General features: G+C 47.1%; 3 protein-coding genes and 4 pseudogenes across 8 annotated transcripts in view; 1 reads left to right on the top strand and 6 right to left on the bottom strand.

The window, feature by feature from the left end:
• LOC147096237 (zinc-binding protein A33-like) overlaps positions 1-25,157 on the bottom strand; it is a 38,652-nt pseudogene extending 13,495 nt beyond the window's left edge. The window contains exons 1-5 of the transcript XR_015074875.1: positions 23,840-25,157; positions 23,655-23,750; positions 23,329-23,562; positions 22,149-22,171; positions 21,936-22,051 (exon numbers count right to left, since the gene is read on the bottom strand). The product of XR_015074875.1 is annotated as a zinc-binding protein A33-like (transcript). The remainder of the gene's footprint in view (positions 1-21,935; positions 22,052-22,148; positions 22,172-23,328; positions 23,563-23,654; positions 23,751-23,839) is intronic.
• Positions 25,158-61,968: 36,811 nt separating this feature from the next.
• On the bottom strand, positions 61,969-62,676 carry LOC147096236 (E3 ubiquitin-protein ligase TRIM39 pseudogene; annotated as a pseudogene).
• A 28,110-nt stretch (positions 62,677-90,786) lies between these two features.
• Positions 90,787-125,941, bottom strand: LOC147096235 (zinc-binding protein A33-like; annotated as a pseudogene). Its single transcript, XR_015074871.1, has 6 exons — positions 125,291-125,941; positions 125,107-125,202; positions 124,781-125,014; positions 123,595-123,617; positions 123,382-123,497; positions 90,787-93,292 (listed from the first exon to the last, which is right to left on the bottom strand). The product of XR_015074871.1 is annotated as a zinc-binding protein A33-like (transcript).
• Positions 125,942-140,390: 14,449 nt separating this feature from the next.
• Positions 140,391-181,723, bottom strand: LOC147096234 (zinc-binding protein A33-like; annotated as a pseudogene). Its single transcript, XR_015074873.1, has 6 exons — positions 181,072-181,723; positions 180,888-180,983; positions 180,562-180,795; positions 179,375-179,397; positions 179,162-179,277; positions 140,391-144,117 (listed from the first exon to the last, which is right to left on the bottom strand). The product of XR_015074873.1 is annotated as a zinc-binding protein A33-like (transcript).
• Positions 181,724-192,362: 10,639 nt separating this feature from the next.
• On the bottom strand, positions 192,363-234,239 carry LOC147096233 (zinc-binding protein A33-like). Its single transcript, XM_085975087.1, has 6 exons — positions 233,152-234,239; positions 232,968-233,063; positions 232,641-232,874; positions 231,455-231,477; positions 231,242-231,357; positions 192,363-196,108 (listed from the first exon to the last, which is right to left on the bottom strand). Exons 1-6 carry the CDS (start codon positions 233,560-233,562, stop codon positions 195,576-195,578), a joined length of 1,413 nt encoding a protein of 470 aa, XP_085831213.1. The 5' UTR covers positions 233,563-234,239; the 3' UTR covers positions 192,363-195,575.
• Positions 234,240-235,931: 1,692 nt separating this feature from the next.
• LOC147096232 (zinc-binding protein A33-like) lies at positions 235,932-267,388 on the top strand. The gene is made up of 6 exons (XM_085975084.1): positions 235,932-236,862; positions 240,898-240,987; positions 241,081-241,314; positions 247,134-247,156; positions 247,249-247,358; positions 265,510-267,388. The coding sequence occupies exons 1-6, from the start codon at positions 236,254-236,256 to the stop codon at positions 266,055-266,057; spliced, it is 1,614 nt and encodes a 537-aa protein (XP_085831210.1). The 5' UTR covers positions 235,932-236,253; the 3' UTR covers positions 266,058-267,388.
• A 1,890-nt stretch (positions 267,389-269,278) lies between these two features.
• LOC147096231 (zinc-binding protein A33-like) lies at positions 269,279-281,711 on the bottom strand. 3 transcript variants are annotated; one of them, XM_085975080.1, is made up of 7 exons: positions 280,815-281,711; positions 279,938-280,030; positions 279,587-279,820; positions 277,647-277,669; positions 277,441-277,547; positions 272,095-272,631; positions 269,279-269,995 (listed from the first exon to the last, which is right to left on the bottom strand). In XM_085975080.1, the coding sequence occupies exons 1-7, from the start codon at positions 281,301-281,303 to the stop codon at positions 269,937-269,939; spliced, it is 1,542 nt and encodes a 513-aa protein (XP_085831206.1). In that variant the 5' UTR covers positions 281,304-281,711; the 3' UTR covers positions 269,279-269,936. The 3 variants fall into 3 exon arrangements, with proteins under 3 accessions (XP_085831206.1, XP_085831208.1, XP_085831207.1); XM_085975082.1 differs by having other exon boundaries at positions 272,317-272,631; XM_085975081.1 differs by lacking the exon at positions 269,279-269,995 and having other exon boundaries at positions 272,087-272,631.
• Between the last annotated feature and the right edge of the window lie 6,647 nt (positions 281,712-288,358).

Here is a 288,358-nt window from a genome sequence, read left to right as displayed (position 1 = left end):
GCAAGATCCTAGGACTGGCGTGGTTAGCGCGACCTGGTCAGTTAAGGAAGGAAAATATTCGGGGGGTTAGGACACTGCGACCGACCAGTATTAATAGCAACAAGCTAGCACAAATGACGGGCTAGACAGAAGTTGAGCATGTCACAGATAAAGAGTTGAGAAAATTATGTGTAACCGATTTAGTATAGTTTCTGACGAGTCAAGAAGCAGAATCATATCAGAAGGTGATAGAGAGGGTCCAGAGCCAAGTGTCTCTGGGAAAGGTCGAATTAGACAAAGGGGAGCACTGGGCAGGCTGTGCAGCCCATTCCTGTGTGCAGCGTAGTGAAGTAAGAGAAGGAAAACATTTAGCCGCACAGAGAATAAGAGAAGGGGTACATTTGAAAACGCAGAAAATAATAGAGGGAAAAAGAATGCCAGCAGCTAGAAACCAGGTATCTGGGAACTCAGCAAAGGAATGAAAAAAACAGGGAGTTGGGAAGACAGGAAAAGCTGCTGAGACGGCAGATCAAAAGGTGAAAAAAAGAAACTTAAAGTTGTATGATCTGTCTGTACCAGTAATCTCACAGTCACTGTATGATCTGTCTGTACCAGTAATCTCACGGTCACTGTATGATCTGTCTGTCCCAGTAATCTCACGGTCACTGTATGATCTGTCTGTACCAATAATCTCATGGTCACTGTATGATCTGTCTGTACCAATAATCTCATGGTCACTGTGTGATCTGTCTGTACCAATAATCTCATGGTCACTGTGTGATCTGTCTGTACCAGTAATCTCACGGTCACTGTATGATCTGTCTGTACCAGTAATCTCACGGTCACTGTATGATCTGTCTGTACCAGTAATCTCACGGTCACTGTATGATCTGTCTGTACCAATAATCTCACGGTCACTGTATGATCTGTCTGTACCAATAATCTCATGGTCACTGTGTGATCTGTCTGTACCAGTAATCTCACGGTCACTGTATGATCTGTCTGTACCAGTAATCTCATGGTCACTGTATGATCTGTCTGTACCAGTAATCTCACGGTCACTGTATGATCTGTCTGTCCCAGTAATCTCACGGTCACTGTATGATCTGTCTGTACCAGTAATCTCATGGTCACTGTATGATCTGTCTGTACCAGTAATCTCACGGTCACTGTATGATCTGTCTGTACCAGTAATCTCACGGTCACTGTATGATCTGTCTGTACCAGTAATCTCACAGACACTGTATGATCTGTCTCTGCCAGTAATCCCAGTCACTGTATGATCTGTCTGTACCAGTAATCTCACGGTCACTGTATGATCTGTCTGTACCAATAATCTCATGGTCACTGTGTGATCTGTCTGTACCAGTAATCTCACGGTCACTGTATGATCTGTCTGTACCAGTAATCTCACGGTCAATGTATGATCTGTCTGTCCCAGTAATCTCATGGTCACTGTATGATCTGTCTGTACCAGTAATCTCACAGACACTGTATGATCTGTCTGTCCCAGTAATCTCACGGTCACTGTATGATCTGTCTGTACCAGTAATCTCACGGTCACTGTATGATCTGCCTGTCCCAGTAATCTCACGGTCACTGTATGATCTGTCTGTACCAGTAATCTCACAGACACTGTATGATCTGTCTCTGCCAGTAATCCCAGTCACTGTATGATCTGTCTGTGCCAGTAATCTAACCGTCACTGTATGATCTGTCTGTACCAGTAAACTCATCGTAACTATATAATCTGTCTGTACCAGTAATCTAACCGTCACTGTATAATCTGTCTGTACCAGTTAACTCACCGTAACTATATAATCTGTCTGTACCAGTAATCTCACAGTCACTGTATGATCTGTCTGTCCCAGTAATCTCACAGTCACTGTATGATCTGTCTGTACCAGTAATCTCACAGTCACTCTATGACCTGTCTGTCCCAGTAATCTCACAGTCACTCTATGATCTGTCTGTCCCAGTAATCTCACAGTCACTCTATGATCTGTCTGTACCAGGAATCCCAGTCACTCTATGATCTGTCTGTACCAGTAATCTCATGGGCATTGTATGATAAGAACATAAGAACATAAGAAATAGGAGCAGGAGTCGGCCATTCGGCCCTTCGAGCCTGCTCCACCATTCAATGAGACCATGGCTGATCTTCTGCCGCAACTCCATTCACCGGCCCTATCACCATATCCCTTGATGCCCTTACTAGTCAGAAATCTATCGACTTCTGTTTTGAATATACCCAATGACTGAGCCGCCACAGCCCTCTGGGGTAGAGAATTCCAAAGATTCAAGGGAAACATTCTCCCAGCATCCACCCTATCAAGCCCTGTAATAATTTTGTATGCTTCAATGAGATCCCCTCATTCTTCTGAATTCAAGAGAATTCAGGCCTAGTTTATTCAATCTCTTCTCATACGACAGTCCCGCCAACCCAGGAATCAATCTTGTGAACCTTCGTTGCACTCCCTCTATGGCAAGCACATCCTTCCTTAGGTAAGGAGACCAAGATTGTAATGTCACGGTCACTGTATGATAATAAGAACTTAAGAACATAAGAAAATGCAAAATAGTAGCAGGAGTAGGCCATTTGGCCCTTTGAGCCTGCTCCGCAATTCAAGAAGATTATGGCTGATATGCTGCCTCATCTCCACTTTCCTGCACTATCCCCACTTCCCTTGATTCTCCTGCTATTCAAAAATCTATCGATCTCTGCCTTTAATATACTCAACGACTTAGGTACCACAGTTCTCTGGGGTGGGGAATTCCAAAGATTCACCACCCTCTGAGTGAACAAATTTCTCCTCATCTCAGTCCGAAATGGCCCACTCCTTATTCTGAGACCGTGACCCCTAGTTCTCGACTCGCCAGCCACGGGAAATATCCTCCCTGCATCTACCCTGTCAAGCCCTGCGAGAATTTTGTATGTTTCAATGAGATCACTTCTCATTCTTCTAAACTCTAGAGAATATAGGTCTAGTCTACTCAACCTCTCCTCACCCCATCCCAGGAACTAGTCTGGTGAACCGTCATTGCACTCGCTCTATGACATGTAAAATCTTCCTTAGGTAAGGAGACCAGAACTGTTCACAATACTCCAGGTGTGTTCTTACTGGAACCCTATATAATTGCAGTAAGACACCTTTACTCTTATACTCCAATACACTTGTAATAAAGGCCAACATACAATTTGCTTTCCTAATTGCTTGCTGTACCTGCATGTTAATTTTCCATGATTTGTGTACAAGGACACCCAGGTCCCAATGAACACCAACATTTCACAATCCCTCGCCATTTATAAAATACTCTACTTTGCTATTTTTCTACCAAAGTGGATAACTTCACTTTTGTCCACGTTATATTTCATTTGCCATGTTCTTGCCCACTCACTTAGCCTGTCTATATCCACTTGAAGCCTCATTGCATTCTCCTCACAAATTATATTCCTACCCAGCTTTGAATCATCAGCAAACGTGGATATATTACATTTGGTCCCCTCATCCAAATCATTAATATCAATTGTGAATAGCTGAAGCCCCAGCACTGATCATTGCGGTACCTGACTAGTTACAGATTGCTAACCCGAAAATGACGCGTTTATTCCTACTCTCTGTTTTCTGTCCGTTAACCAATCCTCAATCCATGCTACTATATTAGCCCCAATCCCATGAGCCCTGATTTAGGTTAACAACCTCTTGTGTGGCATCTGATAGAATGCCTTCTGAAAATCCAAATACACCACATCCACTGGTTCCCCCTTATCTATTCTGCTAGTTACAACAATAAAAAACTCAAACCGATTTGTCAAACATGATTTCCGTTTAATAAATCCGTGTAGAGTCTGCCCAATCCTATTATTATTTTCTAGGTGCCCTGTAATCACAACGTTAATAATAGATTCCAGCAATTTTCCTACTAATGACGTCAGGCTAACTGGTCTGTAATTCCCCGTTTTCTCACTCCCAGCTCCCTTAAATGGTGGGGGTACATTTGCTGCTTTCCAATCGCGGGAACCATTCCAGAATCTGATCTGTCTGCATCAGGAATCTTACGGTCACTGTATGATCTGTCTGTACCAGTAATCTCATGGTCACTGTGTGATCTGTCTGTACCAGTAATCTCATAGTCACGGTATGATCTGTCTGTACCAGTAATATCATAGTCACTGTATGATCTGTCTGTACCAGTATTATCATAGTCACTGTATGATCTGTCTGTACCAGTAATATCATAGTCACTGTATGATCTGTCTGTACCAGTAATCTCACGGTCACTGTATGATCTGTCTGCACCAGTAATCTCATGGTCACTGTATGCTCTGTCTGTACCAGTAATCTCATGGTCACGGTATGATCTGTCTGTACCAGTAATATCATAGTCACTGTATGATCTGTCTGCACCAGTAATCTCATGGTCACTGTATGATCTGGCTGTACCAGTAATCTCACGGAGCCTGTATAATCTGTCTGTACCAGTAATCTCACGGTCACTGTATGATCTTACTGTACTAGTAATCTCATGGTCACTGTATGATCTCTCTGTACCAGTAATCTCATGGTCAGTGTATGAACTGTCTGTACCAGTAATTTCACGGTCACTTTATGATCTGTCTGTACCAGTAATATCATGGTCACTGTGTGATCTGTCTGTACCAGTAATCTCATAGTCACGGTATGATCTGTCTGTACCAGTAATATCATAGTCACTGTATGATCTGTCTGTACCAGTAATATCATAGTCACTGTATGATCTGTCTGTACCAGTAATATCATAGTCACTGTATGATCTGTCTGTACCAGTAATCTCACGGTCACTGTATGATCTGTCTGCACCAGTAATCTCATGGTCACTGTATGATCTGTCTGTACCAGTAATCTCATGGTCAGGTTTAATCTGTCTGTACCAGTAATATCATAGTCACTGTATGATCTGGCTGTACCAGTAATCTCACGGAGCCTGTATAATCTGTCTGTACCAGTAATCTCACGGTCACTGTATGATCTTACTGTACTAGTAACCTCATGGTCACTGTATGATCTCTCTGTACCAGTAATCTCATGGTCAGTGTATGAACTGTCTGTACCAGTAATTTCACGGTCACTTTATGATCTGTCTGTACCAGTAATATCATGGTCACTCCATGATCTGTCTATACCAGTACGCGAAGTAAATGTATGAGCTATCTGTACAAGTAATCCCACGGTCACTGTATGATCTGTCTGTACCAGTAACCTCACAGCTATTGTATGATCTGTCTGTACCAGTAATCTCATGTTCACTCTATGATCTGTATGTACCAGTAATCACACGGTCACTGTATGTTCTGTCTGTACCAGTAATCTCATGGTCACTGCCTGTACCAGTAATTTCTTGGTTACTCTATGATCTGCCTGTACCAGTAATTTCATGGTTACTCCATGATCTGTCTGTACCAGTAATCTCATGGTCACTCTATGGTCACTCTATGATCTGTCTATACCAGTACTCTCAGTAAATGTATGATCTGTCTATAGCAATAATCTCATGGTCACAGTGTGATCTGTCTGTACCAGTAATCTCATTGTCACTGTATGATCTGTCAGTACCGGTAATCTCATGGTCACTGTATGACCTGTCTGTACCAGTAATCTCATGGTCACTGTGTGATCTCTCTATACCAGTAATCTCATGGTCACTGTATAATCTGTCAGTACCAGTTGTCTCACGGTCACTGTATGATCTGTCTGTACCAGTAATCTCATGGTTACTGTATGATGTCTGTACCATGAATCTCATATTCACTGTGTGATCTGTCTATACAAGTACTCTCAGTAAATGTATGACCTTTCTGTACCAGTAATCTCATGGTCATTGTATATGTCTGTACCAGTAATCTCACGGTCACTGTATGATCTGTCTGTGCCAGTAATCTCATGGGCACTGTGTGATCTGTCTATACCAGTACTCTCAGTAAATGTATGACCTCTCTGTACCAGGAATCTCACAGTCACTGTATGATCTGTCTGTACCAGTAATCTCATGGTCTCTGTATGGTCTGTCTGTACCAGTGAACTCACGGTCACTGTATGATCTGTCTGTACCAGTAATCTCACGGTCACTGTATGATCTGTCTGTACCAGTAATCTCACGGTCACTGTGTGATCTGTCTGTACCAGCAATCTCACGGTCACTGTATGATCTGCCTATACCAGTAATCTCACGGTCACTCTATGATCTGCCTGTACCAGTAATCCCATGGTCACTGTGTGATCTGTCTGTACCAGTAACCTCACGGTCACTGTATGATCTGCCTATACCAGTAATCTCACGGTCATTCTATGATCTGCCTATACCAGTAATCTCACAGTCACTCTATGATCTGTCTATACCAGTAATCTCACGGTCACTGTATGATGTCAGTATCAGTAACCTCAATGTCACTGTATGATCTGTCTGTACCAGTAATCCTACGGCAACTGTATGATAATATAAGAAGAACTTAAGAACATAACAACATACGAAATAGGAGCCGGAGTAGGCCAATTGGCCAGTCGAGCCTGCTCCGCTAGTCAATATGATCATGGCTGATCTGCTGCCTCTTCTCCAGTTTCCTGCACTTTCCCCATATCCCTTGATTCTCCTAATATTCAAAAATCTATCGATCTCTGTCTTGAATATACTCAACGACTGAGCCTCCACAGTTCTCTGGGGTAGAGAATTCCAAAATTTCAACACCCTCTGATTGAAGAAATCTCCCCTCATCTCAGTTCTATATGGTCGTCTCCTTATTCTGAGACTTCGACCCCTGGTTCTAGACTCCCCAGCCAGGGGAAATATCCTCCCTGCATCTACCCTGTCAAGCCTGTAAGAATTTTGTATGTTTCAATGAGATCACTTCTCATTCTTCTAAACTCTAGAGAATATAGGCCCAGTCTACTCAATCTCTCCTCATAGGACAATCTCCCCATCCCAGGAACCATTCTGGTGAACCTTTGTTGCACTCCCTCTATGGCAAGTACATCTTTCCTTAGGTAAGGAGAACAAAACTGTTCACAATACTCCAGATGTGGTCTTACTAGAGCCCTATATAATTGCAGTAAGACATCTTGACTCTTATACTCCAATCCTCTTGTAATAAAGGCCAACATACCATTTGCTTTCCTAGTTGCGTGCTGTACTTGCATGTTAACTTTCTGTGATTCGTGTACAACGACACCCAGGTCCCAATGAGCACCAAGATTTCACAATCCCTCACCATTTATAAAATAAGCTGCTTTGCTATTTACCTACCAAAGTGAATAACTTCACATTTGTCCACATTATACTTCATTTGCCATGTTCCTGGCCACTCACTTAGCTTTTCTATATCCACTTCAAGCCTCCTTGCATCCTCCTCACAGCTTACATTCCCACCCAGCTTTGTATCATCAGCAAACTTGGATATATTGCATTTGGTCCCCTCATCGAAATCATTGATGTAGATTGTGAATAGCTGAGGCCCCAGCACTGATCATTGCGGTACCTGACTAATTACAGGTTGCCAACACGAAAATGAACCATTTATTTCTACTCTCTGATTTCTGTCCAGTAAACCAATCCTCAATCCATGCTATTATATTAGCCCCAATCCCTTAAGCCCTAATTTTGGTTAATAACCTCTTGTAAGGCACCTTATCGAATGCCTTTTTAATTCCAAATACACCACATCCACTGGTTCCCCCTTATCTATTCTGCAAGTTACATAATCAAAGAAACACTAACAGATTTGGCAAACACGATTTCCCTTCAATAAATCCATGTTGGCTCTGCCCAATCCTATTATTATGTTCCAAGTGCCCTGTTACCACATCGTTAATAATAGATTCCAGCATTTTTCCTAGTACTGGCATCAGACTAAATCTTCTGTAATTCCCAGGTTTCTCTCTCCCAGCTTTCATTAATAGTGGGGATACATTTGCAACTTTCCAATCGCGGGCACCATTCTAGAATCTGTGATCTGTCTGTACCAGGAATCATACAGTCAATATATGATCTGTCTGTATCAGTAATTTAACAGTCACTGTATGATCTGTCTGTGTCAGTAATCTCACGGTCACTGTGTGATCTGTCTGTACCAATAATCTCATAGTCACTGTGTGATCTGTCTGTACCAGTAATCTCATGGTCTCTGTATGATCTGTCTGTACCAGTAATATCAAAGTCACTGTATGATCTGTCTGCACCAGTAATCTCATGGTCTCTGTATGATCTGTCTGCTCCAGTAATCTCACGGTCACTGTATGATCTGTCTGTACCAGTAATCTCACGGAGACTGTATGATCTGTCTGTACCAGTAATCTCATGGTCACTGTATGATCTGTCTGTACCAGTAATTTCAGTCACTGTATGATCTGTCTATACCAGTAATCTCATGGTCACTGTATGATCTGTCTATACCAGTAATCTCATGGTCTCTGTATGATCTGTCTGTACCAGTAATTTCAGTCACTGTATGATCTGTCTATACCAGTAATCTCATGGTCTCTGTATGATCTGTCTGTACCAGTAATTTCAGTCACTGTATGATCTGTCTATACCAGTAATCTCATGGTCACTGTATGATCTGTCTGTACCAGTAATCTCACGGTCACTGTATGATCTGTCTGTACCAGTAATCTCATGGTCTCTGTATGATCTGTCTGTACCAGTAATCTCACGGTCACTGTATGATCTGTCTGTACCAGTAATCTCACGGTCACTGTATGATCTGTCTGTACCAGTAATCTCACGGTCACTGTATGATCTGTCTGTACCAGTAATCTCACGGTCACTGTATGATCTGTCTGTACCAGTAATCTCACGGTCACTGTATGATCTGTCTGTACCAGTAATCTCACGGTCACTGTATGATCTGTCTGTACCAGTAATCTCATGGTCTCTGTATGATCTGTCTGTACCAGTAATCTCATGGTCTCTGTATGATCTGCCTGTACCAGTAATCTCATGGTCACTGTATGATCTGCCTGTACCAGTAATCTCATGGTCTCTGTATGATCTGTCTGTACCAGTAATCTCATGGTCTCTGTATGATCTGTCTGTACCAGTAATCTCATGGTCACTGTATGATCTGTCTGTACCAGTAATCTCACGGAGACTGTATGATCTGTCTGTACCAGTAATCTCAAGGTCACTGTATGATCTGTCTGTACCAGTAATCTCATGGTCTCTGTATGATCTGTCTGTACCAGTAATCTCATGGTCACTGTATGATCTGTCTGTACCAGTAATCTCACGGTCACTGTATGATCTGTCTGTACCAGTAATCTCATGGTCACTGTATGATCTGTCTGTACCAGTAATCTCACGGTCACTGTATGATCTGTCTGTACCAGTAATCTCACGGTCACTGTATGATCTGTCTGTACCAGTAATCTCACGGAGACTGTATGATCTGTCTGTACCAGTAATCTCACGGTCACTGTATGATCTGTCTGTACCAGTAATCTCACGGTCACTGTATGATCTGTCTGTACCAGTAATCTCATGGTCTCTGTATGATCTGTCTGTACCAGTAATCTCACGGTCACTGTATGATCTGTCTGTTCCAGTAATCTCACGGTCACTGTATGATCTGTCTGTTCCAGTAATCTCACGGTCACTGTATGATCTGTCTGTACCAGTAATCTCACGGTCACTGTATGATCTGTCTGTACCAGTAATCTCATGGTCTCTGTATGATCTGTCTGTACCAGTAATCTCACGGTCACTGTATGATCTGTCTGTTCCAGTAATCTCACGGTCACTGTATGATCTGTCTGTTCCAGTAATCTCACGGTCACTGTATGATCTGTCTGTACCAGTAATCTCACGGAGACTGTATGATCTGTCTGTACCAGTAATCTCATGGTCTCTGTATGATCTGTCTGTACCAGTAATCTCACGGTCACTGTATGATCTGTCTGTACCAGTAATCTCATGGTCTCTGTATGATCTGTCTGTACCAGTAATCTCATGGTCACTGTATGATCTGTCTGTACCAGTAATCTCATGGTCACTGTATGATCTGTCTGTACCAGTAATCTCATGGTCACTGTATGATCTGTCTGTACCAGTAATCTCATGGTCACTGTATGATCTGTCTGTACCAGTAATCTCATGGTCACTGTATGATCTGTCTGTACCAGTAATCTCATGGTCACTGTATGATCTGTCTGTACCAGTAATCTCATGGTCACTGTATGATCTGTCTGTACCAGTAATCTCATGGTCACTGTATGATCTGTCTGTACCAGTAATCTCATGGTCTCTGTATGATCTGTCTGTACCAGTAATCTCATGGTCACTGTATGATCTGTCTGTACCAGTAAACTCACGGTCACTGTATGATCTGTCTGTACCAGTAATCTCATGGTCTCTGTATGGTCTGTCTGTACCAGTAATCTCATGGTCACTGTATGATCTGTCTGTACCAGTAATCTCATGGTCTCTGTATGGTCTGTCTGTACCAGTAATCTCATGGTCACTGTATGATCTGTCTGTACCAGTAATCTCATGGTCTCTGTATGATCTGTCTGTACCAGTAATCTCATGGTCTCTGTATGATCTGTCTGTACCAGTAATCTCATGGTCTCTGTATGATCTGTCTGTACCAGTAATCTCATGGTGACTGTATGATCTGTCTGTACCAGTAATCTCATGGTGACTGTATGATCTGTCTGTACCAGTAATCTCATGGTCTCTGTATGATCTGTCTGTACCAGTAATCTCATGGTGACTGTATGATCTGTCTGTACCAGTAATCTCACGGTCACTGTATGATCTGTCTGTACCAGTAATCTCATGGTCACTGTATGATCTGTCTGTACCAGTAATCTCATGGTCTCTGTATGATCTGTCTGTACCAGTAATCTCATGGTCACTGTATGATCTGTCTGTACCAGTAATCTCATGGTCACTGTATGATCTGTCTGTACCAGTAATCTCATGGTCACTGTATGATCTGTCTGTACCAGTAATCTCACGGTCACTGTATGATCTGTCTGTACCAGTAATCTCATGGTCACTGTATGATCTGTCTGTACCAGTAATCTCATGGTCTCTGTATGATCTGTCTGTACCAGTAATCTCATGGTCTCTGTATGATCTGTCTGTTCCAGTAATCTCATGGTCTCTGTATGATCTGTCTGTACCAGTAATCTCATGGTCTCTGTATGATCTGTCTGTTCCAGTAATCTCACGGAGACTGTATGATCTGTCTGTACCAGTAATCTCACGGTCACTGTATGATCTGTCTGTACCAGTAATCTCATGGTCACTGTATGATCTGTCTGTACCAGTAATCTCATGGTCACTGTATGATCTGTCTGTACCAGTAATCTCACGGTCACTGTATGATCTGTCTGTACCAGTAATCTCACGGTCACTGTATGATCTGTCTGTACCTGTAATCTCACGGTCACTGTATGATCTGTCTGTACCAGTAATCTCACGGTCACTGTATGATCTGTCTGTACCAGTAATCTCACGTTCACTGTATGATCTGTCTGTACCAGTAATCTCACGGTCACTGTATGATCTGTCTGTACCAGTAATCTCACGGTCACTGTATGATCTCTCTGTACCAGTAATCTCACGGTCACTGTATGATCTGTCTGTACCAGTAATCTCACGGTCACTGTATGATCTGTCTGCTCCAGTAATCTCATGGTCACTGTATGATCTGTCTGTACCAGTAATCTCACGGTCACTGTATGATCTGTCTGTACCAGTAATCTCACGGTCACTGTATGATCTGTCTGTACCAGTAATCTCATGGTCACTGTATGATCTGTCTGTACCAGTAATCTCACGGTCACTGTATGATCTCTCTGTACCAGTAATCTCACGGTCACTGTATGATCTGTCTGTACCAGTAATCTCACGGTCACTGTATGATCTGTCTGCTCCAGTAATCTCATGGTCACTGTATGATCTGTCTGTACCAGTAATCTCACGATCATTGTATGATCTGTCTGTACCAGTAATCTCACGGTCACTGTATGATCTGTCTGTACCAGTAATCTCATGGTCACTGTATGATCTGTCTGTACCAGTAATCTCACGGAGACTGTATGATCTGTCTGTACCAGTAATCTCACGGTCACTGTATGATCTGTCTGTACCAGTAATCTCACGGTCACTGTATGATCTGTCTGTACCAGTAATCTCACGGTCACTGTATGATCTGTCTGTACCAGTAATCTCATGGTCACTGTATGATCTCTCTGTACCAGTAATCTCACGGTCACTGTATGATCTGTCTGTACCAGTAATCTCACGGTCACTGTATGATCTGTCTGTACCAGTAATCTCAGGGTCACTGTATGATCTGTCTGTACCAGTAATCTCACGGTCACTGTATGATCTGTCTGTACCAGTAATCTCATGGTCACTGTATGATCTGTCTGTACCAGAAATCTCACGGAGACTGTATGATCTGTCTGTACCAGTAATCTCATGGTCACTGTATGATCTGTCTGTACCAGTAATCTCACGGTCACTGTATGATCTGTCTGTACCAGTAATCTCACGGTCACTGTATGATCTGTCTGTACCAGTAATCTCATGGTCACTGTATGATCTGTCTGTACCAGTAATCTCACGGTCACTGTATGATCTGTCTGTACCAGTAATCTCACGGTCACTGTATGATCTGTCTGTACCAGTAATCTCATGGTCACTGTATGATCTGTCTGTACCAGTAATCTCACGGTCACTGTATGATCTGTCTGTACCAGTAATCTCATGGTCACTGTATGATCTGTCTGTACCAGTAATCTCACGGTCACTGTATGATCTGTCTGTACCAGTAATCTCATGGTCACTGTATGATCTGTCTGTACCAGTAATCTCATGGTCACTGTATGATCTGTCTGTACCAGTAATCTCACGGTCACTGTATGATCTGCCTGTAACAGTATTCACATGGTCACTGTATGATCTGTCTGTACCAGTAATCTCACGGTCACTGTATGATCTGTCTGTACCAGTAATCTCATGGTCACTGTATGATCTGTCTGTACCAGTAATCTCACGGTCACTGTATGATCTGTCTGTACCAGTAATCTCACGGTCACTGTATGATCTGTCTGTACCAGTAATCTCACGGTCACTGTATGATCTGTCTGTACCAGTAATCTCACGGTCACTGTATGATCTGTCTGTACCAGTAATCTCACGGTCACTGTATGATCTGTCTGTACCAGTAATCTCACGGTCACTGTATGATCTGTCTGTACCAGTAATCTCACGGTCACTGTATGATCTGTCTGTACCAGTAATCTCACGGTCACTGTATGATCTGTCTGTACCAGTAATCTCACGGAGACTGTATGATCTGTCTGTACCAGTAATCTCACGGAGACTGTATGATCTGTCTGTACCAGTAATCTCACGGTCACTGTATGATCTGTCTGTACCAGTAATCTCACGGTCACTGTATGATCTGTCTGTACCAGTAATCTCACGGTCACTGTATGATCAGTCTGTACCAGTAATCTCACGGTCATTGTATGATCTGTCTGTACCAGTAATCTCACGGTCACTGTATGATCTGTCTGTACCAGTAATCTCACGGTCACTGTATCATCAGTCTGTACCAGTAATCTCACGGTCACTGTATGATCTGTCTGTACCAGTAATCTCACGGTCACTGTATGATCTGTCTGCTCCAGTAATCTCATGGTCACTGTATGATCTGTCTGTACCAGTAATCTCATGGTCTCTGTATGATCTGTCTGTACCAGTAATCTCACGGAGACTGTATGATCTGTCTGTACCAGTAATCTCACGGTCACTGTATGATCTGTCTGTACCAGTAATCTCATGGTCACTGTATGATCTGTCTGCTCCAGTAATCTCATGGTCTCTGTATGATCTGTCTGCTCCAGTAATCTCATGGTCTCTGTATGATCTGTCTGTACCAGTAATCTCATGGTCTCTGTCTGATCTCTCTGTACCAGTAATCTCACGGTCACTGTATGATCTGTCTGTCCCAGTAATCTCATGGTCTCTGTATGATCTGTCTGTACCAGTAATCTCATGGTCACTGTATGATCTGTCTGTACCAGTAATCTCACGGTCACTGTATGATCTGTCTGTACCAGTAATCTCATGGTCACTGTATGATCTGTCTGTACCAGTAATCTCATGGTCACTGTATGATCTGTCTGCTCCAGTAATCTCATGGTCACTGTATGATCTGTCTGTACCAGTAATCTCATGGTCACTGTATGATCTGTCTGCACCAGTAATCTCACGGTCTCTGTATGATCTGTCTGCACCAGTAATCTCACGGTCTCTGTATGATCTGTCTGTACCAGTAATCTCATGGTCTCTGTATGATCTCTCTGTACCAGTAATCTCATGGTCACTGTATGATCTGTCTGCTCCAGTAATCTCATGGTCTCTGTATGATCTGTCTGTACCAGTAATCTCACGGTCACTGTATGATCTGTCTGTCCCAGTAATCTCATGGTCTCTGTATGATCTGTCTGCTCCAGTAATCTCACGGTCACTGTATGATCTGTCTGTACCAGTAATCTCATGGTCACTGTATGATCTGTCTGCTCCAGTAATCTCACGGTCACTGTATGATCTGTCTGTACCAGTAATCTCACGGTCTCTGTATGATCTGTCTGTACCAGTAATCTCATGGTCACTGTATGATCTGTCTGCTCCAGTAATCTCATGGTCACTGTATGATCTGTCTGCACCAGTAATCTCACGGTCTCTGTATGATCTGTCTGTACCAGTAGTCTCATGGTCTCTGTATGATCTCTCTGTACCAGTAATCTCATGGTCACTGTATGATCTGTCTGTACCAGTAATCTCACGGTCACTGTATGATCTGTCTGTACCAGTAATCTCACGGTCACTGTATGATCTGTCTGTACCAGTAATCTCATGGTCACTGTATGATCTGTCTGCACCAGTAATCTCATGGTCTCTGTATGATCTCTCTGTACCAGTAATCTCATGGTCTCTGTATGATCTCTCTGTACCAGTAATCTCACGGTCACTGTATGATCTGTCTGTACCAGTAATCTCATGGTCTCTGTATGATCTGTCTGTACCAGTAATCTCATGGTCTCTGTATGATCTCTCTGTACCAGTAATCTCATGGTCTCTGTATGATCTCTCTGTACCAGTAATCTCACGGTCACTGTATGATCTGTCTGTACCAGTAATCTCATGGTCTCTGTATGATCTGTCTGTACCAGTAATCTCACGGTCACTGTATGATCTGTCTGTACCAGTAATCTCATGGTCACTGTATGATCTGTCTGTACCAGTAATCTCACGGTCACTGTATGATCTGTCTGTACCAGTAATCTCACGGTCACTGTATGATCTGTGTGTACCAGTAATCTCATGGTCACTGTATGATCTGTCTGTACCAGTAATCTCACGGTCACTGTATGATCTGTCTGTACCAGTAATCTCATGGTCTCTGTATGATCTGTCTGTACCAGTAATCTCATGGTCACTGTATGATCTCTCTGTACCAGTAATCTCATGGTCTCTGTATGATCTGTCTGTACCAGTAATCTCATGGTCTCTGTATGATCTGTCTGTACCAGTAATCTCATGGTCTCTGTATGATCTGTCTGTACCAGTAATCTCACGGTCACTGTATGATCTGTCTGTACCAGTAATCTCACGGTCACTGTATGATCTGTCTGTACCAGTAATCTCATGGTCACTGTATGATCTGTCTGTACCAGTAATCTCATGGTCACTGTGTGATCTGTCTGTACCAGTAATCTCATGGTCTCTGTATGATCTGTCTGTACCAGTAATCTCATGGTCTCTGTATGATCTGTCTGTACCAGTAATCTCACGGTCACTGTATGATCTGTCTGTACCAGTAATCTCATGGTCTCTGTATGATCTGTCTGTACCAGTAATCTCATGGTCTCTGTATGATCTGTCTGTACCAGTAATCTCATGGTCACTATATGATCTGTCTGTACCAGTAATCTCATGGTCACTGTATGATCTGTCTGTACCAGTAATCTCACGGTCACTGTATGATCTGTCTGTACCAGTAATCTCATGGTCTCTGTATGATCTGTCTGTACCAGTAATCTCATGGTCTCTGTATGATCTGTCTGTACCAGTAATCTCACGGTCACTGTATGATCTGTCTGTACCAGTAATCTCATGGTCACTGTATGATCTGTCTGTACCAGTAATCTCATGGTCTCTGTATGATCTGTCTGTACCAGTAATCTCATGGTCACTGTATGATCTGTCTGTACCAGTAATCTCATGGAGACTGTATGATCTGTCTGCTCCAGTAATCTCATGGTCTCTGTATGATCTGTCTGTACCAGTAATCTCATGGTCTCTGTCTGATCTCTCTGTACCAGTAATCTCACGGTCACTGTATGATCTGTCTGTCCCAGTAATCTCATGGTCTCTGTATGATCTGTCTGTACCAGTAATCTCATGGTCACTGTATGATCTGTCTGTACCAGTAATCTCACGGTCACTGTATGATCTGTCTGTACCAGTAATCTCATGGTCACTGTATGATCTGTCTGTACCAGTAATCTCATGGTCACTGTATGATCTGTCTGCTCCAGTAATCTCATGGTCACTGTATGATCTGTCTGTACCAGTAATCTCATGGTCACTGTATGATCTGTCTGCACCAGTAATCTCACGGTCTCTGTATGATCTGTCTGCACCAGTAATCTCACGGTCTCTGTATGATCTGTCTGTACCAGTAATCTCATGGTCTCTGTATGATCTCTCTGTACCAGTAATCTCATGGTCACTGTATGATCTGTCTGCTCCAGTAATCTCATGGTCTCTGTATGATCTGTCTGTACCAGTAATCTCACGGTCACTGTATGATCTGTCTGTCCCAGTAATCTCATGGTCTCTGTATGATCTGTCTGCTCCAGTAATCTCACGGTCACTGTATGATCTGTCTGTACCAGTAATCTCATGGTCACTGTATGATCTGTCTGCTCCAGTAATCTCACGGTCACTGTATGATCTGTCTGTACCAGTAATCTCACGGTCTCTGTATGATCTGTCTGTACCAGTAATCTCATGGTCACTGTATGATCTGTCTGCTCCAGTAATCTCATGGTCACTGTATGATCTGTCTGCACCAGTAATCTCACGGTCTCTGTATGATCTGTCTGTACCAGTAGTCTCATGGTCTCTGTATGATCTCTCTGTACCAGTAATCTCATGGTCACTGTATGATCTGTCTGTACCAGTAATCTCACGGTCACTGTATGATCTGTCTGTACCAGTAATCTCACGGTCACTGTATGATCTGTCTGTACCAGTAATCTCATGGTCACTGTATGATCTGTCTGCACCAGTAATCTCATGGTCTCTGTATGATCTCTCTGTACCAGTAATCTCATGGTCTCTGTATGATCTCTCTGTACCAGTAATCTCACGGTCACTGTATGATCTGTCTGTACCAGTAATCTCATGGTCTCTGTATGATCTGTCTGTACCAGTAATCTCATGGTCTCTGTATGATCTCTCTGTACCAGTAATCTCATGGTCTCTGTATGATCTCTCTGTACCAGTAATCTCACGGTCACTGTATGATCTGTCTGTACCAGTAATCTCATGGTCTCTGTATGATCTGTCTGTACCAGTAATCTCACGGTCACTGTATGATCTGTCTGTACCAGTAATCTCATGGTCACTGTATGATCTGTCTGTACCAGTAATCTCACGGTCACTGTATGATCTGTCTGTACCAGTAATCTCACGGTCACTGTATGATCTGTGTGTACCAGTAATCTCATGGTCACTGTATGATCTGTCTGTACCAGTAATCTCACGGTCACTGTATGATCTGTCTGTACCAGTAATCTCATGGTCTCTGTATGATCTGTCTGTACCAGTAATCTCATGGTCACTGTATGATCTCTCTGTACCAGTAATCTCATGGTCTCTGTATGATCTGTCTGTACCAGTAATCTCATGGTCTCTGTATGATCTGTCTGTACCAGTAATCTCATGGTCTCTGTATGATCTGTCTGTACCAGTAATCTCACGGTCACTGTATGATCTGTCTGTACCAGTAATCTCACGGTCACTGTATGATCTGTCTGTACCAGTAATCTCATGGTCACTGTATGATCTGTCTGTACCAGTAATCTCATGGTCACTGTGTGATCTGTCTGTACCAGTAATCTCATGGTCTCTGTATGATCTGTCTGTACCAGTAATCTCATGGTCTCTGTATGATCTGTCTGTACCAGTAATCTCACGGTCACTGTATGATCTGTCTGTACCAGTAATCTCATGGTCTCTGTATGATCTGTCTGTACCAGTAATCTCATGGTCTCTGTATGATCTGTCTGTACCAGTAATCTCATGGTCACTATATGATCTGTCTGTACCAGTAATCTCATGGTCACTGTATGATCTGTCTGTACCAGTAATCTCACGGTCACTGTATGATCTGTCTGTACCAGTAATCTCATGGTCTCTGTATGATCTGTCTGTACCAGTAATCTCATGGTCTCTGTATGATCTGTCTGTACCAGTAATCTCACGGTCACTGTATGATCTGTCTGTACCAGTAATCTCATGGTCACTGTATGATCTGTCTGTACCAGTAATCTCATGGTCTCTGTATGATCTGTCTGTACCAGTAATCTCATGGTCACTGTATGATCTGTCTGTACCAGTAATCTCATGGAGACTGTATGATCTGTCTGTACCAGTAATCTCATGGTCTCTGTATGATCTGTCTGTACCAGTAATCTCATGGTCACTGTATGATCTGTCTGTACCAGTAATCTCATGGTCACTGTATGATCTGTCTGCACCAGTAATCTCATGGTCACTGTATGATCTGTCTGTACCAGTAATCTCACGGTCACTGTATGATCTGTGTGTACCAGTAATCTCACGGTCACTGTATGATCTGTCTGTACCAGTAATTTCACGGAGACTGTATGATCTGTCTGTACCAGTAATCTCATGGTCTCTGTATGATCTGTCTGCACCAGTAATCTCATGGTCACTGTATGATCTGTCTGTACCAGTAATTTCACGGAGTCTGTATGATCTGTCTGTACCAGTAATTTCAGTCACTGTTTGATCTGTTTGTAACAGTACTCTCATGGTCACTGTATGATCTGTCTGTACCAGTAATATCAGTCACTCTATGGTCTGTCTGTAGTAGGAATCTCGTGATTATTGTTTGATCTATGTGTAAGCGTAATCTCACAGTAACTTTTTGATCTGTCTATACCAGTAATCTCACGGTCACTTTATGATATGTCTGTACCAGTAATCTCACGGTCATTGTATAATCTGTCTATACCAGTAATCTCAGTCACTGTATAATCTGTCTGTACCAGTAATCTCAGTCACTGTATGATCAGTGTGTACGAGTAATCTTATGATCCCTGTATCATCTGTTTGTCCCAGTAATCTAACGGTCACATTATGATCTGTCTGTACCAGTAATCTCATTCACTGTATAATCTGTCTGTACCAGTAGTCTCATTCACTGTATGATTTGTTGTACTAATAATCTCACGGTCACTGTATGATCTGTCTGTACCAGAAATCTCACCGTCACTGTAAGATCTGCCTGTACCTGTAAGCTCAATCACTGTATGATCTGTCTGTACCAGTAATCTCACGGTCACTGTATGATCTGTCTGTACCAGAAATCTCACGGTCACTGTATGATCTGTCTGTACCAGTAATCTAAGTCACTGTATGTATTGGGTGGTTTAATATGATTGAAAATTATTAAATTGTTCACTCATTATTTCCTAGTTTTCAAGCTCGTTTAAAGGGGTCTTAATAAAGATTATTCTGTACAAAGCCAATGTATATTTAGCGTATTAGGGGACAAACACCTAACTGGATGAAGGACACATCCCACAGAGTGTTAGGGATAGTGGTTAGCACTGTTGCCTCACAGCGCCAGGGACCCGGGTTCGAATCCGGCCTCGGGCGACTGTCTGTGTGGAGTTTGCACATTCTCCCCGTGTTTGCGTGGGTTTTCTCCGGGTGCTCCGGTTTCCTCCCACAGTCCAAAGATGTGCGGGTTAGGTTGATTGGCTATGATAAATTGACCCTTAGTGTTAGGGGGATTAAATACATGGGGTTACGGGGATAGGGTGGGATATGTGTTGGTGTAGGGGTTATGGGGATCGGGTGGGATAATGTGTCAGTGCAGGCTCGATGGGCCGAAATGGCCTCTATCTGCACTGTGGGGCTTCTGTGATTCTGTGATTCTGAGATGGAGGGAGGAAAAGAGCTGCCACAGGGGAAAAGGTAAGGAAGGGAAATGAATAAATAATTCAAGATAAAAAGTAGAGGAAAAAAAGAGGATGAAGCAGCTGTGGCCCACAACTCGATCAGTCTGAACAGCAGCCTGGACAGGAACTCAAGGAAAACTGGTACATTCGGGCAGGCCCCAGATTCAGAGACACCCCCAAGAGGAAAAGACACCCTGGAGACAGCAAACCGACATCACCCTGAATACAGTCCATCAATCAAATTATATCCACGAATCTCAACAGAATCCAGCACATAATCAGGCAAAACAAAACGGATTGATATAAAAGAACAGGTGGAAGCACCATTTCTACAGGAGATCCTCCTCACCACCCCCAGAACACACCAAGTTTGTGAGTGAGTGGGTGGGACCAATGCCGGCCGCCTTCTACTGACCCAAGAGCAGAGGATAGTCACACTAATCAACAGGAACCTTCCCATTACTCTGAGACACACATTCCTGGAGAAGGAGGCCACTCCATCCTAAAGAATCTCGAATAACAGGAGAACCCAAAGTGAAGCTTCAGTTCTGTGTCCTGAATGAGGTGTCCGCACATTCCCCACATCAGCAATCCTCACACTCGCCCCACGTATGGACAGCATAGTAACCATGAGTGGAGACCTAAACTGTGCTCTTCACTCCCAACGGGACAAGCTTCCAGTGGACACAGGGCACTAGGACAAGCAGCCGGAGCAATCTGGGAAAAGTAGTGACCTGGTCCCACACCAACTAATAGCTCCCCTATCGGGTTTTACAAGGCCCTAATCACGGAGCTTACTCTCCCGCGACTGAAACCCCGCACTATGTGCTGGAGACAAGGGCACAGACACACTTAACTTAGTCACAATCAGGTTAATATATATGAGCAGAAAGGTCACCACCATTGCTCATCGTAGAAAATTAAATCCCTCCTCAATGCGGACAAGAAAATATTGGCCAAGATCTTAACCTCCAGATATCTCCGGACTGGTCCATTCAAACAAAAAGACTTTATACGGGGCCGCATGTGGATGCAAAACACCAGCGGTTATTCAATGTGATGCACCACTGTCATACCTCTACCCTGCTACTCTCCCTGGATGTATAAGAGATAATTGTCTAGGGCGAGTGAAATGATTCAAGACAACTGAGAGAATAAGCCTTGGTGACACTTTCAGCAATCCAGTGCTTGCTCCCCAGGTCCACAGTGAGCACCAGCTAACTTTATACCCCTCGCCACTCCTCCCTCAACAGGCAGAGAAAGCCTCACTCCCAGGCTTCCTGTCCTGACCTTGGTCACGGACATGAGTTTGACACACAAGGTGGAGATGGATCAGGAGATGAGTATTGTAGAGGAGGAAAGGTTCAGCTGGGAAGGGCGGTGTTTCCTGTTGCTGAAGTGTGCAAAGTATCGATGGGTTCTGGAGGCTGTGGTTCATCTGAGGGTCCCTGTGTTGGTCATGTTTGGGGAGCTGACATTTTCAGCTGACCAGTTGAAGGCGATGCTTTTTAAAAGATGGATTTGGTCCGTGAATAACACTTTAACTCCATCCAGGCCCGCTTTTAACCGCGTTCCTTAGCAACTACTTAGTACTAAAAGATACTATCTATGATATTTTTATGTATAACGAATCAAATTATGAGATATAAATCAGGCCAAAGGAACTGATAGGAGTTTTACCGGGGTTAATGGCATCCAGCATTTCACTCCACACTGCGTACGGTAAAGGGCCATTGAATTTTTCGATAGACAGGGCGGCATCTGCTAATGTCAGTGTATTATGGTCCTCACTAATCCTGCAAATATCAAACAATTGGTTATAAATTGAAAAAAATTACTTTTCTGAGCTATTTTACCAAACTGTGCAGAGTTTCAGTAAAGAGCATGGCCTACCTCCTCTTCTGACGAGTTTCCTCCTGAAATAAATAAAACACAATCTGAGTTGACAGAGACTGAGCGTCTATATCCGGACAGCAGAAATTACACCCAGATTGTTACAAGCTGCTGATAATTCCCAATTCTCACTGCTGCCCACACACAGGTAGAAAGAGGATATTACAAAAAGGATATCGAAGCACTGGAGAAAGTATAAAAGAGATTTACAAGAATGATACCAGAACTGCGAGGGTTCAACTAACAGGAAAGAGTGAACAGGAAAGATTATTCTCTAGAAAAGAGAAGACTGAGAGGTGACCCGAGCGAGGTCTTTAACATTATGAAAGGATTCGATAGGGCAGATGTAGAGAAGATGTTTCCACTTGTGGGGAGTCTAAAGCAAGGGGTCATAAATATAAGAGAGTCAGTAATAAATCCAAAAGGGAATTCAGGAGAAATCTCTTTACTCAGAGTGTTTAGAATGTGGAACTCGCTACCACAAGTTGAGGTGAATAGCACCGATATATTTAAAAGGGAGCGAGATCAGTACATGAGGGAGAAAGGAACAGAAGGATATATTGATAGGGTGAGATGAAGTAAGGTGGGAGGAGGCTCGTGTGGAGCATAAACACTGACATAGATCTGATGGGCCGAATGGCCGGTCTCTGTGCTGTAAAATTCTGTGTATTTCTATGAGCGGCATATTTGAAAACAGGCCAATGGAAATTATACGAAAAATTCTTAAATGCTTCCGATAGAAGCAGGATATAGCTGAAAAATCTCATAAGAGTATCAGGTATTTGAAATCAACATCAGTGTCACTCACAGACACAGTGCCTCTCACACCCACCCTACCAGACACACCCACACACTCACAACATGGGACTGGAACTGGATTGGAATGTGAGTTTCAGGAGAATATTAAACTTGGGCACCACAGAAAGAATTACAGACTAAATATCAAGATCAGGGCAACTCATTCCCGGGGAAGGTGCAGGTATTCCCGGGATACTGTATATTTTGTGGGAGGTCGATTAGCTCGGTGACAACAGCAGATCCTCCCGGGAATGGAGAAAACAATCGATCGGTTTAAATCAGTGACGAACTTTTGGAAAAATGCTGCATTTATTTCAAAATTCTCGCCCGTCATTTTGTGACTGTGAACTTTCACTGAACTAAACTGAAATATAATCCTCACCTTCAGAAATGTCAGCTCGTCTTTTTGCTCCATCTGTTTCTGCAACTTTGAGAGTTTCTCCTGAATAGAATTTAAATTCTTTTGAATCTGTCGAAGATTTTCCTCCATTGATTCTAGAATCTTCCCCTCTTGTTCCCTGAGATCTCGGATTAATCGCTGCTCTTTCTCACTGAGAATCTGGTGCATTTTAGCGAACTCGGATGTGATGCGGGTCTGCAGACTGCTCGACTGTTCCTGCCAAATATAACGTGAAAAATAATACTTTATCCGCAATAAAAGCAAAAAAAAACTAATCAAACTTCGAAAATCAGCAGAGGGAGATTTACCCTAATTTCGGAAATCTTCTGTTTCTGCCGTCGCTCTGTTTCTAGAACCGCCGATTTCTTCTCTGTGAGAGAATCGAAGGAAGATTTCACCTGACCCTGGGATTGGGAGAGAAAATCACAGAATAAAAGTGTTGGACCATGAAAACGTAATAAAATAATCAGGTGATCAAACCTGTTCCTTTTACCTTGTAGATTCCAACAGCTTTTTTAATGGGCATGAAGTTGTGAGATTTGTGTTCCCGCGCATCTCTACAAACAAGGCAGATCAATTTCTTGTCAGTTTCACAAAACAGCTTCAGTTCTTCCTGATGTTCCTCACAGTGAAGTTTACTTTCCTTCTTTTTCGGATTCAGCTTTAATTTTCGAGCTTTCTCGGCCAGATTCGCTAAGGCCCGATTAACCCTGAGGTTTATTTCCAGAAACTCCTCTCTACATTCTGGGCAGGAGTTTGTCTCCTTCTTTTCCCAACACTGTGTGATACAGGAGCGGCAGAAGTTGTGTCCACACTCCAGTAATACCGGATCGATGAAGAAATCAAGACAAATGGGACAAATTGCCTCCTCGGACAAACTCTCGGCCTGCTGTCTGGAAGCCATGTTCACCCTCAGCACTCCCTGATTCAAACCGCTTTTAGTTTCAGTGTTTACTGCGCTGCCGAACAGCCTCAGTTCAGCGATTTCCCGATGAAGTTCACGGCAATACTCAGGGAATTATTATTACTATAAACTATTCTCTGTCCAGTCGACATTTACACAGGGAGATAAAACCTAGAGCAGTATAAAGGACAAACAGTGTTAGAGGGCGGAGGGAAATAATTGAATCCAGGCGGGTGGCGTGTTGACAGTGACAGGAGGGAGAGAGAGGGAGGGAGGAGCCGGAGATGGGCGGGGATCGAGATTCCAGTGCACTTTGATCCAGACCAAACTCGCTCTGGTGACACACGGTGTGAGATACGGATCCATAAACTGAATTGTGTTAATGATTGCAGCCGCTCACCCTGAAACACAAAGTGCCATAAATGTCAAGGAGCTGCCTGGATCAGTTTTAGTACTTGCTGATTCAATCTGCTGGTGTCATGGTTCTGTGGGTGGATCCAGACCCGGTTCCCAGTCACAGATCACTCGAGTCCCTGCAAGTGCTGTTCACATCTGGATGAAATAGAATCGCATTTACAAAGAGAAAAGACAGTCTGTGATTTTTCAGAGGTGCGCTCATCATCAGACTGAGCGATTAATGGGAATTTTAACTGCGTCTGGGAATCGGGAGAGGGAAAAAGGAGGAGGGCAGAAGGAGAACCCAAAATATATTACTATTGAAATCACTGGAAGGAAAATCAGACTGGTTCTGTTATCAGCGTACGATCCACTGCACCACATGTTCCTTCCTGTGCTGTGTCCAAGCAACCCTCTCCCGATCACTGCCCCCTCCCTCCGAATCAATTCCCCGACCCTAGGAGTTACCTGGGAATGCACAGCTGGTTTCCGCAGCTGGGCAGTTACATTTCATTCTGTCTTGCCAGAGAGAAGCAGGCGGAGCGAGCATGCAGCTTCCCCAGGATAACAAGCTCCATGTGCAGGGTGCCAGTGACTGACACACACGTCACTCTGCGGGCAGCGCATCTCAATTCGGAGATTTACCGCAACCATTTCCTCAATATCGAGCTGGTGTGCGACCATACTCAGCGCATCATGCAAGTCAATGCTCGAGATCCTGGCAGCAGCCATGTTGCCGTCATTCTGCGGCAGTCTGCTGTACCATCAGCCTTTGAGCCACCAGGACAAACCAGAGGGTGGCTAATGGGCGACAAGGGCCATCAACTGAACACCCGGCTCTTGACTCTGCTATGCTACACGTGGGCAGCGTGCATATAATGAGAGCCATGCTGCCACACGGAACCTAAGAGAGCAGACCATTGGTGTCATTCATCAACGCTTCTTCTGTTAGGTCCGCTCTGGAGGAGCCCTGCGGTACTCACCAGAGCGGATCTCAAGATTCGCCATGGTCTCCTGCATGCTCCACAATCTCGGCATCATGAGGGCACAGCCCTTCCCAGCAGACAAACGGCAACCAGCTGAGGAGGAGAAGGAGGAGGCAGAGGTGTAGGAGGAAGCAGAAGAGGAGGAGGAGGAAGTGGAATTGAAGGAGGTGGAAGCAGAAGAGGAGGAAGCGGAAGGGAAGAGACAACCCAGACAGCTCCTTTATTCCCGGGCTCCCCGTGATATAATCATCCGACTGAGGTACCAGTGAACACAACCCCAATTCCCCATCAATAATAGTCCCACACATTACCTGCCCTCTGTTACTGACCATCACAGCGTCCTCGACCACAATCTCTATCAGGTCACCTCTCAGTCTTCACTTTTCTAGAGAAAAGAGCTCCAGCCTGTTTAATCTCTCCTGATGGTGTAACCTCTCAGATCTGCTATAATCTGGGTCAATCTATTTTGTAATTTCTCCAGGGCCTCTGTATCCTTTTTGTAATATGGAGACCAGAACTGTGCTCAGTACACAACAAGTGAGGTCTAACCAAGCTTCTATACAAGTTTAACACAACTTCTCTACTTTTCAATTCTGTTCCTCTAGACATGAACCCCCCGGTGTTTGCATTTTATGGCCTTGTTTACTTGCGTTGCTACTTTTAATGATTTGTGAATCTGCAGCCCGAGATCCCTTTGCTCCTCGAACCCATTTAGATTCTTATTTCCCAGGAGTCTGAGGCCTCCTTATTCTTCCTGCCATTTGTTTCTTCTCTTCCCATCCTTTCCCCCGGCCCTACAGAGGTCCTTGCTGATTTTTCAGCTCCCAGTTCCGCTGCAGGGTGTGTACCCGCAATGCTAACCTGTCTATTATATAATATAATATTAATTATATTTGCATACCCCACTGCACCATTTTTGTAGAATGCTCCCATTTTTAATACAGAGAACCTCAGCATTTTGTTTGCATTTTCTGCTTCTACTTCGAACTAATGGTGAAAGGGAATCCCGGAAATTTCAACTCAAGTTAATATCGCTCCCAGGAACCCAGACTGGACGGAAGTGAAATTGGAGTTTGGGCGGATGCATAAAACAGGCGAGTGTGAATCGGCAGTTTTACACGTGTCCAATTTTCTAGAAATGTTACCTTACCGCCCAGTACAAATTTCCCCCCAGAATTCCTTCATTGATTTTTTTTTCTTGAAAAGGCATTCAACCAGCGATCACATGATGTTAGAACAGTCTTACCAGCTTATTACTTCCATTAATCTAACAATTCAAATAAAGCAAATGAAATGAAAACTACAGTCTTGTCAGACAAAAATTCTAAAGCAGGGAGTCCAATCGTTGGTTACTAGTCTATCACTCATGTCATTGCTATTCACTGCAATTTCACAGTGAGGGTTTAGAAGCACAGTCCCAATTAATGGGTTTCCTCTGGTCAAATTACAGAACTGACCAGCACTGGACAGTTGTTTCTGTGATCTACCAAGTGATCAAGGGCTTTGAAGCAATTGCTGAGGTGGTGAAAGTCTTTCTTTTTATAGTCATAGCCAGTGATTTTATTTGAGATAGTTGGTAGAATTAAATGGGATAATAATCATGTCGGTAAATTATTGAGTTACATAAAACTCCTGCAAAGAGTATGGATTACCTCCTGTTCTGAAAAGCTTCCTTCTAAACTAATAAACACAGACCTTCTCTCACACTGAGTGTCCTGCGCTTAATAGATTGTCAGGCCGGTGGTAGCAAGACCAATCGTATCAAAGTGATTGCAAGAGTATCAACGCCTCAATAGAAACATAGAAGATAGGAGCACGAGTAGGCCATTCGGCCCCTCGAACCTGCTCCGCCATTTAATGAGATCATGGCTGATCATCCAAATTCAGTACCCTGTCCCTGCTTTCTCCCCATATCCCTTGATCCCTGTAGCATTAAGAAATATATCTAACTCCTTCTTGAATATATTTAATGAATTGGCCTCAACTGCCTTGTGTGGTAGAGAATTCCACAGGTTCACCACTCTCTGGGTGAAGAAATTCCTCCTCATCTCAGTCCTAAGTGGCTTACCCCTTATCCTTAGACTGTGACATCTGGTTCTGGACTCCCCCACCATCGGGAACATCCTTCCTGCATCTAGTCTGTCTAGTCATGTCAGAATTTTATAAGTTTCAATGAGATCCCCTCTCATTCTTACAAACTCTAGCGAATATAAACCTAATCGACCCAATCTCTCTTCATACATCATTCCTGCCATCCCAGGTATCAGTCTGGTGAATCTTTGCTGCACTCCCTCCATGGCAAGAACATCCTTCCTCAGATAAGGCGACCAAAACTGCACACAATACTCAAGGTGTGGTCTCACCAAGGCATTGTACAACTGCAGCAAGTCATCCTTGATCCTGTACTCAAATGCACTTTAGCCTTAAGAAATATATCTAACTCCTTCTTGAATATATTTAATGAATTGGCCTCAACTGCCTTTTGTCGGTGAGAATTCCACAGGTTCACCACTGTCTGGGTGAAGAAATTCCTCCTCATCCCTGTCCTAAATGGCTTACCCCTTATCTTTAGACTATGACCCCTGGTATTGTAAGCCCCCGCCATCGGGAACATCCTTCCTGCATCTAGTCTGTCTAGTCCTGTTTGAATTTTATAAGTTTCAATGAGATCCCCTCTCATTCTTCTAAACTCCAGCGAATATAAGCCCAATCGACCCAATCTCTCCTCATAATCATTCCTGCCATCCCAGGTATCAGTCTGATGAATCTTCGCTGCACTCCCTCCATGGCAAGAACATCCTTCCTCAGGTAAGGTGAACAGAACTGCACACAATACTCAAGGTGTGGTCTCACCAAGGCCCTGTACAACTGCAGCAAGACATCCATGCTCCTGTACTCGAAACCTCTCATTATGAAGGCCAACATACCATTTGCCTTTGTAACCGCCTGCCGCACCTGCATGCTTACCTTCAGCGACTGGTGCACAAGGACACCCAGGTCTCGTTGCACTTCCCCTTCTCCCAATCTATTGCCATTCAGATAATAATCTGCCTTCCTGTTTTTGACACCAAAGTAGATAACCTCGCATTTATCCACATTATACTGCATCTGCCATGCATCTGCCCAATCACCCAACCTCTCCAAATCATAATGGAGTTTCTCGGCATCCTCCTCACAGCACACATGCCCACCCAGCTTTGTGTCATCTGCAAACCTGGAGATATTACATATAGTTCCCTCGTCTAGATCATTAATATATATTGTGAATAGCTGGGGTCATGGCACCGATCCCTGCAGTACCCCACTAATCACTGCCTGCCACTCGGAAAAGGACCCGTTTATGCCAACTCTTTGCTTCCTGTCTGCCAACCAATTCTCTATCCAAGTCAGTACCTTACCCCCAATCACATGTGCTTTAAATTTACACGCTAATCTCTTATGCGGGACCTTATCGAAAGTCTTCTGAAATTCCAAATACACCATATCCACTGGTTCTCCCTTATCTATTCTACCACATAGATCTTCAAAAAATTCCAGTACATTATTCAAGAATGATTTACGCTTTGTAATCCATGTTGAATTTGTCCGATCCTGTCACTGTTTTCCAAGTGCTCTGCTATTACAGATTTTATAATGGTCTCTAGCATTTTCCCCACTTCCGATGACAGGCCTACTGGTCTATAATTCCCCGTTTTTTCTCTACCACCTTTTTTGAATAGTGGGGTTACATTAGCTATCCTCCAATCCATGGGAACTGTTCAAGAGTCTATAGAATTTTGGAAGATGACCAGCAATGCATCTACTATTTCTAGGGCCACTTCCTTAAGTACCCTAGGATTTACAAAAGGTAAATCATGCTTGACTAATCTACTGGAAATTTTTGAGGATGTAACTGGTAAAATAGATAAGGGAGAACCAGTGGATGTGGCATATTTGGACTTTCAGAAGGCTTTCGATAAGGTCCCACAGAAGAGATTAGCGTGCAAAATTAAGGCACATGGGATTGGGGGCAAGGTATTGACTTGGATAGAGAACTGGTTGGCGGACAGAAAGCAAAGAGTTGGAATAAACGGGTCGTTTTCCGAGTGGCAGGCAGGGACTAGTGGGGTACCGCAAGAATCGGTCCTAGGACCCCAGCTGTTCACAATATATATTAACGATCTGGACAAGGGAATTGGATGTAATATCTCCAAATTTGCATACGACACAAAGCTGGGTGGGAGGGTATGCTGTGAGGAAGATGTCGTGAAACTCCAGTACGATTTGGACAGGTTGGGTGATTGGGCAAAAACATGGCCAATGCACTATAATGTGGATAAATGTGAGGTTATCCACTTTGGTGGCAAAAACAGGAAGGCAGATTATTATTTGAATGGCAATAGATTGGGAGAAGGGGAAGTGCAAAGAGACCTGGATGTTCTTGTGCACCAGTCGCTGAAGGTAAGCATGCAGGTGCAGCAGGCAGTTAAGAAGGCAAATGGTATGTTGGCATTCGTAGCAAGAGGGTTCGAGTGCAGGAACAAAGATGTCTTGCTACAGTTGTACAGGGCCTTGGTGAGACCGCACCTTGAGTATTGTGTGCAGTTTTGGTCGCCTTACTTGAGGAAGGACGTTCTTGCCATGGAGGGAGTGCAGCGAAGATTCACCAGGCTGATACCTGGGATGGCAGGAATGACGTGTGAGGAGAGATTGTGTCAATTGGGCTTATGCTCACTGGAGTTTAGAAGATTGAGAGGGGATCTCATCGAAACCTATAAAATTCTGTCACGCCTGGACAGACTAGATGCAGGAAGGATCTTTCTGATGGCCGGGGGTCCAGAACCCGGGGTCATAGTCTAAGGATAAGGGGTAAGCCATTTAGGACTGAAATGAGGAGGAATTTCTTCACCCAGAGAGTGGTGAACCTGTGGAATTCTCTGCCACAGAGGGCGGTGGAGGCCAGTTCATTAAATAAATTCAAGAAAGAGTTGGATATATTTCTTAAGGTTAAAGGGATCAAGGGATATGGGGAGAAGGCAGGGACAGGGTACTGAATTTGGTTGATCAGCCATGGTCTCATTGAATGGCGGAGCAGGCTCGATGGGCCGAATGGCCTACTCCTGCTCCTATCTTCTATGTTTCTATGTTTCAATGTAGATTATCAGGCCCTGGGGATTTATCGGCGTTCAATCCTGTCAATTTCCGTAACACCATTTCCCTACAAATACTGATTTCATTCAGTTCCTTCCTCTCATTAGACCCTATGTTCCACGACATCTCTGGGAGTTTATTTGTGTCCTCTTTTGTGAAGACAGAACCAAAGTATGTATTTAATTGGTCTGCCATTTCTTTGTTCCCCATTATAAATTTCCCTGATTCTGACTGCAAGGGACCTACGCTTGACTTCATCAATCTTTTTCTCTTCAGATATCTATAGAAGATCTTACAGTAAATTTTTATGTTCCCTGAAAGCTTACTCTCATACTCTATTTCCCCCCTCTTAATTAATCCCATTGTCCTCCTTTGCTGAATCCTAAGCTGTTTCCAATCCTTAGGTTTGCTGCTTTTTCTGGCCAATTTATATGTCCTCTCCTTGGATCTTATGATATCCCTAATTTCCCTTATTATCCATGGTTGAGTCACCTTTTTTGTTTTATTTTTATGCCAAACAGGGATGAACAAATTCTATAGTTCATCAATGCGATCTTTGAATGTTTGCCATTGCCTATCCACCGTCAACCCTTTAAGTAATGTTCTGCAATACATCCTGGACAATTCGCGCCTCATACCATCATAGTTTCCTTTATTTAAATTCAGGACCCTAGTCTCTGAGTCAACTACTTCACTCTCCATCTTAATGAAGAATTCTATCATATAATGATCGCTCCCCACCAAGGGGCCTCGCACAACAAGATTGCTAAGTAATCATTTCTCATTACATAATACCCAGTCTAAGATGGCCTGATCTCTGGTTGGTTCCTCGATATATTGGTCCAGGAAATCATCCCATATACACTGCAGGAATTCCTCCTCCACAGTATTGTTACTAATTTGTTAGCCAATCTATATTTAGATTAAAGTCACCCATGATAACTGCTGTGGTCTTATTGCATGCGTCTCTAATTTCCCATTTAATGCCATCCCCAACCTCAGCATTACTGTTTGGGGATCTGTATACAACTCCCACTAACGTTTTCTGCCCCTTGGTATTTCTCAGCTCTAACCATACAGATTCCACATCGTCAGAGCTAATATCCTTCCTTACTATTGTGTTAATCTCCTCTTTAACCAGCAATGCTACCCCACCTCCTTTATCTTTTTGCCTGTCTTTCCTGAATATTGAATACTCCTGGATGTTGAATTCACAGCGTTGGTCACCCTGGAGCCATGTCTCCATAATCCCAATTATATCATATCCGTTTACATCTACTTGTGCAGCTCATTCGTCCACCTTATTACAAATGCTTCTCGCATTAACACACAAAGCATTCAGGTTTGTTTTTTTAACACTCTAAGACCTTTTAGAATTATTATTTACTGTAACCATGTTTGATTTAAACCCTTGATTTCTCTGACTGCCACTTGTGCTTTTCTCCTTCTTGTCTTTTGCTTCTATCCTTGCTTGCCTTTCCTCTGTCTCCCTACACATGTTCCCAACCCCCTGCCATTTTAGTTTAAACCCTCCCCAACAGCACTAGCAAACATTCCCCCTAGGACATCGGTCCCGGTCCTGCCCAGGTGCAAACCGTCCAGTTTGTACTGGTCCCACCCCCCCCCAGAACTGGTTCCAATGTCACAGGAATTTGAATCCCTCCCCCTTACACCATTCCACTAGCCACGTATTCATCTGTAATATCCTTCTATTTCTACTCTGACTAGCACGTGGCACTGGTAGCAATCCTGAGATTACTACCTTTGAGGTCCTATTTTTTTATTTACCTCCTAACTCCCTATTTTCAGCTTTTAGGACCTCATCCCCGTTTTTACCTATATCGTTGGTACCTATATGCTCCATGACAACTGGCTGTTCACACTCCCCCTCCAGAATGCCCTGCAGCTGCTCCGAGACATCCTTGACCATTGCACCACGGAGGCAACATACCATCCTGGAGTCTCGTTTGCGGCCGCAGAAATGCCTATCTATTCCCCTTACAATAGAATCCCCTATCACTGTAGCTCTCCCCCAATATTCTCGCTGCGACAATGACAGAAACAAAATACATTGGGAAAGTTACATTTCTCTGTAGTTATGGACACTGACATGAAGTTAGTCCCGTTGACACTTGAAAACATACATAAGAACTAAGAGGCCAATATAATTACAGATGAGGAATGCCATTCAGCCCATCCTGATCCATCCAGAGAGATCTTGTAGTGTCGAATTGTTTCTTAAATGAATCGAGGGTTTTTGTCTCCATTGCGCACTCTGGAACTTCACTCCACATGTTGATGAATCTTTAGGGTAAAATTAAGGCCTCCCACTGGCGTAAACAAGGTGCTTTTGCCCCAAAATGGTGCACAGTGATGTACCATCTCAGTGCTGTGGACATGGCAACATTTCCCCTTACCGATCGCTGGGTGACTGATGCAGTCCCGAGTCTGGTGATCGGCCCATTCAAAATGCAAATCAGGGTCATATAGAATTATAGATTCATACAGCACAGGAGGCCATTCGGCTCATCGTCCCTGTGCTGGCTCTTTGAAAGAGCTATCCATTTAGACCCATAGTCCTCTTCTTTCCTATAGCCCTGTAATTTTTTTGCTCTTCAAGTACTTATCCAATTCTCTTTTAAAAGTTAGATTTGAATCTGCTTCCACCACCATTTCAAGGAGCACATTCCAGATCAGGGCAACTCGTTGTGTAAACACATTTTTAATCATCTCGCCTCTGGTTCTTTTGCCAATAACCTTAAATTTCCTTTCTCTACTTACCGACCCTCCTGTCACTGGATATTGAACACCTTAGAAAATTTCCCCTTTACCTTCACTGCACTAAGGAGAACAAGCCCAGCCTTTCTAGATGTACACATGACATCGATTGCCATTTCTTGACTGAACTGGGTAGAGAGTGCACCGTGCACACTCCGAGCACTCTCAGCTGGCAGCCCGGCCAAAGAGGGTCCCAAAGGAAAGGTGCCCTTCATTACTGTGAGACCGGGAGGAGCAGGAGCGCTCCCCCAGACTCTCCAAAACCAGCCTTTACTACAGCCGCTCTGGTTTCCCCCTCCAGACATCGGGTAGGTCAATATCTGCAAAATTAAATGGGAGAATAATCATGTCGGTAAATTATTGAGTTACATAAAACTTCTGCAAAGAGCATGCATTAACTGCTGTTCAGATAAGATGCTTTCTAATCTAGTAAACACAGACCTTCGCTCACAGTGAGTGTGTTCTGTGCTTAATAGATTGTCAGGCTAGTCGTAGCAAGACCAATCATATCAAAGTGTTTGCAAGAGTATCAACCCCTCAATATTCTCGCTGCGACAATGACAGAAACAAAATACATCTGGAAAGTTACCTTTCTGTGTAGTTATGGGCATTGACAGGAAGTTAGTCCCATTGACACTTGGAAACATACATAACAACCAAGAGACCAAGATAATTACAGATTAGGAAGGCCATTCTGCCCATTTTGATCCATCGAGATATCTGAACATCCCTCCATTGTAGTGTTGAATAGTTTCTTAAATGATTCCAGGGATTTTGTCTCCATTATTTTACCTGGAACTTCACTCCACATGTTGATGACACTTGGGGAAAAATTTTCGGATCTCCCACTGGCGTAAACACGGTGGTTTTGCCCCCAAATTTTGGGCAGTGATGTACCACCTCGGTGCTGTGTCCACGGCAACATTTCCCCAGACCGATCGCTGGGTGACTGGTGCAGTCCCGAGTCAGGTGATCGGCCCATTCAAAGTGCAAATCAGGGTCATATAGGATTAAAGACTCATACAGCACAGGAGGCCATTCGGCTCATCGGGCCTGTGCTGGCTCTTTGAAAGAGCAACCAATTAGACCCATAATCCTCTTCTTTTCCATAGCCCTGTAATTTTTTTTGCTCTTCAAGTATTTATCCAATTTCCTTTTAAAAATTATGTTTGAATCTGCTTCCACCACCATTTCAGGAACACATTCCAGATCATGACAACTCGTGTAAACACATTTTCTAATCATCTCACCTCTGGGACTATTGCCAATTACCTTAAATCTGCGTTCTCCAGTTATCGACCCTCCTGCCACTGGAATCAATTTCTCCTTATTTACCCTATCAAAGCCCTTCATGCTATTGAACACTTTATTAAATTTCCCCTTGACATTCTCTGCTCTAAGGAGAACAAGCCCAGCTTTTCTAGATGTACACATGACATCGATTGCCATTTTTTGACTGAACTGGGTAGAGAGTGCACCGTGCACACTCCGAGCACTATCAGCTAGCAACCCGGCCAAAGAGGATCCCAAAGGAAAGTTGCCCTTCATTACTGGGAGACCGGGAGGAGCAGGAACGCTCCCCCAGACTCCCCAAAACCAGCCTTTGCTACAGCCGCTCTGGTTTCCCCCTCCAGACATCGGGGAGGTCAATATCCGCAAAATAAAATGGGATAATAATCATGTCGGTAAATTATTGAGCAACATAAAATTTCTGCAAAGAGCATGTGTTAACGCCTGTTCTGATAAGATGCCTTCTAATCTAATTAACAGAGACCGTCGCTCACAGTGAGTGTGTTCTGTGCTTAATAGATTGTCAGGCTAGTGACAGCAAGACCAATCATATCAAAGTGATTGCAAGAGTATCAACGCCTCAATATTCTCGCTGCGACAATGACAGAAACAAAATACATCTGGAAAGTTACATTTCTGTGTAGTTATGGGCATTGACAGGAAGTTAGTCCCATTGACACTTGGAAACATACATAACAACCAAGAGACCAAGATAATTACAGATGAGGATGGCCATTCTGCCCATCTTGATCCATCTTAACATCCCTCCATTGTAGTGTCGACTTGTTTCTTAAATGATGCCAGTGTATTTGTCTCCATTATTTTATCTGCAACTTCACTCCACATGTTGATGACTCTTTGGGGAAAAGTAACAACCTCCCACTGGCGTAAACAATATTCTCACTGCCAAAATGACAGAAATGAAATATATCTGGAAAGTTACATTTCTGTGTACCCGAGGACCTCATCCTCACCACTCTACCAGTCGCAGATGCAACTGTCCATGACAGCATTGGCAGCAGTGAGCACCACGCAGTCATTGTGCAGTCGAAGTCCCGTCTTCACACTAAGAACACCCTCGTGTTGAGTGGTACTAGCACCGTGCTAAATGGGATAGATTCAGAACAGATTTAGCAGCTCAAAACTGGGCATCCATGAGGCACTGTGGGCCATTGGCAGAATTGTGGTCCACCACAATCTGTAATCTCATGGGCCGGTATATCTTTCACTCTACCATTACCACCAAGCCAGGGGACCATCCCTGGTTCAACAACGAGTGCAGAAGAGCATGCCAGGAGCAGCACCAGGCGTACCTAAAACTGAGGTGCCAATCTGGGGAAGCTGCAACACAGGACTACATGCATGCTAAAAAGCAGTAGCAGCATGCTATAGACAGGGCTAAGCAATCCCACAATCAACGGATCAGATCAAAGCTCTGCAGTCCTGGCACATCCAGTCGTGAATGGTGGTGGACCATTAAACAACTAACGGGAGGAGGGGGACCCAAGAATATCCCCATCCACAATGATGGTAGAGCCCAGCCCGTTAGTTCAAAAGACAAGGCTGAAGCGTTTGCAGCAAACTTAGCCAGAAGTGCCAAGTGGATGATATATATCGGCCTACTCCCGAGGCCCCCACCATCACTGAAGCCAGCCTTCAGCCAATTCGATTCACTCCACATGATATCAAGAAATGGCTGAGCATACTGGGTACAGCAAAGGCCCCGACAACATCCCGGCTATCGTGCTGAAGACTTGTGCTCCAGAACTAACCACACCTCTAGCCAAGCTGTTCCAGTACAGCTACAACACTGGCACATATCCGACAATGTGGAAAACTGCCCAGGTATGTCCTGTCGACAAAAAGCAGGACAAATCCAACCCGGCCAATTAGCGTCCCATCAGTCTACTCTCAAGCATCAGCAAAGTGATGGAATGTGTCATCGACAGTGCTATCAAGCAGCACTTACCAATAACCTGCTCACTGATGCCCAGTTTGGGTTCCGCCAGGACCATTCAGCTCTCGACTTCATTACAGCCATGGTCCAAACATGGTCAAAAGAGCTGAATTCAAGAGGTGAGGTGAGAGTGACTGCCCTTGACATCAAGGCAGCATTTGACCGAGTCTGGCATCAAGGAGCCCTAGTTAAACTGAAGTCAATGGGAATCAGGGGGAGAGCGCTCAACTGGCTGATATCATACCTAGCACCAACGAAGATGGTTTTGGTGTTTGAAGGTCAATCATCACAACCCCAGGATATCGCTGCAGGAGTTCCTCAGGGCAGTGTCCTAGGCCCAACCATCTTCAGCTGCTTCATCATGACCTACCCTCCAGCATCAGGTCAGAAATGGGGATGTCCGCTGATGACTGCACAGTGTACAGCGCCATTCACAACTCCACAGATAATGAAGCAGTCCATGCCCGCATGCAACAAGTCATGGACGATAGTCAGGCTTGGGCTGATAAGTGGCAGTTAACATTCGCACCACAGAAGTGCCAGGCAATGACTATTGTTGTGTATGTACCTTTAAGAGAATAACTGGTCTCAGACTGCAGTACCGGCAGTGACCACCCCTGTATAAAAGGCACTAGAGAGCCTCTGTTTAGTTTCGTTATTGACTTCCACCAGTAAAGATCTGTTTGTTTTCACTCCTGCTGGTCCGTGTCTCAATCATTCACGGACTTAACACTGGCGACGAGGAAGAAACAAACTTACCTGCAACTCAGCAGCACCTCAGACGACGTTGTTGAAGGTCGGAGCCTGAAGAAAGAAAAAAAAATAGAGTCCAAAGAAACTCGGGAAATGGGCGTCGACCGTCAATCATCGGTTTGAAAACTTGCAGGAGCGACTTTCCAGAGCCAGGTTGGGTTCCTCGGTCTGTGGTTTCCCAGCTAATCGAGCTGGTGGCAGGTAGTGCTCTGATCCTTCCTGGGCTGCGGTGGGCTGAAGCTCGATCGGGTGGCTTTTCAACGGGGCTGGGCAGCGAGTCGGGAAGCAAGAGAGAGAGAGAGGGTGGAGCTCACAGGGCGTGGCCAGTGCTTCGAAGCCGGGCAGCGTTCGGACCTAAGAAGAGGGAGGGAAGTGTCCCAGAGGGTCCGCTCCACGACGGGAAAATAATAAAAGAAAAAGAATCAATATTTAACGCGCAAGAAACCGTGGAAAGCAGCGCTAACAACAGCGGGGAAGAAGGCAAAGCGCGGGAGGTGCCATTTTGTTAAATCTGGGAAGAAGGCAAAGCGCGGGAGGCGCCATTTTAGATTTGCAAGATGCCGAAGACTGGCTGTATCACTGCTTTTGATAATACATTAGAGGACTGGACCATGTATGTGGAAAGAGTTGAGGTATACTTCGAGGCAAACGAAAAAGCGGAAGGGAAAAAGGCATCGATATTGCTAAATTTAATGGGCGTTAGAACGTACGGCCTATTGCGGGACCTGATTACTCCAGCCAAGCTGAAGGCGAAGAGTTTTAACGAAATTCTTGCTGTCCTACAGGAACACTTAAACCCTGCACCGCTGTTGATAGCAGAAAGATTTAAATTCCACAGGAGAACTCAGCACAAAGATGAGAGCAATGCTGAGTATCTTACGGAACTACGCAAGCTATCAAAGCACTGCCAGTTCAGAGCAGGACTGGCAGATACCCTACTGGACAAATTTGTCTGTGGACTCCTGAGTGAAGGAACACAGAAGAAGTTACTCTCAGAAAAAGAGCTGACGCTAGATAAGGCTTTCAGCGTGGCAGTATCGTATGAAGGAGCAGCCAGGGGAGCTGCAGAAATTCAACAAAAACCACAGGAATACGGCACCCATGAAATGATACGGGGATTTGCAAAATGTTATCGCTGTGGCAGAACTAACCATGACCAGAATGACTGCTGGTCCAAAGACAAAATATGCAGACAATGCGGGAAGATTGGACACATTGCACGAGTTTGCAGGTCTGGGAAGAAGACCAGCGACAACAAAAAGGCTACTAAGGAACCGTACAAGAAAGTACAAAAGATGACGGACAGTAGTTCCAAAGACCAGATGAGCGATAGTGAATCCGAGAACAGGAGACTAAGCTGTCTCAAGCTTCACAATGTAATCGCAAAAGAGGATCACCGAACCATTTGGGTCACCCTCACGATAGCAGGGTCCCAAGTTAAAATGGAATTGGATACAGGATCAGCGCTAACCATCATGAATCGACGAGACTATGAGCGGCTATTTTCACACATACCCTTGAGAGAGACATCCATCATCTTGACGACGTATACGGGGCAAAAAGTATACCCCAGAGGAAAAATAAGGGTGCCTGTCGAATACAATGGCAAGAAAATACGGAAATTGTATCTCTACATACTGCCAAATGGTGGACCACCGTTATTGGGACGGGAATGGATCAGGAAGATAAACTTGGATTGGCATTCCATTCATGCAATGACGGTGGACAGTAAAAAAGATGAAGACGTCACTCCTGGACGATTGTCAACAATCTTAGCTAACGCCAAAGAGGTATTTCAACAAGAACTGGGCACGCTTAAAGGCATAACCGCCTCAATAAAAATAGAAGAGAATGCAGTTCCCAAGTTTTTCAAAGCAAGACCGGTACCATATGCAATTCGCCCAGCCATCGAGGCAGAGCTGGAGAATCTGGAGAAGGCGGGTGTGTTGTCTAAGGTCGACTGGAGCGAGTGGGCGACACCAATCGTTCCTGTCATGAAGAAAACGCAATAAGTCCGGAGAGCCAAGGAAGATTCGCATCTGTGGGGATTTCAAGGTGACGGTGAACCCTGTCCTTCACACAGTACAATATCCTCTTCCAAGGATAGAAGACATCTTCGCCTCACTGTCTGGAGGGAAGCATTTTACAAAAATTGACCTAGCACAAGCATATTTGCAGATGGAGGTTGAAGAGTCCTCTAGGAAGTATCTCACGATGAACACTCACAAAGGTCTTTACCAGTATCATCGATTGGTATTCGGAGTAGTATCGGCTCCGGCAATATGGCAAAGAGCGATGGAACAAGTCCTGCAAGGGATTCCGGGGACTCAGTGTTACTTGGACGACATCCTTGTAACAGGTGAAGATGACAGTGAACACCTTAACAACCTAGAACAGGTGCTCACTAGACTACGGGAACACGGGTTGCGAGCCAACCGCCCCAAGTGCGAATTTTTTAAGAAACAGATATCGTATTGTGGCCACGTGATTGATGAAGAGGGGTTACATAAGTCCCCTGACAAAATTGAAGTGGTTGTTAAGGCCCCAGCGCCTGAAAATGTGTCGCAACTGAGGTCATTCCTCGGGTTGGTGAATTACTATCATAAGTTTTTGCCGAATTTGTCGACAATTCTGCACCCACTGAACGCCCTGCTACGAACGGGGGTAGCATGGAAATGGAGCGATGATTGTAAGCGTGCTTTTCAGAAGAGTAAGGACTTAATCACTTCAAAGGAAGTATTGGCTCACTATGACCCAGCACTGCCAATCAGGCTGGCGTGTGATGCGTCTCCCTACGGCATTGGGGCGGTACTGTCACATAAATTCCTTGATGGTTTGGAGAGGCCGATAGCTTTTGCGTCACGCTCGTTAACTTCTGCCGAGCGTAACTACACCCAGATAGACAGAGAGGCCCTCAGCCTAGTGTGGGGGGTGAAGAAGTTCAATCACTATCTGCACGGTCAAAAATTTACTCTACTAACCGATCATCAACCTCTTGTCTCCATTTTCAACCCTCAGAAGGGCATACCGATAATGACAGCACAATGGCTGCAGAGATGGTCCCTTTTCCTAGGGGCACACCAATATGACATCGAGTACAAAGGAACTAAACAGCATGGAAATGCTGATGGATTGTCACGTCTACCGTTGCCGACGGTGGAAGAAGAAGACCTTGCAGTGGATCCAATGGAGTTATTCCACTCGACCATTGTCGAATGTCTCCCTGTGACGAATGCAAACATAGAAAAGGAAACACGGAATGACCCGACACTATCACGGGTCTATGATTTAACGGTGAAGGGATGGCCAGCACATGGCGAACCACTGCTGCCAGCATTCTCGCTGAGAAGAGAACAGCTGTCAGTGTGCAGAGGAACCTTGATGTGTGGATCCAGAGTAGTAATTCCACCTAAGTTGATGGATAGAGTGCTCAATGAGCTTCATGAGGGTCATCTGGGTGGGTTAAAATGAAGAGCTTAGCCAGAGCGTTTGTGTGGTGGCCGGGAATCGATAGAGAAATCGAAGAGATGACCAAGAGCTGTGCAGGATGCCAGAAGGTCCAAAACGCCCCACCACAAGCTCCTCTGCATCCATGGGAGTGGCCCTCATCTCCATGGCAAAGGGTGCACATTGATTTTGCTGGTCCCTTCATGGGCTCGATGTTTTTAATTGCGGTGGATGCACATTCAAAGTGGCCAGAGGTAATAAAAATGTTCTCAACCACCACAGAAAAAACGATCACAGTCTTACGAACCATATTCGCCAGGAATGTGCTGCCTGAACAGATTTGCTCTAACAATGGACCACAGTTTGTGTCTGAAGAGTTCCGGAGGTTCTTAAAGAACAATGGTTTTAAGCATTACACATCTGCCCCATATCATCCAGCCACTAATGGATTGGCCGAGAGGTTTGTCCAAACATTCAAGAAGGCTATCAAGGCAATGTGTAATGAAGATATACCCCTACAACACAAGGTGGACAACTTCTTGTTTGCCTACCGGAATGCGACACATGCGGTTACCAACCAAACTCCAGCCATGATGTTCTTCAATCGAAGACTACGATGCCGCTTGGATTTGGTTAAGCCAAATGTCCGAAGAGATGTGGAGAACAGGCAGTTTCAGAATATGAATGAAAGGCCGACCAGGAGTTTTAAGGTAGGTCAACCAGATTTGGCCCGGGACTACCGCACTGAGAAATGGCAGCCAGGAACGATTTGTACACGACAAGGACCTCTCATGTATACCGTGGACGTTGGGGAGAGCATTGTAAGATGCCATGCTGACCAGATTCTAGAGTCACTGGAAAACTTCAACTCCACACCACGATCTGATACACCTGGTAATGAAATCGATGTTCCAATTGCAGCTACCGCAGAACCGGTAATATTGGAAGCAGATGAACCAAACAACGACATTGATTCCGACTCAACATTGCCAGAAGAACCTGATACCCCAAAGAGGCGTTATCCAGACAGAATCAGGAAGCCTCCTCAGAGACTGAACTTATAATTGCTTAAACTTAACCAATGTATCTAGCAACCGGAATTGTGATTGTAATTCGTTATCATTTAGTTGTTAAATGAATGTTATGTACTGTTTATCTAAAAGGGGAGGAATTGTTGTATATGTACCTTTAAGAGAATAACTGGTCTCAGACTGCAGTACCGGCAGTGACCACCCCTGTATAAAAGGCGCTAGAGAGCCTCTGTTTAGTTTCGTTATTGACTTCCACCAGTAAAGATCTGTTTGTTTTCACTCCTGCTGGTCCGTGTCTCAATCATTCACGGACTTAACAACTATAGCAACAAGTGAGAGTCTAACCACCTCCCCTTGACAGTCAATGGCATCACCATCGCTGAATCCCCCACAATCAACATCCTGGGGGTCACCATTAACCAAAATCATAACTGGAACAGCCACATAAATACTGTGGTAACAACAGCAGGTCAGAGGCTAGGTATTCTGCGGCGAGTGTCTCACCTCCTGACTCCCCAAAGTCGTTCCACCATCTACAAGGCACAAGTAAGGAGTGAGATGGAATACTCTCCACTTGCCAGGATGAGTGCAGCTCCAACAACACTCAAGAAGCTCGACACCATCCAGGAAAAAGCAGCCCACTTGATTGGCACCCCATCCACCACCTTAAACATTCACTCCCTCCACCACCAGCGTACCGTGGCTGCAGTGTGTACCATCTACAAGATGCAGTGCAGCAACTCACCAAGGCTTCTTCGGCAGCACCTCCCAAACCCGCGACCTCTTCCACCTAGAAGGCCAAAGACAGCAGGCACATGGGAACACCACCACCTCCAAGTTCCCCTCCAATTCACTCACCATCCTGACTTAGACACATATCACCGCTCCGTCATCTTCGCTGGGTCAAAATCCTGGAACTCCCTACCTAACAGCACTGTGGGAGTACCATCACCACACGGACTGCAGCGGTTCAAGAAGGTGGCTCACCACCACCTTCTCAAGGGCAATTAGGCAGGGGCAATAAATGCTGCCATTGCCAGCGATGCCCTGATAACATAAACGAATAAAAACATTTAGTTTAAAACAAGGTGGTTTTGCCCCCAACATGGTGGGCAGTGATGTACCAACTCAGTGCTCTGGCCACGACATTTCCCCGGACCGATCTCTGGGTGACTGGAGCAGTCCCGAGTCAGGTGATCGGCCCATTCAAAGTGCAATCCGGGTCATATAGAATTATAGACTCATACAGCACAGGAGGCCATTCGGCTCATCGTGCCTGTGCTGGCTCTTTGAAAGAGCTATCCAATTAGACCCAAAATCCTCTTTTTTCCCATCCAATTTCCTTTTAAAAATTATGTTTGAATCTGCTTCCACCACCATTTCAGGGAATACAATCCAGATCATGACAACTCGTGTTAACAAATGTTCTAATCATCTCACCTCTGGTACTTTTGCCAATTACCTTAAATCTGCGGTCTCTAGTTATCGACCCTCCGGCCACTGGAAACAATTTCTCCTTATTTAGTCGATCAAAGCCCTTCATGCTATTGAACACTTTATTAAATTTCCCCTTGACCTTCTCTGCTCTAAGGAGAACAAGCCCAACTTTTCTACATGTACACATGACATCGATTGCCATTTTTTGATTGAGCTGGGTAGAGAGTGCACCGTGCACACTCCGAGTACTATCAGCTGGCAGCCCGGCCAAAGAGGATCCCAAAGGAAACTTTCCCTTCATTACTGTGGGACCGGGAGGAGCAGGAGCGCTCCCCCAGATGCTGCAAAACCAGCCTTTGCTACAGCCGCTCTGGTTCCCCCTCCAGACATTGGGTAGCTCAATATCCGCAAAATAAAATGGGATAATAATCATGTCGGTAAATTATTGAGCAACATAAAATTTCTGCAAAGAGCATGTATTAACTCCTGTTCAGAGAAGATGCCTTCTAATCCAATTAACAGAGACCTTCGCTCACAGTGAGTGTTTCCTGTGCTTAATAGATTGTCAGGTTAGTGGCAGCAAGACCAATCTTATCAAAGTGATTGCAAGAGTATCCACACCTCAATATTCTCGCTGCGACAATGACAGAAACAAAATATATCTGGAAAGTTACCTTTCTGTGTAGTTATCAACATTGACATGAAGTTAATCCCGTTGACACTTGGAAACATACATAACAACCAAGAGACCAAGATAATTAATGATGAAGTAGGTCATTCTGCCTATCTTGATCCGTCGAGAGATCTTAAAATCCCTCCATTGTTGTTTCGAATAGTTTCTTAAATGATGCCAGTGTTTTTGTCTCCATTATTTTATCTGGAACTTCACTCCACATGTTGATGACTCTTTGGGGAAAAGTAAAGGCCTCCCACTGGCGTAAAAAATATTCTCGCTGCGAAAATGACAGAAATGAAATACATCTGGAAAGTTACATTTCTGTGTACCCGAGGACCTCGTACTCACCAATCTACCACTCACAGATGCAACTGTCCATGACAGCATTGGCAGCAGTGAGCACCACGCAGTCATTGTGGAAACGAAGTCCCGTCTTCACACTGAGGACACCCTCGTGTTGAGTGGTACTAGCACCGTGCTAAATGGGATAGATTCAGAACAGATTTAGCAGCTCAAAACTGGGCATCCCTGAGGCACTGTGGGCCATCGGCAGCAGCAGAATTGCATTCCACCACAATCTGTAATCTCATGGGCCGGTATATCCCTCACTCTACCATTACCACCAAGCCAGGGGACCATCCCTGGTTCAACAACGAGTCAGAAGAGCATGCCAGGAGCAGCACCAGGCGTACCTAAAACTGAGGTGCCAATCTGGGGAAGCTGCAACACAGGACTATATGCATGCTAAAAAGCTGAAGCAGCATGCTATAGACAGGGCTAAGCAATCGCAAAATCAACGGATCAGATCAAAGCTCTGCAGTCCTGGCAGATCCAGTTGTGAATGGTGGTGGACCATTAAACAACTAACGGGAAGAGGAGGCTCCAAGTATATCCCCATCCCCAATGATGGTGGAGCCCAGCACGTGAGTTCAAAAGACAAGGCTGAAGTGTTTGCAACAAACTTCAGCCAGAAGTGCCGAGTGGATGATCCATATCGGCCTACTCCCGAGGTCCCCACTATCACAGAAGCCAGTCTTCAGCAAATTCCATTCACTCCACGTGATATCAAGAAACAGCTGTGCGCACTGGATAGAGCAAAGGCTATGGGACCCGACAACATCCCGGCTATCCTGCCGAAGACTTGTGCTCTAGAACTAGCCATGCCTCTAGCCAAGCTGTTCCAGTGCAGCTACAACACTGGCATGTATCCGACAATGTGAAAAACTGCCCAGGTATGTCCTGTCCACAAAAAGCAGGACAAATACAACCCAGACAATTACCGCCCCATCAGTCTACTCTCAATCATCAGCAACGTGATGGAAGGTGTCATCGACAGTGCTATCAAGCGGCACTTACTCACCAATAACCTACTCACTGATGCCCAGTTTGGGTTCCACCAAGACCACTCGGCTCCCCACCTCATTACAGCCTTGGTCCAAACATGGACAAAGGAGCTGAATTCCAGAGGTGAGCTGAGAGTGACTGCCCTTGACATCAAGGCATCATTTGACCGAGTGTGGCATCAAGGAGCCCTAGTAAAGCTGATGTCAAAGGGAATCAGGGGGAAAACGCTCCACTGGCTGCAGTCATACCTAGCACAAAGGAAGACGGTTGTGGTGGTTGAAGGTCAATCGTCACAGCCCCAGGACATCGCTGCAGGAGTCCTCAGGGCAGTGTCCTAGGCCCAACCATTTTCAGCTGCTTCATCAATGACCATCCCTCCAACATCAGGTCAGAAATGGGGATGTTCGCTGATGACGGCACAGTGTTCAGCGCCATTCACAACTCCAGAGATAATGAAGCAGTCCATGCCCACATGGAACAAAACCTGGACGATATTCAGGCTTGGGCTTATAAGTGGCAAGGAATATTCGCGCCACAGAAGTGCCAGGCAATGACCATCTCCAACAAGCGAGAGTCTAACACCTCCCCTAGACATTCAATGGCATTACCATCGCCGAATCCCCCACTATCAACATCCTGGGGGTCATCATTAACCAGAAACGTAACAGGACCAGCCACATAAATACTGTGGCAGAAAGAGCAGGCCAGAATGTCCCACCTCCTGACTCCCCAAAGACTTTCCACCATCTACAAGGCACAAGTAAGGAGTGCGATGGAATACTCTCCACTTTGCTGGATGAGTGCAGCTCCAACAACACTCAAGCATTTCGACACCATCCAGGACAAAGCAGCCCTCTTGATTGGCACCCGATCCACCACCTGAAACATTCACTCCCTCCACCACCAGCGTACCGTGGCTGCAGTGTGTACCATCTACAAGATCAGTTCCCGTGCTTCCTGACTCAATCTGCTGGTGTCATGGTTCTGTGGGTGGATCCAGACCCGGTTCCCAGTCACAGATCACTCGAGTCCCCGGAAGCGCTGTTCACACCTGGATGAAATAGTGTGAAGCTCACAAAGAGAAAACACTGTCTATGACGTTTCACTTTGCACCTAGCATCAGAGTGACAGGCAAATAGACTTTGTGCTAAGGCTAGGGAAAGGGCGAGGTGAAAGGACGGCAGAGGAGAGACCAATGCTGATGTGAAATAAATTGTTCTGTTGCATAAATTTTGTATGCAAAGCCATCATGCAAAATGTTCCATTTGGGTCCTCATATCCAACGTTGGGTAGATTTTCATCTTTACCATCCGACATTACGGGCCACCTGGGCGGGGAACAGAATGATATCATCATAGAATCATAGAACTCTACAGCACAGAAGGAGGCCATTCAGCCCATCTTGCCCGCGCCATGCGACAAACAGCTATCCACCCTAATCCCACTTTCCAGCACTTGCTCCATAGCCTTCTAGGTTATGGCACTTCAAGTGCCTATCCAAGTACTTTTTAAATGTGATGAGGATCTCTGCCTCTACCACTCTTTCAGGCAGTGAGTTCCCGACCCCCGGCCACACTTTCAGTGAAAACATTTCTCCTCAACTCCCCTCTAAACCTCCGACCAATTACCTTAAATCTATGCCCCCTGGTTATTGACCCTTCTGCTAAGGGAAATAAGTCCTTCCTCTCCATTCTATCTAGGCCCCTCATCATTTTATGCACCCCAATTAGGTCTCCCCTCAGCCTCTTCTGTTCCAATGAAAAAAACCAGCCTAACCAACCTTTCCTCATAGCTAAAATTCACCAGCCCCGGCAACATCCTCGTAAATCTCCTCTACATCCCACCTAATGCAATCATATTCTTCGTGTAATGTGGTGACCAGAACTGCATGCTTTTAGCTGCGGCCTAACTAGAGTTTTATACAGTTCAAGCATAACCTCCCTGCTCTTATATTCTATGCCTCGGCTAATAAAGGCAAGCATCCCGCATGCCTTCTTAACCACCTGATCTACCTGTCCTGCTACATTCAGGGATCTGTCGAGATGCATTCCAAGGTCCCTTTGATCTTCTGCACTTCTGAGTGTCCTACCATTTATAGTTTATTCCATTGCCTTGTTAGCCCTACCCAAATGCATTACATCACACTTCACCAGGTTGAATTCCATTTGCCACTGTACTGCTCACCAGAAGTCAATTGATATCTTCCTGCAGTTTGCAGCCTTTTTCTTCATTATTAACCACACGGCCAATTTTTGTATCATCTGCAAACTGCTTAATCATACTTCCTACATTCAAGTCCAAATCATTGATATATACCACAAAAAGCAGAGGACCCAGTACCGAGCCCCACAGAACACCACTGGAAACAGCCTTCCAGTCACAAAACACCCTTCGACCATTACCCTTTGTTTCCTGCCTCTGAGCCAATTTTGGATCCACCTTGCCACTTTGCCTTGGATCCCATGGGCTTTTACTTTCGTGACCAGTCTGCCATGTGGGACCTTATCAAAAGCCTTGCTAAAATCCATATAGACTACATCAAAAGCACTACCCTCATCGACCCTCCTTGTTGCCTCCTCAAAAATTTCAAACAATTTAGTCAGACACGACCTTCTGTTAACAACTTCATGCTGACTGTCCCTGAACACTCCGAGTCTTTCTAAATGAAGATTTATCCTGTCCCTCAGAATTTTTCCAATAATTTCCCCACCACCGAGGTTAGGCTGACTGGCCTGTAATTACTCGGTCTATCCCTTTCTCCCACTTAAACAATGGTACCACGTTAGCAGTCCTCCAGTTCTCTGGCACCACACCTGTACCCAGAGAGGATTGGCAAATGCTGGTCAGAGCCTCTGATATTTCCTCTCTTACTTCTCTTAACAGTCTGGGAAACATTTCATCCGGGTCTGGGGATATTTCCACTTTCAAATATGCTAAATCACTTAATATTTCCTCTTTCACTATGTTTATTTCATCTAATATTTCACACTCCTCTCCCTGATTGCAATGTCTGCATCGTCCCTCTCTTTTGTGAAAACAGACGCAAAGTATTCATTAAGAACCGTACCCGTGTCTTCCGCTTCCACACACAGGTTACCTCTATGGTCCCTAACAGGCATAACTCTTACGATAGCAAAATACTGCAGATGTTGGAAATCCGAAATAACAACAGAAAATGCTGGAAAAACTCAGCAGGCCAGGCAACATCGGTGGAGAGAAATTAGAGTGACGTTTCGGGTTTAGTAATCCTCTTGCTCTTAATGTATTTATAAAACAGAAAGGAAACTCTGGTCAGCGGATCTCACCCGGTAACTGAACACCAAATTAATTTCTACTGAAATGAATGGAAGGAAATCAGGCAGGTTCTGTTATCAGCGTACGATCCTCTGGGCCACATTGTCCTTCATGCACTCTGCCCAAGCAATACAGAACACGCAGGCGAGAAAACTAAAATCTACTTCATTGTATTCTGGAACATACTGTCAGCAACTGTGTATAAGTCTGGCGAATAATGGAGTAAATCTGGGAAACACGTGGCTCTTGAAATTTGATGGCGTCGTGCCCACAGTGCGGTTGTAGAGCGAGCGCTCAGTACATTTTGGGAATGTGGTGCCTGCCGTATTGGGAAAGCCAGGAAAAGAAGTGTCCAGCTTCCACAGCTGATACAAGCGTTAGGCCGTTTGCATCTGTAAACAGAGGGCACAATACATGATTAACGACCCATTTATAAAATTGGACCAAACTGAAAGCAGCCGGCGCTGGGCCAGCTCAGTTCAGGGAGGCATCATCAGGTAGGTCTCAAAAATAACAACCTTACCGTGCCACCAGGTACTGCAATGCAGCGCCTCCCAGCGCCACTACAGTGATTGGGCCAAAAAAGATCAATGTCCTTATGATCGCAGCTCCCTCTCCCGATCACTGCCCCTCCCTCTCCCGATCACTGCGCCCTCCCTCTCCCGATCACTGCCCCCTCCCTCTCCCGATCACTGCCCCCTCCCTCTCCCGATTACTGCCCCCTCACTCTCCCAATCACTGCCTCTCCCTCTCCTGACCATTGCCCCTCCCTCTCCCGATCATTGGCGCCTCCCTCTGCGGATCACTGTTCCTCCCTCTCCCAATCACTGTCCCCTCCCTCTCCCAATCACTGCCCCTTTCCTATAGTTCCAAAAACTGAATTGTGTTAATGATTGCAGCCGCTCACCCTGAAACACAAACTGCCATAAATGTCAAGGAGCTGCCTGGATCAGTTTCAGTACTTGCTGATTCAATTTGCTGGTGTCATGCTTCTGTGGGTGGATCCAGACCCGGTTCCCAGTCACAGATCACTCGAGTCCCTGCAAGTGCTGTTCACAACTGGATGAAATAGAATCGCATTTACAAGAGAAAAAAATCTGTGACGTTTCCGGATGCACCCATCACCAGACATGGAGTCAAACTCGCATTTTACTGAGGCTGGGAATCTGGAGAGGGAAACATGCAAAGGGGAAAGGAGAGATCAACGCTGATTTGAAATAAATTGTTCGATTGCATCCTTGCTGCAGCCACGTTGGAGTGTCCCAAACGGTGTGTTGCCTACCTGGTGCCAGGGTAAGACATATATCGGGATGAGACAGAGATTGACAACAGCAAACTGGTTAAATCTGTTATGAGATTAAACATTGGGAGGTGTTCAAAAAAGAATTTCATTTAATACAGCTCCAGTATAGACCCTCTAAGGTACAAGATCTCTAATTACCAAATACAACAGCCATTGTCGCTAAAAGAGCGAGGCACGACAGAAAACAAAAGGAAACATCATACTAAAGTGGACAAATGTAAGAGATCACACAACACCAGGTTATAGTCCAACAGCTTTATTTGAAATCACAAGCTTTCGGAGCGCTGCTCCTTCTTCAGGTGAAGTGGAGAAATGCATAAAGACACAGCTTATATAGTCAGAGAATCATGTCAGATGTTTACAGGTAACCTTTCCAACTGCCATTTGTCACACCTCGGCAGAGAGATAATCACAGCAGTCAAAGGTGTGAATGGTGTCCAAACAGGTCAGTCAGGGAAACATTACATCAAAGAACAATGAGGTGGGGTCACAAGGGGTCAAATATTGCAGATGCTGGGGTCTGTATGAAAAACAAAAAAACAGACAAAAAACTTTTTTTTTTTGGCTGGAAATCACAGCAGGTCCGGCCGCATCTGTGTAGAGAGAACAAGCCAATGTCGACTCGAGTCTGGATGACCCTGCATCAGGTGGGGTTACATGTAGCGTGACATGAACCCAAGATCTCGGAACTTGGCTATCAGTTTCTGCTCGACGATTTTGCGTTGTCGTGTGTCTCGAAGGCCACCTTGGAGAATGCTTACCCGAAGATCGGAGGCTGAATGTCCTTGACTGCTGAAGTGTTCCCCGACTGGGAGGGAACACTCCTGCCTGGTGATTGTTGCGCGGTGTCCATTCATCCGTTGTCGCAGTGTCTGCATGGTCTCGCCGATGTACCATGCTCCGGGGCATCCTTTCCTGCAACGTATGAGGTAGACAACGTTGGCCGAGTCACATGAGTATGTACCATGTACCTGGTGGGTGGTGTCCTCACGTGTGATGATGGTATCTGTGTTGATGATCTGGCATGTCTTGCAGAGGTTGCTGTGGCAGGGTTGTGTGGTGTCGTGGTCGCTGTTCTCCTGGAAGCTGGGTAATTTGCTGCGAACGATGGTCTGTTTGAGGTTAGGCGGCTGTTTGAAAGCGAGTAGTGGAGGCGTGGGGATGGCCTTAGCGAGGTGTTCGTCGTCATCGATAACATGTTGAAGGCTGCGAAGAACATGGCGTAGTTTCTCCGCTCCGGGGAAGTACTGGACGACGAAGGGTACTCTGTTGGTTATGTCCCGTGTTTGTCTTCTGAGGAGGTCTATGCGATTTTTCGCTGTGGCCCGTCGGAACTGTCGATCGATGAGTCGAGCGTCATATCCCGTTCTTACAAGGTGTTGGACTATAACCTGGTGTTGTGTGATTTCTTACATTTGTCCACCCCAGTCCAACTCCGGCATCTCCACACCATACTAAAGTGCAAAGAGTAGTGTAGATCCAGGGGAGGGATAGGTATGAAGAACAGCAAGTGAAGACAAAAACAATAGTAAGAGCTGCAAAACGGGTATATAAAAAGAAACCCGCGAAGGATATCAAAATTAACATAAAAGTTTTTAAAATGGGAAGGAAAAGGCTAGTCAAGGGTAATGTGGGTCCTTTAAAACAGAGGCGGGTGATATTGAAAATGAAAATTTGGAAATGGCAGACTTGTTAAATAATTACTTTGTATTACTCTTCACAGTAGAGGAATAGGATAATATACTGGACATCCCACGGAAACTGTAACTCACTAAAGTTGATGTAAGCAAGAAAACAGTAATAGAAAAAATTAATGGCACTAAGCACTGACAAATCCCTGATGGTGTCCAACACAGGGTTGTAACAGACCTATGTGAGGAAATTGCAGGAGTTTTAGCCATCATCTTCCAAAGCTCTTTCGATTCAGCAATTGTCCCTTTAGATTGGAAAATTGCAAATGAAACTCCATTATTTAAGAAAGGTTTGAGAAAGAGAAACCAGGAAGTTATAGATCTGTTAGTCTAAAATCCACTGTGGGCAAGTTATTGGAATCTATAATTAAGGACAGAGTGGCTGAGCAGTTAGAGAACTCTGAGCTGATTAGAGAGAGCCAACAAGAATTTGTAAAGTGTAGGTCATGTCTAACGGACCTGATTGATTTTTTGTGAAAGTAATGTAACAGGTAGATAGAGGGATGTCTAAGTATGTAGTTCATATGGACACCAGAAGTCTTTCGATAATGTTCCATGTAAGAAACTGTTAACAAAAAGGAGAGTGCATGGAATTGAAGGCAGATTATTGACCTGGTTAGAAGATTGGTTATGTGGAATAATACAGAGAGTAGGGATAAAGGATATGTAATCGAATGGGAAGGAGGAGACTGTGGGTATCCCACAAGGATCGGTGCTGGGGCCTCAACTATTCATTATATTTAGTAATGCCTTGGATAACACAATAGAGAGCCATCTATCTAAGCTTGTCAATGATGCAAAGATTGTTGGTGTAGTAAGTCGTGTAGATAGGAGCATAAAATTACAAAGAGACATTGAAAGATTTAGTGAGTGGACAAAACTGTGGCAGATGGATTTCAATGAGGTCATTCATTCTGGACCAAAAAATGATAGATTCGTTTTTATTTAATGGTGAAAATCTGGAACAGTTGCAAGAATCTCTTTGTGAGATCTTAGAGTCCAAATGATTCGGCATTGACCAGTATTGGTGGCAGTGGTTAAACATTTACTCAGCACAAGCAAGAAACAATAAAATTACTAATAATAATAATAATAATAATTCAACTTTATTGTCATTGTACAATGCACAAGTACATGAACAACAAAATGTGATCTTGCAAGCTCCCATGAGTCCAGTACAAATAACATTAACATTAAACGTAAATAGCACCGTCCTGGGAGAAGCAAAGCCGCTGCGTCTGTGCGCGCCGCCATTCCATTTCCACCATTCCTCCTGTCCAACAATCTTCAGCCCAACGCCCGGGCCTGCTCACCAGCCGCCCCTCCCGGGGCTCCTTCCGTGACCTTCTCACCAACCGCCCCTCCTCGGGGCTCCTTCTGTGACCTTCTGCACCTGGTCTTCCCTGATGATCACCCCTCCAGGTATTAACCAGGCCTAGGCTCTAGCTTAGCTTCCAAGCCTTGCCAGTGACCCTGTCCCTAGTCCCAGGAACAGGAACTGTATCTTAATCAGCAGTTTACAAGGTTTAATTAAGAGTTATACAACCGCGCTTATCCCTTTGGAAAAGTCACAGTAAGAGTTGTCTGCACCGCTCTGGCCCTGCCTCAGGCCCTTATTCCGCCTCTGAACGTCTCTGAGAATTATTTGAATCCTCCTGTCTTCTTCTACATTTACCCACTGCTGGTGTCCCTTTCTTAAACCATTCCTTTCAATTCAAACCTATGGAGCGTCCCTCGGATCTGTCACACAATTTCTCTCCCTCCCCTGATAGGCCCTCTTTCTGCTCCTCTGATCGCACACCGTCCCTCACCTTCTGTTCCTTTCCACTGAACAACACCGATTACAAGAGATATTATTGTGGCACACGGGCCCCGTCTTATCGGTCGAGTTTCTCTGGTTGTATGAATTCCAGCACCAGCTGTGCCTTGTTTACTCAAGTTATTAAACTCCTCTCTTTTCAACTTCTGTGACTTCCTGCTTTATCATTGTGTTTTATTCAGCTGTAGTCGACTGCGATAAAATGTCAAACTGATCAGTGCTTTTCCCATCAGTCTCCTCGCTAAGCTGCTTACTTTACCTTGTAAGCTAATTCTAATTGTATATATTTTGTGTATAAGTATTAATAAACAAATTAGTAACTGCGTATAAAGAAAATAGATTTTACTCGAGAAATGAACAAGTGAATTGACCAGAATTTCCCGCAGTGGAGGTCCGAAGAGATTTCGGGGTCCATGCACACAGATCACTAAAATGTCGTGGTCAGGTACAAAAATTAATCAAAAAGCTAATGGAATGTTATCATTTATAACTAGAGGCTAGAATATAAAGTGGAGGAAGTTTTGATGGCTTTGATAAGACAGGACTCCAGTCTTATCTGGGCAGCGCACCTTAGAAAGGAGATATTGGCCTTGGAAAGAGGGCAGTGGCGATTCACCAGGGCCCCAAAGGTTACATTAAGAGGAGAGATTACAGAAACTAGGCTTGTATTCCCTGTAATATAGAAGGTTAATGGCTGATTTGATTGAGGTTTTTATGATTTTGAAAGGAATTGATAGGGTCAATTGAGAGAAAATGTTTCCACCGGTGGGGGACTCCAGGACAAGGGGATCTAACCTGAGTGTATCCGATAGGAACAGTTTGCCAGTGAGCCCCATCAGCTGGGAACAGATGTGTGGCACTGGAGGGGCGGGCGAAAAGGGGAAACTAAATTTGCCACACTACAGTGACAGTTTCCACATGAAAAAAGTAAGTTGGAAACTATAATATTTCTCAATGCACTGAGGATTGTAAAAGAGATTTCCCTCCAGCTTATATGCAGCACAGCTCAGACTGAGAGATCACCATGTGTGGAGTGCAGCGAGCACCGTGGCACAGTGAGCTGAGCACCAGCACAGCCAATCGCCTTTTTTATAATGTGGCTTTCTTTGTAGAAGTCCCTCAAACCTCAATTTCCTCGCTTCTTCTCCTGAAGGCACTAACTCCAGTCTCGGGAACAGCAGAGCTGAGCTCAGTTGTGTCCTCACCTGATGGCCACGTCCAGTGGGAGGAGTCACTGGAGAACACCCAGGCTGGGGCTCTTTTCTCTAGATAAGAGAAGACTGAGGGGTGATGTAGCTTTTAAAAGTTCTTTAGAATAATTTGTCCGTGACTGCACAAACCACTCTTGGTCCAGGTATATTGTGTATCAGTAAAGCAGGTTTATTAATCATTAAACATCCAGTACAAAGAAGTAACACTGAACAAGAAGATAGTCACAGTCTGTTCATCGAACCCCAGCATTCCTCCGAGTGACTGTGGCGCCTTCGTTTTAGTCTCTTGCTGTATTCTGTTGACCGAAGCTACCTTTTCCTCCTTTGGTTTTGCACTGCTTTCGGTGATTAAAATCTGCAATTTTATACCCTTTTTCTCCCATTTTGCCTAAATGGCAGTAATTAGCTCTCTGACATCCAGTAAATGTCCCTCCTCTCCTCGACAATAATCTTATGACCTTGTTAATCCCACTAGGCCTCTTTCTGTGCATAACAAAATCCCCTTATCTAAGAATTTCACTTTACAGAACATCCTTGAGGTGTTTTCTAAACAGTTTGACTATTCTGCAGTTTCTAAAATGAAGGATGTCTCCAACTCCTATCTCTTTTCTCTAGCTCTTATCACTTTTCCATAACATTACCAAATTCTATGTCTCTGTCAGTCTCCGTGTTTATTCAGCCCCACATTCCATTTCTTCAGTAATTTAAAACAGAGGTTTTTAGTCAGGTTGGCTTAACTTCCCATCCTGCTTTGCTCTCAGCCATTCGCCATTTAATACAGGCGTTTTAGGTATTTAACATACAATTTCACATATTATAGTAATATAAAAATGGTTATAAAATCTTAATAATGTTTACTAAATCACACTCTATCATATGGATACCTGATAGAGCTCTTTACAATGATGAAAGGGAAAGGTCGACGTACAGTAAATAAGTGCATGTTCCATTGCCCAACTCCTCCAGATCCCTCAACTGATTGCAGAAGGAACGTTGGCCAGGACATGGGTAAACTGCCTGCCCTTATTTGAATAATGTCTCGTGATCTTTAACATCCAGTTGAACAGGTAGACAGAGCCTCTAACACCTCAACCTAAAGATGGTACATCTAAATAACAGTGACTGCACTTCAAAAATAATTTATTGGCTGTGACGTGTTTTGGGATGTCTTGCAGTTGTTAAGTACCAATATGAATGCAAGCTCTTTCCTTCTGATTCCTTCATTATTGCACTGGAGTGTCAGCTCATGTTATGTACTCAGCAAGACGAGAGTCTTGAACCCACAACTTTCAGACTTGACTGGGTTTTATAGTTACACCGAGTGGGCTCCCAGACCCTAGCACTAAGGAGCCTGGTCACGGCTGCACCATGTAGTCGGCAGATCCAGTTCACCCTTCGCCCCTGTGCACACTCACCTACATTGGCTCCCGGTCCGGCATTGCCTCGATATTAAAATTATTGTCCTTGTTTTCAAATCCCTCCATGGCCTCGCCTCTCCCTTTCTCCCTAACCTCCTGCAGTCCCACAGCCCTCCGACATCTCTGTGCTCCTCCAGTTCTGGCCTCTTGCGCATCCCCGATTTTCATCGCTCCACCATTGGCAGCCGTGTCTTCAGCAGCCTTGGCCTAAACTCTGGAATTTCCTTCTTAACCCTCTCCGCCTCTCTACCTCTCACTCCTCCTTTAATAAACTCCATTAAGCCTACCTCTTTGACCAAGCTCCTTATGTGGCTCAGTGTCAAATTTGGTTTGATAACGTTCGTTTGAAGCACCTTGTGTAATGTTACTATGTTTAAGGTGCTATATAAATGCAATGCATTGTTGTTGTTTGATTCAAATCCAGGACCAAGGGGTGAAGTAACGGTCGGACACATACCTAGGGCGCTGCCTAGGATAATCCAGTAACTAGTTTCCATTCACTTTTGACCAAAGTATCTCCCAGGCAACCTCTGGAAATAAATTCCATGTCTTCAGCACCCACTTCAGAGATTATTTAACTGATTAATCTCCTCTCTGTACTCGGAATACAGGCCCAGATTTTGGAATTCCGCTCTCCTGACACACAGCAAGAGCCCATATTGGGAAATTCCACAATCCCAACCTGTGCTTTTTTGAACATTGGATAGACCGGGAATGCGTATTTTCCTGACTCAGTGTGTGCCAGGATCACAGAAGTGGGAAGTCCTGGCTCGTGTTTGTTTTCCCTTCTTCTTTCTGATCCCTTCATCTTTCAGTTCTGAAGGAAGTTCCTGCCAGAATTGTCTGATCAACCGAGTGTTTCAGCATTTGCTGTTTTTGATATTCCCTCAGTGTAATGTATGTACCTTTAAGGGGAGAACTACTTTTTACAGCTCCTGTATACTGTAGTACCGGCAGTGACCACACCTGTATATAAACCCTGAGTAGGGATCTGTACAGTAGTTCTAGAGTAACCCTCATTCAGTAAACACCTGTTGAATCGTTCCCTGCAGTCTGTTGTCTGATTATTGAAGGACACAACATTAAGATACACGGACATAACATTGGCGATGAGCAGATTCGAACCTACCTGCAACTCTGCATCACCTCCCAGGGATTCGCTCCTGGAGAACAGTGGAAGAAGGTCGAGTCCAGAAGCATGGGCGTCGACCACGGGCAACCGCCCAGTCATCCAGTGGAGATTTGAGCATCGCAGGTGAGGCTGTCGAGAGCCAGGCTTGGCTTTCCAGTCACGGTGGTCCAGCGGCATGGGCTGGCAACAGGTACTGCGCAGACCATTCCCGGACAGCGACGGGCTAGAGCCCGACCGAGTGGCACAGAAAAAGGCTGAGCAGCGTCGACGGGGGAGAGAGAGAGGGCAGAGCGCACAGGGCGCAGCCGGTGTTCAGGACCGAGCGGCGTCAACGCGGGAGAGAGGCGAGAGAGAGCAGAGTGCAGCCAGTGTTCAAGGGCCGAGCAGCGTCAATGGGGGAGACAGGCGCGCAGGAAAACGCGAGGCGCTGCCATTGCCACGAGGATCGCAGAGAGCGGCGTTGGCAGCAATGCAGGAGCAGCGCATGAAGCCCACAGGGTGTCGCCATTTGCCATGAGAGCGGCGTTGGCAGCAGCGTGGGAGACGCCATTTTAAGCCGCAGTGGGGAAGAAAGGAAAGCGCGGGAGACGCCATTTTAAGCCACAGCGGGGAAGAAAGGAAAGCGCGGGAGACGCCATTTTAAGCCAGTCTAACCACAGCCAAACATGCCGAAGAGTGGCAGTATCACAGCGTTCGACAATGAAGTCGAAGATTGGACGACATATGTCGAACGCATAGAAGTATACTGCAAGGCGAATGAAGTGCCAGATGACACGAAAGCGCTGGTATTGTTGAATTCAATGGGTGCAAAAACGTATGGCTTACTACGAAACCTAGTAACCCCAGAGAAGCCAGTAGAAAAGGATTTTGAAACATAGTGTCAATCCTACAAGACCACTTAAACCCCACACCGCTGCTGATAGCAGAAAGATTTAAGTTTCACAAAAGGAACCAGCATAAAGATGAAAGTAATGCTGAGTATTTAACGGAACTGCGCAAGCTATCGAAACACTGCCAGTTTGGAACAGGACTAGCAGATACTTTAAGGGACAAGTTTGTGTGTGGGCTTCAAAGTGAAGGAACCCAGAAACGGCTTCTATCAGAAAAGGATCTTACGCTGGACAAGGCTTTCAGCATTGCAGTATCACACGAAGCAGCAGCACGGGACGCTGCAGAGATACAACGGAGACCGCAAGAATATGGCACAAATGAAATGTCATACGGAACAGTGAAGTGCTATCGCTGCGGCAGAACAACACACGACCAAAATGATTGCTGGTTCAAGGACAAAGTGTGCAGACAGTGTGGAAAAGTAGGACACATAGCAAGAGTCTGCAGGTCGGGAAAGAAAACCAGCAGCAAGAAATCTCCACAGGAGAAGTACAAGAAGGTACATAAGGTGACGAAGAGTAGTTCAGATGAACAGAAGAGTGATACAGACTCCGGAAGCAAGGAGCTGGGTTGTCTGAAACTACATAATGTGATCAAAATGGAGGATCACCAAACTATCTGGGTCACACTCAAGATAGCAGGAGTCCAAGTGAAAATGGAATTGGACACAGGATCAGCCCTAACAGTCATAAACCGAAGGGACTACAAGCGGCTATTCTCACATATACCCTTGAGAGATACAAAGATTGTCTTGAAGACATACACGGGGCAAAAAGTCTACCCCAAAGGAAAAATAAGGGTGAACGTTATATATAACGGCAAGGAAACACCAAAAATGGACCTATATGTATTGCCAGATGGAGGACCACCACTACTAGGACGTGAATGGATCCGGAAGATACAGCTAGATTGGCATTCCATACAGGCACTGACTGTGGCTGACATAAAGGATGATGATGTCACACCTGGGCGACTGTCAAAGATCCTAACTGACGCGAAAGAAGTGTTCCAGCAAGGACTCAGAACACCAAATGGCATGAGAGCGATGATTAAAATTGAAGAAAACGCAAGCCCAAAATTTTTTAAGGCCAGACCAGTACCTTATGCGATCCGCCCAGCCGTCAAAGCAGAGCTGGAGAGTCTGGAACGTTTAGGTGTACTGTCCAAGGTAGACTGGAGCGAGTGGGCTACACCCATCGTCCCTGTGATGAAAAAGTCATTGAGCAGCACGCCTGGGGAACCAAGGAAGGTTCGCATCTGTGGGGACTTTAAGGTAACAGTGAACCCGGTCCTTCACACCGTACAATATCCACTTCCGCGGATTGAAGATATTTTTGCCTCGCTATCTGGAGGGAAACGCTTCACTAAGATTGATCTGGCCCAGGCGTATCTGCAAATGGAGGTAGAAGAAGCATCAAAAAAATACCTCACAATCAGCACCCATAAAGGTCTCTACCAATACAACCGGCTGGTATTCAGGGCAGCATCAGCTCTGGCTATTTGGCAGAGGGCAATGGAACAAGTCCTGCAAGGGATCCCAGGGACCCAGTGTTATTTGGACGACATCCTGGTCACGGGCGAAAATGACAGTGATCACCTTGCCAACCTGGAGCAGGTGCTCACTAGGTTGCAGGAATATGGGCTCCGAGCTAACCGCCCCAAATGCGAGTTTTTTAGAAGACAGATATCGTATTGTTGCCACGTTATCGATAAAGAGGGGTTACATAAGTCCCCAGAGAAGATTGAGGCAGTAGTCAAGGCTCCAGCACCGGAAAATGTGTCACAACTGAGGTCGTTCCTCGGGCTGGTAAACTACTACCATAAGTTCTTGCCAAATTTGTCTGCAATACTACACCCACTGAACACCCTACTGCAAACTGGGGTGCCATGGAAGTGGAGTGACGAATGTAGACGAGCTTTCCAGAAGAGCAAAACACTAATCACATCGAAAGAGGTATTGGCCCATTACAACCCGGCATTACCAATTCGGTTGGCATGTGATGCGTCACCCTACGGCATTGGAGCGGTGCTGTCACACAAATTCTCGGACGGCTCAGAGAGGCCAAAAGCCAACAAGGAGCTTCAATGTAGGGCAACCAGTCTTGGCCCGCGACTACCGAACAGAAAAATGGCAGCCAGGAACGATATGCACACGGCAGGGCCCACTAATGTACACAGTGGATGTTGGGGAGAGCATCGTGAGATGCCATGCTGACCAGATCCTAGAGTCACAGGAACAAGTCAACCCCATGCCTCGCCCATACGTGCCTGGTGATGAACCCGACGTACAGGTCGCATCTACCCCAGAAACAGTAGCATCGGAAGCTGATGAACCAACCGATGACAGGGGGCCAGAATCGTCTCCGCACCAAGAGCAAGACACTCGGGAAAGGCGCTATCCAGAAAGGATCAGGAAGCCTCCCCAAAGACTGAATTTATAAATAGACTATTTTCAGCTAATGTTGCATGTTAAAAGTGTTAATTGTAATTAGTTTGATATTTAATTGTTAAATGAGTGTTATGGTACTGTTAATCTAAAAGGGGAGGAATTGTAATGTATGTACCTTTAAGGGGGGAACTACTTTTTACAGCTCCTGTATACTGTAGTACTGGCAGTGACCACACCTGTATATAAACCCTGAGTAGTGATCTGTACAGTTACTTCTAGAGTAACCCTCATTCAGTAAACACCTGTTGAATCGTTCCCTGCAGTCTGTTGTCTGATTATTGAAGGACACAACATTAAGATACACGGACATAACACTCAGTACTGGTTTCCACCAGCAGGTGGTGATACTGCACTGTAAAACTTTACAGCTCTTTGTACAGCTCGCCATCCCCATCTCCTGGCTGAAAGTGGCACTACAATCAGCTGCAGGGGAGCGTCAAACACTCTGGGGCGGATTTTCACTTTTACCACAACAATCTTTAGCGGATCGGCCGCCCGTTGTACGGCAGTAAAAGTGAACATTCAGCCTTTTAAACCGAAGATTTGCAAACTCCCCGTCTTCTTGAAGAGAGATAGTTCGTGTATTTCTCATCACTAATGGTGCTGTTTAAGTGAGGAATGTCCTCATTTTCAGAGCAGAACTTTTACCTGCTTTTAGATACAACAAAGTGGGGCAGTGACGAGAAAGGGCTGGGATGGAGTTGCGGTCAGTTTTACTTTGTATTTTAGTCTTTGTTTTTATTACAGTGTCGGGCAGTGACTCAGTTGGTAGCACACTCGCCTCCTGAGTCATGGAAGGGGCTCAGTGATAAGGGTAATGCAGTGCGTCAGCGATGGCTCATTGGTTAGTAACTGGCATCTCTTTGTCAGCAGGTTATGGGTTCAAGTCCCGCTTCAGCACAAAAATCTAGGCTGCTAATCTATTGTAGTAGAGCGAGTGCCGCACTGTCAGAGGTGCTGCCTTTTGGAGGAGACGTTAAACCGAGTCCCGGTCTGTTCTCTCAGGTGGATGTAAAAGATCCCAAGGCACTATTTCGCAGAAGAGCAAGGGAGTTATCCCCGTGCCTTGGTCAAAATTATCCCTCAATTAGCGTAACAAAAACAGATTATCTGGTCATTATCACATTGCTGTCTGTGGGAGCTTGCTGTGTGCTAATTGGCTGCCGTGTTTCCCACATTACAACAGTGACTACGCTCCAAAAAATACTTCATTGACTGTAAAGCACTTTGGGAAGCCGGTGGTCGTGAAAGGCGCTATAGAAATGCAAGTCTTTCTTTCTTAGTCTGACATTTTATATTTTTATTGGTTGTATTTACAATCTCATTGGGATTTTACAATGTGTAATTTGGAAATTACATTTTTCAACTCCTGACCCTTGACCTCTGCTCCAGACCCGAATAACTGACGTCATGGATGACGCGAAATGGTCCGAGGCCCCGCCCCTTTTACAGACCCAGATCAGATTCTCAGCCACTTGTTTTCATCCCAAGTCTCAAAGAAAGGATAAAGTTTCCCCGTGAATTTATTCCCAGTGAAGGAGTGGAGATGGGACTTGGTGTCCGCGCTGTAAAATGAAACTGTCCCGGACTCATAACTGAGATAAACTCCCACTTTCCCGGGGATCGGACCAGCGGGGAGACGGGTTTGAGGGGAAGAGATTACATTGAACACATCATCGTTCCGCCCGATGGTCCAGAATCCAGTCTCCGGGCTCACTGTGAACTGACTCTTCCTCTCGACAGACTCTGCGGCTACTCCCAGAATCCAGCTCCGATTCCCCGCCACCTCCACCTCCCAATAATGTCTCCCCGATGTGAATCCCTCCGATCCCAGCACACAAGGCCAGACTGTAAACCTCTTCCCGGTGTCAGGGAGATTCCTCCGGGTCCGGGTCCATCTCACACTCTTCAGATCCTCAGACACCTCGAGCCGTGGACTCGCTGTTTCCACATCCAGGGTCACAGAGACTGGGAGAAAAAGCAGAGAATTAGAGAGATTCACCCGGGATTAGAGAGAGACTGGCCGGGGATCGGGGGGAGAGACTGGCCGGGGATCGGGGGGAGAGACTGGCCGGGGATCGGGGGGAGAGACTGGCCGGGGATCAGGGGGAGAGACTGGTTGGGGATCGGGGGGAGAGACTGGCCGGGGATCGGGGGGAGAGACTGGCCGGGAATCAGGGGAGAGACTGGCCAGGGATCGGGGGGAGAGACTGGCCAGGGATCGGGGGGAGACTGGCCTGGGATCAGGGGGAGATGCTCCCACTGAGATCCCACTTTCTGACTGATTTTCTGTTTCTCAACTCAAGAAAAGAGCCGCCCTGAGGGGAGGAAACAAGGATCTGACAACAGCAGAAAACACCGGGACTTCCAGGGAGGGAGGTCACAGCTTCTGAAAATATCAAACATTACACCCGCACCCGCACTGTGGGATTCTGGGGGGATATAAATACTAAAATGAACAAAAGCTGGAACTGGAGCCTCAACGTACAACTAAATACTGTTCCCAGTTTAATGCCCCACAAACTGGGGTTAAATACCTGGGGGTTGAACACATTCCATACTCCTTACCAGATTACTAACTGAGGAAAGTCACTCTGTGGGACTGGGTGTATATGGGTAGATGTGTGTGTGTGTGTTCCTCAAAGTAGAAAAGTCACCCGGTCTGGATGGGATGCATCCTATGTTACTGGGGGAAGTAAGGGGGGAAATTGCGGAGGTTCTGGCCACAATCTTCCAACGCTCCTTAGATCTGGGGGTGGTGCCAGAGGACCGGAGGATTGCAAATGTTACCCGCTCCTTTAAAAAGGGGAGAGGTCTAAACCTGACAACTACAGGCCAGTCAGCCTAATGTCGGTGGTGGGGAAAGTTGTAGAGACAATAATCTGGGACAAAATTAATCAGCGTTTGGGAAAATGTGGGCGAGTAAATGAAGGTCAGCACAGATTTGTTAAAGGCAAATCGTGTTTGACTAATGTGATCGAGTTCTTTGATGAAGTAACGGGGAGAGTTGGTGAAGGTAGTGAGGTGGATGTGGTGTATATAGACTTTCAAAACAAGGTACCACATAAGAGACTTGTTATCAAAATTAAAGCCCATGTGATTAAAGGGCAGAAAGTAGCGAGTAGTGGTGAATGGTTGTTTTTCAGACTGGAGGGAAGTGTACAGTGGTGATCCCTGGGTCCTTATTAGGACCACTGTTCCTTTTGATATCTATTAATGACCTGGACTTGGGTATACAAGGCATCATTTCAAAGTTTTCAGATGATATGAAACTCGTAAATGTTGTAAATAATGAGGAGGATAGCAACAGAAGGACATAGACAGGCTGTTGAAACGGTCAGACAAATGATAGACAAAATTTAATGCAGAGAAGCGTTTCGTGATATTTTGGTAGGAAGAATGAGGAGAGGCAATATGATCCCAATGGTACAATTTTAAAGGTGTGCAGGAACAAAGAGACCCCTGGGGGTGTATGTACATAAATCTTTCAAAGTGGCAGGACAAGTTGAGAAGGCTGTTAAAATAATATGGGATCCTTGGCTTTATTAATACAGGAATAGAGTACAAAAGCAACGAGGTTATGCTAAACCTTTATAAAACACTGGTTAGGCCTCAGCTGGAGGATTGTGTTCAATTCTGGGCACCGCACTTTAGGAAGGATGTCAAGGCCTTGGACAGGGTGCAGAAGAAATTTAGTAGAATGGTACCAGGGATGAGGGACTTCAGTTATGTGGAGAGACTGGAGAAACTGGGGTTGTTCTCCTTAGAGCAGAGAAGGTTAAGAGGAGATTTGATAGAGGTGTTCAAAATCATGAATTATTTTGATCAAGCAAATAAGGAGAAACTGTTTCGAATGGCAGAAGGGTTGGTAACCAAAGGACACAGATTGAAGGTGATTGGCAAAAGAACCAGAGGTGACATGAGGAAACATTTTTTACACAGCGAGTTGTTGTGACCTGGAACGCGCTGCCTGAAAGGGCGGTGGAAGCAGATTCAATAGTAACATTCCAAAGAGTATTGGATAAATAATTCAAGGGAAAAAATGACAAGACTGTGGGGAAAGAGCAGGGGACTGGGATTAATAGGATAGCTCTACCAAAGATGGGCCGAATGGCCTCCTTTTGTTCTGTATCATTCTATGATCACAAAAAATAAGTATTTTATTAAGAGTGTCTAATCCCCCACCTGTGAGTAGTCTGCTTTCAAATCACTAAAAATGACTTTAAAACTGTACTGAACCATTTACTAGTTTCACTGGTATACACTAGTGAATTTGTGGAAAAATTAAATATGTTTTAAAACTGTTAAAACATGCCTAGTGGTGCCTGTGCCCCTAAAAAATGGGTTCCATTGGAAGAGCTTAGCTACGAGGTTACAGATTGTGGTGCAATACAATTCTGCTGCTGCTGATGGCCCACAGCGCCTCATGGAAGCCCAGTTTTGAGCTGCTAGATCTGTTCTGAATCTATCCCATTTAGCACGGTGGTAGTGCCACACAACACGATGGAGGGTGTTCTCAGTGTGAAGTTGGGGTTTTTCTCCACAATGACTGTGCGGTGGTCACTGCTGCCAATGCTGTCATGGACAGATGCATCTGCGACAGGTAGATTGGGGAGGACGAGGTCAAGCAGGTTTTTTCCCTCTTTTTGGTTCACTCACCATCTGTTGAAGGCCCAGACTGGGAACTGTGTCCTTAAGATCAGTAGAGGAGATACTGAGGCACTCTTGGTGATGGATATTGAAGTCCCCCACCCAGAGTACATTCTGTGCCCTTGCTACTCTCAGTGCTTCTTCCAAGTGGTGTTCAACATGGAGGAGTGCTGATTCATCAGCTGAGGGAGGGCGGTAGGTGTTAATCAGCAGGAGGTTTCCTTGACCATGCTTTACCTAAAGCCATGAGACTTCAGGAGATCCAGAGTAAATATTGAGGACTCCCAGGACCATTCCTTCCCGACTGTATACCACTGTACCGCCACTCCTGGTGGGTCTGTCCTGCCAGTGGGACAGGATCTACCCAGGGATGGTGATGGAGGAGTGTGGGACAGTGGCTGAAAGGTATGATTCTGTGAGTATGATTATGTCAGGCTGTTGCTTGACTTGTCTGTGGAACAGCTCTCCCAATATTGGCACAAGTCCCCAGATGTTCGTGAGGAGGACTTTGCGGGGTCGACTGGGCTGGGTGTGCCATTGTCATGTCCGTAGCCGGTACCGATGTCAATGCTGGGTGGTCCAAGCGGTTTTATCTGGGGTATTTATGGCAATACTAAAGGAATATGTCTCCACAGGTTGAGATACGGCCCTTGCTGTTGGCCTTTGTTTTTATAATTCACTGCGGATGTTCTAACATATCAGCACAATGGTAACTGCACCTGACCTTGGTTCCCAGGCTAACTGCAGTCTATTCGACCGTGGCAATCTCTTTCTCACCCCAGGCTGTCTGGTTACAGCTTCCTCACAGACTTTTAAGCATAAGAAAAAGGGTTACATGTTACACATCATTCATGTTATCATTGCATCATCCTCGGGGGGGATTTTAACTGCACCCTCGAGGCGAGGGACCGTCCGGGTCCCCCGCGATGCCCGGCGGTGATGGAGAAGTTGAGGGACCTGGTCGGGTCCTTCAACTTGGTGGACGTCTGGCGGAATCTTCATCCCGACTCCAGCGCCTTCACTAGCGTGAGGCCTGGAGGAGGAGGGTCCAGAATCGACCGCCTCTACATTTCCCAGGCATACGTCTCCTGCGTTCCGGCGGCTTCCATGCGGCCGGTGCCATGCACGGACCACCACCTGGTGTGGGCGGAGCTCGCTCCGCTGCGCGTGCGGTGGGGGGGGTCCGCATACTGGCATTTTTACAACCTGCTGCTGGAGGACGCGCGGTTTCAGGATTCGTTTCGTCGGTTCTGGGCTGACTGGAGAAGGAAGCAGGGGAGCTCTCTGTCCAGGTCAAGTCGTCGGGGACCCAGCCCTGCGGAAGGTGTACGAAGAGAAGAAGGGCGTGCTGAAGGACCTGCAGCTCATCGGGTCCCGAGGCGCGTTTGTGAGGTCGCGGATCCAGTTCCTGCAGGACCTGGACCGCGGCTCCCCCTTCTTCTACTCGCTGGAAAAAAGATGGGGGGTCCATAAGCAGCTTTTGGGGCTGCTGGCCGACGACGGATCTCTGGTCTTGGATCCGGAGGGAATCAGCGCGGAGGCCCGCACCTATTACAGGGCTCTGTTCTCTCTGGATCCGTCCAGCGAGGATGCACGCAGAGTTTTGTGGGAGGACCTGCCGAAGGTCGGCCTGGAGGGCGCCGAAAAATTGGACGCTCCTCTGAGCCTGGAGGAGCTGACCGGCGCCCTCCGCCAGCTCTCCAGGGGAAAGTCCCCGGGGCTGGACGGGCTGACCGTGGAGTTCCACAGGGCATTCTGGGATGTCTTGGGGGGCGACTACGCGCGGGTCCGGGGGGAAAGTTTGGCGACCGGGGAGATGCCCCTCTCTTGGCGCAGGGCGGTCATTGTCCTGCTGCCTAAGAAGGGCAATCTCTGCCTCCTTAAGAACTGGTGCCCGGTCTCCCTCCTCAGCATGGACTATAAAATTTTTGCCAGGGCCATGTCTGCTCGCCTTGGCGCCGTGCTGGCCCACATGATCCACCCCGACCAGTCCTGCACGGTCCCGGGCCGGACCATCCACGATAACATTCATCTGGTCCGGGACCTGGTCCACCATTCCCAGAGGGCTGGTCTGTCGGTCGCCTTCCTTTCCCTGGATCAGGAGAAGGCGTTCGACAGGGTGGATCACGAGTATCTCTTCGGGACTCTGCGTGCTTTCGGGTTCGGGACGCATTTTGTCACCCGGATCCGACCTCTGTACGCTGCCGCAGAGTGTCTGATTAAAGTTAACGGGTCCTTGACGGCGCCCCTTCGCTTCGGGAGGGGGGTGCGTCAGGGATGCCCCATGTCCGGTCAGTTATACGCCGTTTGCGTAGAGCCTTTCCTGCGCCTCTTGCGGAAGAGGTTGACGGGACTGGCTCTGCAAGGGCCGGGCATGGAGGTGGTCCTCTCGGCTTACGCCGATGATGTGCTCCTCATGGTCACAGATCCCGCTGACTTGCGGAGGATGCGGGAATGCCAGCAGATTTACTCAGACGTATCCTCCGCCAAGATCAACTGGGAGAAATGTTCCGGACTCCTGATGGGTCAGTGGTGGGTGGACTCCCTGCCAGAGGAGTTCAGGCCCTTCACCTGGAGCACCACGCACCTCTTCTACTTGGGAGTCTACCTTAGCCCTGCCGAGGACACCTGGCCGGCGAACTGGCAAGAGTTGGAGGCCAAAGTCACCACTCGCTTAGGATGCTGGACAGGACTGCTCCGAATGTTGTCCTACAGGGGTCGAGCGCTGGTCATAAACCGGCTGGTGGATGCCATGTTGTGGTACCGGTTGGTCACTTTGATCCCTCCCCCTGCGTTTGTCGCCAAGATGCAGAAGAAGCTCATCGACTTCTTCTGGGGCAAAAGGAAGCACTGAGTCTCTGCCGCGGTTATGAGTCTCCCGCTTAGGGAGGGCGGTCAGGCGCTGGTGTGCCTTCGCACCCAGGCTGTGACTTTCCGTCTTCAGACGCTGCAGAGATACCTGTACGTCGAGAATCCTCTGAGATGCTGTGCGCTGGCGACGTATTTTTTCTGCCAGCTGCACGGCCTCAATTACGACATGCAGCTCCTATTTGTGATTGTGGGCGGCACGCGTGCCAGCCTGTGGGAGCTGCCTGTCTTCTACCAGGAACTGCTATGGGTTTGGAACTACGTCGCTTCCAGGCGCAGCTCTCCCCCGTCAGGAATGGCGGCTATCCTTCGGGAGCCGCTGCTCAGGAATCCGCACCTCCACGTCCGTGGGTTCGGGTGGCTGGCAGAGCGCAGGGCTGTGCCTGGCAAGGTGACCAGAGTCGGGGACCTGCTCGATTGTGGAGGAGCGCTCTGGATGGTGCCGGAGGAGTTGGCGCGGCGCATGTCTTGGGCCAACGTCCAGCTCGCGGTCAATGCCATCGAGTCGATGAAAGCAACACTGCGCCCCGTCGCCACAAGGTGTATTGAGGCGGCTCAAGCGCGTGGGGCGATCCTGCCCGAGCTTTCCCCCGTTCGGATGGAATTCCTCATCAGCGCCCAGCCCCGAAATTCCCCTCGGGAGCCGGCGCCTCACAACTTGAGCTGTCTCGAGGAAATACCCTCCGTGCCTTTTCATTCCGCACGGAGGTGTTTCCTGTATGGGCTGCTCCTGCACACTCTCCACTTTGCCATCTTCGCCTGCCGTCCGGACACGCCTTGGCGTGCCGTCTTGCCTTCCGGCGGAGGCGGATGTCCCCAATGGAGGGCTCTCTATGTGGGAGTCTTCCCTTGTTCTATTGGGGACTTGGCCTGGAGGGTTTTGCACGGAGCAGTCCCGTGCAATATATTTTTAAGTAGGTTCACGGACTCCCAGGCTGCCTGTCTTTTCTGCGGCCTGGAGGAGTCCGTATTTCATATATACACGGAGTGTGAGAGGTTGCAGCCCCTCTTCCATTATTTGAAGGGGCTTCTCCTCGATCTTTGGTTGCACTTCAGTCCCACGCTCTTGATCTACGGTCACCCGGTGCGGAGGGGATAGGGCAGGTTGGAGGACCTCCTCGTGGGACTGCTCCTGGGCCTGGCTAAAAAAGCCATCAATTGGTCCAGGCAGCGGGTGGTCGGGGGGTCGTCCAGCCAGATTGCCTTCCTTCTCTTCCGCGGCCATGTTCGCGCCCGGGTGGCCCTGGAGATGGAGCACGCGGTGTCCGCCGGCTCGCTCGAGTACTTCCGCGACTGGTGGGCGCCGCGGGGACTGGAGTGCATAATTGATTTGGACAACCAAATTTTAATTTGATTTGTTAAGGTTTATTTAAAGTTTAATTAGTTACAGTCTATTTGTTTATGTTTGGTTCAACCAAAAAGAGCGCCTTTATGGATCCTCCTGATTGGTGTGAGTCTTACTTATAAGAGCTGAGTTTTACTCATAAGGGCTGGGTCGGTGATGAATGATGGTTGCCCTGTGTTAACTTGATGCCATGATTCTTACTTAACAAAAGCCTTTAGTTTTAAGTTTTAACCTCATGGATTCAGGCAGTTATTTGGCACATCAATTTTATTAAGTAACAACTTTGGAAGATGGATCGATTTTTGAAACCAGAGCGTTTGGATATCGATCCCCATTCGGCAGATGCGTCGAAGAAATTTACGCATTGGCTTCGATGTTTTGAACACTTCATCGCATCGATCGATCCGACGGTTAACAAGTTGGGTCTTTTAACCAACTTGGTAAGTCATCAAACTTACTCTATATTTGAAGATATTACTACGTATGAAGAGGCCCTCGCAGCTCTTAAGGCCCAGTACCTTAAGTCGGTTAATGAAGTATATGCCAGGTATCTTTTTTCTACTCGCAGGCAATTACCCGAGGAATCCCAGGATGATTTCCTGCAGGATCTTAAGGCTTTGGCTAAGGATTGCAACTACAAGGCTGTTTCTGCCATATTGTATCAGGAAGAAGCCATCCGCGATTCTTTCATATCTGACCTCCGATCTAATTATATTAGACAGAGACTCCTCGAGAATGACTTGTTAGTTTTAAAAACAGTCGTTGTTACGGCTCGATCATTAGATGTAGCCCAGAAGAATTTAGAAGTGTATGCATCAGCCCATGCGTCTCTCTCAGCCTCGTGTGTTCCGAGTATGGAGGCATCCATAATGCCAATGGAGCCTCCACTTAATCCTACTGTTGCGGCTGTACCCCATGGATCTAAGTGTTATTTTTGTGGCCAATCTAAACACTCCAGGCAAAGATGCCCAGCCAGAGAGGCTACTTGTTTTAAATGTAAGAAACGGGGACATTTTAGTAAAGTGTGTAAGGATAATCCTGTACCCGATGTCTTCTCTGCTGCCGCCTATCGTTTTACTCTAGCCTTGGTTACGGTTGACCAGACCATACTGTGTTCCTTGTCGAAATCTATGATGGACATTAAGATTAATGGTCGTCCTACTGGGTGTTTGATAGACTGTGGCAGTACTGAAAGTTTTATACATCCCAACCTTGTTAACTCCTGTTCATTGAAGGTGTATCCTACTGGAAGTGAAATTGTGATAGCGTCCAAGTCCCTTACTTCGGAGGTAACTGGATATTGTAAAGTCACATTGACCATTAAGGATACGGAGTATAAGGACTTTAAACTCCTTATATTACCTCAGTTGTGTGTGAACTTAATTTTAGGCTTGGACTTCCAGTGTCAGCATGAGTGCGTTACCCTTGAGTAAGGTGGGTCTCAGCCTCCACTCACAGTCTGTGGCCTTTCTACTTTAAAAGTAAGTCCGCCTTCTTTGTTCATGAACCTTGCTCCTAATTGTAGACCTATAGCGACTAAGAGTCGACGGTATAGTTCAGAAGATAAAACATTTATAAAAGAGGAAGTGGAAAGGCTTCAACGGGAGGGAATCATCGAACACAGTAATAGCCTGTGGCATGTCCAGGTGGTGGTGGTGAAAACTAATGAGAAGACTTGTGGTCGATTATAGCCAGACGATAAACTTGTATACCCAATTGGATGCCTATCCTTTGCCTCGTATTTCTGAGATGGTGAACCAGATAGCTCAGTATCGCGTGTTCTCCACCATTGATTTAAAGTCTGCCTACCATCAACTCCCTATCAAAATAGAAGACCGACCTTATACGGCCTTCGAAGCTAATGGGCACCTGTACCAATTCCTTAGGGTGCCCTTTGGAGTGACGAATGGGGTATCCGTCTTCCAAAGGGAGATGGATCGTATGGTGGATGAATACGCGTTGGAAGCAACATTCCCGTACCTGGACAATGTTACTATCTGTGGGCGCGACCAATGGGGAGCATGATCAAAATCTCGCAAAGTTCCTAGAGACGGCAAAGAGGTTAAACCTGACCTACAACGAAAACAAGTGTACCTTCAATACTACACGTTTGTGTATTCTTGGTTGCGTTGTGGAGAATGGGGTAATCGGGCTGGATCCTGAAAGATTACGCCCACTTAAGGAATTACCTTTACCTCACACTGTAAAAGCTTTAAGGAGGTGTCTGGGATTCTTTTCGTACTATGCCCAGTGGGTGGCTAGCTACTCAGATAAAGTCCGACCTCTTATTAAGTCGGCGTCTTTTCCGCTATCGGCGGAAGCTCAGGAGGCTTTCTGTAATATCAAATGGGACATTGAGAAAGCAGTGGTATGTGCCGTAGATGAGTAGATTCCTTTTCAAGTGGAAAGTGATGCATCTGATTTTGCGTTGGCAGCAACTCTTAACCAAGCTGGTAGACCAGTAGCTTTCTTCTCTCGTACATTGCAAGGACCAGAAGTTCGACATTCTTCAGTGGAAAAGGAGGCGCAGGCGATTATCAAAGCAGTCAGGTATTGGAGACATTATCTCGCTGGCCGACGTTTTACGCTTATTACTGACCAGCGATCTGTGGCCTTTATGTTCAATACTAAGCAGAGAGGTAAGATCAAAAATGATAAAATTTTAAGATGGCGAATAGAACTGTCAACATATGACTATGATATTCAGTATAGGCCTGGAGTATTTAATGAGCCATCGGATGCTTTGTCACGAGGAGTATGTGCTAGTCTAGGTATAGATAAGCTTCAAAGTCTCCATGATGCACTCTGCCACCCTAGGGTTACCAGAATGAACCACTTCATTAAGTCCCACAATCTACCCTACTCTATTGAGGAGGTCCGGACAATGACCAGAACCTGTTGTGTTTGTGCTGAATGCAAACCCCGCTTCTATAAGCCGTCCGAGCCAGCTCATCTTATTAAAGCAACTCGACCATTTGAGCGTTTGAGTCTCGATTTTAAAGGTCCCCTTCCATCGAGCGACCGTAATGTCTATTTTCTTAATATTATAGACGAGTACTCTCGGTTCCCTTTTGTTATCCCCTGTCCGGGTGTGACCAGTGCTGTTGTAATTAAATGCCTCTGCCAACTGTTTTCCTTGTTCGGCATGCCTAACTGTATACATAGTGATAGGGGCTCTTCCTTTATGAGCGAAGAATTGCAACAGTTTTTGCTATCGAAAGGGATTGCAACGAGTAGAACTACCAGCTATAACCCTCGTGGTAATGGGTAGGCCGAGAAAGAAAATGCGACAGTGTGGAAGGCTATCGTATTGTCTCTGAAGTCATGAGGCCTGCCGACCTCTCGCTGGCAGGATGTCCTGACAGACATGCTGCATTCCATAAGGTCTCTTTTGTGTACAGCAACGAATGCCACCCCTCATGAAAGGATGTTTAGCTTTCCAAGAAAAGCTACTAATGGAGTATCGTTACCCACATGGTTGACGACCACGGGCCCTGTGCTGTTGCGCAGACATGTGAGAGGCCACAAGACTGATCCACTGGTGGAGGAAGTACAACTCCTCCATGCTAATCCCCAGTATGTGTATATTCAATATTCGGATGGGCGAGAGGATACGGTCTCTATTAAAGATCTTGCCCCTGCTGGAGCTCGAAAAGAGTTTGACTCTGAGAGTAGAGTTTTTAATCGTGGTATTGGACCTTCAGAGACACAAATCCTCAGTGTGGAAAATACTGATGATTCTGGGAATTCAGATGAACCGGAGTTGGTACTCCGGGAGGAGCCTCGGCAAGAGTTACGTCGTTCCCAGAGGACTATCAGACCTCCTGACAGACTGAATCTATAGCAGGGGGTGAATGTGATGAAATAACTGTGTTCTGGATTGTCTGTTGTTGTACTTGTTAATGTCTGGAATGTTTTACAGGTGTAACCACTAATGTTCCTCCCTAGCTCCGCCTTTATGGATCCTCCTGATTGGTGTGAGTCTTATTTATAAGAGCTGGGTTTTACTCATAAGGGCTGGGTCGGTGATGAATGATGGTTGTCCTGTGTTACCTTGATGCCATGATTCTTACTTAATAAAAGCCTTTAGTTTTAAGTTTTAACCTCATGGATTCAGGCAGTTATTTGGCACATCATCCAGTAACTAGTTTCCATTCACTTTTGACCAAAGTGTCTTACAGGCACCCTCTGGAAATAAATTTCATGTCTTCAGCACCCACTTCAGAGATTTTTTAACTGATTAATCTACTCTCGGAATACAGGCCCAGATTTTGGAATTCCGCTCTCCTGACACACACCAAGAGCCCATATTGTGAAATTCCACAATTCCAACCTGTGCTTTTTTGAACATTGGACAGACCGGGAATGCGGATTTTCCTGACAGGGACTCGGTGTGTGCCAGGAGCACTGAAGTTCAGGCTCGTGTTTATTTTCCATTTTTTTCTGATCCCATCATCTTTCAGTTCTGAAGGAAGGTCCTGCCTGAATTGTCTGATCTGCCGGCTGTTTCAGGATTTGCTTCTTTTGATATTCCCTCAGTACCGGTTTCCACCAGCAGGTGGTGATACTGCACTGTAAAACTTTACAGCTCTTTGTACAGCTCGCAATCCCCATCTCCTGGCTGAAAGTGGCACTACAATCAGCTGCAAGGGAGCGTCAAACACTCGGGTGAATTTTCACTTTTACCACAACAGGCGTTAGCGGATCGGCCGCCCGTTTTACAGCCCGCACGGCAGTAAAAGCGAACATTCAGCCCTTTAAACCGAAGATTTGCAAACTCCCCGTCTTCTTGAAGGCAGATAGTTCGTGTATTTCTCATCACTAATTGTGCTGATTAACTGAGGAATGTCCTCATTTTCAGGGCACAACTTATACCTGCTTTTTAATACAAAGGAGTGGGGCAGTGATGAGAAAGGGCTGGGATGGAGTTGCTCTCGGTTTTACTTTGTTTTTATTACAGTGTCAGCCAGTAGCTCAGTTGGTCGCACTCTCGCCTCCTGAGTTATTGAAAGTTGTGAGTTCAAGTCCCACTCCAGAGGTTTCATCTCAAAGAAATCTAGGCTTCTGTCCAGTGAGGTGTTCTGTAGGTGGGGACTGCCACTTCAAGTTGATAGTGATCAGGGCACCCCCTTCACTGGTGAAGTTTTTTCCCAAATTACATGAAATTATGGGAATTAATCATAAGCTACACAAAGCTCATCATCCCCAATCATCTGGGATAGTGGAAAGAGAGAATCACACACCGAAATCCATGTTGGGAGAATTGTGCACAGAACAGCCCACTAAATGGGTCAATATGTTACCCATGTGTTTAATGGCAATTCGGTCCATGCCACATAGGACCACGGGGATATCACCTTGCCAGGCAATGACTGGAGGTTGATGAGGACTCCAGGTCATCTAACTTTGACCGGCCCTACCCCACTCACGCAACAACCATGGAACCACTCGTGTTTGGAGCGCACAGTAGAGCATATTAATGAAGTTAATCGACACATGGCAAAGAATTTAGGGAAATCTAAAAACCCAATCAAGAAATAGTTTGACCAGAAGTTTCGACCTTTTGAATATCAGAGAGGTGATAAAGTCATGGTACTGTGGCAGAGCCACTGAGGGACTCTGAGCAACTGTATATAATTCCCTTTAACGATGTTTTACTCCAACCTAAGCCTGTACCAGTCTGTTAGTTATTTCTGTGTTTGTACATAGTGTTTGCATGTACGGGGCATGGTCCCTTTAAAAATGCGGGCAAACGCGATGACGTCATGCCGCTAATCATGTGACCACCCAAGCGCGGGGGAAAAGTGACGACGTCATGCCGCTAATCACGTGACCACCCAAGCGCGGGGAAAAAGTGATGACATCATGACGCCATCCACGGGACCGCCCTGGCAGTCCTCGTGGAAGCTCCATCTTTTACAGACCTGTTTTCGTGGTTCTCCTGTATCGATCTTAACAAACTGTTTAAACTCGTTTAGTTTTACATTAAAAACCTGTTTGTTTGATCGCCTGAGTCGACCTCAGTTCTTAGTTAGGAATTCATCAATTCCTACATTGGTGACCCCGTCTTTTGTGAACGCTTTCGCAAAAAGAACACAACATGAAGGCCAACGCCGTTTCGTTGAAGCTACCGCAGTTCTGGGAGCAGTAGGTGACATCGTGGTTCATCCAGGTCGAAGCCCAGTTCGCCCTGAGAGACATCATTGCAGATCAAACTAACTACCTCTACGTGGTCCCCGCACTCGACAGCTCCACCACCTCACGGATCATCAGCCTCCTCGAGAACCCTCCAATGGAGCGCAAGTATGAAATCATCAAGGCACGGTTGCTGCAGGTCTTCGGGCTCACTAAATCGGAGCGTGCACGTCGATTGCTCGCCATGCCCGGGCTTGGGGACTCCAAGCCTTTGGAATTGATGAGCCAAATGCTCACACTCCTGGGCTCCGAGCCGGAATGCTTCCTTTTCCGGGAACTATTCCTCAGCCAGCTGCTTGAGCAGGTGCAAGCTGCCCTGGCCAGATCTGAGGTAGAAGACTGCGCAGCACTCGCGGCAGGGGTGGACAAAATTTTTGCGGTAACGCAGCAGTACTGCACCACCACGAGGCGCCCATCCCCCACAGATGCCGCCCCAGCTCATCAGCCTGCTGGGCTGTGTTTCTACCATGCGCAGTTCGGCACGAAAGCGAGACATCGCCGCCCTCCCTGCAACTTCCCCCAAAAAAGAAAACAGCTGCGACTTATGAGGAACGGGTCTAACCGGTGCCCCGCAGCCGCCATGGCGATCGGCAACGCGGGCAAGTTGCTTTTCATTACCGATACACTCTCCGGCCGTCGTTTTCTGTGTGACACTGGAGCACAGTGCAGCATTTTGCCAGCATCTGCTCTCGATGTACAGGCAGGGAACCACGGCCTCGCCCTCGAAGCGGCCAATGGCGGAGTGATTCGGACTTTCGGCAGACGGCGTGTGGAGGTTTGCTTCGGGGGGGCAACGTTTTCATTGGGAGTTCGTTACGGCCAAGGTTTCTCAACCCATTCTCGGTGCGGATTCCCTGTGCGCCAACAGCCTCCTGGTCGACGTGAAGAACCGGCGGTTGATCAACGTGGCAACTTTCAATTCCATCCCTTGTTACCGCAGTAACACGACGTCGCGCACCGTCGCCTGTGCTTTCCCGACTCCTGACGAGTTTGCTCGTCTGCTCGCCGAATTTCCCGACCTGACAAGACCCACGTTCTCCTCCACAGCCACGAAACATGGTGTGGAATACCACATCACCACCAACGACCCGCCGGTCTACGCACGAGCCCGGCGCCTAGATCCTGGCAAGCTGGTGGTTGCAAAGACGGAGTTCATTACCATGGAACAGTTAGGGATTATTCGCTGGTCGAATAGTCCCTGGTCTTCGCCCCTTCATATCGTTCTGATGCCTGGCGGTGGATGGTGGCCATGCGGTGACTATCGAAGCCTGAACGATGCCACGACTCCTGATCGGTACCCGATCCCCCACATCCAGGATTGCTCTGCCCATTTGGCAGGGAACACTGTCTTCACTAAAGTCGTCCTCATACGGGGTTACCACCAGGTCCCAGTGCACCCACAGGACGTCCAGAAGACCACAGTCATCACCCCATTTGGCCTCTGATGCACTATCAACAACACCAAAGACTACGAGTTGAACTTATACGAAGTAGGCTTTTATTGACTAAGAACTGGAGCATGCCTCTGCTAGTGGATCCATCCTAAGAGCTCCCGGGGGAAGGGTGGTGAGTCACCTTTATACCCGGGCTTAGGGGTGGAGCCAGGGGCGGAGACATGCCCGGACCTGTACAGAGTTAACAGTGGTTTACCTCACAGACATGTACAGAGTTAACAGTGGTTTACCACAGCCTCTTTGAGTTTTTGCGAATGCCGTTTGGGTTAAAGAACGCCGCCCAAGCTTTCCAACGCCTGATGGACTCCGTGCTGTGGGACCTCAAGTTCATTTTCGTCTATTTGGACGACATTCTAATCGCCAGTTCCAATAAAGAGGAACATATCTGTCACCTACGCACCCTTTTTCGACGCCTCAGCCAACACGGCCTGATCATCAACCCGGCCAAGTGTCAGTTTGGCATGCAACAAATCGATTTCCTGGGGCATCGCATCACCGCAGAGGGAACGGTTCCTCTGCAGGCAAAGGTAGAGGTGGTGATATCCTTCCCACGCCCGCAAAACATTAAGACCCTGCAGGAATTCCTAGGCATGGTAAACTTTTACCACCGTTTCATGCCTAGGGCAGCACTACTCATGCAGCCCCTGTTCGAGGCCCTCAAGGGCAAGACTGGCAAGAACCCGGTAGACTGGATGGATGACATGGCCTGAGCTTTCGTCGACACCAAAAGCACCTTAGTCAACGCAACCATGCTGGCACACCCGCTGCCAGGAGCCACCATCGCCCTCACCACGGACGCGTCAGACTACGCAATCGGCGCCGTGCAAGAGCAGTGGGTGAATGGGATGTGGCAGCTGTTGGCATTATTCAGCCATCAACTATGGAGGAACAAGACAGCATACAGCACGTTCAACCGGGAGTTGCTCGCCCTATTTCTGGCAATCCGCCATTTTCGCTTCCCCCTGGAGGAACATCCGTTCACCGCCTTCGTGGACCATAAGCCACTAACTTTTGCCATGGACAAGACTGCCGAACCGTGGTCATCCTGACAGCAACGTCAACTGACCTACATATCTGAATTCACCACGGATATACAGCATGTGGTCGGTAAGGACAACCTGGGGGCAGACTGCCTCTCCCGCGCGACCATCAATACCATTCATTTGGACATCGATTACGCCCTAATGGCAGTGGACCAAGCCTACAGAATGACCGTCACTGGCCTCCGGTTGGCCGACGTCAAGTTCCATGCGGCAGGTACCACGCTGTTGTGTGACGTCTCCATACGGGACACCCGCCCGGTCGTGCCGGTTGTCTGGTGCCATAAAGTGCTCGATGCCATACATGGTTTGTCACACCCAGGGATGAAGGCCTCACAGAAGCTGATGTCAGCGAAGTTTGTATGGCATGGTATGCACAAGGATGTCCGTGGCTGGGCCAAAACCTGTGTGGTCTGCCAAAAGGCCAAGGTACAGCGCCACATCAAGGCCACATTGGCCACCTTCACAGTTCTGGAGCGGCGTTTTGGCCAGTTCAATGTGGACCTGGTAGGACCACTCCCACCTTCCCATGGTTTCTCTCACATCCTGACCATGGTAGACCGCACCACCAGATGGCCAGAGGTGGTCCCCCTGTCATCCACTACTTCGGCGGACGTGGCCAGGGCATTTATTTCTTCCTGGGTCACCCGCTTTGGAGTGCCCACTGACATTTCTTCGGATCAGGGACCGCAGTTTTCCTCCGAACTCTGGAATGCAGTGGCCCAGGGACTCGGTGTCAAATTACACCGCACCACAGCCTACCACCCACAAGCGAATGGCCTCTGTGAGCGTTTTCACTGATCGCTGAAAGCCGCCCTGAGGGCCAGCCTCCAGGACGCTGGATGGGCGGACAAGCTACCGTGGGTCCTGTTGGGCCTTCGCACGGCCCCCAAAGAAGACCTTCACTCTTCCTCTGCAGAGTTGGTATATGGTCAGCCGCTGCGAGTCCCAGGGGATTTCCTTCCAATGCCGACGGAGCCATGGTCCGCGTCAGGCCAACTTAACAGTCACCAGGAGGCGGCCAGATGTTTTGCGCCGGTCCCCACTTCGCACCACGGACTTCAGAGATCGCACGTCCCCACAGAGCTAACAAAGGCTGAATACATTTTCATTTGCCACGATGCACATCGGGATTCGCTCAAGGCCCCGTATACTGGTCCTTTCCGGGTGTTAGAGGCAGGAGACAAAACCTTCAAAGTAGATGTCGGTGGTAAACCAGACCACATTTCAGTCGACCGTTTAAAGCCAGCACACTTGGACCTCGACCGCCTCGTCGAGACAGCACAGCCGCCAAGACGAGGTCGGCCACCCATCGTCGCCACGCCAGACCAAGTGCAATCGCCCGCTCCACCGCCAGCTGTCCAGCAGCCTCCGCTTCGGGAGTACAGGAGTCGTTCTGACAGGCTTATCAGATCCCCTCACCGTTTGACTTTTTCCGTTAAAGAGAATTCTGGGGGGGGCGCATGTGGCAGAGCCACTGAGGGACTCTGAGCAACTGTATATAATTCCCTTTAATGATGTTTTACTCCAACCTAAGCCTGTACCAGTCTGTTAGTTATTTCTGTGTTTGTACATACTGTTTGCATGTACGGGGCGTGGTCCCTTTAAAAACGCGGGCAAACGCGATGACGTCATGCCGCTAATCACGTGACCACCCAAGCGCGGGAAAAACGTCATGACGTCATGACACCATCCACGGGACCGCCCTGGCAGTCCTCGTGGAAGCTCCATCTTGTACAGACCTGTTTTTCTGGTTCTCCTGTATCGATCTTAACAAACTGTTTACACTCGTTTAGTTTTACATTAAAAACCTGTTTGTTTGATCGCCTGAGTCGACCTCAGTTCTTAGTTAGGAATTCATCAATTCCTACAGTACTAAATTATGGGGAAAAGGGAAATGCGTTTGGCCTCAAATGGAAGGGAACTTACTCGATAGTGGATAAATTGAATCCAGCCGTGTATCTGGTTCAGTATCCTAAAGGGAGAGTGGAAAAGACAAAAGTAACTAAATGGCACCATGTCAATCAGTTAAAGACTGTGAAAGAATAAATACTGCACTCTTTTTAGTCCAGGTGGTCAAAATGGCAGGACTCAGACGCATACTGGGACTTCTGATGTTTGTTGGTATCGACCAGACTTCGAATCTTAGCATCATCCAGAAAGGAGTCAAGATGCCAGCCGACGATACGTCATCATTGGAATGGGGAGCGGCTTCAGGAGATGGATGCGATATGACTGTGTACTGTGATTATTGTGAACCCGATAATATGACCGATGGGACCCCTTGTTTATGGGCCAGGGACGGCGAAGGGATTAAAATAGAGTGTCTATGTTCTAAAGACAATGTCCAAGTAACCCAGAAGTTTCAATTAGGAAAAGGAAGGTTTGTAGATCTAGGTTTCAGATTAGACGATGCAGTTGGGATGACACCAAATAGTCTGGGGATCCCATATCTGGGACAGAGATTGAATTCACTGAATTGGCCGAAAATAGGTAAAAGACATAGGGGAATGATAGGATGTTTTACTGTGGAACAGAAAGAGAGACTCAGGCAAGGACAAGTACTACAGGTGGAAATCAGGGTACGACCAGAGGAGATAAGGTTACAAAGGAAAAGCGATAAGCATAAAAATAAGAAATGCCCATTAATAACAAAAGGACCATCAAACGGATTGGTTGTCACCCGTATCTGTAGACAATGGTATATTGATGTTCAGTACGAAATTATCCTGGTAATCTTTAATATTACAGGTATTCACTTTCCTGGAAATTTATGTCCTACAGGACACCGCGGATATTATGACCACTTGGTGAGGAAAATGGTAAAGGATTTTTTAGATAAGAACTGTGTCCAAGACAGATGGGGTTCTGGGATGTAGAACAGACTAATGTAATGGTCAACATTTCAGGTCATAATAGTAGCCACTTGAGAACAAAGAGAGGCCTGGGAGAATGGTTAGGGAAAGGAGCCACCGCGGGAACCGTTGCCTTGTACAGGGTAGATATAGAAACTATGTGGGAACATGGCGAGGGAATGAGGAGACAGTTGAAAGGCCTTCTATCTAACATGAATAAGGGAGATTCAGACACCATACAGGAATTAGAGAATATGCTGATAACCACACGAGACAAAACAGAAATATACCGACAAATTCTGGATCATTTTAACAATGCGACAAAAGGGATTAGTTAAACAGAACAAGACATCTCAAAGGCTATGGTATGTTCAATTTATGGGAGTTATCTGATGGACCATGTGATGGCAGGGTTAAGTGAAATAGAACGTAACCGAGTCCCTCATTTGTCAATGATTCCATGATTAGAAATTGGCTCCATTATGAGAAGGACTATAATGTAAAAGAGGCTTGAAAACAGGAATTAGTATATTTAGTGAGAGGAAATGGGGATGTTGCCAGTCCGCCAATCGTTCCTGTCGTACTGTGGCTGCCGCAGGTGCACAAGATGAGCCCTTGGGAAGTATTTAAGGTGGAATCGATGGTGCTGGAAGGAAGGTTCCATAACTCTTTTGCATCACGCCCTCCCCCCCTCACACCCTTAAACGAAATCATACCTGGGACAGTCCAAATATAGGGTGTTGCACCGAATATAGTGGGGTGTACATGAGCAGGTGCGATGTCAGGACACCAAGTCGGCCCACCTGTGGGTTCACACTAGACCCAGACTCACCCCTCTGTAGTATGAATGTGCAGAGGTGGGGATTAGACCAAATAAATTATGTGTATCTACAAATGGGCGCCCATTGCGTCACCACTCGTGTTAAATCATACCAGCATGGGCAGGATGAATGTCCAATAGATTATCCTACCTTTTGCTTTAAACCCACACAAATGGTCCGAATAGGCAGCCAAACCCTCCTACCTGTAATAATTCACAATATTACCGAACTAAGAGTGAACTTTTCAATGCAAGCAGAAGCCCTGAGAGCAGTGGTTAACTTTGGACATCCAATTCCACCCCTATCCCTAAATCATAAAGCCATTATAGAGAGAACTTCAACTTCACAAATACACTTGGTCCAGATGCAACAAAGCAATGATAGAACCCAGAGAGAGATTCTGACCCTCGGGAGTAGCAGTTGGTGGGAAACCACATATAACGGGGGACAACACCCACTGTACAGAATGATTTCTATGGCAATCTCACCCATCCAAATGATATTAACCTTTAATGTATTGATTATGATATGTTACCTGCGTATGGTAATCCGTAGAGTTTCTAGGCGTGCTATGACTATTCCTAACTTAGACTTACAGCAATGCTTGACAGAAAGTAGATTGAGGTAGTTGAGGAATCAATGTTTAAAACATTTAATCCTCGAGGTGGGGGCTTGTAGGAAAGGCTGATATTTAAAGATATTTAGTAGATGAGAATCTGATATTGGCAGGGGGATGGTATACGGAGTGGAGCTAAAGTAGGGGGTGATGCACAGCCTAATATTGAGGGAAAAACAAGTCAGGCTGGAAGGCAGAGCAAGTATGTAACGGCACAAGGGGGTATGGCAAGGCTGGATGGTATTTATTTTAATGCAAGGAGTCTTGCGAGTAAGGCAGATGAATTGAAGGTGTTGATGAACACATGGGAGTATGATATTGTTGCTATCACAGAGACATGGTTGAGGGAGGGGCAGGACTGGCAGCTCAATATTCCGGGGTATAGAATCTTCAGGTGAGACAGAGGGGGTGTAAAAGAGGAGGGGTGTCGAAATATTAATCAAGGAGTCAATTACTGCAGTAAGTAGGGATGATGTCTTAGCAGGTTCCTCTAATGAGGCCATATGAGTAGAACTTAAAAACAAAAAGGTGGCAAGCACTTTGCTGGGAGTGTAATATCGGCCCCCAAACAGTTAGGGGGAGATAGATGAACAGAAATGTAGGCAAATCTCAGAGACGTGTAGAAATAATAGGGTAATAATAGGGGATTTCAACATCCCCAATATTAACTGGAATAGTCAGAGTATGAAAGGCTTAGAGGGTGCCGAAATCAAAACGTGCATCCAGGAGAGCTTTTTGAGCCAGCATGTAGAAAGTCCTACAAGAGACGGGGCGATACTGGACCTAATTCTAGGGAATATAGCCGGGCAAGTGGTAGAAGAGTCAGTAGGAGAGAATTTTTGTGACAGTGACCATAATTCGGTGAAATTTAAGGTAGTCATGCAAAAGGACAAAGATGAACCGGAAATAAAGGTTCTAAATTGGGGGAAGGCTGATTTTAATATGATAAGGTAGGATCTGGCCAAAGTGGTCAGTTACCTGTAGGAAAATCCACATCAGAGCAGTGGGAGTCATTCAGAAAGGAAATAGAGAGAATACAGCGCCAACATGTTCCCGTAAAGGTCAAGGGTGGGACCAATAAGTCCAGGGAACCCTGGATGTCAAGGGATATAGAAGAATGGATTAGGGAAAGAATGGAGTCTTTTGGCAGATACATAGGACTAAACACAGTGGAAGCCCTAGAGGAGTATAGAAAGTGCAGGGGGTTACTTGAAAAAGAAATTAGAAGAACGAAGAGGGGCATGAAAAAACACTGGCAGGCAAAACAAGGAAAATCTCAAGGTATGTAATAAGTATATTAAGGGCAAGAGGATAACCAGGGAAAGAGTTGGGCCCATTAGGGACCAAAGTGGCAATCTGAGTGTAGAGCCAAAAGATGTCGGTGAGGTTTTAAATGAATATTTTGCATCTGTGTTCATTATGGAGAAGGACGATGTAGGCATAGAAATCAGGCAGGGGGATTGTGATACACTTGAACAAATTAACATTGAGAGGGAGGAGGTACTACCAGTTCTAGTGGGCTTAAAAGTGGATAAATCCCCAGGCCCAGACGAGATGTAACCCAGGCTGCCGTGTGAGGCAAGGTAGGAGATTGCATGGGGCTCTGACACAAATTTTCAGAACCTCTCTGACCACAAGGGAGGTACCAGAGGACTGGAGGATAGCTAACGTAGTACCATTGTTCAAGAAGGGTAGTAGGGATAAACCATGGGATTACAGGCTAGAGAGCCTAACATCAGTGGTATTGAAATTATTGGAAAAAATTCTGAGGGACAGAATAAGTCTCCACTTGGAGAGGCAAGGATGAATCAAGAATATGTCAGCATGGCTTTGTCAGGAGGAGATCATGTCTAACTAATTTGATTGAATTTCTCGAGGGTTGACGAGGTGTGTGGACGAGGGTAGCGCAGTTGATGTAGTCTACATGGACTTCAGTAAGGCTTTTGACAAAGTCCCACATGGGAGACTGGTCAAGAAGGTAAGAGCCCATGGGTTCCATGGCAATTTGGCACATTGGATCCAAAATTGGCTTAGTGGCAGGAGGCAGAGGGTGATGGTCGAAGGTTGTTTTTGTGATTGGAAGCCTGTGTCCAGTGGTGTACCACAGGGATCGGTGCTGGGTCCCTTGCTGTTTGTAGTTTACATTAATGATTTAGATATGAATGTAGGAGGTATGACCAGTAAGTTCGCAGATGACATGAAAATCGGTGGAGTGGTAAATAGCAAGGAGGGAAGCCTCAGGCTACATGATGATATAGACGGGTTGGTCAGATGGGCAGAACAGTAAGGTGGTTAAGAAGGCATATGGGTAACTGGCCTTCATTAGCCATGGCATAGAATATAAGAGCAGGGAGGTTATGATGGAGCTGTACAAAATGCTAGTTAGGCCACAGCTGGAATACTGTGTTGAGTTCTGGTCGCCACACTATAGGAAGGATGTGATTGCATTGGAGAGGGTGCAGAGGAGATTAACCATAGGAGTTACCTGGGCTGGAGCATTTCAGCTATGAAGAGAGACGGGACAGGTTGGATCTGTTTTCTTTAGAGCAGAGAAGGCTGAGGGGGATGAGATTGAGCTGTACAAAATTATGAGGAGCATAGATAGGGTAGATAGAAAGGAGCTTTTCCCCTTAGTAGAGAGATCAATAACCACGGGGCATAATTTCGAGGTAAGGAGCAGGAGGTTTAGAGGGGATTTGAGGACAAACTTTTTAACCCAGCGGGTTTTTGGAATCTCGAACTCACTGCCTGAAAGGGTGGTAGAGGCAGGAACCCTCAAAACATTCAAGAAGCATTTAGATGAGCACTTGAAATGCCATAGCATACAAGGCGACGGACCAAGTGCTGGAAAATGGGATTAGTATAGATAGGGCTTGATGTCCGGTGCGGACACGATGGGCCGAAGGGCCTCTTTCTGTGCTGTGTAACTCTATGGGCTAAAAATTCAGTCGGGCGCCGTTTGGGGCGCCAAGCTCGCCTGGGCGCCGGAATTACCGCTGCGAGCGGAGCCACTAGCGCCATCCGGATATTCAGTTTCTGCGCCCCAAATGGAAGTGGGCCGCTAATCGAGGCTTCCCGCGCCCCGCTTGGGGCGCTGAAACTGAATATTGGCGCGCTAAGGGCCGCAGCGCCACACGCTGCGGCACGGCACGCTGCGGTACTGCAGGCCTTCCTCCCACTGTTAAGGGGAAGGTGCCTGCAACAGCGTGATCCCCGCTCGCGAGTGCCGGCAAATGAGCCCGGCACCAAGGAGAAGTGCCGGGCTCTCGGGAAACAGCCGGCAATGCCGCGGGGTCGGGGGGGGGTGGTGTGTAGGAGGCCGGGGACGGAGGTGCTGGCAGGCGGCCGCCGAAAAAGCGGCCGGCCGCACCTCCACCTTAACTAGCACCACTACCGCCACAGGTAGGCCCCTGTGTACCGGTCGCTATTTGCGGCCGGCGCTGAAGAGGCAGGCGCGACCAAATATGGTCATCGGGGCGGGAGCGGGGCGCTGCGCACACCGATGACGTCATCGGTGGTGGCGCAGCGCTATAGGCTAACGCCGCCATTAGCGCCCCGCTAAATATCGCGGTAGGTGTGGCCAGTGGCGCAAAAGCCACTGAGCGCCCTCTTTGGGCGCAAACTGGTGGCGCAGCTCACTGAATTTCTAGGCTTATATGACTAAGTTATAGATCGGTTTGTCTAAAATCCGCTGTGGGCAAGTTATTGGAATCTATAATTAAGGACAAATGTAAGAAGTCACACAACACCAGGTTATAGTCCAACAGCTTTATTTGAAATCACAAGCTTTCGGAGCGCTGCTCCTTCGTCAGGTGAAGTGGAGAAATGCATAAAGACACAGCTTATATAGTCAGAGAATAATGTCAGATGTTTACAGGTAATGTTTCCAACTGCCATTTATCACATAAGTATTAATAAACAAATTAGTAACTGCGTATAAAGAAAATAAGTTTTACTAGAGAAATTAACAAGTGAATTGACCAGAATCTCCCGCAGTGGAGATCCAAAGAGATTTCGGGGTCCATGCACACAGATCACTAAAATGTCGTGGTCAGGTACAAAAATTAATCAAAAAGCTAAAGGAATGTTATCATTTATAACTAGAGGCTAGAATATAAAGTGCAGGAAGTTTGGATGGCTTTGATAAGACAGGACTCCAGTCTTATCTGGGCAGCGCACCTTAGAAAGGAGATATTGGCCTTGGAAAGAGGGCAGCGGAGATTCACCAGGGCCCCAAAGGTTAAATTATGAGGAGAGATTACAGAAACTAGGCTTGTATTCCCTGTAATATAGAAGGTTAATGGCTGATTTGATTGAGGTTTTTATGATTTTGAAAGGAATTGATAGGGTCAATTGAGAGAAAATGTTTCCACCGGTGGGGGAGTCCAGGACAAGGGGATCTAACCTGAGTGTCAAACCATTCAGGGGAGAAGTCAGGAAACATTTCTTAATAGAAAGGGGAGGTAGAAGTGTGGAACTCTGTCCCACAAACAGTAGTAGATGCTCGCTCAATTAATAATATCACTTCTGAGGCCGATAGACTTTTACCAACCAAGGTTATGAAAGGATATGGACCCAAGGCAGTAGATGGAATACCGAACAGCCATGATCTCATTGAATGATCGATCAGGGTCGAGGGGCTGAATGGCCCACTCCTGTCCCCAAGTTACTATGTTCCAGCTCAACGGCAGAGACTGGGCCAGCCCTGCTCAGCACCTCCTGACCACCCACTGGCTCTGCAAATCACTGCCCCCTCCCCGTCCCGATCACTGCCCCTCCCTCTCCCGATCACTGCCTCTCCCTCTCCCGATCACTGCCCCCTCCCTCTCCCGATCACTGCCCCCTCCCCGTCCCGATCACTGCCCCCTCCCTCTCCCGCTCACTGCCCCCTCCCTCTCCCGATCACTGCCCCCTCCCTCTCCCGATCACTGCCCCCTCCCTCTCCCGATCACTGCCCCTCCCTCTCCCGATCACTGCCCCCTCCCTCTCCCGATCACTGCCCCCTCCCTCTCCCGATCACTGCCACTCCCTCTCCCGATCACTGCCCCCTCCCTCTCCCGATCACTGCCCCCTCCCTCTCCCGATCACTGCCCCCTCCCTCTCCCGATCACTGCCCCCTCCCTCTCCCGATCACTGCCCCCTCCCTCTCCCGATCACTGCCCGCTCCCTCTCCCGATCACTGCCCCCTCCCTCTCCCGATCACTGCCACTCCCTCTCCCGATCACTGCCCCTCCCTCTCCCGATCACTGCCCTCTCCCTCTCCCGATCACTGCCCCCTCCCTCTCCCGATCATTGCCCCCTCCCTCTCCCCATCACTGCCCCCTCCCTCTCCCGATCACTGCCCCCTCCCCGTCCCGATCACTGCCCCTCCCTCTCCCGATCACTGCCCTCTCCCTCTCCCGATCACTGCCCCCTCCCTCTCCCGATCATTGCCCCCTCCCTCTCCGCATCACTGCCCCCCTCTCCCGATCACTGTCCCCTCCCTCTCCCCATCACTGTCCCCTCCCTCTCCCGATCACTGCCCCCTCCCTCTCCCGTTCATTGCCCCCTCCCTCTCCCGATCACTGCCTCCTCCCTCTCCCCATCACTGCCCCTCCCTCTCCCGATCACTGCCCCCTCCCTCTCCTGATCACTGCCCCACCTTCCAATTCGCATCCCCCGACCCCCGGATATACCCGGGAATGCACAGATGGTTCATGCAGCTCGGCAGTTACATTTCAATGAAGACCAATATTTGAAATCTCATAGACTTGAAACGTTACCTCTGTTTCTGTCTCCACAGATGCCGCCTGACCTGCTCAGTATTTCCAGCATTTTCTGATATTATTTCAGATTTCCAGCATCCGCAGTATTTTGTTGTTGTATTTCAAACTGAAGTAATTCTGTGCATTGAATATTATTTCAATCGGCCTGCCCGTGTGTAGACGGAAATCCAAAGGGCGGTGGAATAGGTGGACTGCGCGCAGAGCCACATTTCCACCCACTCACCCCAGCTGTGTCCATTCATTGCCAGAGGGAGGGTGGAAGGTCCCAGCCCAGGGATTTGATGCTAAACTACACTGGTTTATATATTGCATCTCCAGATAATTTTACCAGAGTCAACTGAGCCGAGAGTAACTTTATCCTGGCAACTATTTTTATATAAATCGCACCGTTAGTCTTTGCCAAATTTGAGTTTCTCACACCACTTGTTTAATTTAGCTAAATATTTCAGTCATTTCAATCTGTAAACCTCTGGTCTGTGTGACAATATCTGCTGTTTATAGAGAGTTTAGTAGTGTAGGGGGAGACAAGATTGAATTCAGACAGTAAATTACTGCCACTGAGGTGTCTGTTAGTGCCCCAGATGTGCGCTGCTGTGAGGAGTAAATGGAAAAACGTGACAGCATCTGGATCGTAAGAGGAAACATCTGTTTTCAGCAGGGGTGTCGGATCAGACCCTGGAACAGGTTGATCCGGCCCGCGGACTTGCCCTCAGAGGCGGACTGGCTATCGGGAAATGTCCCCGAGTGTCCACCGGACCCTCCACCGGTGAATTTGGACTCTGGATCTTTCTAAAGCCGGTCTGTCCCGGGGCTCTGAGGCGTTTCCCGAGCACCCCCCTCCCCGCTCTCCAGCCGCCTTCACTCACTCTGCAGCGCTCCTCTGCTCTGCAGTGAAACCCCGATGAAAATGAGACAGAGCTGATAAGCTGAGAGTTGGAACTGACTATTGACCAGGTCACTGTCACTGGACACGGGCTCTTCTGTTTCAGCCTGTGAATCGCACGCAGACGGGTCGCGGAACAGACTCAGGAATTGGTCATTGACGGAACCTTCATGCGGTTCCTTCTGAGAGCGAGTGAAGCTGGCGGGCCTTGGGGAAGTGTGGCCAATGGCCGCGGTGGGAAAGCAGCTCGAGTGAGCCGGACCGCGGGAATCCACCGGAGACACGGCCATGGAGCGCCACCTTCCGGCTGTGGAGCCACATTACAGGCAGCGAGCTCACCGGCTTCCTGCAGTTCTGACCAAGGCTCATCGACCTGAAACTCGGTGTCTCTCCCTACACATGCTGCCTGACCTGCTGAGTGTTTCCAGCATTTCCCGTGTTTATTCCTGCAGTTCACACCTCATTCTGGACTTAGCTGGACATTTTTAACTTCCGCCCAAAACCAATTTTATCCCCAGAATTCGTTCATTGAATTTTTTTTGTTGGTAATGAATTTGCATCCAACCAGCGATCACGTGGTTTCAGGGCAGTCTCGCCATGTTTGTTACATTCATTAATCTAACAATACAAACAAAGCGAACGGAAAGAACAAAAATATTGTCAGACAAAAACTCTAAAGCAGGAAGTTCAGGCGCTGCTTACTGGTCTGTCAGGAGCAAGATACCCGTGGATATAGTGGAAGAAAGTTCCCGAGCACTGTTGTTGGCCACACATTGAGATCCAGATCTTACTCAGGCCAACAGAGGCAGGTAAAGATGAGGAAAGGAGCATCAATCACACAGGGGCATGGGGTTTCCCAGCAGAACCAGGGTGTATTCCAGCAGATGCATGAAGCACACAGCAGAGGCAATCAGCATCCCAGCAGAAGCAGGGTGCTCACATCAGAGCCAAGACGCGTCCCAGCACAGAGAGGGAGGTAAAGGTTACATTTCCGTATTAGCAGAGACCTGGTGTGAACAATAATATAAAAAACAGAATCTACTAATACAATAAATCTGAATTAGAAAAGGTGTTTCAGGTGTATAACGCCTCATCACGAGTTCTGATGAAAAGATACACATTCAACCCATCAATCGGTCTTTCCTCTTTATAGATACTCATGAAAATAATAACTTAGAAACATGAAAATAGTAAGTTGCAAACTACAATATTTCTCAATGCACTGAGGACTGTAAAAGAGGTTTCGCTGCAGCTTATAGGGCAGCACAGCTCAGACTGGGAGATCACCATGTGTGGAGTGCAGCGAGCACCGTGGCACAGTGAGCTGAGCACCAGCACAGCCAATCGCCTTTTTTATAATGTGGCTTTCTTTGTAGAAGTCCCTCAAACCTCAATTTCCTCGCTCCTTCTCCTGAAGGCACTAACTCCAGTCTCGGGAACAGCAGAGCTGAGCTCAGTTGTGTCCTCACCTGATGGCCACGTCCAGCGGGAGGAGTCACCCAGGCTGGGGCTCTTTTCTCTAGATAAGAGAAGACTGAGGGGTGATGTTGCTTTTAAAAGCTATTTAGAATAATTTGTCCGTGACTACACAAACCACTCTGGGTCCAGGTATATTGTGTATCAGTAAAACAGGTTTATTAAGCATTAAACATCCAGTACAAAGAAATAATACTGAACAAGAAGATAGTCACAGTCTGTTCATCAAACCCTGGCATTCCTCCGAGTGACTGTGGCGCTAATTACATTACATGGACATTACATTAAACCTACCTCTTTGACCAAGCTCAGTATCAGATTTGGTTTGATAACGTTCCTGTGAAGCACCTTGGGTCATTTTACTACGTTTAAGGTGCTATATAAATGCAATTTGTTCTTGTTGTTTGATTCAAATCCAGGACCAAGGGGTGAAGTAACGGTCTGACACATACCTAGGGCGCTGCCTCGGATAATCCAGTAACTAGTTTCCATTCACTTTTGACCAAAGTATCTCCCAGGCACCCTCAGGAAATAAATTCCATGTCTTCAGCACCCACTTCAGAGATTTTTTAACGGATTAATCTCCTCTCTGTATTCGGAATACAGGCCCAGATTTTGGAATTCCGCTCTCCTGACACACAGCAAGAGCCCATATTGGGAAATTCCACAATCCCAACCTGTGCTTTTTTGAACATTGGACAGACCAGGAATGGAGATTTTCCCGACAGGGACTCGATGTGTGCCAGGAGCACGGAAGTGGGAATTCTATGCTCATCTTTATTTTCCATTTTTTTTCTGATCCCATTATCTTTCAGTTCTGAAGGAAGGTCCTGCCTGAATTGTCTGATCAGCCGAGTGTTTCAGCATTTGCTGTTTTTGATATTCCCTCAGTACCGGTTTCGACCAGCAGGTGGTGATACTGCACTGTAAAACTTTACAGCTCTTTGTACAGCTCGCCATCCCCATCTCCTGGCTGAAAGTGGCACTACAATCAGATGCAGGGGAACGTCAAACACTCTGGGGTGAATGTTAATTTTTAACACAAGAAGCGTTAGCGGATCAGCCGCCCGTTTTACAGCCCGCACCGCAGTAAAAGTGAACATTCAGCCCGTTAAACCGAAGATTTGCAAATTCCCCGTCTTCTTGAAGAGAGATAGTTTGTGTATTTCTCATCACCAATGGTGCTGATTAACTGAGGAATGTCCTCATTTTCAGAGCACAACTTATACCTGCATTTTAATACAAAGGAGCGGGGCAGTGATGAGAAAGGGCTGGGATGGAGTTGCTGCCGGTTTTACTTTTTATTTTAGTCTTTGTTTTCATCAACAGTGTCAGCCAGTGGCTCAGTTGGTCGCACTCTCGCTTCCTGAGTCAGAAAGTTGTGGGTTCAAGTCCCACTCCAGAGACTTGAGCACAACAATCTAGGCTGACTCTCCAGTGCAGTACTGAGCGAGCGCCGCACTGTCGGAGGTGCGACTTTTGGATGAGACCTTAAACCGAGGCCCTGTCTGCTCTCTCAGGTGGGTGTAAAAGATCCCAAGGCACTATTTCAAAGAAGAGTTCTGACGAAGGGTCATCGACCTGAAACGTTAACTCTGTTTCTCTCTCCACAGATGCTGCCTGACCTGCTGAGTATTTCCAGCATTTTCTCTCTTTATTTCAGATTTTCAGCATCCGCAGTATTTTGCTTGAGTTCGAGTTATCCCCGGTGCCTTGGCCAATATTTATCCCTCAATTAGCGTAACATAAAACAGTTTATCTGGTCATTATCACATTGCTGTCTGTGGGAGCTTGCTGTGCACAAATTAGCTGCCGCGTTTCTCACATTACAACAGTGACTACACTCCAAAAAGTACTTCATTGGCTGTAAAGCGCTTTGGGACGCCCGGTGATCGTGAAAGGCGCTATTTAAATGCAAGTTTTTCTTTCTTCTGACATTTTATATTTTTATTGATTGTATTTAAAATCTCATTGGGATTTTACAATATATAATTTTGAAATTATTTTCCAACTCCTGACCCCTGACCTCTGCTCCTGACCCGAATGGTGCAGGGGTCAAGTCATTGTGACGTCATGGATGATGTGGCCGGCCCGAGGCCCCGCCCCTTTTACAGACCCGGATCGGAGCCGGAGCAGATTCTCAGACTCTTGTTTTCATCCCAAGTCCAGAAGAAAGGATAAAGTTTCCCCGTGAATTTATTCCCAGTGAAGGTGTGGAGATGGGCACTGGTGTCCACGCTGTAAAATGAAACTGTCCCGGACTCATAACTGAGATAAACTCCCACCTTCCCGGGGATCTGACTGGCGGGGAGACGGGATTGAGGGGAGGAGTTTACATAAAACACATCATCAAGCCACCCAATGATCCAGACTCGTGTCTCCGGCCTCAGTGCGACCTGACTCTTCCTCTCCACAGACTCTGCGGCTACTCCCAGTCTCCAGTCCCGATTCCCCGCCACCTCCACCTCCCAGTAATGTCTCCCCGATGTGAATCCCTCCAATCCCAGCACACAGGGCCAGACTGTAAACCTCTTCCCGGGGCCAGGGAGATTCCTCCGGGTCCTGGTCAGTCTCACACTCTTCAGATCCTCAGACACCTCGAGCTTTGGATTCGCTGTTTCCACATCCAGGGTCACAAAGACTGGGAGAAAAAGCAGAGAATTAGAGAGATTCACCCGGGATTAGAGAGAGACTGGCCGGGGATCGGGGGGAGAGAATGGCCGGGGATCGGGGGGAGAGAATGGCCGGGGATCGGGGGGAGAGAATGGCCGGGGATCGGGGGGAGAGACTGGCCGGGGATCGGGGGAGAGACTGGCCGGGGATGGGGGGAGAGACTGGCCGGGGATCGGGGGAGAGACTGGCCGGGGATCGGGGGGAGAGACTGGCCGGGGATCGGGGGAGAGACTGGCCGGGGATCGGGGGGAGAGACTGGCCGGGGATCGAGGGGAGAGACTGGCCGGGGATCGGGGGGAGAGACTGGCCGGGGATCGGGGGAGAGACTGGCCGGGGATCGGGGGGAGAGACTGGCCGGGGATCGGGGGGAGAGACTGGCCGGGGATCGGGGGGAGAGACTGGCCGGGGATCGGGGGGGGAGAGGCTGGCCGGGGATCGGGGAGAGAGACTGGCCGGGGATCGCGGGGAGAGACTGGCCGGGGATCGGGGGAGAGATTCTCTCACCGAGATCCCCCATTCTGACTGATTTTTTGTTTCTCAACTGAGGAAAGAGCCGCCCTGAGGGGAGGAAACGAGGATCTGACAACAGCAGAAAACACCGGGGTTTCCAGGGTCGGAGGTCACAGCTTCTGAAAATATCAAACATTACACCCGCCTCCGCACTGTGGGATTCTGTGGGGATATAAATACTAAAATGAACAAAAGCTGGAACTGGAGCCTCAATGTACAACTAAATACTGTTCCCAGTTTAATGCCCCACAAACTGGGGTTAAATACCTGGGGGTTGAACAGATTCCATACTCCTTACCAGATTACTAACTGAGGAAAGTCACTCTGTGGGACTGGGTGTATATGGGTAGATGTGTGTGTGTGTGTTCCTCAAAGTAGAAAAGTCCCCGGTCTGGATGGGATGCATCCTATGTTACTGGGGGGAGTAAGGGTGGAAATTGTGGAGGCTCTGGCCACAATCTTCCAATGCTCCTTAGATCTGGGGGTGGTGCCAGAGGACCGGAGGATTGCAAATGTTACACCGCTCTTTTAAAAAGGGGAGCGGGCTAAACCTGGCAACTACAGGCCAGTCAGCCTAATGTCGGCAGTGGGGAAAGTTGTAGAGACAATAATCTGGGACAAAATTAATCAGCGTTTGGGAAAGTATGGGCGAGTAAATGAAAGTCAGCACGGATTTGTTAAAGGCAAATCGTGTTTGACTAACGTGATCAAGTTCTTTGATGAAGTAACGGGGAGAGTTGATGAAGGTAGTGAGGTGGATGTGGTGTACATAGACTTTCAAAACAAGGTACCACATAAGAGACTTGTTATCAAAATTAAAGCCCATGTGATTAAAGGGCAGAAAGTACAGAGTAGTGGTGAATGGTTGTTTTTCAGACTGGAGGGAAGTATAGTGGTGATCCCTGGGTTCTTATTAGGACCACTGCTCCTTTTGATATCTATTAATGACCTGAACTTGGGTATACAAGGCATCATTTCAAAGTTTTCAGACGATATGAAACTCGTAAATGTTGTAAATAATGAGGAGGATAGTAACAGACTTCAGAAGGACATAGACAGACTGGTGAAACGGTCAGAGAAATGATAGACAACATTTAATACAGAGAAGAGTTTAGTGATATTTTGGTAGGAAGAATGAGGAGAGGCAATATGATCTCAATGGTACAATTTTAAAGGTGTGCAGGAACAAAGAGACCCCTGGGGGTGTATGTACACAAATCTTTGAAAGTGGCAGGACAAGTTGAAAAGGCTGTTAAAATAATATGGGATCCTCGGCTTTACAGGAATGTACTCTATATAGGAATAGAGTACAAAAGCAAGGAGGTTATGCTAAACCTTTATACAACACTGGTTAGGCCTCAGCTGGAGGATTGTGTTCAATTCTGGGCACCGCACTTTAGGAAGGATGTCATGGCCTTGGACAGGGTGCAGAAGAAATTTAGTCGAATGGTACCAGGGATGAGGGACTTCAGTCACGTGGAGAGACTGGAGAAACTTGGGTTGTTCTCCTTAGAACAGGGAAGGTTAAGAGGAGATTTGACAGACGTGTTCAAAATCATGAATGCTTTTGAGAGTAAATAAGGAGAAACTGTTTCGAATGGCAGAAGGGTTGGTAACCAAAGGACACAGATTGAAGGTGATTGGCCAAAGAACCAGAGGCGACATGAGGAAACATTTTTTACACAGCGAGTTGTTGTGATCTGGAATGCGCTGCCTGAAAGGGCGGTGGAAGCCGATTCAATAGTAACGTTCCAAAGAGTATTGGATAAATAGTTCAAGGGAAAAAAAATGACAAGGCTGTGGGGAAAGAGCAGGGGACTGGGATTAATAGGATAGCTCTACCAAAGATGGGCCGAATGGCCTCCTTTTGTTCTGTATCATTCTATGATCACAAAAAATAAGCATTTTATTAAGAGTGTCTAATCCTCCACCTGTGAGTAATCTGCTTTCAAATCACTGAAAATGACTTTAAAACTGTACTGAACCATTTACTAGTTCCATTGGTGTACACTAGTCGGTTTCTTCGTAAGTTAAATATTTTTTAATATTTAAAAACTGTTAAAAAGTGCCTACTACAGCCTGTGCCCTTAAAAATAGGTTCAATTTGAAGAGCTTCCTCAATCGGGGACAATCAGCGGAAACTCGCCAGGCTCATTATCCTGATCTGGCGGCGGGGCGAGTTTTATGGGTGGGGTCGATAAATGGAACAACACCCAAAAGCTCAGAGGGACTTGGACTTCGAGCTTCGAGCAGCGTAAGGAGATGAGAGCTACACGCTTACAACTGTTCCTGATAAGTCCTCCAGTGAGTATCTGTCTGTACCAGTGTAAGAATCCTGAGAAATCCCCATTTCAGATTCTCACTAGCTAACATGGATGAAATGAAATAAATATTATTAGTTGTAGGTTTAGGTTGGTATTATGTAACTGTTAGTCAATGCTCACCGATTCTTGAATAATCATGTTTATAAACCAGTGTAATATGCCTTGGGTAGACCCGGTTAGAGTTTAAAATGGAAGAAAGAGACCTTGGGCCTGCTTGACCAAATATTAAAGGTGCAGACTTTAACAAGCCTTGTTAGCAAAGCGACAGTCAGTCTGTGAGAAAAGCCGAGAGAATTAATGGAACTCCAGAGGCTGAGATACGAGGAAGGGACAGTAAGATTGTTATGAATTACATGTTCGTTGTTTTTTTTTGAATTCTTGTTTTAATATCTTATAAACAATAATATCTTATAATCGTCAGTAAGAGATCCATAATCGTGTGTAAGGATTAAATGTAGAAGTTTGTAATCTTCAACTGTATGCAATGATAACCTGAATGATGTGTAACATGTAACCCTTTTTCTTATGCTTAAAAGTCTGTGAGGAAGCTGTAACCAGACAGCCTGGGGTGAGAAAGAGATTGTCACGGTCGAATAGACTGCAGTTAGCCTGGGAACCAAGGTCAGGTGCAGTTACCATTGTGCTGAAATGTTAGAACATCCGCAGTGAATTATAAAAACAAAGGCCAACAGCAAGGGCCATATCTCAACCTGTGGAGACATATTCCTTTAGTATTACCATAAATACCCCAGATAAAACCGCTTGGACCACCCAGCATTGACATCGGTACCAGCTACGGACATGACAGTGGCAAACCCAGCCCAGTCGACCCTGCAAAGTCCTCCTCACCAACATCTGGGGACTTGTGCCAATATTGGGAGAGCTGTTCCACAGACAAGACAAGCAACAGCCTGACATAATCATACTCACAGAATCATACCTTTCAGCCACTGTCCCAAACTCCTCCATCACCATCCCTGGGCAGATCCTGTCCCAACAGCAGGACAGACCCACCAGGTGTGGCGGCACAGTGGTATACAGTGTAGGAGGAGTGGTCCTGGGAGTCCTCAATATTGACTCCGGACCCCATGAAGTCTCATGGCTTTAGGTAAAACATGGTCAAGGAAACCTCCTGATGATTAACACCTACCGCCCTCCCTCAGCTGATGAATCAGTTCTCCTCCATGTTGAACACCACTTGGAAGAAGCACTGAAAGTAGCAAGGGCACAGAATGTACTCTGGGTGGGGGACTTCAATGTCCATCACCAAGAGTGGCTCTGTAGCACCACTACTGACCGAGCTGGCCGAGTCCTGAAGGACATAACTGCCAGTCTGGGCCTTCGACAGGTGGTGAGTGAACCAAAAAGAGGGAAAAACCTGCTTCACCTCATCCTCCCCAAACTACCTGCCGCAGACGCATCTGTCCATGACAGCATTGGCAGCAGTGACCACCTCACATTCATTGTGGAGACAAAGTCCCATCCTCACACTGAGAACACCCTCCGTCGTGTTGTGTGGCACTACCACCGTGCTAAATGGGATAGATTCAGAGCAGAACTAGCAGCTCAAAACTGGGCATCCATGAGGCGCTGTGGGCCATCAGCAGCAGCAGAATTGTATTGCACCACAATCTGTAAGCTCGTGGCCCGACATATCCCTCACTCTACCATTTCCACCAAGTCAGGGGACCAACCCTGGTACAATGAGTGTAGAACAGCATGCCAGGAGCAGCACCAGGTCTACCTGAAAATGAGGTGCCAACCTGGGGAAGCTGCAACACAGGACTACGTGCATACTAAAAAGCGGAAGCAGCATGCTACAGACAGGGCTAAGCGATCACACAATCAACGGATCAGATCAAAGCTCTGCAGTCCTGCCACATCCAGTCGTGTATGGTGGTGCACCATTAAACACTACCGGAAGGAGGAGGTTCCAAGAATATCCCCATCCTCAATGATGGTGGAGCCCAGCACGTGAGTGCAAAAGACAAGGCTGAAGCATTTCCAACCAACTTCAGCCAGAAGTGCCGAGTGGATGATCCATATCAGACTATTCCCCAGGTCCCCACCATCACAGAAGTCATTCTTCAGCCAATTCGATTCACTCCACGTGATATCAAGAAATGGCTGAGTGCACTGGATACAGCAAAGGCTATGGGCCCCGACAACATCCCGGCTATTGTGCTAAAGACTTGTGCTCTAGAACTAGCCGTGCCTCTGGCCAAGTTGTTCCAGTACAGCTACAACACTGGCATCTATCCGACAATGTGGAAAACTGCCCAGGTATGTCCTGTCCACAAAAAGCAGGACAAATCCAACCCGGCCAATTACCGCCCCATCAGTCTACTCTAAATCATCTGCAAAGTGATGGAAGGTGTCATTGACAGTGCTATCAAGCAGCACTTACTCACCAATAAGAGAAACAGATTGGTGAAGTCAAGCATAGGTCCCTTGCAGTCAGAATCGGGGGAATTTATAATGGGCAACAAAGAAATGGCAGACGAATTAAATACATACTTTGGTTCTGCCTTCACAAAGGGGGAGACAAATAACCTCACAGAGATGCCTGGGAACATAGGGTCTAATGAGAGGGAGGAATTGAATGAAATCAGTATTTGTAGGGAAATGCTGATGGGGAAATTGATAGGATTGAAGGCCAATAAATCCCCAGGGCCTGATAATCTACATCCTAGGGTACTTAAGGAAGTGGCCCTAGAAATAGTAGATGCATTGCTGGTCATCTTCCAAAATTCTATAGACTCTGGAACAGTTCCCATGGATTAGAGGATAGCTAATGTTACCCCTCTATTTAAAAAGTGTGGTAGAGAAAAAACGGGGAATTATAGATCGGTAAGCCTGATATCGGTAGTGGGGAAAATGCTAGAGTCCATTATAAAAGATGTAATAGCAGAGCATTTGGAAAACAGTGACAGGATCGGACAAAGTCAACATGGATTTACAAAAGGTAAATCATGCTTGACTAATCTACTGGAATTTTTTAAGAATGTAACTGGTAGAATAGATAAGGGAGAACCAGTGGATGTGGTGTATTTTGGACTTTCAGAAGGCTTTCGATAAGGTCCCGCATAAGAGATTAGCGTGTAAAGTTAAAGCACATGGGATTGGGGGTAAGGTACTGTCTTGGATAGAGAACAGGTTGGCAGACAGGAAGCAAAGAGTTGGAATAAACGGGTCTTTTTCCGAGTGGCAAGCAGTGACTAGTGGGGTACCGCAGGGATCGGTGCTAGGACCCCAGTTATCCACAATATATATAAATGATCTAGACAAGGGAACTGGATGTAATATCTCCAAGTTTGCAGATGACACAAAGCTGGGTGGGCATGTGTGCTGTGAGGAGGATGCAGAGAAACTCCAGTACGATTTGGACAGGTTGGGTGATTGGGTATAATGTGGATAAATGCGAGGTTATCCACTTCGGTGGGAAAAACAGGAAGACAAATTATTATCTGAACGGCAATAGATTGGGAAAAGGTGAAGTGCAACGAGACCTGGGTGTCCTTGTGCACCAGTCGCTGAAGGTAAGCATGCAGGTGCAGCAGGCGGTTAAGAAGGCAAATGGTATGTTGGCCTTCATAGCGAGGGGATTCGAGTACAGGAGCAAGGATGTCTTGCTGCAGTTGTACAGGGCCTTGGTGAGACCACACCTTGAGTATTGTGTGCAGTTTTGGTCGCCTTATCTGAGGAGGAATATTCTTGCCATGGAGAGAGTGCAGCGAAGATTCACCAGACTAATACCTGGGATGGCAGGAATGACGTATGAGGAGAGATTGGGTCGATTAGGCATATATTCGCTAGCGTTTAGAAGAATGAGAGGGGATCTCATTGAAACGTATAAAATCCTAACAGGACTAGACAGACTAGATGGAGGAAGGATGTCCCGATGGTGGGGGAGTCCAGAACCAGGGGTCACAGTCTAAGGATAAGTGGTAAGCCATTTAGGACTGAGATGAGGAGGAATTTCTTCACCCAGAGAGTGGTGAACCTGTGGAATTCTATGCCACACAAGGCAGTTGAGGCCAATTCATTAAATATATTCAAGAAGGAGTTGGATATATTTCTTGAGGCTAAAGGGATCAAGGGATATGGGGAGAAAGCAGGGACAGGGTACTGAATTTGGATGATCAGCCATGATCTCACTGAATGGCGGAGTGGGCTCGAGGGGGCCGAATGGCCTACTCCTGCTCCTATCTTCAATGTTTCAATGTTAATAACCTGTTCACTGATGCCCAGATTGGGTTCCGCCAAGACCATTCGGCTCCTGACCTCATTACAGCCTTGGTCCAAACATGGTCAAAGGAGCTGAATTCCAGAGGGGAGGTGAGAGTGACTGCCCTTGACATCAAGACAGCATTTGAACGATTCTGTCATCAAGGAGCCCTAGTAAAACTGAAGTCAATGGGAATCAGGGGGAAAACGCTCCACTGGCTGGAGTCATACCTAGCACAAAGGAAGATGGTTGTGGTGGTTGAAGGTCAATCATCTCAGCCCCAGAACATCACTGCAGGAGATCCTCATGGCAGTGACCTAGGCCCAACCATTTTCAGCTGCTTCATCAATGACCTTCCCTCCAACATAAGGTCAGAAATGGGGATGGTGGCTGATGACTGCACAGTGTTCGGTGCCATTCCCAACTCCACAGATAATGAAGTAGTCCATGCCCGCATGCAACAAGACCTGGACGACATTCAGGCTTGTGCTGATATGTGGCAGGTAACATTCGCGCCATAGAAGTGCCAGGCAATGACTATCTCCAACAAGCGAGAGTCTAACCACCTCCCCATGACATTGAATGGCATTACCATCGCCGAATCCCCCACCATCAACATCCTGGGGGTCACCATTAACCAGAAACTTAACTGGACCAGCCACATAAATACTGTGGCAGCAAGAGCAGGTCAGAGGCTAGGTATTCTGCAGCGAGTGTCTCACCTCCTGACTCCCCAAAGCCTTTCCACCATCTACAAGGCACAAGTAAGGAGTGTGATGGAATACACTCCACTTGCCTGGATGAGTGCAGCTCCAATAACACTCAAGAAGCTCGACACCAGCCAGGACAAAGCAGCCCGCTTGTTTGGCTCCCCATCCATCAGCTTAAATATTCACTCTCTCCACCACCGGCGTACCATGGCTGCAGTGTGTTCCATCTACAAGATGAAGTAAAGCAACTCACCAAGGGTTCATCGGCAGCACCTCCCAAACCCGTGACCTCTTCCACCTAGAAGGACAAGGGCAGCAGGCACATGGGAACACCACCACCTCCAAGTTCCCCTCCAAGTCACACACCATCCTGACTTAGAAGTATATCGCCGGTCCTTCATAATCCTGGAACCGCCTACCTAACAGCACTGTGTGAGTACCTTCACCACATGGACTGCAGCGGTTCAAGAAAATGGCTCATCATCACCTTCTCGAGGGCAATTAGGGATGGGCAATAAATGCTGGCCGTGCCAGCGACGCCCACATCCCATAAATGAATAAAAAACTTACACTCCAATACTCTGCTTACTGATGCCCAGTTTGGGTTCTGCCAGGACCAGTTGGCTCCAGACCTCATTACAGCCTTAGTCCAAAGAAGGACAAAGGAGCTGAATTACAGAGGTGAGGTGAGAGTGACTGCCCTAGACATCAAGGCAGCATTTGACCGAATGTGGCATCAAGGAGGCCTAGTAAAACTGAAGTCAATGGGAATCGGGGGGAAAACGCTCCACGGGCTGGAGTCATAACTAGCACAAAGGAAGATGGTTGTGGGTGTTGGAAGTCAATCATCACAGCCCCAGGATATCATCAGGGCATCTGCAGCTCCTTCATCAATGACCTTCCCTCCATCATAAGGTCAGAAATCGGATGTTCGCTGATAGTTACAGCGATGATGCACAGTATTCAGTGCCAATCGCAACTCCTCAGGAAATGAATCAGTCCATGCCCGCATGCAGCATGACCTGGACGACATTCAGGCTTGGGCTGGTAAGTTGCAGGTAATATTCGCGCCACACAAGTGCCAGACAATGACTATCTCCAACAAGTGAGCGTCTAATCGCCACCCCTTGATATTCAACATTATTACCATCGCGGAATCCTCACAGCATCAACATCCAGAGTGCCACCGTTGACCAGAATCATAACTGGACCAGCCACATAAATACTATGGCAACAAGAGTGAGTCAGAGGCTCCTGACTGCCCAAAGCCATTACACCATTTACAAAGCACAAGTCAGGTGTGTGATGAAATACTCTCCACTTGCCTGGTTGAGTGCAGCTCCAACACTCAAGAAGCTCGACACCTTCGCGGACAAAGCAGCCCACTTGATTGGTACCCCATCCACCACCTTAAACATTCACTCCCTCCACCACTGGCGTACCGTGGCTGCAGTGTGTGCCATTGCAAAATGCACGGCAGCAACTCGCCAAGGCTTCTTCAGCAGCACCTCCCAAACTCGCGATCTCTACCACGTAGAAGGACAAGGGCAGCAGGAGCATGGGAACACCACCACCTCCAAGTTACCACCCATGTCACACACCATCCTGACTTGGAAGTATATTGTCGTTTCTTCATCGTCACTGGGTCAAAATCCTGGAACTCCCTACCGAATAGCAATGTGAGAGTACCTTCACCACACGGACTGCAACAGTTCAAAAGGCAGCTCACCACCATCTTCTCAAAGACCATTATCGATGGGCATTAAATGTTGGCCTTGCCAGCGATGCCCACATCCCATAAACAAATTAAAAAATGGGACTTGATGGTCAAAAACAGATGATGTAAGAGTGTCATCAGACCAAAAGCCTGAGTAAGCCAGGGTACTACCAACGTGGCATCTTTATGACTGGATTTTGGGTTTGGGTGTCAGTCAGTCATTGGTTCAGGAGGACCCCATAGGTTTTGAATGAGAGTAAGGTTATAAGAAGAAGGTCTTAACAGCCACAAATTATAGAAGATTCCAGGAGCAGGAGAGTCCAGGAGCAGGAGAGTCCAGGAGCAGGAGAGTCCAGGAGCAGGAGAGTCCAGGAGCAGGAGATTTCAGAGACACAGTAGAAGATTTCAGGATGAATCAAGGAGACCCCTGGGAGACGAGAAGAGATGAGAGACAAGAGACACAGGGTGCAGCTTACTCACAGTTGCAGCTTGAACCCAGAGTATGAGTGGTAATATAAGTCTCAATTGTACACTGTAACTTCTGCTTGAATATACTCGCATTTTCCCACATTATACTCCATCTGCCAGATTTTTGCCCACTTACTTAGCCTATCTATATCCCTTTGGAGATTCTTTGCATCCTCCACACAATTTGTGTTCCCATCTATCTCTGTACCATCAGCACATCTGGCTAAATTACACTCAGTCCCTTCATCCAAGTCATTAGTATAGATTGTAAATAGTTGAGGCCCCAGCACTGATCCCTGCGGCACCCCACTAGTTACAGTTTGCCAACCTGAAAATGACCCATTTATCTCGACTGTCTGTTTTCTGTTAGTTAGCCAATCCTCTATCTGTGCTATAATATTGGCCCAGAAATACAGGTCGGGGGCTTCCCGCGTGTGTAAGCCCCCGACCTGCACTTACCTTGCGCGCCGGCCGTTGAGCTATGGGCCCCTGTGGAATTCCGATCCTGGGCCTCCTCCAACTGCTGGCGAGCAGTGCTTGCGTATCCCAGGGGCGCAGTTAGTTCAATGCGTCCCCTGGGATCACGTGGGCCAGGTAGAGCCAATCGGAGCAGGGAATGCTTCATTCTTACGTTTGACAGGAAGGGCTGTCAAACTTATAAATTCTATGAGCCCCAAAACATCACTAAATCTTCAAATAAATTTTTTTTAAATCACATTTTTAAATAAACTATAAATTACATGAAATAACGTTTAAACAATAATTTACATTTTTGAAAAAAATAATATTTCCTAACGGGGCTAAAAATAAACGTACCTTTCTTTAAAGTATTTAAAAATAATAAACCTGTGGAAAAAAATGTTTTATTTTAATTAATTCACCACTTACCTTGTAAAAAGCAGGTCTTGCTGTATGATCTGTCTGTACCAGTAATCTCACAGTCACTGTATGATGTGTCCGTACCAGTAATCTCATGGTCACTGTATGATCTGTCTGTACCAGTAATCTCACGGTCATGGCATGGTCAGTCCGTACCAGTAATCTCACAGTCACTGTATGATCTGTCTGTACCAGTAATCTCATGGTCACGCTATGATCTGTGTGTATCAGTAATCTCACAGTCACTGTATGATCTGTCTGTCCCAGTAATCTCATGGTCACTGTATGATTTGTCTGTACCAGTAATCCCATGGTCATTGTATGATCTGTCAGTAACCAGTAAACTCACGTTCAATGTATGATCTGTCTGTCCCAGTAATCTCACGTTCACTGTATGATCTGTCTGTCCCAGTAATCTCACGTTCAATGTATGATCTGCCTGTACCAGTAATCCCATGGTCACTGCATGATCTGTCTGTGCCAGTAACATCACCATAACTGTATGATCTGTCTGTCCCAGTAATATCACCATAACTGTATGATCTGTCTGTCCCAGTAATCTCACAGTCACTGTATGATCTGTCTGTACCAGTAATCTCACGGTCCCTGTATGATCTGTCTCTACCAGTAATCTCAGGGTTACTGTATCATTTGTCTGTACCACTAATCTCATGGTCACTGTATGATCTGTCTGTACCAGAAATCTCACGGTCTCTGTATGATCTGTCTGTACCAGTAATCTCCCGGTCACTGAATGATCTGTCTGTACCAGTAATCTCATGGTCACGCTATGATCTGTCTGTACCAGTAATCCCATGGTCACTGTATGATCTGTCTGTACCAGAAATCTCAAGGTCACTGTATGATCTGTCTGTACCAGTCATCTCACATTCACTGTTTGATCGGCCTGTACCAGTAATATCACGGTCACTGTATGATCTGTCTGTACCAGTAATCTCATGGTCACTGTGTGATCTGTCTGTACCAGTAATCTCACATTCACTGATTGATCGGCCTGTACCAGTAATCTCATGGTCACTGTATGATCGGTCTGTACCAGTAATATCACGGTCACTGTATGATCTGTCTGTACCAGGATTCTCAGGGCCACTGTATGATCTGTCTATATCAGTAATCCCACAGTCACTGTATGATCTGTCTCTACCAGTAATCTCACGGTAACATTATGACCTGACTTTACCAGTAATCCCACAGTCACTAAGATCTGTCTGTACCAGAAATCTCATGGTAACATTATGATCTGTCTGTACCAGAAATCTCATGGTCATTGTATGATCTATCTGTACCAGTAATCTCACGGTCACTGTATGATCTGTCTGTAGCAGTAATCTCACATTCACTGTATGATCGGACTGTACCAGTAATCTCATGGTCACTGTCTGTTCTTTCTTTACCAGTAATCCCACAGTCACTGTATGATCTGTATCTACCAGTAATCTCACGGTAACATTATGACCTGACTGTACCAGTAATCCCACAGTCACTGCAAGATCTGTCTGTACCAGTAATCTCATGGTCAATGTATGATCTGCCTATACCAGTAATCTCACGGTCACTGTATGATCTGTCTGTAACAGTAATCACATTGTCACTCTATGATTTGTCTGTACCAGTAATCTCACGGTCACTGTATGATCTGTCTGTACCAGTAATCCCATGGTCATGCTATGATCTGTCTGTACCAGTAATCTCACGGTCACTGTATGATCTGTCTGTAGCAGTAATCTCACATTCACTGTGTGATCGGACTGTACCAGTAATCTCATGGTCACTGTCTTTTCTTTCTTTACCAGTAATCTCATGGTCATGCTATGACCTGTCTGTACCAGTAATCTCACGGTCACTGCATGGTCTGTCTATACCAGTAATCTCGCGGTCACTGTATGATCTGTCTGTACCAGTAATCTCACGGTCACTGTGTGATCGGACTGTACCGGTAATCTCATGGTCACTGTATGATCAGTCTGTACCAGTAATCTCCCGATCACTGTATGATCTGTCTGTACCAGTAATCTCACAGTCACTGTATGATCTGTCTGTACCAGTAATCTCAGGGTCACTGTATGATCTGTCTGTACCAGTAATCTCACGGTCACTGTATGATCTGTCTGTACCAGTAATCTCATGGTCATGCTATGATCTCTCTGTACCAGTAATTTCACGGTCACTGTATGATCTGTCTGTACCAGTAATCTCACGGTCATGCTATGACCTGTCTGTACCAGTAATCTCACGGTCACTGCATGGTCTGTCTGTACCAGTAATGTCCCGGTCACTGTATGATCTGTCTGTACCAGTAATCTCACGGTCACTGTATGATCTGTCTGTACCAGTAATCTCATGGTCACTGTATGATCTGTCTGTACCAGTAATCTCACGGTCACTGTATGATCTGTCTGTACCAGTAATCTCATGGTCACGCTATGATCTGTCTGTACCAGTAATCTCATGGTCACTGTATGATCTGTCTGTACCAGTAATCTCATGATCACTGTATGATCTGTCTGTACCAGTAATCTCACGGTCACTGTACGATCAGTCTGTACCAGTAATCTCCCGGTCACTGTATGATCTGTCTGTACCAGTAATCTCACGGTCACTGTGTGATCTGTCTGTACCAGTAATCTCCCGGTCACTGTATGATCTGTCTGTACCAGTAATCCCATGGTCATGCTATGATCTGTCTGTACCAGTAATCTCATGGTCACTGTGTGATCTTTCTTTACCAGTAATCTCACGGTCATGCTATGATCTGTCTGTACCAGTAATCTCATGGTCACTGTGTGATCTTTCTTTACCAGTAATCTCACGGTCATGCTATGATCTGTCTGTAACAGTAATCCCATGGTCACTGTATGATCTGCCAGTACCAGTAATCCCATGGTCACTGCATGATCTGTCTGTACCAGTAAGCTCACGGTCACTGTATGATCTGTCTGTACCAGTCATCTCACATTCACTGTTTGATCGGACTGTACCAGTAATCTCATGGTCACTGTATGATCGGTCTGTACCAGTAATCTCATCGTCAATGTATGATCTGTCTGTACCAGGATTCTCAGGGCCACTGTATGATCTGTCTGTACCAGTAATCTCACGGTCATTGTATGATCTGTCACTACCAGTAATCTCACAGTCACTGTATGATCTGTCTGTACCACTAATCACATGGTCACTGTATGATCTGTCTGTACCAGTAATCTCACAGTCACTGTATGATCTGTCTGTACCAGAAATCTCACGATCTCTGTATGATCTGTCTGTACCAGAAATCTCACGGTCACTGTATGATCTGTCTGTACCAGAAATCTCACAGTCACTGTATGATCTGTCTGTACCAGTCATCTCACATTAACTGTTTGATCGGACTGTACCAGTAATCTCATGGTCACTGTGCGATATGTCTGTACCAGTAATCTCACATTCACGGTTTGATCGGACTGTACCAGAAAACTCATGGTCACTGTATGATCGGTCTGTGCCAGTAATTTCACGGTCACTGTTTGATCTGTATCTACCAGTAATCTCACGGTAACATTATGACCTAACTGTACCAATAATCCCACAGTCACTGTAAGATCTGTCTATACCAGTAATCCCATGGTCACTGTATGATCTGTCTGTACAAGTAATCTCATGGTCAGTGTATGATCTGTCTATACCAGTAATCCCACAGTCACTGTATGATCTGTCTCTACCAGTAATCTCACGGTAACATTATGACCTGACTGTACCAGTAATCCCACAGTCACTGTAAGATCTGTCTGTACCAGATATCTCATGGTAACATTATGATCTGTCTGTACCAGAAATCTCTCGGTCACTGTATGATCTGTCTGTATCAGTAATCTCACGGTCACTGTATGATCTGTCTGTACCAGTAATCTCACGGTCACTGGATGATCTGTCTGTACCAGTAATCTCACGGTCACTGTATGATCTGTCTGTACCAGTAAGCTCACGGTCACTGTATGATCTGTCTGTACCAGTAATCTCACGGTCACTGTATGATCTGTCTGTACCAGTAATCTCACGGTCACTGTATGATCTGTCTGTACCAGTAATCCCACGGCCTCTGTATGATCTGTCTGTACCAGTAATCTCACATTCACTGTTTGATCGGACTATACCAGTAAACTCACGGTCACTGTGTGATCTTTCTTTACTAGTAATCTCACGGTCACTGTGTGATCTGTCTGTACCAGTAATCTCATGGTCACTGTATGATCTGTCTGTACCAGTAATCTCACGGTCACTGTATGATCTGTCTGTACCAGTAATCCCACAGTCACTGTATGATCTGTCTCTACCAGTAATCTCACGGTAACATTATGACCTGACTGTACCAGCACCGGAAACGACAATGACAACGGCAAACCCAGCCCTGTCGACCCTGCAAAGTCCTCCTTACCAACATCTGGGGGCTTGTGCCAAAATTGGGAGAGCTGTCCCACAGACTAGTCAAACAACAGCCTGACATAGTCATAATTACCGAATCATACCTTACAACCAATGTCCCAGACACCACCATCACCATCCCTGGGAATGTCCTGTCCCACCGGCAGGACAGACCCACCAGAGGTGGTGGCACCGTGGTATACAGTTGGGAGGGAGTAGCCCTGGGAGTCCTCAACATTGACTCAGGACCCCATGAGGTCTCATGGCATCAAGTCAAACATGGGCAAGGAAACATTGCTAATTATCACCTAACGCCCTCCCTCAGCTGGTGAATCAGTACTCCTTCATGTTGAACACCAATTGGAAGAAGCACTGAGAGTAGCAAGGGCACAAAATGTCCTCTGGGTGGGGGACTTCAATGTCCATCACCAAGAGTGGCTCGGTAGCACCACAACTGACCGAGCTGGCTGAGTCCTAAAGGACATAGCTGCCAAACTGGGTCTGCGACAGGTGGTGCGGGAACCAACAAGAGGGAAATACCTACTTGACCTCGTCCTCACCAATCTACCTGTTGCAGATGCATCTGTCCATGACAGCATTGGTGGAAGTGACCACCGCACAGTCCTTGTGGAGACGAAGTCCCGTCTTCATGTTGAGGATACCCTCCACCATGTTGTGTGGCACTACCACCGTGCTAGATGGGACAGATTTCGAACAGATCTGGCAACTCAAAACTGGGCATCGATGAGGCGCTGTGGGCCATCAGCAGCAGCAGAATTGTATTCAACCACAATCTGTAACCTCATGGCCCGGCATATCCCTCACTCTACCATTACCATCAAGTCGGGAGATCAACCCTGGTTTAACGAAGAGTGCAGGAGAGCATGCCGGGAACAGCACCAGGCATACCGAAAAATGAGGTGTTAACCTGGTGAGGCTACAACACAGGACTACTTGCACGCCAAACAACGGAAGCAACATGCGATAGACAGAGCTAAGCGATCTCACAACCTTCGGATCAGATCAAAGCTCTGCAGTCCTGCCACATCCAGTCGTGAGTGGTGGTGGACAATTAAACAGTTAACAGGAGGAGGAGGCTCCAAAAATATCCCCATCCTCAATGATGGTGGAGCCCAGCACGGGAGTGCAAAAGACAAGGCTGAAGCATTTGCAACTGTCTTCAGCCAGAAGTGCCAAGTGGATGATCCATCTCGGCCTCCTCCTGAGGTCCCCAGCATCACAGATGCCAGTCTTCAGCCCATTCAATTCACTCCACGTGATGTCAAGAAACGGCTGAAGACAGTAGATACTGCAAAGGCTATGGGCCCTGACAACATTCCGGCAATAGTACTGAAGACTTGTGCTCCAGAACTAGCTGCACCCCTAGCCAAGCTGTTCCAGTACAGCTACAACACTGGCATCTACCCGGCAATGTGGAAAATTGCCCAAGTATGTCCTGTCTACAAAAAACAGGACAAATCCGACCCGGCCAATTACCATCCCATCAGTCTACTCTCAATCATCAGCAAAGTGATGGAAGGTGTCGTTGACAGTGCCATCAAGCGGCACTTACTCAGCAATAACCTGCTAACTGACGCCCAGTTTGGGTCCTGCCAGGGCCACTCAGCTCCTGACCTCATTACAGCCTTGGTCCAAACATGGACAAAAGAGCTGAACTCAAGAGGTGAGGTGAGAGTGACTGCCCTTGACATCAAGGCAGCATTTGATCGAGTGTGGCATCAAGGAGCCCTAGCAAAACTGAAGTCAATGGGAATCAAGGGGAAAACTCTCCATTGGTTGGAATCATACCTAGCACAAAGGAAGTTGGCTGTGGTTGTTGGAGGTCATTCATCTCAATCACATGACATCACTGCAGGAGTTCCTCAGGGCAGTGTCCTAGGCCCAACCATCTTCAGCTGTTTCATCAATGACCTTCCCTCCATCATAAGGTCAGAAGTGGGGATGTTTGCTGATGATTGCACCTGTTCAGCACCATTCGAGCCTCGTCAGATACTGACGCAGTCCGTGTCCATATGCAGCAAGACCTGGACAACATTCAGACTTGGGCTGACAAATGGCAAGTAACATTCGCACCACACAAGTGCCAGGCAATGACCATCTCCAACAAGCGAGACTCTAACCATCTCCCCTTGACATTCAATGGCATTACCATCGCTGAATCCCCCACTATCAACATCCTGGGGGTTACCAATGATCAGAAACTGAACTGGACCAGCCATATAAATACTGTGGCTACAAGAGCAGGCCAGAGGCTGGGAATTCTGCGGCGAGTGTCTCACCTCCTGACTCCCCAAAGCCTTTCCACCATCTACAAGGCACAAGTCAGGAGTGTGATGGAATACTCTCCACTTGCCTGGATGAGTGCAGCTCCAACAACACTCAAGAAGCTCGACACCATTCAGGATAAAGCAGCCCGCTTGATTGGCACTCCATCCACCACCTTCAACATTCACTCCCTCCACCACCGGCGCACTGTGGCTGCAGTGTGTACCATCTACAAGATGCACTGCAGCAACTCGCCAAAACTCCTTCAACAGCACCTTCCAAACCCGCGACCTCTACCAGTTAGAAGGACAAGGGCAGCAGACGCATGGGAACATCACCTACAAGTTCCCCTTCAAGCCACACACCATCCTGACTTGGACCTGTATCGCTGTTCCTTCACTGTCGCTGGGCTAAAATCCTGGAACTCCCTTCCTAACAGCATTGTGGGTGTACCTACACCATATGGACTGCAGCGGTTCAAGGCGGTGGCTCACCACCATCTTCTCAAGGGCAATTAGGAATGGGCACTAAATGCAGGCCTAGCCAGCCAGCAATGCCCACATCCCATCAATGAATAAAATTTTTTTTTTTTAATTTAAAAATCCCACCGTCACGATAAGATCTGTCTGTACCAGTAATCCCAATGTCACTGTATGATCTGTCTCTAACAGTAATCTCATGGTAACATTATGATCAGTCTGTACCAGAAATCTCATGGTCACTGTATGATCTGTCTGCACCTGTAATCTCATGGTCATTGTATGATCTGTCTGTACCAGTAATGTCACGGTCACTGTCTGATCTGTCTATACCAGTAATCTCACGGTCAATGTATGATCTGTGTGCAACAGTAATCTCACTGTCACTGTATGATCTGTCTGTACCAGAAATGTCACGGTCACTGTATGATCTGTCTGTAACAGTAATCACACGGTCACTGTATGAACTGTCTGTGCCAGTAATCTCATGGTCACTATGATTTGTCTGTACCAGTAATCACACAGTCACTGTATGATCTGACTGTACCAGTAATCTCACATTCACTGTTTGCTCTGTCTGTCCCAGTAATCGCATGGTAACATTATGATCTGTTTGTCCCAGTAATCTTACGGTCAGTGTATGATATGGATGTACCAGTAATCTCATGGTCACTGTATGATCTGTCTGTCCCAGTAATCTGACGTTCACTGTATGATCTGTCTGTACCAGTAATCTCAGTCACTGTATGTAGTGGGTGGTTTAATATGATTGAAAAGTATTCAACCGACCTCTCAGTATTTCCAAGTTTTCAAGCTCATTTAACGGGGTTTGGATACAGATTATTTTGTAAAAAGCCAATCTATATTTAGCGTATTAGGGGACAAACACCTAACAGGATCAAGAATACATCCCGCAGATGGAGGGTGGAAAAGAGCTACCACAGGGGAAAATGTAAGTAAGGACATTGAATAAATAATTCAAGGGAAAATGTAGAGAAAAAAAAGAGGATGAAGCAGCTGTGGCCCACAACCCGATCAGTCTGAACAACAGCCTGGACAGGAACTCAAGCAAAACTGGTACAACCGGGCAGGCCCCAGATTCAGAGACACCCCCCAAGAGGAAAAGACACCCTGGAGACAGCAAACCGACATCACCCTGAATACAGTCCATCAATCAAATTATATCCACGAATCTCAACAGACTCCAGCACATAATCAGACAAAATAAACTGCTTGACATTAAAGAACAGGTGGAAGCACCATTTCTACAGGAGATCCTCCTCACCACCCCCAGAACACACCAAGTTTGTGAGTGAGTGGGTGGGACCAATGCTGGCCGCCTTCTACTGACCCAAGAGCAGAGGATAGTCACACTAATCAACAGGAACCTTCCCATTACTCTGAGACACGCATTCCTGGAGAAGGAGGCCACTCCATCCTAAAGAATCTCGAATAACAGGAGAACCCAAAGTGATGCTTCAGTTCTGTGTCCTGAATGAGGTGTCCCCACATTCCCCACATCAGCAATCCTCACACTCGCCCCACGTATGGACAGCACAGTAACGAGGAGTGGAGACCTAAACTGTGCTCTTCACTCCCAACGGGAGAAGCTTCCAGCGGACACAGGGCACTAGGACAAGCAGCCGGAGCAATCTGGGAAAAGTAGTGACCTGGTCCCACACCAACTAATAGCTCCCCTATCGGGTTTCACAAGGCCCTAATCACGGAGTTAAGTCTCCCGCTACTGAAACCCCCGCACTATGTGCTGGAGACAAGGACACAGACACACTAAACTTCGTCACAATCAGGTTAATATATATGAACAGAAAGTTCACCACCATTGCTAATCATAGAAAACTAAATCCCTCCTCAATGCTGACTAGAAAATATTGGCCAATATCTTAACCTCCAGATATCTCCGGCCTGGTCCATGCAAATAAACAGACTTTATACAGGGCCGCAGGTGGAGGCAAAACACCAGCGGTTATTCAATGTGATGCACCATTTACATACCTCTACCCTGAAACTATCGCTAGATGTATAAGAGATATTTGTCTGGAGCGAGTGGAATGATTCAAGGCAATTGAGAGAATACCTTGGTGACACTTTCAGGAAGTGGATTGCAATCCAGTGCTTGCTCCCCAGGTCCACTGTGAGCACCAGCTAACTCCATACCCCTCGCCACTCCTCCCTCAACAGGCAGAGAAAGCCTCGCACCCAGGCTTCCTGTCCTGACCTTGGTCACGGACATGAGTTTGACACACAAGGTGGAGATGCATCAGGAGATGAGTATTGTAGAGGAGTGAAAGGGTTAACAAGAGCTAAGATGAGGGGATTAAGGAACAGAGCATATATCCAAACATATAAGGATTGGTATGAACAATGTCCAGAAAGATAGTCTGGTGTAGTCGTGGCCAAAGTGCACAAACCGTGAATCACAAACTGAGGAATGTATTGAGAGAGAACGTATGGGGTCACAAGACCAATGCACACAGATCACAAGAATTTGCACCCAAAGCCAACTGTATGATGAAGGAAATGTATACGTGTAATGCACCTAATTGCAAACAGTAGCCACAACTCAGAACAAAACCTGTATATAAGGCAGGAGATTTTCAACGATCGGGGAGCATTCATCCCAGCATGAGTGGCTCCCCTGCCAGTTTGTAAATAAAGTTGCTTTACTGAACGAACCTCCGGACTCCGAGTGATTGATTGGGAATAAGGCGGACGTTGACCCTTTATATCAGAGGGTCCGTCTCGGGGAGAAGAAGCTCTCCCGGATACCCTTACAACTTGGCGTAGTCGGCAGGATATACCGGACGGGCTGAGTAGAGGCATTGTCTCCTCGTATCGAAGCCCAGGGCCGGAGATCCAATGAATCTAGGTGGTGTCCGGATATGTAAGTAAAGCAACTTGGGTGCATGCTAGGACACTGTAGAAATGAAAATGTCTGAATAAGTTGAGGAGCTCGGGTTATATAGGATTGGATACAGGGAAAATCCGATCTAGGCGGAGTTGAAACCACGTAAGCAGGGAAATGTCCCTGAAGGTCCAGGGGAGTCCCGGAGGTAATAGGTCCGGGGGAGTCCCAGAGGTCCGGGGGAGTCCCGGAGGTAACAGGTCTGGGGGAGTCCTGGAGGTAACAGGTCCAGGGAGTCCTGGAGGTAACAAACGAGGGGGGGTACTAGCAAATCCACCCTAAAAGCATGGCGAATAAAAAGGACGCCAAAAGATCTAAACACCCATACTAGTTTGTACGCGATAGTATCGGATAACGGAAATTCCGATAAAAAGACCCTGGGGAAGTGAGAAAAGCTCAAGGAAATTCCCGAGCGGCTAGAAAATGGCCAGGAAAGAAATCGACGGACAAACAGGACGGCATAACGTAACTTGCCTATGAATTTTTGCACGATAAGTATGAAAAAGTTAAAGAAAAGATGGTAAAGAAAAGGGCTATGATGACAAGTTAATGAGGAGAATGGGAAAGGAAGGTGGGATCCTGAATGGGTTCCCGTCTGACGGAGGGAATGGTGGAGTGGGGAGAGCGAAAATAAGGAGGAGAAAACTGTGCTGGTTCTTTGTCAGGGCCACCTGAAAAATGTGTAAGGTTGGGGCCACACGGGAGAGGGAAAAAGAGGAGTTAGTGGAACAGTTAAAAAGGTAGGCACCAAGTGTGCCGCTGTAATAAAGACAAGGTCAGTGCATAGTGGAAGGAATGATAGTGAGGAGATTGATTGGGATGATTCAGAAAGAGAAACCTAAAGTTTTACCAACACAGAAGTTATTTACGTCTGTGCTGAAACAAATAAAACACGATTGCTGAGTGAAACCTTAAAAAATGCTGGGATCTCAGTTTGTGTTAAAGTGTGAAAGTTTTCCTGACGATGGATGTTTAAGAAGTTACAGTATTCCGTTTGTCTGAAAGTCTGTCCTTAAAAAAAAAATGTCTGGTGTGTTTTAGCTCCACCCACTCTTTTGTACAGAGAGCTAAAAGCTGTTTAACCCTTTGAAGACTTGTCTTGAAGGATGGACACGCGTGTGTTGTTTTACAAAAGATAAGCTTCAGGCTTGAAGTCACAGTTGCCAATGTGCCTGGAAGAAAATGAATTTGAATGTTTACAAGGCCTGGATAATTGTTTCTTTGTTAATGTGGCTATCGTTTCTTTCTTTCCAAGTGATACTGGTTAGTTAAAAAAAAAAAATTTTAAATTTTGATCTGGATTGAATTGTAGTTATTGAGTTTAATTAACCTATTAAAACCAGACTTTCATTGTGGCCATGGTGAAATTCTGGTTGGTGTAAATTTGTATAGACCATATTGAATAAGATATTTAATGGTCTGAAACCAGACTTTAAAATAATTACAGTCTTGGATATAGCGAACAGGTTCTGGTCCATACCATTGGCAGAGGAGTCACAAGGGAAATTCGCCTTTACTGTTGGAGATAGACAGTATACATGGACTAGGGTCCCACAGGGGTTCCAAAATAGTCCAAATATATTCCACCGTGTACTGAGTCAAGCCTTAGACGAGTTAGACCTATCAAAGTACCAGAGCACCCTACTCTAATATGTTGATTATATAATGATTGCATCAGAGGATGCCAGAGGACACATGGGAGCATTACTAGCCACCCTCCAGACACTTAAGAAAGTTAGCTTTAAAATGAACCCAAAAAGGCACAGGTTGGACTGTCCGAAGTAAAGTATGTAGGACACGAAATTAGCCAGGGGTATAAGGCACTCCCGCAGGAACAAAGGCAGCCATAAAAGACATGCCAAGGCCAGTGACTGTCCGGGGAGTGAGGAAAGTGTTGGGACTATTTAATTACTGCAGGAATTTTATATCTGACTTTGCAGGGAAAGCAGAGCCGATTCAATGGTTAGTTAAAGGGGGGGGCGGGGGGGGGAGACCCACCACCGATAAGATAGAATGGGAGACGGAGCAGGAGGAAGCATATAGGGTCCTTAAACAGGACTTAATAACAGCCCCTGCCCTAGGATTATCAGATCCCACTCGACCCTTGCACCTATATTGTGATTTAGATCATGAGAAGTATTCAGCCGTGGTAATGCAAGATCACGGGGGGAAACAGAGACCCGTTGTGTATTACTCTGCAAAAAAAAGACCCAGTAGTGAAGGCGATGCCACGATGTGTGGCTGCAATAGATTGCGCCACCTGGGCGGTGCGAGTAAGTGAACCAATAGTGATGATGGGAAAGGTAATTTTGAATACTCAACATACATTAGTGGAACTACTCAACACAGGAAAATTGTGGACTATATCGGATAGCAGGAAAGCTAAGTGGGAAGCTATGTTACTCCCCAGGGATGGAACTGTGATAATACAAAAACATACTGGGGTTAATCCAGCCACGGGCATATTAACAGAAGAAGAAGAGCACAGTTGTCAGGTGAAAATGGAGGAAGAAATAGGTAGTGGAGTAAAGGAAGACCCACTAGAAAATCCCCATATGATAATCTATGTAGATGGATCCCGAAAGTATATCAACGGAGAACCCAGAACAGGGTGGGCAGTAGTAAATCAAGAAGGAAAGACCCTGTTAAAAGGAGCCCTTTATGGGGATAAGTCAGCACAGGTAGCGGAACTAGTGGCTTTAATAAAAGCGTTGGAAATAGCAAGAAACAAACGGATAAATGTTTATACCGACAGCCGTTATGCCTTCGGAGTGGTGCATGATTATATGTCACTATGGGCCAGAAGTGGGTACATGACCTCTACGGGAGAGGTAGTAAAACATGGAAAACTAATAGGAAGGTTAGTTAAGGCTGCACAAGCACCTTTAGAGGCAGCAGTAATTAAAATAAAAGCCCACACAAAGATAGAGGATATGGACTCACAGGAACCCCAGGACCAGGCCCCTATAAGGAATAGGTATGCAGATCTAGCTGCGGAAGAAATGCAACCAGAGGACGCGTTCAAAAACAAAATAAATATAGTCATGACAGTCAGTGAGGTACAGGAAGTGAATATAATGGAGGTACAGGAAAATACTAGTAAAGAGGAAAAGGAGAGATGGAAACAAGCTGGTGCCCGACCGCAAGATGGAATTTGGAAATGGGGCCCCCTTAACCAGGTGGTGGCACCGGAATGTTGCAGACAACAACTGATGGCGCTATACCATGGTGTAACACATACTGGCAGAAATAACATGTTGCACCTACTGACACAGTACTGGTGGTGGCCAAAGATGGGTCGGGAAGTAGCGAAATATTGCCAGCGCTGTATAATATGTGCTAAGAATAATGTAGGACAGAGATGTAGAGTTAGAGTAGCAAACCAACCCAGGCCCCAAGGAAAATCTACAAATTGACTTTACCGGCCCCTTAGCGCAGGACCGGGGAAGAAATATTGCCTGGTAATAATTGACCAATTTACCAGGTGGGTGGAAACCTTTGCCACCCGAGATTGCTCTGCAAAAACAGTTGCACTAATATTGGCTACCGAGGTTATACCCCGTTGGGGAGTGCCTCTGCAAACTGACTCAGACAACGGCACTCACTTTACCAGTAAAATAATGAGAGAAACTTGTAAGCTGTTACACGTAACACAAAAATACCATATACCATATCACCCCCAGAGCTCGGGGATGGTAGAAAGAATGAATAGGACACTGAAAAACACGCTGACAAAAGCCATCCAAGAAACAGGGAAGGGATGGTCGGAATTATTACCCAGCATACTAATGAGGCTGCGAGCCACCCCAGGACGAACGACCAGACTGACCCCCTATGAATTAATGACAAGTCGAGCTATGAGACTACCAGAGGATTTGGCTGGAGGGGTGGGAGAACCAGGACCAGTACAAGATAGATTAAGGCGATACTTCGTACAACTAAATCAGGAGGTACAAGCACTAAATAAAGAAGTAAGGAACCAACTACAGATTAAAGATCTAGAAAGGCAGAGTGCTGGACTTAAACCAGATGAGTTGCCCAGAATAGGTCAACAAGTAATGACGCAAGTTATCGGAAGAAAGGGAATGGAACCCCGTTGGATGGGGCCATATACTGTATTAATGACAAGTGATACATGTGTTTGTCTACAGGAACCGACGGGTATGCGATGGAAGCACTGGACCCAGGTGAAACCATTTAACACTAAAGACCCCCATTCTACCCTCTCCTCTAGGGAAAAGAGCTCGGAAGACGACCAGACCTCTGTTTAAATTACAGGTAAACATGGATCCAGTGAGATGGATTATCATAACTACTCTGATGACAACACTTATAAGCCCAAATAACGGGCTGAAAGAAATGGACTGCAAGTTAAGATCCCCTAGCGGAGACTCCACGAGGAACTTCATTATATCACAAAGTTACGTGTGTGAAAAACAAGGAAAAGGATGTTACAGGTGTAACGGTATCTGGGTGAACTTGGATCAACGACCATGCGGACCCTGTAGAATGACAGATACCAGCAATATGGCAAGATGTAATAGACACTGGCATGTGTTGGGTCAAGTAGGGGCAGGATATGTCCTGAGCTGCACGGACGATAACATAAGATGGACTATTGTACATGCCGTTACAACACCGCAACCAACAACAACAAGGATCACACCACAAGGAGTAACCCTAGAACCAACAACACCTCCAATCACAAAGACACCTGAAGAACGAAGGTGTCCGAAATTGACGCCTGGGCCCGAAAATGGACTGGTGTTATTTACCGAGGGAGAACAATTGTATGATAATGTGAGACACGAAATTGTATCGGTACTAATGAACTTAACCATGCTACAATGGCCAGGATATTGTGAAAGATTTACTAAAACTAGAGAGTTGTATGCATATATGATAAGGAATGTAAATAACCAGGCTGCTGATGAAACAGGGGCTACTAGTTTCAGGGGACATGCTGCATTCCACCAAAGAATTAAGAGGGGCTTAGGAAATGATGTACTCACGGGAATAAATACGGGGACATCATTCATTAATGCCCTAGATATACAAGGAGCCCAGAGTAGTGTGGAACAATTACAAAGGGTAACACAACAGATTTTAGAGAAAGAAACTGGTTTGGTTCGACAAGGATCAGAGTTAGGAGGACACACGATAAGGAAATTACTCAAGTGAATCAAGGTTATAGAGGACCATGCTAGCACTATCAACAAACTAAACCATAGAGATGAGGAACAGACAAAAGATGGGGTAGGGAGAGGCTTGTGCCATGCCTATGGCCAATGGACCACCGGACAGTTAAAACACAATCTGGCACAGATACAACGAGGGACCAGACTGGATTAACAGCACACAGCTCTATGGCCTGAGCCAGAATCCAGGCCCTCTGAGTGCTTGTACCCTCAAGGGGATGACCAGAGTATAGCCAGTGATACAAAAATGCAAGGCAGAAATGACAGCAATGATAGGCATGGTACTCATGATACCAGTGGTGAGACTAGACACGGCTCCATACCCACAGTACCAGGTAACAAACATAGGCATAGTGAGGGATGAGACATACCTCCGATACTATCCAATTGATAGCTATGCCATCAGGAAGAATGGTACTATAAGAGACATCTCCCTAAACAGATGCCATGGGAAAGGTACGCTTACAATATGCCCACATCCGGTAGAAGGCCCTAAGGATGAGTGCGGCTATAATAAGACAGAGGGGTGCATGTTAGAATTATCACATGTGCATCACCATCACACCCGCTCGGGATATAGAGGCAGAGGGGAGTATTGTATAGCCACCACAGAGACTGAATACCAATATAGTAACCTTGTATGTGTAATCACAATGCCTAACTTCTGCTTCACACCAAAGATCCATAGAAACATAGAAGATAGGAGCAGGAGTAGGCCATTCAGCCCTTCGAGCCTGCTCCGCCATTCAATGAGATCATGGCTGATCATCCAAATTCAGTACCCTGTCCCTGCCTTCTCCCCATATCCCTTGATCCCTTTAGCCTTAAGAAATATATCCAACTCTTTCTTGAATTATTTAATGAACTGGCCTCCAGTGCCCTATGTGGCAGAGAATTCCACAGGTTCACCACTCTCTGGGTGAAGAAATTCCCCCTCATTTCAGTCCTAAATGGCCTACCCCTTATCCTTAGACTATGACCCCTGGTTCTGGACTCCCCAGCCATCAGAAACATCCTTCCAGCATCTAGTCTGTCCAGGCCTGACAGAATTTTATAGGTTTTGATGAGATCCCCTCTCAATCTTCTAAACTCCAGTGAGCATAAGCCCAATCGACACAATCTCTCCTCATACGTCATTCCTGCCATCCCAGGTATCAGCCTGGTGAATCTTCGCTGCACTCCTTCCATGGCAAGAACGTCCTTCCTCAGATAAGGTGACCAAAACTGCACACAATACTCAAGGTGCGGTCTCACCAAGGCCCTGTACAACTGTAGCAAGACATCCTTGTTCCTGTACTCGAACCCTCTTGCTACGAAGGCCAACATACCATTTGCCTTCTTAACTGCCTGCTGCACCTGCGTGCTTACCTTCAGCGACTGGTGCACAAGAACACCCAGGTCTCTTTGCACTTCCCCTTCTCCCAATCTATTGCCATTCAAATAATAATCTGCCTTCATGTTTTTGCCAGCAAAGTGGATACCCTCACATTTATCCACATTATAGTGCATTTGCCATGTTTCTGCCCAATAACCCAACCTGTCCAAATCATACTGGTGTTTCACGACATCCTCCTCACAGCATACCCTCCCACCCAGCTTTGTGTCGTCTGCAAATTTGGAGATATTACATCAAATTCCCTCGTCCAGATCATTAATATATATTGTGAACAGCTGGGGTCCTAGGAGCGATCCTTGCAGTACCCCACTAGTCACTGCCTGCCACTTGGAAAATGACCCGTTTATTCCAACTCTTTGCTTTCTGTCCGCCAACCAGTTCTCTATCCAAGTCAATACCTCGCCCCCAATCCCATGTGCCTTAATTTTGCATGCTAATCTCTTAAGCGGGACCTTATCGAAAGCCTTCTGAAAGTCCAAATACACCAAATCCACTGGTTCTCCCTTATCTGTTTTACCAGTTACACCCTCAAAAAATTCCAGTAGATTAGTCAAGCATGATTTACCTTTTGTAAATCCATGTTGACTTTGTCCGATCCTGTCACTGCTTTCCAAGTGATCTGCTATTACATCTTTTATAATGGACTCTAGCATTTTCCCCACTACCGATGTCAGGCTTACTGGTCTATAATTCCCCGCTTTTTCACTACCACCTTTTTAAAATAGTGGGGTAACATTAGCTACCCTCCAATCCATGGTACTGTTCCAGAGTCTATCAAGATCTGGAAGATGACCAGCAATGCATCTACTATTTCTAGGGCCACTTCCTTAAGTACCCTAGGATGTAGATTATCAGGCCCTGGGGATTTATCGTCCTTCAGTCCCATCAATTTTCCTAACACCATTTCCCTACAAATACTGATTTCTTTCAGCTCTACCCTTTCATCAGACCCTATGTTCCCCGGCATCTCTGGGAGGTTATTTGTGTCCTCCTTTGTGAAGACAGAACCAAAATATGTATTTAGTTGGTCTGCCATTTCTTTGTTCCCCATTAATGAAATGAAAGAGGATTTAAGTAAAATGGTGAAACAATATGTAATGTTGCAAAGGAACCTTGGGGAACTAGAAAGGGACATAGAAGTAGAACTACAGGAGGGTCCATGGTATAAGAAGCTGTGGGATTGGGGGATGAATGTCAACATCCACCCATGGATCCGCATTACGTCTCACATACTAGTTATAGTACAATTGGTTTTGGCGATAGGACTAGGAATAGCAGCATGTGCCATCTGTAAAAAAATTAGAAAACAAAAAAGAAGGAAGTGGAAGAAATGTACACGACCTTGATAAAGTAGTAATGTATGTCGTTCGGTGGTAATTGTTACAGACACCTTCTGGGCAGATTCACATCGAGCAGACAGAATATTACTATAAACGAGCGAAGGCTTGGGAGAAAGACCTGCTTAATGGATGTATAGTACTAATAACCTTAATGCTTATAACCTATGTAATTGGATGGATAATATGTTGATGGAAAGGATGTAGGGGGCCTAGAAATCAGGAGGATAATATGATTATATAAACAAGGTGACCCAATGGGTTGGATTTGATCACCACCCCGGCAGGTCACCATAATGGGAAAGAGAAATAATCGGGTTGGTCAATGATTAAAAGGGTTTAATCAGGACCAAAGGGGAGACTGAAAGGGTTAAAAAGAGCTAAGATGAGGGGATTAAGGAACAGAGTATATATCCAAACATATAAGGAATTGGTATGAACAATGTCCAGAAGGAAAGTCTGGTGTAGTCATGGCCAAAGTGCACAAACCGTGAATCACTAACTGAGGAATGTATTGAGAGAGAACGTATGGGGTCACAAGACCAATGCACACAGGTCACAAGAATTTGCACCCGAAGCCAACTGTATGATGAAAGAAATGTATACGTGTAATGCACCTAATTGCAAACAGTAGCCACGACTCAGAACAAAACCTGTATATAAGGCAGGAGATTTTCAACGATCGGGGAGCATTCGTCCCAGCATGAGTGTCTCCCCTGCTGGCTTGTAAATAAAGTTGCTTTACTGAACGAACCTCCGGACTCTGAGTGATTGATTGGGAATAAGGTGGACGTCGACCCTTTATATTAGCGGGTCCGTCTCGGGGAGAAGAAGCTCTCCCGGTTACCCTTAGAAGGAGGAAAGGTTCAGCTGGGAAGGGTGGTGTTTCCTGTTACTGAAGTGTGCAAAGTATCGATGGGTTTTGGAGGCTGTGGTTCATCTGAGGGTCCCTGTGTTGATCATGTTCAGGGAGCTGACATTTTCAGCTGACCAGTTGAAGGCGATGCTTTTTAGAAGATGGATTTGGTGTGTTAATAAAACTTTAACTCCATTCAGGACTGCTTTTAACCACTTTCCTTTGCAACTTAGTATGAAAAAAAAATTCTCTATTGTATTTTTATGTATAACAAATCAAATTATTATGAGATCTAAATCAGGACAAAGTAACCTATATGAGTTTTACCGGGGTTAATGGCATCCAGCATTTCTCTCCACACTGCGTACGGTAAAGGGCCGTTGAATTTTTCGATAGACAGGGCGGCATCTGCTAATGTCAGTGTATTATGGTCCTCACTAATCCTGCAAATATCAAACAATTGGTTATAAATTGACCATAAACACTTTTCTGAACTATTTTACCAAACTGTGCAGAGTTTCAGTAAAGAGCATGGCCTACCTCCTCTTCTGACGAGTTTCTTCCTGAAATAAATAAAACACAATCTGAGTTGACAGAGACTGACCGTCGATACCGGACAGCAGAAATTACACCCAGATTGTTACAAGCTGCTGATAATTCCCAATTCTCACTGCTGCCCACACACAGGTAGAAAGAGGATATTACAAAAAGGATATAGAAGCACTGGAGAAAGTATAAAAGAGATTTACAAGAATGATACCAGAACTGCGAGGGTTCAACTAACAGGAAAGAGTGAACAGGAAAGATCATTCTTCAGAAAAGAGAAGACTGAGAGGAGACCTAAGTGAGGTCTTTAACATTATGAAAGGATTCGATGGGGCAGATGTAGAGAAGATGTTTCCACTTGTGGGGAGTCTAAAGCGAGGGGTCATAAATATAAGAGAGTCAGTAATAAATCCAAAAGGGAATTCAGGAGAAATCTCTTTACTCAGAGAGTGTTTAGAATGTGGAACTCGCTACCACATGGGGTAGTTGAGGTGAATAGCAGAGATATATTTAAAAGGGAGCGAGATAAGTACATGAGGGAGAAAGGAACAGAAGGATATATAGATAGGGTGAGATGAAGTAAGGTGGGAGGAGGCTCGTGTGGAGCATAAACACTGACATTGATCTGATGGGCCGAATGGCCGGCCTCTGTGCTGTAAAATTCTGTGTAATTCTATGAGCAGCATATTTGAAAACAGGCCAATGGAAATTACACGAAAAATTATTAAATGCATCCGATAGAAGCAGGTTATAGTTGATAAATCTGATTAGAATATCAGGTATTTGAAATCAACATCAGTGTCACTCCCAGACACAGTGCCTCTCACACCCACCCTACCAGACACACCCACACACTCACAACATGGGACTGGAACTGGATTGGAATGTGAGTTTCAGGAGAATATTAAACTTGGATACCACAGAAATAATTACAGACTAAATATCAAGATCAGGGTAACTCATTCCCGGGGAGGTTGCAGGTATTCCCGGGATCCTGTAGATATTGTGGGAGGCCGATTAGTTCGGTGACAGTAGAAGCTCCGCCCCGGATAGACAAAACAATCGATCGATTTAAATCAGTGACGAATTATTGGGAAAATGCTGCATTTATTTCAAAATTCTCGCCCGTCAACTTGTGACTTTGAACTTTCACTGAACTAAACTGAAATATAATCCTCACCTTCAGAAATGTCAGCTCGTCTTTTTGCTCCATCTGTTTCTGCAACTTTGAGAGTTTCTCCTGAATAGAATTTAAATTCTCTTGAATCTGTCGAAGATTTTCCTCCATTGATTCTAGAATCCTCTCCTCTTGTTCCCTGAGATCTCGGATTAATCGCTGCTCTTTCTCACTGAGAATCTGGTGTATTTTAGCGAACTCGGATGTGATGCGGGTCTGCAGACTGCTCGACTGTTCCTACCAAATGAAATGTGAAAAATAATACTTAATCCGCAATAAAAGCAAAAAAAACCGAATCAAACTTCGAAAATCAGCAAAGGGAGATTTACCCTAATTTCGGAAATCTTCTGTTTCTGCCGTCGCTCCGTTTCTAGAACCGCCGATTTCTTCTCTGTGAGAGAATCTAAGGAAGATTTCACCTGACCCTGGGATTGGGAGAGAAAATCACAGAATAAAAGTGTTAGACATGAAAATGTGATAAAATAATCAGGTGATCAAACCTGTTCCTTTTACCTTGTAGATTCCAACAGCTTCTTTAATGGGCATGAAGCGGTGCTCTCTGTGTTCCTGCGCATCTCTACAAACAAGGCAGATCAATTTCTTGTCAGTTTCACAAAACAGCTTCAGTTTTTCCTGATGTTCCTCACAGTGAAGTTTACTTTCCTTCTCTTTCGGATTCAGCTTTAATTTTCGAGCTTTCTCGGCCAGATTCGCTAAGGCCCGATTAACCCTGAGGTTTATTTCCGGAAACTCCTCTCTACATTCCGGGCAGGAGTTTGTCTCCTTCTTTTCCCAACACTGTGTGATACAGGAGCGGCAGAAGTTGTGCCCACACTCCAGTATTACCGGATCGGTGAAGAAATCCAGACAAATGGGACAAATTGCCTCCTCGGACAGACTCTCGGCCTGCTGTCTGGAAGCCATGTTCACCCTCAGCACTTCCTGATTCAAACCGCTTTTAGTTTCCGTGTTTACTGCGCTGCCGAACAGCCTCAGTTCAGCGATTTCCCCGATGAAGTTCACGGCAATACTCAGGGAATTATTATATTACTATAAACTAGTCTATGTCCAGTCGACATTTACACAGGGAGATAAAACCTAGAGCAGATTAAAGGACAAACAGTGTTAGAGGACGGAGGGGAATAATTGAACCTTGGCCGGGAGGGTGAAGGTTCCTGGGGTGTCGGCAGTGGGAGAGGGAGAGAGAGGGAGGGAGGAGCCGGAGATGGGCGGGGGTCGAGATTCCAGTGCACTTTGATCCAGACCAAATTCGCTCTGGTGACACACGGTGTGAGATATGGATCCATAAACTGAATTGTGTTAATGATTGCAACCGTTCACCCTGAAACACAAAGAGTTGTCTGGATCAGTTTCAGTACTTGCTGATTCAATCTGCTGGTGTCATGGTTCTGTGGGTGGATCCAGACCCGGTTCCCAGTCACAGATCACTTGAGTCCCTGCAAGTGCTGTTCACACCTGGATGAAATAAAGTTATTCCTGTGCCCCTTCGGGTAGCCCCTGCTGCCTCCTGTTATGCACCACCTTCTCCTGAAAGACGGAGGGAAGTTTGTCAGTGAGTGTCGTGCAATCTGTTTGAGTGAGTAGCTGGCATTGTGTGCAAGCTGTGAGATTTGGGTGTGAGGTTTGCAGCAGTTGTAAGTGTGTTATAGTGTGAGCTTGAGGTGAAGGAATTAATGTTAGATTAATGAGTCGTGATTGATAGAGATTGCTGATAGGTGAGTGAAGGGGTGGTGAATTGAGCAGTGTGTGAGTCCAGTTGTACACATATGACATTTGAAGATGACGTCACTGACATTGACCACTTGTGTGAGGTCATTAACCATCTTGCGACACTCTAATCGCGCATCATGATACCCGCGTATATTTCGGGCCTGCTCCAATTCCCAGCACTTGAACTTTCTAAAACTGGTCTTTCCCGGGGCTCTGAGGCATTCCCTGGTCTTCTCCCCCCGGGCACACTCACCGATCCTCCAATCACAGCTTCACTTTCTTCTGCACATGCTCGCTGATCAACAGTGACTACAGGTTAAAGTACTTAATTGGCTGTAAAGTGCTTGGGACGTCCTGAAGCCGTGAATGTTCTATAAATACAAAGCTTTCTTCTTTCTATTGATCTCAAAGAAAATTCTACCCAATGTTGGAGACGGTGACAGAAATGGAAACCTTTGTATGATAGCGTTGCACTGATCCCACAACTTCATGCTGATAAGTGAAGCAGTTGAGATGTACAAGGTAAAATAAAAATGTTCCTCTGGGCTTCTCTCTCACCCCCTCCTTACTCCGCCGTAACCTGGGCGTAAACCCGTTTACACACGGGAGCAATTTTAACTTAACCCGCCCCTCGGGAAAACTGACGGGGTCTCGATTCAAGCACTGATTTTTCAACCTGCCCCGATTTTCCTGTCAGCGCAGAGTAAATATCGGGCGGGGTGCACAACCGGCGACCCCGTGTGTTTCCCGCCCCGCCGAGTAAGGGTAAAGTGACCCCCGGGGCATGTGTAGTTGGGGTTACGCCGACGTTACGACGGAGCCTTCCGAGTGGGTAGAAATTCCGTCTCCCCACAGGAAATTCATCCCCAAAACTTTACCATGGCATTCAATGTCTACCCACCCCACCTTTCCATTTGCTTATCGCGAACAAGCATATTCACCCTGTGAAACTCTCTTTTAATTCAGGCCAAACTCAAGTCGTTGTCTAACATCCTCAGGACGAAATCCACTCTTCTGGAAGCTAAACTTACTCAAAACCAGGTTTTACAAGTCGGGGTGGGTTCTGTCTGTTGGCTTTTTTCACTTTTTACTGTTTCTAGCTCCCACTCCTATATTCTGGTCTGATGATACACTTTCCTTTCACAGGACCAGACCAGCCAGCTGCAGACATTTGTTACTCCGAATTTGCTAAAATGCACCAGATCCTCATTAAGATGGAGCAGCGCCTGATCGCCGAGCTGAAAGAGAACGTGGAGAAGATCTCGGAGCGACTTGAGAAAAACCTGCAGGACATTCACCAAAACGTAAACACCATTCAGCAAAAGCTGCCGAGATCGCAGACACAACTCGACCAGGAGGACACCATCGCCGCCTTAAAGGTAATTATTTCCTTTCGGATCAGCCAAGACCACTCCCGTTCGGGAAATGGCCAGCAGACAGCTGGAGTAAAGACTGAAGCGCTTCTCCGACTTTTCCCTACACGGCCACGGTTTCTTCATTTTATTGGTTGGCTCACCCATATTCTGAGGACAACTGAGTTGTCACACCACACAGAACTAAACCTTGTCCAAGTATTCCGTTTTAAACTTGTCTCTGTGTGGACCAGTTCCTGGCACTGACATGTAACTGACAGGAGCCAACAACAGCAACCACTTGCATTTATATAGCGCCCTTAAGGTAGTAAAACGTCCCAAGGCACTTCACGTCCTAAGGAGCGTTATCAAAACATTAACTCCCAGCCAAAGAGAGAGACATTTGGACAGGTGACCAAAAGCTTGATTTGGGTGGAATTTTTTTAAACCAGGGCCCAACACTTTAGGAAGGATGTGAAGGCCTCAGAGAGGGTGCAGAAAAGATTTACAAGAATGGTTCCAGGGATGAGGGACTTCAGTTCCGTGGATAGACTGGAAAAGCTGGGGTTGTTCTCCTTGGAGCAGAGAAGGTTGAGAGGAGATTTGATAGAGGTGTTCAAAATCATGGTTCTGGACAGAGTAGATAGAGAAACTGTTCCCATTGGCGGAAGGGTCGAGAACCAGAGGACACAGATTTGAGGTGATTGGCAGAAGAACCAAAGGCGACTTGAGGAAGAACATTTTTACGCAGCGAGTGGTTAGGATCTGGAATGCACTGCCTGAAAGTGTGGTGGAGGCAGATTCAACGGTGGCTTTCATCGGAGAATTGGACAAGTACCTGAAGGGAAAAAATTGCAGGGCTCCGAGGAAATGGCGGGGGAGTGGGACTAGCTGAAGTGCTCTTGCAGTGAGCCAGCACGGGCTCGACAGGCCGGATGACCTCCTGTGCTGTAACCATTCTATGATTCTAGCGGTCAATTGAAAATTTCAAACCTGAAATTGATAGATTTTTGCTGGGTAAGGGTATCAAGGGATATGGAGCCAAGGCAGGCAGATGGAGTTGGGACACAGACCAGCCATGATCTAATTGAATGTCAGAACAGGCTTGAGGGGCTGAATGACCTCCTGTTTCTATGTTCCTATCATATTTATGACGTGTTTCCTAGCAGTGTTCTGCTGTACACATCTGCCCCCTTCTGCCTCATTTTATACCGTCATTCTCCTACCCTGAGCTTAAATCTCTCCCGATTACTGCCCCCTCCCTCTCCCGATCGCTGCCCCCTCCCTCTCCCGATCGCTGCCCCCTCCCTCTCCCGATCGCTGCCCCCTCCCTCTCCCGATCGCTGCCCCCTCCCTCTCCCGATCGCTGCCCCCTCCCTCTCCCGATCGCTGCCCCCTCCCTCTCCCGATCGCTGCCCCCTCCCTCTCCCGATCGCTGCCCCCTCCCTCTCCCGATCGCTGCCCCCTCCCTCTCCCGATCGCTGCCCCCTCCCTCTCCCGATCGCTGCCCCCTCCCTCTCCCGATCGCTGCCCCCTCCCTCTCCCGATCGCTGCCCCCTCCCTTCCCGATCGCTGCCCCCTCCCTCTCCCGATCGCTGCCCCCTCCCTCTCCCGATCGCTGCCCCCTCCCTCTCCCGATCGCTGCCCCCTCCCTCTCCCGATCGCTGCCCCCTCCCTCTCCCGATCGCTGCCCCCTCCCTCTCCCGATCGCTGCCCCCTCCCTCTCCCGATCGCTGCCCCCTCCCTCTCCCGATCGCTGCCCCTCCCTCTGCCGATCAATTCAATTCAATTCAATTCAAATCGCTTTATTGGCATGACAAGTTACATCTTATGTTGCCAAAGCATCGAAAAACATTCATGTTTGTTCACAAAAATACAGATCTATCCATACAGTGTATAAACAGATATATCCCTGAGTGTATAAATATACTTTCGTATAATTTATATATACTCTTTTCTTATATTTAGTGGTTGTCCCTCTGTTTATGGCAAGCTGTAACATAATGTGCCGCTAGTGTTACACAATTTCTCTCTTCCCCTAGTAAGTATGGGAGTTTTTGGTCGTCATTCAAATTTCTGAATTCCGGGCATATTTTTGTGAATTTTGGGTAGAAATTCTCCCTTATGCCTTGATATTTTCTACAAGCTGTGAGGAAGTGCATCTCTGTCTCCACCACTCCCTGACTGCAGTGATAGCATATCCTGTCCTCTCTTGGTAGCCGGGTCTGCCTGTGTCTACCTTTTTCGATCGCCAGGTTATGTTCACTAAGTCTGTACATTGTCAAAGTTTTTCTCAGTTTGCTATCCTTTACCATGGTCAGGTAATCAGCCATGTTGTATTGTCTGTTTAGGGCCAAGTAGCAATTGAGTTTGCTTTGGGTTTTTGTTGTTTCTGCCCAATATGACAGATATTTTTCCTTTTGCTTAACGACGATAGTGTCGGGTCGAATTCTTTGTGTTACGCTGTCACTGTCCTAGGGCTGGTTATTGTTAGTAGTGTTAGTAGTTACTTCACTGAGTCCCAGGACTAGTTGACTGAGGGTATTCTTCTTTATGATCCTCTCTTGGCATTTCAGGGCTTCGTAATGATAGCATTGGGGGTTGCTCATTTCTAGGTGTTTCCAAAATTTGGTGGCTCTTTTTTGGATAGTGATTATTAATGGATATTGGCCTAGTTCTGCCCTGCATGTATTGTTTACGGGTTGCCTTTGAGTCCGGAGGATACTTTTACAGAATTCTGCATGTAGGATCTCAATTGGTTGTTTGTCCCATTTTGCAAATTCTTGTTGTGTTAGCGGTCCCCACACCTCACTGCCATAGAGTGCAATTGGTTCAATTACTGATTTGAAAATTTTGAGCCAAATGCTAATTGGGATTTCTATTTGGATTGATTTTTTAATGGCATAGAAAGCCCTTCTTGCTTTCTCTTTCAGTTCATTCACAGCCAGTTTGAAATTTCCCGTAGAACTGATTTTTAAGCCCAAGTATGTGTAGTTAGTGGTTTGTTCAATTTTGGTTGTTCCTAGTGTGAAATTTATTTTGGGTCCCTGATGTCTGGATCTTTGCTGGAACACAAGGACTTTGGTTTTTTGGGGATTTATTGTCAGGACCCAAGTCTGGCAGTACGACTCCAGCAGATCCAGGTTCTGCTGTAGACCCTCCTTAGTTGGTGACAGCAGAACCAGGTCGTCTGCATAGAGGAGGAATTTAACCTTGGATTCATATAGGGTGAGGCCGGGTGCTGTAGATTGTTCAAGTAGTTTTGCCAATTCATTTATGTAAATATTAAAGAGTGTCGGTGAGATTGGCGAGTCCTGCGTCACCCCCCGCCCCTGTGGGAAGTATTTTGTTTGTTTGTCTCCAATTTTAACTGCACATTTGTTGTTTGTATACATTGATTTAATTACACCATATGTTTTTCCCCCTACCCCGCTTTCGATAAGTTTCAGGAATAAACCGTCATGCCTTTTGGAATCGAAAGCCTTCTGGAAATCTATAAAGCATGCGTAGATTTTGCTTTTGTTTTGATGAACGTGTTTGTCAATTAGGGTCTGTAGGGTGAAGATATGATCTGATGTTCTATAGTTTGGCAGGAATCCAATTTGGCTTTTACTCAAGACATTGTGCTCCTCAAGGAAGTTTATAAGCCTTTTGTTTATGATACTACAGAATACCTTCCCCAGGTTACTGTTTACACAGATGCCTCGATAGTTATTTGGGTCGACTTTGTCCCCACTTTTATATATGGGCGTTATGAGTCCTTTGTTCCAGATATCAGGGAAGTAACCGACACTCAGAACCAAGTTGAAGAGTTTTAGGATAGCCAGTTTCATTTTATCGTCTGTGTGTTTAATCATCTCGCTAAGTATGCCATCTGCCCCGCAAGCTTTTCCTGGTCGCAGGTCCTTGAGTTTTTCAAAAAGTTCTTTTTCTGTTATTATGGAGTCTAGCGGGTTTTGGTTATCTTTTATGGCCATTTCGAGCTTTTCCAGTTTTTTGCATATTTGGTGTTGCTCTGGCCTTAGTGTGTTTTTCTGGTATAATTTTTCAAAGTGGTTTTCCCATGTGTCTCCATTTTGAATGGCTAATTCGTCGTGTTGTTTTTTGTGTAATGTGTTCCAGTTGTCCCAGAAACAATTGGAATCAATGGATTCCTCAATGGAGCTGAGTGTATTCTTAATATATTGCTCTTTTTTGGTTCTGAGTGTGTTTCTGTATTGTGTTAGTGTCTGACAATAAGTAAGGCGTAATTCCTCGTTTTCTGGATGTCTGTGTTTTTGGTTTGATATTTTTCTAAGTTTTTTCCTCATGTTATGGCAATCTGGGTCAAACCATTTTTCATAGTTTTTTGTTTTGGGTTTGTTCTTGCGAGCTTTCACTGCCACTCCCTCTCCCGATCACTGCCCCCTCCCTCTCCGGATCGCTGCCCCTCCCTCTCCCGATCGCTGCCCCCTCCCTCTCCCCATCGCTGCCCCCTCTCTCTCCCGATCACTGCCCTCTCCCTCTCCCGATCACTGCCCCCTCCCTCTCCCGATCACTGCCCCCTCCCTCTCCCGATCACTGCCCCCTCCCTCTCCCCATCACTGCCCCCTCCCTCTCCCGATCACCGCCCCTCCCTCTCCCGATCACTGCCCCCCTCCCTCTCCCGATCACCGCCCCTCCCTTTCCCGATCACCGCCCCTCCCTCTCCCCATCACTGCCGCCTCCCTCTCCCGATCCCTCTCCCGATCACTGTCCCTCCCTCTCCCGATCGCTGCTCCTCCCTCTCCCGATCGCTGCTCCTCCCTCTCCCGATCACTGCCCCCCCTCTCCCCATCACTGCCCCCTCCCTCCCCTCATCACTGCCCCTCCCTCTCCCGATCACTGCTCCTCCCTCTCCCGATCACTGCCCCTCCCTCTCCCGATCAGTGTCCCTCCCTCTCCCGATCAGTGTCCCTCCCTCTCCCGATCACTGCCCCTCCCTCTCCCGATCACTGCCCCCTCCCCCTCCCTGCCCCCTCCCCCTCCCGATCACTGCCCCCTCCCCCTCCCGATCACTGCCCCCTCCCCCTCCCGATCACTGCCCCCTCCCTCTCCCGATCACTGCCCCCTCCCGCTCCCGATCACGGCCTCTCCCGATCACTGCCTCTCCCGATCACTGTCCCCTCCCTCTCCCGATCACTGTCCCCTCCCTCTCCCGATCACTGTCCCCTCCCTCTCCCGATCACTGCCCCTCCCTCTCCCGATCACTGCCCCTCCCTCCAGTTCGCATCCCCCGACCCCAGGATATACCTGGGAATGCACAGAAGGTACATACAGCTCGGCAGTCACATTTCAATGAAGACCGAGTCCCAATATTTGAAATCTCATAGACCTGAAACATTTACTCTGTTTCTGTCTCCACAGATGCCGCCTGACCTGCTCAGTATTTCCAGCATTTTCTGATATTATTTCAGTTTTCCAGCTTCTACAGTATTTTGTTTTTGTATTTGAAACTGAAGTAATTCTGTGTATTGAATATTATTTCAATGGGCCTGCCCGTGTGTGGCAGGAAATCCAATGGGCGGTGAAATAGGTGGACTGCGCCCAGTGCCACATTTCCACCCACTCACCCCAGCTGTGTCCATTCATTGCCAGAGGGAGGGTGGAAGGTCCCAGCCCAGGAATTTGATGCTAAACTACACTGGTTTATATATTGCATCCCCAGATAATCTTACCAGAGTCAACTGAGCCGAGAGTAACTTTATCCTGGCAAATATTGTTATATAAATCGCACCGTTAGGCTTTGCCAAATTTGAGATTTTCACACCACTGATTAATTTTATCTGATATATCAGTCATTTCAATCTGTAAACCTCTGGTCTGTGTGACAATATCTGCTGTTTATAGAGAGTTTAGTAGTGTAGGGGGAGACTGGATTGAATTCAGTCAGTAAATTACTGGCACTGAGGTGTCTGTTAGTGCCCCAGATGTGCGCTGCTGTGAGGAGCAAATGGAAAAACGTGACAGCATCTGGATCGTAAGAGGAAACATCTGTTTTCAGCAGGGTGTCGGATCAGACCCTGGAACAGGTTGATCCGGCCCGCGGACTTGCCCTCAGAGGCGGACTGACTATCGGGAAGTGTCCCCCGGACCCTCCACCGGTGAATTTGGACTCTGGATTTTTCTAAAGCCGGTCTGTCCCGGGGCTCTGAGGCGTTTCCCGAGCTCCCCCCTCCCCGCTCTCCAGCCGCCTTCACTCACTCTGCAGCGCTCCTCTGCTCTGCAGTGAAACCCCGATTAAAATGAGACGGAGCTGATAAGCTGAGGGTTGGAACTGACTATTGACCAGGTCATTGTCACTGGACCCGCCCCCTCACTGAGTGACAGGCTCTCCGGCCAATCCACTTCCCCCGGGAGAGACCCGCCCCCTCACTGAGTGACAGGCTCTCGGGCCAATGACCAGGTCATTGTCACTGGACACGGGCTCTTCTATTTCAGCCTGTGAATCGCACGCAGACGGGTCGCGGAACAGACTCAGGAATTGGTCATTGACGGAACCTTCATGCGGTTCCTTCTGAGAGCGAGTGAAGCTGGCGGGCCTTGGGGAAGTGTGGCCAATGGCCGCGGTGGGAAAGCAGCTCGAGTGAGCCGGACCGCGGGAATCCACCGGAGACACGGCCATGGAGCGCCACCTTCCGGCTGTGGAGCCACATTACAGGCAGCGAGCTCACCGGCTTCCTGCAGTTCTGACCAAGGCTCATCGACCTGAAACTCGGTGTCTCTCCCTACACATGCTGCCTGACCTGCTGACTATTTCCAGCATTTCCTGTGTTTATTCCTGCAGTTCACACCTCCATTCTGGACTTAGCTGAACATTTTGAACAACCGCCCAAAACCAATTTTATCCCCAAAATTCGTTCATTGATTTGTTTTTGTTCGTAATGAATTTGCATCCAACCAGCGATCATGTGGTTTTAGAGCAGTCTCGCCATCTTTATTACATTCATTAATCTAACAATACAAACAAAGCGAACGAAAAGAACAAAAATGTTGTCAGACAAAAGCTGTAAAACAGGAAGTTCAGGCGCTGCTTACTGGTCTGTCAGGAGCAAGATACCCGTGGGATGTGCCTCAATAATCCCGAGACTCGATGTTAGCGAAACAAAACAAGGCTTTTATTAACTTAGAAGATAACAGTGGAGAGAGGTATCTTCCCTGGAGCTCTGCAGTACTGGCTGTGAGGCCAGACTGAGCTGGCTTACATAGAGGCCAGGTATGGGCGGAGCCCTACACACAACACATTCCATACATTCCAATACACAATACAATGGTGAGGAGAAACCTGAAACCAACCACAGTCACAGGCAGTGATGAATGGAATATTTCATCACATTCACCCCTTCTATAGATTTAGTCTGTTCGGGGGTTTGGTAGTCCTCTGCGACCGACGTGGCTGTTGTGGTGTCGCGGGTGTCGGCTGGGTGTCCCCGGTGGCCTCCTGGGTCTCTGCCGGGGGTGCCGCCAGGGTTGTTGAAGGGGTAGTTGGTGGGGGTGCCGTTGGTCGATGTTCTTCCGGGGGTGATGAAAGAGTAGTGGGTCGGTAAGAGTTGCTGTGGTCGTTGTTGCTGCTATTGCCGTGGTTGTTGTCGTTACCGGCTGGGGCGACGTCTTTTATTGACACGGTGTCCTCCCTTCCGTTGGCGTGCCGGACATACGCGTATTGGGGGTTGGCGTGGAGTAGGTGCACTGGCTCCACGAGAGGGTCCGTCTTATGGCCCCTCACATGCCTTCGCACGAATACCGGACCCGGGGTGGAGAGCCATGATGGCATGGATACGCCTGAGGTGGATTTCCGGGGGAAGCTAAACATTCGTTCATGAGGCGTGGCATTAGTGGCAGTACACAATAGCGACCGTATCGAATGGAGCACATCTGAGAGGACTTCCTGCCAGCGGGAGATAGGGAGGCCCTTGGTCCTTAGAGCTAGAGTGACTGCTTTCCATACTGTCCCGTTCTCTCGCTCCACTTGACCGTTACCCCGGGGGTTGTAGCTGGTGGTACAGCTCGTGGCGATACCCCTGGACAGCATGTACTGGCGTAGCTCTTCACTCATGAAGGACGCCCCCCTATCCGTGTGGATGTAGCTCGGCATACCGAACAGGCAGAACAGGCTGTTGAGGCATTTAATGACCGTGGCGCTGGTCATGTCTGGGCAGGGGAAGGCGAATGGGAACCGGGAGTATTCGTCCACAATGTTCAGGAAGTAAACATTGCGGTCGACGGACGGGAGGGGGCCCTTGAAATCTAAGCTGAGCCGCTCAAAGGGCCGTGTAGCTTTGATTAAGTGGGCTCTATCAGGGTGGTAGAACCGAGGCTTGCACTCAGCGCAAGTGCGGCAGTTCCTGGTCAGAGACCGAACTTCCTCAATCGAGTAGGGTAAGTTGCGGGACTTTATGAAGTGGAACAGCCGCGTGACCCCTGGGTGGCAGAGGTCGTTGTGGAGGGTCTGTAGCCGATCCCCGGTGGCGCTGGCACACATCCCTCGTGAGAGGGCATCTGGGGATTCGTTAAGGGCCCCTGGCCGGTAAATGATGTCATACTCGAAGGTGGAGTGCTCGATCCACCACCTAAGAATCTTATCATTTTTGATCTTCCCCCTCTGTTTATTATTGAACATAAACGCTACCGACCGCTGGTCGGTAAGTAGGGTGAAGCGTTTGCCGGCTAGGTAGTGGCGCCAGTGGCGCACTGCCTCCACGATGGCTTGGGCCTCCTTTTCCACGGAGGAGTGTCTGATCTCGGGCCCTTGGAGGGTCCTCGAGAAGAAAGCTACGGGCCGCCCCGCCTGGTTGAGGGTGGCCGCCAAGGCAAAGTCAGACGCATCACTTTCCACTTGAAATGGAGTGTTCTCGTCCACTGCCTGTAGCGTGGCCCGCTCAATATCCTGCTTAATGCTTTTGAAGGCGGCGTGGGCCTCAGCAGAGAGTGGAAAAGAGGATGCTTTCAAGAGGGGGCGGGCTTTGTCGGAGTAGTTGGGGACCCATTGGGAATAATAAGAAAATAACCCCAGGCACCTTTTCAGGGCTTTGGGAGTGTTGGGCAGGGGCAGCTCCCGTAGGGGGCGCAATCGGTCGGGGTCTGGTCCGATTTCCCCATTCTCCACCACGCTGCCTAGTATGCAGAGGCGCGTGGTGTTGAAAACGCACTTGTCCTCGTTGTAGGTGAGGTTGAGTTTTTGTGCGGTTTTCAGGAACCTCTCGAGGTTCGAGTCGTGATCCTGCTGGTTGTGACCGCAGATGGTGATGTTGTCGAGGTAGGGGAAGGTTGCCTGCAAGTGGTGGTCATCGACCATGCGATCCATCTCCCTCTGGAAGACCGAGACCCCATTCGTCACCCCAAAGGGGACTCTGAGCAATTGGTAGAGGCGTCCGTTCGCCTCGAAGGCGGTGTACGGGCGGTCCTCTGGTCTGATAGGGAGCTGGTGGTACGCTGACTTGAGGTCGATGGTGGAGAACACCCGGTATTGGGCGATTTGGTTCACCATTTCTGATATGCGGGGTAGCGGGTAGGCGTCTAGTTGGGTGTACCTGTTGATCGTTTGGCTATAGTCGATCACCATCCGTTTCTTCTCGCTACCCCTTACCACCACCACTTGGGCGCGCCACGGGCTATTGCTGCATTCAATAATGCGCTCTTTCAGGAGCCTGTCTACCTCGGTTGCGATAAACTGCCTGTCCTCCCAGCTGTACCTCCTGCTTTTGGTCGCTATTGGCCGGCAGTTAGGGGTAAGGTTCGCGAATAGCGAAGGTGGCTTTACCTTCAGGGTAGCCAGACCGCACACTGTGAGGGGCGGCTGGGACCCACCGTACTTGAGCGTGATGCTTTGGTGGTTGCACTGGAAATCCAGGCCCAAGATCACGCTCGCGCATAGATTCTTCATGATTAATACTTTAAAATTATCGTATACAGTCCCGTTAACGGACAATTGTACCGTGCAGTAACCCAGAATGGTCGATGTCTGGGTTTTATCAGCCATAGAAATGGTACCCCGAGTAGGGACCACCTTTAGGGAGAGTTGTCGTGCCAGTTCCGGGTGGATAAAACTCTCCGTGCTTCCACTGTCAATTAAACATTTAACCCCGCACCCGTTTACCTCGATGTCCACCATTGATTTGGATAGCGGGTGGGGCCTGGTCTGGTCCACTGTGACCGATGCCACTGTAGGGCCCTGATCGAGACAAGATGGCGTCCACGCTGTCTGCTCACAAGATGGCGGACCCCACGAGGTCGGGCAAGATGGTGTCCAAGATGGCCGCTCCCACGGCGCACACGCGGCGGTGGCGGGTTTTGGTTTTCCAGCGGGGTTCCCTCTGCACACCTTCCCAAAGTGCCCCTTCTTACCGCACTTAAAGCAGGTGGTGCCTTTCGCCGGGCACAGGTTTCTGGTGTGCTTTGGCTGCCCGCAGAAGTAGCAGTTGGGTCCCCGACGCGTCGCGGCTGTCGTAGGGCTTCTGGGGGGAGAGCGGGGCCCCGACGGTGTCGGGCTGCTGGGCGGGGAAGATGCCTTCCAAGATGGCGGCGCCCTTGGTGCACACGTGGTGGCGTGGACGGCGTGAGCTGAAGAGTAGGTGTCCGAGTTTCTCTGGGCCACATCCAGGGATCGCGCGGTGTCCGCAGCCTGTTTCAGGTCCAATCCCGTTTTTTCCAGCAGTCTTTGCCGGATGTAAGTGGAGCTGAGGCCTGTGATAAAGGCATCGCGAACAAGCTCGTCGGTGTACACTGCGGCTTTTACATCTCGGCACTTGCAGTCTTTGCCAAGCATTTTCAGGGTGCCTAGGAACTCCTCCACCGATTCCCCAGGTCGCTGTGCGCGAGTGGCGAGCAGATGCCTAGCATACACCTCATTCGTAGGCTGCTGGTAATGTGCCTTTAAGATGTCGCAGGCGGCCAGGTACGTGTCGGCGTCTTGGATGAGGGGGTAAACCCGGTGGCTTACCCAATTCCGCAGAATTCCGAGTTTCATACTCGTAGCGTCTTTGACGGCTGCGGAATTGTCCAGGAAGAATTCCATACACATAAACCAGTGTCCGAAGCATGCTGATGCGTCCGGAGCATGCTGATCCAAATCCAAACGTTTGGGTTTCAGGAGTTGATCCACTGTGTTGAAAAATAAGTTAATAAAATTGATGTGCCTCAATAATCCCGAGACTCGATGTTAGCGAAACAAAACAAGGCTTTTATTAATTTAGAAGATAACAGTGGAGAGAGGTATCTTCCCTGGAGGTCTGCAGTACTGGCTGTGAGGCCAGACTGAGCTGGCTTACATAGAGGCCAGGTATGGGCGGAGCCCTACACACAACACATTCCATACATTCCAATACACAATACAATGGTGAGGAGAAACCTGAAACCAACCACAGTCACAGGCAATACAATGGTAAGGGGGAACCTGAAACCAACCACAGTCACAGGCAGTGATGAATGGAATATTTCATCACAGATGTAGTGGAAGAAAGTTCACGGGCACTGTTGTTGGCCACACATTGAGATCCAGATCTTACTCAGGCCAACAGAGGCAGGTAAAGAAGAGAGGAAAGGAGCATCAATCACACAGGGGCATGGAGTTTCCCAGCAGAACCAGGGTGTATTCCAGCAGATGCATGAAGCACACAGCAGAGGCAATCGGCATCCCAGCAGAAGCAGGGTGCTCACATCAGAACCAAGACACGTCCCAGCACAGGCAGGGAGGTAAAGAAATGAAACAAAGGTGCTCTCTTCTGTACCTGCTCAAAGCAGGTTACATTTCCGTATTAGCAGAGACATGGTGTGAACAATAATATAAAAAACAAAATCTACTAATACAATAAACCTGAATTGGAAAAGCTGTTTCAGGTGTATAACGCCTCATCACAAGTTCTGATGAAAAGGTTCACATTCAAACCATCAATCGGCTCTTTTCTCTTTACAGATACTGACTGGCCTGCCATGCACTGCCGGCACTTTGTGTTTTATATCCGGTAGGAACAGTTTGCCAGTGAGCCTCAGCAGCTGGGAACAGATGTGTGGCACTGGAGGGGCGGGGGAAAAGGCGGCAACTAAATTTGCCACACTACAGTGACAGAGGTTCCTCATGAACAAAATAAGTAGGAAACCACAATATTTCTCAATGCACTGAGGACTGTAAAAGAGATTTCCCTCCAGCTTATAGGGCAGCACAGCTCAGACTGGGAGATCACCATGTGTGGAGTGCAGCGAGCACCGTGGCACAGTGAGCTGAGCACCAGCACAGCCAATCGCCTTTTTATAATGTGGCTTTCTTTGTAGAAGTCCCTCAAACCTCAATTTCCTCGCTTCTTTTCCTGAAGGCACTAACTCCAGTCTCGGGAACAGCAGAGCTGAGCTCAGTTGTGTCCTCACCTGATGGCCACGTCCAGCAGGAGGAGTCACTGGAGAGCACCCAGGCTGGGGCTCTTTTCTCTAGATAAGAGAAGACTGAGGGGTGATGTAGCTTTTAAAAGCTATTTAGAATAATTTGTCCGTGACTGCACAAACCACACTGGGTACAGGTATATTGTGTATCAGTAAAACAGGTTTATTAATCATTAAACATCCTGTACAAAGAAGTAACACTGAACAAGAAGATAGTCGCAGTCTGTTCATCGAACCCCGGCATTGCTCCGAGTGACTGTCTCTCTTTATTCTCTTGCTGTGTTCTGTTGACTGAAGCTTCTTCTTCCTCCTGTGGCTTCATGCTGCTTTCAGTGTTCAATATCTGCATTTTTATACCCTTCTTCTCCCATTTTACCTACCTGGCAGTAATTAGCTCTCTTACACCTAGTAAATGTCCCTCCTCTCCTTGCCAATCATTTTATAACCTCGTTAATCACTCAAGACTCTTTCTGTGCATAACAAAATCCCCTTATCTAAGAATTTCATTATACAGAATATCCTTGAGGTGTTTTCTAAACAGTTTGACTATTCTGCAGTTTCTAAAATGAAGGATGTCTCCAACTCCTATCTCTTTTCTCTAGCTCTTATCACTTTTCCGTAACATTACTGAATCCTATGTCTCTGTCAGTCTCCGTGTTTATTCAGCACCACATTCCATTACTTCAGTCATTTAAAACAGAGGTTTTTAGTCAGGTTGGCATAATTTCCCATCCTGCTTTGCTCTCAGCCATTCACCATTTTGTACAGGTTTTTTAGGTATTTAACATACAATTTCACATATTATAGTATTAAAATGGTTATAAAATCTTAATATTTACTAAATCACACACTCCTACGGATACCTGATAGAGGTCTTTACAATGATGAAAGGGAAAGGTCGACGTACAGTAAATAAGTGCATGTTCCATTGCCCAACTCCTCCTGATCCCTCAACTGATTGCAGAAGGAATGTTGGCCAGGACATGGGTAACCTGCCTGCCTTTATTTGAATAATGTCTCGTGATCTTTAACATCCAGTTGAACAGGTAGACAGGGCCTCTAACACCTCAACCTAAAGATGGTACATCTAAATAACAGTGACTGCACTTCAAAAATAATTTATTGGCTGTGAAGTGTTTTGGGATGTCTTGCAGTTGTGCAGGACCTATATGAATGCAAGCTCTTTCCTTCTGATTCCTTCATTATTGCACTGGAGTGTCAGCTCATGTTATGTACTCGGCAAGGGTCTTGAACCCACAACATTCAGACTCTACTGGGTTTTTAGTTACACCGAGTGGGCTCCCAGACCCTGGCACTAAGGAGCCTGGGCACAGCTGCACCGTGTAGTCGGCAGATCCGGTTCACCCTTCGCCCCTGTGCTCACTCACCTACATTGGCTCCCGGTCTGACAATGCCTCGATATTAAAATTATTGTCCTTGTTTTCAAATCCCTCCAAGGCCTCGCCCCTCCCTTTCTCCCTAACCTCCTGCAGTCGTACAACCCTCCGACATCTCTGTGCTCCTCCAGTTCTGGCCTCTTGCGCATCCCCGGTTTTCATCGCTCCACCATTGGCGGCCGTGTCTTCAGCAGCCTTGGCCTAAAACTCTGGAATTTCCTTCTTAAACCTCTCCGCCTCTCTACCTCTCGCTCCTCCTTTAAGAAACTCCATTAAACCTACCTCTTTGACCAAGCTCCTTATGTGGCTCAGTGTCAAATTCGGTTTGATAACGTTCGTTTGAAACGCCTTGGGTCATTTTACTATGTTTAAGGTGCTATATAAATGCAATGTATTGCTGTTGTTTGATTCAAATCCAGGACCAAGGGGTGAAGTAACGGTCTGACACATACCTAGGGCACTGCCTAGGATAATCCAGTAACTAGTTTCCATTCACTTTTGACCAAAGTATCTCCCAGGCAACCTCGGGAAATAAATTCCATGTCTTCAGCACCCACTTCAGAGATTTTTTAACTGATGAATCTTCTCTCTGTACTCGGAATACAGGCCCAGATTTTGGAGTTCCGCTCTCCTGACACACAGCAAGAGCCCATATTGGGAAATTCCACAATCCCAACCTGTGCTTTTTTGAACATTGGATAGACCGGGAATGCGGATTTTCCCGACTCGGTGTGTGTCAGGAGCACGGAAGTGGGAAGTTCTGGCTCATGTTTGTTTTCCCTTTTTTCTGATCCTATTATCTTTCAGTTCTGAAGGAAGGTCCTGCCTGAATTGTCTGATCAGCCGAGTGTTTCAGCATTTGCTGTTTTTGATATTCCCTCAGTACCGGTTTCCACCAGCAGGTGGTGATACTGCACTGTAAAACTTTACAGCGCTTTGTACAGCTCGCCATCACCATCTCCTGGCTGAAAGTGGCACTACAATCAACTGCAGGGGAACGTCAAACACTCTGGGGTGAATTTTCACTTTTACCACAACAAGCGTTAGCGGATCGGCCGCCCGTTTTACGGCAGTAAAAGTGAACATTCAGCCCTTTAAACTGAAGATTTGCAAACTCCCCGTCTTCTTGAAGAGAGATAGTTCGTGTATTTCTCATCACTAATGGTGCTGTTTAAGTGAGGAATGTCCTCATTTTCAGAGCACAACTTTTACCTGCTGTTAAATACAACAGAATGGGGCAGTGACGAGAAAGGGCTGGGATGGAGTTGCTGTCGGTTTTACTTTGTATTTTAATCTTTGTTTTTATTACAGTGTCAGCCATGGCTCAGTGGTTAGTACATTCACCTCTTTGTCAGAAGGTTATGGGTTCAAGTCCCGCTTCAGCACAAAAATCTCAGCTGACACTCTATTGTAGTAGAGCGAGTGCCGCACTGTCAGAGGTGCTGCCTTTTGGATGAGATGTTAAGCCGAGTCCCGGTCTGTTCTCTCAGGTGGATGTAAAAGATCCCAAGTCACTATTTCGAAGAAGAGCAAGGGAGTTATCCCCGTGCCTTGGCCAAAATTATCCCTCAATTAGCATAACAAAAACAGATTATCTGGTCATTATCACATTGCTGTCTGTGGGAGCTTGCTGTGCGCTAATTGGCTGCCGTGTTTCCCACATTACAACAGGGACTACAATCCAAAAAGTACTTCATTGGCTGTAAAGTGCTTTGGGAAGCCCGGTGGTCATGAAAGGTGCTATAGAAATGCAAGTCTTTCTTTCTTCATCTGACATTTTATATTTTTATTGGTTGTATTTAGTCTCATTGGGATTTTACAATGTGTAATTTGGAAATTATATTTTCCAACTCCTGACCCTTGACCTCTGCTCCTGACCCGAATGGCGCGGGTGTCAAATCACTGTGATGTCATGGATGATGCGGTCCGGCCCGAGGCCCCGCCCCTTTTACAGACCCGGATCAGATTCTCAGCCACTTGTTCACATCACAAGTCTCAAAGAAAGGATAAAGTTTCCCGGTGAATTTATTCCCAGTGAAGGTGTGGAGATGGGACATGGTGTCCGCGCTGTAAAATGAAACTGTCCTGGACTCATAACTGAGATAAACTCCCACCTTCCCGGGGATCGGACCGGCGAGGAGACGGGATTGAGGGGAGGAGATTACATTAAACACATCACCAGCCCGCCTGATGGCCCAGACTCCAGTCTCCGGGCTCACTGTGAACTGACTCTTCCTCTCCACAGACTCTGCGGCTACTCCCAGAATCCAGCTCCGATTCCCCGCCACCTCCACCTCCCAATAATGTCTCCCCGATGTGAATCCCTCCGATCCCAGCACACAGAACCTGCCTGTAAACCTCTTCCCGGTGTCAGGGAGATTCCTCTCGGTCCGGGTCAGTCTCACACTCTTCAGATCCTCAGACACCTCGAGCCGTGGACTCGCTGTTTCCACATCCAGGGTCACAGAGACTGGGAGAAAAAGCAGAGAATTAGAGAGATTCACCCGGGATTAGAGAGAGACTGGCCAGGGATCGGGGGGGGGGGGGGTGGTGGAGAGACTGGCTGGGGATCGGGGGGAGAGACTGGCCGGGGATCGGGGGGGGTGGTGGGGTGGGGATCGGGGGGAGAGACTGGCCGGGGATCGGGGGGAGAGACTGGCCGGGGATCGGGGGGAGAGACTGGCCGGGGATCGGGGGGAGAGACTGGTCGGGGATCGGGGGGAGAGACTGGCCGGGGATCGGGGGGGGGGGGAAAGAGACTGGCCGGGGATCGGGGGGAGTGACTGGCCGGGGATCGGGGGGGGGGGAAAGAGACTGGCCGGGGATCGGGGGGAGTGACTGGCCGGGGATCGGGGGGAGAGACTGGCTGGGGATCGGGGGGAAAAGACTGGCCGGGGATCGGGGGAGAGACTGGCCGGGGATCGGGGGGAGAGACTGGCCGGGGATCGGGGGGGGGGGGGAAAGAGACTGGCCGGGGATCGGGGGGAGAGACTGGCCGGGGATCGGGGGGAGAGACTGGCCGGGGATCGGGGGGGTGGGGGGGAAAGAGACTGGCCGGGGATCGGGGGGAGATACTGGCCGGGGATCGGCGGGGGGGTGAAGAGACTGGCCGGGGATCGGGGGGAGAGACTGGCCGGGGATCGGGGGGAGAGACTGGCCGGGGATCGGGGGGAGAGACTGGCCGGGGATCGGGGGGAGAGACTGGCCGGGGATCGGGGGGAGAGACTGGCCGGGGATCGGGGGGAGAGACTGGCCGGGGATCGGGGGGAGAGACTGGCCGGGGATCGGGGGGAGAGACTGGCCGGGGATCGGGGGGGAGAGACTGGCCGGGGATCGGGGGGAGAGACTGGCCGGGGATCGGGGGGAGAGACTGGCCGGGGATCGGGGGGAGGGACTGGCCGGGGATCGGGGGGAGAGACTGGCCGGGGATCGGGGGAGAGACTGGCCGGGGATCGGGGGGAGAGACTGGCCGGGGATCGGGGGGGGGGAGCGGGGGGAGACTGGCCGGGGTTCGGGGGGAGAGACTGGCCGGGGATCGGGGGGAGAGACTGGCCGGGGATCGGGGGGGGAGAGACTGGCCGGGGATCGGGGGGGGAGAGACTGGCCGGGGATCGGGGGGGGGAGAGACTGGCCGGGGATCAGGGGGAGAGAGTGGCCGGGGATCGGGGGGGGGGTGGGGGAGACTGGCCGGGGATCGGGGGAGAGAGACTGGCCGGGGATCGGGGGGAGAGACTGGCCGGGGATCGGGGGGGAGAGACTGGCCGGGGATCGGGGGGAGAGACTGGCCGGGGATCGGGGGGGGAAGAGACTGGCCGGGGATCGGGGGGAGAGACTGGCCGGGGATCGGGGGGAGAGACTGGCTGGGGATCGGGGGGAGAGACTGGCCGGGGATCGGGGGGAGAGACTGGCCGGGGATCGGGGGGGAGAGACTGGCCGGGGATCGGTGGGGAGAGACTGGCTGGGGATCGGGGGGGAAGAGACTGGCCGGGGATCGGGGGGAGAGACTGGCCGGGGATCGGGGGGGAGAGACTGGCCGGGGATCGGGGGGAGAGACTGGCCGGGGATCGGGGGGGAGAGACTGGCCGGGGATCGGGGGGGAGAGACTGGCCGGGGATCGGGGGGAGAGACTGGCTGGGTATCGGGGGGAGAGACTGGCCGGGGATCGGGGGGGAAGAGACTGGCCGGGGATCGGGGGGAGAGACTGGCCGGGGATCGGGGGGGAAGAGACTGGCTGGGGATCGGGGGAGAGACTGGCTGGGGATCGGGGGGAGAGACTGGCCGGGGATCGGGGGGGAAGAGACTGGCCGGGGATCGGGGGGAGAGACTGGCCGGGGATCGGGGGGAGAGACTGGCTGGGGATCGGGGGGAGAGACTGGCCGGGGATCGGGGAGAGACTGGCCGGGGATCGGGGGGAGAGACTGGCTGGGGATCGGGGGGAGAGACTGGCCGGGGATCGGGGAGAGATGTTCTCACCGACCTCCCCCTTTCTGACTGATTTCTTGTTTCTTAACTTGAGAAAAGAGCCGCCCTGAGGGGAGGAAACGAGGATCTGACAACAGCAGAAAACACCGGGACTTCCAGGGAGGGAGGTTACAGCTTCTGAAAATATCAAACATTACACCCGCCTCCGCACTCTGGGATTTTGTGGGGATATAAATACTAAAATGAACAAAAGCTGGAACTGGAGCCTCAATGTACAACTAAATACTGTTCCCAGTTTAATGCACCACAAACTGGGGTTAAAATACCTGGGGGTTGAACACATTCCATACTCCTTACCAGATTACTCACTGAGGAAAGTCGCTCTGTGGGACTGGGTGTATATGGGTCGATGTGTGTATGTGTGTTCCTCAAAGTAGAAAAGTCCCCGGTCTGGATGGGATTCATCCTATGTTACTGGGGGAAGTAAGGGTGGAAATTGCAGAGGCTCTGGCCACAATCTTCCAATGCTCCTTAGATCTGGGGGTGGTGCCAGAGGACCGGAGGATTGCAAATGTTACCCGCTCTTTTAAAAAGGGGAGAGGGCTAAACCTGGCAACTACAGGCCAGTCAGCCTAACGTCGGTGGTGGGGAAAGTTGTAGAGACAATAATCTGGGACAAAATTAATCAGCGTTTGGGAAAGTATGGGCGAGTAAATGAAAGTCAGCACGGATTTGTTAAAGGCAAATGTTGTTTGACTAACGTGACCGAGTTCTTTGATGAAGTAACGGGGAGAGTTGGTGAAGGTAGTGAGGTGGATGTGGTGTATATAGACTTTCAAAACAAGGTACCACATAAGAGACTTGTTATCAAAATGAAAGCCCACAGGATTAAAGGGCAGAAAGTAGCGAGTCGTGGTGAATGGTTGTTTTTTAGACTGGAGGGAAGTATAGTGGTGATCCCTGGATCCTTATTAGGACCACTGCTCCTTTTGATATCTATTAATGACCTGGACTTGGGTATACAAGGCATCATTTCAAAGTTTTCAGACGATATGAAACTCGTAAATGTTGTAAATAATGAGGAGGATAGCAACAGACTTCAGAAGGACATAGACAGACTGAAGAAACGGTCAGACAAATGATAGACAAAATTTAATGCAGATTAGTGTTTAGTGATATTTTGGTAGGAAGAATGAGGAGAGGCAATATGATCTCAATGGTACAATTTTAAAGGTGTGCAGGAACAAAGAGACCCCTGGGGGTGTAGGTACATAAATCTTTGAAAGTGGCAGGACAAGTTGAGAAGGCTGTTAAAAAAATGGGATCCTTGGCTTTATTAATACAGGAATAGAGTACAAAAGCAAGGAGGTTATGCTAAACCTTTATAAAACACTGGTTAGGCCTCAGCTGCAGGATTGTGTTCAATTCTGGGCACCGCACTTTAGGAAGGATGTCAAGGCCTTGGACAGGGTGCAGGAGAAATTTAGTAGAATGGTACCAGGGATGAGGGACTTCAGTTATGTGGAGAAACTGGGGTTGTTCTCCTTAGAGCAGAGAAGGTTAAGAGGAGATTTGACAGACGTGTTCAATATCATGAATGCTTTTGATAGAGTAAATAAGGAGAAACTGTTTCGAATGTCAGAAGGGTTGGTAACCAGAGGACACAGATTGAAGGTGATTGGCCAAAGAACCAGAGGCGACATGAGGAAACATTTTTTCACAGCGAGTTGTTGTGATCTGGAACGCGCTGCCTGAAAGGGCGGTGGAAGCAGATTCAATAGTAACGTTCCAAAGAGTATTGGATAAATAGTTCAAGGGAAAAACATCACAAGGCTGTGGGGAAAGAGCAGGGGACTGGGATTAATAGGATAGCTCTACCAAAGATGGGCCGAATGGCCTCCTTTTGTTCTGTATCATTCTATGATGACAAAAAATAAGCATTTTATTAAGAGTGTCTAATCCTCCACCTGTGAGTAGTCTGCTTTCAAATCACTGAAAATGAATTTAAAACTGTACTGAACCATTTACTAGTTTCACTGTTGTACACTAGTCGGTTTCTTCGTAAGTTAAATATTTTTTAATATTTAAAAACTGTTAAAACGTGCCTACTAGTGCCTGTGCCCCTAAAAATAGTTTCAATTTGAAGAGCTTCCTCAATCGGGTACAATCAGCGGAAACTCGCCATGCTCATTATCCCGATCTGGCGGCGGGGCCAGTTTTATGGGCGGAGTCGATAAATGGAACAACCCCCAAAAGCTCAGAGGGACTTGGACTTCGAGCTTCGAGCAGCGTAAGGAGATGAGAGCTACATGCTTACAATTGTTGCTGATAAGTCCTCCAGTGAGTATCTGTCTGTACCAGTGTAAGAATCCTGAGAAATCCCCATTTCAGATTCTCACTAGCTAACATGGACGAAATGAAATAAATATTATTAGTTGTAGGTTTAGGTTGGTATTATGTAACTGTTAGTCAATGCTCGCCGATTCTTGAATAATCATGTTTATAAACCAGTGTAATATGCCTTGGGTAGACCCGGTTAGATTTCAAAATGGAAGAAGGAGGCCTTGGGCCTGCTTGACCAAATATTAAAGGTGCAGACTTTAACAAGCCTTGTTAGCAAAGCGACAGTCAGCCTGTGAGAAAAGCTGAGAGAATTAATGTAATTCCAGAGACTGAGATACGAGGCAGGGACTGTAAGATTGTTATGAATTACATGTTCGTTGTTTTTTTTTGAATTCTTGTTTTAATATCTTATAAACAATAATATCTTATAATCGTCAGTAAGAGATCCATAATCGTGTGTAAGGATTAAATGTAGACGTTTGTAATCATCAACTGTATGTAATGACAACCTGAATGATGTGTAACATGTAACCCTTTTTCTTATGCTTAAAAGTCTGTGAGGAAGCTGTAACCAGACAGCCTGGGGTGAGAAAGAGATTGCCATGGTCGAATAGACTGCAGTTAGCCTGGGAACCAAGGTCAGGTGTAATTACCATTGTGCTGAAATGTTAGAACATCCGCAGTGAATTATAAAAACAAAGGCTAAAAGCAAGGGCCGTATCTCAACCCGTGCAGACATATTCCTTCAGTATTGCCATAAATACCCCAGATAAAACCGCTTGAACCACCCAGCATTGACATCGATACCGGCTACGGACATGACAATGTCCCAGTCGACCCTGCAAAGTCCTCCTCACCAACATCTGGGGACTTGTGCCAATATTGGGAGAGCTGTTCCACAGACAAGACAAGCAACAGCCTGAAATACTCATACTCACAGAATCATACCTTTCAGCCACTGTCCCAAACTCCTGCATCACCATCCCTGGGCAGATCCTGTCCCACCAGCAGGACAGACCCACCAGGAGTGGCGGCACAGTGGTATACAGTGTAGGAGGAGTGGGCTGGGTGTCCTCAATATTGACTCCGGACCCCATGAAATTTCATGGCTTTAGGTAAAGCATGGTCAAGGAAACCTCCTGCTGATTAACACCTACCGCCCTCCCTCAGCTGATGAATCAGTTCTCCTCCATATTGAACACCACTTGGAAGAAGCACTGAAAGTAGCAAGGGCACAGAATGTACTCTGGGTGGAGGACTTCAATGTCCATCACCAAGAGTGGCTCGGTAGCACCACCACTGACCGAGCTGGCCGAGTCCTGAAGGACATAACTGCCAGTATGGGCCTTCGACAGGTGGTGAGTGAACCAAAAAGAGGGAAAAACCTGCTCCACCTCATCCTCCCCAATCTATCTGTCGCAGATGCATCTGTCCATGACAGTATTGGCAGCAGTGACCACCGCACAGTCTTTGTGGAGACAAAGTCCCATCCTCACACTGAGAACACCCTCCGTCGTGTTGTGTGGCACTACCACCGTGCTAAATGGGATAGATTCAGAGCAGATCTAGCAGCTCAAAACTGGGCATCCATGAGGCGCTGTGGGCCATCAGCAGCAGCAGAATTGTATTGCACCACAATCTGTAACCTCGTGGCCCGACATATCCCTCACTCTACCATTTCCACCAATCCAGGGGACCAACCCTGGTACAACGAGTGTAGAAGAGCATGCCAGGAGCAGCACCAGGCCTACCTGAAAATGAGGTGCCAACCTGGGGAAGCTGCAACACAAGAATACATGCATGCTAAAAAGCGGAAGCAGCATGCTATAGACAGGGCTAAGTGATCACACAATAAACGGATCAGATCAAAGCTCTGCAGTCCTGCCACATCCAGTCGTGTATGCTGGTCCACCATTAAACACTACCGGAAGGAGGAGGTTCCAAGAATATCCCCATCCTCAATGATGGTGGAGCCCAGCACGTGAGTGCAAAAGACAAGGCTGATGCGTTTGCAACCAACTTCAGCCAGAAGTGCCGAGTGGATGATCCATATCAGACTATTCCCCAGGTCCCCACCATCACAGAAGCCATTCTTCAGCCAATTCGATTCACTCCACGTGATATCAAGAAATGGCTGAGTGCACTGGATACAGCAAAGGCTATGGGCCCCGACAACATCCCGGCTATTGTGCTAAAGACTTGTGCTCTAGAACTAGCCGTGCCTCTGGCCAAGTTGTTCCAGTACAGCTACAACACTGGCATCTATCCGACAATGTGGAAAACTGCCCAGGTATGTCCTGTCCACAAAAAGCAGGACAAATCCAACCCGGCCAATTACCGCCCCATCAGTCTACTCTAAATCATCTGCAAAGTGATGGAAGGTGTCATCGACAGTGCTATCAAGCAGCACTTACTCACCAACAAGAGAAACAGATTGGTGAAGTCAAGCATAGGTCCCTTGCAGTCAGAATCGGGGGAATTTATAATGGGGAACAAAGAAATGGCAGACCAATTAAATACATACTTTGGTTCTGTCTTCACAAAGGGGGAGACAAATAACCTCACAGAGATGCCTGGGAACATAGGGTCTAATGAGAGGGAGGAATTGAATGAAATCAGTATTTGTAGGGAAATGCTGATGGGGAAATTGATAGGATTGAAGGCCGATAAATCCCCAGAGCCTGATAATCTACATCCTAGGGTACTTAAGGAAGTGGCCCTAGAAATAGTAGATGCATTGCTGGTCATCTTCCAAAATTCTATAGACTCTGGAACAGTTCCCATGGATTAGAGGATAGCTAATGTAACCCCACTATTTAAAAAGTGTGGTAGAGAAAAAACGGGGAATTATAGATCGGTAAGCCTGATATCGGTAGTGGGGAAAATGCTAGAGTCCATTATAAAAGATGTAATAGCAGAGCACTTGGAAAACAGTGACAGGATCGGACAAAGTCAACATGGATTTACAAAAGGTAAATCATGCTTGACTAATCTACTGGAATTTTTTAAGAATGTAACTGGTAGAATAGATAAGGGAGAACCAGTGGATGTGGTGTATTTTGGACTTTCAGAAGGCTTTCGATAAGGTCCCGCATAAGAGATTAGCGTGTAAAGTTAAAGCACATGGGATTGGGGGTAAGGTACTGTCTTGGATAGAGAACAGGTTGGCAGACAGGAAGCAAAGAGTTGGAATAAACGGGTCTTTTTCCGAGTGGCAGGCAGTGACTAGTGGGGTACCGCAGGGATCGGTGCTAGGACCCCAGTTATCCACAATATATATAAATGATCTAGACAAGGGAACTAGATGTAATATCTCCAAGTTTGCAGAAGACACAAAGCTGGGTGGGCATGTGTGCTGTGAGGAGGATGCAGAGAAACTCCAGTACGATTTGGACAGGTTGGGTGATTGGGTATAATGTGGATAAATGCGAGGTTATCCACTTCGGTGGGAGAAACAGGAAGACAAATTATTATCTGAACGGCAATAGATTGGGAAAAGGTGAAGTGCAACGAGACCTGGGTGTCCTTGTGCACCAGTCGCTGAAGGTAAGCATGCAGGTGCAGCAGGCGGTTAAGAAGGCAAATGGTATGTTGGCCTTCATAGCGAGGGGATTCGAGTACAGGAGCAAGGATGTCTTGCTGCAGTTGTACAGGGCCTTGGTGAGACCACACCTTGAGTATTGTGTGCAGTTTTGGTCGCCTTATCTGAGGAGGAATGTTCTTGCCATGGAGAGAGTGCAGCGAAGATTCACCAGACTGATACCTGGGATGGCAGGAATGACGTATGAGGAGAGATTGGGTCGATTAGGCATATATTCGCTAGCGTTTAGAAGAATGAGAGGGGATCTCATTGAAACGTATAAAATCCTAACAGGACTAGACAGACTAGATGGAGGAAGGATGTTCCCGATGGTGGGGGAGTCCAGAACCAGGGGTCACAGTCTAAGGATAAGTGGTAAGCCATTTAGGACTGAGATGAGGAGGAATTTCTTCACCCAGAGAGTGGTGAACCTGTGGAATTCTATGCCACACAAGGCAGTTGAGGCCAATTCATTAAATATATTCAAGAAGGAGTTGGATATGTTTCTTGAGGCTAAAGGGATCAAGGGATATGGGGAGAAAGCAGGGACAGGGTACTGAATTTGGATGATCAGCCATGATCTCACTGAATGGCGGAGTGGGCTCGAGGGGGCCGAATGGCCTACTCCTGCTCCTATCTTCTATGTTTCTATGTTAATAACCTGTTCACTGATGCCCAGTTTGGGTTCCGCCAAGACCATTCGGCTCCTGACCTCATTACAGCCTTGGTCCAAACATGGTCAAAGGAGCTGAATTCCAGAGGGGAGGTGAGAGTGACTGCCCTTGACATCAAGGCAGCATTTGAACGATTCTGTCATCAAGGAGCCCTAGTAAAACTGAAGTCAATGGGAATCAGGGGGAAAACGCTCCACTGGCTGGAGTCATACCTAGCACAAAGGAAGATGGTTGTGGTGGTTGAAGGTCAATCATCTCAGCCCCAGAACATCACTGCAGGAGTTCCTCATGGCAGTGTCCTTGGCCCAACCATTTTCAGCTGCTTCATCAATGACCTTCCCTCCAACATAAGGTCAGAAATGGGGATGTTCGCTGATGATTGCACAGTGTTCGGTGCCATTCCCAACTCCACAGATAATGAAGTAGTCCATGCCCGCATGCAACAAGACCTGGACGACATTCAGGCTTGTGCTGATAAGTGGCAGGTAACATTCGCGCCATAGAAGTGCCAGGCAATGACTATCTCCAACAAGCGAGAGTCTAACCACCTCCCCATGACATTGAATGGCATTACCATCACCGATCCCCCACCATCAACATCCTGGGGGTCACCATTAACCAGAAACTTAACTGGACCAGCCACATAAATACTGTGGCAGCAAGTGCAGGTCAGAGGCTAGGTATTCTGCAGCGAGTGTCTCACCTCCTGACTCCCCAAGGCATTTCCACCATCTACAAGGCACAAGTAAGGAGTGTGATGGAATACACTCCACTTGCCTGGATGAGTGCAGCTCCAATAACACTCAAGAAGCTCGACACCAGCCAGGACAAAGCAGCCCGCTTGATTGGTTCCCCATCCATCAGCTTAAATATTCACTCTCTCCACCACCGGCGTACCATGGCTGCAGTGTGTTCCATCTACAAGATGAAGTAAAGCAACTCACCAAGGGTTCATCGGCAGCACCTCTCAAACCCGCGACCTCTTCCACCTAGAAGGACAAGGGCAGCAGGCACATGGGAACACCACCACCTCCAAGTTCCCCTCCAAGTCACATACCATCCTGACTTGGGAGTATATCGCCGGTCCTTCATAATCCTGGAACCGCCTACCTAACAGCACTGTGTGAGTACCTTCACCACATGGACTGCAGCGGTTCAAGAAAATGGCTCATCACCTTCTCAAGGGCAATTAGGGATGGGCAATAAATGCTGGCCGTGCCAGTGACGCCCACATCCCATAAATGAATAAAAAACTTACACTCCAATACTCTGCTTACTGATGCCCAATTTGGGTTCTGCCAGGACCAGTTGGCTCCAGACCTCATTACAGCCTTAGTCCAAAGAAGGACAAAGGAGCTGAATTACAGAGGTGAGGTGAGAGTGACTACCCCAGACATCAAGGCAGCATTTGACCGAGTGTGGCATCAAGGAGGCCTAGTAAAACTGAAGTCAATGGGAATCGGGGGAAAACTCTCCACGGGCTGGAGTCATAACTAGCACAAAGGAAGATGGTTGTGGGTGTTGGAAGTCAATCATCACAGCCCCAGGATATCATCAGGGCATCTGCAGCTCCTTCATCAATGACCTTCCCTCCATCATAAGGTCAGAAATCGGATGTTCGCTGATATTCACAGCGATGATGCACAGTATTCAGCGCCAATCGCAACTCCTCAGGAAATGAATCAGTCCATGCCCGCATGCAGCATGACCTGGACGACATTCAGGCTTGGGCTGGTAAGTTGCAGGTAATATTCGCGCCACACAAGTGCCAGACAATGACTATCTCCAACAAGTGAGCGTCTAATCGCCACCCCTTGATATTCAACATTATTACCATCGCGGAATCCCCACAGCATCAACATCCAGAGTGCCACCGTTGACCAGAATCATAACTGGACCAGCCACATAAATACTATGGCAACAAGAGTGAGTCAGAGGCTCCTGACTGCCCAAAGCCATTACACCATCTACAAAGCACAAGTCAGATGTGTGATGAAATACTCTCCACTTGCCTGGTTGAGTGCAGCTCCAACACTCAAGAAGCTCGACACCTTCGCGGACAAAGCAGCCCGCTTGATTGGTACCCCATCCACCACCTTAAACATTCACTCCCTCCACCACTGGCGTACCGTGGCTGCAGTGTGTGCCATTGCAAAATGCACGGCAGCAACTCGCCAAGGCTTCTTCAGCAGCACCTCCCAAACTCGCGATCTCTACCACGTAGAAGGACAAGGGCAGCAGGTGCATGGGAGCACCACCACCTCCAAGTTACCACCCATGTCACACACCATCCTGAGTGGAAGTGTATTGCCGTTTCTTCATCGTCACTGGGTCAAAATCCTGGAACTCCCTACCGAATAGCACTGTGGGAGTACCTTCACCACACGGACTGCAACAGTTCAAAAGGCAGCTCACCACCACCTTCTCAAAGGCCATTATCGATGGGCAATAAATGTTGGCCTTGCCAGTGACACCCACATCCCATAAACAAATTAAAAAATGGGACTTGATGGTCAAAAACAGATGATGTAAGAGTGTCATCAGACCAAAAGCCTGAGTAAGCCAAAGTGATACCAACGTGGCATCTTTATGACTGGATTTTTGGTTTGGGTGTCAGTCAGTCATTGGTTCAGGAGGACCCCATAGGTTTTGAATGAGAGTAAGGATATAAGAAGAAGGTCTTAACAGCCACAAATTGTAGAAGGTTCCAGGAGCAGGAGAGTCCAGGAGCCGGAGAGTCCAGGCGCCGGAGAGTCCAGGCGCCGGATAGTCCAGGCGCCGGAGAGTCCAGGCGCCGGAGAGTCCAGGCGCCGGAGAGTCCAGGCGCCGGAGAGTCCAGGAGCCGGAGAGTCCAGGAGCCGGAGAGTCCAGGCGCCGGAGAGTCCAGGCGCCGGAGAGTCCAGGCGCTGGAGAGTCCAGGAGCCGGAGAGTCCAGGAGCCGGAGAGTCCAGGCGCCGGAGAGTCCAGGAGCAGGAGAGTCCAGGAGCCGGAGAGTCCAGGAGCCGGAGAGTCCAGGAGCCGGAGAGTCCAGGAGCCGGAGAGTCCAGGAGCCGGAGATTTCAGAGACACAGTAGAAGATTTCAGGATGAATCAAGGAGACCCCTGGGAGACGAGAAGAGATGAGAGACAAGAGACACAGGGTGCAGCTTACTCACAGTTGCAGCTTGTACCCAGAGCATGAGTGGTAATATAAGTCTCAATTATACTCTGTAACTTCTGCTTGAATATACTCGCATTTTCCCACATTATACTCCATCTGCCAGATTTTTGCCCACTCACTTAGCCTATCTATATCTCTTTGGAGATTCTTTGCGTCCTCCACACAATTTGCATTCCCACCTATCTCTGTACCATCAGCACATTTGGCTAAATTACACTCGGGGCTAAAAATTCGGTCTCGCCGCGCCAGGTCTTTAGTGCCCAAAATTTAGCGCTGGGCCGCATTCCCCTAGCGCCCGCCTGAAATTCAGTAGCGCCGCCCCAAGACGGCGGCGGACGCTATTGCAGGGTTTGGCCACCTCGTTTGGGGCGAAGAATGCCAGTTTCCGGCGCCCAGCTGCCGCTGCGGCAACCGATGCGGTGTGGCAGGCTGGGGTACTGCAGGCCTCCTCCTTCTCTTAAGGAGGAGCTGCCTGCAGCCGTGAGATCGCTGCTGGATTCCCCCAGCAAATGAGCCCAGCACCACGGAGAAGTGCCGGGCTCGCGGGAGTCACACACCAATGCCGCGGGGGGGTGGTGCAGGAGTCCGGGGAGGGAGCTGCGGGCAGGTGGCCGCCGGAAAAGCGGCCGGCCGCCGCTCCACCTTTATGCGCCGGCCTTTCGGAGCTGCAAGGCACCGTTTTGCAAACGCTGTTTGCGGCCGCGATGGGCGAGGCGGCCGCAACTGAATTTGGCCATCGGGACGGTTTACCATTGGAACCGGGGCGCTGCGCACACCGATGACGTCATCGGTGCCGGTGCAGCGCTACCGGCTAACGCCGATGTTAGGGACGAACTCAATTTCGGGCGTAAAAAACTTCCGGCGCAACCCACTCTATAGCCAGTAAGTGGGCGCAAACGCAACTGAATTTCTAGGCCTCGGTCCCTTCATCCACGTCATTAATATAGATTGTAAACAGTTGAGGCCCCGACACTGATCCCTGCAGCACCCCACTAGTTACAGTTTGCCAACCTGAAAATGACCCATTTATCTCGACTGTCTGTTTTCTGTTAGTTAGCCAACCCTCTATCCATGCTAATATATTGGCCCAGAAATTCAGGTCGGGGGCTTCCCGCAGGAGTAAGCCCGCGATCTGCACTTACCTTGCGCGCCGGCCGTTGAGCTATGGGCCCCTGTGGAATTCCGATCCTGGGCCTCCTCCAACTGCTGGCGCGCAGTGCTTGCATATCCCAGGGGCGCAGTTAGTTCAATGTGTCCCCTGGGATCACGTGGGCCATGTAGAGCCAATCGGAGCAGGGAATGCTTCATTCTTAAGTTTGACAGGAAGGGCTGTCAAACTTATAAATTCTATGGGCCCCAAAACATCACTAAATCTTCAAATAACTTTTTTTTAAATCACATTTTTAAATAAACTATAAATTACATGAAATAACGTTTAAACAATAACTTACATTTTTGAAAAAAATAATTTTATTTACTAATGGGGCTAAAAATAAACATACCTTTCTTTAAAGTATTTAAAAATAATAAACCTGTGGAAAAAATGTTTTATTTTAATTAATTCACCACTTACCTTGTAAAAAGCAGGTCTTGCTGTATGATCTGTCTGTACCAGTAATCTCAGTCACTGTATGATCTGTCTGTACCAGTAATCTCACAGTCACTGTATGATGTGTCCGTACCAGTAATCTCACGGTCACTGTATGATCTGTCTGTACCAGTAATCTCCCGGTCACTGTATGATCTGTCTGTACCAGTAATCCCATGGTCATGCTATGATCTGTGTGTACCAGTAATCTCACAGTCACTGTATGATCTGTCTGTCCCAGTAATCTCACGGTCAATGCATGATCTGCCTGTACCAGTAATCTCACGGTCACTGTATGATCTGTCTGTACCAGTAATCTCACATTCACTGTTTGATCGGACTGTACTAGTAATCTCATGGTCACTGTGTGATCTTTCTTTACCAGTAATCTCACAGTCACTGTATGATCTGTCTGTCCCAGTAATCTCACGGTCACTGTATGATCTGTCTGTCCCAGTAATATCACGGTCACTGTATGATCTGTCTGTACCAGCAATCACACAGTCACTGTATGATCTGTCTGTACCAGTAATCTCACGGTCTCTGTATGATCTGTCTGTACCAGAAATCTCAGGGTTACTGTCTGATTTGTCTGTACCAGTAATCTCACGGTCACTGTATGATCTGTCTGTACCAGAAATCTCACGGTCACTGTATGATCTGTCTGTACCAGTAATCTCATAGTCACTGTATGATCTGTCTGTACCAGTAATCTCACGGTCACTGTATGATCTGTCTGGACCAGTAATCTCACAGTCAATGTATGATCTGTCTGTACCAGGATTCTCAGGGCCACTGTATGATCTGTCTGTACCAGTAATCTCACGGTCACTGTATGATCTGTCTGTACCAGAAATCTCATGGTCAGTGTATGATTTGTCTATACCAGTAATCCCACAGTCACAGTATGATCTGTCTGTACCAGAAATCTCACGGTCTCTGTATGATCTGTCTGTACCAGAAATCTCAGGGTTACTGTCTGATTTGTCTGTACCAGTAATCTCACAGTCAATGTATGATCTGTCTGTACCAGTAATCTCATGGTCAGTGTATGATTTGTCTATACCAGTAATCCCACAGTCACTGTATGATCTGTCTCTACCAGTAATCACACAGTAACATTATGACCTGACTGTACCAGTAATCCCATAATCACTAAGATCTGTCTGTACCAGAAATCTCATGGTAACATTATGATCTGTCTGTACCAGAAATCTCATGGTCACTGCATCATCTGTCTGTACCAGAAATCTCACGGTCACTGTATGATCTGCCTATACCAGTAATCCCACAGTCACTGTATGATCTGTCTATACCAGTAATCTCACGGTCACTGTATGATCTGCCTATACCAGTAATCCCACAGTCACTGTATGATCTGTCTATACCAGTAATCTCATGGTCACTGTATGACCTGTTTGTACCAGTAATCTCACGGTCACTGCATCATCTGTCTGTACCAGTAATCTCACGGTCACTGTATGATCTGTCTACCACTAATCTCATGGTCACTGTATGATCTGTCTCTACCAGAAATCTCACGGTCACTGTATGATCTGCCTATACCAGTAATCCCACAGTCACTGTATGATCTGTCTATACCAGTAATCTCACGGTCACTGTATGATCTGCCTATACCAGTAATCCCACAGTCACTGTATGATCTGTCTGTACCAGTAATCTCACGGTCACTGTAGATCTGTCTGTACCAGTAATCTCATGGTCACTGTATGATCTGTCTGTACCAGTAATCCCACGGCCTCTGTATGATCTGTCTGTACCAGTAATCTCACATTCACTGTTTGATCGGACTGTACCAGTAATCTCATGGTCACTGTGTGATCTGTCTGTACCAGTAATCTCACGGTCATTGTATGATCTGCCTGAACCAGTAATCCCACGGTCACTGTATGATCTGTATGTACCAGTAATCCCACAGTCACTGTATGATCTGTCTCTACCAGTAATCTCACGGTAACATTATGACCTGACTGTACCAGCACCGGAAATGACAATGACAACAGCAAAATCAGCCCTGTCGACCCTGCAAAGTCCTCCTTACCAACATCTGGGGGCTTGTGCCAAAATTGGGAGAGCTGTCCCACAGACTAGTCAAACAACAGCCTGACATAGTCATAATTACCGAATCATACCTTACAACCAATGTCCCAGACACCACCATCACCATCCCTGGGAATGTCCTGTCCCACCGGCAGGACAGACCCACCAGAGTTGGTGGCACCGTGGTATACAGTCGGGAGGGAGTAGCCCTGGGAGTCCTCAACATTGACTCAGGACCCCATGAGGTCTCATGGCATCAAGTCAAACATGGGCAAGGAAACCTCCTGCTAATTACCACCTACCGCCCTCCCTCAGCTGGTGAATCAGTACTCCTTCATGTTGAACACCACTTGGAAGAAGCACTGAGAGTAGCAAGGGCACAGAATGTACTCTGGGTGGGGGTATTCAATGTCCATCACCAAGAGTGGCTCGGTAGCACCACAACTTGGTGGACATAGCTGCCAGACTGGGTCTGCGACAGGTGGTGAGGGAACCAACAAGAGGGAAAAACCTACTTGACTTCGTCCTCACCAATCTACCTGTTGCAGATACATCTGTCCATGACAGCATTGGTGGAAGTGACCACCGCACAGTCCTTGTGGAGACGAAGTCCCGTCTTCATGTTGAGGATACCCTCCACCATGTTGTGTGGCACTACCACCGTGCTAAATGGGACAGATTTCGAACAGATCTGGCAACTCAAAACTGGGCATCCATGAGGCACTGTGGGCCATCAGCAGCAGCAGAATTGTATTCAACCACAATCTGTAACCTCATGGCCCGGCATATCCCTCACTCTACCATTACCATCAAGCCGGGAGATCAACCCTGGTTTAACGAAGAGTGCTGGAGAGCATGCCAGGAACAGCACCAGGCATACCGAAAAATGAGGTGTCAACCTGGTGAGGCTACAACATAGGACTACTTGCATGCCAAACAACGGAAGCAACATGCGATAGACAGAGCTAAGCAATCTCACAACCTACGGATCAGATCAAAGCTCTGCAGTCCTGCCACATCCAGTCGTGAGTGGTGGTGGACAATTAAACAGTTAACAGGAGGAGGAGGCTCCAAAAATATCCCCATCCTCAATGATGGTGGAGCCCAGCACGTGAGTGCAAAAGACAAGGCTGACGCATTTGCAATTATCTTCAGCCAGAAGTGCCGAGTGGATGATCCATCTCGGCCTCCTCCTGAGGTCCCCAGCATCACAGATGCCAGTCTTCAGCCCATTCAATTCACTCCACGTGATGTCAAGAAACGGCTGAAGACACTAGATACTGCAAAGGCTATGGGCCCTGACAACATTCTGGCAATAGTACTGAAGACTTGTGCTCCAGAACTAGCTGCACCCCTAGCCAAGCTGTTCCAGTACAGCTACAACACTGACATCTACCCGGCAATGTGGAAAATTGCCCAAGTATGTCCTGTCTACAAAAAACAGGACAAATCCGATCCGGCCAATTACCGTCCCATCAGCCTACTCTCAATCATCAGCAAAGTGATGGAAGGTGTCGTCGACAGTGCCATCAAGCGGCACTTACTCAGCAATAACCTGCTAACTGACGCCCAGTTTGGGTTCTGCCAGGGCCACTCAGCTCCTGACCTCATTACAGCCTTGGTCCAAACATGGACAAAAGAGCTGAACTCAAGAGGTGAGGTGAGAGTGACTGCCCTTGACATCAAGGCAGCATTTGATCGAGTGTGGCATCAAGGAGCCCTAGCAAAACTGAAGTCAATGGGCATCAAGGGGAAAACTCTCCATTGGTTGGAATCATACCTAGCACAAAGGAAGATGGCTGTGGTTGTTGGAGGTCATTCATCTCAATCACATGACATCACTGCAGGAGTTCCTCAGGGCAGTGTCCTAGGCCCAACCATCTTCAGCTGTTTCATCAATGACCTTCCCTCCATCATAAGGTCAGAAGTGGGGATGTTTGCTGATGATTGCACACTGTTCAGCACCATTTGATACTCGTCAGATACTGACGCAGTCCGTGTCCATATGCAGCAAGACCTGGACAACATTCAGACTTGGGCTGACAAGTGGCAAGTAACATTCGCACCACACAAGTGCCAGGCAATGACCATCTCCAACAAACGAGACTCTAACCATCTCCCCATGACATTCAATGGCATTACCATCGCTGAATTCCCCACTATCAACATCCTGGGGGTTACCAATGATCAGAAACTGAACTGGACCAGCCATATAAATACTGTGGCTACAAGAGCAGGCCAGAGGCTGTGAATTCTGCGGCGAGTGTCTCACCTCCTGACTCCCCAAAGCCTTTCCACCATCTACAAGGCACAAGTCAGGAGTGTGATGGAATACTCTCCACTTGCCTGGATGAGTGCAGCTCCAACAACACTCAAGAAGCTCAACACCATTCAGGATAAAGCAGCCCGCTTGATTGGCACTCCATCCACCACCTTCAACATTCACTCCCTCCACCACCGGCGCACTGTGGCTGCAGTGTGTACCATCTACAAGATGCACTGCAGCAACTCGCCAAAGCTCCTTCAACAGCACCTTCCAAACCCGCGACCTCTACCAGTTAGAAGGACAAGGGCAGCAGACGCATGGGAACATCACCACCTACAAGTTCCCCTCCAAGCCACACACCATCCTGACTTGGACCTGTATCGCCGTTCCTTCACTGTCGCTGGGCTAAAATCCTGGAACTCCCTAACAGCATTGTGGGAGTACCTACACCATATGGACTGCAGCGGTTCAAGAAGGCGGCTCACCACCATCTTCTCAAGGGCAATTAGGGATGGGCACTAAATGCAGGCCTAGCCAGCCAGCAATGGCCACATCCCATCAATGAATAAAAATTTTTAAAATTTTTTTTAAATCCCACCGTCACGGTAAGATCTGTCTATCAGTAATCCCAATGTCACTGTATGATCTGTCTCTAACAGTAATCTCATGGTAACATTATGATCAGTCTGTACCAGAAATCTCATGGTCACTGTATGATCTGTCTGCACCTGTAATCTCATGGTCATTGTATGATCTGTCTGTACCAGAAATGTCACGGTCACTGTCTGATCTGTCTATACCAGTAATCTCACGGTCAATGTATGATCTGTGTGCAACAGTAATCTCACGGTCACTGTATGATCTGTCTGTACCAGAAATGTCACGGTCACTGTATGATCTGTCTGTAACAGTAATCTCATGGTCACTGTATGATCTGTCTGTACCAGTAATCTCATAGTCACTGTATGATTTGTCTGTACCAGTAATCTGACGGTCTCTGTATGATCTGTCTGTTCCAGTAATCTCAGTCACTTTATGATCTGTCTGTACCAGTAATCTCACAGTAACTGTATGCTCTGTCTGTACCAGTAATCAGACAGTCACTGTATGATCTGTCTGTACCAGTAATCTCATGGTGACTCTATGATCTGACTGTACCAGTAATCTCACATTCACTGTTTGCTCTGTCTGTCCTAGTAATCTCATGGTAACATTATGATCTGTTTGTCCCAGTAATCTTACGGTCAGTGTATGATATGTCTGTACCAGTAATCTCATGGTCACTGTATGATCTGTCTGTCCCAGTAATCTCATGGTCACTGTATGATCTGTCTGTCCCAGTAATCTCAGTCTCTGTATGTAGTGGGTGGATCAATATGATTGAAAAGTGTTCAACCGACCTCTCAGTATTTCCAAGTTTTCAAGCTCGTTTAACGGGGTTTGGATACAGATTATTTTGTAAAAAGCCAATGTATATTTAGCGTATTGGGGACAAACACCTAACTGGATCAAGAATGCTTCCCGCAGATGGAGGGAGGAAAAGAGCTACCACAGGGGAAAATGTAAGTAAGGACATTGAATAAATAATTCAAGGGAAAATGTAGAGAAAAAAAGAGGATGAAGCAGCTGTGGCCCACAACTCGATCACTCTGAACAACAGCCTGGACAGGAACTCAAGCAAAACTGGTACAATCGGGCAGGCCCCAGATTCAGAGACACCCACAAGAGGAAAAGACACCCTGGGGACAGCAAACCGACATCACCCTGAATACAGTCCATCAATCAAATTATATCCACGAATCTCAACAGACTCCAGCACATAATCAGGCAAAATAAACTGCTTGACATTAAAGAACAGGTGGAAGCACCATTTCTACAGGAGATCCTCCTCACCACCCCCAGAACACACCAAGTTTGTGAGTGAGTGGGTGGGACCAATGCTGGCCGCCTTCTACAGACCCAAGAGCAGAGGATAGTCACACTAATCAACAGGAACCTTCCCATTACTCTGAGACACGCATTCCTGGAGAAGGAGGCCACTCCATCCTAAAGAATCTCGAATAACAGGAGAACCCAAAGTGAAGCTTCAGTTCTGTGTCCTGAATGAGGTGTCCGCACATTCCCCACATCAGCAATCCTCACACTCGCCCCACGTATGGACAGCACAGTAACCATGAGTGGAGACCTAAACTGTGCTCTTCACTCCCAATGGGAGAAGCTTCCAGCAGACACAGGGCACTAGGACAAGCAGCCGGAGCAATCTGGGAAAAGTAGTGACCTGGTCCCACACCTATCGGGTTTCACAAGGCCCTAATCACGGAGTTAAGTCTCCCGCTACTGAAACCCCCGCACTATGTGCTGGAGACAAGGACACAGACACACTGAACTTCGTCACAATCAGGTTAATATATATGAACAGAAAGTTCACCATCATTGCTAATCATAGAAAACTAAATCCCTCCTCAATGCTGACTAGAAAATATTGGCCAATATCTTAACCTCCAGATATCTCCAGCCTGGTCCATGCAAATAAACAGACTTTATACAGGGCCGCACGTGGAGGCAAAACACCAGCGGTTATTCAATGTGATGCACCATTTACATACCTCTACCCTGAAACTATCGCTAGATGTATAAGAGATATTTGTCTGGGGCGAGTGGAATGATTCAAGGCAATTGAGAGAATACCTTGGTGACATTTTCAGGAAGTGGATTGCAATCCAGTGCTTGCTCCCCAGGTCCACTGTGAGCACCAGCTAACTCCATACCCCTCGCCACTCCTCCCTCAACAGGCAGAGAAAGCCTCGCTCCCAGGCTTCCTGTCCTGACCTTGGTCACGGACATGAGTTTGACACACAAGGTGGAGATGCATCAGGAGATGAGTATTGTAGAGGAGTGAAAGGGTTAAAAAGAGCTAAGATGAGGGGATTAAGGAACAGAGCATATATCCAACCCTATAAGGAATTGGTATGAACAATGTCCAGAAGGATAGTCTGGTGTAGTCGTGGCCAAAGTGCACAAACCGTGAATCACAAACTGAGGAATGTATTGAGAGATAACGTATGGGGTCACAAGACCAATGCACACAGGTCACAAGAATTTGCACCCAAAGCCAACTGTATGATGAAGGAAATGTATACGTGTAATGCACCTAATTGCAAACAGTAGCCACAACTCAGAACAAAACCTGTATATAAGGCAGGAGATTTTCAATGATCGGGGAGCATTCATCCCAGCATGAGTGGCTCCCCTGCCAGTTTGTAAATAAAGTTGCTTTACTGAACGAACCTCCGGACTCCGAGTGATTGATTGGGAATAAGGCGGACGTTGACCCTTTATATCAGAGGGTCTGTCTCGGGGAGAAGAAGCTCTCACGGGTATCCTTACAACTTGGCGTAGTCGGCAGGATATACCGGACGGGCTGAGTAGAGGCATTGTCTCCTCATATCGAAGCCCAGGCCTGGAGATCCAACGAATCTAGGTGGTGTCCGGATACGTAACTAAAGCAACTTGGGTGCATGCTAGGACACTGTAGAAATGAAAATGTCTGAATAAGTTGAGGAGCTCGGGTTATATAGGATTGGATACAGGGAAAATCCGATCTAGGCGGAGTTGAAACCGCGTAAGCAGGGAAATGTCCCTGAAGGTCCGGGGGAGTCCCGGAGGTAACAGGTCCGGGGGAGTCCCGGAGGTAACAGGTCCGGTGGAGTCCCGGAGGTAACAGGTCCGGGGGAGTCCCGGAGGTAACAGGTCCGGGGGAGTCCCGGAGGTAACAGGTCCGGGGGAGTCCCGGAGGTAACAGGTCCGGGGGAGTCCCGGAGGTAACAGGTCCGGGGGAGTCCCAGAGGTACGGGGGAGTCCCAGAGGTAACAGGTCCGGGGGAGTCCCGGAGGTAACAGGTCCGGGGGAGTCCCGGAGGTAACAGGTCCGGGGGAGTCCCAGAGGTCCGGGGAGTCCCAGAGGTCCGGGGAAGTCCCAGAGGTCCGGGGGAGTCCCAGAGGTCCGGGGGAGTCCCAGAGGTCCGGGGGAGTCCCAGAGGTAACAGGTCCGGGGGAGTCCCGGAGGTAACCGATCCGGGGGAGTCCTGGAGGTAACAAGTCCGGGGGAGTCCCGGAGGTAACAAACGAGGGGGGGATCTAGCAAATCCACCCTAAAAGCATGGTGAATAAAAAGGACGCCAAAAGATCTAAAAACCCATACTAGTTTGTACGCGATAGTATCGGATAACGGAAATTCCGATAAAAAGACCCTGGGGAAGTGAGAAAACCTCAAGGAAATTCCCGAGCGGCTAGAAAATGGCCGGGAAAGAAATCAACGGACAAACAGGACGGCATAACGTAACTTGCCTATGAATTTTTGCACGATAAGTATGAAAAAGTTAAAGAAAAGATGGTAAAGAAAAGGGATATGATGACAAGTTAATGAGAATGGGAAAGGAAGGTGGGATCCTGAATGGGTTCCCGTCCGACGGAGGGAATGGTGGAGTGGGGAGAGCGAGAATAAGGAGGAGAAAACTGTGCTGGTTCTTTGTCAGGGCCACCTGAAAAATGTGCAAGGTTGGGGCCACACGGGAGAGGGAAAAAGAGGAGTTAGTGGAACAGTTAAAAAGGTAGGCGCCAAGTGTGCCGCTGTAATAAAGACAAGGTCAGTGCATAGTGGAAGGAATGATAGTGAGGAGATTGATTGGGATGATTCAGAAAGAGAAACCTAAAGTTTTACCAACACAGAAGTTATTTACGTCTGTGCTGAAACAAATAAAACACGATTGCTGAGTGAAACCTTAAAAAATGCTGGGATCTCAGTTTGTGTGAAAGTGTGTGTTAAAGTGTGAAAGTTTTCCTGACCATGGATGTTTAAGAAGTTACAGTATTCCGTTTGTCTGAAAGTCTGTCCTTTAAAAAAAAAGTCTGGTGTGTTTTAGCTCCACCCACTCTTTTGTACAGAGAGCTAAAAGCTGTTTAACCCTTTGAAGACTTGTCTTGAAGGATGGACATGCGTGTGTTGTTTTACAAAAGATAAGCTTCAGGCTTGAAGTCACAGTTGCCAATGTGCCTGGAAGAAAATGAATTTGAATGTTTACAAGGCCTGGATAATTGTTTCTTTGTTAATGTGGCTATCGTTTCTTTCTTTCCAAGTGATACTGGTTAGTTAAAAAAAAAAATTTTTTTTTAATTTTGATCTGGATTGAATTGTAGTTATTGAGTTTAATTAACCTATTAAAACCAGACTTTCATTGTGGCCATGGTGAAATTCTGGTTGGTGTAAATTTGTGTAGACCATATTGAATAAGATATTTAATGGTCTGAAACCAGACTTTAAAATAATTACAGTCTTGGATATAGTGAACAGGTTCTGGTCCATACCATTGGCAGAGGAATCACAAGGGAAATTCGCCTTTACTGTCGGAGATAGACAGTATACATGGACCAGGGTCCCACAGGGGGTCCAAATATATTCCACCGTATACTGAGTCAAGCCTTAGATGAGTTAGACCTATCAAAGTACCAGAGCGCCCTACTCGAATATGTTGATATAATGATTGCATCAGAGGATGCCAGAGGACACATGGGAGCATTACTAGCCACCCTCCAGACACTTAAGAAAGTTAGCTTTAAAATGAACCCAAAAAGGCACAGGTTGGACTGTCCGAAGTAAAGTATGTAGGACACGAAATTAGCCAGGGGTATAAGGCACTCCCGCAGGAACAAAGGCAGCCATAAAAGACATGCCAAGGCCAGTGACTGTCCGGGGAGTGAGGAAAGTGTTGGGACTATTTAATTACTGCAGGAATTTTATATCTGACTTTGCAGGGAAAGCAGAGCCGATTCAATGGTTAGTTAAAGGGGGGGGGGGGGGGGAGACCCGCCACTGATAAGATAGAATGGGAGACGGAGCAGGAGGAAGCATATAGGGTCCTTAAACAGGACTTAATAACAGCCCCTGCCCTAGGATTATCAGATCCTACTCGACCCTTGCACCTATATTGTGATTTAGATCATGAGAGTTATTCAGCCGTGGTAATGCAAGATCACGGAGGGAAACAGAGACCCATTGCGTATTGCTGTGCAAAAAAAGACCCAGTAGTGAAGGCGATGCCACGATGTGTGGCTGCAATAGATTGCGCCACCTGGGCGGTGCGAGTAAGCGAGCCAATAGTGATGATGGGAAAGGTAATTTTGAATACTCAACATACATTAGTGGAACTACTCAACACAGGAAAATTGCGGACTATATCGGATAGCAGGAAAGCTAAATGGGAAGCTATGTTACTCCCCAGGGATGGAACTGTGATAATACAAAAACATACCGGGGTTAATCCAGCCACGGGCATATTAACAGAAGGAGAAGAGCACAGTTGTCAGATGAAAATGGAGGAAGAAATAGGTAGTGGAGTAAAGGAAGACCCACTAGAAAATCCCCATATGATCATCTATGTAGATGGATCCCAAAAGTATATCAACAGAGAACCCAGAACAGGGTGGGCAGTAGTAAATCAAGAAGGAAAGACCCTGTTAAAAGGAGCCCTTTATGGGGATAAGTCAGCCCAGGTAGCAGAACTAGTGGCTTTAATAAAAACGTTGGAAATAGCAAGAAACAAACGGATAAATGTTTATACAGACAGCCGTTATGCCTTCGGAGTGGTGCATGATTATATGACACTATGGGCCAGAAGTGGGTACATGACCTCTACGGGAGAGGTAGTAAAACACGGAAAACTAATAGGAAGGTTAGTTAAGGCTGCACAAGCACCTTTAAAGGCAGCGGTAATTAAAATAAAAGCCCACACAAAGATAGAGGATATGGACTCACAGGAGCCCCAGGACCAGGCCCCTATAGGGAATAGGTATGCAGATCTAGCCGCCAAACTAGCTGCGGAAGAAATGCAACCAGAGGACGCGTTCAAAAACAAAATAAATAGGCCTAGAAATTCAGTATAGCCACTTTTGGGGCGGTAAAGTCGGGCGTTCGCTAAAGTTAGCGCCCGCCGGAAAGTGTAGGCCACTTCGCCGAAATTCAGTAGATTTGGCCAAGAGTTTGGGCGAGCGCTGAAACTGGCGTTGCACTGCTATCTTCAGGCGCTAAGCCGGCGATGCGGACTGATAACGCCGAGGCCGGGCGCAGCGCAGGTGCGGTCATGTTTTGATTGACAGCAGACACCCTGACGCCGGCCAGCTCTTAAAGGGGGAAGGGTCGACTTTGACTGCTGCCACGCCCTGGATAGTGGAGCCCTGCAGCTAGGCCTGAACACTGCTGGTGGACCCAAATAGCGCCTGAAGCCATGCAGAAGGCACGTGAACGAGCGCAGCGCTTCTCAGAGCATGCTTTGAGGGTGCTGCTTAGGGGGTTGGAAAAGAGAAGAGAGATCTTGTGCCCGGACAGTGGCAAGAAGGCTCCCAGGAGGCAGTACAGGAGAGCCTGGAAGCAAATCGCCCACAGGCTGTCATCCACCTGCGATGTCCCCAGGAGTGCGGACCAATGCCGCAAGAAGTACAACGACCTCACTCGGATGGTCAAGGTGAGTACCCTTTCCAGTGTCCTCCTCATCCTTGCATGTGCACCTCACATTATGGGCAAAGGGACCTCAAAGGCCTAATGGGCAGCCCTCCTCCCGCAGCTATGGCACTGGCATGATCATCAATAGCACTTTCTGCACTTAACACACTGGCCAAGCTATTCGACCATGGGAGGCAGTGCACACAACAACAGGGCACCACACTGGCCAAGCTATTCCACCATGGGAGGCAGTGCACACAACAACAGGGCACCACACTGGCCAAGCTATTCCACCATGGGAGACAGTGCACACAACAACAGGGCACCACACTGGCCAAGCTATTCCACCATGGGAGGCAGTGCACACAACAACAGGGCACCACACTGTACTTAGAGGCTGTCCTTTCTCTTGCAGGCCAAGCTGGCGCGGAATTTGAGGAGCCAGTCTGTCACCGGGGGAGGCCGTCCCCAGTACCAGGAGCTCAGTGAGCTGGAGGAGAGCGTGGCTCGACTCATGCGTGGCCGGGTGACTGGCCCTGTTGCCATTGGAGATGCCGACCCTGTACTGGGACCCAATGGTAAGGACATGACCGTTTGGACCTCTCTCGTTCCCCTTGCGCTTCAGATCTACATCCTTTGCCACTGTCCGACCAATGCGCATAATGCCACCACTCATGCCTCCCTCGCTGACGCCCTGTCCTCACTCTAAAGCTACTCTTGTGCCTTCCTGCCTTCAGCTGGTGAGGAGGAGGTGGTCCCTGAAGCTGAGAGTGCCAGACCCTTGGAGGAGGAGGACGACGAGGACCAGGAGGAAGGCGGCACATCGGGGGAACCCTCATTCGCGCCAGGGGATGGCAATGGAGGGGACACGTCTGGCCTGGAGGAGAGCCAGGGGGAAGTGTTGCAGGGGGGTGTAGTTCCTGGGCCCAGTGGGGTCGACCCACGCGGGAAGGGTCAGGCAGCATGGCGGGCTTCTCCCCAGAGGGAGAGTCCGTCCTCCAGTCCGGAGACGGTCCTCGCCCAGGAGGTGCGCCTCCTTGATGAAATGTCTGCGGCGTCGGAGCGGCGCCACAACGAGTTCATGGGGGTTGTGGGACAGTTGCCTCAGGCCATTGTGTCCCTGGCTCATAGAGTGGCCGCTTTCGGGGACTCACAGGCCAGGGGTCTCGAGCATCTCGTGGCAGCGCATGACAGGGGTGTCCAGCAACTCGCAGCAGCACAGGACAGGGTTGTCGAGCATCTCGCGGCAGCGCATGACAGGGGTGTCCAGCAACTCGCGGCAGCGCATGACAGGGGTGTCCAGCAACTCGCGGCAGCGCAGGACGCGAGTCGCGAGTTAATGAGTGGTGCCGTGCAGACACTGGCTGAACTGATGCGGGCACAGACCAGGGCAGTTCGGGCACTCTCTTCTGCCACACTCGCTGTGTCGCGGAAGCATCGCCAGGGCACCCGCCGCCCTGCTGCAGCACAGCGGTCTGGCCTCCACCAGATTGCTGCGCTTGCTGCACTGCCAGCCCGGCTGAGTGCCAGTGTCTCTGGTGAACAGCGAGCGCCTGGCAACAGCCAGCTTGGCCCCATTCCTGCAGCCGCCACTGCCACTCCCCCAGCCAAGGTGCGACGAGCTGCTGCTGAGACTGATGCTGCCCAGCCACAGCTGCAGCAGTCGGCCCCTCCAGGGCCGGACCTTGTCTAGGCCGACCCCCAAGGGCATCTGCCGTCATGCATTGTGGCCCTCAGGAGCCTTCCCCCAGCCTTGCAACGCCCACAGGGCCCAGGTTGAGGCGGAGCAACAGGTCGGGCAGGGGCCGGAGAAGCCTGCACAAGGACTCGCCCTCTCGGCACACCCAGTAGAGTTTGTTGCCAGCGGTTTTTTTTATATGGGGGTGTTTGTGTTCTGGAGGGGCGGGGCTTATTTTTGTAAGGCCGAGGATGAAGGCCATTTGGATGGGTAAGTTTTGTTATTCCTCCCCAGGTTGTGGGAGTGAGATATGTTTTTGATTGTTTTTTGGGGGGTCTTGTCTGTTTTTCTGTTTCATGTGGGAAGGGCCCTGAGTTTGTAAAATAAAGCTTTTTATTTATTCAGCATGTCCAGGTGTCATGTTTCAAGTGGTTGTTGCGTTAACCGGCTGAGGGCTTGCGGAGCGGCTGCATTCAGGTGCGTTCATTGCCACACGCCATTCCCTGACAGGGGGCCTAGAAGTGTCGTTCAATAAGCCGCCGGCGGACGGCCCTTGGACCTTGTGGCTCCCTCCTGGGCTGGTACTCCTCCTCCTCCTCCTCCTCCTCCTCATGGTCCTCCTGCTCGTCCTCCTGAGGTGGTGGTGCAACGTCAGGTGGCAGTGCCTGAGTCCTGCGGATAGCCAGGTTGTGCAGCATGCAGCAAACTACGACGAACTGGGAGACTCTATCCGGCGAATACTGTAGAGATCCGCCGGAACGATCCAGGCAGCGGAACCGTTGCTTGAGGACGCCAATCGTTTGCTCTATGATGTTCCTTGTGGCTTGATGGCTTTCGTTGTATGCCTCCTCCGCAGGGGTCCTGGGCGCGCGGAGCGGGGTCATGAGCCATGTGCACAAAGGGTAGCCCTTGTCCCCGATAAGCCATCCCCTTGGTGGAGGCTGTGCCTGGAACATGTCAGCCACAGTAGTCTGGCGCAGGATAAATGCATCGTGGCTGCTTCCTGGAAAGCGGGCATTGACAGCTAGGATGCGCTGCCTGTGGTCACACACCAGCTGTACATTGAGGGAATGGTAGCCCTTCCGGTTGCGGTAATCCTCGGCATTGTCGATAGGTGCCCGCATAGCCACATGCGTGCAGTCAATGGCGCCCTGCACCATGGGGAAGTCTGCGATCCTGGCAAATCCGACTGCACACTGCTCCTGCCTCTCTAGGGTCATGGGGAAGGAGATGAATTGGTGTCTCCTTGCAAAAAGGGCATCGGTGACCTGCCGGATGCAGCGATGCACGGCGAACTGGGAGATGTTCGCTATGTCCCCAGCAGCGGCTTGGAAGGAGCCGCTTGCATAAAAGTTCAGAGCCACCGTGACCTTCACTTCCACAGACAGAGACGTCCTGCACATCAGCTGTGGACGCAGATCTCTGTGAAGCAGCTGGCAGATCTCTGCAACCACCTCCCTTCTGAAGCGCAGCCTCTTAACACAATGCGCAGCAGTCATGGTGAGATAGGACACCTGCTGCCGGTATTCCCTGAGTGGGTAAGGCCTACGTTGCCGACGCCTGATGGCCCCTCTGCGTCTAGGCATGGCTGGCCCTCTCTCACGGCGTCTGCGAGCCCTTCGCAGATAATGCTGGAACTGAGGGTTGGAACCCCATACAGCCCCCATAATAAACTTGCAAACAGTGAAATCACAATGAGTCAAATGTCAAAGCTCTGGCCAGAAGCCAAAAATACCTCTCCTATGTTGTCCCAAATCAGTAAGCTCTGTTCCTTGGTCTCTGTCCAGAAATCCAAAGCACTAAAGTCATTGCAGCAAAATGGCTGGCCTTTATAGGTCAGTGTAAGTGCCCTTTAATTAGCGCTCCCCGAGGCCCACAGGGCCTCTGTTGCGTTCCACTTCACAGTTCTTAACAGCGCCACGCCCACATTGGGCAGGCGCCACTGAATTTCCGGTTTGGGGCGCACAAACAGCGTTGCACGACGAAATGACGTCATAAGCTGCGCGCGCAGCTGAGCGGGCGCAAACACTTTGCGCCGGCGCTAAATGTCAACTGAAGTTGGGCGTAGGCGCAGATCGGACTGCGCCCGGGCGCTAAGTGCCTAGCGCTGGAAATCTACCCCTCTTATGGCGTTAACGGCTGCCGAACGCAACTGAATTTCTAGGCCATATAGTCATGACAGTCAGTGAGGTACAGGAAGTGAATATAATGGAGGTACAGGAAAATACTAGTAAAGAGGAAAAGGAGAGATGGAAACAAGCTGGCGCCCGACCGCAAGATGGAATTTGGAAATGGGGCCCCCTTAACCAGGTGGTGGCACCGGAATGTTGCAGACAACAACTGATGGCGCTATACCATGGTGTAACACATACTGGCAGAAATAACATGTTGCACCTACTGACACAGTACTGGTGGTGGCCAAAGATGGGTCGGGAAGTAGCGAAATATTGCCAGCGCTGTATAATATGTGCTAAGAATAATGTAGGACAGAGATGTAGAGTTAGAGTAGCAAACCAACCCAGGCCCCAAGGAAAACCTACAAATTGACTTTACCGGCCCCTTAGCGCAGGACCGGGGGAAGAAATATTGCCTGGTAATAATTGACCAATTTACCAGGTGGGTGGAAGCCTTTGCCACCCGAGATTGCTCTGCAAAAACAGTTGCACTAATATTGGCTACCGAGGTTATACCCCGTTGGGGAGTGCCTCTGCAAACTGACTCAGACAACGGCACTCACTTTACCAGTAAAATAATGAGAGAAACTTGTAAGCTGTTACACGTAACACAAAAATACCCTATACCATATCACCCCCAGAGCTCGGGGATGGTAGAAAGAATGAATAGGACACTGAAAAACGCGCTGACAAAAGCCATCCAAGAAACAGGGAAGGGATGGTCGGAATTATTACCCAGCATACTAATGAGGCTGCGAGCCACCCCAGGACGAATGACCGGACAGACCCCCTATGAATTAATGACAAGTCAAGCTATGAGACTACCTCATTTGGCTGGAAGGGTGGGAGAACCAGGACCAGTACAAGATAGATTAAGGCGATACTTCGTACAACTAAATCAGGAGGTACAAGCACTAAATAAAGAAGTAAGGAACCAACTACAGATTAAAGATCTAGAAAGGCAGAATGCTGGACTTAAACCAGATGAGTTGCCCAGAATAGGTCAACAAGTAACGACGCAAGTTATCGGAAGAAAGGGAATGGAACCCCGTTGGATGGGGCCATATACTGTATTAATGACAAGTGATACATGTGTTTGTCTACAGGAACCGACGGGTATGCGATGGAAGCACTGGACCCAGGTGAAACCATTTAACACTAAAGACCCCCATTCTACCCTCTCCTCTAGGGAAAAGAGCTCGGAAGACGACCAGACCTCTGTTTAAATTACAGGTAAACATGGATCCAGTGAGATGGATTATCATAACTACTCTGATGACAACACTTATAAGCCCAAATAACGGGCTGAAAGAAATGGACTGCAAGTTAAGATCCCCTAGCGGAGACTCCACGAGGAACTTCATTATATCACAAAGTTACGTGTGTGAAAAACAAGGAAAAGGATGTTACAGGTGTAACGGTATCTGGGTGAACTTGGATCAACGACCATGCGGACCCTGTAGAATGACAGATACCAGCAATATGGCAAGATGTAATAGACACTGGCATGTGTTGGGTCAAGTAGGGGGAGGATATGTCCTGAGCTGCACGGACGATAACATAAGATGGACTATTGTACATGCCGTTACAACACCGCAACCAACAACAACAAGGATCACACCACAAGGAGTAACCCTAGAACCAACAACACCTCCAATCACAACGACACCTGAAGAACGAAGGTGTCCGAAATTGACGCCTGGGCCTGAAAATGGACTGGTGTTATTTACCGAGGGAGAACAATTGTATGATAATGTGAGACACGAAATTGTATCGGTACTAATGAACTTAACCATGCTACAATGGCCAGGATATTGTGAAAGATTTACTAAAACTAGAGAGTTGTATGCATATATGATAAGGAATGTAAATAACCAGGCTGCTGATGAAACAGGGGCTACTAGTTTCAGGGGACATGCTGCATTCCACCAAAGAATTAAGAGGGGCTTAGGAAACGATGTACTCACGGGAATAAATACGGGGACGTCATTCATTAATGCCCTAGATATACAAGGAGCCCAGAGTAGTGTGGAACAATTACAAAGGGTAACACAACAGATTTTAGAGAAAGAAACTGGTTTGGTTCGACAAGGATCAGAGTTAGGAGGACACACGATAAGGAAATTACTCAAGTGAATCAAGGTTATAGAGGACCATGCTAGCACTATCAACAAACTAAACCATAGAGATGAGGAACAGACAAAAGATGGGGTAGGGAGAGGCTTGTGCCATGCCTATGGCCAATGGACCACCGGACAGTTAAAACACAATCTGGCACAGATACAACGAGGTGAGGGACCAGACTGGATTAACAGCACACAGCTCTATGGCCTGAGCCAGAATCCAGGCCCTCTGAGTGCTTGTACCCTCAAGGGGATGACCAGAGTATAGCCAGTGATACAAAAATGCAAGGCAGAAATGACAGCAATGATAGGCATGGTACTCATGATACCAGTGGTGAGACTAGACACGGCTCCATACCCACAGTACCAGGTAACAAACATAGGCATAGTGAGGGATGAGACATACCTCCGATACTATCCAATTGATAGCTATGCCATCAGGAAGAATGGTACTATAAGAGACATCTCCCTAAACAGATGCCATGGGAAAGGTACGCTTACAATATGCCCACATCCGGTAGAAGGCCCTAAGGATGAGTGCGGCTATAATAAGACAGAGGGGTGCATGTTAGAATTATCACATGTGCATCACCATCACACCCGCTCGGGATATAGAGGCAGAGGGGAGTATTGTATAGCCACCACAGAGACTGAATACCAATATAGTAACCTTGTATGTGTAATCACAATGCCTAACTTCTGCTTCACACCAAAGATCCATAGAAACATAGAAGATAGGAGCAGGAGTAGGCCATTCAGCCCTTCGAGCCTGCTCCGCCATTCAATGAGATCATGGCTGATCATCCAAATTCAGTACCCTGTCCCTGCCTTCTCCCCATATCCCTTGATCCCTTTAGCCTTAAGAAATATATCCAACTCTTTCTTGAATTATTTAATGAACTGGCCTCCAGTGCCCTATGTGGCAGAGAATTCCACAGGTTCACCACTCTCTGGGTGAAGAAATTCCCCCTCATTTCAGTCCTAAATGGCCTACCCCTTATCCTTAGACTATGACCCCTGGTTCTGGACTCCCCAGCCATCAGAAACATCCTTCCAGCATCTAGTCTGTCCAGGCCTGACAGAATTTTATAGGTTTTGATGAGATCCCCTCTCAATCTTCTAAACTCCAGTGAGCATAAGCCCAATCGACACAATCTCTCCTCATACGTCATTCCTGCCATCCCAGGTATCAGCCTGGTGAATCTTCGCTGCACTCCTTCCATGGCAAGAACGTCCTTCCTCAGATAAGGTGACCAAAACTGCACACAATACTCAAGGTGCGGTCTCACCAAGGCCCTGTACAACTGTAGCAAGACATCCTTGTTCCTGTACTCGAACCCTCTTGCTACGAAGGCCAACATACCATTTGCCTTCTTAACTGCCTGCTGCACCTGCGTGCTTACCTTCAGCGACTGGTGCACAAGAACACCCAGGTCTCTTTGCACTTCCCCTTCTCCCAATCTATTGCCATTCAAATAATAATCTGCCTTCATGTTTTTGCCAGCAAAGTGGATACCCTCACATTTATCCACATTGTAGTGCATTTGCCATGTTTCTGCCCAATAACCCAACCTGTCCAAATCATACTGGTGTTTCACGACATCCTCCTCACAGCATACCCTCCCACCCAGCTTTGTGTCGTCTGCAAATTTGGAGATATTACATCAAATTCCCTCGTCCAGATCATTAATATATATTGTGAACAGCTGGGGTCCTAGGAGCGATCCTTGCAGTACCCCACTAGTCACTGCCTGCCACTTGGAAAATGACCCGTTTATTCCAACTCTTTGCTTTCTGTCCGCCAACCAGTTCTCTATCCAAGTCAATACCTCGCCCCCAATCCCATGTGCCTTAATTTTGCATGCTAATCTCTTAAGCGGGACCTTATCGAAAGCCTTCTGAAAGTCCAAATACACCAAATCCACTGGTTCTCCCTTATCTGTTTTACCAGTTACACCCTCAAAAAATTCCAGTAGATTAGTCAAGCATGATTTACCTTTTGTAAATCCATGTTGACTTTGTCCGATCCTGTCACTGCTTTCCAAGTGATCTGCTATTACATCTTTTATAATGGACTCTAGCATTTTCCCCACTACCGATGTCAGGCTTACTGGTCTATAATTCCCCGCTTTTTCACTACCACCTTTTTAAAATAGTGGGGTAACATTAGCTACCCTCCAATCCATGGTACTGTTCCAGAGTCTATCAAGATCTGGAAGATGACCAGCAATGCATCTACTATTTCTAGGGCCACTTCCTTAAGTACCCTAGGATGTAGATTATCAGGCCCTGGGGATTTATCGTCCTTCAGTCCCATCAATTTTCCTAACACCATTTCCCTACAAATACTGATTTCTTTCAGCTCTACCCTTTCATCAGACCCTATGTTCCCCGGCATCTCTGGGAGGTTATTTGTGTCCTCCTTTGTGAAGACAGAACCAAAATATGTATTTAGTTGGTCTGCCATTTCTTTGTTCCCCATTAATGAAATGAAAGAGGATTTAAGTAAAATGGTGAAACAATATGTAATGTTGCAAAGGAACCTTGGGGAACTAGAAAGGGACATAGAAGTAGAACTACAGGAGGGTCCATGGTATAAGAAGCTGTGGGATTGGGGGATGAATGTCAACATCCACCCATGGATCCGCATTACGTCTCACATACTAGTTATAGTACAATTGGTTTTGGCGATAGGACTAGGAATAGCAGCATGTGCCATCTGTAAAAAATTTAGAAAACAAAAAAGAAGGAAGTGGAAGAAATGTACACGACCTTGATAAAGTAGTAATGTATGTCGTTCGGTGGTAATTGTTACAGACACCTTCTGGGCAGATTCACATCGAGCAGACAGAATATTACTATAAACGAGCGAAGGCTTGGGAGAAAGACCTGCTTAATGGATGTATAGTACTAATAACCTTAATGCTTATAACCTATGTAATTGGATGGATAATATGTTGATGGAAAGGATGTAGGGGGCCTAGAAATCAGGAGGATAATATGATTATATAAACAAGGTGACCCAATGGGTTGGATTTGATCACCACCCCGGCAGGTCACCATAATGGGAAAGAGAAATAATCGGGTTGGTCAATGATTAAAAGGGTTTAATCAGGACCAAAGGGGAGACTGAAAGGGTTAAAAAGAGCTAAGATGAGGGGATTAAGGAACAGAGTATATATCCAAACATATAAGGAATTGGTATGAACAATGTCCAGAAGGAAAGTCTGGTGTAGTCATGGCCAAAGTGCACAAACCGTGAATCACTAACTGAGGAATGTATTGAGAGAGAACGTATGGGGTCACAAGACCAATGCACACAGGTCACAAGAATTTGCACCCGAAGCCAATTGTATGATGAAAGAAATGTATACGTGTAATGCACCTAATTGCAAACAGTAGCCACGACTCAGAACAAAACCTGTATATAAGGCAGGAGATTTTCAACGATCGGGGAGCATTCGTCCCAGCATGAGTGTCTCCCCTGCTGGCTTGTAAATAAAGTTGCTTTACTGAACGAACCTCCGGACTCTGAGTGATTGATTGGGAATAAGGTGGACGTCGACCCTTTATATTAGCGGGTCCGTCTCGGGGAGAAGAAGCTCTCCCGGTTACCCTTAGAAGGAGGAAAGGTTCAGCTGGGAAGGGTGGTGTTTCCTGTTACTGAAGTGTGCAAAGTATCGATGGGTTTTGGAGGCTGTGGTTCATCTGAGGGTCCCTGTGTTGATCATGTTCAGGGAGCTGACATTTTCAGCTGACCAGTTGAAGGCGATGCTTTTTAGAAGATGGATTTGGTGTGTTAATAAAACTTTAACTCCATTCAGGACTGCTTTTAACCACTTTCCTTTGCAACTTAGTACGAAAAAAAAATTCTCTATTGTATTTTTATGTATAACAAATCAAATTATTATGAGATATAAATCAGGACAAAGTAACCTATATGAGTTTTACCGGGGTTAATGGCATCCAGCATTTCTCTCCACACTGCGTACGGTAAAGGGCCGTTGAATTTTTCGATAGACAGGGCGGCATCTGCTAATGTCAGTGTATTATGGTCATCGCTAATCCTGCAAATATCAAACAATTGGTTATAAATTGACCATAAACTCTTTTCTGAGCTATTTTACCAAACTGTGCAGAGTTTCAGTAAAGAGCATGGCCTACCTCCTCTTCTGACGAGTTTCTTCCTGAAATAAATAAAACACAATCTGAGTTGACAGAGACCGAGCGTCTATATCCGGACAGCAGAAATTACACCCAGATTGTTACAAGCTGCTGATAATTGCCAATTCTCACTGCTGCCCACACACAGATAGAAAGAGGATATTACAAAAAGGATATAGAAGCACTGGAGAAAGTATAAAAGAGATTTACAAGAATGATACCAGAACTGCGAGGGTTCAACTAACAGGAAAGAGTGAACAGGAAAGATCATTCTTCAGAAAAGAGAAGACTGAGAGGAGACCTGAGCGAGGTCTTTAACATTATGAAAGGATTCGATGGGGCAGATGTAGAGAAGATGTTTCCACTTGTGGGGAGTCTAAAGCGAGGGGTCATAAATATAAGAGAGTCAGTAATGAATCCAAAGGAGAATTCAGGAGAAATCTCTTTACTCAGAGAGTGTTTAGAATGTGGAACTCGCTACCACATGGGGTAGTTGTGGTGAATAGCACAGATATATTTAAAAGGGAGCGAGATAAGTACATGAGGGAGAAAGGAACAGAAGGATATATTGATAGGGTGAGATGAAGTAAGGTGGGAGGAGGCTCGTGTGGAGCATAAACACTGACATTGACCTGATGGGCCGAATGGCCGGTCTCCGTGCTGTAAAATTCTGTGTAATTCTATGAGCAGCATATTTGAAAACAGGCCAATGGAAATTACACGAAAAATTATTAAATGCATCCGATAGAAGCAGGTTATAGTTGATAAATCTGATTAGAATATCAGGTATTTGAAATCAACATCAGTGTCACTCCCAGACACAGTGCCTCTCACACCCACCCTACCAGACACACCCACACACTCACAACATGGGACTGGAACTGGATTGGAATGTGAGTGTCAGGAGATTATTAAACTTGGATACCACAGAAATAATTACAGACTAAATATCAAGATCAGGGTAACTCATTCCCGGGGAGGGTGCAGGTATTCCCGGGATCCTGTAGATATTGTGGGAGGCCGATTAGTTCGGTGACAGTAGAAGCTCCGCCCCGGATAGACAAAACAATCGATCGATTTAAATCAGTGACGAATTATTGGGAAAATGCTGCATTTATTTCAAAATTCTCGCCCGTCAACTTGTGACTTTGAACTTTCACTGAACTAAACTGAAATATAATCCTCACCTTCAGAAACGTAAGCTCGTCTTTTTGCTCCATCTGTTTCTGCAACTTTGAGAGTTTCTCCTGAATAGAATTTAAATTCTCTTGAATCTGTCGAAGATTTTCCTCCATTGATTCTAGAATCCTCTCCTCTTGTTCCCTGAGATCTCGGATTAATCGCTGCTCTTTCTCACTGAGAATCTGGTGTATTTTAGCGAACTCGGATGTGATGCGGGTCTGCAGACTGCTCGACTGTTCCTACCAAATGAAATGTGAAAAATAATACTTAATCCGCAATAAAAGCAAAAAAAACCGAATCAAACTTCGAAAATCAGCAAAGGGAGGTTTACCCTAATTTCGGAAATCTTCTGTTTCTGCCGTCGCTCCGTTTCTAGAACCGCCGATTTCTTCTCTGTGAGAGAATCTAAGGAAGATTTCACCTTACCCTGGGATTGGGAGAGAAAATCACAGAATAAAAGTGTTAGACATGAAAATGTGATAAAATAATCAGGTGGTCAAACCTGTTCCTTTTACCTTGTAGATTCCAACAGCTTCTTTAATGGGCATGAAGCGGTGCTCTCTGTGTTCCTGCGCATCTCTACAAACAAGGCAGATCAATTTCTTGTCAGTTTCACAAAACAGCTTCAGTTCTTCCTGATGTTCCTCACAGTGAAGTTTACTTTCCTTCTCTTTCGGATTCAGCTTTAATTTTCGAGCTTTCTCAGCCAGATTCGCTAAGGCCCGATTAACCCTGAGGTTTATTTCCGGAAACTCCTCTCTACATTCCGGGCAGGAGTTTGTCTCCTTCTTTTCCCAACACTGTGTGATACAGGAGCGGCAGAAGTTGTGTCCACACTCCAGTATTACTGGATCGGTGAAGAAATCAAGACAAATGGGACAAATTGCCTCCTCGGACAGACTCTCGGCCTGCTGTCTGGAAGCCATGTTCACCCTCAGCACTTCCTGATTCAAACCGCTTTTAGTTTCCGTGTTTACTGCGCTGCCGAACAGCCTCAGTTCAGCGATTTCCCCGATGAAGTTCACGGCAATACTCAGGGAATTATTATATTACTATAAACTAGTCTATGTCCAGTCGACTTTTACACAGGGAGATAAAACCTAGAGCAGAATAAAGGACAAACAGTGTTAGAGGGCGGAGGGGAATAATTGAACCTTGGCCGGGAGGGTGAAGGTTCCTGGGGTGTGGCAGTGGGAGAGGGAGAGGGAGAGAGAGGGAGGGAGGAACCGGAGATGGGCGGGGATCGAGATTCCAGTGCACTTTGATCCAGACCAAACTCGCTCTGGTGACACACGGTGTGAGATATGGATCCATAAACTGAATTGTGTTAATGATTGCAGCCACTCACCCTGAAACACAAAGTGCCATAAATGTCAAGGAGCTGTCTGGATCAGTTTCAGTACTTGCTGATTCAATCTGCTGGTGTCATGGTTCTGTGGGTCGATACAGACCCGGTTCCCAGTCACAGATCACTTGAGTCCCTGCAAGTGCTGTTCACACCTGGATGAAATAAAGTTATTCCTGTGCCCCTTCGGGTAGCCCCTGCTGCCTCCTGTTATGCACCACCTTCTCCTGAAAGACGGAAGGAAGTTTGTCAGTGAGTGTCGTGCAATCTGTTTGGGTGAGTAGCTGGCATTGTGTGCAAGCTGTGAGATTTGGGTGTGAGGTTTGCAGCAGTTGTAAGTGTGTTATAGTGTGAGCTTGAGGTGAAGGAATTAATGTTAGATTAATGAGTCGTGATTGATAGAGATTGCTGATAGGTGAGTGAAGGGGTGGTGAATTGAGCAGTGTGTGAGTCCAGTTGTACACATATGACATTTGAAGATGACTTCACTGACGTTGACCACTTGTGTGAGGTCATTAACCATCTTGCGACACTCTAATCGCGCATCATGATACCCGCGTATATTTCGGGCCTGCTCCAATTCCCAGCACTTGAACTTTCTAAAACTGGTCTTTCCCGGGGCTCTGAGGCATTCCCTGGTCTTCTCCCCCCGGGCACACTCACCGATCCTCCAATCACAGCTTCACTTTCTTCTGCACATGCTCGCTGATCAACAGTGACTACAGGTTAAAGTACTTAATTGGCTGTAAAGTGCTTGAGACGTCCTGAAGCCGTGAATGTTCTATAAATACAAAGCTTTCTTCTTTCTATTGATCTCAAAGAAAATTCTACCCAATGTTGGAGACGGTGACAGAAATGGAAACCTTTGTATGATAGCGTTGCACTGATCCCACAACTTCATGCTGATAAGTGAAGCAGTTGAGATGTACAAGGTAAAATAAAAATGTTCCTCTGGGCTTCTCTCTCACCCCCTCCTTACTCCGCCGTAACCTGGGCGTAAACCCGTTTACACACGGGAGCAATTTTAACTTAACCCGCCCCTCGGGAAAACTGACGGGGTCTCGATTCAAGCACTGATTTTTCAACCCGCCCCGATTTTCCTGTCAGCGCAGAGTAAATATCGGGCGGGGTGCACAACCGGCGACCCCGTGTGTTTCCCGCCCCGCCGAGTAAGGGTAAAGTGACCCCCGGGGCATGTGTAGTTGGGGTTACGCCGACGTTACGACGGAGCCTTCCGAGTGGGTAGAAATTCCGTCTCCCCACAGGAAATTCATCCCCAAAACTTTACCATGGCATTCAATGTCCAACCCACCCCACCTTTCCATTTGCTTATCGCGAACAAGCATATTCACCCTGTGAAACTCTCTTTTAATTCAGGCCAAACTCAAGTCGTTGTCTGACATCCTCAGGACGAAATCCACTCTTCTGGAAGCTAAACTTACTCAAAACCAGGTTTTACAAGTCGGGGTGGGTTCTGTCTGTTGGCTTTTTTCACTTTTTACTGTTTCTAGCTCCCACTCCTATATTCTGGTCTGATGATACACTTTCCTTTCACAGGACCAGACCAGCCAGCTGCAGACATTTGTTACTCCGAATTTGCTAAAATGCACCAGATCCTCATTAAGATGGAGCAGCGCCTGATCGCCGAGCTGAAAGAGAACGTGGAGAAGATCTCGGAGCGACTTGAGAAAAACCTGCAGGACCTTCACCAAAACGTAAACACCATTCAGCAAAAGCTGCCGAGATCGCAGACACAACTCGACCAGGAGGACACCATCGCCGCCTTAAAGGTAAGTATTTCCTTTCGGATCAGCCAAGACCACTCCCGTTCGGGAAATGGCCAGCAGACAGCTGGAGTAAAGACTGAAGCGCTTCTCCGACTTTTCCCTACACGGCCACGGTTTCTTCATTTTATTGGTTGGCTCACCCATATTCTGAGGACAACTGAGTTGTCACACCACACAGAACTAAACCTTGTCCAAGTATTCCGTTTTAAACTTGTCTCTGTGTGGACCAGTTCCTGGCACTGACATGTAACTGACAGGAGCCAACAACAGCAACCACTTGCATTTATATAGCGCCCTTAAGGTAGTAAAACGTCCCAAGGCACTTCACGTCCTAAGGAGCGTTATCAAAACATTAACTCCCAGCCAAAGAGAGAGACATTTGGACAGGTGACCAAAAGCTTGATTTGGGTGGAATTTTTTTAAACCAGGGCCCAGCACTTTAGGAAGGATGTGAAGGCCTCAGAGAGGGTGCAGAAAAGATTTACAAGAATGGTTCCAGGGATGAGGGACTTCAGTTCCGTGGATAGACTGGAGAAGCTGGGGTTGTTCTCCTTGGAGCAGAGAAGGTTGAGAGGAGATTTGATAGAGGTGTTCAAAATCATGGTTCTGGACAGAGTAGATAGAGAAACTGTTCCCATTGGCGGAAGGGTCGAGAACCAGAGGACACAGATTTGAGGTGATTGGCAGAAGAACCAAAGGCGACTTGAGGAAGAACATTTTTACGCAGCGAGTGGTTAGGATCTGGAATGCACTGCCTGAAAGTGTGGTGGAGGCAGATTCAACGGTGGCTTTCATCGGAGAATTGGACAAGTACCTGAAGGGAAAAAATTGCAGGGCTCCGAGGAAATGGCGGGGGAGTGGGACGAGCTGAAGTGCTCTTGCAGTGAGCCAGCACGGGCTCGACAGGCCGGATGACCTCCTGTGCTGTAACCATTCTATGATTCTAGCGGTCAATTGAAAATTTCAAACCTGAAATTGATAGATTTTTGCTGGGTAAGGGTATCAAGGGATATGGAGCCAAGGCAGGCAGATGGAGTTGGGACACAGACCAGCCATGATCTAATTGAATGTCAGAACAGGCTTGAGGGGCTGAATGACCTCCTGTTTCTATGTTCCTATCATATTTATGACGTGTTTCCTAGCAGTGTTCTGCTGTACACATCTGCCCCCTTCTGCCTCATTTTATATCGTCATTCTCCTACCCTGAGCTTAAATCTCTCCCGATTACTGCCCCCTCCCTCTCCCGATCACTGCCCCCTCCCTCTCCCGATCACTGCCCCCTCCCTCTCCCGATCGCTGCCCCCTCCCTCTCCCGATCGCTGCCCCCTCCCTCTCCCGATCGCTGCCCCCTCCCTCTCCCGATCGCTGCCCCCTCCCTCTCCCGATCGCTGCCCCCTCCCTCTCCCGATCGCTGCCCCCTCCCTCTCCCGATCGCTGCCCCCTCCCTCTCCCGATCGCTGCCCCTCCCTCTCCCGATCACTGCCCCCTCCCTCTCCCGATCACTGCCCCTCCCTCTGCCGATCAATTCAATTCAATTCAATTCAAATCGCTTTATTGGCATGACAAGTTACATCTTATGTTGCCAAAGCATCGAAAAACATTCATGTTTGTTCACAAAAATACAGATCTATCCATACAGTGTATAAACAGGTATATCCCTGAGTGTATAAATATACTTTCATATAATTTATATATACTCTTTTCTTATATTTAGTGGTTGTCCCTCTGTTTATGGCAAGCTGTAACATAATGTGCCGCTAGTGTTACACAATTTCTCTCTTCCCCTAGTAAGTATGGGAGTTTTTGGTCGTCATTCAAATTTCTGAATTCCGGGCATATTTTTGTGAATTTTGGGTAGAAATTCTCCCTTATGCCTTGATATTTTCTACAAGCTGTGAGGAAGTGCATCTCTGTCTCCACCACTCCCTGACTGCAGTGATAGCATATCCTGTCCTCTCTTGGTAGCCGGGTCTGCCTGTGTCTACCTTTTTCGATCGCCAGGTTATGTTCACTAAGTCTGTACATTGTCAAAGTTTTTCTCAGTTTGCTATCCTTTACCATGGTCAGGTAATCAGCCATGTTGTATTGTCTGTTTAGGGCCAAGTAGCAATTGAGTTTGCTTTGGGTTTTTGTTGTTTCTGCCCAATATGACAGATATCTTTCCTTTTCCTTAGCGATGATAGTGTCGGGTCGAATTCTTTGTGTTACGCTGTCACTGTCCTAGGGCTGGTTATTGTTAGTAGTGTTAGTAGTTACTTCACTGAGTCCCAGGACTAGTTGACTGAGGGTATTCTTCTTTATGATCCTCTCTTGGCATTTCAGGGCTTCGTAATGATAGCATTGGGGGTTGCTCATTTCTAGGTGTTTCCAAAATTTGGTGGCTCTTTTTTGGATAGTGATTATTAATGGATATTGGCCTAGTTCTGCCCTGCATGTATTGTTTACGGGTTGCCTTTGAGTCCGGAGGATACTTTTACAGAATTCTGCATGTAGGATCTCAATTGGTTGTTTGTCCCATTTTGCAAATTCTTCTTGTGTTAGCGGTCCCCACACCTCACTGCCATAGAGTGCAATTGGTTCAATTACTGATTTGAAAATTTTGAGCCAAATGCTAATTGGGATTTCTATTTGGATTGATTTTTTAATGGCATAGAAAGCCCTTCTTGCTTTCTCTTTCAGTTCATTCACAGCCAGTTTGAAATTTCCTGTAGAACTGATTTTTAAGCCCAAGTATGTGTAGTTAGTGGTTTGTTCAATTTTGGTTGTTCCTAGTGTGAAATTTATTTTGGGTCCCTGATGTCTGGATCTTTGCTGGAACACAAGGACTTTGGTTTTTTGGGGATTTATTGTCAGGACCCAAGTCTGGCAGTACGACTCCAGCAGATCCAGGTTCTGCTGTAGACCCTCCTTAGTTGGTGACAGCAGAACCAGGTCGTCTGCATAGAGGAGGAATTTAACCTTGGATTCATATAGGGTGAGGCCGGGTGCTGTAGATTGTTCAAGTAGTTTTGCCAATTCATTTATGTAAATATTAAAGAGTGTCGGTGAGATTGGCGAGTCCTGCGTCACCCCCCGCCCCTGTGGGAAGTATTTTGTTTGTTTGTCTCCAATTTTAACTGCACATTTGTTGTTTGTATACATTGATTTAATTACACCATATGTTTTTCCCCCTACCCCGCTTTCGATAAGTTTCAGGAATAAACCGTCATGCCAGATGGAATCGAAAGCCTTCTGGAAATCTATAAAGCATGCGTAGATTTTGCTTTTGTTTTGATGAACGTGTTTGTCAATTAGGGTCTGTAGGGTGAAGATATGATCTGATGTTCTATAGTTTGGCAGGAATCCAATTTGGCTTTTACTCAAGACATTGTGCTCCTCAAGGAAGTTTATAAGCCTTTTGTTTATGATACTACAGAATACCTTCCCCAGGTTACTGTTTACACAGATGCCTCAATAGTTATTTGGGTCGACTTTGTCCCCACTTTTATATATGGGCGTTATGAAGCCTTTGTTCCAGATATCAGGGAAGTAACCGACACTCAGAACCAAGTTGAAGAGTTTTAGGATAGCCAGTTTCATTTTATCGTCTGTGTGTTTAATCATCTCGTTAAGTATGCCATCTGCCCCGCAAGCTTTTCCTGGTCGCAGGTCCTTGAGTTTTTCAAAAAGTTCTTTTTCTGTTATTATGGAGTCTAGCGGATTTTGGTTATCTTTTATGGCCATTTCGAGCTTTTCCAATTTTTTTGCATATTTGGTGTTGCTCTGGCCTTAGTGTGTTTTTCTGGTATAATTTTTCAAAGTGGTTTTCCCATGTGTCTCCATTTTGAATGGCTAATTCGTCGTGTTGTTTTTTGTGTAATGTGTTCCAGTTGTCCCAGAAACAATTGGAATCAATGGATTCCTCAATGGAGCTGAGTGTATTCTTAATATATTGCTCTTTTTTGGTTCTGAGTGTGTTTCTGTATTGTGTTAGTGTCTGACAATAAGTAAGGCGTAATTCCTCGTTTTCTGGATGTCTGTGTTTTTGGTTTGATATTTTTCTAAGTTTTTTCCTCATGTTATGGCAATCTGGGTCAAACCATTTTTCATAGTTTTTTGTTTTGGGTTTGTTCTTGCGAGCTTTCACTGCCCCTCCCTCTCCCGATCACTGCCCCCTCCCTCTCCGGATCGCTGCCCCCTCCCTCTCCCGATCGCTGCCCCTCCCTCTCCCGATCACTGTCCCCTCCCTCTCCCGATCACTGCCCCCTCCCTCTCCGGATCGCTGCCCCCTCCCTCTCCCGATCGCTGCCCCTCCCTCTCCCGATCGCTGCCCCCTCCCTCTCCCGATCGCTGCCCCCTCTCTCTCCCGATCGCTGCCCCTCGCTCTCCCCATCGCTGCCCCCTCCCTCTCCCCATCGCTGCCCCCTCTCTCTCCCGATCACTGCAACCTCCCTCTACCGATCACTGCAACCTCCCTCTACCGATAACTGTCCCCTCCCTCTCCCCATCACTGCCCCCTCCCTCTCCCGATCGTTGCCCCCTCTCTCTCCCGATCGCTGCCCCTCGCTCTCCCCATCGCTGCCCCCTCTCTCTCCCCATCGCTGCCCCCTCTCTCTCCCGATCACTGCCCCCTCCCTCTCCCGATCACTGCAACCTCCGTCTCCCGATCACTGCCCCCTCCCTCTCCCGATCACTGCCCCCTCCCTCTCCCCATCACTGCCCCCTCCCTCTCCCGATCACCGCCCCTCCCTCTCCCGATCACTGCCCCCCTCCCTCTCCCGATCACCGCCCCTCCCTTTCCCGATCACCGCCCCTCCCTCTACCCATCACTGCCGCCTCCCTCTCCCGATCACTGCCCCCTCCCTCTCCCGATCACTGCCCCCTCCCTCTCCCGATCACTGCCCCCCCTCTCCCCATCACTGCCCCCTCCCTCCCCTCATCACTGGCCCTCCCTCTCCCGATCACTGCTCCTCCCTCTCCCGATCACTGCCCCTCCCTCTCCCGATCAGTGTCCCTCCCTCTCCCGATCAGTGTCCCTCCCTCTCCCGATCACTGCCCCTCCCTCTCCCGATCACTGCCCCCTCCCTCTCCCGATCACTGCCCCCTCCCTCTCCCGATCACTGTCCCTCCCTCTCCCGATCACTGCCCCTCCCTCTCCCCATCACTGCCCCTCCCTCTCCCGATCACTGCCCCCTCCCTCTCCCGATCACTGCCCCCTCCCTCTCCCGATCACTGCCCCCTCCCTCTCCCGATCACTGCCCCTCCCTCTCCCGATCACGGCCTCTCCCGATCACTGCCCCCTCCCTCTCCCGATCACTGTCCCCTCCCTCTCCCGATCACTGCCCCCTCCCTCTCCCCATCACTGCCCCCTCCCTCTCCCGATCACTGCCCCTCCCTCTCCCGATCACGGCCTCTCCCTCTCCCGATCACTGCCCCCTCCCTCTCCCGATCACTGTCCCCTCCCTCTCCCGATCAGTGTCCCTCCCTCTCCCGATCACTGCCCCTCCCTCTCCCGATCACTGCCCCCTCCCTCTCCCGATCACTGCCCCCTCCCTCTCCCGATCACTGCCCCCTCCCTCTCCCGCTCACTGCCCCCTCCCTCTCCCGATCACTGCCCCCTCCCTCTCCCGATCACTGTCCCCTCCCTCTCCCGATCACTGTCCCCTCCCTCTCCCGATCACTGTCCCCTCCCTCTCCCGATCACTGTCCCCTCCCTCTCCCGATCACTGTCCCCTCCCTCTCCCGATCACTGTCCCCTCCCTCTCCCGATCACTGTCCCCTCCCTCTCCCGATCACTGCCCCTCCCTCTCCCGATCACTGCCCCTCCCTCCAGTTCGCATCCCCCGACCCCAGGATATACCTGGGAATGCACAGAAGGTACATACAGCTCGGCAGTCACATTTCAATGAAGACCGAGTCCCAATATTTGAAATCTCATAGACCTGAAACGTTACCTCTGTTTCTGTCTCCACAGATGCCGCCTGACCTGCTCAGTATTTCCAGCATTTTCTGATATTATTTCAGTTTTCCAGCTTCTACAGTATTTTGATTTTGTATTTGAAACTGAAGTAATTCTGTGCATTGAATATTATTTCAATGGGCCTGCCCGTGTGTAGACGGAAATCCAATGGGCGGTGAAATAGGTGGACTGCGCCCAGAGCCACATTTCCACCCACTCACCCCAGCTGTGTCCATTCATTGCCAGAGGGAGGGTGGAAGGTCCCAGCCCAGGGATTTGATGCTAAACTACACTGGTTTATATATTGCATCCCCAGATAATCTTACCAGAGTCAACTGAGCCGAGAGTAACTTTATCCTGGCAAATATTGTTATATAAATCGCACCGTTAGGCTTTGCCAAATTTGAGATTTTCACACCACTGATTAATTTTATCTGATATATCAGTCATTTCAATCTGTAAACCTCTGGTCTGTGTGACAATATCTGCTGTTTATAGAGAGTTTAGTCGTGTAGGGGGAGACTGGATTGAATTCAGTCAGTAAATCACTGCCACTGAGGTGTCTGTTAGTGCCCCAGATGTGCGCTGCTGTGAGGAGCAAATGGAAAAACGTGACAGCATCTGGATCGTAAGAGGAAACATCTGTTTTCAGCAGGGTGTCGGATCAGACCCTGGAACAGGTTGATCCGGCCCGCGGACTTGCCCTCAGAGGCGGACTGACTATCGGGAAATGTCCCCGAGTGTCCACCGGACCCTCCACCGGTGAATTTGGACTCTGGATCTTTCTAAAGCCGGTCTGTCCCGGGGCTCTGAGGCGTTTCCCGAGCTCCCCCCTCCCCGCTCTCCAGCCGCCTTCACTCACTCTGCAGCGCTCCTCTGCTCTGCAGTGAAACCCCGATTAAAATGAGACGGAGCTGATAAGCTGAGGGTTGGAACTGACTATTGACCAGGTCACTGTCACTGGACCCGCCCCCTCACTGAGTGACAGGCTCTCCGGCCAATGACCAGGTCACTGTCACTGGACACGGGCTCTTCTATTTCAGCCTGTGAATCGCACGCAGACGGGTCGCGGAACAGACTCAGGAATTGGTCATTGACGGAACCTTCATGCGGTTCCTTCTGAGAGCGAGTGAAGCTGGCGGGCCTTGGGGAAGTGTGGCCAATGGCCGCGGTGGGAAAGCAGCTCGAGTGAGCCGGACCGCGGGAATCCACCGGAGACACGGCCATGGAGCGCCACCTTCCGGCTGTGGAGCCACATTACAGGCAGCGAGCTCACCGGCTTCCTGCAGTTCTGACCAAGGCTCATCGACCTGAAACTCGGTTTCTCTCCCTACATATGCTGCCTGACCTGCTGAGGATTTCCAGCATTTCCTGTGTTTATTCCTGCAGTTCACACCTCCATTCTGGACTTAGCTGAACATTTTGAACAACCGCCCAAAACCAATTTTATCCCCAAAATTCGTTCATTGATTTGTTTTTGTTCGTAATGAATTTGCATCCAACCAGCGATCACGTGGTTTCAGAGCAGTCTCGCCATGTTTATTACATTCATTAATCTAACAATACAAACAAAGCGAACGGAAAGAACAAAAATTTTGTCAGACAAAAACTCTAAAGCAGGAAGTTCAGGCGCTGCTTACTGGTCTGTCAGGAGCAAGATACCCGTGGATGTAGTAGAAGAAAGTTCACGGGCACTGTTGTTGGCCACACATTGAGATCCAGATCTTACTCAGGCCAACAGAGGCAGGTAAAGAGAGGAAAGGAGCATCAATCACACAGGGGCATGGGGTTTCCCAGCAGAACCAGGGTGTATTCCAGCAGATGCATGAAGCACACAGCAGAGGCAATCAGCATCCCAGCAGAAGCAGGGTGCTCACATCAGAGCCAAGAGGCGTCCCAGCACAGACAGGGAGGTAGAGAAATGAAACAAAGGTGCTCTCTTCTTCTGTATCTGCTCGAAGCAGCTTACATTTCCGTATTAGCAGAGACCTGGTGTGAACAATAATATAGAAAACAGAATCTACTAATACAATAAATCTGAATTAGAAAAGGTGTTTCAGGTGTATAACGCCTCATCACGAGTTCTGATGAAAAGATTCACATTCAAACCATCAATCGGCTCTTTTCTCTTTACAGATACTGACTGGTCTGCCATGCACTGCCGGCACTTTGTGTTTTATATCCGGTAGGAACAGTTTGCCAGTGAGCCCCATCAGCTGGGAACAGATGTGTGGCACTGGAGGGGCGGGGGAAAGGGGGCAACTAAATTTGCCACACTACAGTGACAGAGGTTCCTCATGAACAAAATAAGTTGGAAACCACAATATTTCTCAATGCACTGAGGACTGTAAAAGAGATTTCCCTCCAGCTTATAGGGCAGCACAGCTCAGACTGGGAGATCACCATGTGTGGAGTGCAGCGAGCACTGTGGCACAGTGAGCTGAGCACCAGCACAGCCAATCGCCTTTTTATAATGTGGCTTTCTTTGTAGAAGTCCCTCAAACCTCAATTTCCTCGCTTCTTTTCCTGAAGGCACTAACTCCAGTCTCGGGAACAGCAGGGCTGAGCTCAGTTGTGTCCTCACCTGATGGCCACGTCCAGCAGGAGGAGTCACTGGAGAGCACCCAGGCTGGGGCTCTTTTCTCTAGATAAGAGAAGACTGAGAGGTGATGTAGCTTTTAAAAGCTATTTAGAATAATTTGTCCGTGACTGCACAAACCACTCTGGGTCCAGGTATATTGTGTATCAGTAAAACAGGTTTATTAATCATTAAACATCCTGTACAAAGAAGTAACACTGAACAAGAAGATAGTCGCAGTCTGTTCATCGAACCCCGGCATTGCTCCGAGTGACTGTGTCTCTTTATTCTCTTGCTGTGTTCTGTTGACTGAAGCTTCTTCTTCCTCCTGTGGCTTCATGCTGCTTTCAGTGTTCAATATCTGCATTTTTATACCCTTCTTCTCCCATTTTACCTACCTGGCAGTAATTAGCTCTCTTACACCTAGTAAATGTCCCTCCTCTCCTTGCCAATCATTTTATAACCTCATTAATCACTCAAGACTCTTTCTGTGCATAACAAAATAACCTTATCTAAGAATTTCATTATACAGAATATCCTTGAGGTGTTTTCTAAACAGTTTGACTATTCTGCAGTTTCTAAAATGAAGGATGTCTCCAACTCCTATCTCTTATCTCTAGCTCTTATCACTTTTCCATAACATTAGCGAATTCTATGTCTCTGACAGTCTCCGTGTTTATTCAGCACCACATTCCATTACTTCAGTCATTTAAAACAGAGGTTTTTAGTCAGGTTGGCATAATTTCCCATCCTGCTTTGCTCTCAGCCATTCACCATTTTATACAGGTTTTTTAGGTATTTAACATACAATTTCACATATTATAGTAATATTAAAATGGTTATAAAATCTTAATATTTACTAAATCACACACTCCTACGGATACCTGATAGAGGTCTTTACAATGATGAAAGGGAAAGGTCGACGTACAGTAAATAAGTGCATGTTCCATTGCCCAACTCCTCCTGATCCCTCAACTGATTGCAGAAGGAATGTTGGCCAGGACATGGGTAAACTGCCTGCCCTTATTTGAATAATGTCTCGTGATCTTTAACATCCAGTTGAACAGGTAGACAGGGCCTCTAACACCTCAACCTAAAGATGGTACATCTAAATAACAGTGACTGCACTTCAAAAATAATTTATTGGCTGTGACGTGTTTTGGGATGTCTTGCAGTTGTGCAGGACCTATATGAATGCAAGCTCTTTCCTTCTGATTCCTTCATTACTGCACTGGAGTGTCAGCTCATGTTATGTACTCAGCAAGGCGAGGGTCTTGAACCCACAACATTCAGACTCTACTGGGTTTTATAGTTACACCGAGTGGGCTCCCAGACCCTGGCACTAAGGAGCCTGGGCACAGCTGCACCGTGTAGTCGGCAGATCCGGTTCACCCTTCGCCCCTGTGCTCACTCACCTACATTGACTCCCGGTCCGGCATTGCCTCGATATTAAAATTATTGTCCTTGTTTTCAAATCCCTCCAAGGCCTCGCCCCTCCCTTTCTCCCTAACCTCCTGCAGTCCTACAACCCTCCGAGATCTCTGTGCTCCTCCAGTTCTGGCCTCTTGCGCATCCCCGGTTTTCATCGCTCCACCATTGGCGGCCGTGTCTTCAGCAGCCTTGGCCTAAAACTCTGGAATTTCCTTCTTAAACCTCTCCGCCTCTCTACCTCTCGCTCCTCCTTTAATAAACTCCATTAAACCTACCTCTTTGACCAAGCTCCTTATGTGACTCAGTGTCAAATTTGGTTTGATAACGTTCGTTTGAAACGCCTTGGGTCATTTTACTATGTTTAAGGTGCTATATAAATGCAATGTATTGTTGTTGTTTGATTCAAATCCAGGACCAAGGGGTGAAGTAACGGTCTGTCACATACCTAGGGCACTGCCTCAGATAATCCAGTAACTAGTTTCCATTCACTTTTGACCAAAGTATCTCCCAGGCAACCTCTGGAAATAAATTCCATGTCTTCAGCACCCACTTCAGAGACTTTTTAACTGATTAATCTCCTCTCGGTACTCGGAATACAGGCCCAGATTTTGGAATTCCGCTCTCCTGACACACAGCAAGAGCCCATATTGGAAAATTCCACAATCCCAACCTGTGCTTTTTTGAACATTGGATAGACCGGGAATGCGGATTTTCCCGACTCGGCGTGTGTCAGGGGCACGGAAGTGGGAAGTTCTGGCTCATGTTTGTTTTCCCTTTTTTCTGATCCTATTATCTTTCAGTTCTGAAGGAAGGTCCTGCCTGAATTGTCTGATCAGCCGAGTGTTTCAGCATTTGCTGTTTTTGATATTCCCTCAGTACCGGTTTCCACCAGCAGGTGGTGATACTGCACTGTAAAACTTTACAGCGCTTTGTACAGCTCGCCATCACCATCTCCTGGCTGAAAGTGGCACTACAATCAACTGCAGGGGAACGTCAAACACTCTGGGGTGAATTTTCACTTTTACCACAACAAGCGTTAGCGGATCGGCCGCCCGTTTTACGGCAGTAAAAGTGAACATTCAGCCCTTTAAACTGAAGATTTGCAAACTCCCCATCTTCTTGAAGAGAGATAGTTCGTGTATTTCTCATCACTAATGGTGCTGTTTAAGTGAGGAATGTCCTCATTTTCAGAGCACAACTTTTACCTGCTGTTAAATACAACAGAATGGGGCAGTGACGAGAAAGGGCTGGGATGGAGTTGCTGTCGGTTTTACTTTGTATTTTAATCTTTGTTTTTATTACAGTGTCAGCCAGTGGCTCAGTGGTTAGTACATTCACCTCTTTGTCAGAAGGTTATGGGTTCAAGTCCCGCTTCAGTACAAAAATCTCAGCTGACACTCTATTGTAGTAGAGCGAGTGCCGCACTGTCAGAGGTGCTGCCTTTTGGATGAGACCTTAAACCGAGTCCCGGTCTGTTCTCTCAGATGGATGTAAAAGATCCCAAGTCACTATTTCGAAGAAGAGCAAGGGAGTTATCCCCGTGTCTTGGTCAAAATTATCCCTCAATTAGCGTAACAAAAACAGATTATCTGGTCATTATCACATTGCTGTCTGTGGGAGCTTGCTGTGCGCTAATTGGCTGCCGTGTTTCCCACATTACAACAGTGACTACACTCCAAAAAATACTTCATTGGCTGTAAAGTGCTTTGGGAAGCCCGGTGGTCGTGAAAGGCGCTATAGAAATGCAAGTCTTTCTTCATCTGACATTTTATATTTGTATTGGTTGTATTTACAGTCTCATTGGGATTTTACAATGTGGAATTTGGAAATTACATTTTCTAACTCCTGACCCCTGACCTCTGCTCCTGACCCGAATGGCGCGGGGGTCAAATCACTGTGATGTCATGGGTGATGCGGTCCGGCCCGATGCCCCGCCCCTTTTACAGACCCGGATCGGAGCCGGAGCAGATTCTCAGCCACTTGTTCACATCCCAAGTATCAAAGAAAGGATAAAGTTTCCCCGTGAATTTATTCCCAGTGAAGGTGTGGAGATGGGACTTGGTGTCCGCGCTGTAAAATGAAACTGTCCCGGACTCATAACTGAGATAAACTCCCACTTTCCCGGGGATCGGACCGGCGGGGAGACGGGATTGAGGGGAGGAGATTACATTAAACACATCATCAGCTCGCCCGATGCTCCAGACTCCAGTCTCTGGGCTCACTGTGAACTGACTCTTCCTCTCCACAGACTCTGCGGCTACTCCCAGAATCCAGCTCCGATTCCCCGCCACCTCCACCTCCCAATAATGTCTCCCCGATGTGAATCCCTCCGATCCCAGCACACAGAACCTGCCTGTAAACCTCTTCCCGGTGTCAGGGAGATTCCTCCGGGTCTTGGTCCGTCTCACACTCTTCAGATCCTCAGACACCTCGAGCCGTGGACTCGCTGTTTCCACATCCAGGGTCACAGAGACTGGGAGAAAAAGCAGAGAATTAGAGAGATTCACCCGGGATTAGAGAGAGACTGGCCGGGGATCGGGGGGGTGGAGAGACTGGCCGGGGATCGGGGGGAGAGACTGGCCGGGGATCGGGGGGAGAGACTGGCTGGGGATCGGGGGGAGAGACTGGCCGGGGATCGGGGGGAGAGACTGGCCGGGGATCGGGGGGAGAGACTGGCCGGGGATCGGGGGGAGAGACTGGCCGGGGATCGGGGGGAGAGACTGGCCGGGGATCGGGGGGAGAGACTGGCCGGGGATCGGGGGGAGAGACTGGCCGGGGATCGGGGGGAGAGACTGGCCGGGGATCGGGGGGAGAGACTGGCCGGGGATCGGGGGGAGAGACTGGCCGGGGATCGGGGGGAGAGACTGGCCGGGGATCGGGGGGAGAGACTGGCCGGGGGTCGGGGGGAGAGACTGGCCGGGGGTCGGGGGGAGACACTTGCCGGGGATCGGGGGGAGAGACTGGCCGGGGGGAAGAGACTGGCCGTGGATCGGGGGGGAAGAGACTGGCCGGGGATCGGGGGGGAAGAGACTGGCCAGGGATCGGGGGGGGGGAAGAGACTGGCCGGGGATCGGGGGGGGGAGGGAGAGAGTGGCCGGGGATCGGGGGGGGGTGGGGGAGACTGGCCGGGGATCGGGGGAGAGAGACTGGCCGGGGATCGGGGGGAGAGACTGGCCGGGGATCGGGGGGAGAGACTGGCCGGGGATCGGGGGGAGAGACTGGCCGGGGATCGGGGGGAGAGACTGGCCGGGGATCGGGGGGGGAGAGACTGGCCGGGGATCGGGGGGGGAGAGACTGGCCGGGGATCGGGGGGGGAAGAGACTGGCCGGGGATCGGGGGGAGAGACTGGCCGGGGATCGGGGGGAGAGACTGGCTGGGGATCGGGGGGGAGAGACTGGCCGGGGATCGGGGAGAGGTGTTCTCACCGACCTCCCCCTTTCTGACTGATTTCTTGTTTCTCAACTTGAGAAAAGAGCCGCCCTGAGGGGAAGAAACGAGGATCTGACAACAGCAGAAAACACCGGGACTTCCAGGGAGGGAGGTTACAGCTTCTGAAAATATCAAACATTACACCCGCCTCCGCACTCTGGGATTTTGTGGGGATATAAATACTAAAATGAACAAAAGCTGGAACTGGAGCCTCAATGTACAACTAAATACTGTTCCCAGTTTAATGCACCACAAACTGGGGTTAAAATACCTGGGGGTTGAACACATTACATACTCCTTACCAGATTACTCACTGAGGAAAGTCACTCTGTGGGACTGGGTGTATATGGGTAGATGTGTGTGTGTGTGTTCCTCAAAGTAGAAAAGTCCCCGGTCTGGATGGGATGCATCCTATGTTACTGGGGGAAGTAAGGGGGGAAATTGCGGAGGCTCTGGCCACAATCTTCCAACGCTCCTTAGATCTGGGGGTGGTGCCAGAGGACCGGAGGATTGCAAATGTTACCCGCTCTTTTAAAAAGGGGAGAGGGCTAAACCTGGCAACTACAGGCCAGTCAGCCTAACGTCGGTGGTGGGGAAAGTTGTAGAGACAATAATCTGGGACAAAATTAATCAGCGTTTGGGAAAGTATGGGCGAGTAAATGAAGGTCAGCACGGATTTGTTAAAGGCAAATGTTGTTTGACTAACGTGACCGAGTTCTTTGGTGAAGTAACGGGGAGAGTTGATGAAGGTAGTGAGGTGGATGTGGTGTATATAGACTTTCAAAACAAGGTACCACATAAGAGACTTGTTATCAAAATGAAAGCCCACAGGATTAAAGGGCAGAAAGTAGAGAGTAGTGGTGAATGGTTGTTTTTCAGACTGGAGGGAAGTATAGTGGTGATCCCTGGGTCCTTATTAGGACCACTGCTCCTTTTGATATCTATTAATGACCTGGACTTGGGTATACAAGGCATCATTTCAAAGTTTTCAGACGATATGAAACTCGTAAATGTTGTAAATAATGAGGAGGATAGCAACAGACTTCAGAAGGACATAGACAGACTGAAGAAACGGTCAGACAAATGATAGACAAAATTTAATACAGAGAAGTGTTTCGTGATATTTTGGTAGGAAGAATGAGGAGAGGCAATATGATCTCAATGGTACAATTTTAAAGGTGTGCAGGAACAAAGAGACCCCTGGGGGTGTAGGTACATAAATCTTTGAAAGTGGCAGGACAAGTTGAGAAGGCTGTTAAAAAAATGGGATCCTTGGCTTTATTAATACAGGAATAGAGTACAAAAGCAAGGAGGTTATGCTAAACCTTTATAAAACACTGGTTAGGCCTCAGCTGCAGGATTGTGTTCAATTCTGGGCACCGCACTTTAGGAAGGATGTCAAGGCCTTGGACAGGGTGCAGGAGAAATTTAGTAGAATGGTACCAGGGATGAGGGACTTCAGTTATGTGGAGAAACTGGGGTTGTTCTCCTTAGAGCAGAGAAGGTTAAGAGGAGATTTGACAGACGTGTTCAATATCATGAATGCTTTTGATGGAGTAAATAAGGAGAAACTGTTTCGAATGTCAGAAGGGTTGGTAACCAAAGGACACAGATTGAAGGTGATTGGCCAAAGAACCAGAGGCGACATGAGGAAACATTTTTTCACAGCGAGTTGTTGTGATCTGGAACGCGCTGCCTGAAAGGGCGGTGGAAGCAGATTCAATAGTAACGTTCCAAAGAGTATTGGATAAATAGTTCAAGGGAAAAACATCACAAGGCTGTGGGGAAAGAGCAGGGGACTGGGATTAATAGGATAGCTCTACCAAAGATGGGCCGAATGGCCTCCTTTTGTTCTGTATCATTCTATGATGACAAAAAATAAGCATTTTATTAAGAGTGTCTAATCCTCCACCTGTGAGTAGTCTGCTTTCAAATCACTGAAAATGAATTTAAAACTGTACTGAACCATTTACTAGTTTCACTGTTGTACACTAGTCGGTTTCTTCGTAAGTTAAATATTTTTTAATATTTAAAAACTGTTAAAACGTGCCTACTAGTGCCTGTGCCCCTAAAAATAGTTTCAATTTGAAGAGCTTCCTCAATCGGGTACAATCAGCGGAAACTCGCCATGCTCATTATCCCGATCTGGCGGCGGGGCCAGTTTTATGGGCGGAGTCGATAAATGGAACAACACCCAAAAGCTCAGAGGGACTTGGACTTCGAGCTTCGAGCAGCGTAAGGAGATGAGAGCTACATGCTTACAACTGTTGCTGATAAGTCCTCCAGTGAGTATCTGTCTGTACCAGTGTAAGAATCCTGAGAAATCCCCATTTCAGATTCTCACTAGCTAACATGGACGAAATGAAATAAATATTATTAGTTGTAGGTTTAGGTTGGTATTATGTAACTGTTAGTCAATGCTCGCCGATTCTTGAATAATCATGTTTATAAACCAGTGTAATATGCCTTGGGTAGACCCGGTTAGATTTTAAAATGGAAGAAAGAGGCCTTGGGCCTGCTTGACCAAATATTAAAGGTGCAGACTTTAACAAGCCTTGTTAGCAAAGCGACAGTCAGTCTGTGAGAAAAGCTGAGAGAATTAATGTAATTCCAGAGACTGAGATACGAGGCAGGGACTGTAAGATTGTTATGAATTACATGTTCGTTGTTTTTTTTTGAATTCTTGTTTTAATATCTTATAAACAATAATATCATATAATCGCCAGTAAGAGATCCATAATCGTGTGTAAGGATTAAATGTAGAAGTTTGTAATCATCAACTGTATGCAATGATAACCTGAATGATGTGTAACATGTAACCCTTTTTCTTATGCTTAAAAGTCTGTGAGGAAGCTGTAACCAGACAGCCTGGGGTGAGAAAGACATTGCCACGGTCGAATAGACTGCAGTTAGCCTGGGAACCAAGGTCAGGTGCAGTTACCATTGTGCTGAAATGTTAGAACATCCGCAGTGAATTATAAAAACAAAGGCTAAAAGTAAGGGCCGTATGTCAACCCGTGCAGACATATTCCTTTAGTATTGCCATAAATACCCCAGATAAAACCGCTTGAACCACCCAGCATTGACATCGGTACCGGCTACGGACATGACAATGTCCCAGTCGACCCTGCAAAGTCCTCCTCACCAACATCTGGGGACTTGTGCCAATATTGGGAGAGCTGTTCCACAGACAAGACAAGCAACAGCCTGAAATACTCATACTCACAGAATCATACCTTTCAGTCACTGTCCCAAACTCCTCCATCACCATCCCTGGGCAGATCCTGTCCCACCGGCAGGACAGACCCACCAGGTGTGGCGGCACAGTGGTATACAGTGTAGAAGGAGTGGGCTGGGTGTCCTCAATATTGACTCCGGATCTCCTGAAATTTCACAGCTTTAGGTAAAACATGGTCAAGGAAACCTCCTGCTGATTAACACCTACCACCCTCCCTCAGCTGATGAATCAGTTCTCCTCCATGTTGAACACCACTTGGAAGAAGCACTGAGAGTAGCAAGGGCACAGAATGTAATCTGGGTGGGGGACTTCAATGTCCATCACCAAGAGTGGCTCTGTAGCACCACTACTGACCGAGCTGGCCGAGTCCTGAAGGACATAACTGCCAGTCTGGGCCTTCGACAGGTGGTGAGTGAACCAAAAAGAGGGAAAAAACCTGCTCCACCTCATCCTCCCCAATCTACCTGTCGCAGATGCATCTGTCCATGACAGCATTGGCAGCAGTGACCACCTCACATTCATTGTGGAGACAAAGTCCCATCCTCACACTGAGAACACCCTCCATCGTGTTGTGTGGCACTACCACCGTGCTAAATGGGATAGATTCAGAGCAGATCTAGCAGCTCAAAACTGGGCATCCATGAGGCGCTGTGGGCCATCAGCAGCAGCAGAATTGTATTGCACCACAATCTGTAACCTCATGGCCCGACATATCCCTCACTCTACCATTTCCACCAATCCAGGGGACCAACCCTGGTACAATGAGTGTAGAACAGCATGCCAGGAGCAGCACCAGGCCTACCTGAAAATGAGGTGCCAACCTGGGGAAGCTGCAACACAGGACTACATGCATGCTAAAAAGCGGAAGCAGCATGCTATAGACAGGGCTAAGTGATCACACAATAAACGGATCAGATCAAAGCTCTGCAGTCCTGCCACATCCAGTCGTGTATGCTGGTCCACCATTAAACACTACCGGAAGGAGGAGGTTCCAAGAATATCCCCATCCTCAATGATGGTGGAGCCCAGCACGTGAGTGCAAAAGACAAGGCTGATGCGTTTGCAACCAACTTCAGCCAGAAGTGCCGAGTGGATGATCCATATCAGACTATTCCCCAGGTCCCCACCATCACAGAAGCCATTCTTCAGCCAATTCGATTCACTCCACGTGATATCAAGAAATGGCTGAGTGCACTGGATACAGCAAAGGCTATGGGCCCCGACAACATCCCGGCTATTGTGCTAAAGACTTGTGCTCTAGAACTAGCCGTGCCTCTGGCCAAGTTGTTCCAGTACAGCTACAACACTGGCGTCTATCCAACAATGTGGAAAACTGCCCAGGTATGTCCTGTCCACAAAAAGCAGGACAAATCGAACCCGGCCAATTACCGCCCCATCAGTCTACTCTAAATCATCTGCAAAGTGATGGAAGGTGTCATCGACAGTGCTATCAAGCAGCACTTACTCACCAACAAGAGAAACAGATTGGTGAAGTCAAGCATAGGTCCCTTGCAGTCAGAATCGGGGGAATTTATAATGGGGAACAAAGAAATGGCAAACCAATTAAATACATACTTTGGTTCTGTCTTCACAAAGGGGGAGACAAATAACCTCACAGAGATGCCTGGGAACATAGGGTCTAATGAGAGGGAGGAATTGAATGAAATCAGTATTTGTAGGGAAATGCTGATGGGGAAATTGATAGGATTGAAGGCCAATAAATCCCCAGGGCCTGATAATCTACATCCTAGGGTATTTAAGGAAGTGGCCCTAGAAATAGTAGATGCATTGCTGGTCATCTTCCAAAATTCTATAGACTCTGGAACAGTTCCCATGGATTAGAGGATAGCTAATGTAACCCTACTATTTAAAAAGTGTGGTAGAGAAAAAACGGGGAATTATAGATCGGTAAGCCTGATATCGGTAGTGGGGGAAATGCTAGAGCCCATTATAAAAGATGTAATAGCAGAGCATTTGGAAAACAGTGACAGGATCGGACAAAGTCAACATGGATTTACAAAAGGTAAATCATGCTTGACTAATCTACTGGAATTTTTTAAGAATGTAACTGGTAGAATAGATAAGGGAGAACCAGTGGATGTGGTGTATTTTGGACTTTCAGAAGACTTTCGATAAAGTCCCGCATAAGAGATTAGCATGTAAAGTTAAAGCACATGGGACTGGGGGTAAGGTACTGTCTTGGATAGAGAACAGGTTGGCAGACAGGAAGCAAAGAGTTGGAATAAACGGGTCTTTTTCCGAGTGGCAGGCAGTGACTAGTGGGGTACCGCAGGGATCGGTGCTAGGACCCCAGTTATCCACAATATATATAAATGATCTAGACAAGGGAACTAGATGTAATATCTCCAAGTTTGCAGATGACACAAAGCTGGGTGGGCATGTGTGCTGTGAGGAGGATGCAGAGAAACTCCAGTACGATTTGGACAGGTTGGGTGATTGGGTATAATGTGGATAAATGCGAGGTTATCCACTTCAGTGGGAAAAACAGGAAGACAAATTATTATCTGAATGGCAATAGATTGGGAAAAGGTGAAGTGCAACAAGACCTGGGTGTCCTTGTGCACCAGTCGCTGAAGGTAAGCATGCAGGTGCAGCAGGCGGTTAAGAAGGCAAATGGTATGTTGGCCTTCATAGCGAGGGGATTCGAGTACAGGAGCAAGGATGTCTTGCTGCAGTTGTACAGGGCCTTGGTGAGACCACACCTTGAGTATTGTGTGCAGTTTTGGTCGCCTTATCTGAGGAGGAATGTTCTTGCCATGGAGAGAGTGCAGCGAAGATTCACCAGACTGATACCTGGGATGGCAGGAATGACATATGAGGAGAGATTGGGTCGATTAGGCATATATTCACTAGTGTTTAGAAGAATGAGAGGGGATCTCATTGAAACGTATAAAATCCTAACAGGACTAGACAGACGAGATGTAGGAAGGATGTTCCCGATGGTGGGGGAGTCCAGAACCAGGGGTCACAGTCTAAGGATAAGTGGTAAGCCATTTAGGACTGAGATGAGGAGGAATTTCTTCACCCACAGAATGGTGAACCTGTGGAATTCTCTGCCACACAAGGCAGTTGAAGCCAATTCATTAAATATATTCAAGAAGGAGTTGGATATATTTCTTGAGGCTAAAGGGATCAAGGGTTTTGGGGAGAAAGCAGGGACAGGGTACTGAATTTGGATGATCAGCCATGATCTCACTGAATGGCGGAGTGGGCTCGAGGGGGCCGAATGGCCTACTCCTGCTCCTATCTTCTATGTTTCTACGTTAATAACCTGTTCACTGATGCCCAGTTTGGGTTCCGCCAAGACCATTCAGCTCCTGACCTCATTACAGCCTTGGTCCAAACATGGACAAAGGAGCTGAATTCCAGAGGTGAGGTGAGAGTGACTGCCCTTGACATCAAGGCAGCATTTGAATGATTCTGTCATCAAGGAGCCCTAGTAAAACTGAAGTCAATGGGAATCGGGGGGAAAACGCTCCACTGGCTGGAGTCATACCTAGCACAAAGGAAGATGGTCGTGGTGGTTGAAGGTCAATCATCACAGCCCCAGGGCATCGCTGCAGGAGTTCCTCACGGCAGTGTCCTAGGCCCAACCATTTTCAGCTGCTTCATCAATGACCTTCCCTCCAACATAAGGTCAGAAATGGGGATGTTTGCTGATGACTGCACAGCGTTCGGTGCCATTCCCAACTCCACAGATAATGAAGTAGTCCATGCCCGCATGCAACAAGACCTGGACGACATTCAGGCTTGTGCTGATAAGTGGCAGGTAACATTCGCGCCATAGAAGTGCCAGGCAATGACTATCTCCAACAAGCGAGAGTCTAACCACCTCCCCATGACATTCAATGGCATTACCATCGCCGATCCCCCACCATCAACATCCTGGGGGTCACCATTAACCAGAAACTTAACTGGACCAGCCACATAAATACTGTGGCAGCAAGAGCAGGTCAGAGGCTAGGTATTCTGCAGCGAGTGTCTCACCTCCTGACTCCCCAAAGCCTTTCCACCATCCACAAGGCACAAGTAAGGAGTGTGATGGAATACACTCCACTTGCCTGGATGAGTGCAGCTCCAATAACACTCAGAAGCTCGACACCAGCCAGGACAAAGCAGCCCGCTTGATTGGCTCCCCATCCATCAGCTTAAATATTCACTCTCTCCACCACCGCCGTACCATGGCTGCAGTGTGTTCCATCTACAAGATGAAGTAAAGCAACTCGCCAAGGCTTCATTGGCAGCACCTCCCAAACCCGCAGCCTCTTCCACCTAGAAGGACCAGGGCAGCAGGCACATGGTGTAATGATATCAGCAAATAGTGATGGTATTTGCCTGTTTGATTATCATGCCTTACCAGCATATTTGCCTGTTTGATTATTTATGCCTTACCAGCAGAGGGCATGTGAGAGAGAGAGTTTAGTTTTAGTTTCGTTTTAGATGGATCTCTAAGATGGTGTCGCCTGTAATGCTGTTAACTGAGTTGAACAAACTTTAGATTAAAAGACATTCTCTTTCATGAATGTGTCATCATTGAACCCACAAAGAAATCAATACATGGTGTCAGAAGTGATTGAAAGAGATGAAGAGGAAAAATCTAAAGTGAAATCAGCTCTCCACATATTAGCAAGCCAAAAGAGAACATCGTTACTTACCTTTGAAGAATAGCTAACGAAGTGAAAAATGGAAGGTTTACACCCACCGGCGAAGCTTCAGTTGACAGGTAATGTGGCTGAAAATTAATGGAGGTTCAAACAACGTTTGGAGTTGTATATAGCGGCAATCGGAGCCGACGAGAAAAGTGATAAAATGAAAGCGTCAGTGTTCTTACATGTCGTGGGTGATGAAGCACTGGAGGTGTATAATAACTTCACATTCGCTGCTGATGGAGACAAAATGAAGCTGGATAAAATAATGGAACAGTTTGAGGCCTACTGCATACCTAAACATAACGTGACGTTTGAGAGGCACAGATTTTTCACATGTGTACAGAAAATGGGTGAGACTATTGATCAGTATGTGACTGAACTGAGAAACAGAAGCAAAACGTGTGAATTTGGGGGACTGACAGACTCGCTGATAAAAGACAGACTGGTGTGTGGTATTCCAGATAATGGTCTAAGGGAAAGACTGCTAAGAGAGCAAAATCTAGACCTGGGAAAAGCCACAGCACTGTGTAGGGCTACAGAGACTGTGAAGTCGCAGGCAAAAGAGCTGTTCAGTGACAGTAGCTGCAACGTGGATGCAGTGAGAATGAACGGACACAAACCATTTAACAAAAAGAGCGCCAATGTGAAAAAAGAGGCGTGGCCAGCGAACAAAAATGAAAGGGACAATCGAAAGTCATGTAGTCGATGCGGTACACAGCATCCACCAAAAAAGTGTCCAGCATATGGTAAAACATGCAATAGTTGCTACAAAAACAACCATTATGCCCGTTGCTGTAAGAACCAAGCGCAACAAAGCAAGGTCCATGCAGTAGATGAAAGCGAGATAGAGGAATTCTATGTGGATGTTGTGTCTGAAAACAAAAAATAAAAAAGAGACTGGATGTTGACACTAAAAGTGAATGACATACACATTCCATTTAAATTGGATACTGGAGCACAAGTCAACGTGATATCAGAGACTGATTTTAAGAAAATTAGACCCAGACCAAAGATACATGGAATAAAAGTGAAAGTGACAGGATACTCAGGTACTGATATACCAGTGAAAGGAAGATGCATTGTCAAAGTGACACACAAGGACAGAGAGCACACGCTAGCATTAATCGTGGTGCCAAAGGATGTGCAGGCCATACTAGGTTTAATAGCCTGTGAGAGACTGAACCTAGTAAAGAGAGTCCTCGTTGTGGAAAGCGAAGGAGAGACAGTCTATGATGAACTCATGAAAGAGTACAACGACCTATTTAAGGGTCTAGGCTGCCTTCCAGGAGAACACACGATCAGAGTAGATAAAAGTATGCCAACGGTCATACATCCATGCAGAAAAGTTCCATTTGCTCTTCAAAAGCAACTGAAGGCAGAGTTGGACAGGATGGAAAGCCTGAACGTGATTCAGAAGATAGATGAGCCAACTGAGTGGGTGAGTTCCCTCGTAATTGTGGACAAAAAGAATGGAAAGCTCACAATTTGCCTGGATCCAAGAGATCTAAACAGAGCAATAAAGAGAGAGCACTTCAAGCTTCCTACACGTGAGGAAATCATGGCACAGTTTGCAAATGCAAAGTATTTCAGCAAGTTTGATGCATCATCAGGATTTTGGCAGATGAAACTGGACGAGGCAAGTTCAAGACTGTGCACGTTCAACAGTCCATTTGGCAGATACAGATTCCTAAGGTTACCATTTGGCATTGCCTCAGCTCCTGAAGTGTATCACAAAACTATCCATATGATCTATGAGCACCTGGAGGGAGTTGATACATCAATGGCTGACATCATAGTATGGGGAACCACGCGAACTGAGCATGACGAGAGACTGAAAAAAGTGCTGGAAGCAACAAGGAGAACAAACCTGAAGCTGAATAGAGAGAAATGCCAGCTCGGGGTGACAGAACTGACATTCGTGGGAGATACCCTTAGCAGTGAGGGCATCAGACCAGATCCCAGAAAGGTGTTCGCCATTGAGAATATGCCAAAGCCACAATGCAAAAAGGACGTGCAGAGGTTTAATGGAATGATCAACTACATGGGTAAATTCATATCCAACCTCTCAGAAAAGATGGCGCCACTGAGACGACTAACTGAAAAGAACATAGTATGGGAATGGAATCATGAGCATGAGAAGTCATGGAGCGATCTAAAGAAACTGCTCACAGAGGAACCAGTTCTGAGGTTTTATCACCCAGCGAGACCCATCAAGATATCATCAGATGCATCACAGAGTGGGCTCGGTGCCGTTCTTCTGCAACAATATGACTACTGGCAACCTATTGCATATGCATCGCGCTCAATGACAGACGCGGAGACGCGATATGCTCAAATAGAAAAGGAGCTGCTCAGCATCACATACGCCTGTGAAAGATTTCACCAGTTTGTGTCAGGACAAGCAATCAGTGTAGAGACTGACCATAAGCCCTTGATTGCATTGTTCCAAAAGCCACTAAATAGCTGTCCGCTTAGAATACAAAGAATGATGATCAGGCTGCAACGCTATACACTGAATGTTGCGTACACACCGGGTAAGCTGATGTATACAGCAGACACGTTGTCCAGAGCTGTTGACCCAGGAGAGCCCGCAAACACCAAAATGGATGAAAAAGTGAACGCCTACATGGACATGATCACAAGTGCACTGCCCATAGCAGATGCAAAAATGGAGCTCATAAAGACTGAGACAAACAAAGATGAAACAATGAGACGACTGAGGAAAAGCATCTTGGATGGATGGCCCAACATGAAGCAAGACTGCTCACCTGACATGGCAGAGTACTGGAACTGCAGGGCGGAACTATCAGTGGTTGAAGACATCATCCACAAAGGAAGTAAAATAGTTATCCCAAAGAGTCTGAGAAAAGAGATGCTAAAAAGGATCCATGGAGGACATCTGGGAATCGAAAAGTGTAAGAAAAGAGCACGAGAGGTGATGTACTGGCCACGAATCAACCAAGATGTGACAAATGAGGTGTCAAACTGCACAATATGCCTGAAATATCGAGCAAGCAATCCGGTAGAACCACTAAAGCCACACCCAGCGCCAGACAGACCTTACCAGAAGGTAGGCGCTGACCTATTTGTATGTCAAGGGAAGGACTATCTTGTAGTCACAGACTATTACTCCCTGTATCCAGAGGTTCGTAGACTGTACACCACCACTGCAGATGCTGTGATAACATGTATGAAAGCCATATTCTCCAGACATGGTGTGGCAAGCGAGGTCTTCACAGACAACGGACCCCAGTTTTACAATGCAAGTTTCCGACACTTTGCCAAAGAGTGGGGCTTTGTCCACACAACATCAAGTCCTCACTTTCCACAGTCCAATGGACTAGTGGAAAAATCGGTCCAGACAGTGAAAAGACTGATGTACAAGGCAAAAGACAGTGGAACTGACTTCTACCAGAGCATGCTTGTATACCGCACAACGCCGCTCGAGTGTGGTATGTCACCAGCCCAACTCCTTATGGGACGTCTGCTAAGGTCAAACCTACCCATCCCGGAGAACCTCCTGAAAACAAAAGAGGGGGAGAAAGTGAGGAAGTTCAAAGAACAACAGAAAGAAAAGCAAAAGTACTACTATGACAGAGGAACACAAAACCTACCTGAACTCCACACTGGTGACCAAGTAAGGTTCAAAGACAAAACAAACATATGGACTCAGAAGGGAACTGTCCTGAGTGAAGTCCAACCAAGATCATACACCATTCAGACAGATGAGGGTGCTGTTCTGCGAAGAAATCGTCGGGATCTTCTCATGGGACCAGCCACAGCAGGTCAAAAGACCAATACTGTTGAACAACCTGATCACACAGCAGGTCAAAAGACTGATACTGTTGAACAACCTGATCACACAGCTGAGAACCCTTCATCTGAGGCAACAACTCAGATTCAAGGACAATCAATCAGAAAATCCTCAAGACGCGTGAAGCCTCCTGAGAGACTCATTGAGCAAGTTTAAGGACTCTTGTTATAGAAGGAAGTAATGTTATTTTATTCTCTCTTCAAGTTCTAGTGTATTTACATATTTCATGTGAACACACAAAATAATGTTAAAAAACATTGATAATGATAATGTAAGTTCATTAAAGGTTACAGTTAAAATGCAGAGTAATACAAAGAAAACATGTTGTTAGATAAAAGTAAAATACTTTTGTTTTAAGAAAGGGAGATGTAATGATATCAGCAAATAGTGATGGTATTTGCCTGTTTGATTATGATGCCTTACCAGCATATTTGCCTGTTTGATTATTTATGCCTTACCAGCAGAGGGCATGTGAGAGAGAGAGAGAGAGTTTAGTTTTAGTTTCGTTTTAGATGGATCTCTAAGATGGTGTCTCCTGTAATGCTGTTAACTGAGTTGAACAAACTTTAGATTAAAAGACATTCTCTTTCATGAATGTGTCGTCATTGAACCCACAAAGAAATCAACACACATGGGAACACCGCCACCTCCAAGTTCCCCTCCAAGTCACATACCATCCTGACTTAGAAGTATATCGCCGGTCCTTCATAATGCTGGAACCGCCTACCTAACAGCACTGTGTGAGTACCTTCAACACATGGACTGCAGCGGTTCAAGAAAATGGCTCATCATCACCTTCTCGATGGCAATTAGGGATGGGCAATAAATGCTGGCCGTGTCAGTGGCGCCCACATCCCATAAATGAATAAAAAAAACTTACACTCCAATACTCTGCTTACTAATGCCCAATTTGGGTTCTGCCAGGACCAGTTGGCTCCAGACCTCATTACAGCCTTAGTCCAAAGAAGGACAAAGGAGCTGAATTACAGAGGTGAGGTGAGAGTGACTGCCCTAGACATCAAGGCAGCATTTGACCGAGTGTGGCATCAAGGAGGCCTAGTAAAACTGAAGTCAATGGGAATCAGGGGGCAAACTCTCCACGGGCTGGAGTCATAACTAGCACAAAGGAAGATGGTTGAGGGTGTTGGAAGTCAATCATCACAGACCCAGGATATCATCAGGGCATCTGCAGCTCCTTCATCAATGACCTTCCCTCCATCATAAGGTCAGAAATCGGATGTTCGCTGATATTCACAGCGATGATGCACAGTATTCAGTGCCAATCGCAACTCCTCAGGAAATGAATCAGTCCATGCCCGCATGCAGCATGACCTGGACGACATTCAGGCTTGGCTGGTAAGTTGCAGGTAACATTCGCGCCACACAAGTGCCAGACAATGACTATCTCCAACAAGTGAGAGTCTAATCACCGCCCCTTGATATTCAACATTATTACCATCGCGGAATCCTCACAGCATCAATATCCAGACTGCCACCGTTGACCAGAATCATAACTGGACCAGCCACATAAATACTATGGCAACAAGAGTGAGTCAGAGGCTCCTGACTGCCCAAAGCCATTACACCATCTACAAAGCACAAGTCAGATGTGTGATGAAATACTCTCCACTTGCCTGGTTGAGTGCAGCTCCAACACTCAAGAAGCTCGACACCTTCGAGGACAAAGCAGCCCACTTGATTGGTACCCCATCCACCACCTTAAACATTCACTCCCTCCACCACTGGCGTACCGTGGCTGCAGTGTGTGCCATTGCAAAATGCATGGCAGCAACTCGCCAAGGCTTCTTCAGCAGCACCTCCCAAACTCGCGATCTCTACCACGTAGAAGGACAAGGGCAGCAGGAGCATGGGAACACCACCACCTCCAAGTTACCACCCATGTCACACACCATCCTGACTTGGAAGTATATTGTCGTTTCTTCATCGTCACTGGGTCAAAATCCTGGAACTCCCTACCGAATAGCAATGTGAGAGTACCTTCACCACACGGACTGCAACAGTTCAAAAGGCAGCTCACCACCATCTTCTCAAAGACCATTATCGATGGGCATTAAATGTTGGCCTTGCCAGCGATGCCCACATCTCATAAACAAATTAAAAAATGGGACTTGATGGTCAAAAACAGATGATGTAAGAGTGTCATCAGACCAAAAGCCTGAGTAAGCCAGGGTACTACCAACGTGGCATCTTTATGACTGGATTTTGGGTTTGGGTGTCAGTCAGTCATTGGTTCAGGAGGACCCCATAGGTTTTGAATGAGAGTAAGGTTATAAGAAGAAGGTCTTAACAGCCACAAATTATAGAAGATTCCAGGAGCAGGAGAGTCCAGGAGCAGGAGAGTCCAGGAGCAGGAGAGTCCAGGAGCAGGAGATTTCAGAGACACAGTAGAAGATTTCAGGATGAATCAAGGAGACCCCTGGGAGACGAGAAGAGATGAGAGACAAGAGACACAGGGTGCAGCTTACTCACAGTTGCAGCTTGAACCCAGAGTATGAGTGGTAATATAAGTCTCAATTGTACACTGTAACTTCTGCTTGAATATACTCGCATTTTCCCACATTATACTCCATCTGCCAGATTTTTGCCCACTTACTTAGCCTATCTATATCCCTTTGGAGATTCTTTGCATCCTCCACACAATTTGTGTTCCCATCTATCTCTGTACCATCAGCACATCTGGCTAAATTACACTCAGTCCCTTCATCCAAGTCATTAGTATAGATTGTAAATAGTTGAGGCCCCAGCACTGATCCCTGCGGCACCCCACTAGTTACAGTTTGCCAACCTGAAAATGACCCATTTATCTCGACTGTCTGTTTTCTGTTAGTTAGCCAATCCTCTATCTGTGCTATAATATTGGCCCAGAAATACAGGTCGGGGGCTTCCCGCGTGTGTAAGCCCCCGACCTGCACTTACCTTGCGCGCCGGCCGTTGAGCTATGGGCCCCTGTGGAATTCCGATCCTGGGCCTCCTCCAACTGCTGGCGAGCAGTGCTTGCGTATCCCAGGGGCGCAGTTAGTTCAATGCGTCCCCTGGGATCACGTGGGCCAGGTAGAGCCAATCGGAGCAGGGAATGCTTCATTCTTACGTTTGACAGGAAGGGCTGTCAAACTTATAAATTCTATGAGCCCCAAAACATCACTAAATCTTCAAATAAATTTTTTTTAAATCACATTTTTAAATAAACTATAAATTACATGAAATAACGTTTAAACAATAATTTACATTTTTGAAAAAAATAATATTTCCTAACGGGGCTAAAAATAAACGTACCTTTCTTTAAAGTATTTAAAAATAATAAACCTGTGGAAAAAAATGTTTTATTTTAATTAATTCACCACTTACCTTGTAAAAAGCAGGTCTTGCTGTATGATCTGTCTGTACCAGTAATCTCACAGTCACTGTATGATGTGTCCGTACCAGTAATCTCATGGTCACTGTATGATCTGTCTGTACCAGTAATCTCACGGTCATGGCATGGTCAGTCCGTACCAGTAATCTCACAGTCACTGTATGATCTGTCTGTACCAGTAATCTCATGGTCACGCTATGATCTGTGTGTATCAGTAATCTCACAGTCACTGTATGATCTGTCTGTCCCAGTAATCTCATGGTCACTGTATGATTTGTCTGTACCAGTAATCCCATGGTCATTGTATGATCTGTCAGTAACCAGTAAACTCACGTTCAATGTATGATCTGTCTGTCCCAGTAATCTCACGTTCACTGTATGATCTGTCTGTCCCAGTAATCTCACGTTCAATGTATGATCTGCCTGTACCAGTAATCCCATGGTCACTGCATGATCTGTCTGTGCCAGTAACATCACCATAACTGTATGATCTGTCTCTACCAGTAATCTCAGGGTTACTGTATCATTTGTCTGTACCACTAATCTCATGGTCACTGTATGATCTGTCTGTACCAGAAATCTCACGGTCTCTGTATGATCTGTCTGTACCAGTAATCTCCCGGTCACTGAATGATCTGTCTGTACCAGTAATCTCATGGTCACGCTATGATCTGTCTGTACCAGTAATCCCATGGTCACTGTATGATCTGTCTGTACCAGAAATCTCAAGGTCACTGTATGATCTGTCTGTACCAGTCATCTCACATTCACTGTTTGATCGGCCTGTACCAGTAATATCACGGTCACTGTATGATCTGTCTGTACCAGTAATCTCATGGTCACTGTGTGATCTGTCTGTACCAGTAATCTCACATTCACTGATTGATCGGCCTGTACCAGTAATCTCATGGTCACTGTATGATCGGTCTGTACCAGTAATATCACGGTCACTGTATGATCTGTCTGTACCAGGATTCTCAGGGCCACTGTATGATCTGTCTATATCAGTAATCCCACAGTCACTGTATGATCTGTCTCTACCAGTAATCTCACGGTAACATTATGACCTGACTTTACCAGTAATCCCACAGTCACTAAGATCTGTCTGTACCAGAAATCTCATGGTAACATTATGATCTGTCTGTACCAGAAATCTCATGGTCATTGTATGATCTATCTGTACCAGTAATCTCACGGTCACTGTATGATCTGTCTGTAGCAGTAATCTCACATTCACTGTATGATCGGACTGTACCAGTAATCTCATGGTCACTGTCTGTTCTTTCTTTACCAGTAATCCCACAGTCACTGTATGATCTGTATCTACCAGTAATCTCACGGTAACATTATGACCTGACTGTACCAGTAATCCCACAGTCACTGCAAGATCTGTCTGTACCAGTAATCTCATGGTCAATGTATGATCTGCCTATACCAGTAATCTCACGGTCACTGTATGATCTGTCTGTAACAGTAATCACATTGTCACTCTATGATTTGTCTGTACCAGTAATCTCACGGTCACTGTATGATCTGTCTGTACCAGTAATCCCATGGTCATGCTATGATCTGTCTGTACCAGTAATCTCACGGTCACTGTATGATCTGTCTGTAGCAGTAATCTCACATTCACTGTGTGATCGGACTGTACCAGTAATCTCATGGTCACTGTCTTTTCTTTCTTTACCAGTAATCTCATGGTCATGCTATGACCTGTCTGTACCAGTAATCTCACGGTCACTGCATGGTCTGTCTATACCAGTAATCTCGCGGTCACTGTATGATCTGTCTGTACCAGTAATCTCACGGTCACTGTGTGATCGGACTGTACCGGTAATCTCATGGTCACTGTATGATCAGTCTGTACCAGTAATCTCCCGATCACTGTATGATCTGTCTGTACCAGTAATCTCACAGTCACTGTATGATCTGTCTGTACCAGTAATCTCAGGGTCACTGTATGATCTGTCTGTACCAGTAATCTCACAGTCACTGTATGATCTGTCTGTACCAGTAATCTCATGGTCATGCTATGATCTCTCTGTACCAGTAATTTCACGGTCACTGTATGATCTGTCTGTACCAGTAATCTCACGGTCATGCTATGACCTGTCTGTACCAGTAATCTCACGGTCACTGCATGGTCTGTCTGTACCAGTAATGTCCCGGTCACTGTATGATCTGTCTGTACCAGTAATCTCACGGTCACTGTATGATCTGTCTGTACCAGTAATCTCATGGTCACTGTATGATCTGTCTGTACCAGTAATCTCACGGTCACTGTATGATCTGTCTGTACCAGTAATCTCATGGTCACGCTATGATCTGTCTGTACCAGTAATCTCATGGTCACTGTATGATCTGTCTGTACCAGTAATCTCATGATCACTGTATGATCTGTCTGTACCAGTAATCTCACGGTCACTGTACGATCAGTCTGTACCAGTAATCTCCCGGTCACTGTATGATCTGTCTGTACCAGTAATCTCACGGTCACTGTGTGATCTGTCTGTACCAGTAATCTCCCGGTCACTGTATGATCTGTCTGTACCAGTAATCCCATGGTCATGCTATGATCTGTCTGTACCAGTAATCTCATGGTCACTGTGTGATCTTTCTTTACCAGTAATCTCACGGTCATGCTATGATCTGTCTGTACCAGTAATCTCATGGTCACTGTGTGATCTTTCTTTACCAGTAATCTCACGGTCATGCTATGATCTGTCTGTACCAGTAATCTCATGGTCACTGTGTGATCTTTCTTTACCAGTAATCTCACGGTCATGCTATGATCTGTCTGTAACAGTAATCCCATGGTCACTGTATGACCTGCCAGTACCAGTAATCCCATGGTCACTGCATGATCTGTCTGTACCAGTAAGCTCACGATCACTGTATGATCTGTCTGTACCAGTCATCTCACATTCACTGTTTGATCGGACTGTACCAGTAATCTCATGGTCACTGTATGATCGGTCTGTACCAGTAATCTCATCGTCAATGTATGATCTGTCTGTACCAGGATTCTCAGGGCCACTGTATGATCTGTCTGTACCAGTAATCTCACGGTCATTGTATGATCTGTCACTACCAGTAATCTCACAGTCACTGTATGATCTGTCTGTACCACTAATCACATGGTCACTGTATGATCTGTCTGTACCAGTAATCTCACAGTCACTGTATGATCTGTCTGTACCAGAAATCTCACGATCTCTGTATGATCTGTCTGTACCAGAAATCTCACGGTCACTGTATGATCTGTCTGTACCAGTAATCTCATGGTCACTGTATGATCTGTCTGTACCAGTAACCCATGGTCACTGTATGATCTGTCTGTACCAGAAATCTCACAGTCACTGTATGATCTGTCTGTACCAGTCATCTCACATTAACTGTTTGATCGGACTGTACCAGTAATCTCATGGTCACTGTGCGATATGTCTGTACCAGTAATCTCACATTCACGGTTTGATCGGACTGTACCAGAAAACTCATGGTCACTGTATGATCGGTCTGTGCCAGTAATTTCACGGTCACTGTTTGATCTGTATCTACCAGTAATCTCACGGTAACATTATGACCTAACTGTACCAATAATCCCACAGTCACTGTAAGATCTGTCTATACCAGTAATCCCATGGTCACTGTATGATCTGTCTGTACAAGTAATCTCATGGTCAGTGTATGATCTGTCTATACCAGTAATCCCACAGTCACTGTATGATCTGTCTCTACCAGTAATCTCACGGTAACATTATGACCTGACTGTACCAGTAATCCCACAGTCACTGTAAGATCTGTCTGTACCAGATATCTCATGGTAACATTATGATCTGTCTGTACCAGAAATCTCTCGGTCACTGTATGATCTGTCTGTATCAGTAATCTCACGGTCACTGTATGATCTGTCTGTACCAGTAATCTCACGGTCACTGTATGATCTGTCTGTACCAGTAATCTCACGGTCACTGTATGATCTGTCTGTACCAGTAAGCTCACGGTCACTGTATGATCTGTCTGTACCAGTAATCCCACGGCCTCTGTATGATCTGTCTGTACCAGTAATCTCACATTCACTGTTTGATCGGACTGTACCAGTAAACTCACGGTCACTGTGTGATCTTTCTTTACTAGTAATCTCACGGTCACTGTGTGATCTGTCTGTACCAGTAATCTCGTGGTCACTGTATGATCTGTCTGTACCAGTAATCTCACGGTCACTGTATGATCTGTCTGTACCAGTAATCCCACAGTCACTGTATGATCTGTCTCTACCAGTAATCTCACGGTAACATTATGACCTGACTGTACCAGCACCGGAAACGACAATGACAACGGCAAACCCAGCCCTGTCGACCCTGCAAAGTCCTCCTTACCAACATCTGGGGGCTTGTGCCAAAATTGGGAGAGCTGTCCCACAGACTAGTCAAACAACAGCCTGACATAGTCATAATTACCGAATCATACCTTACAACCAATGTCCCAGACACCACCATCACCATCCCTGGGAATGTCCTGTCCCACCGGCAGGACAGACCCACCAGAGGTGGTGGCACCGTGGTATACAGTTGGGAGGGAGTAGCCCTGGGAGTCCTCAACATTGACTCAGGACCCCATGAGGTCTCATGGCATCAAGTCAAACATGGGCAAGGAAACATTGCTAATTATCACCTAACGCCCTCCCTCAGCTGGTGAATCAGTACTCCTTCATGTTGAACACCAATTGGAAGAAGCACTGAGAGTAGCAAGGGCACAAAATGTCCTCTGGGTGGGGGACTTCAATGTCCATCACCAAGAGTGGCTCGGTAGCACCACAACTGACCGAGCTGGCTGAGTCCTAAAGGACATAGCTGCCAAACTGGGTCTGCGACAGGTGGTGCGGGAACCAACAAGAGGGAAATACCTACTTGACCTCGTCCTCACCAATCTACCTGTTGCAGATGCATCTGTCCATGACAGCATTGGTGGAAGTGACCACCGCACAGTCCTTGTGGAGACGAAGTCCCGTCTTCATGTTGAGGATACCCTCCACCATGTTGTGTGGCACTACCACCGTGCTAAATGGGACAGATTTCGAACAGATCTGGCAACTCAAAACTGGGCATCGATGAGGCGCTGTGGGCCATCAGCAGCAGCAGAATTGTATTCAACCACAATCTGTAACCTCATGGCCCGGCATATCCCTCACTCTACCATTACCATCAAGTCGGGAGATCAACCCTGGTTTAACGAAGAGTGCAGGAGAGCATGCCGGGAACAGCACCAGGCATACCGAAAAATGAGGTGTTAACCTGGTGAGGCTACAACACAGGACTACTTGCACGCCAAACAACGGAAGCAACATGCGATAGACAGAGCTAAGCGATCTCACAACCTTCGGATCAGATCAAAGCTCTGCAGTCCTGCCACATCCAGTCGTGAGTGGTGGTGGACAATTAAACAGTTAACAGGAGGAGGAGGCTCCAAAAATATCCCCATCCTCAATGATGGTGGAGCCCAGCACGGGAGTGCAAAAGACAAGGCTGAAGCATTTGCAACTGTCTTCAGCCAGAAGTGCCAAGTGGATGATCCATCTCGGCCTCCTCCTGAGGTCCCCAGCATCACAGATGCCAGTCTTCAGCCCATTCAATTCACTCCACGTGATGTCAAGAAACGGCTGAAGACAGTAGATACTGCAAAGGCTATGGGCCCTGACAACATTCCGGCAATAGTACTGAAGACTTGTGCTCCAGAACTAGCTGCACCCCTAGCCAAGCTGTTCCAGTACAGCTACAACACTGGCATCTACCCGGCAATGTGGAAAATTGCCCAAGTATGTCCTGTCTACAAAAAACAGGACAAATCCGACCCGGCCAATTACCATCCCATCAGTCTACTCTCAATCATCAGCAAAGTGATGGAAGGTGTCGTTGACAGTGCCATCAAGCGGCACTTACTCAGCAATAACCTGCTAACTGACGCCCAGTTTGGGTCCTGCCAGGGCCACTCAGCTCCTGACCTCATTACAGCCTTGGTCCAAACATGGACAAAAGAGCTGAACTCAAGATGTGAGGTGAGAGTGACTGCCCTTGACATCAAGGCAGCATTTGATCGAGTGTGGCATCAAGGAGCCCTAGCAAAACTGAAGTCAATGGGAATCAAGGGGAAAACTCTCCATTGGTTGGAATCATACCTAGCACAAAGGAAGTTGGCTGTGGTTGTTGGAGGTCATTCATCTCAATCACATGACATCACTGCAGGAGTTCCTCAGGGCAGTGTCCTAGGCCCAACCATCTTCAGCTGTTTCATCAATGACCTTCCCTCCATCATAAGGTCAGAAGTGGGGATGTTTGCTGATGATTGCACCTGTTCAGCACCATTCGAGCCTCGTCAGATACTGACGCAGTCCGTGTCCATATGCAGCAAGACCTGGACAACATTCAGACTTGGGCTGACAAATGGCAAGTAACATTCGCACCACACAAGTGCCAGGCAATGACCATCTCCAACAAGCGAGACTCTAACCATCTCCCCTTGACATTCAATGGCATTACCATCGCTGAATCCCCCACTATCAACATCCTGGGGGTTACCAATGATCAGAAACTGAACTGGACCAGCCATATAAATACTGTGGCTACAAGAGCAGGCCAGAGGCTGGGAATTCTGCGGCGAGTGTCTCACCTCCTGACTCCCCAAAGCCTTTCCACCATCTACAAGGCACAAGTCAGGAGTGTGATGGAATACTCTCCACTTGCCTGGATGAGTGCAGCTCCAACAACACTCAAGAAGCTCGACACCATTCAGGATAAAGCAGCCCGCTTGATTGGCACTCCATCCACCACCTTCAACATTCACTCCCTCCACCACCGGCGCACTGTGGCTGCAGTGTGTACCATCTACAAGATGCACTGCAGCAACTCGCCAAAACTCCTTCAACAGCACCTTCCAAACCCGCGACCTCTACCAGTTAGAAGGACAAGGGCAGCAGACGCATGGGAACATCACCTACAAGTTCCCCTTCAAGCCACACACCATCCTGACTTGGACCTGTATCGCTGTTCCTTCACTGTCGCTGGGCTAAAATCCTGGAACTCCCTTCCTAACAGCATTGTGGGTGTACCTACACCATATGGACTGCAGCGGTTCAAGGCGGTGGCTCACCACCATCTTCTCAAGGGCAATTAGGAATGGGCACTAAATGCAGGCCTAGCCAGCCAGCAATGCCCACATCCCATCAATGAATAAAATTTTTTTTTTTTAATTTAAAAATCCCACCGTCACGATAAGATCTGTCTGTACCAGTAATCCCAATGTCACTGTATGATCTGTCTCTAACAGTAATCTCATGGTAACATTATGATCAGTCTGTACCAGAAATCTCATGGTCACTGTATGATCTGTCTGCACCTGTAATCTCATGGTCATTGTATGATCTGTCTGTACCAGTAATGTCACGGTCACTGTATGATCTGTCTGTACCAGAAATGTCACGGTCACTGTATGATCTGTCTGTAACAGTAATCACACGGTCACTGTATGAACTGTCTGTGCCAGTAATCTCATGGTCACTATGATTTGTCTGTACCAGTAATCACACAGTCACTGTATGATCTGACTGTACCAGTAATCTCACATTCACTGTTTGCTCTGTCTGTCCCAGTAATCGCATGGTAACATTATGATCTGTTTGTCCCAGTAATCTTACGGTCAGTGTATGATATGGATGTACCAGTAATCTCATGGTCACTGTATGATCTGTCTGTCCCAGTAATCTGACGTTCACTGTATGATCTGTCTGTACCAGTAATCTCAGTCACTGTATGTAGTGGGTGGTTTAATATGATTGAAAAGTATTCAACCGACCTCTCAGTATTTCCAAGTTTTCAAGCTCATTTAACGGGGTTTGGATACAGATTATTTTGTAAAAAGCCAATCTATATTTAGCGTATTAGGGGACAAACACCTAACAGGATCAAGAATACATCCCGCAGATGGAGGGTGGAAAAGAGCTACCACAGGGGAAAATGTAAGTAAGGACATTGAATAAATAATTCAAGGGAAAATGTAGAGAAAAAAAAGAGGATGAAGCAGCTGTGGCCCACAACCCGATCAGTCTGAACAACAGCCTGGACAGGAACTCAAGCAAAACTGGTACAACCGGGCAGGCCCCAGATTCAGAGACACCCCCCAAGAGGAAAAGACACCCTGGAGACAGCAAACCGACATCACCCTGAATACAGTCCATCAATCAAATTATATCCACGAATCTCAACAGACTCCAGCACATAATCAGACAAAATAAACTGCTTGACATTAAAGAACAGGTGGAAGCACCATTTCTACAGGAGATCCTCCTCACCACCCCCAGAACACACCAAGTTTGTGAGTGAGTGGGTGGGACCAATGCTGGCCGCCTTCTACTGACCCAAGAGCAGAGGATAGTCACACTAATCAACAGGAACCTTCCCATTACTCTGAGACACGCATTCCTGGAGAAGGAGGCCACTCCATCCTAAAGAATCTCGAATAACAGGAGAACCCAAAGTGATGCTTCAGTTCTGTGTCCTGAATGAGGTGTCCCCACATTCCCCACATCAGCAATCCTCACACTCGCCCCACGTATGGACAGCACAGTAACGAGGAGTGGAGACCTAAACTGTGCTCTTCACTCCCAACGGGAGAAGCTTCCAGCGGACACAGGGCACTAGGACAAGCAGCCGGAGCAATCTGGGAAAAGTAGTGACCTGGTCCCACACCAACTAATAGCTCCCCTATCGGGTTTCACAAGGCCCTAATCACGGAGTTAAGTCTCCCGCTACTGAAACCCCCGCACTATGTGCTGGAGACAAGGACACAGACACACTAAACTTCGTCACAATCAGGTTAATATATATGAACAGAAAGTTCACCACCATTGCTAATCATAGAAAACTAAATCCCTCCTCAATGCTGACTAGAAAATATTGGCCAATATCTTAACCTCCAGATATCTCCGGCCTGGTCCATGCAAATAAACAGACTTTATACAGGGCCGCAGGTGGAGGCAAAACACCAGCGGTTATTCAATGTGATGCACCATTTACATACCTCTACCCTGAAACTATCGCTAGATGTATAAGAGATATTTGTCTGGAGCGAGTGGAATGATTCAAGGCAATTGAGAGAATACCTTGGTGACACTTTCAGGAAGTGGATTGCAATCCAGTGCTTGCTCCCCAGGTCCACTGTGAGCACCAGCTAACTCCATACCCCTCGCCACTCCTCCCTCAACAGGCAGAGAAAGCCTCGCACCCAGGCTTCCTGTCCTGACCTTGGTCACGGACATGAGTTTGACACACAAGGTGGAGATGCATCAGGAGATGAGTATTGTAGAGGAGTGAAAGGGTTAACAAGAGCTAAGATGAGGGGATTAAGGAACAGAGCATATATCCAAACATATAAGGATTGGTATGAACAATGTCCAGAAAGATAGTCTGGTGTAGTCGTGGCCAAAGTGCACAAACCGTGAATCACAAACTGAGGAATGTATTGAGAGAGAACGTATGGGGTCACAAGACCAATGCACACAGATCACAAGAATTTGCACCCAAAGCCAACTGTATGATGAAGGAAATGTATACGTGTAATGCACCTAATTGCAAACAGTAGCCACAACTCAGAACAAAACCTGTATATAAGGCAGGAGATTTTCAACGATCGGGGAGCATTCATCCCAGCATGAGTGGCTCCCCTGCCAGTTTGTAAATAAAGTTGCTTTACTGAACGAACCTCCGGACTCCGAGTGATTGATTGGGAATAAGGCGGACGTTGACCCTTTATATCAGAGGGTCCGTCTCGGGGAGAAGAAGCTCTCCCGGGTACCCTTACAACTTGGCGTAGTCGGCAGGATATACCGGACGGGCTGAGTAGAGGCATTGTCTCCTCGTATCGAAGCCCAGGGCCGGAGATCCAATGAATCTAGGTGGTGTCCGGATATGTAAGTAAAGCAACTTGGGTGCATGCTAGGACACTGTAGAAATGAAAATGTCTGAATAAGTTGAGGAGCTCGGGTTATATAGGATTGGATACAGGGAAAATCCGATCTAGGCGGAGTTGAAACCACGTAAGCAGGGAAATGTCCCTGAAGGTCCAGGGGAGTCCCGGAGGTAATAGGTCCGGGGGAGTCCCAGAGGTCCGGGGGAGTCCCGGAGGTAACAGGTCTGGGGGAGTCCTGGAGGTAACAGGTCCAGGGAGTCCTGGAGGTAACAAACGAGGGGGGGAACTAGCAAATCCACCCTAAAAGCATGGCGAATAAAAAGGACGCCAAAAGATCTAAACACCCGTACTAGTTTGTACGCGATAGTATCGGATAACGGAAATTCCGATAAAAAGACCCTGGGGAAGTGAGAAAAGCTCAAGGAAATTCCCGAGCGGCTAGAAAATGGCCAGGAAAGAAATCGACGGACAAACAGGACGGCATAACGTAACTTGCCTATGAATTTTTGCACGATAAGTATGAAAAAGTTAAAGAAAAGATGGTAAAGAAAAGGGCTATGATGACAAGTTAATGAGGAGAATGGGAAAGGAAGGTGGGATCCTGAATGGGTTCCCGTCTGACGGAGGGAATGGTGGAGTGGGGAGAGCGAAAATAAGGAGGAGAAAACTGTGCTGGTTCTTTGTCAGGGCCACCTGAAAAATGTGTAAGGTTGGGGCCACACGGGAGAGGGAAAAAGAGGAGTTAGTGGAACAGTTAAAAAGGTAGGCACCAAGTGTGCCGCTGTAATAAAGACAAGGTCAGTGCATAGTGGAAGGAATGATAGTGAGGAGATTGATTGGGATGATTCAGAAAGAGAAACCTAAAGTTTTACCAACACAGAAGTTATTTACGTCTGTGCTGAAACAAATAAAACACGATTGCTGAGTGAAACCTTAAAAAATGCTGGGATCTCAGTTTGTGTTAAAGTGTGAAAGTTTTCCTGACGATGGATGTTTAAGAAGTTACAGTATTCCGTTTGTCTGAAAGTCTGTCCTTAAAAAAAAAATGTCTGGTGTGTTTTAGCTCCACCCACTCTTTTGTACAGAGAGCTAAAAGCTGTTTAACCCTTTGAAGACTTGTCTTGAAGGATGGACACGCGTGTGTTGTTTTACAAAAGATAAGCTTCAGGCTTGAAGTCACAGTTGCCAATGTGCCTGGAAGAAAATGAATTTGAATGTTTACAAGGCCTGGATAATTGTTTCTTTGTTAATGTGGCTATCGTTTCTTTCTTTCCAAGTGATACTGGTTAGTTAAAAAAAAAAAAATTTAAATTTTGATCTGGATTGAATTGTAGTTATTGAGTTTAATTAACCTATTAAAACCAGACTTTCATTGTGGCCATGGTGAAATTCTGGTTGGTGTAAATTTGTATAGACCATATTGAATAAGATATTTAATGGTCTGAAACCAGACTTTAAAATAATTACAGTCTTGGATATAGCGAACAGGTTCTGGTCCATACCATTGGCAGAGGAGTCACAAGGGAAATTCGCCTTTACTGTTGGAGATAGACAGTATACATGGACTAGGGTCCCACAGGGGTTCCAAAATAGTCCAAATATATTCCACCGTGTACTGAGTCAAGCCTTAGACGAGTTAGACCTATCAAAGTACCAGAGCACCCTACTCTAATATGTTGATTATATAATGATTGCATCAGAGGATGCCAGAGGACACATGGGAGCATTACTAGCCACCCTCCAGACACTTAAGAAAGTTAGCTTTAAAATGAACCCAAAAAGGCACAGGTTGGACTGTCCGAAGTAAAGTATGTAGGACACGAAATTAGCCAGGGGTATAAGGCACTCCCGCAGGAACAAAGGCAGCCATAAAAGACATGCCAAGGCCAGTGACTGTCCGGGGAGTGAGGAAAGTGTTGGGACTATTTAATTACTGCAGGAATTTTATATCTGACTTTGCAGGGAAAGCAGAGCCGATTCAATGGTTAGTTAAAGGGGGGGGCGGGGGGGGGAGACCCACCTCCGATAAGATAGAATGGGAGACGGAGCAGGAGGAAGCATATAGGGTCCTTAAACAGGACTTAATAACAGCCCCTGCCCTAGGATTATCAGATCCCACTCGACCCTTGCACCTATATTGTGATTTAGATCATGAGAAGTATTCAGCCGTGGTAATGCAAGATCACGGGGGGAAACAGAGACCCGTTGTGTATTACTCTGCAAAAAAAAGACCCAGTAGTGAAGGCGATGCCACGATGTGTGGCTGCAATAGATTGCGCCACCTGGGCGGTGCGAGTAAGTGAACCAATAGTGATGATGGGAAAGGTAATTTTGAATACTCAACATACATTAGTGGAACTACTCAACACAGGAAAATTGTGGACTATATCGGATAGCAGGAAAGCTAAGTGGGAAGCTATGTTACTCCCCAGGGATGGAACTGTGATAATACAAAAACATACTGGGGTTAATCCAGCCACGGGCATATTAACAGAAGAAGAAGAGCACAGTTGTCAGGTGAAAATGGAGGAAGAAATAGGTAGTGGAGTAAAGGAAGACCCACTAGAAAATCCCCATATGATAATCTATGTAGATGGATCCCGAAAGTATATCAACGGAGAACCCAGAACAGGGTGGGCAGTAGTAAATCAAGAAGGAAAGACCCTGTTAAAAGGAGCCCTTTATGGGGATAAGTCAGCACAGGTAGCGGAACTAGTGGCTTTAATAAAAGCGTTGGAAATAGCAAGAAACAAACGGATAAATGTTTATACCGACAGCCGTTATGCCTTCGGAGTGGTGCATGATTATATGTCACTATGGGCCAGAAGTGGGTACATGACCTCTACGGGAGAGGTAGTAAAACATGGAAAACTAATAGGAAGGTTAGTTAAGGCTGCACAAGCACCTTTAGAGGCAGCAGTAATTAAAATAAAAGCCCACACAAAGATAGAGGATATGGACTCACAGGAACCCCAGGACCAGGCCCCTATAGGGAATAGGTATGCAGATCTAGCTGCGGAAGAAATGCAACCAGAGGACGCGTTCAAAAACAAAATAAATATAGTCATGACAGTCAGTGAGGTACAGGAAGTGAATATAATGGAGGTACAGGAAAATACTAGTAAAGAGGAAAAGGAGAGATGGAAACAAGCTGGTGCCCGACCGCAAGATGGAATTTGGAAATGGGGCCCCCTTAACCAGGTGGTGGCACCGGAATGTTGCAGACAACAACTGATGGCGCTATACCATGGTGTAACACATACTGGCAGAAATAACATGTTGCACCTACTGACACAGTACTGGTGGTGGCCAAAGATGGGTCGGGAAGTAGCGAAATATTGCCAGCGCTGTATAATATGTGCTAAGAATAATGTAGGACAGAGATGTAGAGTTAGAGTAGCAAACCAACCCAGGCCCCAAGGAAAATCTACAAATTGACTTTACCGGCCCCTTAGCGCAGGACCGGGGAAGAAATATTGCCTGGTAATAATTGACCAATTTACCAGGTGGGTGGAAACCTTTGCCACCCGAGATTGCTCTGCAAAAACAGTTGCACTAATATTGGCTACCGAGGTTATACCCCGTTGGGGAGTGCCTCTGCAAACTGACTCAGACAACGGCACTCACTTTACCAGTAAAATAATGAGAGAAACTTGTAAGCTGTTACACGTAACACAAAAATACCATATACCATATCACCCCCAGAGCTCGGGGATGGTAGAAAGAATGAATAGGACACTGAAAAACACGCTGACAAAAGCCATCCAAGAAACAGGGAAGGGATGGTCGGAATTATTACCCAGCATACTAATGAGGCTGCGAGCCACCCCAGGACGAACGACCAGACTGACCCCCTATGAATTAATGACAAGTCGAGCTATGAGACTACCAGAGGATTTGGCTGGAGGGGTGGGAGAACCAGGACCAGTACAAGATAGATTAAGGCGATACTTCGTACAACTAAATCAGGAGGTACAAGCACTAAATAAAGAAGTAAGGAACCAACTACAGATTAAAGATCTAGAAAGGCAGAGTGCTGGACTTAAACCAGATGAGTTGCCCAGAATAGGTCAACAAGTAATGACGCAAGTTATCGGAAGAAAGGGAATGGAACCCCGTTGGATGGGGCCATATACTGTATTAATGACAAGTGATACATGTGTTTGTCTACAGGAACCGACGGGTATGCGATGGAAGCACTGGACCCAGGTGAAACCATTTAACACTAAAGACCCCCATTCTACCCTCTCCTCTAGGGAAAAGAGCTCGGAAGACGACCAGGCCTCTGTTTAAATTACAGGTAAACATGGATCCAGTGAGATGGATTATCATAACTACTCTGATGACAACACTTATAAGCCCAAATAACGGGCTGAAAGAAATGGACTGCAAGTTAAGATCCCCTAGTGGAGACTCCACGAGGAACTTCATTATATCACAAAGTTACGTGTGTGAAAAACAAGGAAAAGGATGTTACAGGTGTAACGGTATCTGGGTGAACTTGGATCAACGACCATGCGGACCCTGTAGAATGACAGATACCAGCAATATGGTAAGATGTAATAGACACTGGCAGGTGTTGGGTCAAGTGGGGGGAGGATATGTCCTGAGTTGCACAGACGATATCATAAGATGGACTATTGTACACGCCGTTACAACACCGCAACCAACAACAAGGATCACACCACAAGGAGTAACCCTAGAACCAACAACACCTCCAATCACAACGACACCTGAAGAACGAAGGTGTCCGAAATTGACGCCTGGGCCCGAAAATGGACTGGTGTTATTTACCGAGGGAGAACAATTGTATGATAATGTGAGACACGAAATTGTATTGGTACTAATGAACTTAACCATGCTACAATGGCCAGGATATTGTGAAAGATTTACTAAAACTAGAGAGTTGTATGCATATATGATAAGGAATGTAATTAACCAGGCTGCTGATGAAACAGGGGCTACTAGTTTCAGGGGACATGCTGCATTCCACCAAAGAATTAAGAGGGGCTTAGGAAACGATGTACTCACGGGAATAAATACGGGGACGTCATTCATTAATGCCCTAGATATACAAGGAGTCCAGAGTAGTGTGGAACAATTACAAAGGGTAACACAACAGATTTTAGAGAAAGAAACTGGTTTGGTTCGACAAGGATCAGAGTTAGGAGGACACACGATAAGGAAATTACTCAGGTGAATCAAGGTTATAGAGGACCATGCTAGCACTATCAACAAACTAAACCATAGAGATGAGGAACAGACAAAAGATGGGGTAGGGAGAGGCTTGTGCCATGCCTATGGCCAAAGGACCACCGGACAGTTAAAACACAATCTGGCACAGATACAACGAGGTGAGGGACCAGACTGGATTAACAGCACACAGCTCTATGGCCTGAGCCAGAATCCAGGCCCTCTGAGTGCTTGTACCCTCAAGGGGATGACCAGAGTATAGCCAGTGATACAAAAATGCAAAGCAGAAATGACAGCAATGATAGGCATGGTACTCATGATACCAGTGGTGGGACTAGACACGACTCCATACCCACAGTACCAGGTAACAAACATAGGCATAGTGAGGGGTGAGACATACCTCCGATACTATCCAATTGATAGCTATGCCATCAGGAAGAATGGTACTATAAGAGACATCTCCCTAAACAGATGCCATGGGAAAGGTACGCTTACAATATGCCCACATCCGGTAGAAGGCCCTAAGGATGAGTGCGGCTATAATAAGACAGAGGGGTGCATGTTAGAATTATCACATGTGGATCACCATCACACCCGCTCGGGATATAGAGGCAGAGGGGAGTATTGTATAGCCACCACAGAGACTGAATACCAATATAGTAACCTTGTATGTGTAATCACAATGCCTAACTTCTGCTTCACACCAAAGATCCATAGAAACATAGAAGATAGGAGCAGGAGTAGGCCATTCAGCCCTTCGAGCCTGCTCCGCCATTCAATGAGATCATGGCTGATCATCCAAATTCAGTACCCTGTCCCTGCCTTCTCCCCATATCCCTTGATCCCTTTAGTCTTAAGAAATATATCCAACTCTTTCTTGAATTATTTAATGAACTGGCCTCCAGCGCCCTATGTGGCAGAGAATTCCACAGGTTCACCAGGTGAAGAAATTCCCCCTCATTTCAGTCCTAAATGGCTTACCCCTTATCCTTAGACTATGACCCCTGGTTCTGGACTCCCCAGCCATCAGAAACATCCTTCCAGCATCTAGTCTGTCCAGGCCTGACAGAATTTTATAGGTTTTGATGAGATCCCCTCTCAATCTTCTAAACTCCAGTGAGCATAAGCCCAATCGACACAATCTCTCCTCAGACGTCATTCCTGCCATCCCAGATATCAGCCTGGTGAATCTTCGCTGCACTCCTTCCATGGCAAGAACGTCCTTCCTCAGATAAGGTGACCAAAACTGCACACAATACTCAAGGTGCGGTCTCACCAAGGCCCTGTACAACTGTAGCAAGACATCCTTGTTCCTGTACTTGAACCCTCTTGCTACGAAGGCCAACATACCATTTGCCTTCTTAACTGCCTGCTGCACCTGCGTGCTTACCTTCAGCGACTGGTGCACAAGAACACCCAGGTCTCTTTGCACTTCCCCTTCTCCCAATCTATTGCCATTCAAATAATAATCTGCCTTCATGTTTTTGCCACCAAAGTGGATACCCTCACATTTATCCACATTATAGTGCATCTGCCATGTTTCTGCCCAATCACCCAACCTGTCCAAATCGTACTGGTGTTTCACGACATCCTCCTCACAGCATACCCTCCCACCCAGCTTTGTGTCGTCTGCAAATTTGGAGATATTACATCAAATTCCCTTGTCCAGATCATTAATATATATTGTGAACAGCTGGGGTCCTAGGAGCGATCCTTGCAGTACCCCACTAGTCACTGCCTGCCACTTGGAAAATGACCCGTTTATTCCAACTCTTTGCTTTCTGTCCGCCAACCAGTTCTCTATCCAAGTCAATACCTTGCCCCCAATCCCATGTGCCTTAATTTTGCATGCTAATCTCTTATGTGGGACCTTATCGAAAGCCTTCTGAAAGTCCAAATACACCAAATCCACTGGTTCTCCCTTATCTGTTTTACCAGTTACACCCTCAAAAAATTCCAGTAGATTAGTCAAGCATGATTTACCTTTTGTAAATCCATGTTGACTTTGTCCGATCCTGTCACTGCTTTCCAAATGATCTGCTATTACATCTTTTATAATGGACTCTAGCATTTTCCCCACTACCGATGTCAGGCTTACTGGTCTATAATTCCCCGCTTTTTCACTACCACCTTTTTAAAATAGTGGGGTAACATTAGCTACCCTCCAATCCATGGTACTGTTCCAGAGTCTATCAAGATCTGGAAGATGACCAGCAATGCATCTACTATTTCTAGGGCCACTTCCTTAAGTACCCTAGGATGTAGATTATCAGGCCCTGGGGATTTATCGGCCTTCAGTCCCATCAATTTTCCTAACACCATTTCCCTACAAATACTGATTTCTTTCAGTTCTACCCTTTCATCAGACCCTATGTTCCCCGGCATCTCTGGGAGGTTATTTGTGTCCTCCTTTGTGAAGACAGAACCAAAATATGTATTTAGTTGGTCTGTCATTTCTTTGTTCCCCATTAATGAAATGAAAGAGGATTTAAGTAAAATGGTGAAACAATATGTAATGCTGCAAAGGAACCTTGGGGAACTAGAAAGGGACATAGAAGTAGAACTACAGGAGGGTCCATTGTATAAGAAGCTGTGGGATTGGGGGATGAATGTCAACATCCACCCATGGATCTGCATTACGTCTCACATACTAGTTATAGTACAATTGGTTTTGGCGGTAGGAATGGGAATAGCAGCATGTGCCGCCTGTAAAAAACGTAGAAAACAAAAAAGAAGGAAATGGAAGAAATGTACACGACCTTGATAAAGTAGTAATGTATGTCGTTTGGTGGTAATTGTTACAGAAACCTCCTGGGCAGATTCACATCGAGCAGATAGAATATTACTATAAACGAGCGAAGGCTTGGGAGAAAGACCTGCTTAATGGATGTATAGTACTAATAACCTTAATGCTTATAACCTATGTAATTGGATGGATAATATGTTGATGGAAAGGGTGTAGGGGGCCTAGAAATCAGGAGGATAATATGATTATATAAACAAGGTGACCCAATGGCTTGGATTTGATCACCACCCCGGCAGGACACCATAATAGGAAAGAGAAATAATCGGGTTGGTCAATGATTAAAAGGGATTAATCAGGACCAAAAGGGGGACTGAAAGGGTTAAAAAGAGCTAAGATGAGGGGATTAAGGAACAGAGTATATATCCAAACATATAAGGAATTGGTATGAACAATGTCCAGAAGGAAAGTCTGGTGTAGTCGTGGCCAAAGTGCACAAACCGTGAATCACTAACTGAGGAATGTATTGAGAGAGAACGTATGGGGTCACAAGACCAATGCACACAGGTCACAAGATTTTGCACCCGAAGCCAACTGTATGATGAAAGAAATGTATACGTGTAATGCACCTAATTGCAAACAGTAGCCACGACTCAGAACAAAACCTGTATATAAGGCAGGAGATTTTCAACGATCGGGGAGCATTCGTCCCAGCATGAGTGTCTCCCCTGCTGGCTTGTAAATAAAGTTGCTTTACTGAACGAACCTCCGGACTCTGAGTGATTGATTGGGAATAACGTGGACGTCGACCCTTTATATTAGTGGGTCCGTCTCGGGGAGAAGAAGCTCTCCCGGTTACCCTTAGAAGGAGGAAAGGTTCAGCTGGGAAGGGCGGTGTTTCCTGTTGCTGAAGTGTGCAAAGTATCGATGGGTTTTGGAGGCTGTGGTTCATCTGAGGGTCCCTGTGTTGATCATGTTCGGGGAGCTGACATTTTCAGCTGACCAGTTGAAGGCGATGCTTTTTAGAAGATGGATTTGGTGTGTGAATAAAACTTTAACTTCAGGACTGCTTTTAACCACGTTCCTTTGCAAATTAGTACTAAAAAAAAATTCTCTTGTATTTTTATGTATAACAAATCAAATTATGAGATATAAATCAGGCCAAAGGAACCTATATGAGTTTTACCGGGGTTAATGGCATCCAGCATTTCTCTCCACACTGCGTACGGTAAAGGGCCGTTGAATTTTTCGATAGACAGGGCGGCATCTGCTAATGTCAGTGTATTATGGTCCTCACTAATCCTGCAAATATCAAACAATTGGTTATAAATTGAACAAAAGCACTTTTCTGAGCTATTTTACCAAACTGTGCAGAGTTTCAGTAAAGAGCATGGCCTACCTCCTCTTCTGACGAATTTCTTCCTGAAATAAATAAAACACAATCTGAGTTGACAGAGACTGAGCGTCTATATCCCGACAGCAGAAATTACACCCAGATTGTTACAAGCTGCTGATAATTGCCAATTGTCACTGCTGCCCACACACAGATAGAAAGAGGATATTACAAAAATGATATAGAAGCACTGGAGAACGTTTAAAAGAGATTTACAAGAATGATACCAGAACTGCGAGGGTACAACTAACAGGAAAGAGTGAACAGGAAAGATAATTCTCTAGAAAAGAGAAGACTGAGAGGAGACCTGAGCGAGGTCTTTAACATTATGAAAGGATTCGATAGGGCAGATGTAGAGAAGATGTTTCCACTTGTGGGGAGTCTAAAGCGAGGGGTCATAAATATAAGAGAGTCAGTAATAAATCCAAAAGGGGAATTCAGGAGCAATCTCTTTACTCAGAGTGTTTAGAATGTGGAACTCGCTACCACATGGGGTAGTTGAGGTGAATAGCACAGATATATTTAAAAGGGAGCGAGATCAGTACATGAGGGAGAAAGGAACAGAAGGATATATTGATAGGGTGAGATGAAGTAAGGTGGGAGGAGGCTCGTGTGGAGCATAAACACCGACATAGATCTGATGGGCCGAATGGCCGGCCTCTGTGCTGTAAAATTCTGTGTAATTCTATGAGCGGCATATTTCAAAACAGGCCAATGGAAATTACACGAAAAATTATTAAATGTATCCGATAGAAACAGGATATAGTTGATAAATCTTATTAGAGGATCAGGTATTTGAAATCAACATCAGTGTCACTCACAGACACAGTGCCTCTCACACCCACCCTACCAGACACACCCACACACTCACAACATGGGACTGGAACTGGATTGGAATGTGAGTTTCAGGAGAATATTAAACTTGGGCACCACAGAAATAATTACAAGTTGAGTGTCAAGATCAGGGTAACTCATTCCCGGGGAGGGTGCAGGTATTCCCGGGATCCTGTAGATATTGTGGGAGGCCGTTTATTTCGGTGACAACAGCAGATCCTCCCCGGATAGACAAAACAATCGCTCGATTTAAATCAGTGACGAACTTTTGGGAAAATGCTGCATTTATTTCAAAATTCTCGCCCGTCAACTTGTGACTTTGAACTTTCACTGAACTAAACTGAAATATAATCCTCACCGTCAGAAATGTCAGCTCGTCTTTTTGCTCCATCTGTTTCTGCAACTTTGATAATTTCTCCTGAATAGAATTTAAATTCTCTTGAATCTGTCGAAGATTTTCCTCCATTGATTCTAGAATCTCCCCCTCTTCTTCCCTGAGGTCTCGGATTAATCGCTGCTCTTTCTCACTGAGAATCTGGTGTATTTTAGCGAACTCGGATGTGATGCGGGTCTGCAGACTGCTCGAGTGTTCCTACCAAATGAAATGTGAAAAATAATACTGTATTCCGCAATAAAAGCAAAAAAACCCGAATCAAACTTCGAAAATCAGCAAAGGGAGATTTACCCTAATTTCGGAAACCTTCTGTTTCTGCCGTCGCTCTGTTTCTAGAACCGCCGATTTCTTCTCTGTGAGAGAATCGAAGGAAGATTTCACCTGACCCTGGGATTGGGAGAGAAAATTACAGAATAAAAGTGTTAGACATGAAAATGTGATAAAATAATCAGGTGATCAAACCTGTTCCTTTTACCTTGTAGATTCCAACAGCTTCTTTAATGGGCATGAAGTTGTGAGATTTGTGTTCCCGCGCATCTCTACAAACAAGGCAGATCAATTTCTTGTCAGTTTCACAAAACAACTTCAGTTCTTCCTGATGTTCCTCACAGTGAAGTTTACTTTCCTTCTCTTTCGGATTCAGCTTTAATTTTCGAGCTTTCTCGGCCAGATTCACTAAGGCCCGATTAACCCTGAGGTTTATTTCCTGAAACTCCGCTCTACATTCCGGGCAGGAGTTTGTCTCCTTCTTTTCCCAGCACTGTGTGATACAGGAGCGGCAGAAGTTGTGCCCACACTCCAGTATTACCGGATCGGTGAAGAAATCCAGACAAATGGAACAAATTGCCTCCTCGGACAGACTCTCGGCCTGCTGTCTGGAAGCCATGTTCACCCTCAGCACTTCCTGATTCAAACCGCTTTCAGTTTCAATGTTTACTGCGCTGCCGAACAGCCTCAGTTCAGCGATTTCCCGATGAAGTTCACGGCAATACTCAGGGAATTATTAATTTACACTAATCTATGTCCCGGTTACTTATACACAGGGAGATAAAACCTAGAGCAGATTAAAGGACAAACAGTGTTAGAGGGCGGAGGGGAATAATTGAACCTTGGCCGGGAGATTGCAGCTCCGTGGGGTGTGGCAGTGAAATAAAGTTATTCCTGTGCCCCTTCGGGTAGCCCCTGCTGCCTCCTGTTATGCACCACCTTCTCCTGAAAGACGGAGGGACGTTTGTCAGTGAGTGTCGTGCAATCTGTTTGAGTGAGTAGCTGGCATTGTGTGCAAGCTGTGAGATTTGGGTGTGAGGTTTGCAGCAGTTGTAAGTGTGTTATAGTGTGAGCTTGAGTTGATGGTATGAATGTTAGATTAGTGAGTCGTGATTGATAGAGATTGCTGATAGGTGAGTGAAGGGGTGGTGAATTGAGCAGTGTGTGAGTTCAGTTGTATACATCTGATATTTGAAGATGACTTCACTGATGTTGACCACTTGTGTGAGGTCATTAAACATCTTGCGGCACTCTAATCGCGCATCATGATACCCGCGTATATTTCTGGCCTGCTCCAATTCCCAGCACTTGAACTTTCTAAAACTGGTCTTTCTTGGGGCTTTGAGGCATTCCCTGGGCTCCTCCCCCCGGGCATACTCACCAATCCTCCAATCACAGCCTCTCTTTCTTCTGCACATGCTCGCTGATCAACAGTGACTACAAGTTAAAGTACTTAATTGGCTGTAAAGCGCTTTGAGACGTCCTGAAGCCATGAATGTTATATAAATACAAAGCTTTCTTCTTTCTATTGATCTCAAAGAAAAATCTACCCAGTGTTGGAGACGGTGACAGAAATGAAAACCTTTGCATGATAGCATTGCACTGAAAATCTATCCAGCTGAAAAATTTCTTTCAAATCTGCGCTGATCACTCCTCTGCCCTCCTCCATTTTCCCTCTCCCGATTCCCAGTCTTAGTAAAGTTTGACCCTGAGGCTGGTGATGGATGCATCTTGAAACGTCAGAGACTTTTTTCTCTTTGTAAATGCGATACTATTTCATCCAGATGTAACTGGGAACTGGGGCTGGATCTACCCAGAGAAACAGGACACTAGCCATTTGAATCAGGAAGCACAGAAACTGGTCATGGCTTCCAGACAGCTCCTTGACATTTATAGCACGTTTGTGTTTGAGGGTGAGCGGCTATAATCATTAACATAATTCAGTTTAGAATCATCGAATGATACAGCACAGGAGGAGGCCATTCGGCCCATCGAGCCTCTGCCGGCTCTTTGAAAGAGCTCTCCAATCAGTCCCACTCTCCTACTCTTTGTGCACAGTTTCGTTCTCCTTATCTGAGAAAGGACAGACATGCCTTAGAGGCAGTGTAACAAAGGTTCACTAGATTGATTCCTGGGATGAGAGGGTTGTCCTATGAGGAGAGATTGTGTAGAATGGGCCGATACTCCCTGGAGTTTAGAAGAATGAGAGGTGAGCTCACTGAAACATACAAGATTCTGAGGGGGATTGACAGGGTAGATGCTGAGAGGTTGTTTCCCCTGGCTGGAGTGTCTCGAACTAGGGGGCATAGTTAGGGGGGTCAGGATAACGGGTAGGATAAGGGGTCGGCCATTTAAGACTGAGATGAGGAGGAATTTCTTCACTCAGAGGGAGGTGAATCTCTGGAATTCTCTGCCCGAGGGCTGTGGATGCTGAATCGTTGAGTATATTCAAGGCTGAGAGAGATAGATTTTTGGACTCTAGGGGAATTAAGGGATATGGGGATTGGGTGGGAAAGTGGAGTTGAGGTAGAAGATCAGCCATGATCTTATTGAATGGTGGAGCAGGCTCGAGGGGCCATATGACCGACTCCTGCTCCTAATTCTGATGTTCTTTCCCCGTAGTCCTGCTCAATGTTCCTGTTTAAGAATATATCCAATTCCCTTTTGAAAGCTATTATTGAATCTGCTTCCATCACCTTTTCAGGCGGTGCATTCCAGATCATCACAGCTCACTCCGTAAAAAAACCTTCCCCCGGTTTCTTTTGCCAATCACCTTAACTCTGTGTTCTCTGGTTACCGACCCTCCTGCAAATGGAAACAGGTTCTCCTTATTTACTCCAGTTTTTGCTAATAGTGCGCTAAAATATGAAATAGTCATGGTCTGATCTACCACGTGGAGAAGATGATTCCACTTGAGGGCAAGACCACAACGAGGTGCCATCAATATAAGATAGTCACCAATAAATCCAATAGGGAATTCAGGAGAAACGTCTTTACCCAGAGAGTGGTTGAGGCTTATTGCACAGATGCATCTAAGGGGAAGCTAGATAAGTACATGAGGGAGAAAGGAATAGGAGGATCTGTTGACTGGGTGAGATGAAGTTGGGTGGGAGGAGGCTCGCGTGGAGCATAAACACCGACATGGACCAGTTGGGCTGTTTCCGTCTTGTAAATTAAATTTAAAAACAACAGAAAACTTGTTTTTTATCAGCATACAAGGAAATCCATTGAATTGCTCCCGCCAAGAGATATATTTGGGAACTACTTTCTTGCTATTGTGGGTATTGCTGCTCTGACTGGCGGTGTACCCATGTGCTGGAGAAAACCTCCTGCGCTCCACGTATTCCTGACACAGCCGGAAACTGAAGCGGTGAAACTGAAGGAAAGTCGCTGCGCCGCAGTTTGCGCCTGGAAGGCAGCGGATCCGCGCATGGCTTCCAAGCACCAAGCCGAGGGGCTGGCGGAGTATCTGAACTGCCCCATCTGCCTGGACCTCTTCACCCAGCCGGTGATCCTGGACTGCGGCCACAATTTCTGCCAGCACTGCATCCAGCGGTACTGGGAGGACGGCGAGACCATCTCCTGCCCGGAGTGCCGCAAGGTCTTCCCCGAGAGGAGCCTGCGGGTCAACCGGGCGCTGGCCAATCTGGCGGAAAAGGCTCGCAACCTGATCCAGGGTCCCGGCGCCAAGGAGGGCGAGCCTCGCCGCCAGGTGCAGCCGGAGCCCCGGGGACACAAAGCCAGCCCGGAAGGCAACCGGGGGCTCGCCTTTTACTGCGGCGAGCACCGGGAGGAGCTGAAGCTCTTCTGTGAGACGGACAAGGAGCTGATCTGTGTGATGTGTCTGGACGGGAGAAACGGCCAGAGTCACCGATCCCACAACTTCATGCTGATAAGTGAAGCCGTTGAGATGTACAAGGTAAAATAAAAATGTTCCTCTGGGCTTCTCTCTCACCCCCTCCTTACTCCGCCGTAACTTGGGCGTAAACCCGTTTACACACGGGAGCAATTTTAACTTAACCCGCCCCTCGGGAAAACTGACGGGGTCTCGATTCAAGCGCTGGTTTTCCAACCCGCCCAGATTTTACTGTCAGCGCAGAGTAAATATCGGGCGGGGTGCACAACCGGCGACCCCGTGGGGTCGATTTTAACTCCGCCTTGAGGTGGGCTTTGAGGCGTGTGGGGGGTTAAAATCGCAAAACCTGGGGGTCGGGACCCCACCCGCCTGGTTCCCGACACCTAACCATTTTAACCCAGGCGTGTCTGATGGTCCGAATCAGTCCCGCCATCTTTAAGGCACTTAATCAGCAATAATTGGCCTTTATAATCCCATTTCAACAGGCCCTTGCATTTTTAACCCTTTTCCCACGTAAAACACGCCTGGTGGGGTTCCTCTTTTAAAAGAACCAAATGAATTAACAAATAAAACTGTAAATAAACCATTGAAACTTCACCCGAGCCCTAAGAAATCAAATTAAAATTTGGTTATCCAGCCCAATAATGCACTCCAGTCCCCGTGGCGCCCACCGGTCATGGAAGTGATCGAGCGCGCCGGCGGACACCGCGTGCTCCATCTCCAGGGCCACCCGGCCGCGAACATAGCCGCGGAAGAGAGGGAGGCAATCCGGCCGGACGACCCCCTCGACCGCCCGCTGCCTGGACCAATTAATGACTTTCTTAGCCAGGCCCAGGAGCAGACCCACGAGGAGGTCCTCCAACCTGCTTGCTCGCCTGGTGGGGTTCACGCCTGTGAAACCTGGCGTGAGCACTATTGGCTTGCTGACTATCGGCTGCAGGTCAACCATTAAAGAGGAGATTTGATCAGTCATCATTTGCAGGTGGCAGGACTTTGTTGTTTCAGGCCTGGGGCAACTTTTATCAGGCTCAACCACACCTGTGGAAGGTTGGAGCCTCACACACATCTCCAGTGTGACCTCCTGGGAAACCCCGCTTGCCACCTTCACTCAGCGCTTCCTCAGCGGAGGCATATACCAGAAGCATGGGAGCCATTTATTTCCTTTCCTTCTGGGCATTAGATGAGCTCGAACACCAGCCGCAGAACCAGGAACAACAGCAGCAGCAACAGGAGCGCCAGGCTGCTGCTCACCCACCTGAGGCTGCACAGGCCAGAAGGGGCCAGTGCTTGGAAGTGGCTTGAGAGCACCTTGCTGCACATCAGGGGGCCATGGGGACCTGTATCTGCACTAGCAGTCCTACTCAGAAGGACTTCCATGAAGGTCTGGTTTCTCTGTTCAATAGATGCCCATCGCTCTTCAAGAGATGTCATTCTATTATGAACACTCACCATGTTTTCCATACCCTGGCGACTTATCTCCTCCATGGAGGTTGCCATCCTTTCAATGGCGATGCCTTCATGTGCCAATGACTCCACAAAGGCTCTGCTCATGTTCGCTATGGACTCCTCCATTCGCTCCACACTCACATCAACCCTGGAGACAAAACCTGCCAGAGACTCCTGCATCTGTTCCTGGAGTTCCAGCCCTGCTGATCTTATGGATGGACCCAGAGGCAGAGGGTCGACATGCAGCTGAGCCGAGCTGGCAGAGTCCTGCGCCCTCCGACTAGCACTCTCCACTGCTGTCCCTGTCTCCACAATCTGCTGATGCTTACTTGTGAGCTGTGATACTCCAGGTGACAACACTACTCTATGTCCTGAAGGTCCCACCGAGGTGTGAGCGTCTGCGCTGGTGCTGGGTGCACTGAATTCTGCTGACGCTGTGCCCTCAGAGGTTGCAGATTCCTCTGAGGAGTCTGGAAGCTCAGGCTCTTCCTCGTGGGGACGGGGGCTCTCGATGGTCCTGTGGGGAAGTAAAGGAAAGAGTTAGAGATCTGAGGTCAGGGTTACTTGCATATTGCAGATGATCATAGGTCCATCTGTTATAGCTTCAGAATCATTATCAGCGACTCATGCAATGTCAGTGAGAGAGATGGAAAACTATTCTGTCACCAGCTTGCTGTGACGCACCCGTCTGTCCGTCCCCCACTTGCGCCTCATCCTCCAGTCCTACGATCTCCAGGACCGCCTCCTCCCAGGGGGTGAGGTGAGCTACTGATGGTGGCCCTCCTCCTGTCCTCGCTCGTTCTCTTTTATTGTGAGCTCTCTTTTCCTGCAATGAGGGAGACAAGTGGAGTTTGAGTGAGAATGAAGGAGTGAGTGGAGAGAATCCATAGCATAGATGCTTAGAAGGAGACAAAGATGGAGTGAGGTGGCAATACCAAGGGCCCTCCCTGTGTGTTGTCAGTTGTTTTCATAGCATCAGAGTGATAGGGAGTGTGAGGGCTGCATAGTCGAATAGTTAGGTGAATGTGAGCATAGAGAGGGAGGGAATGGGCAAGGGTGCATGGATGTCAGTGTCAAGTGGGATGTGGAGGAAGAGATTGCTAAAGCTGACTGCTGGTGAGGAGAGGCAATGGAGATCAGATTGAGAGTGATGGGAACTTCATACTCACTTTTCCAGTGTGCTGAAGGTCATGAAATCTCTTCCTGCACTGTATCCAGGTTCTGCGGGTAGCCGATAAGGAGTTGACCGCCTCTGCCACTTGCAGTCATGCAGCCTTTGTCTGCTGGCAAGGCATCTTCCTCCCTGATGAAGGGAAGAGCACCTCCTTGTGAGCTCTTGCTCCCTCCATTAAAGCCTGCAGGGCAACGTCGTCAAAACGGCGTGCAGACCTCAGTCTTTCTCTTACACTGAGCTAGAAGCAGAATGGCATCAGCAAATGCCAAAAGGTTGGCAGCCTACAGAAGAAGCAAGGTTGTTGCAGACCCTAAATGCAGCAGCAATAATGACATCATATTATGCAACTTTGACTGGAAATACTCATTTGCCAAGGGTTCCCACACGTTGGAAATCAATTGGCCAATTGAGTTAAAATTGCATCAATCTCTCACACACATTTACATAAGAACATAAGAAATAGGAGCAGGAGTAGGCCAATCGGCCCCTCGAGCCTGCTCCGCCATTCAATAAGATCATGGCTGATCTGATCCTAACCGCCAATCCACTATCACAGAACCATCTCCTGAATCTAACAGAATTAGACACACGAAATAGGAGCAGGATCAGGCTATACGGCCCCTGGGCCTGCTCCGCTACCCACAGGGCCATGACCGATCCGAACCTAGATCCAAATTCCTGCCCGCTCCCCATAACCCTTAATTCCCTTTACTTCTAGGAAACTGTCTATTTCTGTTTTAAATTTATGTAATGATGTAGCTTCTACAGCTTTTTGGGGCAGCATATTCCATGGACCTACCACCCTCTGAGTGAAGTAGTTCCTCCTCATCTCAGTTTTGAAAGAGCAGCCCCTTATTCTAAGACTATGCCCCCCTAGTTCTAGTTTCACCCATCATCGGGAACATCTTCCCCGCATCCACCCGATCCAACCCCTTCACAATCTTATATGTTTCAATAAGATCGCCTCTCATTCTTCTGAACTCCAATGAGTAGAGTCACAATCTACTCAACCTCTCCTCATATGTCCATCCCCTCATCCCCGGGATTAACCGAGTGAACCTTCTTTGTACTGACTCGAGAGCAAGTATGTCCTTTCTTAAGTATGGACACCAAAACTGTACGCAGTATTCCAGGTGCGGTCTCACCAATACCTTGTACAACTGAAGCAATACCTCCCTATTTTTAGATTCGTGTGGGAAACACCAAATTCGGGGAACTCGACAATTCTCCGCACCCGAGTTAAAATCGACCCCTGTGTGTTTCCCGCCCTGCCGAGTAAGGGTAAAGTGACCCCCGGGGCATGTATAGTTGGGGTTACGCCGACGTTACAACGGAGCCTTCCGAGTGGGTAGAAATTCCGTCTCCCCACAGGAAATTCATCCCCAAAACTTTATCATGGCATTCAATGTCCACCCCACCTTTCCATTTTCTTATTGTGAACAAGCACATTCACCCTGTGAAACTCTCTTTGAATTCAGGACAAACTCAAGTCGTTGTCTGACATCCTCAGGGCGAAATCCACTCTTCTGGAAGCTAAACTTACTCAAAACCAGGTTTTACAAGTCGGGGTAGGTTCTGCCTATTGGCTTTTTTTTTAACTTTTAAGTGTTTCTAGCTCCCACTCCTATATTCTGGTCTGATGATGCAATTTCCTTTCACAGGACCAGACCAGCCAGCTGCAGACATTTGTTACCTCCGAATTTGCTAAAATGCACCAGACCCTCATTAAGATGGAGCAGCGCCTGATCGCCGAGCTGAAAGAGAACGTGGAGAAGATCTCTGAGCGATTGGAGAAAAACCTGCAGGACATTCACCAAAACTTAAACACCATTCAGCAAAAGCTGTCGAGATCGCAGACACAACTCGACCAGGGGGACACCATCGCCTTCTTAAAGGTAAGGATTTCCATTCGGATCAGCCAAGACCACTCCCGTTCGGGAAATGGCCAGCAGACAACTGGGGGAAAGGCTGAAGCGCTTCTCTGACTTTTCCCTACACGACCACCGTTTCTTCATTTTATTGGTTGGCTCATAGAAACATAGAAACATAGAAGATAGGAGCAGGAGTAGGCCATTCGGCCCCTCGAGCCTGCTCCGCCATTCAATGAGATCAAGGCTGATCATCCAAATTCAGTACCCGGTCCCTGCCTTCTCCCCATATCCCTTGATCCCTTTAGCCTTAAGAAATATATCCAACTCTGGCTTGAATATATTTAATGAATTGGCCTCTACTGCCTTCTGTGGTAGAGAATTCCACAGGTTCACCACTCTCTGGGTGAAGAAATTCCTCCTCATCTCTGTCCCAAATGGCTTACCCCTTATCCTTAGACTGTGACCCTTGGTTCTGGACTCCCCGGCCATCAGGAGCATCCTTCCTGCATCTAGTCTGTCTATTCCTGTTAGAATTTTATAAGTTTCAATGAGATCCCCTCTCATTCTTCTAAACTCCAGCGACTTTAAGCCCAATCGATCCAATCTCTCCTCATAAGTCATTCCTGCCATCCCAGGTATGAGTCTGGTGAATCTTTGCTGCACTCCCTCCATGGCAAGAACATCCTTCCTCAGATAAGGAGTATTGTGTGCAGTTTTGGTCGCAAGGTGTGGCCTCACCAAGGCCCTGTACAACTGCAGCAAGACTTCCTTGTTCCGGTACGCGAACCCTCTCGCTACGAAGGCCAACATACCATTTGCCTTCTTAACCGCCTGCTGCACCTGCATGCTTACCTTCAGCAACTGGTACACAAGGACACCCAGGTCTCGTTGCACTTCCCCTTCTCCCAATTTATTGCCATTCAGATAATAATCTGCCTTCCTGTTTTTGCCACCAAAGTGGATAACCTTGCATTTATCCACATTGGGCAGAAGCATGGCAGATGCAGTACAATCACCCAACCTGTCCAAATCATACTGGAGTTTCTCAGCATCCTCCTCACAGCACACACGCCCACCCAGATTTGTGTCGTCTGCAAACTTGGAGATATTACATCTAGTTCCCTCGTCTAGACCATTTATATATATATATTGTGAATAGCTGGGGTCCTAGGACCGATCCCTGTGGTACACCAGTAGTCACTGCCTGCCACTCGGAAAAAGACCCATTTATTCCAACTCTCTGCTTCCTGTCTGCCAACCAGTTCTCTATCCAAGTCAGTACCTTGCTCCCAATCCCATGTGCCTTAACTTTACACGCTAATCTCTTATGCGGGACCTTATCGAAAGTCTTCTGAAAGTCCAAATACACCACATCCACTGGTTCTGCCTCATCTATTCTACCAGTTACATCCTCAAAAAATTCCAGTAGATTAGTCGAACATGATTTACCTTTTGTAAATCCATGTTGACTTTGTCCGATCCTGTCACTGTTTTCCAAGTGCTCTGCTATTACATCTTTTATAATGGACTCTAGCATTTTCCCCACTACCGATGTCAGGCTTACCGGTCTATAATTCCCTGTTTTCTCTCTACCACGTTTTTTGAATAGTGGGGTTACATTAGCTACCCTCCAATCCAGAGTCTATAGAATTTTGGAAGATGACCAGCAATGCATCTACTATTTCTAGGGCCACTTCCTTAAGTACCCTAGGATGTCGATTATCAGGCCTTGGGGATTTATCGGCTTTCAATCCCGTCAATTTCCCTAACACCATTTCCCTACAAATACTGATTTCTTTCAGTTCCTCCCTCTCATTAGACCCTATGTTCCCGACATCTCTGGGAGGTTATTTGTGTCCTCCTTTGTGAAGACAGAACCAAAGTATGCATTTCACTGGTCTGCCATTTCTTTGTTCCCCATTATAAATTCCCCTGATTCTGACTGCAAGGGACCTACGCTTGACTTCACCAATCTTTTTCTCTTCACATATATCTATATAAAAGCTTTTGCAGTCAGTTTTTATGTTCCCTGAAAGCTTACTCTCATACTCTATTTTCCCCCTCTTAATTAATCCCTTTGTCCTCTTTTGCTGAATCCTAAACTGCTCCCAATCCTCAGGTTTACTACTTTTTCTGGCCAATTTATATGTCCTCTCCTTGGATCTTATGCTATCCCCAATTTCCCTTGTTAGCCATGGTTGAGTCACTTTTTTTTTATTTTAATGCCAAACAGGGATGAACAAATTCTGTAGTTCATCCATGCGATCTTTGAATGTTTGTCATTGCCTATCCACCGTCAACTCTTTGAGTAACATTCCCCAAACTATCCTACCCAACTCGCGCCTCGTACCATCGTAGTTTCCTTTATTTAAATTCAGGACCCTAGTCTCTGAGTCAACTACTTCACTCTCCATCTTAATGAAGAATTCTATCATATTATTATCGCTCCGACCCAAGGGGCCTTGCACAACAAGATTGCTAATTAATCCTTTCTCACTACATAATACCCAGTCTAAGATGGCCTGATCTCTAGTTGGTTCCTCGACATATTGGTCCAGGAAACCATCCCGTATACACTCCAGGAATTCCTCCTCTACAGTATTGTTACTAATTTGTTTAGCCCAATCTATATGTAGTATAAGGTCACCCATGATAACTGCTGTGCCCTTATTGCACCCGTCTCTACTTTCCCATTTAATGCTATCCCCAACCTCCGCATTACTGTTTGGAGGTCTGTATACCACTCCCACTAAGGTTTTCTGCCCCTTGGTATTTCTCAGTTCTACCCATACAGATTCCACATCATCAGAGCTAATATCCTTCCTTTCAATTGTGTTAATCCCCTCTTTAACCAGCAATGCTACCCCCACCTCCTTTTCCTTTTTGCCTATCTTTCCTGAATATTGAATACCCCTGGATGTTGAGTTCCCAGCCTTGGTCACCCTGGAGACATGTTTCCCTAATCCCAATCATATCATATCCATTTACCTCTATTTGCGCAGCTAATTCATCCACCTTATTATGAATGCTCCTCGCATTAAGACACAAGGCCTTCAGGCTTGGTTTTTTTAACACTCTTACGCCTTTTAGAATTATTATTTACTGTGGCCATGTTTGATTTAAACCCTTGATTTCTCTGACTGCCACCTTTGTTTTTCTCCTTTCTGTGTTTTGCTTCTATCCTTGTTTCCCTTTCCTCTGTCTCCCTGCTCAGGTTCCCAGCCCCCTGCCATTTTAGTTTAAACCCTCCCCCAGAGCACTAGCAAACACTCCCCCTAGGACATCGGTCCCGGTCCTGCCCAGGTGCAAACCGTCCGGTTTGTACTGGTCCCACCACCCCCAGAACCAGTTCCAATGTCCCAGGAATTTTAACCCCTCCCCATTGCACCATTCCTCTAGCCACGTATTCATCTGAAATATCCTTCTATTTCTACTCTGACTAGCACGTGGCACTGGTAGCAATCCTGAGATTACTACCTTTGTGGTCCTATTTTTTTAATTTACCTCCTAACTCCCTATATTCAGCTTTTAGGACCTTATCCCATTTTTTACCTATATCGTTGGTACCTATATGTGTCACAACAACTGGCTGTTCACCCTCCCCTTCCAAAATGTTCTGCATCCGCTCTGAGACATCCTTGACCCTTGCACCAGGAAGACAACATACCAACCTGGCGTCACGTTTGCGGCCGCAGAAACGCCTTTATATTCCCCTTACAATAGAATCCCCTATTACTATAGCTCTCCCACTCTTTTCCTCCCGTCCTGTGCAGCAGAACCACCCACAGTGCCAGGAAGTTGGCTGCTGCTGCCTTCCTCTGATAAGCCATCCTCCCCAACAATATCCAAAGCGGTATATCTGTTTGAGAGGGGGATGGTCACAGGGGACCCCTGCACTACCTGCCTGCGCCTACTACTCTGCCTGGTGGTCATCCATTCTCTTCCTGCCTGTGCAGCCTTTACCTGCGGTGTGACCAACTCCCTAAACGTGTTATCCACGACGTCCTCAGCATCGCGAATGCTCCAGTATGTATCCACTCGCAGCTCCAGTGCCGCAATGCGGTCTGTTAGTAGCTGCAGCTGGATACACTTCCCGCACACATGGTCGTCAGGGACACAGGATGTGCAGGAGGAGCATACCACAACACCGAGCTCTCCTGCCATGAATTACCCTTTAATTAATTCAAATTAAATTAAATCAAATCAATCCCACCAATTACACTACAATTAAATGATATACTGAAGGGCCCTTGTTTACCAGCAGTCCCCGCTACACCACAGACACCCTATAAACTATAAAACACAAAATTTAAGTTTGGAAAAAAGTAGAAAGAGGGAAATACTCCCAACCAATCACTTACCTGCTTTCTGGTGATGTCACACTTCGATTACTTTTTACTTCTCTCCCTCTCTCGGAGCTCTGAGATTGGTAAACCTACCTGCGCCTCAGGCTCGCTTTAAATCACCGCCACCGCCTCGCCACTCCTCACGGGTCCGCTGCTGCTGTGGGGCCTACCTGCTCCGCCGCCTCGCTTTAAATCACCGCCGCCGCCTCGCCGCTCCTCACAGGTCCGCCGCTGCTGTGGGGCCTAACTGCGCCTCGGGCTCTCTTTAAATCACCGCCGCCGCCTCGCCGCTCCTCACGGGTCCGCCGCTGCTGTGCGGCCTACCTGCTCCGCCGCCTCGCTTTAAGTCACCGCCGCCGCCTCGCCACTCCTCACAGGTCCGCCGCCGCTCACCCATATTCTGAGGACAACTGAGTTGTCACACCACACACAACTAAACCTTGTCCAAGTATTCCATTTTAACTTGTCTCTGTGGACCAGTTCCTGGCACTGACATTTAAATGACAGGAACCAACAACAGCAAACTACTTGCATTTATATAGCGCCCTTAAGGTAGTAAAACGTCCCAAGGCACTTCACGTCCTAAGGAGCGCTTTCAAAACATTAATTCCCAGCCAAAGAAAGAGACATTTGGACAGGTGACCAAAAGCTTGACTTGGGTGGAATTTTTTTAAACCAGGGCCCAGCACTTTAGGAAGGATGTGAAGGCCTCAGAGAGGGTGCAGAAAAGATTTACAAGAATGGTTCCAGGGATGAGGGACTTCAGTTACATGGATAGACTGGAGAAGCTGGGGTTGTTCTCCTTGGAGCAGAGAAGGTTGAGAGGAGATTTGATAGAGGTGTTCAAAATCATGAGGACTCTGGACAGAGTAGATAGAGAAACTGTTCCCATTGGTGGAAGGGTCGAGAACCAGAGGACACAGATTTGAGGTGATTGGCAGAAGAACCAAAGGCGACTTGAGGAAGAACATTTTTACGCAGCAAGTGGTTAGCATCTGGAATGCACTGCCTGAAAGTGTGGTGGAGACAGATTCAAACGTGGCTTTCATAGGAGAATTGGACAAGTACCTGAAGGGGGAAAAATTGCAGGGCTACGGGGAAATGGCGGGGTGTGGGACTAGCTGAAGTGCTCTTGCAGTGAGCCAGCATGGGCTCGACAGGCCGGATGACCTCCTGTGCTGTAACCATTCTATGATTCTAGTAGTCAATTGAAAATTTCAAACCTGAGATTGATAGATTTTTGCTGGGTAAGGGTATCAAGGGATGTGGAGCCAAGGCAGGGAGATGGAGTTGGGACACAGACCAGCCATGATCTAATTTAATGTCAGAACAGGCATGAGGGGCTGAATGACCTCCTGTTTCTATGTTCCTATCATATTTATGACGTGTTCCTAGCTGTGTTTCGCTGTACACATCTGCCCCCTTCTACCTCATTTTATATTGTCATGCTCCTACCCTGAACTCAATACAATCCCCATTTTCTTGTTTTTTTTTTAGGATCAAGCTGATCAGCAGACGAGGTATGTGATGTTATTTACAGAGACTCAACACAGGATGACGCCTTCGATAGTGCTGATTTTCACTGTGTAATGCCAATGTTCTCTTTTATCAGTGAGGATCCCGGGCAGCTTTTGTTGTCAGTCGACCGCTTGCCTTTGGGAATATTCCAAGGACCCTTGCAGTACGCAGCCTGGAAGGAAATGGCCGATAGCATCAGCCCTGGTGAGAAGTTTTCTACATTCTCTCTCTTAACCAGTGTAATTCTCAGCAAGTAAATGGTTTAAGGGACATGGAGGCGTGGGGGGGAAGAGCCTTCAATCATATGTGTTAACAACCTCTGTGGCTCAGTTGGTAGCACTCTTGTCTTTGAGTCAGAAGGTTGTGGGTTCAAAGTCCCACTCCAGAGACCAGAGCGCACAAATCTAGACTGGACACTCCCAGTGCAGTGCTGAGGGAGTGCTGCACTGTCGGAGGTGCCGTTTTTCAGATGGGACATTAAATCGAGGTCCCGCCTGCCCCCTCAGGCGGACATAAAAGATCCTCTGGCATGGTTTCAAAGAGCAGGGGAGTTATCCCTGGTGTCCTGGTCAATAGTTATCCCTCAATCAACATCTAAAACAGATGATCTGGTCATTATCACAGTGCTGTTTGTGGGAGCTTGCTGTGCGTAAATTGGCTGCCGCGTTTCCTACACTATAACAGTGACTACACCCCAAAAAGCACTTCATTGGCTGTAAAGCGCTTTGGGACGTCCGGTGGTCGTGAAAGGTGCTATAGAAATGCAAGTCTCTTTTATTGCTCCACAAATGTGTCCTATTGAATGTATCTAATAAATTGTCACACCAAGGGAGAGTCAGCAATGTCCTGCAAACATTACCATTTAAAGCAGCCTTCTCGCCCTCAAGGCTAAAAGAAAACCCTACCCTCCCCCCTCTCCCCCCCCCCCCCCCCCCCCCCCCCCCCGAGTAAAGTCTGATTTAGTTACACAGTGATTGAAGGCATACTCCAAACAAAACTGGTGGTAGTGTTTAAAATATCCATTGTTCGAGAACAACTCGTCCTTTCAAACATTGCACATTGAGCAATCTGATCTTTCTAATACATTGTTACGCACTGACTAAACCAGTTGTACTTACGGTGTCGCTAAGCACAATGACAGTGCGAGTGCACACGAAGCAAGTTGGGTTGGCGGACGTCGACAGGCGTCAATGTTTCCTCTTTAAGGTTCAGTGACACGAGAGAGAGAGAGTAACCGTGTCCGTTTGAAATTCAGCTTGTTTTTTTATTTCGCTCTTCAAGTGGCCTGTTCTTGTTAACTCTTTCAGCAGTTTGACCGCTGCCATCTCAACTGGTGTACTTTGTCACATAAAAGGGGTGAATTTTCACTTGAACACTCGGGTGGTAGCGGCGCGGCCGCCCGTTTTCCTCCCTGCCCAGGTTTTAGGGTTCCACTGTTCTTTAATTGAAAGTAAATTCGGGGATAAAGTGGTGTAAAACGGTTGGTCGGTCTGCTAACACTCAGGGGTGGTGGGGGGGGGGTAAAAGTGAAAATTCACCCCCAGGTGTCTTCTTACCTCTCCTTGGGACCAGAGGCTGAATCCTATTGACACATTTCCTTCCTGGTTTTGAGGGGGGCGGCGGGTGGGCGTAGGGTGAAGGAGCGGGAACTCACCGTCCTCCCGTTGAACCTAAACCTCTTCCGCCAGTGGTTAATATATCATGGGAGATTCAAATATTTTCTTCTTGTAGTAACGGGTTCAAATTCTTAAATGGGCCATCCTTCTTTGGGAGGGGGTGAGGAAGTAAACTAGGGCTCTTTGGGAGGGGGTTATTTCCCAAGTTAACACGCCTCATAGTGGAAGATTGGAAAGAAAGACTTGCATTTATATCGCGACTTTCACGACCACAAGACGTCCCAAAACGCTGTACAGTCAATGAAGTACTTTTGAAATGCAGTCACTATTGTAATAAGAACATAAGGATTAGGAGCAGGAGTAGGTCATATGGCCTCTCGAGCCTGCTCCGCCATTCAATAAGATCATGGCTGATCATCGACCTCACATTTCCCTCTATCTGCCACCTTACTGCCCATTCACTTAGTCTATCTATATCTATCTATAATGTAGGAAATGAACAGCCAGTTCCCAAACTCCTCATCACCATCCTGGGGTATGTCCTGTCCCACCGGCAGGACAGACCCACCAGGGGTGGTGGTACAGTGGTATACAGTCAGTAAGGAGCGGCCGTGGGAGTCCTCAACATTGACTCCGGACGCCATGAAGTCTCATGGCTTCAGGTCAAGCATGGGCAAGGAAACCTCCTGCTGATTACCACCTACTGCCCTCCCTCAGCTGATGAAACATAGAAACATAGAAGATAGGAGCAGGAGTAGGCCATTGGGCCCCTCGAGCCTGCTCTGCCATTTAATGAGATCATGGCTGATCATCCAAATTCAGTACCCTGTTCCTGCCTTCACCCCATATCCCTTGGCCCCTTTAGCCTTAAGAAACATATCTAACGCCTTCTTGAATATATTTAATGAATTGGCCTCCACTGCCTTCTGTGGTAGAGAATTCCACAGGTTCACCACTCTCTGGGTGAAGAAATTCCTCCTCACCTCTGTCCTAAATGTCTTACCCCTTATCTTTAGACTGTGACCCCTGGTTCTGGACTCCCCCGACCAGGAACATCCTTCCTGCATCTAGTCTGTCCAGTCCTGTCAGAATTTTATAAGTTTCAATGAGATCCCCTCTCATTCTTCTAAACTCCAGTGAATATAAGCCCAATCGACCCAATCTCTCCTCTTACATCATTCCTGCTATCCCAGGTATCAGTCTGGTGAATCTTCGCTGCACTCCCTCCATGGCAAGAACATCCTTCCTCAGATAAGGCGACCAAAACTGCACACAATACTCAACGTATGGTCTCACCAAGGCCCTGTACAACTGCAGCAAGACATCCTTGCTCCTGTACTTGAATCCTCTCACTATGAAGGCGAACATACCATCTGCCTTCTTAACCGCCTGCTGCACCTGCATGCTTACCTTCAGCGACTGGTGCACAAGGACACCCAGGTCTCAATGCACTTCCCCTTCTCCCAATCTATTGCCATTCACATAATAATCTGCCTTCCTGTTTTTCCCACCAAAGAGGATAACCTCACATTTATCCACATTATACTGCATCTGCCATGCATCTGCCCAATCACCCAACCTGTCCAAATCATACTGGAGTTTCTCGGCATCCACCTCACAACACACACACCCACCCAGCTTTGTGTCGTGTGCAAACTTGGAGATATTACATCTAGTTCCCTTGTCCAGATCATTAATATATATTGTGAATAGCTGGGGTCCTAGGACCGATCCCTGCGGTACCCCACTAGTCACAGCCTGCCACTCGGAAAAAGACCAGTTTATTCCAACTCTTTGCTTTCTGTCTGCCAACCAGTTCTCTATCCAAGTCAATACCTTACCCCCAATCCCATGTGCTTTAACTTTGCACGCTAATCTCTTATGCGGGACCTTATCAAAAGCCTTCTGAAAGTCCAAATACACCACATCCACTGGTTCTCCCTTATCTATTCTACCAGTTACATCCTCAAAAAATTCCAGTAGATTAGTCAAGCACGATTTACCTTTTGTAAATCCATGTTGACTTTGTCCGATCCTGTCACTGTTTTCCAAGTGCTCTGCTATTACCTCTTTTATAATGGACTCTAGCATTTTCCCCACTACTGATGTCAGGCTTACCGGTCTATAATTCCCTGTTTTCTCTCTACCACCTTTTTTAAACAGTGGGGTTACATTCGCTACCCTCCAATCCATGGTGACTGTGCTAGAGTCTATAGAATTTTGGAAGATGACCAGCAATGCATCTACTATTTCTAGGGCCACTTCCTTAAGTACCCTAGGATGTAGATTATCTGGCCCTGGGGATTTATCGGCCTTCAATCCCGTCAATTTCCCTAACACCATTTTCCTACAAATACTGATTTCATTCAGTTCCTCCCTCTCATTAGACCCTATGTTCCACGACATTTCTGGGAGGTTATTTGTGTCCTCCTTTGTGAAGACAGAACCAAAGTATGTATTTAATTGGTCAGCCATTTCTTTGTTCTCCATTATAAATTCCCCTGATTCTGAATGCAAGGGACCTATGCTTGACTTCACCAATCTTTTTCTCTTCACATATCTATAGAAGCTTTTACAGTCAGTTTTTATGTTCCATGCAAGCTTACTCTCATACTCTATTTTCCCCCTCTTAATTAATCCTTTTGTCCTCCTTTGCTGAATCCTAAACTGCTCCCAATTCTCAGGTTTGCTGCATTTTCTGGCCAATTTATATGTCCTCTCCTTGGATCTTATTCTATCCCTAATTTCCCTTGTTAGCCATGGTTGTGCCACCTTTTTTGTTTTATTTTAATGCCAGAAAGGGATGAACACATTCTGTAGTTCATCCGTGCAATCTTTGAATGTTTGCCATTGCCTATCCACCGTCAACCCTTTAAGTAACATTCCCCAATCCATCCTAGCCAGCTTGCGCCTCATACCATCGTAGTTTCCTTTATTTAAATTCAGGACTCAAGTCTCTGAGTCAACTACTTCGCTCTCCATCTTAATGAAGACTTCTATCATATTATGATTGCTCCTCCCCAAGGGGCCTCGCACAACAAGATTGCTAATCAATCCTTTCTCATTACAAAATACCCAGTCTAAAATGGCCTGATCTGTAGTTGGTTCCTCGACATATTGGTCCAGGAAACCATCCCGTATACAGTCTTGGAATTCCTCCTCCACAGTATTGTTACTAATTTGGTTAGCCCAATCTATATGTAGATTAAAGTCACCCATGATCACTGCTGTGCCCCTATTGCACGCGTCTCTAATTTTCTGTTTAATGCCATCCCGAACCTCCGCATTACTGTTTGGGGGTCTGTATACAACTCCCACTAAAGTTTTCTGCCCCTTGGTAGTTCTGAGCTCTACCCATACAGATTCCACATCATCAGAGCGAATATCCTTCCTTACTATTGTGTTAATCTCTTTAACCAGCATTGCTACCCCACCTCCTTTCCTTTTTGCCTGTTGTTCCTGAATATTGAATACCCCTGGATGTAGAATTCCCAGCCTTGTTCACCCTGGAGCCATGTCTCCATAATCCCAATTATATCGTATCCATTTACATCTATTTGCGCAGCTAATTCTTCCACCTTATTACGAATGCTCCTTGCATTAAGACACAAAGCCTTCAGCAAATGCTCCTTGCATTAAGACACAAAGCCTTCAGGCTTGTTTTTTTAACACTTATTCCTTTTAGAATTATTATTTACTGTGGCCCTGTTTGATTTACACACTTGATTTCTCTGCCTTCCACTTTTGCTTTTCTCCTTCCTGTCTTTTGCTTCTATCCTTGCATCCCTTTCCTCTGTCTCCCTGCACAGGTTCCCAACCCCCTGCCACTTCAGTTTAAACCCTCCCCAACAGCACTTGCAAACACTCCCCCTAGGACATCGGTCCCGGTCCTGCCCAGGTGCAAACCGTCCCGTTTTTACTGCTCTCACCTCCCCCAGAGCCGGTTCCGATGCCCCAGGAATTTGAATCCCTCCCCCTTGCGCCATTCCTCTAGCCACGTATTTATCTGAAATATCCTTCTATTTCTACTCTGACTAGCACGTGGCACTAGTAGCAATCCTGAGATTACTACATTTGAGGTCCTATTTTTTAATTTACCTCCTAATTCCCTATATTCAGCTTTTAGGATGTCATCCCGCTTTTTACCTATATCGTTGGTACCTATATGCACCACAACAACTGGCTGTTCACCCTCCCCCTCCAGAATGCCCTGCAGCCTCTCCAAGATATCCTTGACCCTTGCATCAGGGAGACAACATACCGTCCTGGAGTCTCGTTTGCGGCCGCAGAAACGCCTATCTATTCCCCTTGCAATAGAATCCCCTATCACTGTAGCTTGTTTGAGAGGGGGATGGTCACAGGGGACCCCTGCACTACCTGCCTGCACCTACTACTCTGCCTGGTGGTCACCCATTCTCTTCCTGCCTGTGCAGCCTTTACCCGCGGTGTGACCAACTCCCTAAACGTGCTATCCACGATGTCCTCAGAATCACGAATGCTCCAGTATGTATCCATTCACAGCTCCAGCGCCGCAATGCGGTCTGCCAGTAGCTGCACTTCCCACACACATGGTCATCAGGGACACAGGAAGTGTCCCTGATTTCCCACATAGTGCAGGAGGAGCGTGCCATGGGGCCGAGCTGTGCTGCCATGACTTACCCTTTAATTAATTCAAATTAAATCAAATCAATACCACTAATTACAATTAAATGATATACTCCAGGGCCCTTGTTTACTAGCACTCCCCGCTAAACAACAGAGACCCTAGAAACTATAAACCACAAAATTAAGTTTGGAAAGAAACTTAAGAAAGAAAGTAATACTCACCAACCAATCACTTACCTGCTTTCTGGTGATGTCACACTTCGATTACTTTTTACTTCTCTCTCTCCCCGCTCTTTAAATCCTCAGTCTCTGCGCTCAGTCTCCACCCAGGGCCGCTCTCGCTGCTGCAGCCGATGAATCGGTATCCTTCCATGTTGAACACCACTTGGAAGAAGCACTGAGAGCAGCAAGGGCACAGAATGTACTCTGGGTGGGGGACTTCAATGTCCATCACCAAGAGTGGCTCGGTTGCACCACTACTGACCGAGCTGGCCAAGTCCTGAAATGGCTGAGCGCACTGGATACAGCAAAAGCTATGGGATCCCGGCTATCGTGCTGAAGACTTGTGCTCTAGAACTAGCCGTGCCTCTAGCCAAGCTGTTCCAGTACAGCTACAACACTGGCATCTATCCGACAATGGGGAAAACTGCCCAGGTATGTCCTGTCCACAAAAAGCAGGACAAATCCAACCCGGCCAATTACCATCCCATCAGTCTACTCTCAATCATCAGCAATGTGATTGAAGGTGTCATCGACAGTGCTATCAAGCAGCACTTACCAATAACCTGCTCACTGATGCCCAGTTTGGGTTCCGCCAAGACCACTCGGCTCCCAACCTCAGTATAGCCTTGGTCCAAATATGGACAAAGGAGCTGAATTCCAGAGGTGATGTGAGAGTGACTGCCCTTGACATCAAGGCAACATTTGACCGAGTGTGACATCAAGGAGTCCTAGTAAAACTGAAGTCAATGGGATTGGGAAAAACGCTCCACTGGCTGGAATCATACCTAGCACAAAGGAAGATGGTTGTGATGATTGAAGGACAATCATCACAGCCTCAAGACATCGCTACAGGAGTTCCTCAGGGCAGTGACTTAGGTCCAACCATCTTCAGCTGCTTCATCAATGATCTTCCCGCCAACATAAAGTCAGAAATGGGGATGTCGCTGATGACTGCACAGTGTTCAGTGCCATTCACAACTCCTCGGATAATGTTGCATGAGGGCATGGACTGCTTCAAGACCTGGACGACGTTCAGGCTTGGGCTGACAAGTGGCAGGTAACATTCGTACTACAGAAGTGCCGGGCAATGACTATCTCCAACAAGCGAGAGTCTAACCACCTCCCCTTGACATTCAATAGTATTACCATTGCCGAATCCCCCACCATCAACATCCTGGGGATCACCATTGACCAGAAATTTAACTGGACCAGCCACATAAATACTGTGGCAGCAAGAGCAGGTCAGAGGCTAGCTATTCTGTGGTGAGTGTCTCACCTCCTGACTCCCCAAAGCCTTTCCACCATCTACAAGGCACAAGTCAGGAGTGTGATGGAATACTCTCCACTTGCCTGGATGAGTGCAGCTGCAACAACACTCAAGAAGCTCGACACCATCCAGGACAAAGCAGCCCGCTTGATTGGCACCCCATCCAACATCTTAAACATTCACTCCCTCCACCACCGGTGCACCGTGGCTGCAGTGTGTACCATCTACAAGATGCACTGCAGCAACTTGCCAAGGCTTCTTCGGCAGCACCTCCCAAACCCGCGACCTCTTCCACCTAGAAGGACAAGGGCAGCAGGCACATGGGAAAACCCCCACCTCCAAGTTCCCCTCCAAGTCACACACCATCCTGACTTAGAAGTATATCGCCATTCCTTCATCGTCGCTGGGTGAAAATCCTGGAACTCCCTCCCTAACAGCACTGTGGGAGTACCTTCACCGCATGGACTGCAGCGCTTCAAGAAGGTGGCTGACCATCACCTTCTTGAGGGCAATTAGGGATGGGCACTAAATGCTGGCTTTGCCAGCGACGCCCAGATCCCATGAACGAATAAAAAAATATATGCGCACAGCAAGATCCCATTAGCAGTAATGAAATAAATGACCAGTTAATCTGTTTTAGTAATGGTGGTGGAGGGATTAATATTGTCCAAGACCCTGTTCAATATAACGAGTCAATCTTGTCAGACTGGGCAATCCTATAGCACAATCGGGCAACAATTCTACGGTACTCGCTCCTCTCGGCCAACCTGAAAAAGAAAACATTGGTGTTAGTTGACTGCACACTCGTATTATAATTCTACTTCGTTGCATCGTAAGAACATCTGGTTTAGTCAGTGCAGAACAATCTCGGCCTTTTTAATGGGATCTGGAAGGGTTGAACTGATACGCAGAGCTGGGATTTCTCCCACTTGGCTCCCGATAAACCTGCACGTTAATCTGCTAACGGGTCCAGGACACTCAACAGAAAAATAATCTCAATCTAGATCAGTATGACATGAAAATCCAGCTGATTATTATTGGCATAAAACAATAATCTTGTAGTACATCGACATCACTGGCAGAGGGCGATGCGACACTGCATGATTGAGACCCTGAGCAGGGCATCATTTTCAGGCTTGCTAACAACGGGGTGTTACAGGAATAAGTGGAAGATTTCAACTCCTGTATATGACTTCATTGTATTAGTCCTTAGTCCAACAACACAAAATATTTTGTTCGTAAATCGGTGGAACAAGCGCTTAGTTGCGTTCAATACACCTCTCACACGTGGCTCCTTCCTGTCTCTGGGTCCTTTTATTCACACTGTCCTCTCCGCCTTTGATAAGCTGTCAGCAACCTAATCTGACATCATGAAGGCAACTCTTCACTTCACCTTTTAAACCAGTGAACAATCATATAATAGAAAGTGTCAGCACGGAAGGAGGCCATTTCGGCCCATTGTGTCCGCGCCGGCCAACAAAGAGCTAGCCAGCCTAATCCCACTTCCCAGCTCTTGGTCCGTAGCCCTGTAGGTTATGGCTCATCAAGTGCACATCCAAGCACTTTTTAAATGTGATGAGGGTCTCTGCCTCTACCACCCTTTCAGGCAGTGAGTTCCAGACTCCCACCACCCTCTGGGTGAAGAAATTTCCCCTCCAATCCCCTCTAAACCTCCTACCAATTACTTTAAATCTATGCCCCCCCCCCCCCCCCCTGGTTGTTGACATCTTTGCTAAGGGAAATAGGTCCTTCCTATCCATTCTGTCCAGGCCTCTCATAATTTTATACACCTCCCTCAGCCTCCTCTGTTCCAAAGGAAAAAACCCCAGCCTATCCAATCTTTCCTCATAGCTAAAATTCTCCAGCCCAGGCAACATCCTCGTAAATCTCCTCTGTACCCTCTCTAGTGCAATCATATCCTTCCTGTAATGTGGTGACCAGAACTGTACACAGCACTCTAGCTGCAGCCTAACTAGTGTTTTATATAGTTCAAGCATAACCCCCCTGCTCTTGCCTTTATTAGCTGTGGCATAGAATACAAGTATCCCGTACGCCTTCTTAACCACCTAATCCTCTTGTGCAAGGACACCGATCCAACTGTTGGCAATTTTAACCTAAGCCATCTGTCGGGAAACTGACCAGAACGGGAGCAACGCTGGTTTTAAGCCCCGGCCTGATTTTACTCTCCATTCAAGTCAGGCATTCCACCAGATAGAGTGGGTTTCCCACCCGGCGCGCTGCGTTACAATGACCTCCTCGCGTCACATCTCATATCTCCAGATATGTTTTTAGTTTTGTGCTGGTTTATAACTTATCTTGGTACTAATATGTGGAGGTACGAACCGGGTTGTTATATTTCTGAGAAATTAAGTAGTAATAATGTGTTACAAAAACATATTTAGCATGGGAGAATATTTGCTGCAAAATTTGAGCAAATTATATATCTCATTATCGAAATATTTAACCTATAAATAGAAAAGCAATGACACGAAAGCTGTCTCGGATCGCTGTAATGGGTGGTGATGACTCTTACAGTCAGGTCGTCATTCGATCATTTGGAAGAAGTTTCACAAAAGAGACACCTCCAAGAACCAAATTATTGGAAAAAATTCTGAGGGACAGAATCAGTCTCCACTTGGAGAGGCAAGGATTAATCGAGGAAAGTCAGCATGGCTTTGTCAGGGGGAGATCATGTCTGACCAATTTGATTGAATTTTTCGAGGGGGTGACTAGGTGTGTTGTGTTGTGTATGTACCTTTAAGGGAATAACTGGTCTTAGACTGCAGTACCGGCAGTGACCACCCCTGTATAAAAGGCCCTAGCAGGCTTCTGTAGTTTCAGTTTCAAGCTGCCTCTTGTTCAGTAAAGTACCTGTTAAACTGTTCTCCCGAAGTCCGTGTATTATTGAGGCGCAGACTTTACAGTGGCGACGAGTAAGTTCGAACTCACCTGCACTGTGGCATCATCTCACGGGGATCTCGCCTGAAAGGAAGGTCCTGGAAGGTCGTAGTTTGAGCAACGGGCGTCGACCGAGGGCAACCGCCCAAAGAATCCATCGGTGTTTGGAGAATTGCGGGAGAGACTGTGGTTCCAGCGAATCGTGCTGGTAGCAGGTAGCGCGCTGACCCTTCCGGACTGCGGCGGACTCAAGCTCGATCGAGCGGCTCTACAAATCGGGCCGCGCAGCGTCGCCGGGAAAAGAAAACGAGAGAGAGGGTGGAGCGCACAGGGCGCGATCGGTGCTCGAGAACAGGACAGCAGAGAGAAACTAAACGGGGGGGGAAAGGAAAGCGAGATGCGTCGAAGCTGCGGGTCGCCGCCATTACCCCATAGAACACTAGGAGCAGCATGGCAGTAAGGGGAAGAAGCAAAAGCGCGGGGGGCGCCATTTTATTCCATTGGGGAAGAAGGAAAAGCGCGGGAGGCGCCATTTTAAATCGCCCAAGATGCCGAAAAGTGGCAGTATCACTGCTTTCGACAACGAGGTGGAAGACTAGACCACGTATGTGGAAAGAATTGAAGTGTACTGCAAGGCAAATGAGGTGGCTGATGGAAAGAGGGCGTCGGTATTATTAAATCTGATGGGTGCGAGTACGTACGGCCTATTGCGGAAATTAATTACCCCAGCTAAACCAATGGAGAAAAGTTTGGAGGAGATTGTTCATATCTTACAGGAACATCTAAACCCTACACCACTGCTGATAGCAGAAAGATTCAAGTTCCATAAAAGAAACCAGCACAAAGATGAGAGCAATGCTGACTATCTTACGGAACTACACAAGTTATCGAAGCAATGCCAGTTCGGAGCAGGACTGGCGGACACCTTACGGGATAAGTTTGTCTGCGGGCTCCAGAGTGAAGGAACCCAGAAACGACTACTTTTAAAAAAGGACCTGACGCTAGAACAGGCTTTCAGCGTGGCAGTATCCTACGAAGCAGCAGCACGGGGAGCTGTGGAAATACAACAGAAACCACAAGAATACAGCACTAACGAAATGGCGTATGGAGCCGAAAAGTGCTATCGCTGTGGCAGAACAACCCATGAGCAGAAGGACTGCTGGTTTAAAGACAACATATGCAGGCAATGCAAGAAAATGGGACATATAGCAAGAGTCTGCAGGTTGGGAAAGAAGACCAACACGACAAGAACTACTAAGGAACAGTACAAGAAAGTAAAGAAACTGACAGGTAGTAGTTCAGAAGATCAGGAGAGTGATAAGGACTCTGGGAGCAGGCGACTAAGTTGTTTAAAGTTACGCAACGTGATCGCAAAAGAAGATCACCAAACCATTTGGGTCACCCTCATGATAGCAGGGTCCCCAGTGAAGATGGAATTGGACACAGGATCAGCCCTAACTGTCATGAATCGACGAGACTATGAGCGGCTATTCTCACACATACCCTTAAAGGACATGTCCATTGTATTGAAGACATACACGGGGCAAAAGGTCTACCCCAGAGGAAAAATAAGGGTGCCAGTTAAATATAACAGCAAGGAAACACAGAAACTATATATGTATATACTACGAGATGGAGAACCACCATTATTGGGACGTGAATGGATCCGAAGACTACAATTGGATTGGCATTCCATTCTGGCACTAACTGTGACTGACAAAAAAGATGATGACGTCGCACCTGGACGTCTGTCACAAATTCTATCTGATGCGGAAGAGGTGTTCCAACAAGGACTTGGGACTCTAAAAGGAGTAAAGGCAACCATAAAGATTGAGGATAACGCAACCCCAAAATTTTTCAAGGCCAGACCGGTGCCATACGCGATACGCCCAGCTGTGGAAGCTGAACTGGAGAGTCTGGAGCGTTCGGGGCTGCTGTCTAAGGTGGACTGGAGCGAGTGGGCCACACCCATCGTTCCTGTAATGAAGAAAGCATTGAGCAGCACGCCTGGGGAGCCAAGGAAGGTTTGCATCTGTGGGGACTTCAAGGTGACTGTGAACCCAGTCCTGCACACAGTACAGTATCCAATTCCGCGGATAGAAGATATTTTTGCCTCACTATCTGGAGGGAAACGTTTTACAAAGATTGATCTGGCTCAAGCGTATCTACAAATGGAGGTGGAAGAAGCATCTAGGAAATACCTCACGATAAACACTCTCAAAGGCCTTTACCAGTACAATCGACTGGTATTTGGAGTAGCATCGGCCCCGGCTATGTGGCAGAGGGCAATGGAACAAGTCCTGCAAGGGATCCCGGGGACCCAGTGTTATTTGGATGACATCCTGGTTATGGGCGAAAATGACAATGAACCAACCTGGAACAGGTGCTCACGAGATTGCAGGAATATGGGCTATGAGCCAACCATCCCAAATGCGAGTTCTTCAGGAGACAAATCTTGTATTGTGGCCACATGATTGATGAGGAAGGGTTGCATAAGTCGCCGGACAAGATTGAGGCTGTAGTCAAGGCTCCAGCACCAGAAAATGTGTCGCAACTGAGGTCGTTCCTCGGGTTGGTGAACTACTACCATAAGTTCTTGCCGAATTTATCTACAATTCTGCACCCACTGAACGCCCTCCTTCAAACTGGTGTAACATGGAAATGGAGTGATGAGTGTAAGCGTGCCTTTCAGGAATGTAAATGCCAAATCACTTCAAAAGAAGTATTGGCCCACTACAACCCAACACTACCGATTCAGTTGGCATGTGATGCGTCACCTTACGGCATTGGAGCGGTGCTGTCACACAAATTCCGTGACGGTTCAGAGGCCAATAGCCTTTGCATCGCGCTCGCTAACCTCAGCCGAGCGTAACTACGCCCAGATTGACAGGGAGGCCCTCAGCCTGGTGTGGGGGGTGAAGAAGTTCAATCACTATCTGCACGGGCAGAAATTCACCCTACTGACTGATCATCAACCCCTGGTCTCAATTTTTAACCCAAAGAAGGGTGTTCCGGTGATGACGGCGCAACGGCTGCAAAGATGGTCACTTTTTCTAGGGGCACATCAGTACTTTACATGTTGATGACGGTAGTGCAGTTGATGTAGGCTACATGGACTTCAGTAAGGTTTTTGACAAAGTCTCGCATGGGAGACTGGTCAAGAAGGTAAGAGCCCATAGGATCCAGGGCAATTTGGCACATTGGATCCAAAATTGGCTTAGTGGCAGGAGGCAGAGGGTGATGGTCGAAGGTTGTTTTTGTGACTGGAAGCCTGTGTCCGGTGGTGTACCGCAGGGATCGGTGCTGGTTCCCTTGCTGTTTGTAGTTTACATTAATGATTTAGATATGAATGTAGGAGGTATGATCAGTAAGTTCGCAGATGACACAAAAATTGGTGGAGTGGTAAATAGCGAGGAGGGAAGCCTCAGGCTACAGGACGATATAGACGGGTTGGTCAGATGGGCAGAACAGTGGCTAATGTAAATTAACCCTGAAAAGTGTGAGGTGATGCATTTTGGGAGGACTAACAAGGCAAGGGAATACACAATGAATGGTAGGACCCTAGAAAGGACAGACGATCAGAGGGACCTTGGTGTGCATGTACATAGATCCCTGAAGGCAGCAGGACAGGTAGATAAGGTAGTTGAAAAGGCATATGGGATACTTGCCTTCATTAGCTGAGGCATAGAATATAAGAGCAGGGAGGTTATGATGGAGCTGTACAAAACGCTAGTTAGGCCACAGCTGAAATACTGTGTGCAGCTCCGGTTGCCACACTATAGGAAGGATGTGATTGCATTGCAGAGGGTGCAGAGGAGATTCACCAGGATGTTCCCTGGGCTGGAGCGCTTCAGCTATGAAGAGAGACTGGACAGGCTGGGGTTATTTTCCTTAGAGCAGAGAAGGCTGAGGGGGGACCTGATTGAGGTGTACAAAATTATGAGGGGAATAGATAGGTTAGATAGAAAGGAACTTTTCCCCTTAGCAGAGGGGTCAATAACCAGGGGGCATAGTTTCAAGGTAAGGAGCAGGAAGTTTAGAGGGGATTTGGGGAAAAACTTTTTCACCCAGAGGGTGGTTGGAATCTAGAACTCACTGCCTGAAAGGGTGGTAGAGGCAGGAATCCTCACAACATTCAAGAAGCATTTGGATGAGCACTTGAAACACCAGAGCATGCAAGGCTATGGACCAAGTGCTGGAAAATAGGATTCGAATAAATAGGGCTTGATGGCCGGCGTGAACATGATGAGCCAAAGGGCCTCTTCCTGTACTAACAGAAAACGCTGGAAAAACTCAGCAGGCCAGGCAACATCCGTGGAGAGAGAAACAGAGTTAACGTTTCAGGTCGAAGACCCTTCATCAGAACTGAGAAAAAAGCAGGAAATAAAACAGATTAAAAAGCAAGTTTGGGGGCTGGGAAATGGGGGAGGGGATGAAAGAACAAAAGGGAAGGTCTGGGAGAGGTGAAGAGACATTAAGAGATATTCAAGACGAGACGAGATGGTAATAGGACAGGTAAAGAAACGAAGGATGGCTCTAGGTGAAGTGTGAAATGCGCTGGCAGAATGAGAGACAGCTGCCATGTGGGAGAGAAAAAAAAGAAAAAGGCACTAACCAAAGGTGTGGATAAAAATATATATAAAATATGATCGGGGCCGAGGTTATGATCTGAAATTGTTGAACTCGATATTGAGTCCGGAAGGCTGTAAAGTGCCTTATCAGAAGATGAGGTGCTGTTCCTCGAGCGTACGCTGAGCTTCCGTGGAGGCAAAGTGAATGAAGTTGTCTAGTTCAGGCCCTTTTTCTGTGCTGTATAACTCTATGGGGTCGATTTTCATTAACCTGTCGGGAAGGAGGCGGGACTACAACTTTCGGGTTTTAGTCCCGCCTGCATCGACGCCTGGCCAATCCACGCGATTTTCCCCTGATTGACCTTGTTGAGCCCGCCCAGCGGGCTCAGCAGGCCAATTAAGGGCCACCTGGCAACAGGTGATGTCACAGACTGAAATTTCATCTGTCAAGAGGTCTTGACAGATGAAATATCAGTGTTTCACAGCTGTTTGAAGCTGTCAAACGCTGACAGTCTGACTTCGAACCCGAGTCCTTCTCCACAGACTCAGTTAGAACTCACACCGGCAATGAAAGCTGAAGGCTGTCACTTTTGACAGATCGTAGCCATTTTGCTTTCAGTGCTGGCTGAATGATGGGCTCCCGACGCCGACAGGAAGAAAGGCTGTTAAGGTAAGTACAGGTAATTTAAACTTCTTTACACACTTTAGACACACCAAACGCACTTACCTTTGCACTTATGCACCCATCACTCATCTGAACACCGACATCTCGACCCCTCCAAGTCCTTCAACCCGACCGCCCACCTGCTCTAACCTGGCGTGGTTTGGAGCCGTCGGGATTCCCACACGACACCCCTCAAAATAGGGATTATGCTAAAAACTGCCTGTTAACTACCTGTTAACAGGCAGTTAATTGGCACTAATCCCTTCCCGCCTCGGGTTGGCAGGTCCCAATGCGGAGCGGGTACCTGCCGCCTCTGAAACTTGCGTGGAGGCGGGTTTTGGGCGGGATGGTGTCGGGACCCCCGAATTCGGGATTTTTGCACCCTGCCCGCCTAAAAGCCCGCCTCACGGCACACTGAAAATCTAGGCCTATGACGCTATGGGGGAAAAATTCATTGTCACCCCGTTTGGGGCGGCATTATCGGCCGTGCGCTAAATATTGCCTCCGACAGCAAACTTGGCTTTTATCGGCCCGGAGGTGATTGGAGCGCTAAATCAGGCGCTTCACACCTGTCTTAAGGCGCAAAGGCCGAGGAGCGAGGCGCCACCTCAGAGCGCTGGCGAAGCTCATGTGATGTCAGTCAGCAATGGATCACAGACACACTGGCGCCGGCCAGTTCTTAAAGGGGAGTTCTGATGAAAGGTCATCGACCTGAAATGTTAACTCTGTTTCTCTCTTCACAGATGCTGCTTGACCTGCTGAGTTTCTCCAGCATTTTCTGTTTTTATCTTAAAGGGGAGGGTTGATTTTGCTCTCCATCCACATCCTGCTCATTGCAGCCTTGAATCTCGGCCTGGAGAGACCTGTACATCAAATCTGCTGGAAAGAACAATGGAGAGGCCCAGGGAAAGAGCTCAGAGTGCAGCCCCCACAGTCTCTTCTAAATCGATACAAGGAAGGGCAAATCAAAATGAACTTGCAAAGTGCTGCTCAGTACCCAAAACTCCTTCACACAGCGTTGAATCTCTCCAGAAGTCTCTCTCTCTCTCTCTCTCTCAGAATGCGTGGTGCAAAAATGTCACCAACACAAATGGCAGGAAGAGGTCACCTTTAAATAGCGTTCCCCTAGTCCCTTTCTGACTGCAAAATGCTCCCCTCAATCTGTCATTGTTAGAGGCAGGGGGCGCCACTCAATATCCGGTCCGCAGGGCGTTGCGCACTCGACTGACGTCACAATCTGCCGGCGCAGGAGATTGTGGCGGTAGTGTTTAGCGCCGCCAGAAAATGTCTAATTAATTTTGCGAATGTCAGTCAAGTGCGCAAACATCACCGCACCCGGGCGCTAGTTGCTTTGCGCGCCATTAGCGCCCTCTTAAGGCACAAACAGGAGGTGCAAACCAACTGAATTTCCCCCCTATGACTCTAACCGCCAGCTAGTTATAGAGCAGAATGTGCCGGTGCTGGTAATGGTTCTGCTGTTGCCATTTACTCCTTCTCTAGACAAATCTTTTTTTCTTTACTTGTCGAATTACAACCCCCTTTTGTCATTTAACCTCTGCTGCCTTCCACCCTATCACAGACCTTCCCTTTTGTTCTTTCCCCCCTTTCCCTGCCTCTGCACTGGCTTAAAACCTGTTCCCTCTAATTTTGTCCAGTTCTGCCGAAAGGTCATCGTCCTGAAACATTGACTCTGTTTCTCACTCCGCAGCTGCTGCCTGACCTGCTGAGTATTTCCAGCATTTTCTGTTTTTGTTTCAGATTTACAACATCTGCAGTATTTTGCTTTTGTTATATCACTAAGACCGCCTATTTCCACCTCCGTCTCCGCCCTTGCCTCAGCTCATCTGCTCATCCATGCTTTTGTTACCTCTAGACTTGACTATTCCAACGCACTCCTGGCCGGCCTCCCACGTTCCACCCTCTGTAAATTTGAGGTCATCCAAAACTCGGCTGCCTGTGTCTTAACTCACACCAGATCCCGTTCACCCATCACCCCTGTGCTTGCTGACCTACACTGGCTCCCGGTTAAGCAGCACCTCAATTTTAAAATTCTCATCCTTGTTTTCAAATCCCTCCATGGCCTCGCCCCTCCCTATCTCTGTAATCTCCTCCAGCCCCACAACCCCCCCGAGATATCTGCGCTCCTCCAATTCTGGACTCTGGACTCTTGAGCATCCCTGATTTTAAACATTGGTGGCCATGCCTTCAGCTGCCAAGACCCTACGCTCTGGAATTCCCTCCCTAAACCTCTCCACCTCTCTCTCCTTTTAAGACGCTCCTTAAAACCTACATCTTTTGGGCATCTGCCCTACTATCTCCTTATGTGATTCAGTGTCAAATTTTGTTTTATAACATCTTGGGATATTTCAGTACATTAAAGGTGATATATAAATACAAGTTGTTATTGTTGTAGAGTAGAATGTAATTTGTAACAAGTAAAACCATTTAGTGTTTGGATAAATTAAGGTAAAGCTGCTTATTTTCTCACTTTTTTTTTCTCTCTCTCTGCCAGTTCCGGCTTCGGTGACCCTGAACCCAAGGACGGCCCACTCCTGGCTCATCATATCGGAGGACCTGACCAGCGTCAGATACGCAAACAAGCAACAGCAGCTGCCCGACACCCTGGAGAGGTTCAACCCCTCTCTCTGCGTCCTGGGCTCTGAAGGTTTCACATCGGGAAGGCATTACTGGGAGGTGGGGGTGGGCGAGAGCGCCGAGTGGGACGTGGGAGTGGTGAAGGAGTCCATCAACAGGAAAGGAGATATCACGGCCATTCCGCAGGCTGGATATTGGATAGTGTGGCTGCGAAATGGCAATGATTACAAGGCTGGCTCCCTGCCTCGCACCCGCCTCAGACTGAGTGTCCGGCCCCGGACGATCGGGGTGTACCTGGACTATGAGGGCGGGCAGGTGTCCTTTTACAATGCGGACAACATGTCCCATCTCCACACTTTCACCGACCTTTTCACCGAAAAGCTTTATCCTTTCTTCAGTCCCTGTTTGAGTGGGCACGGGGAAAACTCTGTGCCGCTGAAAATCTGCCAGTCCAAATTCCATTAACGCTGAAAAGTTCCGTCCCGATAATTTTCTTAAGGCTCCCTTCAGGTTTGCTTTACCCTCTCGCTCTTCATTAAATCAAAGAATCTTACGGCCCGATGATGGAGCTGAGATCGGAAATGGGAGGGGCAGGCACATCAGGCGGAATCGCTTCTGCCGCCCGCTGTACCATACACCCAATATTCTGTTCTATTCCAATCAATGGTGCTGAATATCAGGCGGGGCGTATAACGGGCGACTGACGTGATATTGTTCGTTTTGTACCCCCGGTCCTTGTCCAACTTCACCCCCGTCTCTGCTGGTGTCTTTTTCCACGAGTCCCTGGTCTAATCTCAGTCTCTCACATACCTCCTTCACATACTTCAATATTCCTCTTTTTGAAGCAGCTCTCCTAATTCTCTTTTGAAAGAACGTATGGCTTAAAATGGGTTGCGGCAGACAATCCCCCATTCTAACCACACTTTGCACAATGATGTGTTACATTTATGCCCTGTGGTTAGCGTTATGCTGCCCATTGGAAATGACTCCTCGCGATTTCATAATCCTTTATAGTGTGCAAGATATCTTTCGCATCACCTCTTAATCTTCCTAATTCTATTTTTAAAGATCCCAACTTTTCAAGTTAAATGCAAGTCCAGGTAACATCGCAAGAGGCTCCTGTTCTTGTCTCTTACTTAGAATGGGGTTTCGCAAACTGTACCCAGTGCAAATTGTAATCCAAGTCTACTTCTGTGTGGATTTTATTCTCCATTGATGTTAGCGGAGAGCAATATTGGGCGAGTTGTAAAACTGGCGTACCGCCCAACCCCGCCGGGCGATTCAGGTTAAAATGACTCCCTTCAAGTTATTAAAGAGCAAGGTGCAAGCTGCCGCCTGCAGTCTCAATCTGCAGGAGAATAGCGGCCCTTGGCTCTGCATTCAACGTTTGCACCATGATGTGGCCACGCACGTCTTTGCTCGCCCGACGCAGGAGCGAGGAAGCGTTCAACCCTGGGAGATCACCCGAATCGATCGGTAGTCTAGAATCCGGCTGAGGGGAATGCATAATGCCGTGACCCGCCTTTGCATAAAGTAACACCATCGCCATCTCACCACAGACCGGCGGATTTGGGACTGCTATAGGTTCCCGGTCGTGAATTTCTTTAAAAAAAATAAACTTTAATCTTTGTTCTTTGATGTAATGTTTTCCTGACTAACCTATTTGGACACCATTCACACCTTTGATTGCTGTGATTATCTCTCTGCCGACGTGTGATAAATGGCAGTTAGAAAGATTACCTGTAATCATCTGGCATTATTCGCTTGTGATTTCAAATAAAACTGTTGGACTATAACCTGGTGTTGTGTGACTTCTTACATTTGTCCACCCCAGTCCAACACCGGCATCTCCACACCATCAGATATCCAAGCCAAGCATGTAGCGGTCTGTACCGTGTGAGTGCTATTTCCCACAACCCTAGGTCCACCAGACTTTGTATCTATATTTTGTAGGCTCCTTCTCTTCAGCAAGCTTTGCACATCAAGCCCCAGTCCAGAGACTTGAGCACATAATCCAGGCTGACACTCCCGGTGCAGTACTGAGGGAGCACTGCCCGTGTTTTAATTCTCCTCTGTCTCTGGGCCCCGATGACTCTCGATGTTCTTGAGGTTTTTATTTAATTTTACAGGGATCTCTGGAACAGTTGCCACGAGTTTGTTCCACTGCACCGATTAAACAAACACATTTCACCAACAAGACGTAACCTAGGCTGGCGAGGATACCGTCTTTCACAAGAGACCCCAATCCTCGGCTTTGGAAGCCCAGCCCCGGCACTATTGGAGGAAGAGCAGGGGAGCTCTTCCCGTGGCCTGGCCAACATTTACCCATAACCAACAGCGCTAGGAAAAGCAGATTATCTGATTAAGTCATTGCTGTTTGTGGGAGCTTGCTGTGCGCCATTTGGCTGCCGAATTTCCTACGTTACAACAGTGACTACACTTCAAAAATCCTTCATTTGCTGTGAAGCGCTTTGGGACGTCCTGAGGTTGTGAAAGGCGCTGTAGAAATACAAATTATTTCTTTGCTGTCAGCTGTGACAGGCAACTGCTCAACCTTTGTCATGTTCCAATGGCGTTTGATTTGAAATAGAATTGGGCTGTTGATTTAAAATGAAGATGGCCGCATTGATTGTTGTAGCAGGTTTTAGATGGCTTGTTCCATTGTAAAACCTGGCACTTAGAACAAAATTGGACAAAATGTTGATATCTCTTGAAATACCTCTCCTCTGTTTGGTTGGAGTTATATGAATGATAGTATTTTATTTACTGCTGCAAGCTCCTATATAGTCAGATGATTGCAGGATATTACTTCATTTGAAATAAGGCAAGACCAGAGACCCAATCAAACTGACCTTGTGGAGTTAGAAGTAGGAGCTTTGAGACAATGAGTCTCCTGACTCCCCAAACCTTTCTACCATTTACAAGGTACAAGTCAGGAGTGTGATGGAATACACTCCACTTGCCTGGATGAGTGCAGCTCCAACAACACTCAAGAAGCCGGACAGCATCCAGGACAAAACAGCCCACTTGATTGACAGCCCGCTCCACCACCTTAAACATTCACTCCCTCCACCACTGGCGTACCGTGGCTGCAGTGTGTACCATCTACAAGATGCACTGCAATAACTCGCCAAGGCTTCTTCGGCAGCTCCTCCCAAACCTGCGACCTCTTCCACCTAGAAGGACAAGGGCAGTAGACGCATGGGAACACCACCACCTCCAAGTTCCCCTCCAAGTCACACACCATCCTGACTTAGAAGTATATCGGCCGTTCCTTCATCGTTGCTGGGTCAAAATCCTGGAACTCCCTCCCTAACAGCACTGTGGGAGTGCCTTCACCACACAGACTGCAGCGGTTCAAGAAGGCGGCTCACCACCGCCTTCTCAAGGGCAATTAGGGATGGGCAATAAATGCTGGCCTTGCCAGCGAGGCCCACATCCGATAAAAAAATAATTTTAAAAAACCTGCCAGAAAGTGCTGGCCGGAGGAAGACTGTGGATTACGCAGAAGGCGCTTGTTTCCGAAGAAAGTATTTGGTATTTTGGTTTATGCCGAGACTTATGATTGGTTGACATTCGCTACATGTCGCTGAACAAATAAAGAAATGATGGGGTATACTGTTATATTGAAAATAATTGATTCCAACTCAGATTAAATACCCCAGGACCGTGTCACAACTCTTTAACTTATTATTTAATTCAACCATATATGCAGTCAGTTACAGATTGAATCACATTAAGCACGAGTCACACGGCTAAATCCTCAACTATTACAGTGGCACAATTCTTTGTATGATTGGCAATAAGAGTAGTTACTAGACCCTAGATCATCGCAGAATAACAGGTAGTGTTTAAAGTTACAACAATGCTTTCAACTATCATTAACTGCACCGGAAGGTTAATATCTGCAGGGCACAAAGCGAGATGTGACCAATAATTTCACAGTTTTAATTACATTGAGGTGCATTGACTTTTGGTAACTTTAAACATCGGATATTCCAGAGTATATAATCCTTCCGTTAATTTCACTTCCACACATTCACTTTCCTAAAATATTAGTAGGGTTGTCCATTACCTGTCGAGGGATCTGATAAACAGTACTACCTGACCATTTAATGAAATTCCCTGTTGGGTTTTAGGAACCATTCTCCACTTGGTCAGTGTAACTGAGCGTTTGCTCTACGGTGACAATCTCATTTGAAGGAGTGTGTAAGAATGAACCTCGCAGGTCAAAACTTGACGCAGAGGGCTTCATGCTACTGATCACAGACTATTCCAATGGCCGAGCAAAAGGTGGAACGAGACTGAGAAGAATGCATTGACCTTCCTCGCAGCCTTCTGGGTCTACGCCACCCTCTTCTTCCACATCACCTCCTGGTTGTTATAATCGGGGTTATAGAAGTCTGCGAATGACAAAGTTAAAAAGAAATGTACACTGGACTCCATTAACACACTGAACACAATGGATGAAATATGACTCAGTGCAAAGATAAACAGAAATCTCCTTCTGCCTAAACTGAAACAAGAAACCCAGCCAGAAACTCCTTCATAGAACATGGAATATTTAAAAATAATATAGTCAGCACCTTATTTGGGGGGAGGGGATGAAACTTCAGGAAATTCCAATGATTGCAGTTCAAACTGACTCTCTACTCAATCGCTCATGAACAGACTGAACTCATCTAATGGGGCTAGACTGGGGCCATCGGCAATTGGTTCCCACTATTTAGTCTCATTAACTAATCAGAATTAAATTCAAAGACACTTTTACCACATTGAGATGTTAGTTTTTATTACTCTATAAATTCACACATAAGTCATAACTGGGCCGAGGACACACAACACAAATAAAAAAAGAATACGAAGGAAAGAATTTGCTTTTCTATGGCGCCTTGCACATCCTCAGGACGCCCCAAACCGCTTTACAGCCAATGAAATACTTTTGAAGTGGAGTCACTTTTGTAATGTAGGAAACGCGGCCACCAATTTTCACACAGCAAGCTCCCACAAACAGCAATGAGATAAATGATCAGATAATTAGGTGTTGTTTGAGGGATAAATATTGACCAGGACGCCGGGGAGACCTCCCCTGCTCTTCTTCGAATAGTGCCATGGGATATTTTACATCCGCCTGAGAGGGCAGGCGGCGCCTCGGTTTAACGTGTCATCCAAAAGACAGCACCTCTGACAGTGCAGCGCTCCCTCAGCAGTGCACTGGGAGTGTCAGCCTAGGATCATGTGCTCAAGTCTCTGGAGTGGGACTTTGAAGCCACGACCATTCTGACTCAGAGGTGAGCGGGCTATTGATTGAGCCACAGCTGACAGTGTGCAAATGTTTTGGGTTGAACTGTTGTCTTTTTCCTGCAATAACAGAGATGTGATCTCAGCTCAGCTTTCCCTTAGACATGTGATGGGACCCCCCAAGGCAACTTTCTTTCACCAACTAACCATTGTGCATCTCTGCTCCTACTCTCCGCTGCTGAAACCCTATTCCAGAGTTTATCTCCTCGAGACTCCTCTTCTCCAGCACTCCCCTTCCTGGCCACCCCACATCTACCTCCATGAACTCCATGTCATCCAGATCCCCTAGGGCCCACATTCTCACCTCACTAACGCCCACATTCCTAATCCTCCCCTTTCCTTTCTTCTTCCTGCTTCCTGTCCATCAGTTGAACTTGCACTGTAAGGAGCGCTTAAAGATCTCCCTGGATATAAGGAGCGTTTAAAGATCTCCCTGGATGTAAGGAGCACTTAAAGATCTCCCTGGATATAAGGAGCGCTTAAAGATCTCCCTGGATATAAGGAGCGCTTAAAGACCTCCTTAGATGTAAAGAGTGATTAAAGATCTCCCTGGATGTAAGGAGCGTTTAAAGATCTCTCTGGATATAAGGAGCGTTTAAAGATCTCTCTGGATATAAGAAGCACTTAAAGACCTCCCTAGATGTAAGGAGCGTTTAAAGATCTCCCTGGATATAAGGAGCGTTTAAAGATCTCTCTGGATATAAGGAGCGTTTAAAGATCTCTCTGGATATAAGGAGCGTTTAAAGATCTCTCTGGATGTAAGGAGCGCTTAAAGTTCTCCCTGGATGTAAGGAGCGCTATAGGAAGCCATGTGGTTGCTACCATTGCTTTTATATCTTCTACATTTCCATATCCTGTGTCTAGATCCTTTGGAAATGTTTGGACTTAGAATGTACTGTATTTGGGCTACACTCACCCATCTCTACACTGGTGAGTGGAGGGCTTGTCTCTTTGGACTTTTAAGGGAGGAAGCAGTGACGGGGGTGGAATGAAGCGATCAGCATTCCCCCATTCCCCCACCCCCATTCATCCTATTCTCTTCCCTCCACTCCCTATTGAATGGCACTTTCTGCCTATGAAGTTATTGTATCATCCTCACACTTTAAATGCTTCTGCATTTCTACCGGTGATAAAATCCAAAAGCCAATAGTTGAACAGAAAGAAAAAAATGCATGAAAACTGATGTTTTTCTGTTAATGACCTTTAGCGGAGCAGATCTTCAGTGGCTCTGTGGCTTTCCCATGGCCATTCAAACAAGGACTGAAGAAGGGAAAGAGTCTCTCAGTGAAGATGTCGGTGAAAGTGTGGATATGGGACATGTTGTCTGCATTGTAAAACGACACCTGTCCCTCCTCATAGTCCAGGTACACCCCGATCATCCTGGGTTTTACACTCACAGCCAGGCGGGTACGAGGCAACGTACCGGCCTTATATTCGCTCCTTCTCAGCCAGACAATCCAGTAGCCAGCCTCTGGCATGGCCGTGATGTCTCCCTTCCTGTTGATGGACTCGGCGACCACCCCGAGATCCCACTCGGCACTGTCGCCCACCTCCACTTCCCAGTAGTGCTTCCCTGATGTGAATCCCTCAGATGCCAAGACGCACACGCATGGGTAGAACCTTTCTGGCGTTTCAGGGAGCAGCTGACCTTTGTCTCCGTATCTTACGCTGGTCAGGTCATCAGACAGGATGAGCCAGGAGTGTGCTGTCTTAGGATCCAGAGTCAGACAAGTTGGAGCTGGAAGGGAGAGGGGTAGAAAAAAAGAGAGATTTGAATTAATTAAGCAGGAAATGGCTATCCTTTATCTACGCGCCGATTCTTTTCTATAAGTCACTGATGGGTCTAAGGAAAAGCTTCTGTGTGAATCTCCCTCCATGCACATTGACGCCAAGTTATCAGAGAGAGTTGTGAGAAGAGTCTTCAGATACTGGGGATTATTTTAAGAGGAGGAGGGAAGGTTAAGGGGAGACATAAGAACATAAGAACATAAGAAATAGGAGCAGGAGTAGGCCAATCGGCCCCTCGAGCCTGCTCCGCCATTCAATAAGATCATGGCTGATCTGATCCTAACCTCAAATCTTCTATCACTCTGCATCCACCCGAACCCATGTGATCTCCTGGGAGAGGCGAAAAACCAGATAAAGACCCAATGGCCAATTTGGGAGAAAAAAATCTGGGAAACCCGCCCTTTCCCCGTAGCCCTGCAATTTTTTTTCTTTCACGTACTTATCCAATTTCCTTTTGAAAGCCACAATTGAATCTGCCTCCACCACCCTTTCAGGCAGTGAATTCCAGATACTAACCATTCACTGCGTAAAAAAGTTTTTCCACATGTCGTCTTTGGTTCTTCTGCCAATCACCTTAAATCTGTGTCCTCTGGTTCGTGACTCTTCCGCCAATAGGAACAGTTTCTCTCTATTTACTCTGTCTATACCCCTCATGATTTTGAGCACCTCTATCAGATCTCCTTTCAACCTTCTTTGCTCTAAGGAGACCAACCCCCCAGCTTTTCCAGTCTATCCACGTAACTGAAGCTCTCATCCCTGGAACCATTCTTAGAAATCTTTTCTGCACCCTCTCTAAGGCCTTCATATCCTTCCTAAAGTACGGTGCCCAGAATTGGACACATACTCCAGTTGAGGCCGAACCAGTGTTTTTTACAGGTTCATCTCAACTTCCTTGCTTTTGTACTCTATGCCTCTATTTATGAAGCCCAGGATCCCTTATGTATTAAGGGTTTTAAAAATGATGGCAGGTTTCCATAGGGTCATTAGGGAACCACTATTTCCTCTGGTTGGGGGGGGGGGTCAGGGGCTAAACTCGAGTAAAAAGACGGCGGCGGGGTAATGAGAACCCTTGTTGCCAGGCAAACAACGGGTAAGAGGGAATCGGCAGCCCGTTTTATGACTGGGCCGATCCTCGTCTCCAGTGAAGCCAAAGGGGGTGGAATTAGACATGGACAGGGATAGAAACCAGACGGGGGTGCAATTGGTCCACGCCAATAGCGTGAAACTGGTTCATGGTGAATCGGCAGCCCGTTTTACACGATATTCTTTACCATTGACTTCTTGAGAAGAAAATGGCGGTGCGGTGTAAAACCGGCTGCCGATTGGCATTGAGTCTGCTTCACGGTACTGGTGTCGACCAATTTCACCCCCCTAGAATCACATCGGCTGTACAGCCCGCCCGACAGTCGGTTCCGATAACTTCAATAGAACGAAATATCGGGCGTGTTGTGTAACGGGTGGCCGATGTGATTCTGCCTGGTTGGATCACCACTCCCCCCTGCCCAATGTCCAATTTCACTCCCGCTGGAAAATAACATCGAGCCTGGTATCAAACGGGCTCCCGACTCTCTACGAGCCCTTCGCGCTCGGGGCACACACGGATTTCACCCCCGAGAGTTTGCCGGTGGTTAGGAGGGGAGCGGTTAGCGCAGGCTGGTGCTCTCGAATAGACAGCCAGTACGGTAGCTCACACCCTTAGAATAGAAAGTTGATGTTAACAAAACCAGAAGGACGGAATGGGAAAATACGCTGAGCAAACGTAACAGATTGCCTGGTGCAAGGAGGTTCGCTATCCACATAACTGAAATAGAACAACAACTGGACAGTGTAGAGCGAGCTTTACTCTGTATCTAACTCGTGTTGTACCTGCACTGGGAGTGTTTGATGGGACAGTGTAGAGGGAGATTTACTCTGTATCTAACTCGTGTTGTACCTGCACCGGGAGAGTTAGATGGGACAGTGTAGAGAGAGCTTTACTCTGTATCTAACTCGTGTTGTACCTGCACTGGGAGTGTTTGATGGGACAGTGTAGAGGGAGCTTTACTCTGTATCTAACCCATGCTGTACCTGCACCGGGAGAGTTAGATGGGACAGTGTAGAGAGAGCTTCACTCTGTATCTAACCCGTACTGTACCTGCCTTGGGAGTGTTTGATGGGGCAGTGTAGAGGGAGCTTTACTCTGTATGAAACTCGTGTTGTACCTGCACTGGGAGTGTTTGATGGACAGTGTAGAGGGAGCTTTACTCTGTATCTAACCTCTGCTGTACCTGCCCTGGGAGTGTTTGATGGGACAGTGTAGAGGGAGCTTTACTCTGTATCTAACCCGTGCTGTACCTGCCCTGGGAGTGTTTGATGGACAGTGTAGAGGGAGCTTTACTCTGTATCTAACCCGTGCTGTACCTGCCCTGGGAGTGTTTGATGGGGCAGTGTAGAGGGAGCTTTACTCTGTATCTAACCTGTGCTGTACCTGCCCTGAGAGTGTTTGATGGGTCCGTGTAGAGGGAGCTTTACTCTATATCTAACCCGCGCTGTACCTGCCCTGGGAGTGTTTGATGGGACAGTGTAGACGGAACTTTACTCTGTTTCTAACTCGTGTTGTACCTGCACTGGGAGTGTTTGATGGGACAGTGTAGAGGGAGCTTTACCCTGTATCTAACCCGTGCTGTACCTGCCCTGGGAGTGTTTGATGGGACAGTGTAGAGGGAGCTTTACTCTGTATCTAACTCATGTTGTACCTGCCTGGGAGTGTTTACTGGGACAATGTAGAGGGAGCTTTATTCTGTATCTAACCCGAGCTGAACCTGCCCTGGGAGTGTTTGATGGGACAGTGTAGAGCGAAATTCACTCTGTATCTAACCCGAGCTGTACCTGCCCAGGAGTGTTTGATGGGACAGTGCAGAGGGAGTTTTATTCTGTATCTAACCCGAGCTGTACCTGCCTGGGAGTGTTTAATGGGACAGTGCAGAGGGAGCTTTACTCTGTATCTAACCCATGCTGTACCTGCCCTGGGAGTGTTTGATGGGACAGAGCAGATGGAGATTTACTTCTGCAGAGAAGATTTACCAGAATGGTCCGGGGATGGGGGATCTTAGCTACAAGGACAGGTTGGAGAAGCTAGATTTGTTTTCATTAGAGCAAAGGAGGTTGAGGGGTGATTTGATAGAGGGGTACAAGGCTATGATGGGTTTGGATAAGCTAGACGGGGAAAGGCTGTTCCCACGAGTTGATGGTACAAGGACTAGGGCAGACATATTTAATGTTTTGGGCAAGAGATACAGGGGGTGATGTGAGGAAAAACTTTTTTATGCAGCGAGTGGTGAGGACCTGGAACTTGTTGCCAATGGAAGTGGTGGAAGCGGAGACACTCAATGTTTTCAAGGGAAGACTGGATAATCACTTGCGGGAAATAAATTTGCAGGGCTACGGGGATAGAATGGGGGAATGGGATGGACTGGATTGCTCTACAGAGAATCGGCATGGACTCGATGGGCCAAAAGGCCTCCTTCTGTGCTGTTATGACTCTATAACAGGCTAAAATTGCTTCACAGGCACTTCACAGAAATCACAGAAATCACAGAAACCCCACAGTGCAGATAGAGGCCATTTCGGCCCATCGAGCCTGCACCGACACATATCCCACCCGATCCCTGTAACCCCTACACCAACACATATCCCACCCTATCCCCGTAACCCCACGTATTTAATCCCCCTAACACTAAGGGTCAATTTATCATAGCCAATCAACCTAACCCGCACATCTTTGGACTGTGGGAGGAAACCGGAGCACCCGGAGAAAACCCACGCAAACACGGGGAGAATGTGCAAACTCCACACAGACAGTCACCCGAGGCCGGATTCGAACCCGGGTCCCTGGCGCTGTGAGGCAACAGTGCTACTTTAGTTCCAGCTGCATCATAAGCACATTTCGTTCTATCAGTATACAATGTTTATTTTTAATCAGTCTGCTTAATGTTTGGGAGGACAGGGCGTCCTTCAAAAGCCATTATTAAACAGTTATAATACAAAGTGTATCAGTTATAACTGGGACCGGAAAACACTTTTCTGTTCATTGAGCGAATTAATTATCATTCAACCTTGAGGGTGAGAACAGTGATGATCAAAAAACAACAGAGTATTGCTGCCATTTCATTATGGTCACAATGGGACAGATTTGTGATGCTCTCTCGGCGTAAAATCTGCGGACCAGCCGCCCGTGATGGAATCCACCCGTTTTTTTTCACTTCCAGGGTTGAATTAAAGGGATCAAGGGATATGGGGAGAAAGCAGGGACAGGGTACTGAATTTGGATGATCAGCCATGATCTCATTAAATGGTGGAACAGGCTCGAGGGGCCGAATGGCCTACTCCTGCTCCTACCTTCTATGTTTCTATGAATGACAATCAGGCTGTTACTATAATGAGCGGATTAATCGCAAGGCCAGGTTTAAGGCGGGCAACAATCTGAAAATTTGCCCCAATATATCGGAGGCACTTATCCAATTATGAGCGAATCGGTCCCTCCAATCTCAGGACGACAACTTTTGCATCATACAACAAATTCGTCGTGGCCGGTGCGGTAAAGCGGGCGGTACCTGAGCGGCTGCCCGTTATACGCAGCACCGGATATTCAAGACCATTGACTGCAATGGAACTGAACATCACATAACGTGCAGCTGCCCGAGACAAATTTCTAGCCAAACCTTTCTCGGTTCAAGTTTCTTTTGTCTGAGGATGCAACAAGTGAAGGGTAGCACCTTACCTGGGCTGATGGTGCCTATCATTTGTTTCCAAACCGTGTACTGTAAAGGTCCTTTGAATATTCCCAGAGGTAGATTTCCACTGGTCAACATGTGGTGATTGTCTTCGCTAATAACGGAAAGATGACACAGTTGACATTACAAAGTGACGTTAAACAACATTATTTTTTTTGCTTTACATAGAGTTTCTGTGAAGAAGTTCCCATACCTCTTTTGTCGACATGCTTCTTCCTAAAAGTAAAATAGAAGAGGGATGTGAGCTCGCCGTTGTGCAGTACTGCTGGTAGTGTTAGGACAGAACGAGACTGAGAAGCCAGCATCAAACACATTACCAACATAACCAAACGTCAGTGATCTCAGTCGGAGAGCAGAGAGAGAAAAATGGACACGAGCCAAACCTGTTTTGTGCAGAATTCCTATAGAAATCGGGAACTCTCTCCCTGAAAAGGCTGTGGATCTGGGAAAATTGGAGCTTTCAAGACTGAGCGCGATAGTTTTTGTTAGGTAAGGTTTATCAAGGGATACGGAGCGAAGGTGGGTAAATGGAGTTAAGATACAGATTAGCCATGTTCTAATTGAATGGCACACCAGGTCGGAGGGGCTGAATGGCTTCCTCCTCTTCCTATGCCGCCGAAATAACCTCAGTGATGAAGATACACAAGCCTAGACATTTCTGCCGGTACTATTAGCCCTGGAATGCTTGAAATTTCCATGAATCACCCCTTTATCCGCATTTGAGCCACTTTATTTTAGACCGCTTAACAGCTCCGCAAAAATACTGGGTATAGGCAAGCTGATGACAATGCGCCAAGGGCTGGCCTGTTAACGGTAATTTCTGGGGCTCTGACATTATATCATGGGATACGGTTTCAAATTCCTCCCCCCAACCCCCTCCCCCACACCCTTCATTTCAGCAGAGGCGTTAAACCATTTAGTGGGTGCAGTAGATAGATCGAATGTCGGAATAATTGCTTAACCATCCCTAAGCCAGAATCCCACAGTGCAATTTCAAGGCATGGGTTGCAATGGGATCAATCTTAACTTAACCCCGCGCATCACATCGGGAAACTGACCAGATTGTGTGCTGGCTTTGCATCCCCCGTAGAGTGATATTGGGGGGGGGGGTGTAAAACCAGTGTTCCACCCGCTCCCATGGGCTTCCCACCCGGCACGTTGTGTTAAAATGACCAGCAAACGACTCTGACAATCACAGCGAGGTTCGGATCGGTGAGATTACAAGCACACGCATTCACTCCGGTGCATTACAATGTCACTTACATAGAAGATAGGAGCAGGAGTAGGCCATTCGGCCCCTCGAGCCTGCTCCACCATTTAATGAGATCATGGCTGATCATCCAAATTCAGTGCCCTGTACCTGCTTTCTCCCCATTTCGCTTGATCCCTTTAGCCTTAAGAAATATATCTAACTCCTTCTTGAATATATTTAATGAATTGGCCTCCACTGCCTTCTGAGGTAGAGAATTCCACAGGTTCACCACTCTCTGGGTGAAGAAATTCCTCCTCATCTCAGTCCTAAATGGCTTACCCCTTATCCTTAGACTGTGACCCCTGGTTCTGGACTCCCCGGCCATCGGGAACATCCTTCCTGCACCAAGTCTGTCTAGTCCTGTTAGAATTTTATCAGTTTCAATGAGATCCCCTCTCATTCTTCTAAACTCCAGCGAGTATAAGCCCAATCAACCCACTCTCTCCTCATACGTCATTCCTGCCATCCCAGGTATCAGCCTGGTGAACCTTCGCTGCACTCCCTCCATGACAAGAACATCCTTCCTCAGGTCATTACCAGGTTCTTGGCCCAAATAATTAGAATCGACATTCCAAGTTATTCCTACCGAAATTGTGCCAACATGTCGACATTTGGGGATTCGGTTCACCGGCGGCTGCTTCGTTCACTGATAAGTGAAGAATATTGCTCAGAGTCTACAAATTCAGACCCCTTTGGAAAATTCAGACCCACGCGAGACATTTTACTCCAAAAGTGCGCCCCACTTTTTGACGACCTGCAGTTTTGCTGAATCGTATCAAAATTAAAAAGGGCGAACTCGCCTTTCAAGTGAAATTTTGAACGCTGAAATTCGCTGAATGTAACACCAGGAACGTTTCCCACCCTCCCCGTGATCCCGGTACCTCCAGAAAGCTGAGTGTCTCCCTCTGGTCCATCTTAGCGTGCAGCCGCGCTAGCTTTAGCTGAATAGAATCCAAATGCTCTTGTGTCTCCTGAAGGTTCTTCTCCATCGTTTCGGAAATGTTCTCTTCGTGCTCCTTCAGCTCGAGAATTAAGCTCTCTTCCTTCTTGTCCAGGAACTGGTGCATTTCCGCGAACTCGGATGCAATGAGGTTCTGCAGACCCGTCGACTTTTCCTGCAGTGGCGGGGGGAACACAGAAACCCAATTAAAAAAAAATATGGGGAAATCTAGTGCCGGAACAACGAACGGGTGGAGAAAGGCAAAGAGAAAAGCGGCGTGGAAGAGACTTACTCCGATTTCTGAAATGCTCTGCTTTTCTTTCAGCTTAGCTTCAAGAACTGCGATCTTCTGCCTCAGCAAGCCCAAGGAGGATTTCAGTTTATCCTAGGGTTGGAATGTCGCAGAAGTGTTTAAGCGTGCAATTGAAAAGGAAGACAACATATTGGGGAAGTGGGGGTAATTTTAAAATTCGGGCGGCATTGATAAGCCGCTTCATTATACACCGTGCGGGATTTTCAGTATCGCCTGCTTTGTGGCATTGCCCGAAGTTACTACAATTATACAGCTGAGGCCACACCCGGAGCACTGTGTACAGTTCTGGTCTCCTTACCTAAGGAAAGACATATTTGCCTTAGAGAGAGTGCAACGAAGGTTCACCAGACTGGCTCCTGGATGAGGGGATTGCCCTATAAGGAGAGACTGAGTAGTCTAGGCCTATATTCTCTAGAGTTCAGAAGAATGAGAGGTGATCTCATTGAAACACAAAATTCTTACAGGGCTTGACAGGCTAGATGCAGGGAGGATGTTTCCCCTGGCTGGGGAGTCTAGAACCAGAGGTCACAGTCTCAGAATAAGGGGTCGGCCATTTAGGACTGAGATGAGGAGACATTTCTTCACTCAAAAGGTTGTGAATCTTTGGAATTCTCCACCCCAGAGAGCTGTGGATGCTCAGTCGTTGAGTATAACATTTTGGGAACCTTGAGAATTAAGGGATATGGGGATAGTGTGGGAAGGTGGAGTTGAGGTAAAAGATCAGCCATAATCTATTGAATGGCAGAGCAGGCTCGAAGGGCCGAATGCTGCTCCTATTTCTTATGTTCTTATGAAGTTACAATCTCTCCCCCCACCCCCCACATAACAAATCAGATACAAAATCGGCTCCTTTTACCTTGTACTTATCAACCGCTTCATGTATGAGCATGAAATCGTGGAACTTGTGACTCCGACCTCCTCTCCCGTTCAAACACATCACGCAGATCAGCTCTTTGTCAGTCTCGCAGAAGAGCTTCAGCTCCTCCCGATGCTCGCTGCAGTAAAGTTTGACCTCCCGATGCTCCTTGAGCTTGACCAGCAGGCTCGGAGCCCCCTCTCTGTCCGGGCAGGGCAGCGAGCGTTCCTTCTTCACTGGAGTCAGCTTCAGGTGGCGAGCCTTGTCTGCCAGATGGGCCAGCGCCCTGTTCACCCGCAGGCTGCTTTCCCTCAAGACTTTGCGGCACTCGGGGCAGGAATTCCTCTCCTCGTTTTCCCAGTACAGCTGGATGCAGGACTGGCAGAAATTGTGGCCACAGTCCAGGATGACCGGCTGGTTAAAGAGCTCCAGGCAGACGGGGCAGTTTAAGTATTCAGTCAAGCTCTCGGCCTGCTCTTTCGATGCCATGCTCAGCTTCAGTGCGTCCTGAAGTTGTTGTCACCTCACCCCCACCTCCCCTCCCTAGGCTCTATCCAGCTTCGTCCAAAAGCACCTCTGGTTTAGATGCTGCTGGATCAGAATGGCAGTACTTGTTCCCTCAAAGAAAAAGAACTCGACTGAGAAGACAGTTGCCAACTCTGCTTGGCCATATTCCTGGAGGTTTCATCACGTGACCTCCTGCCTCCAGTCGTCCCGCCCCCACACTCACGCCATTGGTCACCTGACATACAGTGGTGCCCCCCCAGGGGCCGGTATTGGAACCACTGCTCTTTTTGATATATATTAATGGACTTGGGCATACATGGCACAATTTCAAAGTTTGCAGATGACACAGAACTCGGAAATATAGTAAACAATGAGGAGGATAGTAACAGACTTCAGGAGGATATAGATAGACTGGTGAAATGGGCAGACACATGGCAGATTAAATTTAACGCAGAGAAGTGTGAAGTGATACATTTTGGTAGGAAGAATAAGGAGAGGCAATATGAATTAAATGGTACAATTTTAAAGGGGGTGGAGTAACAAAGAGACCCCTGGGGGTGTACGTACACAAATCTTTGAAGGTGGCAGGACAAGTTAAGAAGACTGTTAAAAAAGCATATGGGATTCTTGGCTTCATTAATGGAGGAATAGAGTACAAAAGCAAGGAGGTTAAGCAAAACCTTTATAAAACACTGGTTAGGTCTCAGCTGGAGTATTGTGTTCAATTCTGGGTACCACACTTTAGGAAGGATGTCAAGGCCTTGGAGAGAGTTCAGAGGAGATTTACTAGAATGGTACCGGGGATGAGGGACTTCAGTTATGTGGAGAGACTGGAGAAACTGGAGTTGTTCTCCTCAGAGCAGAGAAGGTTAAGAGGAGATTTGACAGACGTGTTCAAAATCATGAATGCTTTTGATAGAGTAAATAAGGAGAAATTGTTTCCAGTGGCAGAAGGGTTGGTAACCAAAGGACACAGATTGGAGGACACTTTTTCCGAGTGGCAGGCAGTGACTAGTGGGGTACCGCAAGGATCGGTCCTTGGACCCCAGCTATTCACAATATATATTAATGATCTAGACAAGGGAGCTAGATGTAATATCTCCAAATTTGTAGATGACACAAAGCTGGGTGGGCGTGTGTGCTGTGAGGAGGATGCTGAGAAACTCCAGGATGATTTGGACAGATTGGGTGATTGGGCAAAAGCATGGCAGGTGCAATATAACGTGGATAAATGTGAGGTTATCCACTTTGGTGGCAAAAACAGGAAGGCAGATTATTATCTGAATGGCAATAGATTGGGAGAAGGAGAAGTGCAACGAGACCTGGGTGTCCTTGTGCACCAGTCGCTAAAGGTAAGCATGCAGGTGTAGCAGGCGGTTAAGAAGGCAAATGGTATGTTGGCCTTCGTAGCGAGAGGATTTGAGTACAGGAACAAGGATGTCTTGCTGCAGTTGTACAGGGCCTTGGTGAGACCACATCTTGAGTATTGTGTGCAGTTTTGGTCGCCTTATCTGAGGAAGGATGTTCTTGCCATGGAAGGAGTTCAGCGAAGATTCACCAGGCTGATACCTGGGATGGCAGGAATGGTGTATGAGGAGAGATTGGGATGACTGGGCTTGTACTCGCTGGAGTTTAAAAGAATGAGAGGGGATCTCATTGAAACTTATAAAATTCTGACAGGACTGGACAGACTAGATGCAGGAAGGATGTTCCTGATGGTCGGGGAGTCCAGAACCAGGGGTCACAGTCTAAGGATAAGGGGTAGGCCATTTAGGACAGAAATGAGGAGGAATTTCTTCACCCAGAGAGTGGTGAACCTGTGGAATTCTCTACCGCAGAAGGTAGTAGAGGCCAATTCATTAAATATATTCAAAAAGGAGTTGGATATATTTCTTAAGGCTAAAGGGATCAAGGGGTATGGGGAGAAAGCAGGGACCGGGTACTGAATTTGGATGATAAGCCATGATCGCATTGAATGGCAGAGCAGGCTCAAGGGGCCGAATGGCCTACTCCTGCTCCTATCTTCTATGTTTGTATGTTTCTATGTGATTGGCAAAAGAACCAGGGGTGACATGAGGGAACATTTTTTAAAACTGCGAGTTGTTGTGATCTGAAATGCGCTGCCTAAAACAGCGGTGGAAGCAGATTCAATAGTAACATTTAAAAGGGAATTGGAGAAATACTTAAAGGGAAAAAAGTACAGGGCTATGGGGAAAGAGCAGGAGGGAGTGGGATTAATTGGATAGCTCTACCAAAGAGCATTCAGAGGCATGATGGGCCGAATGGCCTCCTTCTGTGCTGTATCATTCAATGATTCTCTGACATGTCCATCCTCATGGTCCACCGCACTCCTGTGCCAATCGGAACGTGAATACGTTATTCCATTGGATGATTCTTGACCGTCAGCCAAACATTTTTTTTTCCCTCAATCTCCAACATTTTTATAAGTAGTAAACAAAAGTGTTCCGAGAATTTACATTTATTTTTAACGCCCCTATGATTTTCCTCCTAGCTTCGCTCGCAGCCGTGTCCTGAAGATGAGTCGTCAGTTCTCACAGAATCACAGAAACCTCACAGTGCAGATAGAGGCCATTTCGGCCCATCGAGCCTGCACCGACACATATCCCACCCGATCCCCGTAACCCCTACACCAACACATATCCCACCCTATCCCCGTAATCCCACATATTTAATCCCCCTAACACTAAGGGTCAATTTATCATAGCCAATCAACCTAACCCGCACATCTTTGGACTGTGGGAGGAAACCGGAGCATCCGGAGGAAACCCACGCAAACACGGGGAGAATGTGCAAACTCCACACAGACAGTCGCCCGAGGCCGGATTCGAACCCGGGGCCCTGGTGCTGTGAGGCAACAGTGCTAACCACTATGCCACTGTGTCTGCCCTTGGAGACTCCAGGGCATCTCTGAGGGTTGGCAACCCTAACTGGGCATGCAGTTTCCACGTGGTTGCCAAGAGGAAATGTGTGTCTACTCGCAAAATCCTCCCCCCCTCCCCCTGCCCCAGCTCGCGGTTGCTAGGTAAGTAGATGGGCTTGCAAACATTGCCTGGTTTCCGCCCTGCCCACTTCAGGGATGGTGACAATCCAATTGAACCGATTGCATGTTGGAGCAGGAAACTCGGTGGTTGCCTTTGAGGGCGTGTCAGAGTCAGGATGATCCAGAACACTCAGATCAGAACACAAATATTGCATTGTGCAATCTTGCACCAAGGTAAATGATAAAGAAAATAAACTTTTAGCCCGGGGGGTTGTGGGCAGGGGGAGGGGGGGTGTAAGGAACAAACTGCCAGAGATGGTAGCAAAATACTGCAGATGTTGGAAATCCGAAATAACAACAGAAAATGCTGGAAAAACTCAGCAGGTCAGGCAGCATCCGTGGAGAGAAATTTGAGTTGACGTTTCGGGTCGAACCCTTCTTCAAAACCAGAGATGGTTCTTGATTCAGGCCAATTGATACCTTTAAAACAAAACAGCATGCTGGTCCTGATCTGTTGAGAACAGAGGTATAACCAATAGCATTTCCTCGGTTTTTAGTAGGGGAAGGAAGGTTAGCATTTCTTAAAGTGGGTGTCAACAGAGGGTGGTAGTGTGACCATACACAGATGGAGAGATCTTCATGAGTCTAATGATGTTTTCTTGCTCATCCACCTAAATCTTTCACCCTACATTGCAAGCATTGTAGTAAAGAAATCAACAACTTATGATCCATCAATGGTCTAGTATGCTGAAACATCTTTTACATCAGAACTACTTAATAAAGGCATTGTGTACATTGGACTTTTTAGACTATTAGTCAACGAACGCCAGGATTTTCTATTTTTATCGATTGTGTGTTTTCCAACTGTGTTGAAGTCCAATAGGACAATGTCAACCACAGGCTGATATTCATCAGTTGCAACCTTGAGTTTTGGAAGTAGCGATTGTACTGCATGGTGACACATTATAATCTCTGCTTCACTGTAACTTTCAACTGTTGTTCAGCTTGTTGGGTGCTGCTGAGATTGAAAACACTGTGGAAAAGTCCAGAGGGTAGATTTTGACTTTGTACAATGTTATTTTAATTGACTTCAATTGAAATAAAAATTGGGAGAATATAAGAACGTAAGAACATAACAAATAGGAGCAGGAGTCGTCCCTTCGAGCCTGCTCCACCATTCAATAAGATCATGGCTGATCTTCTACCTCATCTCCACCTTCCCGCACTATCCCCATATCCCTTGATTACCCTAGTGTCCAAAATTCTATCGATCTCTGTCTTGAATATACTCAAAGACTGAGCCTCCACAACTCTTTGGGGAGAGAATTCCAAAGATTCACCAACCTCTGAGTGAAGAAATTTCTCCTCATCCCAGAATGGGAGAGATGCAATATGGGCCACCCCACTCCCCATCACCCATTGTACGCAAGAGCAAAAAGTCAAAATCTCCCCTCTCCCACCCCCAGTACTAGACCTGGGGACTGCATTTCAATATAGGCAGGGCACAAAACAGGAGGAATCGAATTTTCCTCCAGTTATAGGTCATGCCTGATAGTTCTGTTGAAGTCAATGGGGTAGAAATTCATCTCAGTCGGTGGTGCAAGACGGCGGCATCGGATTGGCCGCCCGTTATATGCAGAGCCTGATATTCGGTTCCTCTAGAAAGACGCCTATGCGGTTTGACCAGAACAACGGATCAATCTATTTGTGATGAAGCTGCACAATGACCAGATCATTGTTACCCCCAATACACTATTTTATTATGCATGTTGTTCAATTTTCAATGCTTTTTCAAATATTAAATCACAGCATTTGCAACCGCCTAGTTTGTGCCCCACGACCAATCTCACCCGCAATATCCAGGAGTGTCAGGTTTTGCGCTCAAGTCTCCGGGAGCGGGACTATGATGAACCCACGATCTTCTGCCCTCAGAGGAGAGAGCGCTACCCACCGAGCCAAGGCTGACTCGTTCCTCATCTCAGGCAGTTGCCTGTTGGAAGTTAAGCACGCACCCCCTTTTTTAAAGGGACACAACCAATAAAGACTGTAAATGAAAAACAAATTAAAAGAAAACTTAACAACTGAAATTAAAATTCTATACCCAGGGGTGACGACGCACTCCATAGCGGTGCCACGGGATCTTTTACTTCTAACTGGGAGGGCAGATGGGGCTTCAGTTTAACATCTTTTAAAGGCACCCCCTCCACAATGCAGCACTACCTTCAGTACTAGCACTGGACTGGTGTGGCAGCCTGGATTAATGTACTATCCAGTGGGACTTGAACCCACCACCTTCTAACTCAGAGGCGAGAGTGCTACGCACTGAGCCAAGGCTGACAACCTAAGCGGGTGCCAGGGAATTAACGGAACTTTAACAACATCGGCTTAAGAAGTGCTGCCAGCATCTGCCAGCGCGGAAGTGGAGTCGACACTGGGCCAGGAACGTTGCATCTGTGGAGGAGAAATGAATAAATTTAGTGAGATTACAACAGTATTTTGAAGATAACACTGCTAGTCTTGGTATTGGTAAGACTTGTTTAAAAACGAAAGAAAAGATCGATTTAAATGGAACATCAGTGATTTATCTTACTTACCAACTGCTCCTCCAGCATCCACACATCAAGACAAGTGGTGAATATCTCTCAATTTACCCTTCCTCTGCAATGGCCGTTTTTTAATCCAAGATATGCCTCACCCAACCATCACTGAATGAATGACGTCACTTGCCTTACCGTAGATGTTTCATCCTCGATTGTACTTTGGGCTATTGGCCGTGATCCTCCCCCTAACTTAATAAGAACAACAACTTGTATTTATATAGTGCCTAAACATCCCAAGGCACTGCACAGGAGTATTTTAAGCCAAAAAAAATTGACACTGAGCCACATAAGGAGAAAGTAGGAGAGGTTTAGGGAGGGAATTCTATAGCTTAGAGCTCAGGCAACAGAAGGCACACCAAAGGTTGAGTGATTATAATCAGGGATGCTCAAGAGGCCAGAATTAGAGGAGTGCAGATATCTGGGGGGTTTGTGGGGCTGGAGGAGATTACAGAGATAGGGAGGGGTGAGGCCATGGAGGGATTTGAAAACAAGGATGAGAATTTTGAAATCGAGGCGCTGCTTAACCGGGAACCAATGGAGGTCAGCGAGTGGGTGAACGGGACTTGGTGCAAGTTAGGACAGGGGCAGCCGAGTTTTGGATCACGTCAAGTTTAAGCAGGGTAGAATATGGGAGGCCAGCCACTGAATAATTATTAACAATAATATCATTAATAATAATAATTAATAAAACAAACGATGTTGCTGCATCGTGAATCGAGGTCAAAACCAAACTCAGCCACGCCCTCCTATCGAGTGAGCAGTCACTTCCAGAAGTTGATTAGAATTGAAAGGCTGATTCGCAAATAAATTGTACAACGGGACTTATTTAAAGGGATACATACGTGACTTTCCACGGAATCTGCGGGCGGTCATGAATAGGTCGGTGTCAGCAATACACTGAACTCCATTTCACAATGACTCGGGTGACCTCGAGTCCATGTCCTGTAAATAAAGGGGCTCACACAGGGATACTCAGCCCTGTGAGAGCTGAGGGAACTCCGAGCCCGTGCCACACGTCTCACCTCTACCCCAGCTGCTGCGTGTGCACTCTCTCTCCAAGTTCCGAGGTCGACAAACCTTTCTAATCTTTTGTTGGCTGTTCAACGTTCAACTCTGAATTGCACCGACTCGTTTGTGTCAGTGAATTGATATTTTTTTTTAAAAAAAAGATAAGTTCCTCATCAAAGCAAAATGATGTTTTTACATGTACTTTAGTTTGTGAAAAATACAGAGCTCGTTCATTCTGTCAGCATCACACTTTGTAGTGAAACCGTAAACTGACATAGGCCGGTGGAAAGCCGGATATTCTGAATGATACCCGAAGGAAGAGCACCTCGTGATCCCATTCCATTAACTATTACCTGAGCCTGTAGTTCACAGAACCGAGTGCTGAAGGTGAATACAATTTTAGATTCAATGACTTTAATTCAATTGTA

The sequence above is a fragment of the Somniosus microcephalus genome, unplaced genomic scaffold (genome assembly GCF_052327205.1).
Source record: "Somniosus microcephalus isolate GS21.2 unplaced genomic scaffold, FLI_Smic_1.0 unresolved_chr1, whole genome shotgun sequence".
In the NCBI taxonomy this organism is placed as follows: Eukaryota; Metazoa; Chordata; class Chondrichthyes; order Squaliformes; family Somniosidae; genus Somniosus; species Somniosus microcephalus.
Note: the sequence above shows the minus strand (reverse complement) of the source record. Positions and strands in the feature narration are given on the sequence as shown.

Coding starts and splice junctions, on each gene's coding strand:
- LOC147096233 (XM_085975087.1), bottom strand. CDS start 233,562: ATGGCTTCCAGACAGCAGGCCGAGAGTCTGTCCGAGGAGGCAATTTGT. Junction 232,875..232,967: donor AGAAGGTTTCCGAAATTAGG/GTAAATCTCCCT, acceptor TTCATTTGGTAG/GAACACTCGAGCAGTCTGCA. Junction 231,358..231,454: donor GAAATTCGTCAGAAGAGGAG/GTAGGCCATGCT, acceptor TGATATTTGCAG/GATTAGTGAGGACCATAATA.
- LOC147096232 (XM_085975084.1), top strand. CDS start 236,254: ATGTGCTGGAGAAAACCTCCTGCGCTCCACGTATTCCTGACACAGCCG. Junction 240,988..241,080: donor ACCAGGTTTTACAAGTCGGG/GTAGGTTCTGCC, acceptor TTCCTTTCACAG/GACCAGACCAGCCAGCTGCA. Junction 247,157..247,248: donor CAAGCTGATCAGCAGACGAG/GTATGTGATGTT, acceptor CTCTTTTATCAG/TGAGGATCCCGGGCAGCTTT.
- LOC147096231 (XM_085975080.1), bottom strand. CDS start 281,303: ATGGCATCGAAAGAGCAGGCCGAGAGCTTGACTGAATACTTAAACTGC. Junction 279,821..279,937: donor AGAGCATTTCAGAAATCGGA/GTAAGTCTCTTC, acceptor CCGCCACTGCAG/GAAAAGTCGACGGGTCTGCA. Junction 277,670..279,586: donor AGACACTCAGCTTTCTGGAG/GTACCGGGATCA, acceptor TTTTACTTTTAG/GAAGAAGCATGTCGACAAAA.